Raw genomic sequence first — 288,358 nt, 5'->3', positions numbered from 1 at the left:
TTTAGGTTTATATCCCACATATAAGTGATATCATGTGATTTTCAACCTTTTCTGTCTGGCTTATTTCGCTTAGTATGATTATTTCAAGGTGCATCCGTGTTGTCGCAAATGGCAGTATTTCATCTCTTCTTATGGCTGAGTAATATTCCATTGTATATATGTATCATGGCTTCTTTAGCCAATCATCTATGGTAGGACACTTTGGTTACTTCCATGTCCTGGCCTCTGTGAATAATGCTGCTATGAACATCAGTGTGCAAATATCTTTTCGGATATGAGTTTTCAAGTCTTTGGGGATAAATACCCAGTAGAGGGATTGCTGGATCATGTGGTAGATCAATTCTTAGTTTTTTGAGGAACCTCCATACTGTTTTCCATAGCGGCTGTACTAATTTGCAGTCCCACCAGCAGTGTATGAGGGTTTCTATTTCTCCACATCCTCTCCAACATTTGTTATTACTTGTCCTGTTGATTATAGCTATTCTAACAGGTGTATCAATGAGATAGTATCTCATTGTGGTTTTGATTTGCATTTCCCTAATACCTAGCGATATTGAGCATCTTTTCGAAACACCTCATTTTAAGGACAGAGGCAAAGTCCACTCTAGAGCTTGGTTATAAAGGACACATCCCATACCATATCTTCCTTGCCTTCCAGACATGATCGGTACAAATGGAGCCCTTCCCAATGTGGTCACAGGTCATGGATGTGGTGAAAAAGTTCACTTTAGAACATGTTGAGCTTGGCGTGCATGAGAACATCCAGGTCAAGTTGACCAGGAGGGAGTTGGATGTATAGGTCTGAAGCTCTGGAGGAGTCTTGGCTGAAGATGGGTCCAGGAGACATTAGCGGGTAGATGGAAAGTGAACCCTGGGAATAGAATGAACAAAGTCATTGAGGGGAGTAGGCTGAATGAAAGGAGACCCAGGAATGAAACTGTATGTGTGGATATGGGCATGACCATTGTAACTAATCTTTCTTTCTTCTACTACATTTTGGTAAAAGCTCAACTCTGTTTCCATCCTAATTTACATACCCATTGCCTTTTTGCATGCCATTATACATTCCTCCCCTGTCTGCTCTTATCCAGGTTCTGAATGCCCAAGTCTCTCAACCATCCCTCACATCCTTTCCAGACCCTATGCTACCTGAGCTGATATTACCTGGAAGACTCTGGTTTGAAGGATCCTTCTCAAAACTTAGTATTCAGAATTAAGTATGACCCTCCAGAGGTTAGCCCACATAAGCAGGATACAGGTAGACTGCTCACTGCTGTTGTTTAGGCACCACTCAGCTCCCATCTGCAAGCCGAAGATCATGATTTTTCTCTATATCTATATATATAGGTAGATCTATAGAGATTCTCTCTCTCTCTCTCTCTCTCTCTCCTCTCTCTCTCTCTCTCTCTCTCTCTCTCCTCTCACACACACACACACACACACACACACACAGACACATACAGAAGATTGGCTTCTCATTAGGACTTACAAAAATGTTGGTCAAGCCTGCTAGAAACACCCTTGTGTTGTATTCGTTAGGTGGGGATAGTGAGAAACACTGGCCTTATTGTTAAAGTCCTGGTGGCAGAATCTTGTGAGGTCTAGTTCCTGGTCCATGGCTCAGCAAAGGCCAGTGATTTCCATCTCTGCTTCCTTCTGCCTCAGAGCAGCTCTGGAAAGTCAGTGGGAAAGACTATGTTCTCTGATTAATGACTTGCTTGATTGATCCTTGAAATATACTGAGTTCTTTCCATGATAGGATCCCAGAATCTTAAGCTAGAAATGAACTTAGAGATAATTTCTCCTTATTTAAGAATGAAGAAGCAGGACCAGAGCAGACAAGTGACTTGCTTACAGTCACACAGCCAGTGAGTGCAGAGCCCCAACTTTTGGACAGAGTTCTTCCCTTTGGTATTCTCTCTCCATATTTGTCTCCTGAGCTAATGGGCCTGTGTGGTTTGCCTAAGCCTCTCTATCACATCTCATCACCTGCTCAGTAGGCAGGGAGGGGGACTGAAAGGGAGATAAAATGAGACACCAAGGCAGAGGGTATATTGAAAGTGGGCAGGACACAGGAAAGCAATTGCTGAAATGAAGGTTTGGGATAAACGCTTGCTAGTTTCTCCTTATAGTTTTGTCAATTAATGCATTGTACAATTTGAAGCTATCTTATTAGGTGCATTCAGGCTTTTAATTTTTATATTTTTATTTAATTGAAACTTTATCCATGCAGGGACTTTGAAATGTTATGTAGCAAACACTCTAGAGTTCCCTCTTAAACATGAGCCTGTGTATATGACACCTTGGCGAGGTGAGCAGGAAGCCAGTGATACTTGTGTTTTAACAGGTGGCCTGAGCTCCAGAAAGCTGGGTTACACAGAGTGGGCTGGACCAGGTCTGGGAGTCTTGGATCTCACTTTGCTTGGCCTAGCCTGCAGGGAGGCCCCCAGAGTTCTTTAGGGGTACCCTTGGGGGATGGGCAGAGGGTTTTTTAGCTGTTGGCAGAGCCTTGGGAGTCCTGAGACATTCCCACAGTGAGCTCACCAAACCTGCATGACACCTGAGCTCCAGTCAGCTCCTTTTCAGGCCCAGCTCATGTTCCTTTCTGGGGGACATGCCCCAGCTTGGAGGTAACTGAAGACCCCCATCTCCTATTAGAGATGGAAACTGAAACATAGCTTTTGATGCGGCAACTGGATATTCATGACAAGGCCAACGCCTGGAAGCAAGCTTAGAGAATTTGGTATTATGGAGAACAAGGGATGCCAAATCTGGGATGCTCTTTGCAGTTCCCTGAAATCACTTGCTTTTGTGACCTTGGACCTGCTGCTTCTCCAGCCCTATCTCCTTTGTCTGAAAAACTGTGCTCATAAACTCATCTCAGCCTACATCTCTGGGAAATCTTCCCTGAACATTGAATCAAAGAGCCTCTGGCTCCCAAAACCTTCTGTTCCTACCCTGTCTTAGAATTAGCTACAGGGACTGAAATTGCTGGTTTCTATGGTGTGGGGTCAAGTTTTATAAATGTCTCATGTGTGTTTGAAAAGAACATGTCTTCTTCAGCTGTAGGTGCAGTGTACCATGCAGTGCCATTATATCCAGCTTCTATGGGATTTAAGCCTTTTTTTTTGTTGATTTTTTTTTTAATATCCTTGATCTATCAATGACTGAGAGAGGTGCATTAAAATCTCCTATTTTAATGTTGGACTTACAGTTTCTCCTTATAGTTTTGTCTGTTAATGCATTGTACAATTTGAAGTTGTCTTATTAGGTGCATGCAGGCTTTTAATTTTTATGTTTTTATTTAATTGAAACTTTAATCAATATGTTATGATGCTCTATTTTTAATTATACTCTGATTCTCACCACCCCCCAACTTACATATGAGCATTTTAAAATTATATGTAATGACAAACTGAAAAATTTTAAGGACTGCATGTGGACAGGTTGCACTTTAATTAACTTGTTCTCTATTATTAGACATTTACTGTTTCTAATTTTTCACTTTTATAAATTGCACTGTAATGAGCATCTTTGTATACAATTATTTCTGATTACTTCCTCTGGGTAGAGTCCTAGTGGAATTATGAGGTCAGGGTATTTGAACATTTTAACAGCTTGTAATATATGTTGCTCCTTCCTGGCTGTTGATCACGTGAGAATTTTCTGTGTATAGTCATCCAACTGGTTCATCTTGAGTTATCTGTTCCTAAAATCCCTCAGTGTTTTTGGCTTGGTCTCTTTTATCAACCAGACATCCTTATATTTGTGTACTTGGTGGATGATATATGTAATTTAGAACTTATGTTATCTCTGTTAAATTTCACCTGTTAGATTTGGCCCATCCCTCCCACCCTGCCAATATCTCTCAACCTCTGATTTCGCAGTGACAGCCACTGATGTGGGGGCCATATTTTCTGTAGCTTCACTTGAGTCAAGATGGAAATGATGAGAACAGAACCCTATGGGGATATCGAGTTCTTTTCCAATAAGATTCGTAGTTACAGTTTATTAAACATTTACTATGCACTAGACACTATACATATGTTAACTCATTGGATCATCACAACCCCCAAAAGTATGTATTATGGTCTCCATTTTAAGATGTGGAAATTAGAATTCTGAGAGAAGAACTCTGTTTAACTGTTCACCCTGCTCAGAGTGAGTGGAGCCAATATTCCAACACTGGACTTGGGTGTTGGCCTGCAACCCAAACGGCCAGCCCTGCTCTAGAGGAATGTACCGCCAGGTGGCAGTAGAGCCAACGGGCCTAGGGGGAACCTCTAGCTTGACATCTGAAATTAACGACAACTCTGCAATTTTTTTCCCCATAAAAGTAACACTGACACCTAGTGATATGCCTAAAACTAGATTTTTCAATAAAATAAACATTAACCCAACAGGCACATTGCTCGGGGTAAAAAGATAATAAAGTAAACAGACCTTTGAACTTGGACCTTTCTAGCCTAGATTTCATCAATATAATTCCTCAGGGGGAAATCTGTGTTCCTAACTCACCCGCACTTCACTGATTCTCCTTGATTTTCTGCCTGCTCTGCTGCCTCTGCCCCCTGAACAAGTACATCCCTAGTGGTGATCAAAGCTAAAGGTTGCTCTTCAACTGGGAGAGCCTCTCAGAATCTGAGGCAAGGGATTTAGAAGGGGTAACCTTGGTGATCTGTGAGAGCCCTCCGGCCACCCACCCTTCCATCTTTCCAGCTTGTGAGAAAGGACATGCCACAACCCCTTTCCTCTCTTCGATTTCCCAGTCACAGTTTGAGATTTTTCTGCTGCCTTAAAAAAAAAAAAAAAAGGTTTTATTCTTTCCCTTTTAGAGTTCCTGAACAAGCACAGGGCTTTGCTTGCTGATTTCTCATCTTGGTCAGCAGCATTTTTTTCAAATCATTTGAACAAAACTCATGTTCATATTGTCTAACTGTGTTATGTTTCAACAGAAATAAAACATAAAAAGAATTTTTTAAAACTTTCCGCCACACATTGATTCTGCCAAGATGGTGCAGTGTTGAACTCCAAGCCACTCCCAGGGGTGTCCCTGGCTTTGAGCTGACCTTTTACCCGTCCCCGGTCCTCACACTTGGGGAAGGGTCTCTCTGCTCCACAGGCACAGGTGAGTTCCTGACTATCACTGGAGTTGAGGTGCTCCAGTGGGGCTGAACCTGGAGAAACAGCCCGGAGTGGGGCTCTAGGCTGCAAATCTGGGGTTCTGAAGTCAAGTTTCAGGCCAGGTTTGACTCCTGGCTCTGCCTTTTACAAGTTCTGTAATTCTGTGTGAGCTACTTTAGTTTTCTGGGACTCAGGCTCCTCGGTGCAAAGTGGGGAGAAGTATAGCCCCTACTGTTCAGCAACGTTGTACAAGACACAATAATGCTTCGCACAATGCTCAGCGCACTATCTTAAGTGCTCAATAATGTTGGCTATTGTTCAGTTAAGGAAGGGATCAGGACAGCTCACAGAATCCTGGACCATTATTGCTGACAGGCCCGCAGAGATCATCACAGTCTATGTCATGGTCTGAATGTTTGTGACTCCAAAGCTCATATGTTGAAATCTTAATGCCCAACGAGATGATATTAGGAGGCTGGTCTTTGGTCCTGAGGGTGGAGCCCTCACAAGTGGAATTAGTGCTCTAATGAAAGAGACCCCACAGAGCTCCCCCGCCCCTTCCACCATGCACCACGTGAGGACACAAGGAGTTGGCGGTCTGCAACATAGAAGAGGACCTTCACCAGAACTCAACCACACTGGCACCCTGACCTTGGATTTTTCATCCTCCAGAACCGAGAAATGTATTTCTGTCGTTTATAAGCCCTAGTCAGTAGTATTTGGTTATAGCAGTTCAAAAGAAGTAAGACGGAGTCTAGTTTCTCTCAAATAACCAGACGTCTTGCTTTACCAGCTTAAATGAAAAGAAAGGACTATTTTTTTAAGGTCCAAATAAGTGATTCCAAGTTCCTAACATACTACTTATTAAGAATGTCCTCCTATGATTTGTCAATTATACCTCAATAAAGCTTATAAGTAGTTAGTTATGTTAGTTACTAACTTACTACTTATTAAGAGTGTCCTCCCATGATTTGTCAATTATACCTCAATAAAAATAATACATTTTTAAAATAAAAAATAAAAGACTGTCCTCCCAAGAGTGAACCTCGAGACCCCTGAGTGCTTCCGAGGGCTGTTCTTCATGTGGCTGCTCCTGAGAAAGCAGGCAGCCTAGCAGCGCAAGGCCTACCCACTCAGGAGGCTCCGAGGCCCCTGAAGCCTGCCTCTCAGGCGACAGGGATTTCTCAGGGCTCAGGAATGAAAGGAAGACTCCTTTCTCTGCAGGGTTATGATAAGCCTAGGGCCAGCCTGGGCTCCCATAATGCTGGTGTTTTAGAGACTGAGCTCCTTGAAGTTAACCACACACAGGTTCTGGTCAGCTTGTGCTAGTTCTCCCCACAGCTCTGGAGAAGAAGCTCTAAGGGGTCTTGGCATCACCTTGAATCTGGAAGCTGTTTCTCACTGCAGCTGCCAGCAAAAATAAAGTGGCAGTCTAGTTATGCTGTGACCCTCCCCTCCACCTGCCCAGGATTGACTCATCACCATCACAGTAGCTGTTCCCTGCCCTTTCCAAACCTCCAAGTCCAGTTCCCAAGACCCCAGAGGAAGTCCTCCCTCTCCTAGTCCCAAGGGCCATCATCATTCTCACCCTAGAGTCCTCTTTCCAACAGGGTCTCCACTTCCTTGGGGAGAAATCACCATCTTATTGCCCCAGTATTTAGGTGAGAAAACTAAAGTCTGTGAAAGATGACTCTGCCCAGTACACACAGCTGGTCAGTGGACTGAGCCAACATGTCCTGACACCCAACATAGAGCTTTTACCCCAAACGGAAAGGAGCTCAGGTTTGAATAGGTAAATTAGGAGGAAGAGATAGGGGTAGGGGTCAGAAACAGGTCAGGGGTCAGGGCTCAGGAACAAGTTAGTTAATCAAGAGAGTTTGCAAGGTGAGGTGGAAGTGAGGAGGGGGCGGAGGCCGATGGGATGCTGGTTTTCATTTTTAGTAGGAACTTCCCTCAAGAGCTGTGCAATTAGGCGCTTTATGAATCAAAAACACTTTTTTGAGGATTGAAGGAAATACCCAGTGCTGGTTTATGGGTCTGCAGGGCTGTTTCAAAACCAAAACCAAAACTATGAACTCTGGGGACTGTGAATTCCACTCATTTGCATGTGAGCTACCATTAATTTGTAGATTGAATTCGGGGTCCTAAGAAGGTACCTAAGTTAAATTAACCAGTTAGTGACAATGTCTGCAATTGCTCCTGGGACAATTACTCAATGAGGGAGCGGTGAAAACCTCGGGAACTTTAAAATCAGGTTTTTCTTTTTTCCCCAGTCAGCTGTGTAAATGCGCAGCTGCAAATAACACAGAAACCTGAGCGCAACAATGCCGTCCCAGAAGCCCGCAGGCAGGTGGATGCGGCCATACAGGGCGGTCAGAAACCGGAGGCCCCATCAGTCCTGACCAGGTAAGGCCTGACTTCTCCACCCCAGAAAACCATAGGTCCTTTCCCTGGGGTACTCCTCTTTATTGAGACCTGGAGCATCTTAGGACCTTGGGTATCAAGGTGTTTGCGGGGAGACGACTCCAGTTTGGAGTATCTTGGAGTGGAAGCATGCGGCATTGCTGCTGCTTTCAACACTTCATCACAGACCCTAGGAGAAGAAATCTAGAGAAGGACCCGTCGCTTTAGGCTTTGAATCTCAGTGTGGACTCCTGACATTCACCTTCCAGGGGATTCTGATGGTGATTCATTCTGATGTATGTTCAAGTTTGAGAAGCTCTGCCCTGAGGCATCCTGGGACTATAGTAGCTTTGCGCTAAGAGTGCGGGCTCTGCGCGCAGATCTATATCGGGATTCTGGCTTTGCAATGGATGGGACTAGAGTGAAGCTGGGGGCATCTTGGGCACAGAGTTTAAGAAGGTCCTGGCTCTTTGGGTCTCTACAGCAGAACACCTCAGAGTGAAGTGTGTCCTGGCTCTAGCCGCCTTGATCGCCACACTCTAGTCCCAGCTCTGTCTTCCCACTGAGTAGGTATGTGATTTTGGACCCTAAACAACTGATTTCTGGGTCTGTTGATCTGAGGCAGAGCCAGGAAATGAGCATTTTAAGAGCTCCCCAGTTATTCTGATAGCCAAACTTGGGAGTTACTGGCTTAACCTCTCTGAACTTCAGTTTTATAACCTATAAAACAGGCTAATAGTATCTCCTCCATGGGGTTTTTGTGGGGATTAAACAAGATAAAGCATGTAAAGCACCTGACATCCACCTAGCATATGGTAAACACCCAACAGTGGATGTGAGGGAGGAGTTCCCTGGGTTGCCATGTGGTGGTGCTGAAAAGGTCTGGAATCATCCTCCCAGATTTTGTGATCCACTTTTTATCCGATTGGCTTTCATTCTGTGGGGGAGGCGCACCTGTGTTAACCCCTCCCTTACCAGGAGTCTGGTTTCAGATTTGGCCAGAGAACTCGGTTGGTCTGGACACCCTCTAGAAGAGGAGCTTCATGTTGTCTCACACAGTGACATTCAGCAGAGGTCTGGGGGTGCAGCAGCAGATTGTCCATTGAGCCCAGGGAGGAAAGTCAGTGTTGCTGTTGACACAAAACATGAGTCAAAATGAAAGAAATGGAACAGACATTTGCGGAATACCAACTAAGTGCAGATGCTTACACGTTTTGTCTTATTGAATTCTCATAACAGCCTTGAGGTACGTATTATCATCCTCCACATCTTACGGGTGAAGAAACAGATGTAAACAAGTTCACCTGCCCCAAATCCCAAGCTTTTTGCCTTACTCAGTTGTCTTCACATTTTGCTTGGCAGAACCCAGGCCATTTATGTTACTTTAGGGGGCACTATAGGTATAAGGAAGGGTCTCCTGGCTCAACTTGAGCCCCTCTCTCTTCAACTACAGCATAGCCTTTAACTGGTTTGGGCCATCAAATAAGATTCTATCAGGAGTTTCTGGCTAAAAACAAATCTGAAAAGAATCACTGCTCTGTACCATCCATCTGCCTGAAGACTCCTAGGTGTCAGTGTATGCCCCAAACACTTCTGAACTCAGTGCCAAGGGATCTCAACATGAGGTTCTTGGGGCCTCAGTTTTAACTGAGGGATTCACATGAAAGATTAGACATCTAAGTGAGCATGAGACAGAATTCCCATGCATTTAAATTTACCAAGGAAAGTTTAAGAACTGGTTCCACACCTCTTGAACTCCTCAGGCAGATCAGGGATGTGTGAAAATGGGTTAGAGTGTGGGGAGAGATAATTTTCGAAGAGATTTCCTTAGAGAAATCTGTTGCCATGCTGAATCCCCCATCTTGCCCAAGTGGGAAGGAAAGGGGTGCCATCAACTTCACCTCACTCACTGGGGCTACTTGGAGAGGTTACTAAGTGTTTCGGTTAAAACTGTAACAGTTACAAAAATTAGTACCTTTGAACAACAACAATCATTGATTCGTTCACAGTTTTACAATTTGGGTCAGGCTCAGTGGGGACAATTTGTCTCTACTCCACATGGTATCAGTTCCAAAGTGACTCACTCACCTGGCTAGCAAGTTGATGCCAGCTGAAGGCTGGGAAGGCAGCTGGAATTGTTGGCTGAGGGACTTGGTTCTTCTCTATGTGACTATCTGGGCTTCCGCACAGCATGGAGGTTGGGTGCCAACAGGGAAGAAGGGGAAGCTGCCAGTCCTTTTAAAGGACAGGCCCAGGACCAACACACAGTCACTTCTACCACATGCTGTTGCTTAAGCAGTCACAGGCTAGCTCAGATTCAAGGGGGCGGAGTAGTAGATTCTACTTCCTGATAGGCAAGGGGGCATGCATGTAGAGGAAGGGAAGGACGATGGTGGCCATCTTTGGAGACAGCAGCCACATCACGAGACCTCTGGACTTGAGGGGGTACATGGAACCTGAGGTCTGATTCCCTTCTCTAGAGTATGACAGACAGATGTGCTGAGTCAGAGCTTGGGAAGCAGAGCCAGGGACTTGCTGGTGTCTGAGGATTACTCCAGACATCACTGGGACAAAGGGAAATGTGAGTGTTTCCCATGAACAGAAGTGGGCCAAGCAGAGGAATGAGCCAACGAGACCAAGCAAGAAGCTGGAAGTAAAGATGTCACAAGTGACCATCTAGAACAGCGGCCTCAGGGACCAGGGACTGGTGCTCCTATGAGAATCTAATGCCTGATGATCTGAGGTGGAGCTGAGGTGGTGATGCTAGTGCTGGGGAGCAGCTGCAAATATAGATGAAGCTTTGCTCACTCGCCCGCCGCTCACCTCCTGCTGTGTGGCCTGGTTCCTAACAGGCCACGGACTGGTATTGGTCTGCAGCCTGGGGGTTGGGGATCCCTGATCTAGAATACAGATGTATCGCATGGGTCCAGGGAACCATGGCTGAAAGGTCCTAGAGGTGAGAGTCTGTGAGCAATCCCTTAAAGCACCCACAATAGAAAGCTCTTATTCTCTGCCATCCCAGAGTACAAAGCTGTCCAGCCAAGTAGCATGTGACCAGTCAGTCCCCTCACCTGATCCTCTGCCCTTTCTATCACCTGGTGATGATGGAAATGGCCACTATGGAGTGGGAAAGGGAGGGGACTGGGTTGGAGGAAGAAGAAGAAGAAGCCTTCCCCAGAGATGGTAGCACCAATTGCAAGCCTTAGCTGTGAGAAAGGGAGAAGATTTTCCTTTAAATGAAAACTGAAGAGTGACTAATATATAACTACTGAATGAGATTGTCTTTCTTACCTAAAATGACTTCAAGGCTCTCTGTCACCCTAAACTGAGTACATAAAACTCATGAGGCTTCCTAAGTTTTCCTCCTGTAGCAGAAGAAAAGCTTTCCCCACTGAATAAAATTTAAAGGGTAGTGGGAGACCAAAAAAAAAAAAAATGTTTAGTCACAAATCACACTTTTTTTGTTGTACAGATACAGTCAATGAATGGTGCTACAGCAAATCCTAGACCAGGTCTGCATTGTCTCTCTACAGCTGGGACACTGCCGTGAGCCCACAGTCCATGGCCACAGTGTGGAGCAGGTACAGTACAGCATTAAGTGTTATGCGGCTTAATTTTCCCTATAACCTGCCTTTACTGGGGGAGAGTGGCTCACCAGAAAGTTTACCCAGACCCTGGGGAAAAGCTTCAAAGGTAAAAGCATATTTCACTGTCCTGCAGGGCATCAGATCCATCAGACGGAGACACTATCTCTAAACCTTTTGACCTCCTGCCCTGGCCTGGAAGTCTCTTCCATCTCTGTCTTAAGCCTGGAAATGACCGCACACCTCCCTCAAAGATACATCCTTGGGCATCTGCACCCAAGGCCAAGATCTTAAAATTGCCTGGATTCCTGGGCTGCTGTGTTGACAGCTGCAGTTGTCGGGTCAAACGGATTGGGGGGTGTTTGCTAGTAAGGAATGCTGGATACATTCATAAAATATAACACAGAATCTCTATGTCCGGTCATGAAAGCAGAACCTCTTGGTGAGGGGAGGGCAGCTGGACCATGTGGCTCCAACTTGGAGCTGGAGCCCAGCCTTTCCCCATGAGTCTCTCTTCAGCTATCCCTGCCTCCCACTCACTGCTTTCCCCTTGATGCCCTGTCCTAAGTGTGGACATATCACCTTTCTCATGATCTGGACTGCTGAGGTAAGACTAGCCCACTTAAACACTTAAACAGGTTTTATCAAAAGCTTAGGATATACAAATGAGCAATGAACACAGAGAGTAATATGGAAGTGGCGATCTGGCTCACAAGGCAAGGTTTACTTTGTGACTCTCTAGAGGTCCCTCTCTCTGACCCCAGACCTCTCAGCTCCACCAAGTGGATACTATCTTGGTCCCCTCTACCAGGGAAATCCAAGATCAGGACAATGAGTGGATTTTCCACTCCTGCCTGGCAAAGGCCTACTTAATTTTCTTAAAAAACCTCTTCTTCCCAGAGGGGATTAGCCCTGGGAATGACTTATCATTTCAAGGAAGTCGGATGTTGGGCTGTCCCTCTCCCCACTTGAGAGGATTTCTGGATCAGATTCAGATTATATTTCAACACCATAACCCCAAGAACCATATGCAAAGATTCATAAATCAAACATAACAGTTAAACTTGGATCTAGATTTTGTTTAATTTTTAAGTGACCAATAAAATCTCCTAGGATTCTTCCAGTCATTAGTACTATTCACTAAATGTTTGTGCTTCATCTCCCGGCCATACTGTACGCTTTGAATATAGATGTAGGCTTGTATGGTGGTTTTAAAATATCCTCATGTTCTTTGATATTCCTCCTTTCAGGAGGTGGAGCTTAGATTTGCTCATATGGTATGGGCTAGAGTTACGGACTCATTTAGAATAAATAGAATATTCTGGAAGTTATAGTGTCTGAGTTCTAAGACTAAGTCATAAAGGTTTTGTAGATTCTTTCTTGGGTTCTCTCTTGACTTGTTCATTCCAGAGGAAGCCAGCTGCCATGTCATGAGAACACTCACGCAGCATTTTAGAGAGGTCCATGTAGCAAAGAACCAAGGTGACTTGCCAACAAACCCATCCTAAATTGCCAGTTGTGTCTAGTGAGCTGCCTTGGAAGCAGATCCCCCAGCCTTCATGCTTGCAGCCCTGGCAACTTGACTGCAGCCTTGTGAAGGATCTGGACCACTTAGTTTAGTTGCTCCCAGATTTCTGCCCCTCAGAAACTATGTGAGATCATAAATGTTTATTCTTTTTGGCCACTAGTTTTGGGGTTATTTGTTATAAAGCAATAGATAACTAATATACTTCGTGACTTGCTTTGGCCTATGAAAAATGCACGGAGTGTCATGTGCCTTTTCCAGGAAGAAGTCTTAAGAACAAGGTACAATCCACTGCTCCCTTCTCCTAGTCAAGTTCCAGATGGTAGCTGCTTCATTGGCCTGGCCTTAAGTGAGAACTATGTCTGGGTCAGGGTCCCGGCAGAGGAAAGATGACATAGGCAAAAGGGGAGTTGAGGAGAGTTTAATGAAAAGACTATTCACAAATGTGTGGTCAGGCTTAGCAAAAACCGGGAAGGGATGGTGAAATCTCTCAGACCAGCATTACTAACTGCCACGCTTGAAGGGGCAGGAAAGGGAGTAGTTTCCAGAATCTGGTGAGAACCGAAGTGTAGAAGAGGGCGACTCAACAGGACCGTAGCCTTCTGTAGAGAAATGCAGCCTCTGCCAACCAACAGCCCCGCAAGGAGGGCTCTGGAGGAATGAAGACCTAGCTTTATCTCCTGTTGGTGCTTCCCTCTGGCCAACCCACGTAGTCCTAGGTATTGGTTTTGCCAGTATTTAAACGACTTTTAAAACAATACCAAATAGTTCAGTCTTTTAGCTCTTTCAGAGCATGATTTGTGGCTCACTCATTTTGATGGTTCATTGAGAGGAAAATTTTCTTAAAATAGCTGTACTGCTGAGGCCATTCTGAGGTTCTTCTATGGAAGAGGTGGTCAGCATCTGCTCTAGATACTTTTTCACAATGAACCATTTTCTTCCTTGTTAAGTGGAACTTGCCAGATGCCTATTGGCCTACCTGTGGCCTGCACTCTAAGGGTCTTGCTAATGGAGGTTGTGGCCTCCAATTTTGGGAGACTACATCTTTTTCCAAATGATCTTGGGCCTTCTACCCTTCTGTAAACACATAGGATGGCCCAGGCCAGCCCTAAATTCAGCCAGGAGATTTGTACACCACTGCCCCTCCCTCCAGAGCTGCTTTAGTTCACCTGAGGCTTTTAAGACCCAGAAGTCCCAGCCAGAGAAAGGGCCAACTGAATAGGACTGAGCTTACAGGATAAATGACTCAATGTGCAAAGTTCTTAAAAGTGTGCTTGCTCTCACCGAGAGCCTGTGCCAAGTTGGAGATTTCAAACCTCTCATTAGAGCTTTGTTATTCTAGTGAGGTCAGCCCTGCCAAGTATCTACCACCCAGGCATCCTTTCCCTGGCACCTCAGGTAGGACATGATCAATCATGAATGCTAGAGCTTAAAAGATCCTTCTTGAGAAATAAGTATTGGCTTTTGCCTAATGTAGTCACTTGTGATGTTTGTACCTGTGTAGAACAGTGGCTTTCTCTGCCGGCTGTACAAAAGTCCAACTCATAACTTTTCACAAGGTAATGCCAACTTTTTAAAGAACACCTGTCAACCAGAGCTTATGTAGACCTTCTTTGCTATATGGTGAGAGAGTATATGATATGAATATGTGAATATATGTTCTGCTCCAAGACATCTAATATTGGAAAGAAGCAGTTTACTAATATATACTCTGGAAGTATTGGTCCAACATCAAATTAAAACCATGGTGTGTCTGTGGAGGTGGGAGGTGCAAGGCAGAGGCCAAGGGATACTCAAATAGGATAAGTATGGCCCATCTTCTTGGAACACTAATTTTGTTAGACTTTTTAAGGGGGAAAACACAGTTTTATCTATAACACATTATGAAACAGACTGTAAAATTCACATGGCTTTTAAATATAAATTGCAAATCTTCAAAGAAATTTTAGCTTACAGCTGGCCTTTTTGGGCTACAACCTCTTCTCACCCACCCCCAGCTCGTATTCACATGAGGGTGTTTTCATGGCACAGCTGAAGTAGCACGGGAGCTGTAAGTGCCTTGGTGATAGAGCTCCACAGATGAGGGGAAGATGAAAATATGACCAGAAGACAAAATACCCAGACCCCACTGTTCAGCTGTCTGCATAAATACCTTCCCCAGGTTAGGAATGGATATCTCTGTCTGCTTTTGTGGCAAGTTGATAGAGAGACATCAAGGCAAATGGGTTTAACAGGATTTCTTTATAAATTGTTTAAAGACAGTAAAGGGTCTGAGCTCTCAATTCCAGTATGTGGAGGGTTTTTTTCCCCCATACACCAACGAGCAATTCTCCAACACAGGCTGGGCGTCCTATAATTCAACTTAATTCTGACTTCGTCTATCTAGACATAGTGTCAGATCTCGCAGGTTAAGGGCTCAGTCCTATAAGACTGTCCCCACCCCCTTTCAGATGCCAGTCTCAAGTCCAGTTTGTTACCTGTGCTTCTGACCAATTAGCTATAAATGGGAGGTTCCAACCATATTTTCTTTGGGGTCGATTAATTTGCCAGGTAGGCTCACAGAAGTCAGAGAAACATTTTAGTTAGCACTAGATCACTGGTTTATTATGAAAGGATATAACTCATGAACAGCCAGGTGGAAGAGATGCATAGGGCAAAATATGGGGACAGGGTGTGGAGTTTCCATAACCTCATCAGGCATATGACTCCCTCCCCCAATCTCCCAGTATTCACCAAACCAGAAGTTCTCTAAACACCCTCCTTTTGGGTTTTATGAAGGCTTCACTATGTAACCATGATTAAATCATCTGCCATTGGTGATTGATTTAACTTCTAGCCCTTCTCTCTCTGGAGCTCAAGGGTGGGACCGTTCCAATTCTCTAATCACATGGTTAGCTTTCTTGGTAACCAGCACCCTCCATCTTTAGGGGATTTCCAAAAGTCACCTCATTGACTTAAACTCAGTTGTGGTTGAAAGGAACTTATTATGTTATGAATAACAAGACATCTATTTCACCTTCATGGTTCTAAAGTGATTTCAGGAACTGAGGACAAGACACTAAACACTATAATGAAAGATGCTGCCATTGATCTTATATAGCTCAGTAAATTCCAAGGGTTTGGGGAGCTCTTGCCAAAAACAGATGAGGACCTAACATACACTTATTGTTATGAATCACGATATCACAGATAGTCTTCAGTGTCCCTCAATACCCTTTATATGAGGATTCACATAATAAATTCCTCCTTGATTTTAGATGCCAGAAAAAGCTGCCTCCACAGAAGAATGTTAGAATTCTTTCTTATTGGACAATGCAAATTATGTAACTTATTGTGTTTCTTTCTGCTTCCTTGCCAGACATCTTTGAACCAAATATCCTGGGTCTTATGTTCAGCTCTGATGCCAGAAAATGCCTGCCCCTTCTGCCTCTTTCAGATGGACTTTGAGGTGTTCCATCCTGAATGTCAAGTCTTTATAACACAGAATGTTATAAAGATTCAGCAAACTCAGGAAGCAAAGGGAGTATAAATTTTAATGTAAACTTTTTTTTTTCAATCAGTTTTTGAAAGATTGTGATCAATTTACAACCAAAATTCAGATACAAAACCAAAAAACTATCAACACAGACTAAAAGACAATTCAAGTACTAGAGTAGAATGGCTGATGAATATTGCTTTTTTAAATAGGAAAACCTATGCAAATTCACATTGTTTTGCTGTTATAAACAATGCAGTACATACCTATATGCATAATTCTCTGATTAGTTCTTTAAGGTATATTGCTAGAAGTGGAATTGTTTCCCATATGGTATAACTATTTTCAAGGGCGAATTAATTTGCTATGTCTATTAGGATGCTTTGGGTCACAAGAGAGGCAATATAGCACAATGGCTAAGAGTGTGAATTCTGAACTGTCTGGATTTGAATTCTGCTTTTACTATTGAGTAGAATTAAAAGCAGGCCATTCACTCTCAAGTTCACTTCAGGAGATAATTGTAAACACAATAGTCTACTCTGAAAAAAATAGAATAGAAAAAGAGCAAAGGAACATAAAAGCTAGAAAGCATAAAATGAAAGAAGCAAACCCAAATAAAAGCATTCTGAAAATAAATGTAGATGAATTAAACTTGCCTTGAGTTAAAGGCAATGATTCTCAAATTGAGTCAAAAGTCAAGTGAGAGATTGATTGATTCCTCACCTTCAGCTAATTGTTTACTGTGAAATCTGGTCACTACCGCCCAACTCACCACTGCCACTGCTCTTGTCAAGTCATGTAGGTGGTCACTAAATCTAGTCGTGTCTTTTCAGCCCTCATCTTTCTTAACCTCTTGGAAATATTGGTGCTGTTAGCCACATCTTTGCTCTTGACACAAGTTCTTTTCCCAGTTTCTATAAATCTGCATTTTTCTTATTTTTTTTCCCCCTAACCTCTCTGGCTATTTCTTCTAAGTATCTTTTATCCTTTGCTTGTCCCTTAAATGTTGGTGCTGTTCGTCAAGGATCTGCTGTAGGTGCTTTTTCTCTTCTTCCTTTACATATTCTTTCTGTAAGGGTCCGACTACTCCCAAAGCTTTGGTTACAACCCACACATATGCTGATGGGTCCCAAATCTAGAATTCCAGTCTAGATCTCACGAGAGATCTTGAGCTCCATATCTGTATATCCAACTGAATATTTCCATTTGGGAAATCAGTAGGAACCTCAAACTCAACATTACCCAACTGAACTTACCATTTTTTCCCATCTCTTTTTCTTGTTACTAGTAAATGGCACCACCTGGTTGCTAAAGTCAGAAATCTGGGATCCAGCTTTGAACCCCCTCTCTCTTACCACCCACGTGAAATGAATCAGCCTCTCCTAAATATTTTGCAACTCCATTTGCTTCTTTGCATTCTCTCTGCCAACTCCTTCTCTGGCCCACCACCCTTTCTTGCCTGGACTGTTGAACAACTTCCTAAATGGCCTCCCTCCCTTTAGTCATGCTAGGCTATAATCAGATGTCCGTTGTGTTCCAGAGTACTTCTATAGCAAAAAAAAATGGACCACAACACTCCACAAGGCCCTTCGTGACCTGCCACTTAATGTTTTCATCTCGATGTACCTTGCTCTTCTTACATTTAGACCTTTGCATGTGCTGTTCTCTCTCCCTAAAATATTATTTGCAATTCTTTTTTAGGTTACCTCCTCTCATTCTTTAGGTCTCAGATTAAATGGCACTTTCTCAGGAAAATCTAAAGTAGGTTAGGCTTTTTGCCACGTGCTTTGTTATCACCATACAATTTCTCTACCACTTATCACGAAAGTGTTGAAATTGTCCTGTTTCTCCATTGGACTTCAGGGCCCATGAAGATGGGAACTATGTTTATCTCTTTCACCACCATGCACCCCAGCCTCTGATACGATGCCCAGTAATCATTAATTGCTCAATAAATAGTTATTGAATACGTGGGCAGATATACAAGGATGTGTCCTTTTCACATTGTTCAGAGTGGCAGAAAAACCTGGAAAATATCTGATTTTCTAATGTGAGGGGATAAGTTCAATGAAGTGTGATCCTTTATATGTTTAATGCAATCTAGTCATTAGGAATAGCATGGTAAAGAAAAAATGTATTTAATGCCCTATGGAAAGATGTTTCTCATATATCGTTAGGTGAAAACAACAGTATTATATATGTACCCACAGTCTGATCTTAATTTTGCTCGTGTTTTTAATTTTCTTTAGGAATTCTTCATCTCACCCATCTATCTTTCTATTTATTTTGTTCTTCTTGGCTTGTTTTCTTCCCATGGCTGCCTGCTCATGTTTTATGAAAAACATCTCTTCTTCCATCCGCTTAAGGATACTGAACAATCTCCCAACATTTTCTTTCTGTATCCTGCAGTAGTCTGCATTTTCAGGGATTAGTCCCTTTTTCTTAATCCTTAGGGAGGATGGGATTTGTCCTTTCTTTTATTCAGTAGCATTTTTTCAAGGGCTCCATTTTTTTTCTCTTTTTACTTACTTGGATTGAATGAAACAAAGCCATCAGCTTGGCCCCACACTGTCTGCTTGGGAGATAATAGCATCCTTTTCTTAGATCAACAGCTTGAGAGGAGGTTGGTGTGAATGGTTCCCAGTCAAATTTTGAGTTCTAGAGGACTCTAATACAGCTTTGTTCACTGAGGTGACATCTTCTTCAACACCTACTGCCTGGCTCGTTGATTCTGTGACCTCATATGGTACATAACAACTTCAATTCCTTTTCCATTAAAAGAAACTGGGGCTTCTAGAGGAAATGGCTGATTCCAGGTCTAAGAAGAAAATAAATAAGGTAAACCTGAGCATCTCGTCATACTAGATAGTGAGAATTATGTATAAAAAGGATTCGGGGACCAACTTGAAGGGGCTTCCATTGGCCAGTGATGGATAAATTGGAGTATCAGTGAGGATAACTGCAATGGATTGAAACACATCAAATAATTAAATCCATGCATTCACAATACTCCTCTCAACCCAAGCCCTAATTAATTTCTGTGGGAGGATACTGGAGACCAACTCATTATTTTGAAAATTGATAAATAAAGGTAAGAAATCAAGCATTTATGTCACCTTTCCTATAGGAACTGTATCACTGAGAAACCAAATACAAATCGTGGGAAAGTTTGTCTTTATAGAAAGAAATATGACAGTTAATAAATGAAGAAGGAAGGGTAGAATCACTTTGCAAACCCTAATGTAATAATAGATCTAGGCTTTAATCACCAACAACTACCAACATCACAAAAAGGAGATGAGCTAGACATTAAGAAACTCCTGGTGGAAGAAAACAGCAACATCTATAAAGCGGTCTTGCAAAATAAAAGAAAAAAAAAATCTTAAAAAACCCGATCAAGCCTCTTGATTCAACTCCTTTCTTACAGGAAATTCAAAGGATAGAGGAACATGTTAAACATTCTCTACCACTAACATGAGGATGTCATCATCAAGATACAGATTGTGGGAAGCTCTACCTGCTCCCTTCAACAAATAATTTGCCAGGAAAATTATTTCATATATATGGAATGGTAAAGGAAGAATGTATAGAAACTTAAAAGATATATCCCCATTTTCAATGTATGAACCTTATTTGGATCCTGATTCAAACAAACAAACCATTAAAAAAAATCATGATACTTATCAAACGATTGAAAATTTGAGCACTGACCGTATTCCTTATAATATTAAGAAATTACGTTAACTTTTGGGGTGATAATGATATTGTGTTAGTATGGGAAAAAAAGTTTTTGTTTTAAAATGTACATGCTAAAATATTTACAGATGAAATGATTTGATGTTTGGACTCTGTTTCAAAATGAATGGAAGTTGTCAAGTGGAATATAAAAGAAACAAGATTGTCTGTGAGTTGATATTGTTGAACTGGATGATGGGAACACAGAGGCTATTATATCATTATACTATTCTGCTGATTTTGCCCATCCGATATTCTCTATAATAAAAAGTATTAAAAAATTAAATTATTAATAAAAATTGAATAAAGTAAACCCCTAACTCTTGACTCCCCAGTAAACACTGCCTCTGTCCTTACAGTGTGTTGGAGTCCTCCCGGCATACCGAGACCTGAAGTGGGTCCCAGTTCTTCGGTCAGCGCTTCTGGCTAAAATCAAGCCAAGTCAAAACTACCTTGAAAATCCTTTAAATTTCCCACAAAATAGGCAAATAAGGTATTCCGTATAAACCTTGTAGAGCAATTCGTAGGTATGTTAGCATTTGAGAAACACTGAGATAAACTAAAAGAAGCTCCAGTAACCTGGAGTCCTTTCTCCACTTGTTTTCCTGGACACTTCTTTTTCTTGATTCTCCTTCTAATGTATTAGCCACTCCTTTGCTGCTTTCCCAACACTCACCTCTTAATGTTGGAGTATCCTGCGATTCAGTCCTCAATCCTTTCCTATCTACCTTAACTTCCTAGTGACTTCATCAAGTACTATGGCTTTAAATCATGTCTGTCAACTGATGACTCCCAGATTTCCATCTCTAGCCCAGAGTCAATCTCCTGAACTCCAGATTTATTATCCGATTGCCTACTCGACATGTCCATCTGAGTGTCTAAGAGGCATCTCAAATTAACATATCTGAAACAGAATTCTTTTTTTTAAATTTAGTTTTATTTTTATTATTTTTTTAATTCTTTAATGTCACCACATATTTGGCCCCTTTTACTCCATCTCTCTCCCTCCTCCTCCTTCCCCCTACCCTCTGATAAGGATTTCTTGATTTCCAAACCTTCCCCATCGTGCTCCCCCTCCAGTGTTCCTCTTCCTTATAAATGGCACCAGTTGCTCAGGCCAAAAACTTTGGAGTTGTCACTAATGCCCCATTTTCTCTCACATCTCATACTTACTCTTTCATTAAATCCTATTTGTTTTTCTTTAAAGCAGATTCATAATCCCATCACTTCTCACCACTTTTGCCTGGATTATTTTCTTAGTTTTGCAACTGGTCTCCTGCCTTCCACCTTTGCCCCACTGACAGTCTCTTCTTGAACCTAGCGACCAAGTGGTCTTACATCAGATCATGTTACCCCTTTTCTCCAAATCTGCGCAGTTCTCACATTATAAACTCCCCCACTCCCATACACACAAACACTTCTTAGCCCCGCTTCTCCCATTATTCTGCCTTATTTTTTTCTATAACACTTATCTTCTGATACACTATCCACTTCTTATCTGCCTTCTCTACTGGATTGTAAACTCCCTAAGAATTGGAAATGTGTTTTGTTCGTTGCTGTGTTCTCACTATATAAGACAGTTCTTGGCCCATAAAGAATGCCCCAAAATGTTAAGTGAACAGATAAATCAGTGAAGGACGGAGCAAGAAGAAAGTCTAGGTGCAGATGGGTAGGCATGAAACAGTTAAGATGCCCCTCAAATCTCAGCAGTGAGTGGGAGATGGGTGGGGAATTTGGAAGTGTTTCTGCTTGTTTCCAGGTTTACGCCATTCTGTTTTATTATTAAAACTCCTCAAAAGCTGCCATGTTGTGATATGCTCTGTGGAGAAGCTCATATCTCAAGAGACCAAGGGATCCTCAGTCCCACAACCACTGAAGAGCTGAATTCCACCAATACTACATGAATGAAGAAGGAAGTAAGTCCTTTCTCATTAAGTCTTTGGATGACTATGGCTTTGTAAGAGACCAAGAACCAGGGGACCTAGCAAAGCTATGCCTGGACACTGACCTACAGGAATTGTGAAAAAATAAATATTGCTTTAAGCCCCTAAGTTTGGGGATAATTTGTTAAATAGCAATAGTTAACTATGACAGAGTTTGGTTTAGTGACTGGACCAGAAATTCCTTGAAAGTAGTGGCAGTTGACTCAGTGCTTATCAGATCAATATTTAAATGACTGGATGACCTTGAGTGTTTAATCTTGTATTGCGTCTGCACGTATTTGGGGTGAGGGAGATGAGGAAAGCAACATTAGGTGGATGCTGACCAGATGCTACTTTAAATGTAATATCTGCCTCTCAGCCTTGCCTCTCAGGCCCTAATCCCCACCATCCCATTTAAGTGAATCTCTCAGTGGTTGTGATAATGTGGACCGGATGAAGTTTTCTAAACAAGTGATCACTTTCCACTCTGTGTAGGATGCATATTTCAAAGCTAAGGATAAGCTGAGAAGGATAATTATTATCAGTAACAATGGCCCCTTGATTAGAAATTTGAATGCTGTTTTTTTCAGAACATAACCTGTAGTTAGCCATCACAGGTTATTGTTACAGATCAAGTTGCTTGAATATTTCCCTCTTCAATTAAGAGGCACACTCCTAGAGATGAGGTCCATAGCGAACAACCTTGCCATCACAGAGGGGACTTTTCTAGAGTCATTGATAATCTTAGTTCCTAGGTCACCGGGACTTAATCCTTCATTTTGACTCAGAGCCAGAGAATGTGATAAATATAAGAGCTTGAACACATTAACTGTTGGGTCTAAGCATTTGATTTTTCCACACGTACATTGGCATAGGCACTACCAACATTGAGACATAACAGTGAATTCCTTCCATCAGAAAGCTGACTGAGACTCAAAGTAAAAATTCCTTATTGGATCTGTCAGAGGCTCAGGGAGAACTGCTCAGCTCTGCCAAGTCAGCGGCTAGGCTGACGGGGAAACTAAAAAGCACTGGATGTGAACACTTCCCTTTACACCCAGGTCTCTTCTAGGCACATGATGTGAGAGCCCAGAAGAAAGATGGTCAGGTCAGAATCTTTTCATTGAATCCTACATTCTACATTCCAAGAAAGGGTTTCTACTCTCTATTGGGTGTGTTCCAGGGCCCTGGGGATTGGGAGAATGCAGCTGCTTTTTTTTTTTTTTTTTAACTCAAATTTATATGCTTTTCCAGCAGATGATTGCTAACACTGCCAGGGCTGGACAAGGCTATTTCTAACTTTTTCAGCTAAAAAAAAAAAAAAAATCCAAGCTGCTTTCTCTGAGGAGGGCGGGGTGTTTTATGATTGGTAAAACTAGAATTATACAAAGGTGTGGGGGCTTGACCTCAAGACCTGGGGCACAAGAAGTGGATTCGCGAGGGGCTCTCACTGGAGGAGAGTGGGTTAGTACAGTTAAGAGCAGGGAACCCCTGGGTGGGAGGTACGGGGAGGCAGTGCTGCAGAAAGTGACTTCCATGCTGCTCGGCCTGAAGGGCTCCGAGATTGGTCATTTAGAAGCTGATCCAGGGCTTCATGTAGATGGACTCGTCTTTGTCCTCACCACTCGGTTCCTCCTTAGGTTAATGTGTGAAGTTGTCCAGGTCTCTGCTGAATCTGAGCATTTCTGTGAAGCTCTGGGAAAACTGTACTCTGGAAATTAATATTTCATGTATTTATTTTTTAGTAATTTCGATAGCCTCTGGAGTTCTGTCTGGTCTCTGATTATGATTTGATTGATTCATTCATGTATTCATCCATTAAGTATATTTCTTGAACAACTCGCTTTGTGCCAGATGTTGTTCTGGGCTTTGAGGTTACAAGGGTGGAGAAGACCCATAAGGTCCGTGCCTTTGTGAAGTTTTCTTTTGTGTGGGGATGATATTGGTCTAGCTCCATCCAAAAAGATGTGTCTGCTGGCTCAGCAACTCCTGTGGACAGTTGTATTCCGATAGTCAGCACAGATGTGATTTTTCCCAGTGGAGAGCTATTCTTGAAGAAAAACAGCTGTGAATCAGCATGTCAAAAAGCCTCCTTAAGGGAGAGCTCTCTCTTGTCTGAGACTTTGGAAGCTTCAGAAAAAGATGTTTTCATCCAGGCGTAGGGTAACTGTGTATTGGCAAGAGGCACCTAAGAGAAACCCTCAAAACACCTGTGGGTGAGTTTAGCTTGACCATAACCCCACCAGTTTTATCATTAGAGATGTAAAAACATCCCTCAACCTCCACCCCACTCTCACTCCACCATCACAGTCGGGTCTAGTAGGCCTGAGACACAACGTCTGCTGAGACACAAGGTCCGCTGAGAAGGAAAACAACAGATATAAAGAATTCATCCATTTATTCCTGAATGATACTTTGGGAAATGATAGCACTGTTAAGCCTCTAGAACCCAGGTAAACTGGATTGATCTGAAATGACGTCTGAGAGGAACATGGATCAAATGGCCGCACTCAAAACTTCAAGAACAGCTTCTCAGCTCTGGCTGCACATTAGAGAATTTCAAAAGTTACCCATGCCTGAGCCTGATCCCAGCCCAACCAGTCGCTCTGATTGGGGGGCCTGGGTACTTACTTTTTTTTTTTTTAAAGCTCCTGATGATACTGATGTGCAACCAGAGTTGGGAATGACTGCTCTAGACTGCTAGACTAGAGGCAGGCCTAATCTGTCAGAGAGCAAAGGTAAGTCAAACAGGCTGCTTGCACATGCCAGAGGACTTTCAAGCTCACCAGTAAGTTGGTCAATAAGTCTAAATTTCAAAAACAAATTTTTAAAGTTCAAATCACTTTTCCTGTGGCTAGAAACCTTTAAAATTATAAAAGCAAACTTTTATTTCCAAAGCAGCTTTGAAGTTTGAAATTTAAAGCTGGCAAGCTGTGTCATCCTACAGAAGGGAATGTTTTAAATTCCTGGAGAGCATGTCAGTATTTCAAAGGATAATAATAATAGGTAAAAGATGACTGATGTCTAGAGCCAAGCAGGGAGCAAGGGTTCACGGGATCATAGTTACCAAAAACCTCCAGACCCTCTCTCCATCTTCTTCATAGAAATAGACGATTGTGGAGTTGGAAGGCCAGCTCTTATCCAACAAAAGAATCCTATCTGGAGCATCTCTGCTGGAAGGCCAGCTAACCTCTGTGAGAACAGTTTAGATAAAGAGACGCTTACCATTTTCTAGAACAGTCTGCACCACTTTAGCGGAGTTGGTGTAAAAAAGGGTTCTTTGTGATGAACTGAAAACAGTCTTGGTTCTGCCCTATTCACATGTTTGAGCATCTACAATGGCCGTATCCACTCCCCAAGTCCTCTCTTCTCTAGCCCGTGTCCTCAGTGTCTCTGACCCTTCTTGGTATAAGATAACCGGTTTCCAGATCCCTAACCACCTGGTTATTTTCTCAAACTTGTCAATGTGCTTCTCAAAATATGACACCCTGAACCAAATACTGGATATGAAATATCAGATGCATCAAGTACTGAAACAAGATTCAAAAACAAAACCACCACTGTCTGGTTTCACTGTAATTAGAAGGGGAGACCCAGCCTGGGCTGGGTCAGCATGGGGACGCTGGTATAGTCCGAGATAGATCTGGGAGAGGCACAAATCTCGGGTGACCATAACCGTGTGGTCAGAGAAGGACAGACAAGATTTAGCACTGATTTGTAACTAAGGATTAGACACCATACTACTTTGTAATTTTAGTACAATTACTTCTTTGTTAGTAAACATCTTGAAAATGTGTGGTCTGCTCTGTGGGTTATCTTTGGAGTATGGGAAAGAGGGAGGTCACAGAGAGAAAATGAAAAACAAGATAAACAGTGTTCCCTATGCACTGGGCAGGAAGAACCCCATTGGCCACTCTGGCATGCTCACTCAAGAAGTCAGGGGCTCTGATGTCAAATATAAGCAATATGGGAGGACTGGTGGGTCCCAGCCAAAAGCTACGAAGTAATCTGGAAGGCAGGAATGGATTGAGACCAATAGTGGGGTTGTGTCAATGCTCCAACGTTGGGAAGCTCAGTGTTCCAGAAGAGCATGGAGGAAGCAGAGGCAGTGCCCCAAATATATTCATCAAAAGCCACTCCTCTTGGAGAAGGAAGAGGACAGTTGTCTCAGCTCCCTTGCACACCTGTTTTTGTCTTGTGCCAGAGTCAGGGCTTTAGAGAATGCTTTAAAGAATGTTTTGTCTTCGAAAGAGACAAGTTCAGAGAGATTTCATAGGGTAGAAGACTGGAGACAGCTTTGCCCTTCAGAAGGTGAAGTCTATTTGGAGAGCTGGCAGTCTGGAGGTGAGGATACAAGCAAGCACGCTGTTTCCTCACGTTGGATCTAGAAAAAAGAATTGTAATTAGAAGTGATGTAATCATTCCGCTTGCTTATAATTTCTGCAGTTGTCATAGCTGAACCTGAAGTTTCTTTCTCTGTAATGAAGATGTTCTGTGTCTCACCAACAGAATTGGCTTGTTGTCCTACAGGAAGAGGACTCTGAGCCTGCGTTGACCCCAGCCCAGGCAGCAGCCATTAGCTCTTTGTTGTTTTGTTTGTTTAGTCCTCAACACAGCACTTCATTCAATAACTTCATAATAAAAGGCTTTCTGATGTTGTGGGTGGTTGATGGCTGATAAGGCAACATCTGATCTGATTCTCCCCCTTTAATTTCACCATCCTCCTGGATATAATTTCCTAAAATACAAAGTAGAAACGAGAAACAATTAACTATAAATTCATGGTGGGGAGTTAGAGGAGGTTATTTACTTTGTCTGAAATATCTGGATTCTTGAGTCATGTCATGGCTTGCCTGACATCTGAAATGATGTGACAAATGGCGATTGGAAACAAATACACACCAAGAACTTCCATGAATGGATATTTTTTTAAAGAAAAAAATATTATTGATGCTATTTCTTTAAACTGGAGGGAGTTAACATTTAGCCTGAGCGAATCCTTAAAAGCTCCTCTAATAACTCAAGTAAAAGACCTAGATACTGCCTAGCAAAATCCACAATGTCTCGGCAATTCCAGGGAACATGTTGTTCTCATGTTTTAGAGAAGAGGGAAGCAGGTTGAAACGAATGTCAGCCTGCAAAGAATTACACTACTTGGAGAGGAATTTAAATGTCCCCAACATGTGCAACTCTCCAAAGTCATGGAGTGTGAAATGTGTTTGTTCATTCACTCATTCATCTATTCATTTACTTAACAAATATTAGGGAGAGCCAACTCTGTGTCCATGGTGTCTGGCTTTCCAGGTGAGAAGCAGCTCTGCCCCAGGGCTCTAACTCTGTAGAAGGGAGGTAGTGCATATTCATTAATTTCCTCCTGAGAGGCAGGATGGCCCAGGATTGGATGTTAGTCAGGCACATGGAGCATCACCCTTACATTTTGTGGGCTCCTAGCAGCCGTCATATTTGGAAACATGGAGGCTAATCTCGTCTGCTTCGCTGGAGTTGGGGCCACCTGAACCCTGGTTTACTCAACTTCCCTTTTCTCTGCATTATAATGTCTCTATATCTTATCTCCTTCCCTCTTGCTTCAAAGAAATAAATCAAGGCTGACCTTTCCAGCTGACCTTACCCTCTCTAGCATCTGGTCTTTCTCTTCCCTCCAGTTTTTTTCTGCTCTCCACAAGCACACATAGTTCTCCCCTTCTTGTGCATCTTGTACCATCTCTCTATTCTGCTGCTCCTCAAACTACCCTCATCTTCTCTATTTTCAATGACCACCAACCTTCTTAGCTGGCACTTCTCTATTCACTCCATCTTTCCCCTGAAGACTCCCTATAGACCACTAGATGAAACAAACTGCAAAGATGATCAACAGCCTGTATGGTAGAGAGTTACCCAATATCTGTCATTTTTTCCTTTTTTTTAGAGATAGAACCCATCGGTTTTAGCTGAGTACCAGACTGCCCAGCTAAAGATGGTACCTTCTGGGTTCCCTTAGAGCTAGGTAAATTTTGAACCATCTTCTTAAAAGGAAGGAGCACGCTATCCACTTTTGTATTTTACCTTCAGGCTGGCTAGACTGCAGAGGAATCCCAGGAACAGTAATTGTAGACCTGAGATAGAAACGAGGTAGGAGGAGCATGGATCCCCAACAAGATGTCGTGGCTATATTAGCCCTAACTATTTATGCTGGACTGTTCTGAGAGGAAATGCACTTCACACTGTTATTTTGGCCTTTGTTATAGAATAACTCACATCTTCATCAGTGTGAGCTTCAAAGTGCCAATTCCAATGTTCGTTTCTCAGGCCCCACTCATCTGAATCTCTGCAGCTCTGGGCATTGTAGATAATCTTTCTTCGTGAAGCTTTCTCTTCCTTCAGTTCTCCTGCTATTGCGCTCCTGATTCCCTTCCCACCTCTCCGATTCTCTCTTCTTTGTCTGCCTCAGTGGCTTTTCCTTCTCTGTCCCTCCTTTAACTAACTATGGCTATTCTCTGCTGACTTTTCTACTCTAACATTTGGAGCTCTCCTTTGGTAAGCTGATCTCAATTCATAATTTCAGTCCTTTCTTCAGACTTTACTAGCACTGCCTCGGTCTGCCTTCTGGATGGGTGCAGATACTTACATAGCAGTACGGCATGATGGCTAAGAGCACAGAGGCTGGAGCCAGACAGTCCTTTCTGAATCCCAGCTCTGCCATTTACTCACTGTGGGATCTTGGGCAAGTGATTTAACCTCTCTCTCCCTCAGTTTCCTCACAGATGAAAGGAAGATAATATGAGTACTTATCTCAAAGGGTTGTTGTAAAGATTAAATGCATTAATAGATGTATAGCAGCTGGAGCAGAGCCTGGCACCTGGAAAGTGCTATGTAAGTATTGACTCTTGTTGTTGTTGGCATTCACACCTGAGGACACAGGTCTCAGTCCCTAACCAACTCATGGCCAGCCAGACATTACCTCAGAATCACAGTCACTTCATCGTGCTTCGGTGCCTAGAAACATCATCAGATTTCTCTGCCTGCCTGGATTCCTGATCTCCCCCTTTCTCTGCTCTCTGGCAATTACAAAATAGTTTTGTTTCCCCTTTGTGTCAATGACATTTGGATACCAGTCTCCACTCCTGACCTTTCACTGAAGCCTCAGTGCTGCCTCTTATTATACAACCCGTGGCTGTGGCACCTCAAAACCATGCTTCATGTCACTGTTGAAACGGCCTGATTGGGTCCTGCTCAGTTGGTGAACTCACGGGCTTTGTCCTATGGGACTGATCCATTGTGATAATTCCAACACACTACTGAACATTTTTACTGGGAGGTTTCTCTTTCCTTCTCCTGGACAATTATGGTGTCAGATTTGTGTGAATTAGTAGGGAGACCAAATTCCAGAATCAGACTGATCCTAATTCATATCCAAGCTCCTCCACTAGCATTGGGGAAATTATTAAACTGTTTGGAGTTTCATAACATATAACTTATAGGTATGTTAGGTAAAAATAGATATATTCGGATAATGTATATAGGGAACTCAGACATAAGAGGAAGTCAATACATATTTTTCCTCTTTAAAAGTAATGCTTATTCTATTTTATTTATGTGTTGCCTTTGTTTTTTCGTTAACCTTATAGGAGAAGCAGGAGTGTTTGGATTTATTTGTGCCCTTCTCTATAGGGCAAGTTCCCTACTAGTGGGTTTGCTAGCCGTGCAATGACTCAAAAAGTTTAAAATTAAATGAATGAATTTATATCAGGCTTTTTCCAGAAATTAGTTCAAGTGACCCTTTCATAAAGACTAGCTTGCTTCTTCTCTTAGCCATGCTGCATTGAACAGGCAGGATAGTCAGTTTTTCATCTGACTACATAAAGCAGGCCCAGAAGGAACATTTTTAAAATTTATTTTTTTTAAACAGGAATTGTTATTGAAAGGCAGGTCACTGTCATCTAGCTTTGGTCCTTTCTGTTTCTGAGAACTCATGACAAATGCAGTTTTGGGGAAAATAAGTAGTTGTCAATATAACCTGTCTCTGACAAAAACAAACCCAGCAACAAGCATAGAACTAAATGAAATGAAATAGGTTCTTGTCTCTCTCTCTCCTTAAGCAAGAGCTTGACTTCCTTAATAAAAATAAACTTGCTTCTCCAACATTGGCAATGGAGGAAGTTTCTAAATATTGCATGGGATATACTTAAACTAAAAATTTGTTTGTTTTTCTGAAATTCAGATTTAACTGGGGATCCTGAATTTTCTCTGGTAACCAGAATTAGGAGACTGAGGAAAAGTGGTGGGGGTGATGGCTTCTATATGAGAAGAAGGGGGAGGAGAACAGGGACATGTGGGTAGCCAGTGTCCGCTGGGTGAAACAAACAGAATTCTTGTGGACAGATGATTTTAGTGCGTGAAGCAGTATGCTCTTTGCTGGGTTTGAGTGTAAGACTGTGCCATTGAGGGCTGGTGGATTTTGTTTTTCCTTCCTTTCCTGCATCAGATAGGTTCCTGATGGACGTCCTTATCACCCCACTGTCCTCAGAGAGCAAAACTCTTCTTCACTCGATGCCAGATTTGTTTGTTCTTTTAAGAGCCTTCTGAGAAATGGAACATTGAGGGGAAAAAGAAGAGATATGCTGTGAAATGCCTAAAGTATAACCTAATCTGGGCCAAATGTAGCCCACAGCATCCTAAAAATGAGACACGTGGGCACCTCCAGCCGCTAATTACACAGTGAGGATGACGCAGATTGGCTGCAACTCTGGGTTGCTAGAGAGTGTATAAAACCAGACATTTCTTTTCTTATGGGAAATGGGGAAACAGTCACTTTGGAGTTGGCAGGGTGGAGAGAAGGCATGTATTTAATTCTTGTCAGTATGAACATGTTGCTTGTTTCTACCTACCTAATATATACATATTTTTATGAGATTTAAAGCATCCAAAGTAGCCTGTATGTTGTAAAACGAAATCAAAACAAAGGAGGAAAATGCAAATTAAAAACACAATAAGATATGACTACCTACCTTCTAGAATGACTAAAATTAAATTATAAAACAAAACAAAAACTGACAACACCACATGCCAGCTAGGTTGTAGATCAACAATGCAAAATGATACAGTCATTTTGGGTAACAGTTCAGCAGTTTCTTACAAAGTTAAACATACATTTACTATAATACTCAGAAATCTCACTCTTGCTGTTAAACTTGTTTATTCCAAGAGAAATAAAAACAAAGGTTCACACAAAGACCTGAATGTTAATGTTTATAACATCTATTTTCATAATAGCCAAAAAACTGGGAACAACCAATAGTCCTTCAACTGGTATATGGATAAAGAAACTGAGGTACAACCAAACGATGGGATACTACTCAGCAATTAAAAGGAACAAGGCAACCAATACGTATAAGAAACATAGATGGATCGCAAAAGCATTATGTAAGTGAAAGAAGCCAGGCTCTCTGAGGCTACATGCTCTATGATTCCATTTACATGATATTTTGAAAAAGACAAAGAAGTGATAGGGACAGAAAGTGGATCAGTGGAATGGGGATTTTCTATGAAGTGATATGAGGGCATTTGTGGGTGATGAAACTGTTCGATACGCTGACTACGGTGGTGATTACACAGTTGTGTACATTTGTCAAAACTTATTGAATTGTACACTTAAAAAGGATGATTTTACTCTATGTAAATTAACCTAATAAATCTGACTTTAACCCTAAGATATGATTTTTATTAGGATATCATTATCACCTATGTTAATGTGAGCTAATATTTGACTAATGTGTGCCAGTTACTATGCCACATGTTATATGTATATTAATTTTTAAAATATATATTAGATGATCATTATATATATTAAATGATTATATATGTGTATACAGTAGAGTGATTATTAGATGAAAAACTAAGGCTCAGAAAGTTTAAGGAACTTGGAAAAGGTCACAGAGGTGGTCAGTGGTAGACCTGAGGTTTGAACCCAGGTGTATTTGATTCCAGAGCCATCACATCTTGCTGCCCTAGGTCAAGGTGTAAGTATAGTCAATGCACATATACCTAGTCTGCACAGTTGACATTTGGGGCTGGATAAGTTTTAGTTTTGGTGGGTTGTCCTGTGCATTGTAGAATGTTTGGCAGTACCCCTGGTCTCTACTTCATGCCTCCTCAGTTGTGCCCCCTCAGTAGTGACAACCAAAAATATCTCCAGACATTGCCAAACGTACCCTAGGGGCAAAGTCTCTGCCCAAGTTCCCTATGAAAAACCCTGAGACTGTCCCAAAGAAAGACCCACGTGGAGCCACTGTAAATATTGAAGCTCCGGAGAGGATATTTGGCATATTTGGGTAGCTGGACCACTGACTTAATTAGAGCATTTGAGTAGTGGGTGAATCCTCAGAAGTTAATTAATTCTTCATAAAGCACATGTGAAGAACTGTAGATGCACATGCACATAAAAAACACAAGGATGAAACTATGAAGTTTCATGACAAATACTTATTCATAGAAATGCATCTTTTTCCTCCTGTGCAGTCACCCTGGGAAACTTTACACTTGTGCCAGAGGTGCCTCGTTGTCCAGGGTGGTGCTGGGGCTGCCCTTGGGAACTGCCTCTGCTTTGAAATCTCTACCTGTGGCAAGTCTTTATCTTTTGGGAACAACTAGCAGTTACCAAGGATGGTGAGCAAAGTAGGCAACCAAACAAGGTGATTATGTTATGTTTTTTTCCTCAAAAAGAAGAGGTGACCATGAAGTAATAAGATTAATCTTTCTATGTTTGTTCAATGACTGTTGTGTATTTGGTGGTTTATTTAAACAAGTCATACAATAATACTAGTTCTCAGTCGCTGAGAGCTTACTAACTTTTACCTTGTAGTATGCGATATTTATCTCGTTGAGTCATCATAAGAACTCTGAAACCTATCATCATATGTGAAAAATTAGCTCAAAATGAATCAACGACCTGGATGTAAGATCTAAAACTATTAGTTTTATAGCTAAAAATCTTAGAAAACCTAGGTTATAGATCCTTGTGACCTTGGATTAAGCAATGTTTCTTAAAATATGACAATGCAGGCAAGAGTAATAAAAAAAAAATAGACAAATTGGACTTCATGAAAATTAAAAGCTTTTGTGTTTCACAGGACACTATCAAGAAAGTGAAAAGACAGTCCATAGAATGGGAGGAGGTATTTGCAAATCACATACCTGATAAAGAATTAGTGTCCACAATATGTAAAGAACTCTCACCATGCAACAATGAAAAGACAATAACTCAATTTATTTTTTTATTTTTATTTTCTATTTTTTAAAATTAAGTTTAGTGGGGTAACATTGGTTAATACAATTATATAATTTTCAGGTGTACATTATAATTTGACATCTGTATATTTTATTGTGTGTTTACCACCCAAAGTCCAGTTTCTTTCAGCTACCATATATTTGATCCCCTTTACCCACTTCACTCTCCCTCTATCCCCCTACCTTTACCCCGTCTACCTCCCTGCTCCTCTCCTACCCCCTACCCTCTGGTAACCACTAGTCTATAGTCCATGTCCATGAATCTGTTTGTTTGTCCTGTTCATTTGTTGCTTTTAGGTTTATATCCCACATATAAGTGATATCATGTGATTTTCCACTTTTTCTGACTGGCTTATTTTGCTTAGTTGTTGCAAATGGAAGTATTTCATCTCTTCTTATGACTGAGTAATATTCCACTGTATATATGTACCACAGCTTCTTTAGCCAATCATCTATTGTAGGACACTTCACAAATAACTCTATTTTTAATTGGGCAAAAGAAATACACATTTCTCCAGAGAAGATGTAGAAATAGGCAATAAGCACATAAAAGGATCCTCAACATCATTAGCCATCAAGGACATGCAAATCAAAACCATAATGAGATACTACTTCACATCCACTAGGATGGCTGTGATAAAAAAGACAATATACCAAGTGTTGGCTAGGATGTGGAGAAATTGGAACCCTCACACATTGCTGATGGGAATGTAAAATGACGCAGCTGCTATAGTAATGAGCTTGGCTGCTCCTTAAAAAGTTAAACATAGAGTTACCATATGACTCAGCAATTCCGCTCCTAGATTTGTACCCAAGAGAAATAAAAACATATTCCTACAACAAGAATTTATACAGAAATGTTCACAGTAACAATATTCATAATAGCAAAAAATGAAAATGACCCAAATGTCTGTCAATTGATGAATGAATAAATCGTGATACATTTATTCGATGGATTATTATTCAGCCATAAGAAGGAATGTGGCTGAATAATATATGAAAATTCCCCTTTACCCCTTCATACTCTTAGCAGTTTGGTATATTTGCTCCCATCCTTTGTATATACAGTCACAATTTGAGTATATGTGTAATATACATGTAACACAAATCATGTTATGCCTATCGTGCTACATCTTGCTGGCTCTTTTTGTTTTACTCTAGATATCAGTGTATATACACATGCATATATACACATACATACATACATACATACATATGTATATATTTATGGAAAGAGAGACAGAGATAGAGATGGAATGAGAGAAAGGGGTTTCTTAATATTTCATAAAATGAATGCATCATAATTTATTTAATTATTTCCCCTATTGATGGGTAGTTCAGTCTATTCATTCTGTAAACAATGTGTTTATTCCCCAGAGTTGCATCCTCATTGGCCATTATTCTTCTCACCCCTCCCATTCTTCCTGGATTATCTCTCCTCTATGTTCATGTTGCACCCTATCCAGTGGTAGCTACCCAGTACCTTGGTTAGACTTAGACAAGAGGGTCCCACCCTAGACTGTGTACTTTGGAAGTCCCTACCTATGCAAACATATACAGTGTAAATTAATTGAGTACTACCTGGGCAGTTTTGTCACTCAGGATCCAGTACTTAGCACAGGTACAGTGTGACCCATATTTTTAAACATCCACTCAGGTCCCAGGGAAATACTTCTCCACATCTCTTACTCCATGTCACCAAAACAAAAGGTAACTGCTCCCCAATCTGTGCTGCTGGCACTGAAGATGGATGCTCCTTCTGAGTTTGGAGAGGATTTGAGCAGAATAAGTATTTAGGCAATTAACTTGTCAAATTCTTCCTCTCAGATTGCATGAGTATAGTAGATTATTACATAAGAGTGTTTCCCAGTAGTGCTGAACATCCATTTATTGCTTCTCTTCGTGTTCTAAATCGTGATTCTCCTGGTAGTCACGATAGTTGCATAGAATGGCAGAGAAACTTTTTACGATAGTAAACGATGTTGTTATTATTATATACTTTGTTATTTAATATGTCATTTAAAATTTTTATATATGCAAGTCTGGGCGTATGTGAAGCTATGTAAATAACCAATCCTTTACATTGGCAACCAGGTGGCCTGTGGTTTGCAAAGGTAGCTGCCAATAATTCTTCCCATTCTTGTCCACTCATGCCATTTCTCCCATCAAGAGATGGAGTCTGTTTCTCTCCACTTGAATCTGGGTTGACTTTGTGATTTGCTTTGAGTAATAGAATGTGGCAGAAAGGACTGCACATTCAGGGCCTAGTCCTTAGGCCTGGAAGCTTCAGTTTTCCTCTGGGGTCCAGCCATCATATAAAGAAGCCGCCCTTATTCAGCCTACTGAATGAAGAGAAGCCATGTGGAGAGAGAGGTCCTAGCCTCATAGCTCTCCCCTCAAAGGCCCTGAACGTGTGAATGAGTTCATCTTAGATATCCGCAGTTCAAGCTTGTGAGTGACCCCAGGAAAGACTAGTAGAAAAACCAGCCATTCAAGCCACAGAATGGTGAGAAATAAAACATTATTTTAAGCCACTACGTTTTGAGGTGATTTGTTATGTAGCAAAAGATAACTAAATGTTACTGGAATTACTAATAGTTCTATCTTTATAAAAATATTTAATAAGATTTAAATTTTCAAAAAAACTTTCAACTTTAATTTTGATCTAAATTGTTGATATTCATTAATTATAATCTGTATTTTGCTTTTTAAAATAATTTTAATAGTTTAGAAGAAAAAGAACTTTAAAAAACTTACATGAAAGATAATTTAAAAATTTTTACATTTCTTTGATTTACATTTTTAAATAAAAATTTATTAAAATTTTGTGTACTTTACTTACATTTATTTTTTAGTCCTTTGAATAATCACTGCTGTCAATTAAATATAAATTATGTGAAAATCTTCATCATAACAACATTATTGAAAATTTTGCTAAAATGAAGGCATGAAAAATAAATTTCATGGAGAAAAGAAATAACAATTCATAAATTATATGTATATTTTATCACCTATTTCAATCAACTCATCGATGGAAATCCTAAGTTGTCTTTGCCATTTTTCCAAGTTTCAGTCACGTAAGAAGCATTGACCAAAAAAAAAAAAATTTTTTTGTCATTATAAAGATATATTTGTCAAGGTAAAAGAAGATGGTGTATTTTATTTAACAATAAGTTAGTTCAAGTTATAACCTCTAAATAGGCCCACAGTAAGTGGGTATTCGTACTCTTGCTTCAGGCAGTACAGGCAGGCTTGTCTCTGTCATGATCTTTCCTTCGATCATCTGATACAAATATTTATTTGCCTACTGCAGAGCTCTACCTGTTTGCCTACAAGGACTTCAGAATCCATGTCCAAAACTAAATTTATCATCTTTCTTTTCCAAACCGCCTTCCTGTTCTGGTAATTTCTCTCTCAGCCACCCAGGCTAGAAACCTAGAAGTCATTCTCAGTTTCTTCACCCAGTTACTCTTCCTTAACTTTCTAAATAATTCTCCAACCTGTCCTTGTCTCTCATCTTTACCACGCCTGTCCAATTTTGGGCCTTGAGAGGCTGTATCACCTGGAGCAATGCTTCTCAAACTTCAATGTACTTCCAAGTTATCTGTTAAACCACAGATTACTGGGCTCTGCCCTCAGAGTTTCTGATTCAGTGGGTTGGGGGCTGGACCTTATCATCTGCATTTTTAAGAAGTTCCTAGGTAATGCTGATGCAGCAAGCAAGCTACTGGCGTAGAGGTTGAATTCAAATTTTACTCCTCTTATTTACTATGTGACCTTAGGCAAGTTATTTAGTTTCTCAGCCTGTTTCCTGATCTATATAATGGTGATAACAGTCTTACCTTTGAGAGTTGAATTAAATGAGATAGTTCAGGTAAAGCATTTAATGCAATAAGCCTGGACAAGGGCTTAATAAATGGTAGTTATTTTGTCCGTCATTTTTTTACTCTGGGACTTACAAAACCATGTGAGTGATTTGTCCATCTCTGACCTCAATCTCTTCCTTCGATTTATGACTACCCAATAACATTTAAACACATTCACATCTTTTCCAATCTTTTAAAAAAAACCCTACAGTCTGGCTTTGACTCCATTTCTTCCTCTAGCCACCCTATCTCAATCCTTTCCTTCACATCTAAATATTTTGAAAGAATTGTCTAGGATTGCTGTCTCTGCTTCTTTCATTATAACTCCTTCTTTAGTCCATCATAGTCTGGCCTTTGCTTCCTTAGTCTCCTAAGTCAGATCTCCTTAAAGTAACAAATGGTTTCCCCTCCTTGCCAAATCTCCTGGATACTTGCTCGCTCTACGACATTTACCACTGCTGACACATTTTCTGTAGGAGGTAATTTTGAAGAAAGATCCCAGTGATCTCCACCTCCTGGCATTCACTTCCTTTTGTAATCCCCTGCCCTTGTGTGTGGGCTGAGCCTCGTAACTTTTTTCCTAGTGAATAGAATAAGACAAAAGTGAGATGGGATCACATGTTACTTCCAAGATTAAGTTATAACAGATTCGTGTGCACTCTTTCTCTGAGTCTTCTTAAATGTTTGCTTTGTTGAAGCAAGCCCCCATGTTGTGAGGTGCCTTATGGAGAAACTCACGTGAGAAGGAGCTGAGGCCTTCATCCTAAGAGCCCTCTGAAAACTGAATCCTGCCAATAATTGGAACAGTTTGCCAACACTTTGGAAGAGGATCATTTCTCAGTCAACCCTTCAGATGAGACTGCAGCCTTGCCTAACACCTTGATTGCAGCCTTGTGAGATACACTAAAACAGAGGACCCAGCTGAGTGGTGCACCGACTCCTCCCCTGCAGAAATAGAGATAATAAATGTGCTTCATTTTAAGCACATTTTAAGATTTGAGGTAATTGTTACACAGCATAGATAATCAATATGTCTTCCTTCTTAAAACGACTTTCCCATGGACTTCTACAACTCCTTGTTTTCCCTAATTCCCTGTCTTATCCTTCTCTCTCTCTACTTCATGATCTCTTCTAATGTTTCTGCCTTTCACTTCCCACTATTTCTCAAGGTTCTTCTTTTCTTTCTACATATATTTTCTTGCCAGTGTCACCCATTAAAATGCTATCTGTAATCCAGCAACTTTCAAATTTTTATCTCCAGCTTATTTGAGTGCCAGGTCCCCCTGTGTTCAACTGCCTAACAGTCAATCCCACTTGGATGTTGGACTCACAGACACTTAGACACAGGATGTCCAAAACTGAATTGTTATTTCCTACCAAATCTCTTGTGGTTTCTGCCTCCGGGAGCCACCATACACCCAGTTGCTCAAACCAGAAACCTGAAAGTCATCTTTCATTTCTTCATTCAACAAATATTCATGGAGGACTTACAGTGTGCCAAGAGTACTCTAGGCTCAAGGAGAGTTTATATTCTTTTGAGGAGAGAGACAATGAAGATAATAGATAAATTATACGACATGAGATCTCTCTCTCTCTCTCTCTCTCTCTCTGGATATATATATATATATATATATATATATATATATATATATATATATATATATTGGGGAAAAATTGAGCAGGCAGAGCAATGAATGTCATGGGAAGTGAATTGTATCAGATGGTGTTGTCAAAATAGACTTCATGAAGAAAGAGACTTGAAGGAAGCAAGGACAATGCTATATGAATATTTGGGAGAAGAACTTTTCAGCTAGAGGAGGACAGCTAGTTTAAATACCTTCACCAGAAACTTAACTAGGGGTTTGAGAAACAGCAAGGTTGCCAGATTTTTAGAGATGAGGTCAGTGAGGTACTCAAGTCTGGATCATGGACAGCCTTATTGGCCATTGTAAGGATTTGGGTTTTACTCTGAGCATAACAGGGAACCATGGACAGATATGGAGTGGAGAAATCATATAATCCCCCAGTTACTATATTAAAAATATGCTGTAGATAAATCATTTATTTTTCTCTGTCAGTGTCCAATTTTTTTCTCATAAAGCCCTGTTTATCTCTTAAATATGTCTTGAACCCATCTACTTAATTTCTATTATCACTACTTAAGTGAAGCCAACAATATCCCTCATTTATTCAATTGTTGAGGGATATTCAACAATATCCCTCATTTATGCCTTATTGAGCAACTGCTATGTTCAAAGCACTACTCCTCTTCTCAGTGTTTGGGACATAGCAGTGAAAAATTAACTTGTGTGGAGCTTACATTTTTCCTTTGGACTTATTGCTTTTTAAAACTTGCCATCTCTTAAATTGTCTTATTATTTATTTGGTTATTTGCTCATTGTGTCTTCTTCTTGCCAATATGTAAACCTTGTGAGATCAGGAACTTTATCTATTTTGTTTACTAACTATATTCTCAGGGTCTAGAGCAACTACTTTCATATAATATGTGCTCAATAAATACTAGTCGAATGAATGAACAAAGTACTGCAATAGCCTCTTAACTGGCGTATTTCCAGCAGCTTTTAAACTTTCTTTGATCTTGACCTATAGGAAAAAACATTTTATATTGAGATCCAGTAAATACACATGAATATGTGAATATATATATATTTAGAAGTGTTATTATGTGTTGCGCTGTCTGATTATTTGTGAAGTTGCCTGATAATATTTATTTTATTATGTTTCATTGAAAAAACCCTTCCAGTTACAAGTTTAAATTCGATTTCAGAATTTACTAATGGTCCTTAACCAGAAGTTTGACAGACATTACCCTAATGCATCCTCCACAACTAGAGTGTTCTAACTCAGAAGGCTTGTCATTTTACTTCCCAGAATAAAATCCGTCAATGGCAATCTGTTGGTCTTAGGCAGTTTTTCCAAAACATCAGTCATTTATAGTTGTTTATGTACCAACTATAATATAATATATTCATTTTTTTGTCTAAATTGAATCACTTTTGTCACTCAGCCTCATCTTAAGCAATAATTTAGAGAAGTAATATGCTGGATGCATGAGTTATATATTTTTCTAATGCATATTAAATCCATTATGTACGAAAATAAAAAACTTTGGTCTGTATACCATTTAAAATCTTCTTGTTTACCAGCCAGCCACACTTTGGGGAAACCTGCTCTTGGAATAAAGGTCAGATGCGTCAGCTTAGCCGAGGAGGCACTCTGAAGCTTGCTGGTGGTTTCCGAGGCAGTCTCATTTTTATCTTTCACCACTTCCTGCTCTCATTCATTCAGAATGACTGGCAGGTCCTTGAACACACTAAGTTCTCTCTCGTCTCTAGGACGCTACTGCCAACTCCTTCCTCCGCCCAGAGCTCCACCGGACGCCCTCTCCGCCATACCCCCTTTCTGGTCACCTTAGGAAAGCTGTCCCAGCAATGGGGCTCGGCTAGGTGGCCCTAAGATCCCATGCTTAGCTTTGTCTTAGAATGTATCCCTCCAAAGTGGTGCAGCTTCTTCGCGATGTTTTACTCCAAATGAAAACAGCAAGCTCCTTTTGGGGAAGAAGAGCATTTTATTTGCCAATAGTATTTCTAGTATTTAGTATAGAATCAGAAATTCAATAATAATTTGGTTGAATAAAATTACAAATGTATGGATTTCTCAAGGAAATGAATATTGTTAACACTCAGCGCGTTGCCTGAAACATACTAGGCATTCAAAAAATATTGTTGAGTGATTGAAAGAAGAGGTTGATCTTCACCCTAGTGGCATTACCTTTTTTTAAAAAAATTGTTTGAGAGGTGGTCTCAAACTCTAAGGTCTTTGCTCTATATGACATTATTCTCTCCTCTTTGCCCAGGAAGAGGTCAGAAATGAGGTCAAAATGTCTACCTGTGGCCTAAGAGACTTTTGGTCCCGCGATAAACAAGCCTGCCAAGACAGAGGACAGGGTCCGTTGGGAAAGCCAATGAGGATATATATATAGGTGTGTATGCTTTTCTCTTACTCAATGTAAAGCAGCTATAAAGTAAATATTAAACATTTGAATTAATGTTAAAATCCATACTTCACGAATGTGTTGAGTACATTTAATGTTAATTCACTATATATTCAGATTTCAAAGTCATTATTCCCCTTTTCTGAGAGTCTAGAATACAATCTATGATTTTTAAGAGTAATAGTAACAATGTTCTTTGCAATGTGTGCCATAGGGATGTATCTGCCATGTTAAAGATTTTATAGTACTAAATTGTACTCAAAGACTTTTTCTTTTCTCAGCTTTACTATCTGGCATCTTGGGGAATGTGGTGTTGGGTATAAATGGAATCTCCAAACAACTGATGTTTAATCTTGTAAGCACCAAAACATTAAAAAACAAAAAATGACGAGAACTTTCCTAATATACCACACACTTCTCATACTTTTTAAATAAAATGCCCCAAATATTAACGGTTCCATGCTGACTTGGGGCTCTCTCTATGGACATCAGTAATTTGGATGTCATATTTGTCCATGCCAGAGAGCTAAGGAGCACACATGCAGTCTCAGACATTATGGGGCCTAAGGCTAAATGGGTGATGACTTTAGCTGTGACATTGAAACTTAATTTCTTGCAAACAAAAACGAGCCCCAAATCAGCTGAGGAGCACACATGCAGACTCAGACGTTATGGGGCCTAAGGCTAAATGGGTGATGACTTTAGCCGTGACATTGAAACTTAATTTGTTGCAAACAAAAACGAGCCCCAAATCAGCTGACTTCTGATCTATCTCCTTCCTTCTTTTTTCATAAGGGAAGAATGAAACTGGTGTAGCTGTATGATTTTCTTTGGGAAAGTATAAAATGATTTTCTGAAATATCAGCTCAAGAAAAGGTAAAGCAGCCTCTTCTCACCAATTAGCTACTATCACTATAGCATCTATCACTGATGTTCTCATTTCCTTTTGATACCACTGCTATAGATAGATCACTTTCACCCAATTTTCAGCATGCATTTGCGCTTCAGCCTTACTTGTTTATCTTTTGTTCAGGAGTATGGAAGATTATTCTGCAATCATTTCAAGATGTGTGTGTGTGTGTTGGAAAGGACTTGCTTCAAAGCTTACACATTTTTTAATTTTTAGGAGATAAGTGCTTCTCTAAATGTGAAAGTCCTGTATAATGTTTGATATTTGTAGAGAACTTCACGAGTTGTTTTTAGATGTATGAACAAGGTAGAAAGTATTGTTTTGGTATCAGAATCATATGTTAGTTTATAGGTTCCATTAATGAGGGAACCCAAAGCACTTTCTCTATACCTCTGTGTTATCACAGTGTATTATGCTAAAATTATTGCATTTTTAATCTATCTCTTCCACTAGTTTAAGAGCTTCTCATGAGCTTCTAGCTTTCTTTGAATCCAGCACTTGTGTTCTTATGTAGCTGCGTAATCTTCAGAAAAATGTAAAATAGTTATCTTTATGAAAAGTCAATTAGTGAATGAAAAGGTAACACAGCCTCAACCCCAGCACTTCATTCTTGTATTCTTGCATATCTTGACCTCTCACTCTTGTCTTCCTTTGAATCCCTCTAAACCATAGTTATGTTATAGCCAATGAACCTAGTACAACCTAGTACCTATTTTACCCCTTTCGTTGAGTCTTTCTGTGGGCTTTTAGTAAATGTTTACACTGAAAATTGGCAGGTAGGAAGATGGTCATTTTGGGGGAAACTAACTCCTTCTTTGTGTTGCTCTCCATAACTGTTTAGCAATGGGGTGGTTTTAATATGCCCTGATAAGTTCAGAATTCTAACATGCGTTTTTATTTAAATTATAAGACAGTAAAAACAAGAAAGAAAAAAAATTCATCACTGCATTATATCACACTATATGACAGTAAGCAAATGTATAGAAACTTTAAAAGCTCTAGAATGAAAAAAAATCCAGTTGATGTTCTATTTTATGGAAGCCTACAGCTTTAATATATATGAGCAGTTAACTTGTTTTCATTCTGCCTAAACTTTGAGAAAAAAGAGGTAGGAACTTGATTCACTGGTATTTGCTGAATAGAAAATAGCAAGCATCTTTACAATAGACCAATTTCATCAGCCTTATAAATAAAATCATTCAGGCAAAGATTATACTCAGAAATAAATTCTCTGATAATGGTACATATTTTTTTTCTATAGCTTAATTGCTTAGTTTTTCCTAGCTCCATCTACCTATCATATGCCCCTTTTATTCCCCATGCCAAACATTCTCTAAGATCCACTTAAATCATGTTTTTGTACTTGTATAGTTTTTGTCTTTTCCTTGCCTCAATCCATTTGCAGGAACTGTCTTTTTTTCCCTATCGAATTCTATTTTAGGGAATTTTGGTTCAGTACAATCTTTAAGTCCTTTTTAAGAGTAAGAATAAAAATAACTATGCTGCTGCTGCTACTGTTACTACTACTACTACTACTACTACTACTACTACTACTACTATCTACAACACATGGAACATTTAACTATATGCCAGATACTCTAAATATTTTACATGCATTAACATTTAATATTCTTAACAACCCTAAGAGGAAGTTACTATTATTACCCCATTTTCTAGGTGGGGCACTTGACAACACAGAGGAGTTAAGCTAGTAAGTGGTAAAGGCAGGATTTAAACCAATGAGGGGTTAGTTGCGGTATGTGGACTTAACCACCAAACTAACCTCTACAGTATACTCATAATTCTGCTTTATTTTATTTTATTTTTTCCCACTGATATCATTCTGGTCCAAGATCTTATTTTCATCATTCTTGTGTTCTTGTGCATCTTGACTTTTCACTCATGCCTTCCCTGTACCCAACCATACCATAGTTATCTCACAGCGGATGAACTTAAGTGTAACCCAGTACTTAGAATTGTCTTCATAAACTCAAGAATCTATTATCTAAATTATACATACTCAGTAGGACAGAGTAGGCCATTATTTTTTTCAAAAACAGTTTTATTGAAGTATAACTGATATACAAAGAACTGCATATATTTAATGTGTACAATTTGATGAGTTCAAAGAGCAGCAAACCCTGGCGATACTGTCACTACAATCAAGGCAAAAGACATATCCAACATCCTTCAAAGTGTCCTCCACTTCCCTTCTTCTCTCTCTCAACACTTGAGATTTGTTAAGAAAACATATTTTGTAGTACGCAATACCACACTGTTAACTATAGGTACATGTTTTACAGCAGATCTCTAGAATGCATTTATTTTGCATACTGAAACTTTATACCCATTGGATAACAACTCCTTACTTCCCCCGCCCCACAGCACCTGGCAATCATTATTGTAGTCTCTGCTTCTATGAGTTTGACTATTTTAGATACCTCCTATAAATGGAATCATGTAGTATTCATCTTGCTGTGACTGGCTTATTTTACTTAACACAATGTCTTCCAGGTTTATCCATGTTGTCAAAAATGGCAGGATTTCCTTCCTTTTAAAGGCAGAATAATATTCCATTGTATATCTACACCATATTTTCTTTATTTATCTGTTGATGGATGTGTAAGTTGTTTCCATAGTTTGGTCATTAATTTGAGAATCTATTGATGATCTGGAAGTGCCCTTCAGATCTAAAGGTGTCTCAGGGAAAGATGGCCCATTGGAACAAGAAAAGCAATTTTTTCCTTGGTCTGGTTAGAACGACATAATGTGGAGGCAGGCTCCTGTGGGCCAATCTCTGACAAGGCTATGAATTTAGAGCTTTGCAATATGAAGCCAAGTTTCTCATTAAGGTAAAATCAGCCTTGACAAATGGCTCATGCTGCAGGCAACCACGCGGATAGAGAAAATAGTACTTACACATACTCCTGAGCTTGAGAGTTCCAGGACACCTGAAAGAAGGTTATTACAGAAGGTTCTGAAGACCTGAAGTCTTTGGGGACAAGAGATGGAAGTACATTCCTATCCTTAAGAAGCCTGAGGACCAAGATTGGAAAGAACCCATGCCAGAGACAGAAGAGAGAAAAGAGGCTCTGGAAGGCCCTGACAATCCCACAAGTCAGAGCAGTGGTGCCAGCCTTCTACGGGTTAGGGCACAGCAGATAAGGTGGGGTGGCTGTAGGCTGAATCTGACCCACAGACAGGTTTTGTCTGACATGCTTTCCTGTTTTAAAGAAATGGAATTAGTTGCCAACATTAACATTGGGGATAGCTCGCCCAATAATTTGGATGTCTAATTTCTCTTTATTTCCTAATCTTCACATTCTCACTTGGAAATCATTGGCTGGCTCTGAGGAAAGGCCGTGCCCTTTAGGCTGGCTTGAATTCTCTGGCTCTTCACAGTCCCTTTCACTGACCATTGTCTTTACATCTGGCCTCCTTTACCTATTCATGTTACCTGCTTGGCTTATTGGGCACTTAAGTTTGCCACCTGTAGACTGTATCCTGAGCAGCTTAGTTTAATGTATATCAGCTCCCCTCCCCTGAAAAAAAAACTTCTAGGCCCACTTAACAAATGTTTCCTGGAGTGATCTCAAGAAGAGTGTCAAAAAAAGATGTAAGGTATATAAACTTACTATTTCAAGAAACTTTAAAACTTCTGTTTTATAACTTAACCAGGAGAACTGTGTTTCTCTATGGCGATACGTAATAAAATCTTTCAACAAGAGGGGCCTGTGAGCTTGTTTAAAAGCACACCAAGGAAAGTAGTAGAGACAGCATGCATTCTTTCCCCTCTTTTCAAAAAGAACCACAATGAGATATCACTACATACCTATTAAAATAGCTAAAATAAAAAATAAGTAAAAATACCAAGTGCTGGTGAGGATGGAGAGAAACTCTATCTCATATACATTGTTGGTGGGAATGTAAAATGATAGTCTGGAAAATAGTTTGGCAGTTTCTTAAATATGCATTTACCATACAACCCATCGATCATATTCTTAGCCATTTATCCCAGAGAAATGAAAACTTAAGTTGACACAAAATCCTGTACAGGCATACTTTGGTTTTTTTTTTTTGCACTTCACAGATGTTGTATTTTTCACAAATTGAAGGCAAGACCCTCTATTAGCAAAAAGATTACAACTTGCTTTATTGTGGTGGTCTGGAACCTAACTTGTGGGGAGTCACCGTCAGCTGGCTCCGACACTAACTCATACTATCTCTGAGGTATGCCTGTACAAAAATGCTCATAGCAGTTTTATTTGGAATAGCAAAAAAAATTGGAAACAACCTCAATGTACCTTGCCTGGGGAATGGATGAACAAACCCTGGTATATCCATCCAATGGCATACTGCTCAGTGATAAACAGAATGCTTGATACCTGCAACAACCTGGATGGTACTCGATAGCATTATGTTTAGGTAAAAATATCAATCTCAGAAGGTTATATGCTGTATGATTCCATTCATATAACATTCTTGAAATGACAAAACTATAGAGATAGAAAATAGATTAGTGGTTACTAGAAGACAGGATTGGAGTAGGGGGCATGGGATGGGAGGTGGTTTTGTGAATATAAAAGGGTAGCATGAAGAAGTTTTTTGCCGTGATGGACTAGTTCTGTGTCTTGGCTGTAGTGGTCACATGAATCTACACATGGAATAAAATTGCATACACACACGTGAATGCAGCTTTTTAAAAAATGGTAAATTAAAATTAAGTTTTGTAATCTATTTGATGGTAATATACCAATGTCAATTTTCTGGTTTTAATGTCTTAATAAAACTTTATGAGATGTCACCATTGGGGGAAGCCGGGTGAAGGGCGTATGGGACTTTGTACTATTTTTGCAACTTTTTGTGAGTCTAACATTATTTCAGGATAAAATTTAAAAAAAAAAAAAGGAAAATAGGCTGAATGCCTAAGGCTGATGTTTGAAGAGGAAAGCAATAGGAGCATGGAAAGGTGAACAAGGGCAGAGAAACATTTGTAGAGGTTTAAGCTACTGAAGGCTTAAACTTGCTCCCCATCACCACTTCTGCTGTCACTACCTCTATGGTGCTCTTTAGTCTGCTCATATTAAACAGTTGTTTCTCTTGTTTCTTAGTTACAGTACTGAGCAGAGAACTAGATCTATTCCTAATGGCAAACCAATCAATCTTAGCCCATTGAGTGTAACCTCTAGGACTTCAATCCTCTTCAGTTATTAGTTTTCCTATTACCTAATATTCAGAGTCTGCTTCTTTGCTGCCAGAGGTATTTTTTATTTTAACATCTGAATTTGATGCCATTGCAGATACTAGAAGTTGCCGGAAGACTGTCCTCCAGATAATGCTCTTGCTCTAGCTTGTAACTGTTTTGTTGCAATTAGCATTCGGAATATGCACTGTCATCTTATTAAAATTTATATTTTTTTAATGGAGAAAGCACATGGAGAGTTGATTGTGGAGCTGTGGCTTACCCTTGCAATTCTTAGCTACCTGTATCTAAATTAAGCTGAACCTCTGGTCCTCAGCTATTTCTAAACAGGCATCAGGGTTTACTAAGGTTAATGCCTGGGGAAACATTAACTTTGCAGACATTAATTCAGTGCCATCACAAGTGCATAATGCGAGTTTGGAATTTTGCCAAAAAGCACTATTCAGATGAGCATTTAGTTGGCAAGGGGTGTGAAGGTGGGTGTGGTGTGGACAAGGGAAGAAGTCGAGAAATGGTTAGAGGTATTTTAACGCCTGTTTCCTCTTCCCTAAGAGGTTATGTTTAAGTACTGCAGAGACACTCTAAATCTTCAGACTATCATGAAGAGATAGTAATGAAGGTGTTTCGTCTCATGGTTAAGCTTCTGATGCTCATAACCACTCAATATTCACTGAACATCTTTTCTGTCACATGGCTGACCTTGTGAGGGTGGGGACATAAAGATGAGTAACTGTCAACCATCCAGTATGCACAAGCACCTCAGGGTGCCTAATAAACGTTAGTTGAATAAAGGCACGAGTAAGGAGGTCACAATTTGGCTAAGGTCACTTAAAGGGCCTCCAAGGGATGGGACATAATTGTGCAATTCTAGCTTTACACAGATCATTACCAAGTCTTTGACATACAGACCGAGAAGGTTTGGGCCGCAGGTGAAGTAAGCGGAAAATGACAGGTAAGACCTTGCGCAACCGGGTCCAGTGCCGGATCTCTTGATCTTCCTCAGCGCTCACATTCTGCATCTCAGTTTGCAGACACTAACAGGGTTTGCTAGTTTCAAGGCCGCAGGGTTGCCGCTTCAGGAAAAGGTGGCATTTGGGGTGGTAGAGGCCGAACGACTTGAGGTAGCTGGGGAGAGGGTGAGGTAGGAGAGGACAAACGAAAAAGCCAAGAAATTCTAGCAGATAACCTTTCACCCAGGTCCCCGCCCCCTGCTTATCCCCGGGCCTGAAACACACACGACCCTCCAATCCTCCACTTCTCAGGCGCTAGGCACTAAAGAAGGCTGAAGGCGGACCCCGAATCCAAGAAAGTTCCGATCTTTTTCAAACTGCTATCCTCCCAGGCCCTCAGCTCGGGGCCAGCTTTCCCGGCCACGCTGTGCTGATGACACGCAGGCGCCGGAATCGAAGCCACGCTGGGTCTTGCCAGCTGCGTCCCGAGGCCGGGGAGGGCCAGCGCCGCGGAGCGCTTCCCGTGTGCGGGGCTTCCCACAATGCACCGCGCCGGCAGCGGCGGCGACCGCGGCGGCACTCTAGCCGCGGCATGTCTGCGTCTCTACTGCCCTGGGAGGAGGAAGAGAAGGAGGAAGAGGAGGAGGAGGAGGAGGAGGGGGAGGGCGCAGGGGTGGGAGCTGTTGCCGAAGCTGCCACAGCAAAAGTTCTTCCCCCTCCCCCCTTCCCCCCTCCTCAAGGCCCCCAGGAAGGTTGGGGCCGCCGCCGTCTGCTGTCGGTGACCGCGCGACTCGGCGCCCGCCCGCGGTAAAGAGCTCGGCCTGGCAGGCCTGGAGCAGGAGCCCGGGGAGGGCAGAAGGGGAGAGGGGGAGCACTTGCCTGAATGCAACTTGACCCAGGAGGTGCGCCGCAGGCTGCAGGTGTAAAGGGACCGAGGCCCGAGACCAATCCCAGCAGCTGCCAGAGCTGGGGGACGGGAGGAAGCGGGCGCGGATGGTGGGTTGGGGGGTTGAGAAAGGATAATGACGGGGGTGGCGGAGGTGAGCAGGCGGCCTCCGAGGCCCGAGAAGGGTGTCAGGGGTAGGGAAGGAGGTGGGATGTTTGCCTGGGGAGGTCAGAAGGTGCTCTGTGTAGGTGTGAAAAGGCTAGGGAGACACCAGGTCTCTGTCCACCTTGCCTGGTGCAGTGCTTTATGCACCGCAGGCCTCAGTCGCTGTTGCTGCCTGAGTGTGTTCTTTGGAAGCAGGGAAGGGCAGGGAAGGGCAGGGGTTGGAGAAAAGGGAATCCTTGCAGGAAACCTAGTGGGAGCGCGGACAAGGAGAGAGGCCGGGAAAGGGGGTGAGAGGGGAGAATGTCGGATGGAATTGGAGGAGGAATGCCGGGGAGTGGCTGCAGAGGAGTCTTGGATTCTAGAGGTGAGAGGGGTGTTCATTGTGTAGATAGATATTAGGTATTTCGTTGTGGAAGGAACTGAAGCGTTTCTTAAGAAAGGGAAGAATGGATATAAGGAGTTTCAGTGAATAGAAAGGATAGCGTTTGAAGCAAGAGGGAGTGTTAAATACTAGAGAATATGAAGAGAATGCATGATAGAATAGACAGATGTGGTAGAGTTAATAAATGTTGGCCCAAGGACTAAAGAGTTATTCTAGATGGGCCAGGATGGCCTAGTTCCGAAACTGTTCGGGCTCTTCTGTACATGACATCTGGTAAGTGTGGGTCCCGGTAGTGTTTGGGGTCGCTGAGAATTAGGCTTCACTGTGTAGTTTGGTCTGAGACTTTTTAGAACAGCACCAGTGAATGGGAGAATCTCTGAAACAGATTTTAACAAAACACCTGGCCCACAGCTATTCTCTAGGTCATGGAGTTTAGATTTTAGCAAATTTGATGTATTACCACTTACTAGGGGTTGGATGAACACTATTCTGCCAAATGCTGGAATGGAAATTACTTGACTTGGTTTTCTTTTTCACTGCCCAGCTTTAATGGTCCAGGAGAACTGGTGCCATGTTATTCAGCCTGGGGTACAGTACACAGGGTTATAGTTAATGGTAAGGGGCATTCCATGCATGGTGGTCCTTCTTTGGAGGTTCCATTTGTAGTTCAAATTAGTCTGATTGACTGGATTGGTTCCATAACTCTGGGGTTGGTGGGAGACCTTTTGCCGTTCACAGTTGCTGAATGTATACTCTCACTGAGGCATGGCAATATTGAAGAAAATGCATCAGCCTACAAAGTGTGGGTTAGCAGAATGAAGGATCTAGAATATCTGTTTTGGTCTTAGGTTGCAAGGTCGGTAATTGTCTAGGGGAATCTGAAGAGGCTGGATGATTCTAGATCCGGGTTGGAGAGAGTATTAGCATTTTTATATTGGGAAATGAACCAAGGCCTGTTGGATTTGCTGAGTTCACACCAGACCAGCTTTCCAAGAGGGAACTCTGGGCTAGGAACGTGCTCTTAATATTTTATTCCCCCTGCATACACATTACATTGTAATATTAATTCAGCTGAGGAGAGGGTAATATGAAAAATCTTTTTATGGAAGTAGAGAGTGGAGAGATTAATGGGAAAGATGGAAAGAAATTTGGGAAGGGGTGGAAAAATTCTGTCATTCATTTAGCAGATATCTAAAGGAGGATGATAATTTAGCATTGGAGCGAAGAGAGGCTTTTATTAAAATTTTTTTTTATAGAAATAATCCGGAATTATTTTTCAAAAGTTGGAAAACTTTCTATGTCAGTACATTATATATTACTGTAGGATGCTTCAGTACATCGCATAGTACGACGTGCCCACTTTTATTGTCATCACAGTTATGAGAGGGTCTGTTTTCCTTCTCCTCACAGGCACTGTTATTATCAGTTTTTTTAAATTTCTGTAAGTTTATGGACTTAAATATAGTATGTCATTATTGCTTTTCTTCCCTTTTAAATTATATGAAATAACACATGTACATAATTTAAAAACTAAAATTGTACTGAGAGAGCTAATAATGAAAAGCAGTAGCCCCGTCTCACCTGTTCAGTTGCAGTTCCACTTTCCAGAGTCTACTGCTTCTAAGCATTAATTTTTGTTGTTCTTATCATGCTCTTCTCCAGGTCCACAAATAATATGCATGTATTTACTATTTCTTGATTGATCAGAATGACATTATGAAGGAGTCGAGACTTAGTATGAATGAAAAGGACTCATGTCACTGACATTAATTATCTCCTTTCCGCTTCTCCTGTCCAACCTTTGATAGTTACAGTTTTCGCTTTTTGATTTGATGTCTTTATATCTTTAAATAATATACTTAAATAAAGAGCTTTTAAAATTAGAATGGAAATATTGGGTGAGATGATAAAGGAAAGTTTGATGGATGAACCTATGTAAGAAAGACTAGATTGTAGGAAACAACATCTTTGCAGCATAAGAGTTGCTAGGTAGAGATGAGGAGGAGTTGCTTGGCAGTGATAGTTGTTCATCTTGGAATTAGTTACCAGGTCAGTTGTTCAGTATTCTTGGACAGTGGTCTGGAGAGTTTTAGTGTGGGGAATCTGGGAATGGATTAAAATGACCCTTAATTCTTTCCAGGCTTCTATGGCAATTCTTATGTTTTTCAGGAAGGAATGGATTAGTGTGGATATATGTTTCAGGGAGGGATGGGGAAATGTGATAAGGGGAAGGAGGATGAAGGACAGGGTATGATGAAGGTGGTGATAATTTTGTGGGAGGCTGCAGAAAAGGTAAAGAATTCTGAGGACATTTGGATATAGTTGGTGCGAAAGAGATTTAAATTGCAGTGGTGAGACGGATTTGTTTCGGTTTTAAGGAAATTAGCATATTTAAGCCACAAATATGTTGGTAATATGGTGGAAAAAGGTATGAGGCTCACACCTTTTTAATTCATAAAATACTGGTTTTTGGAATTGTGTATGAGGTGCACCAAGTCAGTGTGACTGAGATTGAGAGAAAGATCTTGCTCTCGTTTTAGGAAATCTTGTTTAAGTAACCCCACCCTTTGACATCTTCCTTACTTTGAATAAAAACAGCATTCACATATAGATTATATATTGCTAAATGTTGTCTTCGGGAATTATTCTTGCTTCGCTTTGCAAATGGTGGCTAGATTGTAACCTGCTCTAGATCTGAGACTTTCTTTAATCTCACTCAAAAGTTTGATTCTTAAGTGCTTAATAAATACCTGTTGAATGACTGATAGAAAGCAGTGTTCACTGCTTTAGTGATAATAGTGGGAATGTGTGAAATTGCTGAGCACTGTATGGGTATTACAGACAAAATTGTGTGTGTGTGTGTGTGTGTGTGTGTTTGAGAATGTGAAGGACAAAAGGGATACTCAACTGGAGAAGGCCTTTAGATTTAAGGGAAAAAAACAGAATGGATTAGAATGGAACTAACAATCCTGAAAAACCATTAAAGGCCTGGGACCAAAGGTTCTCTTCTAAGCTGAGGCTAGTTTAATTTGAGTAAGTCTGGTCTGCAGCTGGGGAGCTGATATAATTTGAGTTTTCTTATTTTAGGCCTAAGTGACTGTTCAGAGATTTTAGTTGTTTTAAGAATCTGATTGGATTTAATATATTTTTAAGATAATGAAAAAGTGTTAGATGAAGTTTCTTCCCTCTGGGAATTTATAATATTTACATTCTTTTAGGGGGAGAAAGACAGTTTTGAATTAATTCAGTAACAGTGTAAGATTTCAGAAAATTGATTTTTAAAAAAACAAATATCAAGTATACCTTTGACGAGAATTTTTGTATATTGACAGTCATTTTTGGAGTAGTGATCAGAACTTTTTTTCGAACACCTTTTCTGAATTATCTTCTGAGCCTCTAGAACATTCTATGTAATTTACCTATTTACTGAGTACCTACTGTGTGCTGTTGGAGGAGGGAGCCTATAAAAGTGAGTAAAACATGGTCTCTATCTTCTAGGAGTTAATAATCCCTCCGGGTTGGCACAGTTACAAATAATACAGGGCATAATGTCATTCTGAATAGTCTCATCGGTGACAGATCTTTTTAATTTGAAAGATTTTATTTTTAAAAAAGGTTAAGAATCTGTTGATATCAAGTAGACTGGATAAAGAATAGTTTTGGTTTAAACTCACTTAGTCACAGAAATGGGAATGATTTTTTTGGTTGACTTATTAACTGACTTTGGAAAACATTCCCAAAGAGGAAGTTGGAACTATTTTGAATGTTGGTGACAGTTCACATGTAGATAGTGAGGCACTAGATGAATGTTGGTTAAGTGCATCAGATGTTTGGGTGAATGGAGTGAATAAATTAGTAAGTGGTAGCCTTCTAAGGCAGATATTTTAAAGAGGACCACATTGATTCTGACAATAAATAAATTCTGGGTATGTCAATAGTTTCATTACTGTGAACAAGATAGTTTATGATTAAGTTTCCAAATGAGTTTTACAGACAGTATGTGCTTTAGGAGTTCAGAAAACAGAGAAATGAATATTGGCTAAGGCTTGGCGAAAGGATTTCAGCATACCATACTTTAGATAGATATTTGCCATAGGGACCTCAGGAGAGGAACTAAATCGTTCCAAATTTCTCTTGCAGCCCTAGAATGAACCTAGAGTCCTGATCTATTTTTGTCTGAATGCTTTGTGCCTATTTCATTTTAGCTACTCCTACTGGTTTGTTCTTTTTCAAATTCATCTTTGCTGGGTAGATTTTGAGCCCTCTGAAACAAGTCGGGGGGAGTCTGTTTCCATCTATGTCTACTGTAACTTTTAGTTTTTCCTTTTTTTGAGCCTGTACTCCACAAATTACTTGATCTCTGTGAGTGAAGAGCATGAGTCAATTTGGCTCTGTTATTCTGGCATTTTCCTGCATGCTTTTTTCATAGCTGCTTTTTGAATTACAGAATAGAATAGAGAATTGAGGGCATATGTCTAGTAGACACATGCTTGTTCAGTAAATGAATGAATGAGAAAGTATCTGAGATAATTTAGTATGTGTCCTGTTCAAATTTATTTGTTCATAATCAGTCTTTTTCTACAAAGGATTTAATGGGGCTGCCAAATATATATGTACATGAATCGAAATAATTGAGGAAGTCTAGTTGAAGAGAAAATAAGAGAAAAATCTGTTTAAAGGATATAAGATCTAGCATTATGGATGTTAGAAGACTGGGAATAAAGTGGAAGATAAGCAGATGGTGAAGGAAAGGTGTTATTGGATAGAAAGTATGATTCTAAAAGAAGAAAAAGATTAATATATGACAGGTTATGTTTAGAGGAAAGTAAGAGAAGATTGAAGGTAAAGATTATTATTTTGGGGAGGAAGATGGTAAGACTACAAGGATAAGAGTTAACAGAAGTTGCAATGTAGTAGAAATTATCGTGTTGATTTATAACAAGTTTTGGAAAATGATTGGATGGGTTTCTTTAGTCCACAGATAATGCACATTTATTATATGCAAAACTATTGTTAGATGCAGTCAAGAATAAATCCTGTGAGATTTATATTCTAATAAGGGAGCTGGATTTGTGCACAAGTAACTACACTATGATCACAAATGTATCATAAGAAAAATACCAAATGTTACTGACGTTAAAAGGGAATAAAAAACATTCGACTAGGGAAAAACCTGAGACTGCATTTAGTGGCATGGAAGTGGCATTTTAGCTAGTCTTGGAAGGGCTGGATAGGATCCTGACTGGCAGAAATAACTGGAAAGAGCATTCCAACCTGAGAGATTAGCAAAAGCAAACGTTTGGAGGTGAGAAGCCAAGGCTATATGGAGAATAGTGAGTTTTAAATTTTACTATGACCCACAGTAAGAAATACATGTTACATCGTCGACTAATATATTCATGTATGGATATTTGTGTGTATGTATAAAACAAAAAGTTTCAATAACTGTAACAGTCCTTACCATGTTGGATGTGCTCTGATGTTTTCTAACCTGTTTGGCTGAAAAGAAAAAAAAGATGGCTGTCACTTAAACTGATTTCAGGACTAACTAAATAATTGATCACAACCTGTATTTTGGAATATAAGAAAGAGTTCATGAATATGGCATAATATGATACAAGGTAGGAAAAGATTAATTTGGGATTGGGTAGAAAAGATTAATTTGGGATTGAGTAGAAAATGGGAAAGCTAAGTAGTTTTTATTTGATAAGATGTACTGTTGTGCTTAGTAAGTAAACAGAAGCTGGGTTTTAGTATTGGCTTTTCTGTTTACCCATGCTATGATTATGGAGAGAATTGCTTCCTTTCTGAGACTCAGTTTTCTCATCAGGAAACTGATAATAATTATATTGTCTGGCAAGGCTTTTAAGATTAAAGTTGTTAACATGTACCATTAAAGTATAGCTATTGAGCTTTTTTGAGAATTGAATCAAGGACTGTATGTTAGATTACTTAATCTGACAATAGCTATACCATACAGCATAGATTGGAGGCAGTGTGATGGTAGAGTAAGATTGGAGGTGAGAAGCCCAGTTAGGAGGCTACTGGAGTAACTAAGAAGGACTTGAATTAGTTTGATAGTAGCAAGATTAGAAGTGAGGGGGTGGGATGTGATTGGATAGAGAGAGAAGGGGGAGATAACTGGAAATTTAGAGTGTGGAAAGATTCAAAGGCAGTAGCTAAAATTGGATTATACTTTTTGGGTAGTTTAGTGGGGTATATTAAAGTAGGTTGTTATAGTTTCTTACATATAGTAGGTCATATATTTGTTGAATGATTAAATATGTAAACTGAAAAAATGTGAGTGGAGAATGAGAAGGCGGGGTTAGATTGAAGATTGCTTTTGATGGGCTGAGGAATTTATTCATTCAGGGAATATTTTTGTATACTTACTGTGTGCAAAATTCCATGGTAGGCAGTGTTTAGGATACCTGTTTATATACGACACAATTCATGTTCTTTAGGAGTTTCTCCAGGAACAAAAATATGTACACATCTGTCTATGACAGAAGTACTATGGCAGGTTCAACTTTGTGGAGGAATTGGTGTGTAGCTTATACTTTGAAAGATAAATGAGATTATAGTAGGCAAGATGGTGAGAGTTGATATTCCCAGAATAGTGAGTGATATGAGTGACAGAAAAATTTTGGATATGTTTAGGCATTGTGGTCTAGATTAGCTAGAATTTAGGGTTCATGTTGATGAATGGAGGGAGATAAAACTATAAAGCAGTTGCAATGTCTAAAAATCCCGACTAAACTGGTTTTTAAAATTTTATTTATTAAAGTGCTCAAATCTTAAGGGTACAAGTTAATGAATGAAATTTTTTAGGTATACAGTTATGTAACCACTGTCAAGTTCAATATATAGACTATTTCCCACATCCCCACCTTCAAACTGATGTCTCCTCCAACCAAAGTAACTACTATTATGACCTCTATCACAGTGGAGTACTTTTGTATGTTTTTGTATTTCATATAAATGGAATCCTAATTCTGTGTCTGGTTTCTTATGCTCAATATATGTCTGTGAGATTCATCCATGATATGTATTGCAGTAGTTCATTCTTTTTCATTGCTCAGTGAGATTCCATTTATGAATATACCACAGTGTATTTATCCATTCCATGATTGTTGGACAATTGAGTAGTTTCTATTTATAACTTGAATCAGTATGCAGTGGGGAACTATTGATCATTTTTGAGTGGGGAAATAAAGTTGAGTTTAAGAATACTAATCTGGTGAGCTTTTTTTTGTTGTTTGTTTTGCAATGCAGAGAACCTAGTGACTAGGAGACAAAGTTAGAAGGCTGAAAAAAACAGTAGTTAAAAGTGTGAAGTATTGAGAGTCTAAGTTGGGATGGTAGTAGTGGGAATAAAAGGCAAAGGATAGATATAAGAAATATTTCAAAGAAAGAATTAAAGGATTTGATGGTACATGGGCTTTGGGAAACAGTGGAGAAAAAGTGAACAAGAAAGTTATGGGAAATTCTAGGGCTTTTAACATGGGTGACTGTGAGAATGGTGGTATCATTAACAGAAATTATAGGATCAGTTAGCAGAACTATTTTGGTGGGGAAGAATGGTTACTTTAGTTAAGAAACATTGGCTGGTGTTTGAGGCACCAATGGAAGTATCCAAGGGATATTTTCTAGCTAGAATTAAAAATATTGGATTCAGCTGAGGAAAGAGGTCCAAAGGAGATTTGGGAATATGTACATAGAGTTGATAATTGAAGCTACTAATTCTGGATTTGGTAGGGTGCTGATGGCTATGAAATTATTTGAACTGATAATTGAGGTGTTAATTGAAGCAATAATTGAAGAATCTAGTTAAAAAGATTATAATTCTTCAGGAATAAATTATATTGTAACAGAGGGTGATGGTTTAAAGATTATTTGGGGGAGCTGAGGGAAGATAAGTATGAGAAATGTAGAAGCAATGGGAAGAGATGAGACTGTGAGAGGGAAGGAATTAGAGAAAGCTCCAGGACAGAACCTGGAGAAATACCCACTATTTGGGGAAGAAGAGGACCAGTAGTCATTGGAGACAGAAGCAGCAACTAGAGAGACCAGAGTAGAGCCATGTGCTACAGTGACATAAACAAAAGGAAGTAGTTTAAGTGTCATTGCCAAAGAGAGGACAAGGACTTGGTAGTAGGTCATAAGATTTGGTACATGGGAATAGTTTTTTTTGGTCTTCAAGAGAACAGTTCAGAAACCAGAGTGCATGGAGGTAAAGAACTGGGTAGGTTGGGAGACTATGGAAGCACTGACTGTAGGAATTGTATTACATTTAAGAAACTTTTTCCAAAACTGGAGGTAAGAAGTAACAGATGAAGATACAGACTTTTAGAACTATGAAGACGTGGAGAAGGTGTGATTTGAGGGAATTTTGTGGAAAAGATTATTTGATGGAATTAAGGATTTCAATATAAATGATTTGGATTAGTCAATGCGATGAGAATTGTATTTAGAACAAATCTTTAGAAAAGTTGTAGAGAATTTCATAGCTTTCTGGTGGTGCTTAACATCTAGTATGTGGGTGGGTGTGGAGAAAACAGTTGGCGAAGATTGTCTTTTCATTGGGGAGATACATGGTGAATATAATGGAAGGTCATGCTATTCTGGAGAGGGCAGTATTAAAATGGCTGATAGACAAATTTAAATTGTGTAAGGAGACAAGTGAAGCTAAAAGGAGTTGAAGAGCAGGTGTAGAACTAGAAAATAAAGTAGTTGTGGTTAAAAAGGGTTTCTGAAGTTACAGTCATAGTGGTGCAACACTTCCAATTGATGACTTGTTTTCAGCATATATGCATGAGCGACTGATGTACAGATGAAGGTTTTAGGACTCAAAGAAGGTCTGTAGGGAGTTCTTCAGCCTCATTATTTGAAGTCATTGAGAGTAATGGCTGAATATGGGACAAAGTAGAATTGGAATTATTGAGGAAGGAAGGTGGGAGAGTATTCTGGAACTTGGTAGATGTTTCAGATGGAATGATTTGAGTAATGTGAACTGCAAAGAAATTTTTTTAGTGATAGAGAACAGTGGGAGTGTCCCTGAGGAGTATGAAGCAGGTGGTCCTTTTATCAAGCTGAAGGTATAGGGGAATGGATAGCTAAGTCATGAGAGAAGCAGGTTGTTCAGGAAAAGCCAAGCTTGAGATAAGATGAGGAAGTGGTCGCAACAATCTAGAGAAGAGATGATAGTGATCCAAATTGTTGTGGCACTGAAATGAAGATAGTTGGATTTGTTCACCAGTTCTTGACATTTTTTATAACTAGATTATACTTTCAGAATCATAACCATTCATGTAGTACACTGATATAAATTCAGCTGAGAGATTTGTATATTATAAATGAGACAACGAAAGAAAAAAGATGAGATGGTGGTGCACTAATATGAAAGGCAAAAGACATGGGGTAGTTTGTTGATAAAACATGGACAAGCTGATAGAAGCTAGTAAATGGATAATATGGAAATGAATGAGGAGGTTGGACTTGAACTGAATAGGAAAAAGAGTAAGATGAAGAAGAGAGTAGCTTTTAGCAGAGAAAATATGGAGAAAATATAATGTTACCTAGGAAATAATGCCAGAAGCTTGTTTCTTCTTCTCTGTGCATATAAGTACAGTCCTTGCCAACCATGATGCTATAAAGGCGATAGTACATCATGCATAACTAAAAAAAAAAACCCAGCATAAATGAAAGACATTAAGATCTTTGATCTCTACTTGACTGCCTCAAAACACATCGAACTTCTTTGCAAAAATTGTGTGGTAATTGTATATGTAAAGAGGTTCAGGTAAAAAGTAGAAAGAATGAGGTAGATGGTAGGAAGGAGGTGTCCTAAGGGATCTAAAATAGCTTCTGTAGTTTTTTTTTTAATCTAAATGACTTTTATCTCATATTTCTTAGTGTTCTTAAGAGGCTTGTCTGCTGTCTTCTCATTTCATTTATTACCTGTATATGAGTGACTTGTAGATACATAGTTCTGAAAATGCTTTCTTGTCCTATTTCTAGTTATTTATCATTTATCGAACATCTCTAAAGGAACTACCTTGACAATTTGAAAAACAAAATATAGCTAAAACTGAAACACTGCTACTTTTTTTGTTTTGTTTTGCTTTTAAATCTTGGACATTATAACCTCAGTGATTGAAACCTTCATCATCATCCATTGATATTTGAGACCTAGACCATTTTTTGGCTTGTGTCTCTGCTCTCAAACTTTTGCTAGTTCAGTTCTACAGTGGTATTCATTTATGTCAGACTTTTTGTCTTCTGTCAACTTCCCCTTTGTACTATCAAAGATTTGACTCTCAAGTGCTTACCTAACTGGTTTTTGAGATTCTCTATCAGTGCCTTGCTGTGGTCCTGGAAACTGACATTTTAAACCATAAAGGAACCAGTGCTGTATGCTGCAGACCCTTTGTATTTGCTTTATATTCCTCACATGATTAACTCCTTCAACCTCTGAGCAAAGACTACTTTTTGACCCTTCCTGTTCACATCAGGGTTTTTAATGTTATTCTATGTTTCAGAGAGAGCATATTTAGTGGCGGTGAGAAAAATATGACAAGGTACAAAATACATAGTATTGGTGTTCCATCCTGGAGCATCTTTGCTTCAGGATTAGTTCCAGAATCTAACCCTGGGTCATTTGTCACTTTTTCCCTCTCCTTTTGGCATTTAGTCACCAAATTTAATAATGAAGGGCCTATGGAGACCCAGAGCTTTGAAAACCTTAGTGGGCCCCGGAATGTTACTTTGCCCAACTCACATCTTTGTTGCCTGATTTGATTTAGAATTGTTTCCAACATCAGCCTCAGTCACAGCTGGGCCTTGGTGAGTAGGGGTATAATCTGAATATTTGAGTGGATTGTTTGCGTTGGACTAACTAATGATGGCTGTCTTAAGGAAAGAGTTGGGAATGATTATAGTAGAAGTGGAGAGAGTATGTTTTAAGTAATTATATTAATTGAACATAGATAAGTGACTTCACAGGATAGGGGTTGGATGTTTGAAAACCTTTGTTGGCATGGAGTTTTCCTTTTAAATTTGAGAAGAGCCAATATCCAAGGGATTAGAATGAAATACACATTTGATGTTTTGCAGGGTCCTGTGTATGTATGCTTGTCAACACATACACACCTGCATGTATAGATACATATAATGGTAGAGATAATGTGTTAATATGATTAGGTTCTACAATTAGTTTTCAGGGAAATGAGCATGGTAGTTTTGAGTTATGAGTGATGAAATAATTGGTAGAGAATATTTGGAAAGATCATTGTCATGTTATAAGAAATGGATTTTCGAGTGACTGAAATAGTTTCACAAAATTTGAGGGCACTTTGGGGCAAATTTGTTGTTAAGTTGGAGAGAGAGCTTTCAGGGAATGAGGGAGCAGACCAAAAAAATGCAGTGTTTGAGAAAGTTATAAATTATTTGGTAGGAGCTGATAAAAATTATAAAAATTGTGGAGATGTTTGAATAGGTAAGTGGGAGATAGAAGGGATTTATGAGGAAGCATGTTATTGTTAGAAAAGTAAGTTTAAAGAGTAAAATTGGAAAGATGGTTTAGGGAAGATTATTCTTTTGGGAAAATGCAGTTCTTCGGTTAAAAACAGGAAGGGAAAGGCAAATTAAAATGAGGAAATTAAGATGTGGAAAACTAAGAGGAAGGCTTAAGGAAGAGGTTACTGAAAGAGGTTTCTTATTGTAATGAGTATTGTGTTGGGTTCTACTTTTGATTAGCGGTTCAGTAAGGAAAGGGGCTTAAATATCCATAGTTTGTAGGGGTGGGGAATTTTACCGAAGATAATTAAGCATAATAGTTTTATTTCTTAGGGAAACTGGGAAGTAGGGAGCCCTCATGTTCCCTGGGCTTTTGGAGCCCAGGCCGGATCCTACAGCCGCACCGGTGCGATTTTGCCGGCGCTCTGCTGGGCGGCGGGCGGAGCAGTGGCGTGGAGGCGCCGCAAGTTGTGGGCCCAGGGCCGCCGTGCGGCCGCCGCGCAGCCGCCGGCTCCGCCCGCTCCGCCCGCAAGCGCGGCCGAGCAAATCCGGGCCGGTGGGCTGCTGGCCGCCGGGATCGGTGCACCTACCAGCAGCTCCCGGGGCGCTCCGGTAAGTGAGCAGGCTCTGGGACGCGCGGCGGGGTCGGGGGGAGGGGCTTCCTGAGCGCCCCGACTAAACCTCTGCACGCGGTTCGCACGGCTTCCTTTTGTTGTGTGTGTACGTGTGCGAATGTGCGCGCGCGTGCGTTAGTGCGCCCGTGTGCAGGGAGGCGGCGGAGGAGCGCGGAGAAGCCGGGGCTTTTCCTGCTTGGGTGGCTGGCGCGCCCGGGCCTCGGAGGGCGGTGGGGCCTCCCAGACACCGGTCTTCCGGGTCGCGGCCCGCGGCGCAGTCAGGCCCCTTCCTTCCCCAGCGATATGGCAAACTTTGTGAGTGGCTTCTGGGCGCCTAACGAGTGTCTGCCTGACAGCGGAGGCCGCCGAACGTTGACACCCCCTTTTCCCTCCTAACACTGTTTTGTCAAATCTTCTGTTGGACTGCATTGTGTTTGTGGTTTTCGAAAAGGTCAGATGGGTAACTTGGTCTGATAGACAGTAATTTTTACTTGGTATCAAGAGCAAAAAAATGTACGCTGGTATCCGCATATTGGTTGCGCTAGTAAAACCTTTATGTTTAGTGGTAAGAACAGTCCTAAGGCCTTTCCAGATTTAGGCTATGGGGCATACTTTTGCTTTCCAGACTTGGAGCACTTTTTAACAGTGCCAGGAAAGAACTGCTTGTGTAGTAGACTTAAAGCTAGATAGAGTCAGGAAATGCAAAATTAAAGCCCTTCCCAAGAGCTTGAATTAAAAAACAGGCTTTTTTGTTTGTTTGTTTTATGTAATAATTATGAATTGTGTATCTTACATATAGTTTTGTGAAATTGGACATGGTGATAAAAAAGCTTTTCTTATTTTATAGAGGGCAGTGATAAAGGCACCACACAGTTTTGAAATTTCAAGTATGTTAAATGTTGCTATAAATAAAATCCTATTCAGATTTTTAGATTTAATAAATCTAAAAATACGTTTGCAGTTGTCCTTTGGGTGCAGGAGGAAGTCCTGTGTTTCTCAGTGCTTGCTTCTGGGCAGATTTTCAGTATTGTCAGCATGATACGGGTATAGAACCTTAACCTGAGTGAATAATTTGCTTGAGATTACCAGTCTGTTTTGCAGCTGGGAATAGACTCTGGGTCTCTTATTCCCAGTCTGGTGATCTGTCCAAGAATAGACTAAGGAAACTGGGTATTTGTCTCTTTGGTGGAAAATATGGCTGAGTTGATTTTATAGTGAATATTAAAGATCCAAAAAGTGAACGTGTGAACGTTTAATTTTCTGTTGTAACATTTAAGTGTGGTTTTGCCACACTGAAAGCCTTTGGCCTTTCTTCAAATACATAAAGGACTTGAACATATTTCTCAATGTTACTTTTCATGACATGTGTAGCACATTTACACTTGATTAAAACAGATGTTTATTGTGTTTAACTGTGGGTGGATGTGTTTTTCATGTGGGTATTCTCAGTGGTTAGAGAATAGCAGGTAATTGAGAATGTTTAGTCTTACAAATGCTAGGGAGAATAGTTAACTTCATTAATCTCTGATTAAAAAACCTTTGGCTTTCTTTACTGAAGATGGAATACCTGTGGATTTTCCCCTCAGCTTTTTATACTGTTATTTTCATTATTATTACTTTATTAGCTCTGGACAAAAGTATTTGGTTAACATGTTTTTCAGTAGGCCTCAAAAGAATACCTTTTCTTTTTATAGTATGTGAGTTGCAGTTGAACCTTTTTGTTTTGTTCATTCATAGCCTTTCTTATGCCATTCCTTCTAAATCACAAAAAAATGATAATATTTTTCTTTCTCCTTCCTATTTCCAAAGAACCCTCAAAATTTTTAATCTAGTACCAGAGTTTCTCCACCATAAGTGATTTTGACAATGTTTGGAGACGTTTTTGGTTGTCACACTGGGGAGTCTCCTAGTATTTAGTGGATAGATGCTAGACATCCTACAATGCACACAATAGCTCCCACAACAAAGACTTATCCAGTGCACAATGTCAGTAGTGTTGATGTTGAGAAACCTAGATCTAATATATTGAGAATAATAATTTCCCAAATAACTTAAACCTATAAAAGTTATTTGTAATAACATAGTTCTAATTATGTAGTTATATATTATAACATTATGTAGTTATATTTATAATGGTATTTCTGTATCACATCTGTTATAAATGTTTTTCCAAAGGTGTCGTTGGCATGATTATAGGTCAAAGGTTATAAAGTATATTTTAGAGCATCATTACATAGAACTTTATAGTAGGAAGACTAACAGGTATTACCCTTTCAGTATGTAGATAAGGAAATGGAATTTCAGAGAGATTGAGACTTAACCCAAGGTACCACAGGTAATGCAGAGCTCAGGTCTCTTGTTATTTCTATTATAATTTAATTTTAACTAAATTAAAACTAATTTAAATTATTACTGAGGGAAACAGTATTGTATCATTTTTGCTTGATATACAAATAAAATAATCAAATAAATAAAAATATTATATCATGAGAACGTTAGTAGTCAGTGAATTGTTGCCTTTTCAGATTCACATGTGTTTGTTGAATTCTTCAGCATGGCTTTGTAACCATTGTAAACTTAAGCATCTGCTTTTTAAAAAAATCTTGAAAATTTAAAAAGAGCACATACAATTTAAAAACAAAATTCAGAGTTAATTATGATACCTTAGACAACATTGCGAATGCAAACCCAAACTGGGATTCTTAAAACGTCTGATGGTGTCTTGAATTTAGACATCTGATCTGTTGTGTGAGGATCGCTATAATAGTTATTGTGCTGATTGTTAATCTATTCTAGCAAGAGTGTTTTGGCTAATTTTAGAAAAAGATAATGGAACTTTTGGGTGAAATGTAATCGAGTGAAATATAAATTGGATATTTAGATGAAATATTTTCAAATTAAGCTGTATTTTGTCAGAGGAAGATGTATCTGTAGTGTTCTTTCTGTGTTTGAAATTTTCTGTAGTGCTACTTTTTAAAATATGAAAACAATGAGGACAAAAGACCATGAGAGCAAAGATTTCTTTAAAAATTATTTTAGATAAAAAATAAATTTAAAATGCATATTAGCAAAAAGAAAAATAAAATCAATTGGAAAAGCTGCTTTTAATATTTCGATATGTGGGTTTCTTATATTTTCATTAACCTTTTATAATAGAAAATCTTAAATAGCTGAAAAATATAGTATTATGAATGTCCATATTTCCTTGACCTAGCTTCAGCAGTTAGCAATTAATGGCCAGTCTTGTTTCATCTATACAGGCATACCTCATTTTGTTGTGCTCCACTTTATTGCACCTCACAGATGTTGCGTTTTTAACAAATTGAAGGCAGCAGCATCCTCCACCAGCAAAAAGATTACGAGTTGCTTTATTGCAATACTTACTTTATTGTGATGGTCTGGAACCAAACCTACAATATCTCTGAGGTATGCCTATACCTCTACCCACTTTCTCTCCTCATTATTTAAAACAAACAAAACAAATAAACAAACCTTTATTTTGAAATAATTGTAGACTCACAAGAAGTTGCAGAATTAGTACAGAGTCCTATATATACTTTACCCAGCTTTCCTCCAATGGTGACATCAAAACCAGGAAATTGACACCGGTACATCACTGTTAATTAAATCGTTAACTAAATTTACTCAGTTTTCAACAATTTTTTTAACCTGATTTTATTTTCATGTTCTATGTGGTTTTCTTCCATCTATAAATTCTTGTAACTACCACCACAGCGATAACAGAACTGTTCCATCACTGTAAAGAAAACTCCTCTTGTTACCCTTTATATTTGCACCTCAACCCAAAACTCTTACCTGTCCCCTGCCAACCTATTCTCTCTTCATAGTTCTGTCATTTCAAGAATGGTATATAATGGTATATTAATATATACTTTGTTTAACCATTCACCTGTTGAAGGACTTTCAGTTATTTTGCTATTAAGAATAAAGTGGTTATGAACATTCATGTATATTCAGTTATTTTGCTATTAAGAATAAAGTGGTTATGAACATTCATGTACCGGATTTTGTGTATAATTCTCTGAGATAAAGAGTGAGCTTCCTGGGTTGTGTGGCAAGGACATGCTTATTTTTATAAGAAACTTCCAAAATCTTTTCCATTTTGTACCATTTTACATTCCCATCAGCAATGTATGAGAGATCTGCTTTTTCTTCATCCTTGTCAGCATTTGTTATTACTGCTGTTTTTTTGTTTTAACTGTTCAAATAGATATATAGTGATATCTTATTGTAGTTTTAATTTGCATTTCCCTAATGGCTAATGATATTGAACATCTTTATATGTACTCATTTGCCGTCTGTTTATGTCTTTTGCTCATTTTCTAATCAATTTTTTTTTTTTACTTTTAAGTTAAGAGAGTTCTTTATATATTCTAGATAAAAGACCTTTGTCAGATACATGGTTTGCAAACATTTTTCTCTCAATCTACAGCTTGCTTATCTTTTCATCTTCTTAAACAAGGTCTTTCACAGGACAGTTTTTTTTTTTTTTTAATTTTGATAAGTCTGGTTAATTTTCTTTTATATAGAGCATGCTTCTGGTGCCAGGTCCAAGAACCCTTTTCTCTAGGTCCTGAAAGATCTTACCTGTGTTTTCTTCTAAAAGTTCTATAGTTTCATGTTTAAATTCATGATTTGTTTTGAATTAATTTTTGTACATGATTTAGGTCATTACTCTTGGGTCTTTTTGCCTATGGCTGTGCAACTGTTCCAACACTGTTTGTTGAAAGGACTATTCTTCCTACACTGAATTGTCTTTGCCCCATTGTCAAAAATCAGTTAGGCATATTTGTGTTGGTTTATTTTTGGGTTCTGTATTCTGTTCCATTGATCTATGTGTTTATCTCTCTGTCAGTACCACACTGTCTTATAACTATGTAGTAAGTCTTAACGTCAGGTAGAGTATTCCTCCCACTCTGTCAAGATTGCTCTAGCTATTGTAGTTCCTTGCTTTTTCATATGAATTTTAGAATAATCTTGTCTGTGTCTACAAAAAACTTGCTAGGATTTTGATTGGAATAGTAATAAACCTGTAATTCAGTTGGGGGAGAATTTATTACATATTTTCAATCCATGACTACAGGGTGTCTCTCCATTTAGATCTTCTGTATTATTTTAAAACAAATTCTAGGCATCATATAGTTTTTCTTAAACAGCTTTATTGAGATATAAACTCACATGCCATACAATTTACCCATTGAAAGTGTACATTTCAATTATTTTTAGTGTATTTACAGATTTGTGTAACCATCACCATAATCAATTTTAGAACATTTTCATCACTCTAAAAAGAAACTCTATCCATTAACGGTCACTCTTTATTCCCCCTTTGTCCTAGCCCCTTGCAACCACTAATTTGCTTTTCTCTATGAATTTGTCTATTCTGGACATGTCATATTAATGGAATCATACAATAGGTGGTCTTTTATGTCAGGCTTCTTTAACTTAGCATAATGTTATGTGATGTAGCATGTTTCAGGAGTTCATTCCTTTTTTATTGCTGAATAGTATTCTGTTATATGGATATGCCACATTTTGTCTATCCATTCATCAGTTGACTGACATGCGTTTTTTCCACTTTCAGCTATTATGAATAATGCTGCTGTGAACATTCATGATGTAAGTTTTAATGTGAACATTTATATTCGGTTCTCTTGGATGTGTACCTAGGGGTAAAATTGCTGAGTCATATTCCATAAATCATCACCAAGATAATGTCATGAATCTTTCCCCCTTATGTTTTCTTTTAGGGGTTTTAACCTTTTCAAATCTCATGTGCAAGTCTTTAATCTATTTTGAGTTCATTTTTGTGTATGATATAAGGTAAAGGTCCATTTTCATTCTTTTGAATGTGGATATCTAGTTTTCTCAGCACCATTTGTTGAAAAGCCTATCCTTTCCTCATTGTTTATTCTCGGTACCCTTGTTTAAGATCAGTTTTTTTGTCCATATATGTGTTGGTCTATCTCTAGGCTCTGTTCTCTTTCATTGGTCTGTATGTCTTTATGCTGGTACTATACTGTTTTAATTATTGTAGCTTTGTAATATGGTTTGAAATTAGGACATGTGAGACCTCTAACTTTGTTCTTCTTTAAAATTGTTTTGGCTTTCTTTGTGTTTCCATCTTTTTGAGTTTCTTTGTGGTTCCATTTGATTTTTAGGATTTTATTGTTATTTCAGTAAAAAGGCCATTGGAATTTTGATAGGGATTGCATTGAATCTAAATTGCTTGGAGTAGTATGGCCATTTTAACAGTCCATGAATGTGGGATGTCTTTCCATTTATTTGTATTTCCTTTCATCAGTGTTTTGTAGTTTTCAAAATACAAGTATTTTGCCACCTTGGTTAAGTTTATTCCTAAGTATCTATTCTTTTCTTGCTTCTACTTTTGGAGTCATATCTAAGAAGGCTTTGCCATCTCCAAGGTCACAAAGATTTCCTTCACATAATTTGGTGAAATGTGTTTTCTAAGTTTTATAGCTTTAGCTCTTACTTGTAGGTCTTAAATCCATTTAGATTTAATTTTGTATATGGTATGAGGAAAGCGTCCAACTTGATTCTTTTGCATGTGGTTATATGTTGGTCCCAGCACCATTTGGTGAAGTGATTTTTTTCTCCACTGAATTGTCTTGGCATCCTATTAGAAATTATTTGACTATAAATGTAGGTATTTATTTCTGGACTCTCAATTTTATTCCTTAATCAGTATGTCCATCTTTATGCCCGTACTACAGTGTCTTTGATTACTGAAGCTTTGTCATAAGTTCTGAAACCAGGAAATATGCATCCTCCAACTTTGTTCTCTTTCAAGATTATTTTGTGTATTCTGGGTCCCTTGCAATTTCATATGAATTTTAGGATCAATTTGTCAATTTTTGCAAAAACCACAGTTGAGATTTTGACATGGGTTGTTTTGAATCTGCAGATTAATTTGGTGAAATATTTATATCTTAACAATATTAAGTTTTCCAATCCACGAACACCAGATGTCTATTTCTTTAAGTCTTTGTTAATTTCTTTCAAGTGTTTTATAGTTTTAATACGTCTTGTGCCTCTTGTTAAATTTATTGCTAAGTACTTCCTCTTTTTTGATGCTTTATAAGTGACATTACTTTCTTAATTTTATTGATGCATTGTTCATTGCTAGTATATAGAAATACAGTTGATTTTTGTATAATGTTCTCATGCTCTGCAAACTTGCTTGTTTATTCTTATAGTTTTTTAGTGAATTCTCTAGGGTTTTCTGTATATAAGATCATGTCATCTGCAAATAGAGATAATTTCACCTCTTCCTTCCCAGCATGAATGCTTTTTATTTTATCTTCTTGCCTAATTCCTCTTGCTAGAAAAGTCTAGTACGGTGTTGAATAGAAACAGCAAAAGTAGACATCTTTGTCTTGTTTCTGGTCTTGGGGGAAAGTATTCATTACTTCACCATTAGGTATAATGTCAAGTCTGGGTATTTCATAGATAGTCTTTATCAGCTTGAGGAAAGTTGCTTTTATTTCTGATTTGTTGGGTATTTTTTAATGTGTAAGTTTGTTGGATTTCATCCCATGTTCTTCTGCATTTACTGCGATGATCTACAAAAAAAGAAAGGTTTATGTCCTTTATTCTGTTGACATGGTGTAATAATATACTAGTTGATTTTCAGATGTTTTTGCTTTCCCAAGATAAATCTCACTTGGTCTTGGTGCATAATTGTTGTTATGTGTTAGTGAATTCAGTTTCTAGTATTTTGTTGAGGATTTTTGTGTCCATATTCATAAGAGAGAATGCTTTGTCATTTTCTTGTGATATCTTTACCTTGTGTTGGTATCAGTAATATTGACCTCTTAAATGAATTGAGAGATAGTTATCCCTTGTATTATTTTTGAGAGGAGTTTTACTTCATTAAATTCTTGGTAGAACTCCCCACTGAAGCTTTGTGAGCCTGGAGGTTCTTTTCTTGAGGGAGCTTTTTAATTTAAGAATTTATTTTTTTTAATGGTTATAGAATTATTTAGGTAGATTATGAATTTCATTTTGGTTTAGTTTCGTTAGTGTGATTTTGAGAAATTGGTTAACTTTAAGAGTGTGAAGTTGTTTCGTAGTTTTACCTTATTGTCTTTTTGCTGCAAATCTGTAGTGATACTTCTATTTCAATCCTGATATTGATGATTGATGTTTTCTCTCTTTTTATTATTTATCTGTCTATCTATCTATCTATCCATTCATTCATTCATTCATTTATTTATTTATTGGTGCTTAAGTTTCTTTCTTTTTTACTTAATTTTTATTATGGTGACATTGGTTAGCGAAATCCAGTAAGTTTCAGGTGTACAATACAACAGTAAGGCATATGTATATTGCATTGTGTCTCTCTTTTTATGTTTGTTAGTCAGTGGCTTATAAAATTTTGGCTTCATCGATTTTATCTATTTTAATTTCATTGATTTCTGCTCTTATTTCCTTCCTACTGCTTGTTTTGGATTTATGTTTTGCCTTTTATTTTCTTATTTCTTTTTTAGTTTCTCGGGGCAGGTAATTAAGTTATTGATTTGGGATCTTTCGTCATTTCTAGTGTAAAATATTGTGCTGTAAATTTCCTTTATAATTACTGCTTTATCTGCATTCCACATATTTTCACTTGTGTTTCTCTTCATTTATTTTTATGAATATATTTTAAAATTTTCTTTGCAATTTCCTGTTCGGCTCATGGACTTTTTAGAAATGTGTTATTTTATTCTTGTATGTTTAGAAACTTTTCTGTTGTCTTTCTGTTACTGACTTCTGTTTTGAGTCCACTATATGCTCAGATAATGAACTCTATATTTAAGTTCCTTTAAATTTGTTGAGGTTTGTTTTATGGCCCAAGATATGGTCTGTCTTGGTGAACGTTCCATGGGTGCTTCAAAAGAAATGTGTATCCTACTGTTGATTGATTGTTATTAACATGGCCACTCTGCTTTTTTAAAAAAAATTGTTACAACTTTTTCATTCTTTTACTTTCAGCGTATGTTAGAATTTCTTGTTAGCAACATATAGTTGGATAATTACAAAAATCAACCTGCTAGTCTTTTGATTGGTTTATTTAGACCATCTTCACTTGAGGTAATTATTTATATTAGCACTTAAGTCTGCCATTTTATTATTTGTTTCTTTTCCGTTTTTGTTTGTTTCTCTTTTCTTGCCTTCCTGCAGATTACTAGAACATTTTTTTAAGATTTCATCTTTTATAACTTATAAAAGACCTATTTATAATGTTTTTGATCTGTCTTGGTATACTTTTTGTACTAGTGGTTGTAGTTATTACAATATACATATGTGAGTTTTAACAGTCTGCTGGTAGCCACATTTTATTTGGGTGAAGTGTCAGAACTTCTATTTTACCTTTCTCAACTTTGAAATATAGTTGTCTTGTGTATCAGGTGGTGGTATAATTTTCGTTTCAATTATCAAGTGTAATTTATAAGACTATTGATGGGGAAGATAATCTGTTATATATACCTATAATTTCTTTTTTTCCTTTTGTTTAGAACATTTTCTTAAGCCAGTTTTTATGGGTAGGTCTGCTAGTGACATTTTTTTTTTCAGTTTTTCTTTTGAGAATACTTAAAAAAATATATCCCCTTTGTTCCTTCCTGTTATCTGAGTGTATTCCTCTGAAATTCATATGCTCAGTATGATGGTATTAGGAGTTGGAGTCTTTGGTAGGTTATTAGGTCATGAATGGGGAGCCCTCATGAGTGAGATTAATGTGTCATCTGAGGAAGAGGGCCCTCACCTGACTATGTTGGGACGCTGATTTTGGACTTCCAGCTTCCAGAACTGTGAGAAGTAAATTTCTGTTGTTTATAAACCACCATTCTGTGTTATTTTGTTATAGCAGCCTAAATGGACTAAGACATTCTTGAAGAATAGTTTCATTGGGTATAGAATTCTTGGTTGGTTGGTCTTTTTCTCCCTAGTTTTCAAAAATACTGTACCACTTTTTGTGGCCTTTGAGGTCTCAGATGAGAAATCTGGTGTCATTTGAATCGTTCCATTATAGGTGATATGTCCTTTCTGTCTGGTTGCCTTTCAGGTTTTTTCTTTGTCTTTAGCTTTTGAACATTTAATTATTATGTGTCTTGGTGTAAATTTCTTTGGGTTTATTCTGTTTTGGCTTTGCTCAGTTTAATGCATCTGTAAGTTTGTATTTGCTACATTTGAGAAATTCTCAGCCATTATTTCTTCAAATACTGTTTCAGCCCCTCTCTCATTCTCCTTTCTGTCTGGGGCTCCTGTGATATGAATGTTGGGTCTTTTGTTAGTACTTCAAGACTCTGTGCAAGAACTTTCTCAGACAAGAGAAAGTTCTAAAAGGCATCCAGATAGGAAATGAAGAAGTCAAACCGTCACTATTTGCAGATGACATAATTCTCTATATAGGAAACCTTAAAGACTCCACAGGAACACTACTAGAAACAATAAGCAAATACAGTAAAGTCTCTAGATACAAATTCACTGTTCAAAAATCCATAGCTTTCCTATACTCTAATAATGAAGTATCAGAAAAAGAAGTGGAAAAAATAATTCCTTTTGCAATTGCAACAAAAAGAATAAAATACCTAGGAATAAATTTAATGAAACAAGTGTAGGATCTGTGTAATGAAAACCATAAGACCCTGTTAAAAGAAATCGAAAAAGATACAAAGAAATGGAAAGGTATTCCATTTTCTTGGATTGGAAGAATCAACATAGTTAAAATGACCATATTACCTAAAGCATTTTATGGATTTAATGCAGTCCCCATCAAAATCTCATCAGCATTTTTTAAAGAAATAGAACAAAAACTCATCAGATTTGTATGGAAGCACAAAAGACCCTGAATTGCCAAAGCCATCCTGAGAAAAAAGAATGAGGCTGGAGGCATCGCACTGCCCGATTTCAAATTATACTACAAAGCGACAGTAATGGTATTGGCAGGAAAACAGACACACGGGCCAGTGGAACAGAATCGAGAGTCTAGAAGTAAACCTATATTTATATGGGCAAATAATTTTTGACAAAAAAGCCAAAAACATACGGTGGAGAAAGGAAAGCCTCTTCAATAAATGCTGGGAAGTCTGGGAAGCCCTCTGCAAAAGAATGAAACTAGACTTGTGTTGTCTATCATCACACACCAAAATCAACTCAAAACGGATTAAGGACATGAATATAAGACCTGAAACAATCAAATGCATAGAAGAAAACATAGGAACTAAACTCAGGGACTTTGGACTTAAAGAGGAGTTTATGAATTTGATCTCAAAAGCAAGGGATGTTAAAGCTAAAATAAATGAATGAGACTGCATCAAACTAAAAAGCCTCTGCTCAGCAAAAGAAATTGTCAACAAAGTAAAGAGAGAACCATCCGAATGGGACAATATATTTGCAAGCAATACCTCTGATAAGGGCCTAATCTCCAAAATATACAAAGAACTCATACAACTCAATACCAACAACAAAAAAACGATCCAATCAAAAAATGGGCAGAGGATCTGAACAGACACTTCTCCCTAGAGGACATACAAATGGCCAACAACTTTATGAAAAGATGCTCAATATCGCTCATATCAGGGAAATGCAAATCAAAACCACAATGAGATGCTGTCTCACACCTGTTAGAATAGCTATCATCAACAGGACAAGTAATAACAAATGTTGGAGAGGATGTGGAAGAAGAGGAATCCTCATACACTGCTGGTGGGACTGCAAATTGGTACAGCCACTATGGAAAACAGTATGGCAGTTCCTCAAAAAACTAAGAATTGATCTACCATATGATCCAGCAATCCCTCTACTGGATATTTACCCTAAAGTCTTGAAAACCCATATCCGAAAAGATATTTGCACACCGACATTCATAGCAGCATTATTCACAGTGGCTAGGACGTGGAAGCAACCAAAGTGTCCTACAATAGATGATCAGCTAAAGAAGCTGTGGTACATATCACAATGGAGTATTACTCAGCCATAAGAAGAGATAAAATACTGCCATTTACGACAATATGGATGGACTTCGAGATAGTCATGCTTAGCGAAATAAGCCAGACAGAAAAAGTTGAAAATCACATGATATCACTTATATGTGGGATATAAACCTAAAAGCAACAAATGAGCAGGACAAACAAACAGGGACTCATGGACATGGACAATGGACTAGTGGTTACTACTGGGGTAGGAGAGGAGCGGGGAGATAGACTGGGTAAAGGGAGTCAACTATAGGGGGGTAGGGGAAGGGCGAAGTGGGTAAAGGGGATCAAATATATGGTAGCTGAAGGAAACTGGACTTTGGGTGGTAATTACACAATAGAATATATAGATGTCAAATTATAATGTATACTTGAAAATTATATAATTATATTAACCAGTGTTACCCCAATGAACTTAATAATTTAAAAAAAAAGGACAAAAAAAGACTTAATTTTTTTCGTTTATTTTCTCTCTCTTGTTAAGATTGGGTGAGTTTTATTTTTCTGTCTTCAAGTACAGTGATTTTCATCTCCATGTTTGTATGGAGCCATTACAGTGAGTTTTAAAATTTTCTGTTACAGTAGTTTTCCCTCATCCGTGGTTTTGCTTTTCATGGTTTCAGTTATTCATAGTAAACTGCAGTCCGAAAATATTAAAATTTCCCAAACATCAATATTATCTGCTGCTGACATTCAACCATTGACATCATCATGGCTTTTGATGATCCAGGATCACCTGAAGCAGATGATCCTCCATCTGACTATTGTAGTAGTAGCCTGATGCTACGTCAGAATGCCTGTCATTTACCTCACTTCACCCCATCACGTAGGCATTTTATCATCTCACATCACAAGGAGGAAGGTGATTATAGTACAAGATGTTTTGAGAAAACCACATTCACATAACTTTTATTGTAGTATATTGTTATAATTATTGTATTTTATTATTGTTAATTTCTGACTGTGGTTAGCTTATAAATTAAACTTTATCAGAGGTATGTACGTATAGGAAAAAACAATACATGTAGGGTTCGTTACTATCTGTGGTTTCAGGCATCCATTTGGGGTCTTGAAACATATTCTTCACAAATTAGGGGGACTGCTGTATTCTTCAGTTCTAGAATTTCCTTTTGCTTCTTTTTTATAGCTTCTCTTGCTGAGATTTTCCTTTTTTTCACTTGTTTCAGGAAAATTTATAATTAATTGCTAAAACATTTTTATTATGATTTAAAATTTTTGTTAGATAATTCTAACATTTGATTGATCTTATTGGCCTTAGTTGATTATCTTTTCTCATGTTGTGATTTTCTTGGGTCATTTCTATTTTATTTATTAGGAGATCCTGGGCCCTATTAACATTTTTTATTTTAGCAGGTAGTTACCCTATTTAGATTTAGCATATAGGTCTTGGCCCACTTTTGTGGGCTCTGGTTCTAGTGGCAATTTAATTTTCAGACTCTTTGGTCAGCTTGATTGATCATGATGCTACTGGGCTCCCACTGGTCTTTGCTGGTGCTTCTGAGGGAGCAAAAGGGATTTCCCCATGTCAGGCTTCTAACTGTCTCAGGAGATAATTATGATGGGATCCTCTTACTGGTTCCCCTGATCCCAACATTCGTTCCTGTCTCTGTATCTCTGGGCGAGGGAGGAGAGTTTTGGCCCAAACTAAGCTGCTTGCTCTGGCTGGGTCCCTTAGTTTTGCCTACTTGACTTTGTATCTCAGGGCAGAAAATGGGAGTCTCAGGCCAGGTGGAAAAGGAAGAATTGCTTCTCCTAGTCTTTGCTCTTGGCTGGGCTTCCAGTTTATCTCCCCCTGATATTGTAGAGAGACTCCCGTTTAATTTGGGGGAGGAATGTGACTATCTGGTCTGTCTTCAGTTGCTAAATTTTGGTAGTCAGAAGTGCCAGTATGGATTGCCTTCTTCTGTTGGGTGTAGGGACAGAAAACACTCTGCTCTTCTTCTGTTTGTCCAGTCTCGGGGCCCCAAACTGGTTTGCTGCCTTCTTACCACTTCTCAGAGTTTTCCTTTTGTTGTCTCTTATGTAATTTTCATGGTTTATAGCTGTGTTTAGTGAGGAGGGGCAGGAAAAAACAGATCTCTGCTATTTGTATCCAGACAGAAAGTTCAAATCCCTTAATTTTTGTGAACCTGCATGATCTCCATCTGGTGGGTTATTTCAGCTTTGAAAATAATGGTGTATGGATATATGCTTTGTGAAGTTTTAATTAAGCACTATATAAATGTTTGTTTCAGTTATAAATCACAATATTGGATACCTAAAAAGTTTTTGGGAGGTCAGTTACAACCAGTTCAAGAGGATGAGAGGGAATAGATGCATGCCGTTTTACTAGGGTGCTATCACATAAACAGAATTTTGCTATATAGTTAATTAAAATGAGATTATAAAGTCTGGGTATTTTCTTCAAAGATGTGTTTGTTTAATAGATTATTTGTCTATAAGGTGTTTAATAATTCCAGTAATACATGATAGTGTTTTAATATTAAAACATTTTTCAAAACAGCACTGAAAATCTTGTATTATGCATCCAGTTTAATTTCTTTCTAATTCATAGACTGAAATGGAAAGATAAAAAATTCTGCTTTTATATTTCCCACTTTTGTAATTGAGAATAAATTGACCCAAATAAGAAAATGTCCATTCTAAATTAGTGGAAGGTAGTGTTTCTAAACAATGAGTTAACTTGCTAAATCGACTTCTAATAAAAAAAAAAAATCACTAACATATTTCATGAATTTTCAAACTTAAGACAGTTACTGCAGTTATAGAGAAATCACTGGTCTCCATTGCAGCTACTTCTTGAGATATTCTCTGACTCTGATTGTGAATCTCAGTTTCCTAATCAGATTAAAAACCATTTCCTTTATGTATGGGCACACCTCTACATTGTGTCTAGTGCCTAGTATAATTGTGGGCATGTGTTCTAGAAAGAGGAGATAAGAATGATTGACTTTGGTATTGGATAAGGTGAAAATTGTCAAAAGATGAGCTGGTCTTTTATGAACTATATGCAGGTTTTTACATGAGAGTAATTGTATTTCATATTAGAAGTAATAATTTAAGTTTCCTCTTACCTTTGACTTTTAATAATATGTTGACATGCACTTGAAAATAGTTATTCCTATAATCTTTTGTAGGATTCCCTTACTACAGTGGAATAATTTTTGTGTCATAAAAATTAGATGAATTAAATTTTCTCTGATCACATGGTAACTATTATTATAGGTAGCATTTTAATTTCAAATTTTGTGTTCATTGATGTTAGACTTCAAAGGTGTTTATTATATTATTTGACTCCCAGACCATATCTAAGAGTAACATTAAATATATTTTAACTTGGGAATGACTTTTCCTGTGGTGCTGTGTCAGAAGAGACATTTGTTAGGAGGCACAGGATCTGGTTGAAGTCTTTGACTTGACACTTAGGTGTTGTGACCCTTGTGTACTTAACCCATTGAACCCCAGTTTCAACATCTATGGAACAGAGACAAATAATAATGCCTATCCACGTAGTTGTAAGGGTCAAATGAAATGTTATGTGTGTTTACTGGTTAGGTGATTTGAAAAGGTCAAGGGCAGATGAAAATTTCCAGTTGGTGGCTGTAGGAGTTTCTTTTTCAACTAAGTAGATTAATTGCATTAATTGAAAAGTTTTATGAGATTTTGGCTTGATTTTTGGTGAGAGTAGAAATGGAAAATGGTTCTAGAAAGACCGGGGTAGAGTAATCTCTAAGGTGGTTGGTTTGAATTTGTTGGACTGTTATTCCTCCTTGGGATGGATAGATCTAGATCTGGGTCATAAAAAATATACCGTTAGACCATCATTCATATAGAGTTCTTAAAAGAACACTTATATCCGTGCTTTGTTGCTATTTAGAAATTCTAACCATATTCATAGAATACACTCTTTTCTTTATTAAAAAAAAAACTTCATTCAGAAAGCATCATTAAATCGCAAAAGAACTAATATAAAAGTAGAACTCTACTAATTATGTTAAAATCATTTTCTAGTTAAAGGATGCTAGAGGACTTTTAAAAGATGCTAAAGCATATTTTGTTTCAGATTCTTATGCCACGTGTGCCATTATCTATTCTTTCATTACTTTGGGTTTTTTCTTGATTACAGAGTAGAAGTAGCCTTTTTATTTGGCAGTGCTTGTGAGAGCATAAAAGGTTAAAAATTTGTAAGCATACCCATTTCAATAAAACTTTAAAAATGAGGTTTTAAAAAAGACAATCTTAACCAAAGAACTGTTGCTTATCAGTGAATGGCTTTTCTAGAATGGTCATTTGTAAGTGATGTTGAGGTTTGTAGTATAATGAAGTGATTATAAAACGTTTAAGTTTTGATTAGATTCTTTTTTTTACATTAAATTTTATTTATTGCCTTAGAAATTCATATTCTTGACAGTTTTTGTGGGGGTTTCTTTTACTAACACATTTTTTATCTGAATTTTGATACATTAATTCATAAAACCTCATCTTTTGCAGTCTTACTTTTCTAGGCAAAGATGACAGTCGAAACATAATTTGGTAGACTGAAAATAACACCCTGCAAACAATACAAAGGTATACTTTAAAAATATTCTATGAGGTAGAAGTTGTCCTAGAACTAAAACATGAAGCATGTGAGATATTTGAAAAGCTAAAGAAACTCTTTCTACTTATTGTAAAATATATGCAATTTTTGTAGCTTTCTACCAGTACTTCTGAAAATCATGCTTTACGTTGCTAAGAATTACTGTTTCTGTTTGATAACTGTTTCATAAAGTTTACAGTAGACTCCTTAGTAGGTTCAATCTCTTTATCGTTAAGACCTTCTGGCGTTTTAGGGAAGTTTCCCAGCTGGAGGATAATATTGCCAGAACCTTACCAGGCTGGTTTTGAGAACCAGGTTCTGCTGTTTCATTAGTTTAATGTGGCTTCTCTTGATGCCTTACTGTCATTATCTGCGATTCCATAATTGAGAGATAGTGTTGTGAGGCACTGTTTTAGTTACTTGAAATATATCAGTGAATAAAACAAAAATTCCTGCCCTCGTGGAGCTTATATTATAGTTGGGGGCAGTAAAACTGTAAATATCATAAATAAGTAGGTTATATAATATGTTAAAAGGTGGTAAATACGATGCAGCGTGTATAATGGATACAAGGGGATTTGGGCAAGTGTATGTGGGGGCAGGTTACAATTTTAAATGTTATGGCAGGAAAAAGCCTCATTAACATGATGATTGAGCAAAGGCTTGAAGTAGGTAGGGGACTTTTAGTTCGGAGTACCTCTGGGGAAGATTGTTCCAGGCCTGGGAACTGCCAGTGCTGTAGGCCCTATTGTGGCAGCATACTGGAAGATCTAGAAAGATAAAAAGGTCAGTTCAGTGAGGCATGAGTGGAGTGAGCAAGGGGAAGAGTATAGAAGATGAGATCTGAAAGATGACATGGGAGTGGTGGGAGTAGTGGGGAGGAGCAGATAGCACAGTGGATTGTGAAGGGCCTTGTAGACCATCATAAGGGATAGAAACTTGAAAGGAGAAATGAAATTGATAGATAATGCTAAATGAATTAGGGTTCCAGAGACAGAGACCTTGTGGCAGGTGAGTTAGGGAAAATTATGTGTTTCCATGGTGGAGGAAAGGTGGTGATGGGAAAAATATTCCAAAATTTGTTTATAGATTTAGACTTCGGGGTTGTATTATTTTGTGTGTGGGAGAGTGTATGTATGTTTGAGAGAATCACGTTTATTTTTCTTGTTTCACTATTTTACTTTTTGTTTCTTTCTCTTTTAAATCTCTAGTTATGTTTTTTAAATATATAATAGCCTTAATTTAGGCCTTTCAATAAAAAGCGACGCAAGGTGGGTAGGCTTTTTGTGAAAATGTTTTAAATAGAGCGTTAACATTTCAAAAACATTTGTCCAGTATGTAGATGCTACAGTATTATGTGACGGCATATGTAATGTCTTCATTGTGGACTAGATACATCCAGTCAATTTTTTAAAAGGCTCATAATGTAAAATAATAAAATGTATAATTTCAGATGTTTTTATTTCCTGCATGTAGACTTTGTCATCCTTTTTCTGTTCAACTTTATTTCTGTAGCTATGTTAGAAATTCTAAAAGTTGATTACACTAAAGAACACGGAATACTGAATAGCAGTGTAGGGCAGATAATTTTGCTTTACTTTACCTGTTTTTAATAATGTCTACCACAACATAGTCATGTGTTGCATGAGGACATATCCTGCAGTGATGGGGACTGCATTTACAACCTTAGTCCTCCGTGAGATTACGATGGAGCTGAAAAATTCCTATGGCCTAGTGATGGCCTAGCCCTCCAAACTATGTCTGTTTGGCGTAAGTATTATTTTAGGCTGGTTAATTTTAAGAAATTGCAGACTTGGGAGAAACTCTGAAAACCAAGTAGAAGGTACAATTTGTAAAATACATTTGTAAGGGAAATCTCCATTAGTAAGGGTGTCTCTCTTGTTGGGGGTGGTGATCTTATCTCTAGAAACTCTCATCAGTTCTGAAGACTTACATCTGCTTAACCACCTTACCCTGTTTACTGTGCTTTTACTGGTAACCTCCCATAACTGACTCCCCCCAGCCATATTTTTTTTTGTCTTTAGTGAAATGATCTTTAAGGTGGTGGCTTCAGCCATTTTTGGTGAGTTACCCAGTTTTCCTGGGTCTCTCCCATGTATACATGTTATTAAACTTTTATTTTTTCCTGTTTATCTGTCTCTTATTACAGGATGTCTCAGCCAAGAACCCAGAAAGGTAGAGGGGAAATTATTTTTCTTTTCCTACAGAGTAATAGGTGTGTAGTGGGTCATACCGTCTAGGTTTGTATAAGTGCTCTCTGTGATGTTTGCACAGTGATGAAATCACCTAATGACCCATTGCTCAGAACATATCCCTGTTGTTAAGTGGCATATGACTTTAGTGTGTTTTGTGGCTTTTATTATCTTTTTGATAATAACTATAGAAATAACATTTAAAAATAGTTATACATAATTGAGAAGAATGGCATATATACTCTTGAATGTCTGGGAGCAAAACTTTGAGGCAGCCAATTAGAACTTAATAGAAATACATTTTTTTAAGATAGATTTATTTTGTTTGTAACAAAGCTGACTGGCTTAGGACTAGAAAATGCTGAATTGTCCGAAGGCTGTAGTAGTGTTTGTAATCCCTTGATAAAATTATAGAAACACAACTTCGAATTAATAAACTTGGTTATTTTCTACAGATTTAAAAGTTTTCTTAATTTTTTCTGCTTTTCTGTAGCTTTTATTGATTTGCAAGGTATTTATTGAGCCCTAAGATGTGTTAGGACTGTTATATAAAATACTTCATTATTTTCAAGTAAACAATTATATTTGCCCTGTTGTTTCTAATAAAATTTCAGCTTTTAATCTTCATTATCTCCTTTTCAAATGCCAGGAAAAAATAGTTACACAAAGAAAATTATGTGTCCGATATCAATGCAATATTAACATAAGGTGTTAATTTTCTGCATTAGCCTTGGCTAAAAGATCAGTTATAGCATAATTAAATACCTTTGCCTTGAAAATGTTAAATACTTAATTTTGTATTTTCAGAAACTATATTTTTATGTTTAGACTCTTGAGCTGAGGGGAATGTTACTGTGGGATTTCATCAAGAAATAATACTATTTAAGTAATGGAGGATATCACATAAAATTTTAATGAAACATATTTTGTGCTGTTTCCTATTTTAAGTTGTTTAAGATAATTCTAGGTTATTGCCCTGATTTTAAAGAAATCTTTATCCTCAACTAGAAGTTAAATTTGAAAAAGTCCAGTTAGTGCCTGGGTCATTTTTTATATTTATGATATCATTTAGCACTGATAGGTCATTAAGTGTTAGTTGCTACTAATTTGATTTAATCCAAAAGTATTTACCATGGAAAGAATTTTGTTAGACATAACACATTTAGATACAACTATTTTACCTGACTTTAAGACTGTCTAATCCTGATTCTTTTGTAGGATAACCTGTATTTTCGTACTTTTATAGGATAGAGGGAGGAAACAACAGCTTGGAAATTCAGCCAAGTGATCTGGCAGGATGGGCATTTGCCTGACATGTTTTATAGAGGTAATCCAACACTGTTTTCTTCAGTCTTTATTTTTTTACCTGTGTTAGATGCCCATATGCTTGTACGTGAACACACCTTTAACAACTGCATTTACTAGACAATCTCTTTTCTTTTTTTATTCTTTATATGTAGCATGAATATTATTTATACATAGCATGATACCACTATATATAAATGTAAACATCTGTATATTGAAGTGAATTAACATTATTAGTTTTATAGGATGAAGACCATTATCTTCTCTCACTTAACTAGATTACTTTCATGTCTCTTTTTTAGGCCCCAGTTCCCTTATTTTAGAAAAAAGGAGACGATCCTCTCCTTTCTTGTTGGCCTATGTTGGTGCATACATTGGACCTGTGCTTTTATCTTTCAGAGTGAAAGAAAATTAAATATTTAACAATTTTCACGGTATTTACATATTGCTTAGTGGCACACATTTTCATGTCAATTATTAATGGTCATAAAAATTCTAAAGTTTCTCATAAATTTTATTTGAGAATTCTTTTAAAACAAGTATTTGAAAATATTAGCAGTTTTAGTGGCCATGTTTTCAGATTTTCTCCTTTTTTGCATTTTCTGGTAATTGTCACGTTCAACATTTCACTCCTTACCGACGCTTGTTATAAGAAGAGTACACATATAAGCAGAAGAGAATGTTCTAAGGTTAAAAAAAAAGTGGCTTTCCCCAATCCCATTCACTATTAACGTGTGCGTTTGTGTGTGTGTGTATCCTTCCAGACATTTTCTACATATGCAAGCATTTACATCTATACTTGTATTTACATATTCATCATACAAATGAGATCATACCATACATGTTGTTTAGTAACATATCTTTTTTGTTGTTGTTAACTAATATATCTTTGCATAGCATTCCTTCTTATTCTGTATTCTGTAGTATTCCAATATTTAGATGTACCATAATTATTTTAACTAGTTACCCTTTTACGGCTATTTAGCTTTTTAATTTTTTTGCTGTAACAAATGGTAATATGGTGAATATTCTTGGGTGTGTCTTTGTACATATTTTTAAATATATTTACAGTAGAAATTCCTAACAGAAAAATTATTGGGTGAAAGAGTGTGTGTGTTTAATAATAATTTGGCAGATGAATTGCCTAACTAAAAAGATTCCCCCACTATGGCCATGCCACCCTGAACAAGCCCAATCTCGTCTGATCTCAGAAGCTAAGCAGAGTCGGGCCTGGTTAGTACTTGGATAGGAGACCACCTAGAAATACCAGGTGCTATAGGCTTTAAAAAATAAAAAATAAAAACCAAAAAAACCCAAAAAGATTGCCCCAATATCAGTAGTCTAGGAACATGGGAATCTCTTCATTCCTAGCTAGTGTCAAACTTTTTAGTATTTGTCAGTTTTTTGTTGCCTAGTAGTTTCAAAATTTCATTATGAGTGAGTTTGAGCATTTTTTCCATTATTATTGGGTATATGTATCTTTAGTGATCCATTTAGTCATATGTTGAGCCCCTTGTCATTTGTTAGGTGGATTATTTTCAGTGAATTTTTGCTTACCTTTTGATTGTTTTTGCCTTATAGAATTTTTAATTTTTTATGCTTGAATTTAGTGATCTTTTACTTCATGGCTGGGACTTGGAAGGTTTCTGTGTAAGGTTTAGAAAGTCCTCACCTTTGATTGTAGGACTCACAGTTCACTCCATATTTTAACATCTTTGGATGACATGAATCACTGATTCCTGATGCTTTGACATTGTTATTTTCTTTCTAAGTGACACATAAAATAGTTACGTGTTTTAAGGTTGGTAGTTTTCAATTCAGTGAACTATGGTACCTGAATAAAAGTTATACAGGCTTTTTAAATTACTTTTTATGGTTTAAATTGTTTAAAATCTTGATTAATGTAGAATATATTTGCTATAAGCAATGGATATACAGATTCAGTTTTACTTTTTTCCAGATGGCTAACCAGTTGTCCCCATTTCAGTTATTGAATGATGTATATTTTTTACATAATTGAAATGCCACATTTATCATATACTAAATTTTCATGTTGTCAGTGGGGGCAGGGGTAGCCGTTTCTGAAATCAGTTTCATTCAATTCACTTGCCTGCCTGTTTTTGTGCTGATAGCATTAAGAGAATTCAGTAAAAGGACTGCTTATAAAATTAATATACCTAATTAATTTTTATACAGTAGACATCAAGACTAATAGTAGAAGAAAAGGTATACATTTACAAAAAGAACTAAAAGGATAAAATGCTTGGGCTCAATTTCCTTGAAGAAAATTTTGAAGCTCTACTGAAGGATAAAGAAAATTTGAATTACTTCAAATTTTTGATAGGAAGATACGATATAAAGCTGTCATATCACTATGGAAATATAATAGATTTCCATTTATTGATCTAATATCTTGTGACCTTGCTGAACTTGTTTTTTAAGACCACACTGAACTCATTAGTTTTTGTAGTTCATTTGTACTTTCATTGGAAAATTTCTACATACAGAATCACTAGACAATAAAGACGGTTTCATTTCTTCCATTCTAATCTGGATCCCTTTAGTTGCTTTTATTTATTTTTGCCTGCTTCATTTTACTAGCTGGAACCTTCAGTGTTGAATAGACATCCTGACTTTTAGGAGAAAAACATTTAGCGTTTAACCGTTAAGTATGATGTTGTGGGTATTTTGTAGATGCTTTTTATTAAGTTGAAGTTATCTTCTAGCCTTAGTTTAGTAAGTTTTTGTCATGAATGGGTAATGAGTTTTGTCAAATCTTTTTTTCTGTGTGTATTGAGAGAGTCATGTAGTTTTTGTCCTTTATTCTCTTAATATGGTACATTACATTAAATTGATTTTCAGTTGTTAAACCAACTTTGTATTCATGCGATAAATCCTACTTGGTCATCATGTGTAGGCCTTCTTATATGTTGCTGGATTTAGTTTGCTGATATTTGGTAATCATTTTTGTGTTTTTGTTTGAGACATTGGTGTGTAGTTTTCATGTAATGGTTTTGCCTGACTTTGGTATCAGAGTAGCTCTGTTTTCATAGATCAAGTTGCAGAATGTACCCTCTTCCTCTGTTTTGTGAGGGAGTCTATAAAGGTTTGGTATTTCTTCCTTAAATGTTTGCTGGAATTTATCAGTGAATCCATTGGGCTTGGTCTTTGTTTTTTGTGGGAATATTTTTAAATACTAATTCAGTTAGTTTATTTGTCATATTCAGATTTTTCTATTTCCTCTTTATGACTTTTTAGGAATTTGTCTTTCGTAAAAGTTGTTTAATTTGTTGGCATAAATTTGTTTATAATATTCCTTCCCTTATAAATCTCGAAAATAATTTTTTGAGGTATAATTGACATATAAATTACATTAGTTTCAGGTTCTTAGAATACTTTAATTTGGGGAGCTAAATAGTAATGTCTTATCTTTCATTCCTAACAAATTTTGGTGTTTGTTTTGTTTTCATTCAGTTAAAAATATTCTCTGATTTCTTTCTTAATTTTTGACTCCTATATTATTTAGAAGTTTGTGAAGTTTAATTTCCAGATACTTGAGGATTTTTCAGTTCCTAATTTAATTTATATCTAATTTAATTCTTTCATAGTTAGAGAACATACTTTGTATGACTTCATTTCTTTTAAATTTATGAGACTTGTTTTATGGCCTAGCATTTGGTGTGTCTTGTAGAATGTTCCATGTGTGCCTGAAAATAATATATATTCTGTTTGCTGGAGTTTTCTATATATGCCAGTTAAGTCTAGGTGGTTGATAGTATGGTTCAACTTTTCTGTATCTTTGCTGATTTTTTGTCTAATTACTCTATCAGTTATTTAGAGTGGAATATTGAAGTCTTCCACTATAATTGTTTAATTTTCATTTTACTTTTTAATAATCTTAGTTATTGCTTCATTATTTTGGGACACTGTTTTTAGCTACATATACATTTATAATCGTTATAATGTCTTTCTGATTTATTGACTCTTTACCATTATGAAATATCATTCTTTGTCTTTAGTAGGATTTGTCTTAAAGTCTATTTTGTCTAATTAATATAAGTATTCCAGCTCTCTTAAGGTTACTATTTTCATGGTATATCCTTTTTTCCCCATCATTTTACTTTAATTCTTGGATGTAAAGTTGTGTCTCTTGTCAACAGCATATAGTCGAATCTTGTTTTATTGTACAGTCTGACAGACTCTGCCTTTCCATTGGGCTGTTTAGACCATTCACATTTAATTACAAACATGTTGGATTTACATTTGCCATTTTGCCATTTGTTTATATATCTTTTATGGATTTTATTCCTCTGTGTCTTCTTTACTGCTTCCTTTTGTGTTAAATATTTATTAGTGTTCTGTATTAATTACTCCATTGATTTTTTTTCTTTTTACTAAATGTAATTGAAGATTTTTTTTGTGGTTGCTGTAGGATTTATAATATGTATTTTGTCAGTTTGCTTAATGTTAATACTAATTCATTATCAGTAAAATATTTTCTCCTCCTTGTATTTTATATATATTTACATATGTTGCATTTATATATACTATAAACCCAAGAATAAAATGTTAAAATTGTTGCTTTATACATTCTTATGTCTTTTAAAGGTGTTAAGAAAAATATAGTCACATGTCACTTAATGATGGGGATCCATTCACAGAAATGTGCCATTACATGATTTCGTCGTCGTGCTAACATCAAAGAGTGTACTTACACAAACCTAGATGGTATAGCCTACTGCACACGTAAGCTGTATGGTACAGCCTATCGCTCCTAGGCTACAGACCTGTACAGCATGCTACTGTACTACTGAGTATAGGAGGCAGTTGTAATGCATTGTTACATTTTGACGGCTATGACCTCACTATGTAATTTTTCAGCTTGATGATAACCTTATGGGACCACTGTCATATATGTGGTTCATCATTGAACAAAATGTTGTATGTGGTGCATGACTGTATAGCCTTTTAATCTACATTTTTACCATTTATGTTTTTGTTTTCTTCTTATGTATTTGAGACTGGTGTCTTTTCCTTTCAGCTTATGGACTTCCTTATTTCTTGTTAGTCTGGTTGGCTACCAAAATATTCTCTCAGCTTTAATTTATCTGAGACCTTATAATGCCTTCATTTTGAATAATTAGAATAATTATTCTAAATGAGACCTTATAAAGACTTCATTTAGAATAATTTTGCTGCCTTCTTGGTTCACAGCTTTTTTCCTCCAGCTGTCTTCTGTGATTCCACTGTCTTCTGGCCTCTGTTACTTCTGATTGAAAGTCATCTCTTAATCTTGTTGATGGTCCCTGAACATGCTAAGTCATTTTTCTCCTTATGCTTACAAGATTTTTCTCTGAGTTTGCTTTCAACAGTTTGACTATGATATGTCTATGTATGGGTCTTTTTGTATTTATCCTACTTTAAATTCATTGAACTTCTAAGACCTGTAATTTATTTCTTAAAAAAAAAAAAAATTGGGGTGTTTTTGCTAGTAGTTTATTTTAAAAACATTTTTTTCTCCTGTCCTTTCTCTTCTGTCCTTCTGGGACTCCAGAAATTTTGGTAAGTTGGTCTCTGAGGCTCAGTTCAATTTTCTTCAACCTTTTTCTCTCTGGATAATTTCTACTGATGTGTCTTCAAGGTTATTGATTTTCTTCTGCCATCTTGAATCGGCTTCTGACCTCTTCTAGTAAATTTTTTGTTTTTGTTACAGTACTCTTTAACTTCAGAATTTCCATGGTGTTATTTTACATAATTCCGTTACTTTTATTGAAAATGTATTTATTTGTTGATTTATTGTTTTCATAATTTAAAAAATTTAAAACGTGGGTTCTTGTACTTTTAACATACCTATAATAGATGTTTTGAAGTCTGTTTGCTTAAACCAACATCTGGGGATACTCAGAAACAGTTTGTAGTAACTGCTATTTTATTAATATGGGTCACATTTTTCCTTTTTTAAGAAATAAACATACTGTTGAAAACTGGGTATTTTAGAGGATATATTGAAGCAGTTCTGTATTATGACTTCCCCCCTTCCTCTGCCCAGGTTATCTTTATTGTTGTCATTTTACTATCCTTTATATATGATACGATACTATTGAAAGAAAAGAAATTTTATTTTGGACCAAAGTTGATCTGGAAAAATAGACATGCATGAATAGCTAGTGAAATTCTGAAATGGAAGTATACTGAGGGGTGAATAACACCATCACAATTTAAAGTTTTAAAATAAGATACAATGTTGAAATGTTTTTAAACAATGAATTAGTATTCTACGTTCTGAAGTTCAAAGATGGAATTATTACTGGTTTGTTTTAGGTAAGAAAGACTTTGCACCATTGAAAAATTGATATAAAATCATAGGATGTTGCATATATTATCTGGTCTCCAAGCTTCCTGTGAAGGAATGCGTATAAACTATACTTGATAGATAGGAATCTAATATTTTTAAAGACCTCTATGGTAGGAAATTCCATAAACTCTTTAGTCTGTTTCTGTGCTCCAATATACTCACTGTCAAAGTTTTCTTCTTGTGTATATAGCTGATGTTCTTCCTTTGTATTTCTTTTGGATATGGTACATAGTCTTCCTGTGATTAGTTCCATCTTTCTGTCAGCTTTTCCTTTCAAAGATTACCTTGCTGATTATGTTTCTGTAACTAGGTATTTAATATGATTTTACCGTAATCCTTTTCTATTTTGGTTACACGTACATTCTATATATGACTAGTTCTGTGTTATTTGTAAGGTCTGGTATTGTTTGCTTCTTTCTTCATAAACTTTATAGTATAGATATGAATAGTGTTATTAAGTGATTTCTTAATCTTTGCTTTCTCTTTTCTAACCTTTTAGGTCTGTCATCCTCTGAATTTCCTTCACCATCCCATATCTCTGAAACTGTAGATTCCAGATTTAGGCGAATTAGTCTTTATCGGGCCGGGGTTATATCACAGTTACTACTTACCTATTATGTTTTTCCAATTTCATACTTAAAAGCAAGTCATTGCAGTGGTCATTCAGGAATAGTTTACTGTTCACAAAGGGTGATCACTTTATTATTTATACCGGTTTCTCCATATTATATTTGAACAGTATTTTTTTCCTCCATAAGTAATGTCTTTTGTTGTGTGTTTTTTTGTTTTTGTTTCTTTTTGTAGGTATTGGATGGCATAAGTGATTAAGGTGGTATTGAGGGTCACTGAAGCCTGTGAAAGATAGAGATTCAACCATGATTTCTTTTTCAACTCTACAGCATTTCCTTCCTTGAAGTCTTCATTTTTACCTTAGTCTCAGGTAACTTCAGTACTTGTTTTTCATAATCATGAATAAGTAAAAATTTCATAATCATGAATAAGTAAAAATGTGAAACCATTTTTTGTATGATAGAATTACATGTTAATTTCTTTATGTTTAGGTATTTTTATCTGATAGAAACTTGAGATTAAATCTTTTTCCTGAGAAAGCAGTCTTAAGAGAAAATCAATGAATAATGATATTCTTTTAGATTTTAAGTTTAGTTCAGCACAGAAAAATATGTATAACTTACTATGTAATTTTAAGTGAAATTTAAGTGGAAAGGTGTTTTCTTCTTTAACCATTTTGTTCTGTAGGTTATTATATTTTTCACCTGCCTGTCATGAACACATATATATACTTACATTAAATTCTCCAGGATTTCCAGGAAAACTATATTTTCATACATGGGAAAATTAGACTTAGAAATAAAATGTGATGGCGTTTGGCATGTAATTTTTAAAATATGAAAAAACATACTAGTAACTGTACATTTATTCATTGTTATGTTTGCCTATACTAATACAAAAAGCAGTTACGTAGATAATTCAGTAATCATTTATATTAGATATATTAGTTAAAATATAGACTCGGCTATTGTGACAGACTTAGAAAGGTAGGAACATATTTATTTGAAAAGTCTATGTAAGCAGTCTTGAGATTGTATGGAGGCTCTAGGCTTCTTTGTCTTGCTTTGCTCTTCTCACTATGTGGCTTCTGTCTTGTGGTTGAAGATGGTTACTGTCGTGTCTGCCAGTAGGAAGAAGGAAAAGGGAAGAATATTTTCTTTTCCTCTAAGGGAACTTGCATACATAATTTCCACTAATATTCCAAGGGAGGCTGGGAAATGAGTCCTACCTAGGTAGCCATGTATCTTGCTTAATATTTTATTATTGGGCAAGGAGGAGATTCGGGGAAATGGGGAACTTGCTGTCTGTCACATTAGGGTTTGTGTCAGATTTCTATTTGTCTAGTTTGGACTAATGTTAAAATGTAATTTTTATTGTCCAAGATATATTAACTCTTGGCTTGGAATAATACTTTGAAAATTGTGGTTATTCAAGTTCTGAGACAATTCTAGTTTCGTGACTAGTCATCATGCCTCTACTAAACATTGCTAGTCTTGATATCATAAGATGGAGTAAGATTTTAAAAGTTAAAATTGTTTTCAGAATTCCTCATTTTGTTTTACTGCCATTAGGTTGAAGTGATTTGTCTAACATTTTAGACTCCAAGGCAGGAGTGGAGCCTTGGGTGGGAGGATTTTTTTTAGCTACACATATATCTAAATGATCAGTAACTGGTTCCTTCTAATTCTAAAAATTCTAAATATTTAGATATGATCAGAACAACTTATTCCCAAAGACATCGTATAGTTTAAATAGTTCTTTTTAGACAAAAAAAAAAAAAAATTATTGCACATTACATCTTATGGTTCTTGTCCTGTTCTAATCAAATATTATATATTTCTATTACAGAATTTATTAAATGGTTGGTAACTAGTCAGTTTTCTACCATATATTGTCAACATATATTAACTTTGGTACTTTTTAAGAGAGACTTGAGATAATTAGTTTTGATAAATTTGTATACTTGTATACACTATTGTATATAGTATTTATATTAGGACTATTGATTTAAGTTTGTTACTAAATGGTTATAAGACATAGCTGTTTTCTGATGTTTAAAAAATAAAAGGTGTTGATTAAGTAGTTAACGCTTTTCTGTTCTGGAGTGAGTCTTGGTTACTATAATAGTACATATTAAAAATAATTTAGGTGTTTAATGTTTGTTCATAATATACAGGGAAGTTTAAGAAATATTTTTAATATTCCTTTTATTATATAAGACTGTAGAAAATTTGTCGTTTCCTAATAGAATAAGTATTTTTAATATTAGTGTTTGAATCGTTGACATATGATGGACGAAACAACTAGATCCAGCAGAATGTAGGCTTCTGTTTCGCTTGGATCTTTTTTATCCACCCCACCTCCCACTCCTTTTTAAGATAAATTATAGCTGTTTCTTGAACAGTTTGAGTTGCCATAAATTTGATATTTTACTATTTCTAAATACCACTGTTTTCTTATTATTAACATTGTTTTAGAAGACTTTGGTGATGAATATTTGAAATGCAGAATATGCTTAGATTTTGCTTTTTTTGAGAGGAAGCTTCAGGCATATTGAAATGTCTGTTAACTTTGGCTTAAATACATATAAATTATTTTTCTATGGTTAAAAAATGACCACAGGTTTTTCTTTAGTTGTCATATTGTATAAATGATTGCTCTTAGTCTGTAAATTCTCTTATTAAACATCTTTTATTATTGCTAGCACTAACCAGAAGGACCTTTTTTGTCCAGTTGTTATTATTATAAGTGATGCTCCTATTAATTACAATGTTTTAAAATATTAGCAATTTAGAAATCATCAAAGGGCATAGTTATTAGATATGCTTTATAGGTCCAAAATGGTAGTTATACAGAAGTATATCTTAACAAAGAATGTTCCTAAACAAGAAGTAGATTTTATTTTTAGAGATGAAATGGTTTTTCCTTAGATCGAACTGCTTTTGAAGGATGAGAATAGAAAGCTTATGAATTACAAATTGCAAATTGTTAAATCGGTATTAATCATGTGTTTCTTTGTCTCTTGCTTTGTCTAACCAGTTGATCTTAAGGTTGATTGATATTTGCATTTCTAATGCTGATAGAATGTTAAAGTTGTAATTTTTCACTGACTCGTACATAGGTTAGAAATGTTAATATCCAATTTAATGTAACTGGCATCCTTCAGACAGCAAAGAGTTAGCTGAAAATGCTTTGGGTCAGAAGTAATTTGTGAAATCTAGCCTTATCTGTTTCAGAATAGGTTCTTTTGAGTGCTTTTCATTTAGACAAAGTGAAATTTCTACAAGTGAAATTTCCTAATAGGTTGAATGGGTCCTGGTATAGGTGGGGTATTATTGATTAGGAGAATCTTTTGAATTGAAAATTACTCTTTATAGAAAAGAGTGATGTTTAGATTCCTAAGCTTGCCCACTATAATTTGTTTTGACTTAAAATGTATAGTTGAAATTCTACATTGTTCATTATAAGTTGATGGAAGATGATACTCAGCCAAACTCAATACATAAAACAGAAAAGCAGTATCTTTAAGTGAGAAATATTTCTTTCATGCTAGAATACAGATTTAATTAAAAGTGATAAATTGGCAGATCAGTATTCATGTATATTCTGAAGGGGAGAACTAGGTGCTTTCAAGAATTTTAGAGAGTTGTGGCACAAGTCTTCAAATCTGCTTTCACCTCGAAACTTATAGCCCTCTTTTCTTTGGTACAGGTGTATCTTCAGCACTGCTCCTACATTGGTCAGCCAGATTTAGGATTTTTTAAAAATTTTCAAGTGACAATGGCAAAATAAAGGAAAGAGAGAAAGAGAAATTATTCTGAAGTAACTTGGTAAAGATCTGAAGAAAGAATGGAAAGATTAAGAGGGTGTAGGTAAACTCATGAAAAAAATGAGAAATTCACTGAGGTATAATAGATGGAAGTGGGGAAATAGGCAATGGAGAGAGTGTCCATTCCTTCTGAAGGAGAAAAGGGGATTTTGTGTCACAAAGTTGTCTCATGTTAACCGTAAGATGGGAGTAGCTAGTTAAGGAGAGTTGGATTGCTTTACCAAGCCAAGCAGTGGTTACAGGGTGGCCTCAGAGTAGGTGGAGTTCTCTCTCAGAAGAGAATGAGTTCAATGAGTTCTCAATGTGTCCAGGGCATTTTCAAGTCAGGAGGTATTATGGTATGGTGAAAAGTACATTAAACCAAGTAAGTATACCTATTTTGAAATTCCAGGTTACCTCCTAGCTATGTGACTTTGGGTAAACCCCAGTTTCTTCATCTGTTAAATGGGGACAAATTGTTACTATCTTGAGTGTTATTGTAAATATTAAGTGAAGTAACATAGAAATGTGCCTAGCACAGTATCTTACATCTAGAAATCTTCAACACACATTGGTTATCCTTCTCCAGGTTATGATAATCTCTGGACTTTATAATACAGATCGAAACCTATTAATAAATAATGGAAAGATATTTTTTCTCATTAATCACATAGAACTCCCATAAGGAAAGATGTCAGTAAGCATTTTAAGTGTCTCATGTAGTTGATTAAAAATGAGTAGTAATGTACAGCTTGTCCGTATGTTATATTTCTGTTAACTTTGTCCTCTGAAAACGAGTCTAACAGACCCATCAGCTTAGACGATAATTGTCACAAATGCTTGCTTTAAAAGCCTTTATGTTTATTAATTCCTTATTAAAGTCCTGACCCAAAGCTTTACTCTCTTTCAACTTACAATCTATAAAGCTTAGTTTCTAATTGCTTGCACCCAGATGATTTGAAGCATTAAATTAGAAGGTGACAACAAAGAAGAGTAAGCTGTCTCTTCTGGAAGGCAGGAGAAAGTGATGGCTGGTAATTCATGTTTCCTTTAAGTACAGTATTGCCATTAGGCCTAAATGACTAGGGGTTACCAAATCAACTACAATTCAGATTACTTTTACACAGCTGAACCAAATATTTGTCTCTGGAAAAGGATGGTAGGGCGTGTGTGTGGGAGAAGGGGAGTCGGATGGAACAGGAAGCTGTATTGTGGCCTTCTAAATATTCCCTATTGCTCCACCTCCCAGCTTCTCTGGCAGAAGGTTGAAGATGAGAAAGAATAACATATGAAAGAGGGAAAAGAATGCAGAGTTTGAAGTAACTTGCTAAAGGGAGATTTAGCAGAAATTGTTCCAAGGTGGTTGGGCCCCATCCTTTCCTCCTCTCTCCTGCTCTGTTCTAGTTTTTAGCAATTTCTGTTCTGGGTAACTTGAAACTACAGAGGAAGGTATGCCATCCCACTTTTGGCCGAATTAGCCTTAAGACATCATTGTGCATCCTGTCTTGGCTCTTAACAGTTCTGCCATTTTATACCCTTTGTCAGCTGCCCAAGGTCCTTTTACTTATAAAATAATGGGTCATCACAGGGTGCTCAGGTTGGCTTATTGTTTATTACTCCACCTAGTCCTTCTTTGTCCCAACTTAGCCAGCTGCTTCTGGGAATGCAAATTAATTGTTTATTTCTGTTTTTCTTCCAGAGCAGTCTTTCAAGTAAATGGCATGATTTAAAGGAAACATTATTTCTTTCTTCCTCACTCCTGTGTAGTTATCTCTAACTCCTGAATTTCTGTTAATTGTATAGACATTTGGGTCAAAAAGCACTAGGCTTTTTGAAGGTTTATCAGGAAGAGACACAACTATTCACATTTAACTGGATTCATTGCATCATTTTCCCCCTTTACACTTGTCTGATCCTCCCTGAAAATATTGAATTTAGAGAAAGTAGTATCCTGTGTTAACTTTTGAGCACAGGACCTTTTGTTGTATTCATATTTTTGAATGTTCATTGAAGAACATGAGAGCTTTGAGACCGTGTATGAGTTAGAGGGGGAAAGTTAAAGACAGTAAGTGCATGTAAGAAAGCTTCAGGGACAATAAAAAATGTACTTTCCTTACTTGAGCATTTCTCTTAGCGTAGCTTTGTATTTTCCCTTTTACCATAGAATTGGCAAAATTAACATTTTTGTTTTTGAAAGCCTTGTTTCATTTCCTGACATGCTTACTCTGCCCAGGCACCAGGTGAGATGTGTGATACAAATATGGCTCATTTTATTTGTCTGTATATCTTCTCTTGGATTTTTTTCACTTAATGTATCTTGTGGAACTTTTCACCAGCACATATAGCTAGCTACCTCATTCCTTTAATGGCTGGGTATATGGTTGAATCATAATTAATAAGTCTTCTGTCAGTGGATGCTTAGATTGTTTCCAATCTTTTCTCATTAGAAGGCACCAAATTTCCTTGTACATGTATCTTTGGTTAATTTTTATGACTAAGCCCATGAATTGTATATATCCCTAGCAGTAAAGTTGCTGGGTCAAGGGTACATGTAATTTTCATTTTGATATATATTTCCAACTCTCACTTTAAAACTTTGGTAGAGCAGTGTTCATTGATATAGTAGTTTCTGGTATTTCAGAGAAATCGTCTCAAAAACAGTTTTTAGGCTAAGCCAGTAACTCAAAATGTATGGCTTAATTTGGGGTCCTGGGAATAAGAAATCATATATTAAAAAGGAAGAGAAATTCCTTTTTTCTCTGTATATGGCCTGTTGTCAAGAAAATTTTCGAAATTGTCACATTTGTCTTCCATTTATGCTATTTTCTCTTCTTTTTTCATTTACTACCTCTGTATCGAGGTGTGCTTGTTCCAAGTCCCTCATTTTGGCACTTCATGCAGAGTTGTCTTTTTTCCCCGAATAGTCTCTAACCCCAAAGTACTTTGACTCCCTCATACTAATTGTTTCAGCCTTATGTTAGGGATAAGGTTGGTGAAAATTTGTACATATTTTTGTTTGTTAATTATGTATATTCTATATTAACACAATATTATAAAAGTATAGTTTTAAATAGTATGTATATATAGATAGTTGACCCTTGAACAACATGGTTTGAAATGCATGGGTCCACTTATATATGGACTTTTGCAGTAACTATACAGTTGACCCTTCTTATTTCTGTGTTTCACATGAATGGATTTAGCCACAGATTGAAAACAGTAGTTTTGGTCCTTGGTTAGGAATCTGCAGATGCAGAGGGCTGACTGTACGCATTGTTCTACACCATTTTATATAAGGACTTGAGCATCCTTGGATTTGGGGATGCAAAGTGCGGGGGAGTCCTGGAACCAATCTCTCGGTGATGCCAGGGGACTGTAATTAAGTTTTGGGAGAGTCAAAGACTGCATGGGGTCAGTGCCCTTAACTCTTGGGTAGTACAAAGGTCAACTGTAATAAGATGCATTAAATTTTTAAAAATTGGAATGGTACATGATCAGAAATATTGAAGTTGGGCACTACTGCTCTAGGGAAGTGTGGACCTTATGTTAGTTTAATAAGTCAGCTTCAACTTTTGCTACTTTATTTTTTTTTAACTAAATTCTATCCTAGGTCAGTTTCTCTAAATTAATCTTTTAATAACCTCTTCTGCAGTCTTCTGTGTTCTTCAAAAGACTCCCCTTTAAAAAAATAATAATAATGTCGTGTATGGCAATAGCAACTGTAGCAGCAACAAAGAATTGCTATGAAGGATGGCTTCATGTGTATGTAAATCTCTTTTAGGGTGTTTACAAATTCTTTAAGAAAACAGTAAATAGAAGAATATAATTTGGTAAGGATTTCCAAAGAAATGGCCAGAATGAGCAAATTTTAGCTCTAATAGACTTAAGTTTCAGTTAGTTGTAGAATAGGATAGTTTATCCTCTAAGAAATGCAATAGATTTGATGATACATTTAAAACCTCTTTTCTTTAGATTTTAAGTTTGCTGCTTTAAGATTTTCAAAAGTAAAATCAGATTCTTTGTCCTTTGTCCTATATGTATTCTAGACTGATAATACCTAGTACCAGGGAAGACAAGATTAACGAGCATGAATTACATATTTTTATTGTATTTTGCTGTTTATATGGTTTTTTGATCTGTTTAAAGTTTTATCTCTAGATAATAACCTTAGAAAATGAGATGATATTTAAATTTCAGTAGCGGGGGCATGGCTCCATAGTGTAGTGTTTAGCACGTCTGCTTTACACGCAGAAGGTCCTGTGTTTGCGCCCCAGGTGGAGCCACGGACCATACCCCAGGTGCGCCAGGCCCCCCAAGTGCATGCTGCAAGCATGTGGAAGGAGATGCCCCGCCTTCAGAGATCCAGTTCGTAAGGGGAAAACGGCAACATCCATAGGTCAAGGGTGGAAGTGGGGCGGAGGTGCATTAAAGAGGGGAAAAATAAATAAATAAATAAATTTCAGTAGTGTATGTGACTTTAACTGATTATTTATTTACCTCTGAAAGCTATGATGAAGGCAGTAACCATTACCTAACTGGTTGACTTTGGAAAGAGATGACTAAACTAAAACACAGTTAATACATTTACTAATTGTGGGCCTTTCTTGTTGGGTAGAGTATGCATATTTATTTCACACAGTCTGATAATGGAAGTTGGTTTTAAAAAATAAGCTTTGTACCAATGCTTTGACCCTCATTGAGATGTAGTTTCTTTGAATTTCATGATTATTGTTAATATTAGATTATAGAGTAACACAGTAGAATATGAATTTACAGCAACCAAAGTTGGATTTAATATTATCTGACTTTTCTGTAATAATAGAGAAAGTAAGGTAATGTGATAGTGTCTAGATCTTATCATGACCTATTGAATTATTTAATTATGTACAGCTATTTAAGAATGTATTTGTAATGAAAATACTGCTTTTATTTTAAATTTAAAAACATTTGTAAAGTAAAATTTTATTATGGAAAGTTTTCAAATTAGAGATAAATAGAAATCTGGAAAAAACTTTTTATTGAAGTATTATAACAACTCACAGAAATGGGCATTTATCACAGATACACAGTTTGAAATTTTATAAAGTGAGCACACCTGTGCAGCCATCATTCAACTCAAGAAAAGAACACCTCTTTTCCTGTCTCCTGTCTGCAGCCCCTCCCAGGGGTAGCCATTATTCTTTTATTTTTAAGAAAAACTTTATTGAGTTGTAATTTACATGCAATACAGTTCACCCACTTTAGGTGTACAGTTCAGTGATTTTTGGTAAATTTAGAGTTGTGCAGCTACCACTGTAGTCATGTCAAAACATGTATATTTTAATCAGTTTCTTTTTGTTGAATACATATTGCCTTTCCAGATTTTCACTATTGTAAACACTACAGTGATTTTTTATGTATATCTTTGTATGTATTTCCGATTTCATCAGGATAGGTTCCTAAAAGTATAATCATTGGTTCAAAGAATATACATTTTATGGCAATTGGTACATAGTATCAAATTGCCTTTGAAAATAGTTGAACTAATTTATATTCTCACTGTCAGTAGATGAGTGTCTTCTTTTTTTTTTATTTTTGGAACCACCTCAACATTGGATGTGTTTTTCAGAAGTCATTACTAGTTTCGTGGATGAAATATGGTAACTCTGTTTTAATGTCATTTCTTTGATTACAACTGTAATTGAGTTATATATTTAGTGACTTTCTAAGTTTTCTTTATGATTTGTCTGATAGTGTTCTGTCAGTTTATTTCTTAATGAATGCATTTAAAAAAGTTTTTGTGAGACATTTAAAAATATTAAAGGATATGATCCTTTGTTGTAGATACTTTTACCCAATTTGCTTTATATCAGGCTTATTTTTCATAAAAATAGATTAGGATTTTCTGCTTTAATGACAAAAATGAAAATTTGTGTTTTACTCTTCCAGCCGTTTGGAAACTTATCTAGGTAATACTGAATTATATGAGTGACATTTTCTATTAAAGTGTGTACCTTTCATAATTTAAATTAAAAAATTACCAAGTAGACATATAAAACTAATTTATTATGCTTTGTTGCCAAACTTGGTCTTTCTAGGCAGTTATACATAAGCATGAACATTGACGACAAACTGGAAGGATTATTTCTTAAATGTGGCGGCATAGACGAAATGCAGTCTTCCAGGGCAATGGTTGTAATGGGTGGAGTGTCTGGCCAGTCCACCGTGTCTGGGGAACTGCAGGAGTCGGTACTTCAAGATCGGAGTATGCCTCACCAGGAGATCCTTGCTGCAGATGAAGTTTTACAAGAAAGTGAAATGAGGCAACAGGATATGATATCACATGATGAACTCATGGTCCATGAGGAGACAGTGAAAAATGATGAAGAGCAGATGGAAGCACATGAAAGACTTCCTCAAGGACTACAGTATGCACTTAATGTCCCTGTAAGTAATTCCTTTATAAGATATTAAACATATAATTAGAAACAGTTTTGTATTAAGTAATACTACAAGTCACTGAAGAAATTTCAGAAAATATTTAATAGCGAAATAGTTCAAATGGATGTTTTTAAATAGATGCACTAAATAGTGACAAGTCATATTTGACAAATCAAATCAAAAGGCAAAATTAAGTTCTTATATTACATACCTTCTAGAAACTTACCTTTTTCCAGGGTGACATTTATTTCTTCATCAAGATTACTGTGTATTAAATTTTAAGTGCTTAATTTTTAAAGATGTTTTAACTTCTGGGTTTCTCCTTAAAGGGTAGAAAGATGGAATCTTGAGCATAGCTAGAAAAAGATTATAAACTCGGGGTGAGGGGGTTTCCTTCAAATTCTGAACTCTCAGCAATTCTTGCCCTTTATTTTTTTAAATTTTCTTTTTAATGTATATCAGACCTTTAGTCTTTTCTGTTTACTGTAGACATTATGAGTCATCACCTGAGGTATTCTTTTGTAGGCACCCATAACTTTTTGCCTTTTAGTATTGTTATTTTTACTTGAGAACCAGCAAAACCGCAACCATAGTGTAATCCTCTTTTTTTTGTGATATTAAACCTGGATTCCTTTCAGTACCTCTAACATACTGTACTTTTTCTGTTGCAGGACCTTCATGTATCCTGCCCGTAATATTCCTCTCAGACATATCCCCTCTTTGTTTTTTAACCTAGTTAATGCTTCATTACCATCAGCCTGCCACTTCCGTCTAGTCTAGGTTGAGTCAGTGTAATAGGGACTTGTGATTACTTGTTCATTGTCTCTCTGATAGATTGTAAGCTCTACAAGAGCATGAAATTTGTATTGCTTTCCCAGTTGTTGGCACATGATATGAATAAATGGATAACTACTTTTAGTTGTGTTCTAATACATGTGCTTTCCAACTTTTACCTGCCTCATTGCAGTGGCCTTTTTTAAGCCTGTTGATGTGCTGGAAAATTTAATTGATTTTTGAATGTTGAACCAGGCTTACATACCTAGAATAAATCCCACTTAGTTATGGTGTATGATTCTTTTTTATACATTGTTGGATTAAATTTATTAATATTTTGTTGAGGATTTGTGCATCTACATTTATGAGGTAGATCGGTCTAGTTTTATTTTCTTGTAATATTTTTGTCTAATTTTGATGTTAGAGTAATCCTGGACTCATTATAGAATGAGTTAGGAATATTTCTTCTTCTTCTGTCTCCTGGAAAAGATTGTAGAGAATTGGTATAACATCTTCCTTTAAATGTTTGGTAGACTTTTAGCAGTGAATTCACATGGTTTGGTACTCTCTTTTTCGAAGGTTATTAATTACTGATTCAATTTCTTTAACAGATACAGACCTATTCAGATTGTTTCTTCTTCTGTGAGTTTTGGCAGATGTGTCTTCCAAAGTATTGATCTCCTTCATCTAGATGATCAAATTTGTGGGCATAGAGTTGTTCATAGTATTCTCTTATTATCCTTTCATTCACCATAAAGTCTGTAGTGATGTTCTCACTTTCATTTTTTGATATGAATTACTTATGTGTTCTCTCCTTTTTTCTTATCCTGGCTAGAGGTTTGCTGCTTTTTTTTAAATACAATTTTTAAGTGGAAAGTAGGGTTAACTATATTTACATTGTTGTAAAACAGATCTCTAGTACCATTTCATCTTGCAAACCTGAATCTTTATACCCACTGAACAACAATTTCCCATTTTCCCTCCCCCCAGTAAAGGCTTACTGATTTTATTGATATTTAGAAAGAACCGGCTTTCAATTTTCATTATTGATTTACAGTTTTCATTTTCATTGATTTCTGTTCTAGCTTTTTAATGATTTGTTTTTTTATTTTGGATTTGATTTGCTTTTTCTCTAGTTTTCTAAGACGGAAAGTTAAATGATTGATTTTAGATCTTCTTTTCTGATGTGTGCATTCATTGCTATAAATTTCCCTCTAAGCATTGTTTTTGCTACATCCTACAAATTTTGATAAAGTCGTATTTTTATTTTCATTTTGTTCAGTATACCTTTTAATTTCTCCTGAGATTTCTTATTTAATCCATGTGTTATTTAGAAGTGGGTTGATTAATCTCTAAGTATTTTGGGATTTTCCAGCTATTTTTCTGTTACTGATTTCTTTAGTTTAGTTCAATTGTGGTTTGTGAGCTTATATGTTTTCTATTCTTTTAAATTTGCTAAAGTGTATTATATGGCCCTGAATGTGGTCTGTCTTGGAGAACGCTCCATGTAAGCTTACGAAAAATGTGTTCTGCTATTGTGTGATGAAGTAGTCTGTAAATTACAGTAGCCTTTTTATTGGACTGACTGTAGCCTACCTTGTCCAGTCTGTATTTTAGGTAGTTTCTGTAGTGAACTTTCCAAAAGGAGATTTATTCTTCTCATTCCCCTATTAAAACTTCTTCAGAGGTTCCATGTTGCCAAACAGCTCAAATACATCCTTTTACGTGGGCTGGAAGAGTCTTCATAATCAAGTCTGTTATCTTATCCAGCTCCTTACACAGAAATTTAAGCCCCTCTCTTTACTTCATTCTTTAAGCATATCAAGTTACTTTAGTTGTCTAGGTCCACTATTATTTTTTTCTATTACTTCTGTACATGTTGTATGTACTTATAGTATTCTTTGTGTGGCATTCTACCATTTTTCACTTTTCAGTTTAAAAGCTTTCTCTTGTGCGATTTTCATTATGGTGACTAACTTATTTTGCTTTTCTTTGATGGCAAGACTATAAAATCTCTTTTCTGGAGCCTGTCTTTTAACTTTGTGTTGTTAATATGTGGACTATAGTAGGCAATTAAATATGTTTTGAGTGAAAATACATATATATATGTTTAATTGAGCAAGGTTTAAAGTGGAATGCTCTCAGAGTTTTGACAACTGCATAAACTTACAGAACTCACAGCCCATTAAGATACAGAATATTTCCGTTGTCCTAGAAGGTTCCTTTGTGTTTTTTCCTGGTCAGTCCCCTCTCCAACAATTGTTCTGATTTATTTTATCCTATTGTAGATTAGTTTTGTCCTTAAGAACGTTTTGTAAATGGAATCATATGTAACTTTTGTGTCTGGCTTCTTTTACTCAACATAATGTTTTTGTAGTTTATCCATGTTGATCGAGTATATCAGTAAGTACTCCATTCTTTCTCATTGTTGATTAATATTATATTGTGTATTATCCTAAATTTTATTCATTTCCCCTTTTATGGTTATTTCTGTTATCTCTGATTTTCAAACTTTATGAATAAAGCTGCTATGTACATTCTCGTAGAAGTCTTTTAAAAATTTCTTTTGAGTACATTTGTATAGACATTAACCATTTCTCTTGTGTTTTTATTTTGTTTGATCTGGTGTCTATCTTTGCCTCAGTATTACACTATCTTGATTGCTGTATCTTTTATAGTAAATGTTGAAATCAGGTAGTGAAGGTCCTCCAATTTTGTTATTCTTTGGCAAGACTGTTGTGACTGTTCTAGGTTGTCTGCATTTTCATATGAAATATAGAATCAGCCTTTCAGTTTCTAGAAAAAGAACCAGCTGGGTTTTGATTAGGATTGCATTAATTCTGTACATTGACTTGGATGAAAATCAAAATTTAACAGTAGTGTTTCCAATCCATGAACATGGCATATAGCTACATTTATTTAGGGTTTCTTAAATTTATCTAAGTATTGTTCTGTAGTTTTTGGAGAGTCGTTGGACATATTTCATTAAATTTACCTCTAAGTATTTCATTTTTCAGATACAATTGTAAGTGGTATTTAAAAAATTTTGATGTCTCATTGTTCATGACTAGCATATAGATGAATTTCATTCTTTTTATTTTGACTATGTATCCTGTGACCTTGTTATATGTACTTATTAATTCTAGTAGTTATTTAGGTTTATTCATGGTTATATTGTCTGATCATATTCTTCATACATTTTATTTTTTTTTCCCCAATCTGTGTGTTCTTTTTTTCTTATTGCATTGACTGGCACCCGCAGTACAATGCTGAATGGAAGTGGTAAGAGTAGACATCTTTGCCTTGTTCCTGATCTTTAGGGGACTGCATTCAGTTTTTCACTATTAAGAATTATTTCAGCTGTAGGTTTCAAACTATAGATAATATTTATTAGGTCAAAAAAGTTTTCTTTCTAATTTGCTGAGCCTTTTTTTAGACTATGAATGGATATATAACTTCATCAAATGTTTTTTCTCTGCCTACTAGATGATCATATGATTTTTTTTCTCCTTATTAATATAATGAATTACATTGCTCTTCAAATGTTAGATCAACCTTGCGTTCCTAAGATAAACCACTCTTGAGCATGATGTGTCATCTTTTTTATATGTTGTTGGATTCAGTTTACTAATTTTTTAGAATAATTTTTTCTGTGTTTATGAGGGATATTAGTTTTCTAATACTGTCTTTGCATGAGTTAGGAAGTAGCTCCTCCTCTGTGTTCTGAAAGTGTTTGTGTTAAGATTGGTATTATTTCTGCCTTACGTATTTGACAGGCTTCACCAGTAAAGCTAGTCTGGGGGTGGGTTTTCTTTGTGAGAAAGTTTTTGACACCAGATTCAATTTTGAAAACATATATAAGGCTGCTCAGATTTAAAATTGTTCTCTTGAATCAATTTTGATAAGTTGTAGTTTTCAAAGAGTTTGCGCATTTTGTCTTATTTAGTTGAACAGAATTTTTCATAATATTTTCTTATTTTTTTATTGTCTAAAGCATCTATAATGATTTCTTTTTTCTCATTCTTGATAGTGGTAATTTTTTTTTTCCTTAATATTTGGGGAAGAGATTTATCAATTTTACCAGTCTCTCAAAGAATCGTTTTGGTTTTATTGATTTTTTTTTTCATTGTCATTTATTTTAACTTTCATTTTTAATCTGTTATTTCCTTCTACTTACTTGCTTTTTTTTTTAGCTTTTTAAAGTAGAAGGTTAGATGACTATTTTAGACCTTTTCTTTGTTTTTGATGTAAGCATTTGAAGTTCTAAACTTCTTGTTTATTATTTCTTTTTGACCCATGAATTAATTAGAATTCTCATTCCTCATCCCACTTTTAAATTTCTAAATATTTTGAAATTTTCCAGATACCTTTTTTCACTAATGTTTAATGATTGTGTTCAAAGAATGTACATTCTATGATCTCATTCCTTTTCAGTTTATTAACAGAGACTTGTTTTGGGGTTCAAAATATGATTAGTTGGTGAATGTTTTTTATTCACTTGAAAAGAATGGTATTATGGCTGTCCTTAGGTGGGTTATTGTAAATGTCAGTTAGGTCAAGTTGGCTAGTTGTGTTCACTTCCTTTTTTTTTTTTTTCCATTTTTTAAAATTAAATTTACTGGACTAACATTGGTTAATATTTACATGTTTCAGGTGTACAGTTTTGTAATACAGCATTTGTGTATTGCTGTGTGCTCACCGCCCATATTCTAGTTTCCCTCTGTCACCATTTATTCAACTCTTCTTCAACTATTTTATATCCTTACTAATCTACTGGTTCTCTAACAGTTAAAGTTTGTTTGCAAAAGATCCAGTTCAAAATTATGTGTTGCATTAATTGTCATGCCTTTTTAGTTTTCTTTACTCTGCATTAGTTCTTCACTTAAAAAATTTTATGATTATAATACTTGAAAATTACCATTTATTTTGTAGAATATCTCTCTATTTGGTTTTATCTGATTTTTCCTTTTAATGAGCTTTAAGTTACTGTCTTTGATAGGGGTGTTGCAAAAAGTGATGCTGTATTCTCTCCTCTTTGCATTCTAACATGTGGCACATGGATTTTATTTGCCCTGTTCTGATAATGGTTTGCTTTGATCAGTTGATTTAGGTGATATCTGCCAGTTTTTTTTCACGGTAAAGTTAATCTCATTCCTCATCCCACTTTTAAATTAATTAATTAATTTGTGTCAGTAGGGATTTAGGAGTTATATTGTATATTCATTGGGTTAAAATCTATTATATAATTATTCTATGTTTGGTTTAAGATTTGGCCAGTTGAAGCTCTTCATGCTGGCTTCTATGTTCTTTTGATATGTCTCATCAATCTTTCAGTACTTCCTATCTTTCTGTCATAAAATGTTCTAGGTTTATCTTGCATTTTTCTTGCCTCAACCCTGGAATCAGCTGTTTCTTTGAGGAGCTCTAGTTCATTTTAGTGGAAAATGGTATTTAGAAACCAAGGTCTGGGCGCTCAGTGTGCTGCTTATTGCTATTGGGATATAGCTCCTCCCAGGCCTGTCAGTGGACAAATCCAGAGAATATACTTATGTATGTAATTATATACATTTATTTACATGTATATATGTACCTCCATTTACATCTGTAATCACCTCCATATCTATTAGTATTGAAAACATGAGTTCACACTGATACCTCTAGTTAGAGTTCATTAGAATAGATTTTAGTTTTCTCGCTTCCATATTTTATAACTCCCTTCTTGGACAATGAGAGAAATCTGGCTTTCGTTATACTTAATGGATTTTACTTCCTTGATCAGACCCCACTAACCCCACGTGTAATCATTTTCCTTGAGCGCTGCTTCCCTTCCCACTCAGATGCCTTCTGCACTCTACCCAAGCTCCTATACTCCATGGCAGTGCATGCCACCCCCTGTCCTCTGCATGAATTCCTTTTCCCTCTCCATGTGCTTTGACAACTTGAACTGGGCCTCATTACTATACGGAGCTTTCTTTATACACTGTGCTGATCCATGCCCACTCTTTTGATACCTTCATCATCCTCTGTAGCTTCTGACACCTTGCTCCAGACTGTCTTTTTCTCATAGCATCAACTCTTCCTTATGCTGCTTGGGTTCTGACACCTCATGCTGAGTTGCCTTTCTATGTAGAGAACCTCCTCACTCTGCTTACACTCTTGATGTCTTGCGTTGGGCAGCCCTCCCATGCAGATGCCCTCTTCATCTTGTCTGGGACCTGATACCTTGTTCTCTTCTAGCTTTTGGCTTTAGGAGTTAGTGTTTTATAAAGAATAAATGGATAGAGAATGGGGGCAGGAAGTGGAAGGGACAAGATTTATCCTTTTACTTTTTCTGAGCTTAATTGCGAAATTACATAGATTCATAGGAAGTTATAAAAATAGTATAGAGAGAACCCATGTACTCTTTACCCAGTTTCGGCCAGTGGTTAAATTTTATATAACTATAATACAATCTCAGAATTAGGATATTGACATTGCTACAATATGTTTGATGTTATATACTTTATCACACATGTGGATATGTGTAACCACCACCACAATCAGATACAGAACTAATCCATCATTAACAAATGCCTTGCTATGCTATCCCTTTGCATTCATACCTCTTTTCCTTTCCACTGTTTCTTACCCCTGGCTATCCTATCCCTAGTCTGTTGTCCATCTCCATAATTTAGTCATTTTGAGAATGTTATTTTAATGGAATTATACAGTATGTGACCTTTGAGGTTGAGTTTTTTCACTTAGCATAATGCCCATCTAAGTTGTTGTGTGTACCAGTAATTCATTCCTTCTTATTTCAGAGTGCTATTCCATGGTACTGTTCAATGGGTAAACAGTGCTATTCATTGGGTAAACAGTTTACCCATTCACTTATTGAGGGACATTTTAGTTGTTTCTGCATTTTGGCTATCACAGATAAAGCTGCTATGAACATTCATGGGTAGATGCTCAGAAGAATATAGGTGTGCTTACCTTCAGGATAAATACCCCACTATACACTTACAACCAGATATAATCACTCCTAACATTTTGGTATATGTAATTCTGTGCTTTTTTGATATATATGAAACACATATCATGCATAGGATCATGTTACTTTTTATCTACTCTTTTCATTTAACCACCATATTTTGAACTTTTCTCAGCTCCTTATTCTTCTAATACATAATTCTTAAATGTATGCTTGATATTCCATATTTATGGATAATACTTATTTGAGTCTTGTTAGTCCTAACAGGCAATGGTAAATTTGAGTTGGTTCTGAGAATGAATCTGTGAAAAGTTGATATACACCAAATAAGCAGAATTTAGCATTTATGTTACATTGCTTTATACTAGAACACAACAGGCATGAGAAATTATATTCCTTCTTAATGTATTCCTACTGATAGGGCAGAGTGGTGAAGAGCAGGTCTTAGGATCATGCATATATATTTTTGAATTAAAGAGCAGATTTCGATCTAGAATATGATCCAAGTCTCCAGAAGTATGAAAACTTAAGCCAGCAGGCCTTTCATCATTTCTAGATTGTTTATGAGAGCCTTTTAAAAATAAAAATAATGTTGAACATATTAATGGTTTTCTTTTATTTGCTTATTCACTTGAAAATCACAACAAACTTTTTCCATATTAACTTTTTTGTTAATCCAAAATAAAAAATTGAGTTTTCTTAAATTGTTAGTAACAGTTTAGGTTCTGTAGCCTACGTAAACTCCCTATTTCTTTGTGACAGTTGAAGTAAAAGTTTTTTCATTTGTAGCTGTTGCTAGTTTTCAGGATTTCTCTTGACCTTCCTGCTCTAAATCAGTCACCCAAATTCAGTGGCCCTCCATTTCGAACAGCAGTCTACAGGCGAACTTTTGAATGTCTATAGTTTACTCATTAGAATATTGTTTTCTAATATGTTAGAAATTTGAAATAAAATTTAATAAAAATAATTTTTTCAGATCCTTAGCCTTATTAGCCACAAATCAAGTGCTCAATAACCCGATGTAGTTAGTGACTTCTTTGTTGGATAGTATCAGATAAAAAACATTTCCATTATTGCTGAAAGTTTTATTGGATAGCACTGTTAAAAAGCTTCTCAACTCAGAAATTAATTTCAGAAATTTGAAAAAAAAATTCGATTTATCCTTTTTCTTATATTCATTCAAGAGAAATTGAGAAATCGTAACTCTTTATGGTCTTTATTTTTCTAATTTGATGCAAGCATGTTGAAGAGTAAAGACATGTCTGTATTGATAAAATGAAACAAATTGCAATTTATGATAAATGCCACATTTGTTTTCTAGAAAATCGTTGGATTATATTGCTTTAGCTAAAGGATTTTATAAATTAGGAGCTATAAAAAATGTTCTAGTTATATTGATTTAATAAAATATAAAATATAAAATATTATTTCAAGTATTTATAAATCCCACTTCAGGGTTCATGTAGCATTTTATTTTAGTCATGAATTTCTGTGCTGTAAAACAGCAAGAATATAATTGTAGGCATACTTTTATGTATTTTATATTTGTGATTATTTTGTTTAATACCTGGGAAATTCAAAATGTATTTGGCCATTGATATAAGACCTCTCTTTTGTTTTTAGTTTTTAAATTTCCTTAAATCCTGTCATTAGTTTTAGGAGGGTTGTGTGGATATATTCTGACATACCTCTTGCTCCAGTTAATTAATATGCCCATGCTAGGAATTTGTGTATATATTTATAATGGGTGACTTTTTCTCTACTATTTAAGAAAAAAAGACTCATTTTACTCATTTCAGTGATTTTAAGATACTTATTATTTTTGCCACATATTTTTACTCTGTTGCAGAGTTCGATTGGGTTTATTGGTAACAAGTGATCTTCCATAATCCTTGAAGGTGACAAATCTGCCTTTGTATTTATCTGCTTAAGTAGTCGTTGGTAGGCTATGTTTCTTCCTCTCTTTTTGGCTAACTCCCAACTTATCTCCATTACATAGTTTGCTTTTTCAACAAAGTCTTACTAGTTGTAGCAAGTTCTTATTATTGCGTTTCTGTTAAAGTTCATTTGAGGGATTCAGAAGTGATTTTATTACGTTCATATCTGTTGAGTTCTTTATCTTTTGAAGTGATGGCATTGGCTTTTATTAGGGCTGTATGTTAAAGAAGTACTTTTTCCTTGATTCAAATACTTTTTATTTCAGCATATCCTTTGGATATCATTTTCAGGAATAGATTTATCAAGTGAGCTTATTTTAAGGTGAATAGATGGTAGTTTATATCAATTCTTTAGTTTTTTTTTTTAAACAAGATTTTACTCATATGCTATATAGCTTTTAGAAAATGACCCTAATTGATAAGAATCAGTATTTAAGCAGAAAAACATGGAGTAATTTTGCTTCACAGTTTTTCTGGTGAGAGTCATGTTATTACTTATTATTGATTTCAGCTCACCTGGTAAATAAATGAATTGAGGTATTTCTCCTAGTGGATTGTTTTAGGGAGCTAACCTGGAATGGTCTATTTTTCAGTATGCTCTCATGCTGTTTGCATAGTTTGACTCATTATTATCATTTTTTTTACCCCTTAGGTGGACATAAATTGTTATTGGAAGGTTTCTTTCAAGATGACTTTAATAATGTAACCGGTCTCCTGACACTTTTCATATAATTCTGTCTGATCTTTGGTGTCTAATTAATTGATCTTGAGTTGTGAGACAGTGGTACTGAATGAGAGTTATACTCTTTTACTTAGGTCAGTAGTGCACAAATGGAAATCATTATGGACAAGGCTATTTAAGGGTTAGCCTAGCTAGATCCAGTCTCAGAGGTATGTACTTTGGGTTTTTCATAATTGTACGATATAGTGTATTATGAAATGTAATAATAGTGTATTATTTTTTTTACATAGTCGTAAAAAAAAATATAGAAGAGAACAAAGTAAAAAGTAAAAGTGCCTTATTTCTAACAGTTGCCTACTCTAATTCCAAAGTAGTAACTACTAATGATATTCTTCTGGAAAATTTTAATTTATAAACAAAAATATAGTGTATTTCTATAAAGTACGTTTTGTAATTATAATGTATATTTTATGAAAATAAATTTTGTTTTACATAAGTTAGGTAATGCTATTTGGATGCTTTTAAAATTTGCATTATTCAATAACATTTCCATGTTATTGCATATAAACTAGCTCATTTATTTTACTGATTAAATGATATTCCTTATTTTATTTACTCTATTGATGGATATCTACATTATTACTAGATTTGTTTGAATGTAATAATGGTGAAAGAATCATGCTTGTATATATAGATATAGACATAGATCTCTATATACAAGCATCTTTGTATCTATATATATCTGCACATTTGTAACACTTTCTCTAGGTGTATGTCTTTTAATTGAAATCTAAGGTTCATACAGAAAAGTGCACAAATTGTAAGTGATGAATTTTCTCAAAAATGAACATACTTGTGTAACCACTACCCAGATCAATACATAGAACATTATCAGCATCCTTGAGGCCTTCTCTCTCTTCTATCTCTTAGTCACAACTCTCTTTTAATTCCTAAAGATTGCGACTATGATCTACCACACACTGCTATCATGGTCTGTTAGTTTTACCTGATTTTGAATTGAATATAAATAGAATCATGCACTTTCTACTCTAGTGTCTGATTTCTGTGTTTTACATTGTTTATGAGTTATGTCCATGTTATTGCATGTAGCAGTAGTTTATTATTTCTATATAACCATCAGTTGTGTAAATATATCAAAATTTATTCTAGTGTAGGCATTTAGATTGTTTCAAGATGTTGGCTGTTATGAAAAGTGCTGCTGTGAATATTCTTGGATGTGTCTTGCTGCATGTACATACTCATTTCTGTTGGTTATATACTTAGAATTGAATTTGTTGGGTATACATATGTTCAGCTGTAGTGGATACTGTCCAAAGTTTCTCTAAGTGGTTTTGCCAATTTATACTTATCACTCCATATTCTTGTATTTGGTATTGTCAGGTTTTTTTGAATTTTAGCCGTTGTGTAGTTCAAATAGTATTGCTATGAGATTTTAGGTTGCATTTCACTGATAACTAATGAAATTGAATGCCTTTTCATGTTTACTGGTAATTTGGATATTGTTTTTTTGTAAGGTGCGTGTTTACCTTTTGCTCATTTTCCTATTAGGTTGTTTCTTTCTCTTACAGATTTATAATAGTTCTTTATTTGTTGGTGATATATATGTATTGCAGTTATCTTTTCCACTATGATTTGCCTTTTTACGCTATTGATATCTTAATGTTAATAAAATTCAATTTAAAAGTCTTTTACTTTTGGTGTTGTTTGTATCCTGTTTAAGAATTCTCTGTCTCCTCCAAGATCATAAAAATATTTTCCTTTGTTAATTAGAAGCTTTTATGTTGTTTTTCTCCCATTTAGATTAACAGCCCATTTGGAATAGATTTTTGCTGATGTGAAATAGGGATCAAGACTTATTTAATGTTTTTTTCCCCCCTACTCACCCATAGAAATTTTTTCAGTTTTACTTTGCTGGCTTAATGTTTCAGTTCTTAAAACAACTTAGCTAGTAGGATAATGATAAGTAGATTTTTTTGATTAATGATAGGGATTTATATTAAGACGACTTAATATCATTTTAAGATTATAAAGTAACATACTTGTTGAGAAAATGTAAAAATTGAAAACTAAAGATAATAAAAATTGCTGTAATTTTACTACTCTAGCATAATAGCTACTAACATTTTGTTAGCAGTTTACTGTTTTCTTTTTCTGTTTGTTTTTCTGTGTGTGTATTTGTATAAAATTTACTGCATATGTATTTGTGTGTTTGTATAAAAATGTAAAAGTATATTTATCTACATATTTTTATGTTTATCACTTAACCTTAAATCATGAGCATTTCACTGTCATTAATATTCAAAAGTAAGATTTCTAACTGTATAATGTCATAGCCGTATTGTAATTTATCTCACTATTTCTTTATTATTGGCTATTAGACTGTACTTTTTTACTATCATATAAATAATATTGTGATGTTATATGTAGACACTGTTATCGTGCTGACATTAATTTTTCATTATAGAGTTTTTAAGGATCTCGGTATATACTGGCCAATTTGTAGTTCACAGAAGTTGAGAAATTCTCCTTTTGGTGTAGTGTATGAGATTCCCAACTTAATATCTTTATAAATGATCTAGAGTAGGAAATGTGAAATATAATTTCTAGATTTGCATATGATGTTGGGAAAAACAACTGGATTTGGTATTGGCTTGGGAATGGAGAAGAAAATGAAAATATGTCTTTATAGACAGACGTCTGGGATAATAAAGCATATTGAAAGATGAGGAAATTGGTTGGAGGTTCTGATGTGAAAGGAAAGATTATTTCATTTTTAGCAATACTGAGTTTTAGATAATAGAATAAATGATATTTTGTAGAAATTGGTAACCCTCTATGTACCTAGGCAATTACACATCTATAGTTGCATAATAATAACCATAAATATTTGCATAGAACTTGAAGGTTTCCAAAGTGCTCTTTATATATCATTTGGTATTTTGATATATATAAGTTGGATGTTATTATTACCACTAATTAACAGATGAGGAAACAATTATGATAAGTGGCATCAATAATCTACTATATACTCTATGTACTGTAGTTGATGCTTTATGTACATAATCTCTTTTAACTCTATAGAAATTCCATGAAGATTATTGCTTCCATTTTATAGATGAAGAAAGTTCCAAATGATTAAATTTTAGTTGTTCAGCCTCACATTGCTAATATTACTATTTGGGATTAGATTGTGTTTCTTTTAACTCTCAACCTATGCTTTTCTTGTTTTGCCATACTATTTCTGGAAGCAGAGTTCACCTAGATAATAACTGGAAGGTGGGATTGAGATTTAAGTCTTAAGGTTCACATAAATAGTGTTGGCGTTTTGTCTATTTTGTTATTTTTAAAATTCTTTTCTTTTAGTAGTAGATATTATAGAACCACTGGAAAGTCATTCCACATTCTGGCAGTAACTAAACTGTAGTTCATATATGGAAAAGTAAAATATGTTCATGCAAAAATAATTTTTAAATACATTTGAAAATTTTAGATTTATTAAGCAGTTATAATGGAAATTGGATTAAACTGGATTAAAAGATAAAAGATCTTGGTTTAAGTCTTAGTGTTAAAACTTAATAGCTTGGGTAAGACACCTCCCTGAAGTTTTAAGTTTCTTATTGGTAACATAAGGATAAAAAGTAATTCATGGATCACAGTAGTTAGGATCTCAGTTGCTGGATTTAGAAAACTTGTTTAAATTTTGGTTTTCCCTCTTTATGGGATTTTAGAAAAATAACCTTTGTGGGCCTTAATTTTCTTTTTTATTATTATTTTTTCTTTTTTTTTTAATCCTTTTAGTTTTTATTTTTATTATGGTGACATTGGTTAACGAAATCCAGTCTGAAGTTTCAGGTGTGCTGTTCAACAGTAAGGCATATGTATTGCATTGTGCGTTCAACACCCATAGTTAGATTTCTTTCTGTCACCACATATTTGACTTTTCCCCATCTACCTTCCATCTCCTCCCCCATTTTCTTATTTTTAGAATGTGATGAAAATACTAACCTCATAGTGTTGTCATAGGATTAAGTGCAATAGAGTACAGACTAGAGACTGTGTGCCTCACCCCGCCAACCCCAACCCCACCCTCACCTGTTGCCTCCTAGCACCTAGGACAGTACCTGGCATATAGTAAATGTTAGGTCTTTATTATGCTGATAAAGAGGAATCACAAATTTGTAGAACACTATCTGAATGCTAAATATTTTTTAAAATAGCCTTATTGATGTATAATTGATACACAGAAAATCTGCATGTATTTAACATACAATTTGATAAGTTTAGGATGCTAAATATTATTATATTTAGAAAAATCAAAGTTTAGAATAGTTTTTTAACTTTATATTTTGAAATATTTAAGATTTATAAAAAAGTTGTAGAAATAGTACAGAGTTCACATAAACCCATCACCCAGCCTTCTGTCATATCAAAACCTATTCAACTATTGTACAGCTATCAAAACCAGGAACTTAATATTGGTAAAATGCTATTAACTAATAGTTTTACAGACCTTATTTTAATTTGTTTTTCCCCTAATGTCCTTTTTTTTCCTCACAGGATTCAATTCAGAATCCCACAATGTATTTAATTGTATCTTCTTAAGTCTCCTCTATTCTGTGGCAATTGCTCAGTCTTTCCTTATCTTTTATGACATAGACACTTGATGAGTATTAGTTATTTTGCAGAATTTCTCTGTTTGAGTTTTTCTGATGTTTTCTCATGGTTAGATTGAAATTGCATTTTTTGACGATCTCAGAAGTGATGTTGTGTTCTCGATGCATCATATCAAGGAATACAAAATGTGGATATGTCTTCTTACTGGTGATATTAACCTTGATCCTTTGTTAAGGTAATATCTACCAGTTTTCTCCATTGTAAAGTCAGTATTTTTCCCTTTGTAATTGGCAAATATCTTGGAGGAGATATTTGAGTTTTTTTAAATATCCTGTTTCTTTTTTTTACCTACTAATTTTAGCATCATTGGTGGGCCCTGTTGGCTCTCATTATTAATGTGTTCACCTAATTGTAATTTTGTATTTTCCTCATTCCTTCTATATTTTGTTAATTGTAGCTGTTCCTCTCTCCCATTTATTTTTTTCCAGTTTATATCAGTATGGATATTGATTTTATTCTGTGACTTATAATCCAATACTATCATTATTTTGTTGCTTAAATCATTTCAGTGTTGCAATTAGGAGCTCTTTGAGACTGGCTTTTGTATCCTTTGGCATATCCTGATCTTTTTTCAGGCATGGGTCATCTTATATTTTCCCCTCCGCCAGTCTGGAATCAGCCACTTCAAGGAGCCCCAGTTCCTTTTATTTGAATAATGATGTTTAGAAACCAAAGTCTGTGTTTTAAGCGTGTTGCATGATGTTGCTTCTCAGTGATCTCAGCAGACAGAGCTAAGAAGTGCATGTATGTCTACAAACCTGCAGATGTGCTCACATCTATAGTAATTCATGTTGGTGGGGCCCAGCAGTCTGAATTAAAAGAGATAAATGGAGAAAAGGAAGAGAATGCAGGATATAGTTAAAATGTGTCTAGATCAGCAGTTCTTAAAATTTCTGGTCTCTCTTTACTCTTAAAAAATACTGAGGATTCCTAATAACTCTTGCTTATTATGTTGGCTATATATATCAGTATTTACCATTTTAAAAATTGAAACAGAAATTTGAAGTTTTCTTTATTAATTTATAAATAACCAGAAATTCCCTTATATGTTAATGTATAACATTTTAATGACATGTAACCCTGTTTTTTAAAATAAAAAATTTAGTGAGAATTTGTTTCACAATTTTACAGATCTGTTTATTATCTGGCTTATTAAAGGATAACTGGATTCTCATATTTGCTAATCCATTCAGTCTCTGGTGATATCACATGTTAGTTAGCTTCTGGAAAATGCCACTATGTGCTTGGAGAAGAGAGAGGAAAAAACAGGTAGTCTTAACAAAAGTATTTTTGATCTCATGGACCACCTGAAAGTGTGTCATGGACTTTTAGTAGTCCCTGGACCAAACTTTGAGAACCACTGGTATAGATTTACTGAAACTCTTACAAAATAAAAGTACCTATATAATAGAAAGACGAATCCAAAAGAACTGCCATGAAGAACAGGAGAGAACTTAATCATGAAGTTACGAAGTTGAAAGAATAGAATTTCCAGGTAGGATGGGTGTTGGCAGCACTATTTCAGGTAGGATTATGTGATCACTTTGTCTAGTTCATCTTTTAGTTATCTAAATTATAAGATGTTGATACAGTAACCCAAATGCAAATTATAGTGAGAAATACAGGAAAGTAGACTAGAATGTTGTGAACTGTGGATCCCTGAACCTTTTCAAAATCAAAGGGTAGCTAGAGACTTTCTCAAACCCTGACAAATGTAGCTTCTTTCAAAATTTTGTATGCAAACATGGATCAGGCAGAAGGGAGGATTATGGTTTATGATTCACACAAAGTCTTTTCCATCAGTGTGCTGCTTCTGTGGCTTGGTGAGCTTTGAATTAGAAGTCTTACTGTTGACTGGTTATATCCAACTTTTCTTGCCAGAACCATTGTGGAAGTTCATATATATACATACATACATACATATATGCACTTGGTCTTAAATTTCTCTTTTTTTCTGGACTCTATGAATACTCCAAAATATTACTAATATTCTTTCTTCAGGCAGTATGTTTTCAGTACAGTTAATTGTATTATAGCTTTCTTTTCACACTTAAACATTTGTTATACTTCTGGTCACCTTGATTCAACTTGTTTCCTAGGCAATATTTTGGAAACAATTCCTTCTGTTGATAGTTAAACACATCCTTTTTGTTTGGCTATGTACTAGTTATACTCTGAGAATAATCATTTCTCTAACTTTCGGGGCAGTTGTTTTGTCTATATGCTTGCTATAGATTATTCTTTCAGAAAGTTTGGCCATATAAGAAGGAAGTTGTTGGAGAATTTTGGTCCATGAGAATTTATTTTATAGGGGAAATTTAAGTGTGCTTTTAGCCAGAGAAGTAGCTGGTGGAGTAAGGTAGATTATTTTAGAGAGACAGGGTAGCAGCTGAGCTTGGAGATGGGTAGGAATGGAATCCGTACAGAGTGAAGAGGAAAGCACAAAAAATACCTTCTTTTTGCTCAAACAGGGATGGGAAGAGGAATGAGAATACCAAAAATTAAAATCGAAAATTAAAAAGAACATGCGGCTCCAGAAATGGAGAGGAGAGTAGGTAAGGACAGATGTTTCTGCTAAGTGACCTAGGTCTTTTCTATAAAGTAGATCATAGAGAATCTTGAAAACTGAGCTGGAGATAATAGAAATGACACCATGGATAACAAGGAGTTATTGTAGATTCTTCACTAGAGAAATGAGACGAAAACAGTTTTATATTAATTTATCATAAATTAATACATTTATGATAAAGAATACATTGGAGAGATGATAAAGCCCTAAAGCAGCACGGTTTATAAGGTTAATTGGAGTGAATTGGATGCTGCTAGGTATGAATGTAGGATATGAGAATGAAAAGAAGGAAGAGTTTAAAATATTCATTCTGAGGATTCATTTTCTTATATGGGAGTTAGAGGTAGAAGGGAAACCAAAATTTGTATAAACCAAATCAAATATTCATTGCACACGGTGTCTGAGAACATTATTTTAGGTACATTTATATTTATTATATCACTTATTAACATTGAGTCTGGAAGAAAGTTGAGAAGAGTAGCAGATTTGGAAGAAAAAAATAAAAGGGGGTTATATATGATAAACTTGCAGTTCTGCTTGAGTCTCCTATTTTATCCATGAAGCCTTTTGCAGTTAATGGCAAATCTCATAAATTTCTCACTTTGATTCCTGCTCTTATTCCCTGTGCCATTCATTTAGGTTGAGCCCAATATGTGCTGTCTTGAATTATTTATTTCTTTAATATAATGCATCAAAATTTCCCATCTACATTTTAAGACCTTCGAAAAGGAGACCTTATATTTAAAATGTGTTCTCAGTATCTGGAATTATGTTTGGCACATATTAGAATCTTAGTAAATTTAAAGCTTTCGTATTATTTTATACTGACTGAGTTTAGCACATAGTGGGCGCTTAATAGCTCTTGAAAAGAATCAGTGAGTGAAAGCTATTATGAGAAGTACCAAAGAATATCTTATTTTCAGATATCAGGATAATATATAAGTACATGAGATAGTTAAATATAAAAGTAGGATAGTTTGTTAATTTTGGGGCCAGCAAGAGTGAAATAAATCTTGAAAAAGAAAGAACCATTCTAGGTTCTGGGCTTGAGCTATTAGTGATTAGAATCAAAGGAAGGATTTTTTTTTTTTTTTAAATATAGAGAGGCCTCTTTATATTTAAAGTTGGGAAAATAAAGGGAGAGAAGATCAAAAAAAAGAAAAACATCAGAATAAGAGTTATGTTTTAGAACTAGCAAGAAAGAATCAGCTTGGTGGTGGTGAGGGGTAAGGAAGTATGACACTATAAGGATGCTGGGGAAGAAGTTAGATGATTAAAGAAGGTAGATATGACATGGGAATCATGCCTGACAGCTTCCATAGTCTCAAAGTAGGAGGCCCAGAGGGAGCTTCAGTTGGTGGATGAGCATGGGTGTTAGAGTTTTAGGTGCAGAAATGTGCGGGTTTAGTCAAAGCTTAAAGAAAGATGGGTAGGGCGATTGACAGTGTTAATGGTATTTCTGGTTTGGTAGTTTGAGAGCAGCATTGCAATTCGTTTCTCAAACATAGGCTTGAGTTTGCACCATGGGACTTGGTGAAATGGTAAAGCTTAAGTGATGGGGAAAAAAGAAGTTTTTTGTTTGTTTGTTTATTTTTTAAGAATTTGCCATACTTCCTAGTCTCTTGGTTTTTTTGAAGCTCTAATATGTTGTAAAAATCCCAGACCATTCTTTTCAAAAATCATACATCTGTAGATGCTTGTTTTAATTATATTTCAGTTTATTTAGGTGAAAAAGTAACACTGAGAACTTGATTTTCCTTTAAAGACAGCTGTCAGGGAAAGAGTAGATAACTGATAGATGATTCTTGTCTCTCTTGTTATGCTTAAGAATTTTTCATGTTTTTATAGATTATTGTAGTCTTCCTTGGGCCACAGAAGATTTAAATTTTTCCCAGACTTTCTGTAACTCATTCTTTCTAGCTGTCTTATTGTTACCATACCCATCACTTTATGTTTTGGGATTTACTAACGTTTTTTCTAAGCACCTTAGGCTGGATCATATTTTTGGTGTGTGGTTATGTTATATATAGAGGAGATTACTTTTTTTCATTTATGAGTGATAAGCCTATTGTAAAAATGTAACTTGCTGTATGCCTATTGACATTCATAATGCTTTGATCCATTGATACTTCTAGGTTTGGGTCTGTTCTTTCACAATGGTAAAAGTGTGCCCCATATTTGAAAATACAGGACCAATATGAACATTTTCCAAATATATATGGAAAATATATATTTCTACATAATTCTATATATGTAGAAATAACGGAAAGATACATGTATTAATTTTTTTTACTGTTTTGCATATAAAGGCTTTTCCTTGGTTTGTGAATAGCTGCGAATTGCAGAACTTATTTGTCTTACTCCACTTGACACTTTTGGTAAAAAGAGTTCCTCTGTTTCATATTGCTGCATGCTACATTTTCATGATTCTTTGTAATTTATAAGCTGACAGATGTTAGCACTACCTTTTGATGTCCCCGTGAAATTGGACAGAGCAGTTCAACAGCTACTTAGTCTGTTATCATTTCTCCTTGTCTCATACCCAGCCCAAGTAGTCGTATTTTAGTAAACATCATTTCAGAGATGATAACATACGTGTCTGAATTCCAGGGCCTTGGTGGTGATAATTTTACCATTCTCTTCCATGTTCCAAATAATAATACCAAAAGAAGCCATAAAGAATGGTCACTAGTACTGTTCTATAACCTAATAGAATTATTACCTGAATAATCATTTATGTCATGTTTTTGTGCCGATGTTCTCCTTGATCGGCAATTCCCATACTGCCTGCATTTAAGGAATTTATGAAAGCTTCCAGCTCCTTATTTTGTCAGTCTGAAATCCCTGGCTTATGTTGCATTTTCCTTATGAACCTCTTCTACATAGCTGTATCTTCCAGCTTTACACTGTGAATCTGTAAGATGTTTATAATCTTTTGCACCTTTTTTTAGTATATTTTTTAAAAATGTAGCCATTAGCTCATTGTACTTCCTGGATTATTATCAAGGATTTTTTTAAGCTTATAAACAATTTATTTCATACCATTCTGGAGATCGGAAGTCCATGATCAGGGCGTGAGCATCGTAGGGTGAGGGCCCTCTTTTAGGCTGCAGACTTCTCCCTGGGTCCTCACATGGCAGGGATATTTATTGTATTTCGTAACCTGTTCAAAGTTTCTTAGCTTTAAGATTCTTGTGTTTTCATTTCAAGCGTAGATTGAAAATGTAGCAATGAGGATCTCTTGAGCATCTCTTGAGAATTGATATTACCATTAGTGATTATAGAACTTTGATGGTTTTTTTTAGAACAAGCATCTCTTTATATCTGTGAGAACCGAGATCTAAATATGGGTCACATTGTTGACTTCTCAATGCTTCTTAATATATTTCTATATTTATTGTGTAGTTAGCATCATATCTTGTACATAGCAGCAGCCTAATTGCTTTCAATTTTTCCATTTCTCTTTCACCATGTCTTTTTTCTAAAAACAAACTTACTTTCTCTGTCTCTCTTTTCTTTAAAAACTGGCAGATAGTATGCAGTGCCCTGCTTCTCATTCACATTAGTTTTACTTATTTTAATATTATGATTTTAGGAAAATTCAGTACTAATTATATGCAATTCTATAAACACATATTTGGCGATGGTCAGGAAAAAAGTGTTGAGTTTAAAGATAATTAAATTTTCATTGTTTGTCTTTTTACGTGAAATTACCTTTTAGAATTTTGTGTTATTTTCCTGACATTTTGTAAATTGAGAGAAAACCCATTGTGAAGTCTAATTACCCTTTTTATCCCTCAATATTTTATTTATTTTTGTTGTTTAACCTTTTTTTGTGTGCGTGTATGCCTTTAACTTCAGTGTATTTCCTTAAATGTAGGAATGAAATTGATGTTATTGTCTTGACTTCTGCTTTATTATGGTAGGTCTTATAATCATCTTTTCCCAGGATTTATTTAACCCTTTTTATCCAGATAGATGTTTATAAAATTGTAGTTTATCCTTTAGTTTATGTACTCTTGATTCTTGTTTTTTAATTGCCTGTTAATGAATTCTTCTATGCACTATTGCACACAGACACACACACATAATCTTGGGAGCACTTATATGTAGATTTAGCAAAGGATTAAACATGCGATGGCTTTTTGTCACAGTGGACTTATTATTTACTTCTAAAATTGGCTTTTTTTTTTTAACAGATAAGTGTAAAGCAGGAAATTACTTTTACTGATGTATCTGAGCAGCTGATGAGAGACAAAAAACAAATCAGAGAGCCAGTCGATTTACAGAAAAAGAAGAAACGGAAACAACGTTCTCCTGCAAAAGTAAGAAATATGTTAAGGTGGTGGTCTCTAACCTATTAATCCCAAACTTTTGGTTAATCTTATGGGCAGGAACCTGGCTGGATTATAAGGCAGATGTAACAGTGTCATGTGGCTTAGCGAAGTTGAAAGGATGCATCAGCTTCACCAGGAGGACGAGATACATGCCTGCATAGAGGTGGTGGGCCATTGCTTTCAATTTTTCCACTTCTCTTTCACCCTATCTTTTTTCTAAAAACAAACTTTCTTTCTCTGTGTCTCTCTTTAAAAACTGACAGATGGTATGCAGTACCTTGCTTCTTATTCACATTAATTTTACTTATTTTAATATGGTTTTAGGAAAATTCAGTACCACTTATTCATTAGGAAAAAAGTTGTGGGACACCTGTACTAAAAAAGAATGTAAGCTCCATGAGGGCAGGGACTTTATTTTATTCACAGCTATATTCCAAGAACCTGGAACAGTAGGCCTAATAAACCTTCAATAAATAATTTTTATGTGAATGAATGGATTAGTAAACAAGTGACCCAGTAAACACAATTAAGAATTGCTTGCCTTTTCCTCCCTCTTTACTGTATATATTAATAGCTGATTATATGTAACATTTTGGTATTCCTAGGACCTCTGTGCAGGGTGTTTACATCTTTATAGTTACTTTTTATCTTTTGTTTTCTTGCCTTGCATATAATGAAGAAGACTTTTTTAAAAAGATCATATTATAACATGACCTTTTTATTTTGATGGCTGATTGTTTTTGCATTTTTTATTTGAATCATAATTATCATTATTATTTATATATTTTATATACTTTTGGTCTCATTGGTGGTGTCCTGGAGCCAGTTTGTACTGGCTTACCAGAGCTGATTGCTGAGTTTCAGGAATTTTGCAAGCTAGTGCTAAAACCATTGCTATCTTAAAATTAGCCATGTTGAGAATATTTACACCATGGAAATGAGCAAACAGTTCCCAAACCTTTGATCCCTAAATGTTTTGTTAAATATTTGCCAACATACCACTGATTTCAGGATATATAAGTATGACTATTATAGAAGAGTTTGAAAAACATAGAGACTAAAATAACCCATTGTTATATTTCCTAGAGATAACTGTCTTAATTTCCTGCCATATTCTTTTTCCTTTCTTCATATTTGTGTAGGTAGAATTTCCAGATTTCTAACACTTAAAATATATATAATCTATTTTTACGTTTAGTCATTAATGGTTTTTATAAGGATTTTCTTAGCTGCGTGTTATTTTTGATATAGTCAGTGATTGCTTTGTTGTAGGAAAATTGTATTGTTTCTCTTTATTTTAAATCATCCTGCACTTAAAATATTTGTGTATAGATATTCATGCACTACTGAATCCAAAGGCATGAACTTTAAAAAAGGTTTCTTGATAATGTTAGTCTTTCCAGAGATGTTGTACCAGTTACATTGCTACCTGCAGTGGACTTAAGTTGTGTCTCTCCACTCTCTAGCCTTGAGTATGAGACTTTGGCTTTTTTTGTAGCTTAAGATGGACATTTCAATATCGTTTAAATTTTAATTTCTGTAGTTATTGGTCACATTAAACTTATTTTTTACCCCTGTAAGTATTGGCATTTTATATTTTGTGAAATCCCTCCCTCCCTTCTTCTTTCTTGGGGTTAATATTTTTTTGAGCAATTTATATGATACTTTCCATTAATTTTTTACATTAACAAATAAATGACGTTCTTCATTATAGAACAATGCCAGGTTTTGAGGAAAATTAATTTCTAAAATTGGGATAGTGATTATGTTACCTTTAGGTTCACTGCTGATCTATGAGGAATCTATTTCAAGTCTAAAAACAACATAATGTATGTAAATTCTACATTTTCCTTAATATTATATTGCCATGTTTTTCTGGTACTGTTCTTGAGTGTAATGTATTCTGAAATTCTGACTAAAATTCAGATTATTATCTCTTAGTAGGGTATTATTTGGTGGTATGTTCTAGGTGTTTGTAAATACAGATCATATTTTTACAGGGTTTAAGCTTTTTTGCTTTTCTCTTTGAGATAGTTAAATTCATTTATAATGTATTATCTTATAATACTTCTAAGAGTATTATTTAAGTATTTTTATATCTACATATTTGTCAGATGAAAGATTTGGCCTATTCTAAGCATATTATTTATAAGAAAATACTCTAGAGCAGTCTTTTTAGGGAATTCTTAAAGTGAAATGACCAGAAATAATATATGGCCAACAGGGTATGAGAATAACAAAAACTATTATTTTTAAATTTTTCTAGCACGTTACGTGTAACAGAGTGGTTGTGGATTGTTTTTAACACAGGTCTGCAGTCTCTAGGTGAATGATTTTTGTGTATAGAGTCTTAGAATTTTGAAGCATAACCAATGAGTTACTTTACATTTTCTTAGGCATGTGTTTAAGAGTTTACACTTCTGAATTTTCAGTAAAATAACTCAATAAAGTAACTCTTTCTGCCCTTTTGAGGAGCAGAGAAAAGCTTGAGTTTATAAATCAATATGTTGCTTGTTTTAAATTTCCTAAAAACAACCTGAACTTACTCAAAGAGTTGTAATTTATAATTGCATAGAGTAGCGGTCCTCAACCTTTTTGGCACCATGGACCTGTGCTCCTATGAGAATCTAATGCCTGATGATCTGAGATGGAGCCGAGGAGGTGATACTAGCACTGGGGAGCGGCTGCAAATACAGATGAAGCTTTGCTTGCTCACCTGCAGCTCACCTCCTGCTGTGCAGCCCGGTTCCTAATAGGCCCGGGGTTTGGGGACCCTGGCTTAGAGGACTCCACTCTCCCCCAACACCTTTCCCAAATCTTGTATTTTGCCATCATGAATATTTTGAGTATGTGTCACTATTCTGTCATATTAGATTGGGGATCTGTACAGGAAGTATAACTAAAGTAATGTGACTTTAGACTTTTAGTAAAATAATCAGAGCTCATTTCCCATATATGTGGCTCCTTCATGATAAGATTTGTGATAAGAAGTGCTATATTATTAGGTCATTTTTAGCTGCCCATGAATTTTAAGCAGTAAATGCTTTCTGAGCCTTTGTCATATGGCAAAGCCTAGTCATTTTAAGGTAGATTGATACTTGAATATTGCCAAAATACATTTGGCATCATGTTTGTAGAAAAAGAGAATAATCAAGCTAGGGAATATTATCTAGGTCAAGTTATTTGGTACTATTATGGAATAAGCTGTTTTATGCAAGTAAATATTTTGTATAATAAAAACTTGTCCCTTTTAAATGTCAAATTTAATTTTATTTTAACCACTTGTTGGAAATCTTTAATGTGTTTACTTTTTAAATATAGTGCATTTGAACATGATTCAGCTTTTAATGTCTTAGGGTATGTTGTAAACATTTTTTAAAAATCATATGCATTGTAACAATGCCCCCTGGGAGGACTGAGGTAGTAGGGCTTTTTTTCTCCCCTTACCCTGAAAATTCCTGACTGCTAGATTTTGTTTTTTGACTGCTTATAATAGCTTAGCTGTCTCATTCCTTAATGACATGCTGTTCATTTTTACATTGCTATACCTATATGACCACTTAACATCACATTCCATTGCCCTTTCGAATCTATTTTTGGTTTGTTGTGGTTAGGACTATAGAGAACTAAAGTTATTAGAAATATATGAAAAGTCTCAGTAGACTTAATTTTGTCTCAGTGCATTCATGTCAGTGGTTCTCCCTCCTGGCACTGCATTAGAATCACCAATAGAGCTTTTCCAGTTACAAATAGCCAGGCCCCATCTCTGGAGATTCTTATTCAAGTAATTTCTGTATATTCTTTAAAGAGTCCAAGGTGATAGTGATTTAATTCTAAGCTTGAAAGTCTCAAGTCTTGATACTAGAAGTTTCTGGAGAAATGAAGTATTGTCACCTGACTTTGCTGCTGACTTTTTAGGTGATTAGGAGATAACATTTTCTACCACAGAGAGTTTTATGAGGATTGTTGAGTTAACACTGCTGAACTCTAGATCTTTTTCAGTAAAATACAACAATGTTATATACATTTTTTAGATCTTTCAAACTCTTTAGTAATTGAATGAAATAAAGCAGGATACTTTTAAATTACTTATTTCTCCTTATTTTGAAAGGTATCTCCTTTTTCATTCTCTCAGCAAATAATTTGGATATCTGTTATGTGCCAGGATCTCTTATCAGGTACTGAGAAAGGATCTGTGTTTGTTATAACACTTTAGGTGATCTGAATAGAAATTGATTATTCAAAGTTATGCTGAATTCAGGAAGGAAGAGTATAATCTACAAATCAAATTGATTATAAATTATATAGAGAATTTTTTCCTTGTAACTTATTATACACCATTGGTTCCCAGAAAAGATTTTTAATTGTGATATCAAAAAGATTTAAAATTAAATGATAAAAATGAGGAAAATTTAATTAAAAGCAGCAGAGAAATAGATGTACTAGGAATTTGTCATACTTTGTCCTATATGCTAACCTAATTATGGAAGAAGTGGCTTTGAAGATGAAGTACCGATTATAAGACTGGAGATAAAAATATGTTTTTCTCTTAAGAGAAAAACAAGAAAAATTAGTAAAAGAATTATTAATATTTTATTTATCTGATTTTCCCAGAAATTACATGTTCTACGTAAATAATTTTTCCACAGAATGGAATCCTAACTTAAAAATATTTTGATGTAAATTTTTCTTTAAAAATATTGCATATTTCTTTACCTAATATTTAAGAAACCATGAGAGAAACAACCTTTTCTGAAACTCAGAGTCCTTATTCTGAGCACTATTTATCATACCATATCATGCTTATGATACAGTGAGTTTCATGTTCTAGCACTGTCAAAATCTCACCATTTAAAAATCAAATTTGGTAGTATGTAAAATCTAATATTGAGAGACAAAATCCTGAAGAATGAAAAAAAGTGACAGTATGAGGGTGGGATCTTAGAGATAACTGTGATGGTCAAAATGTGGTAGTAGTTATCGCTCCAGATGACTTTGTTATTTTGTTGTATGTCTTTGGGGTTGCACTCTTCTTCCATTTCTAGTTGGATTTGAAAAGGAGAGAGAATTTTAGACCTCACTGTCCGCCCCCACTTTCAGTAAAATAACTCATAATGGTGAGAAATTTAAATGCTCTCCTCTAAGTTGTCTTTTGAGTTTCAGTGGTTTAGAAGTTGATTCAGATTGATTTAAGAATGTAATTTATAATCATTAGGTTAAAATATGCTTTAATAATTTTATGTAGTAGACGTAATATACATAGTATAAAATGGGAAAAATCTTGTCTGTCATTTAAAAGAGCAAAATGTTCTCACTGAGGGGTGTCGTTTCAGTTATTCAGTGTCAGTGACCCTTGAGGACTGAAAAATCTCTGAATTGAATAGGTAGCTCTTAGTGCTTTGCCTGACAAAAACTGGTATATTATCTAAGGTAACCATCATTCTATATATAGGTAGTTAGCTAGGGAACAGATTTGGCTCAGAATGAAAAAATGTATCTACTAATGGACCATGAGATAAAGAGAGTAGATTAGTAAAGATTCCATTTGGTATTGAAAAGTTTTACTGAAAAATTGTTTTAAATTTATTAAATAAATTATGGAAAAAATCAAGTATGTTGAGTATTATTTAGACTGTTATAAATTTTAAAAAGAATACAGTGGTAAGCTGTGAGGATGTGTGGTATGGATAGCAGGTAGCTACATCAATAGACATTTATAGAGTCTCACTATGTTCCAGATACTGAGTTTATAGTGGTGAATAAAACAGACAAAATCAGGTGGTTATATTTAAAACAGATTACAAATTGGAAGTACCATTGAGACAAGATGAATTTTGCTTTGTACAGATGTTTGTTACCCTGGCCTAAAAAGAAAAGAAAAAAATGAAAATAAAATATAAAATGCCCAATTATTTGATTTTTCTGTCTTTGAACTTTATAAATATGCTCGATTTTTCAGTCTGCTATTCACAATCCAATGTTAGCTGTTTCATCTATAAAATCCACCTTGAATTAAGGCTTGAATCCACAATGAAAGGCAACATTACCTCCAGTGCCAGAAAACAATGACCTAGAACTCCTTAATTCTTCATAAAAGGGCTTTGTACAGTTAAGGATTACATCCGTTTCACATTAAGTAACTTGGACCAGATTTGTTCCTTATAAAGCCTTTCCTTGGAGTTGCTATGCCACAGAAAGCTATTGAACTGCCATGTTTTTTGGCACATGGATCTTATTTATCAACATGTGAAAAAATATCTGGTACTGTCTTATTTTAGTTCTATTTTATATGAAATGTTTAGTATCTTTTTGTTATTTTTTTATGTTAGAAATACTTGGAATCGTATTTTAAAGATTTTGTGGGTTTTTTTGTTTGTTTGTTTTATACAGTATTAACTTGCATATTATTTTGTGACTACGAGGGGTTGAAAAAAATTCTCAACTGACTGGCCAGAGGTGAAACTGCACTCTCACTGACTCTCTTCCATTCTACTGCCAAATGTTTCTCTCTTTGACTTTGGTGCATAGACTTTGAAGCATTGTTGACCACATTGGCTGTTTGCCCAGAACCCAAGTGCCCTGTATAATTTGCATAATAATTACCATTGATTTACAAATATACAGTATAGGCAGAATTGTCTTCCTAAATTTAAAGTAAAAAATTATTTTACAAAATTAAAGCCTTTTTTTCTTACCTACTTCTCTTTTCTAGGTTTGAGATGGGGTCGTAGCTGTGTATTTACAGGCCCTAATCAGTTTCCACAGGCTTTTGTATTTCTTAAGAGGTTTCCTAGATTTCTCTATCCTCTTAACTCCCACTCTTTATGCCCCCACCTCCAGTATTTGCCTCATACTTGCCATGTGCCTCCTGAATTTATGTCCTAGTTTTGCTTGCTGCTTATCTTCACATCATATTCTGCCATCTTTCTTCTCAATAATGAAAAAAGGGGTCATTTATTATTATCACTCTGCCATGTGTCTGATGAGAGAGGCAGTTTATTGTTGCACATAGAACAAACGGTTGATAAATTGGAATTTGAAGCCCAAATGTGGCTTCTCTCTGGCACTGTTCAGACTGGGTCCACAGTATTCTTAACCTCAAGCCCAGGAAGAAAAGGTTGATTCCTTTGTTACCTATTTTCCTTCCCCATACCTGCTCTAATTTATCTGACAAATATCTTTAGGAATATGCTTAATAATGGTTTAGTAGTCCTAGAATAACCTTAGAGATCCTGGACTGAACCCGATTCCAAATTTTATCCTAGGATGACTTGAAAACTTAGTTTTCTCATCCTTAAAAAAGAAAATGAAAATGTAATGCCATTTATGTGGCTTAGAAAAGCGTTTTAAGTATGTACATAGTCTCTCTCACATATCGCCTCCAAGTTCCCCAGCCATTGCAACTGAGGTTATACCCGTTTTATGTACATCCTTCTCAAATAGTTATTATGTATATACAAACAAATACATGTACATCTTTTGTATACAAGAAAGTATATATATGTAGTCTCTCATATATAAAAATTAGAAGAATTACATACTGGATTCTAAACTTTGTTTTGTTTTTTTGTTTGTCTTTTTACTTAATAAATCCTGGAGCTCTTTCCATATAAGTATATAGAGAGCTTTCTCATTTTACTTTACAACCACATGATATTAAATTGTATTCATTTTCCATGATTTATTCAACCAGTCCTATACTGATTAATACTTACTTCATGTCTAAAACATAAGACTTTTGTCCTGTGTATGTGAGAATTTGAAATAGAAAATAAAGCTATGCTCACACTAACAGAAATCACTTAGGGACTCTATTAGACATCAGCTTTGGAGAGGGGTGGGGCTGAGAGCTGAGATCTTACTTAACCAGTTTCCAAAGTTTTATCTGATCTTTACCCATTCTGAGTCACACTGTACTTTTTGACAATATATATTAATATTTTCTAACAGCCTTTTGAAAATTACTTAGGAAAAAATATTTTATAATCTTTGGTGACCATTGTTTGCATTAAAGGCATTATCTTTTTTATATAAATTAGTACTACGTTTTTAAAACTTCTTCCTTTTGTTTTTGCCTTTTTTTTTTTTTTTAAACTAGATCCTTACAATAAATGAGGATGGATCACTTGGTTTGAAAACCCCTAAATCTCACGTTTGTGAGCACTGCAATGCTGCCTTTAGAACGAACTATCACTTACAGAGACATGTCTTCATTCATACAGGTATTTCTTGAGTTAAATGGGCTTATGGCCATTAAAATTATTTTTACTATTTTATCTTCGTGTAAATGTCGTTCATTCTTAAGACCATAGCTAACCTGGCATTTCAAATCAGAGATTTTTATAGGCCAGAATGTCAGAAGGAAACTAAGAAAATTTTTAAACGAGAAAATAATTAGCATGGATGTGCAAAATTAATTAGTCTTAATTGGACACTTATTTGGCTTAATGTGTTCTAGCAGTAAAAGAATGTACTACTAAAAGCCTGTCAACATTTACTTTTCTATGCAAGATGTCCAGATGGAGTTTGAAATAAGAATTTGGGAATCAAATATAAAAAATGATAATTAAAAACATGAAGTTGTAGAGAGCAGAACTAAAGACTGATCACAGATCTTTGAGGAATCAGACTAGTCATATAGGTTGAATTCAAGGAATAGGGAGAGGGGCAGAGCAATAAGGTAGATTTGATAAACTGGGAAAATACAGTTGTCCCAGAAGCCAAAAGAAGAGAAAACTGCCAAGAAGAGTATCATTAACAGAGGTATAACCTTCAGAGAGGATAGACAACTGAGAAAAACAACCAATAAAATAAATAGCAAGAAGATTACGAGTAGCTTTTAAAAAAGTAGAGTATAAGAGTTAAAGCACAAGTGGGCAGTGAAGGGTTTGAGACAGGATAGACTCTTTCAAGGTGTGGTAAAAGAAAGGCAAGAAAGTAATAAGGTAGGAGTGTTTCAGGATTTCTAGAATGTTTCTTTGCATAGAGCAGACCAAAGAATACTTTCCTTGAAAGGAAAGGCTACAGCAGAGAGAGACTGAAAATACAGGATTTTTTTTAAAAAAGGATATTTATAAAATTCTGAAGGTTCTGGAGAAAATAAGTGCAAGAATATAACCTGATGGTTGGGAGAACAAAGTGGGTGGATCCCTCCAGATAAAAAGGAAGAAAAGATGTTTAAGACACACTAGGTAACCTATAGAGTCCTTTCTAGCCTTGTGATTTTTAAATTCTATTTTAAATTGATTTTTCTTTTTCTTTTTTCTTTTTTTTACCTTGAAGGCTAGAGATCAGGTTTAATTTCCTTTTTATATGATTGTGAGAATGTGAATTTTAAAATCTTGGGGAAAAATTAAGAGGAAGTAAAACAAGTGAATGAGCAGTTTAAAAAATTGTATGAATAATTTGGAATTTTCCAGAATTTGGGTTTCTAAGATTTATCTTTCCTCAGAAATAGTAACTATAAACTGTGTTTTATTCAGTAACTAATTTGTGGATGTGAAATTATTTTAAGGCGAAAAACCATTTCAGTGTAGTCAATGTGACATGCGTTTCATACAGAAGTACCTGCTACAGAGACATGAGAAGATTCATACTGGTGAGTGTTGCCACCCTTACTAGGGTCATTAAAACTACCCTTTCAGATACAGGAGAGAATTTGTAATGAGTAGCAACAATTTATTGCCACTTTCATTAGTTTGTTTGTTAAGAGTATACATCACAGCTCATCTTTTTTCCTTCCTTCAATAAATCAATGTTAACTGTCATGACTTGGCTTTAACGTCCAAGCCCAATAAATTACTTTGAAATCGAATTTTATAATAATGTAGAATATATTTAAAGTGACAAAAGGAAGTTTTTGTGAAATAGCTGTTTCCTTAGTTGTTTTAACAAGTTTAGAGTAGGTGAAATTAATCATTTACATTAATTAGCCTGGGGGAGGGGAGCAATACCACTTCTTTTTTCTTACTATTTCTTGTATATAGCTCACTCTATCAAGAAAGTTGTAATCCTAATAAGTTGGAAACTTCCAGTTTTTCAGTTAAGTTATTAATGATTTAGAAACATATTTCAGAAGATTACTATGAAGGAACCAATACCTTAAAAAGTTAAGTCTCATTTTGGAGCAAACATTTATTTTGTTTTTTGTTTTTTTTGACTAATGTAAAACCAAGTCTTATATGTAACCTTGATTTAGTAGACTGTCAACTTTTGATGTCTCTAAGCGTGGTGAAGTGTTTCTTTAGAATTTATTTTTAGTGTTTTGCCTTTTTGTGACATTATATAAGCAGAGTTGGTAGATTTGTACAATTCGATTCTTACATTTAAATAGAGTTGAGAATGATGGTGGTAATATATGAATATTAAAAATATTAAAGTTCTTCATATTTCTCTATATTAATTAATTACTCAAGCAAGTACCTGCAGTACCCAGGAAAGGAGATCCATGGACAATTGTAGTTTAGAAGAAGCAACCATTTCTTCCTAATAACTTTCCTTAACTTCCTTTGCCTCTAACAAGGAAGCGTGAATGTTACTGGTCTCCTTAAATAAAACTTCAACTATGCAGTGTATCTGTATGCTTTGATGTTCTACTTTTCAAATGCACATCACCCATTTCAGTTTAAGTAAACATTTATTCAGATGAAAAGGAGTATACTAGGCACTTTGGGAAAAAGAACAACTTTTTTGATTTTAATGTGACTTATAGCTAAATTTAAATTTCTATACAGTAATAAAAAACCTGATCAGATAATGATAAATGAAAGTGGTTAATTATTTTTGTATGCTTTTAATACCTATTAGATTTTGTTGGTTTATTAATTCATTCAACAAAAAATTGCTGAGCCTTAAGTATTTTTTAGGTACCAGAAATATAGAGCTAATATAAGACAGTTTCCTTGGAGTTTATAGTCTAATAGTATAGACACACATGTAAACAAGCACAGTGTAATAAGTGTTGCAGAGTTTTATACAAAATGATGTTGTGTCCTGAGGAAGAGGCAGATGTGCTGTCTGTTGAAAGCTACACAGGGAAGGCAACACAAGAAAACTGTAGGAGGCTCATTTCAAGGCGGGGAGGGGAGAAGGAGGAGGGGGAGAGAAGGGGAGGGAGGGATGAGGAGGGAGGAAGGGAGAGAGAATGAGAATCCGATAAAAAGATTTTTGAAACAATACTTAACCTTTACTGCATGCTCTGCTGTTTTCTGTTCTAGTAAATTCTGGTCACAATCCTCTAATCTCACTGTTTGGGAAAACAACTTGTGCTAGGCCATTGGGTATCTTGAAGAGCAGATATTGTGCTAAATATTTTGTTAAATATCTTATTTACTCACATTCATCTTGAAAGAGAGGAATGATTACTATTCCCATTCTTTTAGATGAGGAAATAGTATAAAGCACACAGAAATTAAGAAACTTTTCTAAATTTATATGATCTAGTATATATATGATAGATCCAAGATTCCAGCTCAAGTCTCTGTGACTCCAGAGTACACATGCAAAATCACTAACAATGCAGAATGGGATTAGAAGCAGAACAGTATCTTTTGGCATTTTTAAGATTTTCTTGCTTTGCCACCAATCCTCCTTTGGGTTTGGTTACATTTAAATGCGACTGAAGCAAATGCTGGAGTGTTCTCATAGAGAATATATTTAGAAGAATGTAAGGAATTGAAAGGAACCAGGACAAACCAGTCACTATCATTTTTTAACAGAGAAAAGTTTCTTTTGAAAAGAGACTCAGTTTTACCCCATTGATCGTGTCCTCCCCGCATCAGCTCCCAGGAACTTAAATGTAAGGAGACTAGATTTTCTTTCTTTATTCATTTTCTTGATTCTTTTTAATGGACTCTTTCTGAAGACAGATATTTTTGTCTTAGAATCAGCATACCTATAAGCTATACTTATCTGGGAATATATATTTAGAACCACAGATATGTTCTTCATTATTTATTATTTTGTCCTTACTGTTCTTTCATGTTTTAAATGACTTATTTTTGGAGAGGGGTAGTTCACTAAAGTTTACCCGTGTCAGGGCTTTCTCTCTCTTTATACTCTTAGTTTAGAAGAATACATTGAAATAGTTATGTCAGTAAAAAAGAGTTTGCTTATGTTTATCCACGTTTAAATTGTTAAGAAGGTAATGTAGTCACCTATGAACTAATTCTCAAAGATTGTGTTGTGAAAAGAATTACCAGTTCTTACAGGCTTTTTCCTTATAGCCTCCCTCATCCTTTTAGGCCTCATTATACTGTCTTCTCCAGTCTTTCAGCCCCCAAGCCCATTCTCCCCTCCATTTGCAACATGATTAAAAATCATTTCCTACTTTGCTGCTCTTGCCACCAATAAAGAAATCTTCTGTGGCTTTTAAAAAAATCCAAGACCTAGCTTGGTTTGGTTTTCAAATAGAAAATTTTAAAACTCAGCCTGGATAGACTCTCACTTAATTCTATTTCCTAAATTTGTCCTAGCCTATGAAATACCATTTTAGGGGAGACTACTTTTTCATCCTGAGGCTGATCCTTGACTGCCAAAATTCAAATATACTTGGGACTGCTATTTTTAGCAGTTATGGAAGATTCATATCTTTTCTGTGAATGTAATATATTTGGGGATATGGGAGAGAAGGTGAATTCTTGGAGCAAAGGTTGAAGATAATCCTAATTGATCATTTTGTTTAGGGTCAGAATTACTGCTCAGGTACATACATACCAAAGTTAAACATTCATTTTATCTGAGTTAAACATGTTTAACTCAGATAAAAGCATCTGATCACATGGTAAATCACTGGTAGATTTACTATGTGATCAGATGCTTTTATCTGAGGTACCTTTTCCTTTGCATTTCCAAATGCGTATATAGAATGACATATATCCAGTTGTGTTCTTTTCTAGTCACCTTGTTATTTTACTCTGAGGAAATGATGGTCTTATTGACGTTGGGAGAGAGTGTGAAATTGAGGAGTGAAGAACTTAAGTACAATATTCAGTATTTTATTTTAATTTTCTAAATTACTCTCAATAGTAAGTCAAGAATATCTATCTTGATATTCTTACTATTATAGCAAATTATGGTTGTTTTATATAGTTGTGCCACTTTTCATAATTTTTTATTTTGTTAGTAAAAATGTTATGAAACCATTTCTGTATATGGGGTAGTTTTTATAAAATGATTTTCCTCCCCAAAATAAAAGAGATTTTGAAAATAAGCCAAGTCATTCTGAAGTATGCACATATATTAGGTTTCTTTCCCAATAAAGGTTTTTTTTTAAGCTTTAGTTCTTGAATGTGTACAGTTTTATGGATATAAATGTAATAAGAAACACTGGAAAACTTGTCTTCTGTGTAAGCATTCTTCATGCCTGAAAACTTATGTTGATATTCTTCTCCTCTTGTCTATGGCTTTAACTCACAACCATGTTTAATAGCTGAATAATAGCATTATTATTTTTTAAACCAGTTGAGCTAGTGGGGTGGAGTTAGAGAAAGTCGATACACCCTTGACTAAGCTCAGCACTTAGTATTTCCTTCAGTACAGTTCAGTTATTAATAAAAATTATAGTTTTCCTCTGATTATTTTAAAGCCCTAATTTATAGTTTATTAACTATAATGGAGAACTCTTATTAAAAGAAAGTGTAAAAGACCTAGATGAGGTTTAACTCTTCTTTGGAAGATGAAGGAAATAAATTTTGTTTGTGTTACTGAGAATGTTGTCTGCACTATCAGCTCTTGGCATTGTGATTGCTGAAGCCAGACGGCACTGGCATGGGCAGAGCTTGCCAAGAAAGATTAAGCAGGGAAGTACAGATTGCTGTGGCTGACATTCTCTGCTTTAACAAAGCTTTCAGAAACCAGATTTTTTTGCTCTGCAAAATTTTCAATAAGTCGCACTAAAATTTGGTTTTATGTAAAGCACATGTAAAAGTTTCACATTGTATAACTTCTCAGTAAAGATAGTAAAGAAACCATACACATATATACATATGTATGTATGTATAAAACACCATATAGTACTTTAAAGGTGTTTTACGGAGGGATAGGAAAAGTCGTCCAGAAAATTAACTCCATTTTAACATGCATTTGAACCGAAATATGGAGAATGAGTTTTCAATTAAGTGTATATATTTTGTGTATGAGTGTAATTACCCCTCCCCCTCAAATACATGTGAAGTGTTCTTTGTTGTAGTGTCTATAGTTTAAAAACAAATTGTTTGTTGTTCGTTATTTGTTTTGACAAGTCTGTAGCTTAACATATCTCTTGTAGTGGTCTCATTATTATTTATGTATCATCATTGAATGAATGAATGCATGAATTGTGTGACTCACAATTTGACAAATCCTATATAGTAGTATAGACAACCTGTGCTTTAGTTTACATGAAATAGACCAGTGAAGGCTCACATAGGTGGCTCCATGGAAGGAATAGAACTTAATTGGCCCTGTGAGGTAGATGTAGATTTTGTAAGTCCATGGGTTACATGGGAGTCAAGTGTCACCACAGGAACAGTAGTAAAACAGAAGCACATGGAAGCTAGGACCAAGAGGAAAATCTGGGGTGTACTGAAGTTGGGAATCTTTGGTAAAGCTTAGATAAACAGATAGCAGATAATCAATTCAGAAACACATAGTAGCAAATTAAAAATCAGGCAGGCAAGCAGACATCAGAACAATTGTAGATGCTGGATAATAGGACAAGCGATGTGTCAGACATGCTAGTTTAAAAGAACCAGAAGGAGACAGGTACTTTAGGATAGTTAAAAGGCTAGAAATTCCTAAGAATTTATCTCTATCAGAAAGCTAATAATGCTATCTAAATTTATTGAGTACCTATTCTCTTCTAAGCACTGTATTAAACAATGCTTAAGTTATCTTACTTTGTCCTCACAGGACTCCTGTGAGGAGGGTATTGTTGTTGTTATTAATTGTTATTTTATAGATAAAGAAACTAAGGGGGCAACATGATTAAATAATATGCTTCAGTGAGCACAACTCGGTAATGGCACAATCTAGGTCTTCAAAGTTCACGTCTTAACGAGTATGCTATTGAAAGGGGTAGATCAAGCACCAAGAAAATTTTGAGTTCACAAAAACTTTTGGAGCTTTTTATTTCATCCAACTAAAAGCAGAGGCACTCCTGGACCTGGCCTTATGACTTGTGGGTATTTGGGTATGCTTACTAGAAATGAAGTCTGTGGATGTAGGAGTAAGAGCATATTCCTGCTGGTATGGAGTGAGCAAAGGCAAGGTGGACAACATGTAAATGACTATTCTGAGTAGAGCAGAAAGGAGTGGGTAGAATAGGGATACGGAATTAAAACTAGAATGCTTGATTTTACATCGTCAAGCCTTGATGCCAAACTAAAGAGTGTCAAATTTATCCTGTAAGCACCATATAGTATCATAGGATTTAACTTGTATGATGGAAGAATATTACTGTTTTTTAAAGAAATCTGAAAATTGGGCAGATGTGCTACTTTTTCGTTAACTGTAACTAATATTTAAAATTATAATGTATTTATATAATTGCGGATTTATTAATCGCATTTACTTATAGATATTAAAAATTTTTTTAAACAAATGAAAACAGTAGTGTTATACTTCAAGGACTGTAGTATCGCTTCAGTTTTGACCAGTTTATGAGAAGTACACAAAACTTGGAAACCACTGAATAGTACAGTGGACTTTAAATCCTCTTCATTTTTTAACATTGCAGGATACACTGAATTTCAGAAAAAGAACTGTAAAAAGACTCCCCAAATTTAACTTAGCACATAGAACTTCCTAATTTCTTTTTTAAGTTACTCTGACAACAATTTATTTTTGATGTTTTGGTTTTATTGTGTTTTTAAAAATTGTTTTCATACTTTAGAAAACACGATTAGTCTAGAACATGTTAGTTTCTCTTCTTTCGTTAGTTTGCCTTCCTTTAATATGGGTTCTTAACCTGCTCCCCATCCCCAAATTATTTTACATTCTACAAAAGATGAAGCATTAAGACAGTCGAGTCTAGATCTAATGCTTTGTTTTACAAATCCTTTGACACTGTATTCTTTTGGAAAAATACTCAGTTACTTGAACTCAAATACCTGAAGACCTTCAGGAATCTGCCATTTTGACAACTACTACTACTTATTATTCCAGAATTTAGTTAAATGGATGACCAACATTCATGCCTTTCAGATCTTGAATTCATTAAGTTTTCAGATGTCTGGATGGGCTGACAACAAAATTTTTTATTTGTTGATAATGTTTTTTTATTTGACTGACTTTTAATGATACTAAAACTCAGAATTCATATATTCTGTTTGGGCCTTTGATGGAAGAGTGGCTGACAAAATGTACTTTCTGATTTGGACACAGTCATGATGAAGAAATAGGATTTAGAATACTTAGGGTAATCTAAATTTACTTATGGGTCATTCATTCTTATTTTTCTGGATACTTTTTTAAGATGTTTAGTTGTTATCTCTGAAGAGTTTCTATTTTACAAAAATGCTTAAATGTTATTTTCAACGCCCATTTGAATTTTATCAAAGTGTCTTGATATTCTTTGAAAGCAGCCACAGTAGGAAAAACAGCTTCTACCTATTTTGTATCTTGTTTTGATCTTCTGTAGATCTTTTGGGGAGAATCTAACTTCATGATACTGTTAAGAAACAAATGTAGGTTTTAGGATTGACATCTTAATGTAGTACTAGGTAGTTACTTCTCTATCCAGCTTCATCTCCCATGCTGCTTTTCCGCTGTTTGCATTATTGGTCATTGATGCAAGTACTTCTCTATTTCCAATAGAACTCTCTTCACAGCTGTGTGAAAAAGCTGATTACACAAAATAACTAAAAATTTATATTTCTCCCCCATTTAATTGTACCCCTCTGTGAATTCTTTAAAGGGCTTAATTGATTCTTTACCTACATTTTATTATCTATTTTGATTTTGCCTTTCTGATGGCACTTAAAGGATGACTGTTGAGTAAGAACTTTCAGTGCGCTTTTAAAATTATTCCAGAAAATACATTCAGTCAACCCTTAATTACTTGGTGGAATTGGCCAGATTGTAGATTACTTATTTAAAACTGGGGGAGTGGGGGTAGGGCGGGGGGGCAATTGTGAAAAATTAAAATGAATACCAGCACAAAGAAAGCAGCATACTTATTGCTGTTGTTTGAAACCACATAGTGTTCTACATAAGCCTTTTGTACTTATGTAATAGAGGAATTCTCTTTATCCTTAAAATCAGTCAGGTATGTTCTTGCCTACTTCATCTACCTTTTAGTTCTTTATCATAGGATAGAGGAGAAGGCCATTGAGTCTGATCACCTGTTAATTCTGGAGTCTTAAGAAAGTCTAATTTTATCCTTAGGAAAAATTTGTTCTTAAGACTTTTTTTTTATATATGACAATTGGGAGAAATGGATGACGGAACCTGAAACTGAAAGGTATTTTTTTTTTAAATATTAGAATTCCATGACAAACGCAGGGTTTTCCCTTATGTAGAAGCCATGGACATAAATATTAGGGACCATGCAAGAGACATTAAAGAGCTTAAGTGCTAAGCAGGAGTGGAGAAGAGAATTTTTACAGGGATAGGTAGAGGCTACCTACCAAAAGCATTCCTTGATGCTCTGCTTAGTCACTGAAACATCTTCATTATTATTTAGTAGGGAAATTTGCTCAGTGGCTAGCCATTGTTACTTAGCTTTTTATAATATTGAAAAGAAATTACAACTAAGAAATACACCGTGGTAACAGACTATTAGCAGAATAATAGCATTTTTAGTCATTTCACCCCTTGTATTTCATGTAATATTTTATATTTCCCAGCTGTTAAATTTATTGTTTTTACATTTTGGATGACAGTTCTTGAGTAGTAAATATATTTCTGAATAATGTAAACTTAAAGTTTATATTAAATCATTACTGTCCTGAATTGAGAATTGAAGCTACTACTTCTGTGACAGTCTGGATTTATTTGCTGAGCAGTGTTTGGGTTTTAGATTAATTTATTAGCTATTAATATTTTTTTCCCACTGCAGGAAAGTAACTTCTGAAACTAATCCCACTCTTTTTTTTCCTCCCTCAGTGAGACAGTTGCTTTTATAATGAGATTTCTTAGGAATGCCACTATGATACTCTGATGAGGGCCTGAACTTACAAACAAGATACTAAGACTAGGAATTGAATGAAATGGTTAGAAAGATATTTCAAAGGAAGAATAAATGTTGAAATTTAATAACAATTTAATCAGAAGGCACTAAGGAGTAAAATTAGTATAGAGTAATGGTTTTTAAGCTTTTATTGTGGAGCCCTGGTTTTTAAATGAAATCCTACATGGAGTAACATCAATAGTCAATTAAAACAACAAGGCAAATGATTCCAAGTGGTGTCCTTGGCTCTTGATGAGTTGACAGATGTTATCAGTACTACTCAGTCATTAACTTATTCAAGGAGACAGTGCCAAGTTTGAAGTGACTGAAGAATTAGCCTCTATGGAACAACTATAGGCAAGAATATTAACAAAATGGAATTATACACTTTAAATGGGTGAATTGCATGGAATATGAATTAAATCTCAAGCTTTTTTCTTAAAAGAATACATGATAAAACATTTCAATATAATCTGACGTGGATTCTGCTAAAATGTGTTACAACTGATGGTAGGAGTAGTATATGTGGAGCAGAAAAAGTTTAGTTGTACTAATATACAAAGCTTGAGAAAATGTAAAGTATTTAAAGCATATGGCTATTTATTATATTACATGAGCAGTACTTTGTGGAAACATTTGAACATATTACATGTCATTGAACCAGTAGTGTTATCAGTAAACTACATTCACTCTGGTGAATTTAACCATCATTGGTTCCATGAATTTTTGTCTGATACGAAAGCCGGATATCTTCACTTAATCCTACTGTACAGCAGTTTAATATCTTAGAATTGGTAAAGTTTTTTTATTGGGAGTTTTTGAATGTAGAGCTAAGGTTAAATTTTTTCTGAATAAAATGAACCATTCTCAGCCACTATTATTAAATGCTCAAGAATGGCTTTGGAAATTAGCTTTCGCTGAAGACTTGACTGTGCTTCTTAATAAAGTCAGTTTACTATTACAAGGGGAAAATAATGTTCATAGTGAAACTTGTACTCTGGTAAAGTCATTTTGACAGCTGCTAACATCGAATCACAGAGTGATGCTTTATACACTTTTCATATTTTTACAAGTTAAAACAAGAAGCAAAATCACCATTCCCACACAAATATGAGGTAGATATTTTCTAAGCTCAAACTACACTTTGATCAGTTTTTGGATGTTAATGCAAGTTCCTATTTCAAAATCCATTAAACTATAACCCTACCTAATCTTCATTTGGAAGTAATCTGCAACATAATGACACGCTAAAAGGCAGATATCAAAGAGAAGAATCTAGTAGAATTCTGTAAATGCCTTCCAAGTGGTGAATAATTCTTAATTAAAATTTTGTTTTTATGGATTGATATCAGGACCTCTCTTTGTGACGACAGTTTCGAAGATGGAATATATAAAATCTCATGCAGATGAGTATTAGTAGGTAAACATTTACAGTGGACTGATGGTAGAGAACATTAATTTTAAACTCCAGTTTGGTGAAATGCTGCCTCCTCCCATAAGAATAATTCCAGTCGTCTCATTAATATATTTGTATGGTAAAAAATTATATTCTGTCATCATCATCATTATATTTGAATTTCATCAATAAAAATTTGTGAAAGTTTTTTTCACTTGTTATATGAGTATATATACAATATCCTTGGTTTGTAGCTCTTTGCCACAAAGCTTAGTATATTTACTATCTGGCCCTTTATAGAAAAAGCTTGCCAACACCTGTTAAAGTTTTTTTTGAATGTCCTCCTCAGTTCTTAGACCTCTGTTTTGTTGGTGATCTTGCTATTTATTCTACCTCACTCTTGGTCATACCTTAGACTAGTGGTTGGTTACCAAACTACAACCTCTTCATGATTTAAATTTCTCATTTTCCACTCATTTGTTCATGCCTTCTAGTAGTACTTAGGTTTCAACAATCGTTTGTCTCCACGAAAACCTACATCCAGTGATTTTACCTCCTTTTCACTATCCCTTGTTTTCGTCATAGTTTCATCACTTTCCTTACCCAGGTTAAACTCACTCATCATTTATCATAATCACTCTCTTGCTTACTTACATACCCCTTGCTCCTTCTCATCCCTAGTACTCACTTGGCTGAATTACATACAACTTTGAGAACTTTGACTCTTTCCATACAAGGAATAAAACAAAGCTATGTTGAATTGGGGGGTCACTTTAAACTTCAAGTGGCCCCTTAATGACTACTAGACATCATTTACTTTTAGTCCATTAAGTCTAACACTCATCTAGATGCAGTCCATATTTCAGCCCAGGGGCCAGTTCCACCTGCTGCCTGTTACCGTAAGTAAAATTTTATTGGAACATAGCCATTACCCATTCCTTTATGTAATGTCTACTGCTGTTTTCTCTCTGCAGTAGCAGATTTGAGTAATTGTAACAGAGATTGTATGCCCTTCAAAGTCTAAAATATTTACTGTCTGATCTTTTATAGAAAAAGCTTGCCAGCCTTTCTCCTAAATATTGTATACTTTCTCCTTTCCATAAACCTCCATCATTTCCTCTTAACTCTCTCACTTTCAGCTGATTGCCTGCTTCCTATTTCACTGAGAAAATTGAAATAATCAAAAGAAAACTTCAACAAGTTCCTAGTACCTTATCTATTCATCCATGTGAAGTTTTGGTTTTTTGAAGGAGTGGTAGTGATTTGTTTTATTTTGCAAAATAGCCGAAGATTTTTCCTCAGGATGCTTTGTGGAGATACGCATATAAATTGTTTAAATTTTCGCTTTCTTTTTTTATCTTAAAGAAAATACATTTTGTTGACTCCAGACTTCATTATTTTAAATTAAGATATAATTTACATACAGTAAGCTTTACCATTTTTAGTGTATATTCTATGTATTTATATACACTGTATACAAATATAAAGTCTTAATAACTAAAACATTTTGGTTCTGGCTTTGAATAGCCTACCCGTGGAACAGAATAGAAGGTCTAGAAAGAAACCCATGGAACTTATTAGTATATGATTATAATAAAATTATTTTTTTAAATGTAAATAAAATAAAAATAAAAAAGCTGAACTTCTCATAAATGGTGTTAAGAAAACTGGATAGCCATCTGGAAAAACAAAGTTTTTTCTGTACCTCACATTCTACCCTATGATAAAATCCAGATGTATCAGATTTAATGTAAAAGATGAAACTACAAATGTGTCATTGAAAATATGGGCAGATTGGAAGAGGAAACTCCTTTCTAAATAACACTTAAAATCTAATATCCATTCAAAGGAAAGGTTGATAAATTCAGCTTTTAAAAATTAAAATTTCTAGTAGCCTGTCAACTTCACCCCCACTGTAAAAAAGGCCAGGAAAAAATTCTGGGACTCATACTGGCAAATGACCGGTCTCCTTACAAATCTCTTTTTTTTTTAAATAATTTTTATTTTCCAATTATAGTTGACATACAGTATTAGTTTCAGATGTACAACATAGTGATTAGAGATTTATATAATTTAGGAAATGATCACCTTGATAAGTCTAGTATCCATTTGAAACGGAACATGTTTATTACAGTATTATTGACTATATTCCCTATGCTGTACTTTACATCCCCATGGCTTATTTCATGACTGGCAATTTGTACATTTTAATCCCTTCCCTCTTTTCAGCTATCCCTGCAACCCCCTTCCCAGCTGGCCATCAGTTTCTTCTCTTTGTTTCTGTTTTGTTTGTTCATTTATTTTGTTTTTTAAATTCTACATTTGAGTGAAATCATACAGTATTTGTCTTTGACTTATTTCACTTAGCATGATACAAAGTGATCCACAGCTTGATTGCTGCTTGTACTGGGCTTACGGCTGCTTAGCAAGAGGGATGTGGTACACCAAGGCCAGATGCTGCTTGTTTGGGGTTTATGGGTCTTTGAGAGATTTTAGGAAAGTCTGTAGCCTGAGCTGAGACAGGCTGTTTGGATGGAAAAGCTGCTGGAAGAGGCTTGGGCAGGTCTACAAATTGGGTGGGGCGAGGTCTCAGAGGATCACCAGGATTGGATGAAAGATGTTAGCCAAGTTGTTGGATACTCAGACTTAGTGCCCATCTGTACCAGTGCTTACGTGCAGGGTTGGGGGAGGGCTCAGCAGTGGAACAAATGCCTCCTGCCAGGCCACCCCTCCAGCCCTGAAGCCAGACAATTCAGTTGTATGTCCCAGTCGTTTTTTGAGCTCCTGCCCCAGCAATGAACCTCAGAGCTAGTGAGCCCGTCAGTAAGTCTGTGCGCGGGCTCTTCAAGAGGAACAAGTTGGGCTCTAGCAGCCCTCCATCTCACTCAGCCTTAATCTCTGCAGGTTTTCACAGCCAGAATTTATTGTCCGTGTCTTCCTAGTAATGGAATCCCGGGCTAGGGATCTTGATGTGGGCCTGGGATCCCTCGCTCCTCAGGGGGATCCTTTACAAGGAGATGTCCCTATTGATTCTCAAATGCTACACGAGTGTGGGACCAGCCCATTTTGCATCTCCGCTGCTCCTACCAGTCTTGTTATGGTTGCTTCCGTATATTCTCAGTTGGAGGACTGTTATTCAGCTAGATTTCAGCTGTTTCTGGATGGTTGTTCTGTAATTTAGTTGTAATTTTGATGTCATGGGAGCAGGTGAGCACAGTGTGTACCTACTCCATCATCTTGACTGGAAATCTAGTCTTTATAAAGTTTTTATAAACCATCAAGGAAAAGATGAACAGCCTAATAAAAATAATAGGTGAAAGATATGCCTAGACAGTTCACAGAAAAGAATGTATAAAATGACTCAACCTCATACCGAGATATCGTTTTTTCACCTATTAGATTTGCAGTCATCAGGAAGTTTAAAAACATAGTAGTGTATGGCAGGGTTTTAGGGAAAGAGTCACATGGCTGATAGGGATACACATTTACAACTGTGGAGACCAATTTGATAATGTATTTCAAAATCACAGGTTTATTCTTTGACCGGAAATTGTTTTTGATAAGTTATCCTACAAATGTGTGAATTAATATATTTACAACATATTTATTAACAACATTTATAATAAGATATGTTCAGAAATAATAGGGAACTGGTTAAATAAATTGTAGTATGTTTATCAGTGAAAGATATCAGCTGTCAGAGATAGCTCTTTTTCCTCTGTTAAGATCTCCAAGCTATTGAAGAAAAAAAAATGATGCAGAACTCTGAATAAAATATGGTATTTTTGTATAAAAAAGAGGGAAAAATTAAAATCTGTATTTTTGCTTATGATTGTGTCAAGAAGTTCTGGAAAAAAAAAACCACAAGTAAATAAATGTAGTAACTTATGGAGGGGCAAAGATAGGAGGAAGACTTTTTCCATTTATGTTGTTTTGATTTTTTTGTTTGTTTGAACCATGTAAGTTACATTACCTAAACCAGAGATTCTTAAAGGACAAAACTTAAGTTTTAAAAAGTCTTATTTCTGAAATGGCTAGTTAGAAGAAGAGAAAAATAAATGAGAGAAAGATATGAAGAAAGATGGTAGCTTAAAAAGGGGGTGGAGAATACATACTAAAGGAGAACAAAAGACAAGATTAGATATATGGATAACAGGAGTGGGTAATTTAAAAAGATGACTGGAAGGTGAGTTTGCATTTATTTCATCTTTGGCTTACTTAGCTATCATAATTCTGTTTAGTTTGGGGGAACTGTAGGGACTCGTTATTAATAACAAACATTTATACAAATCACTTTTAAGACATTGATATTTTGCGTACATTTTTGCTAAAGGAAATTTCTTAATGTTGCTTCTAGTTAAGTAAGCTGTTAATTCTCAATCATCTATTAGAATGTGATAGATAATAAATATGAATTTTCCCCAGTTAATTTATTTTGAGTTTAATTGCTAGCTCCTTCAGGAGAGAAATAACTTCTGGTTACTTTGCATGGAATTGTGTTATCATGCAATATTTTTTTAATCGTAACTTTATTGAGATATAATTTATAATATCAAACAATCCTACCCCTGTAAGGTGTGCAGTTCAGTAGTTTATTCACAGAGTTGTACAACTGTCACCACAATCTAATTTTTAGAACATTTTCATCACACTGAAATACTGTGCCTGATCTTCACAATGCTTGTCAGTCTTTAAGTTACTGATTGTCTCAGTGGGTTTGCTTATTCTGGATATTTCATATATATGGAATCATACAGTAGGTAGTCTTTGTGTCTAGCTCCTTTTACTTAGCATGTTTTACAGGTTCATTATTGTTATAGTGTGTACTTTGTTACTTTTTATAGCTGAGTAATATTCTTTGTATGGATATACCACATTTTGTTTATTTGTTCATCAGTTGATAGACTTTTGGATTGTTTTTACTTTTTAGCTATTATGAATAATGATGCTATGAATATTCATGTATAAGTTTTGTGTGGATATATGTTTTCGGTTCTCTTGGGTTTATGCTTTGGAGTAGAATTGCTGAGTCATATGGTAACTCTATGTTTAACATTTTAAGGATCTGTAAACTTGTTTTCCAAACCAGTTCTACCATTTTATAATCTTAACAGCTATATATGAGGGTTCCAGCTTTTTCACATCCGTGCCAGCACTTGTTATTGTCCTTTTTTAAAAAAAATTTTAACTATCCTATTGAGTGTTGAGTGGTGTTTCATTGTTCTTTTTTAAAAGATATTTTTATTACTAATTTATTTTTTTTAATTCCCCCGCTCCACTTCCACCCCTGACCTACGGATGTTGCCGTCTCCCCTTAAGAGCTGGATCTCTGAAAGCAGGGCATCTCCTTCCACGTGCTCATGGTGCACACCTGGGGCCTGGTGCACCTGGGATATGGTCTGTGGCTCTACCTGGGACGCGAACCCAGGACCTTCTGCGCGCAAAGCAGACATGCTAACCACTACTCTGTGGAACCCTCCTGTTTCATTGTGTTCTTGATTTGTACTTCCCTAATGAGTAATGGTGTTGAACATCTTTTCATGTACTTCTTGGCTGTTCGTATATCTTCTTTGGTGAAATATCCATTCAGATCCATCACCTATTTTTAAATTAGATTATTTGTCTTTTCACTGTTTAATTGTAAGAGTTCTTTTTGTATACCAAATGCATATCCCTTATCGGATATATGACTTCTGAGTGTTTTACCCCATTCCATGGGTTGTCTTTTACTTTTTTAAAAAACATAACATGAAGTTTATTATTTTAATTATATTTAAGTGTACATTTTGTGGCATGATATACATTTACAACATTGCGTAACCAAACAAAAACCTTGTAACTATTAAGCAATAACTCAACTCCCCTTTCCTCCTTTCCCTAATTCCCAGTAACCTCTGTTCTACTTTCTGTCCCTATGAATTTGCCTACTCTAGGTAACTCATGTAAGTAGAATCTTCAGTATTTGTCCTTTTTGTATCTGGCTTCTTTCACTTAGCATATTTTCTTCAAGGTTCATCCATGTGGTAGCATGTTTCAGAATTTTATTCCTTTTTATGGCTTAATATTTTTTATATGTGCATACCACATTTTGTTTTCCTATTCATCTGTTTATGGACATTTGGATTGCCTTCATCTTTTGGTTATTATAAATAATGCTGCTATGAGCATTAGTATACGAATGTGTGACTCAGTCCCTGTATTCAGTTCTTTTGGGCATGTACCTAGGAGAATTGCTGGGTCATACGGTAATTCTGTTTTGCATTTTAGGGAACCTCCAAACTATTTCCCACAGCAGCAATATCATTTTGTCTTCCTTTTCTTGATAATACCCTTTGGAGCATAAAAGTTTTTAATTTTGATGAAATACATTCTGTTTATTTTTTGTTAGGTTGCTTGTGCTTTTGCTGTATCTAAGAAATCATTGCCTAATCACAAGTCAAGATTTCTTCCTATGTTTTCTTCTAATGGTTTCAGTTCTCACATTTAGGCCTGTGATCCATTTTGATTTAATTTTTGTTTTATTTTTGTATATTTTTGATGTGAGTTAGGAGTCCAACTCCATTCTTTTGTGTGTGGGTATCAGATTGTTCCAGCATCATTGTCAAAAAGACATTCTTTCCCCATTGAAGTGTCTTGGCACCTTTGTTGAAAATCAGTTGACCATAAATGCAGGGTTTATTTCTGGACTCTCAATTCTTTTCCTTAATATATATGTCTATCCTTGTGCCATTATCACACTATCTTCCTTATTACTGTAGTTTTATAGTAAGTGTTGAAATTGGGAGGTGTGAGTCTTCCTACTTAGTTTTTCTGTTTCAGGGATTGTTTTGCCAATTCTGGATCTCTTGCATTTCCATATGAATTTTAGGATCAGGTTGTCAGTTTCTGCTTTGACTCTGTAGATCAGCTTTGGGAATATTACCATCTTAATAGTATTAAGTCTTCTAATCCATGAATTTCGTGCAGAATTAATTGAATTCTAAGCAATTTACTAATATTCCTTTTTATCCTTTCTCGCTTTTGAGAAATTACTTTCTGACCTTAATGAGCTTTATCATCTACATTCTTTATTTAAAAATATATACCTATTCTGTTAAAATTATTATCTGTACTCATCTTCCCTTTTCATCCTAGTCTCTCTGGGATCTTGTTCGTTTGATTATTCACCAAAATATTTCATTTCAACTTTAATTCAGTATTCATAGTCAATTTTTTACTTTAATGGCTCCTTCCTCTCTGCCTTCAAATAAATGTCTCTCCGTCTTCAACAATACTTACTCTTGAATGGATGCCTTATTTTTCTTTTCATCTCCTTTTTCTCATTTCTTCACTTCTAGACTTCTTTAATAGGTGGTCTCTTCCAGCTTCCATTGCTTCATTAGTTATTCACGCATTATCCCCTTTGCCAAGTGCCTTAATGCCTTAACTTTTCTGGACTTCAGTGTTTCTTTTTTTGTAAAATAAGTGAATTGATCTGTATTAGTTGTGTTAAGCTCTCATTCTAGCCTCTGAGTCCTCGCAGTCATTACTCAGAGCTCTAAGTATACAAAAGTGGAACTGTTCTGTTCTGAATTTTGGGTGACGTGCATAGAGCTATTTGCCACACCAGCATTAGCCTTTGGGGCCTTTATGAAACCCCCAAGAGTACAGTTTGAAAGTTATTGCAAAGTCACTGCAGCCTTAAAACTTGGTAGCTCTATAGCAATTACTGAAGTTACATTTTTGAAAGTTTAAAATAATTTACTTGTTGCACAATTAAATTCTCTTCATCAGGCACCATTTCTTCTGGATATTTTACAATATCTAAACCCTTAGTTGCTCGGTTATTCCCCACTAACTTTCTTTTTCTTGGCTTTAATCCCATACACACAATCTCTTCAGGTGCTACTTAGCTTAGATTCTAACACTGCCAAGAAGCTTTTCCAGTTTATATCAGCTCCCCGTAACATTTTTTTCCATTAATAATCCATTAATAATCCCTTATGCTATCAATTTGGCACTTAAAAATTGCACAAAGTATTTTGAGCTATATAAAGATAACTTAGGCCCAGATTCAAACCTAAAGAAATGTAATCTACTAGAAGAATAGAGATGTACAATAAAATTATTGAGATGAAAGCAATGAGTGCCAAAGGAGAAGTACAAATGAAGTTCTGTGGAAGTTTAAAGAAGATAAAGATAATTTTCCCCTTGGAGAATAGGGCAAAGTATCTCAGAGGAGATGGGTTGGGTCTTGAAGGGAATGTAGTACTTTAACACGGTTGGGCATTCCTAACTGAAGGTGTGGCTTGGGCATTCCTAACTGAAGGAGCAGCGTGAGTTAAGGCAGAGGTAGAAAAGTGTGAGATCGTAGGTATTTTGATTTGGTTGGAGGACAAAGTTAAGAAGAGAAATAGTGGGAAATAAACTTGTAAAGGCAAACCAGAGCTGGACATAGTTTTGTTATGTCTTTATGATATGTGTATCTTGTTTTCCCAGTTATGTTATTGAACTCTTTGAAGGCAAGTAGTATGTCTTTAACCTCCTACGGAAGAGTTATGGGTAGTGGAGAAGTATTTAGTAAAATTTTGTTGAGTGTATGAAAGGTAGAAACAGTAGTTTCCCAAACAAGCGTTTTTCAGGGTAACTTCTTTCATACCCTTCTGTTTATTTAGATTGTGGTTTCATCAGTAAAAACTATTTTATATCCCCACAGTAATAGTTCCTTATCTCTAAGAAGTCTTTAAGAGATTTTTAAAATATGAGGGGGGCAGGGGAGCGGGGATGTTGTGTGTCCAGTTAACAGTGCTCAGTTTTACTCGTTTCCAGAAGGACATGAGAAATGCTGGTCTGAGTTGAGAAAAATGGAATATAAACAAACTACTTTTGAAACTTAGTCACGAAGCTCTTTTTATGTTTTAATAAATTAGATTTTTAAGACTATTTTTCTAGGATTCAGATTTCATTTAACCAGAAATATTTTTTAAAGAAATTAAGAATTAAAAAATTGTACCCAAGAATTGTGTTGAACCGTATATGGGTAACATTTCTCTCTTCAAAAATCTTTTTAAAATATTATTTTGCATGATTAAAAAAGATTAGAAACATCAGCTACTCTACTGAAACAGTGTTCATGTTGCTATAAATTCCTGGCACTATTGGTCTCTATGGAAAGAATATGTTACATATACACATAATTGAAAGTTTCAGCAGGGAAATCGAGTATGCCTGCTTTCAGCTACTTGTTTTCAATGGCATATGCCAATCTCTTTTATTTTTATAAAGCAAAATATTCTTGAAAAATTAAATCGGAAGAAATCTTTAGGGGAAACTCATTTAAAAAGCAAATAATGACAACTCAAAACCTATTTATTTAGAGATTCTTTTAATTTATTATTTTACAATATTTTTGTTTAAACTTTCTATATCATGTACTAGGTGAAAAACCATTTCGCTGTGATGAATGTGGTATGAGATTCATACAAAAATATCATATGGAAAGGCATAAGAGAACTCACAGTGGAGAAAAACCTTACCAGTGTGAATACTGTTTACAGGTAAGAGGTGGTTTGAAATTCTTTTTTTTTTTTTTTTAATCCACGTCATTGAGGTTTGAACATTTGAAAATTCTTCTATCCTAAATTAAATTATAAAATAATTCTGATAAATTAAATTAGAAACTGTTATTACTAGAACTATTTGAAGAACTTCCCAACTGCTAGTTGGTTAGATTTATAATAGATAATTGGCTTGGCAAATTAATTTGGAACTGTCTACATTATTATACTTCTATCTGTCTTTATATTAATTGCTTTTTTCTTTTCCTTTTCTTGGTTGACCAAAAACACGAACTGAAACAAAAAACTCACTCTGAATTCAACAGTATTTTTCCAGAACAGATCGTGTATTGAAACATAAACGTATGTGCCATGAAAATCATGACAAAAAACTGAACAGATGTGCCATCAAAGGTGGCCTTCTGACATCCGAGGAGGATTCTGGCTTTTCTACATCACCAAAAGATAACTCACTGCCAAAAAAGAAAAGGCAGAAAACCGAGAAAAAATCATCTGGGATGGACAAAGAGAGTGCTTTGGACAAATCTGACCTGAAGAAAGACAAAAATGATTACTTGCCTCTTTATTCTTCAAGTACTAAAGTAAAAGATGAGTATATGGTAGCTGAGTATGCTGTTGAAATGCCACATTCTTCGGTTGGGGGATCGCATTTAGAAGATGCATCAGGAGAAATACATCCACCTAAGTTGGTTCTCAAAAAAATTAACAGTAAAAGAAGTCTGAAACAGCCACTGGAGCAAAATCAAACAATTTCACCTTTATCCACATATGAAGAGAGCAAAGTTTCAAAGTATGCTTTTGAGCTTGTGGATAAACAAGCTTTACTGGACTCAGAAGGCAGTGCTGACATTGATCAGGTTGATAACTTGCAAGAGGGGCCCAGTAAACCTGTGCATAGCAGTACCAATTATGATGATGCCATGCAGTTTTTGAAGAAGAAGCGATACCTTCAGGCAGCAAGTAACACCAATAGAGAGTATGCACTGAATGTGGGTACCATAGCCTCTCAGCCTTCTGTAACACAAGCAGCGGTGGCAAGTGTCATCGATGAAAGTACCACAGCATCCATACTAGATTCACAGGCACTGAATGTGGAGATTAAGAGTAATCATGACAAAAATGTTATTCCAGATGAGGTACTGCAGACTCTGTTGGATCATTATTCCCATAAAGCTAATGGACAGCATGAGATATCATTCAGTGTTGCGGACACAGAGGTGACTTCTAGCATATCAATAAATTCTTCAGAAGTACCTGAGGTCACCCAGTCAGAGAATGTTGGATCAAGCTCCCAAGCATCCTCATCAGATAAAGCCAACATGTTGCAGGAATATTCGAAGTTTCTGCAGCAGGCTTTGGACAGAACTAGCCAAAATGATGCCTATTTGAATAGCCCGAGCCTTAACTTTGTGACTGATAACCAGACCCTTCCAAATCAGCCAGCATTCTCTTCCATAGACAAGCAAGTCTATGCAGCCATGCCCATCAATAGCTTTCGATCAGGAATGAATTCTCCACTAAGAACAACTCCGGATAAGTCCCACTTTGGACTAATAGTTGGTGATTCACAGCACTCATTTCCCTTTTCAGGTGATGAGACAAACCATGCTTCTGCCACATCAACACAGGACTTTCTGGATCAAGTGACTTCTCAGAAGAAAGCTGAGGCTCAGCCTGTCCACCAAGCTTACCAAATGAGCTCCTTTGAACAGCCCTTCCGTGCTCCATATCATGGATCAAGAGCTGGAATAGCTACTCAATTTAGCACTGCCAATGGACAGGTGAACCTTCGGGGACCAGGGACAAGTGCTGAATTTCCAGAATTTCCCTTGGTGAATGTAAATGATAATAGAGCTGGGATGACATCCTCACCTGATGCCACAACTGGCCAGACTTTTGGCTAAAAAAATATGTAAATAATACTGGCACTTTAGAACAGATTAATCAAGAGTGGGGTTACTCTGTGTAAATGGAGTGCTGTACAGATTTAAAAGCAATGCGATATAACAAGTTAAGCTGATATGAATAGCAAGATAATCCAATAACTGCATTTTGTTTGGTTAGTCAGCATTCTTTGAACTGCCTTACATGTTGTCACCTTTATAGAAGCAATGCATTACTTGTTTTAGATCAGAAACTTGCTATTCCACCTACACCACATTTAAAAGGAAAAAAAAAAAAAAGACTTTCGCACAATTGTTTCCTAACTGATAACATTGTACATTCTTAGGAGGTTAGTAATTGTGTGAAATTTACTCATACTGTTTCTTAAGTTTTTCAGCATAGTCATTGCACTTCAGCAGGGAATCTGAGTATACTTTACAGAGTGAACTTAAAAGTTTAAATATCAAGAGATTATGGCTTAAATAAATTAGTGTGTCCTATGGGGGAAAAGAAACCAAGAAACCACCTTTTAAAAAGAATGATATGCCATATACCCTTGATTTTCATTTTGCGTTATATTGACATGTTTTTTTTTTTTTGAGAAAAAAAAATAATAAAAATCTGATAGTCTAAGACTCCACTATTTAAAAGCCTAATTACTTTTAAAATATGCATACTTTCAAAACTTTTACCAAAATACGTAACTGTTGAAGCATTCACTTCTCTATGGAAGTATGCATATTGGTGTCAGTTTCTTTGTACAGTTGTACCTAGATATTTTTTATGATTTTTCATGTGCAGGTATCAAGATTTTGAAGTTTTAGTAAGAAGATATTCTGTAGATTACATTCCCAAGAACATAATGCTTACACAAAATGTATATTCCATGTTTTAAAGCTTAATTGTATTTTACTTTACATATACATTTCAGTTAACATAGAGCACTTAGAATCTATTTGGTATTTTTGATTTCTCAAAGTAAAAAGATTAGATTTTTAGGTTGATATGGTTGTGTCATAATCATCTCATAATTGACAATTTTAATTTTGGGCAATAAAAGGAAATTGGGTATCTTTGGAACTGTAAGACCTGGTTTAATCCTTTTCTTTCTTGAATCTTGATAGATTGGATAATTAAACAATATCCAGAGAAACTAAAGAAATGGGCATTTTAATTGCTTATTTTATCTTGAGTTACTTTTTAACGAACACTGCTCATTACAGTTTTACAAACCAAAAGTGTTTACTAACTCCAGTAACTACAGTTTCTTTTCCAGCTAGACGAGTGATCAGAAACTTTTTGTTGCATTTCAAAATCTAAATAAACTACAGACTTTATCCTTATACCACGAATGTTTTTTTTTTTTTGATACTTTGTCTTAAAATAATACAGCATGGTACAATAAATAGTGCTTATATATACATATATATACTTTTCTGAAGAATGATGGTTTGAGTTACACATTGGACAGTTTAAATTTTTGGAAAATAACAAATTTTATTGATTTTATCTTATTTAATGTTTCAACTTTTTTTTTTAAGTTTCTGTCATCTTTGTCACAGTGAACATACTAATATAGCACCAGTGATAATCTAAAATTAATACCCTTGGAAAATGAAACTTTATCGTTAATTTCCATTTTAACTTTTATATTAGCCCTATAGATCTGTAATCTTTGCTTTAGTATAGAACATTATACATTTAAATTATTTTTTTCTTTTATTTAATGTTATCCCAAGATCGTTCTCTCGTTAAGAAGGGAACAAAGATGTATTCATCCTTAACATCTTTTACATTTATTTTGAACATATTGGTGTTTTTATTATAAGGAATATAAATTATCTTTAATATGGTTTCCTCTACACTTTGGTTATTAAGCTTTGCTTGAAATGTTCATTTTTCCATTTGACAGCTTTCTCTGCTGCCATATTTTTCAAGAATTTTAGACTTCTTTGAAGTAGATATTTAAGTTCTGCCATTATCGACTCTTAAAAATGGTGTGTGTTATGTTGCACATCACTTTTGCAAGAAGGCTTCATTCAGGTGAGATGTTAAAAATGAAACTGTGCACTCCCTAGGTAGACATTTGTATTTTTCTCATACTGCTATTTGATGATAGTAGGCCTTTATTTCCTGAGTTGATTTTTTTTTTTTTTTTGAGCCTGATCAAAAATTTCTATTTAGAACTTGGTGTAGTTCTTGGTACATTATAGTTTTTGTTTGTTTTAACATCACCTGCACAGTTTTTAGAATGTGACTCTACTGCTGAGCAGTTAGGGTAAACTAAAGAAGGAAGGCCTTTGAAAATGGTAGTTATGCAAACAGAATTTCAGGTGTTGCATTCCTGTCTTCAGTACATTTATTTAAATCTGTATAATGGCAGACATTTCTACCACATTATAAGCATTTTTTAGATAAGCGATATTTTGGCATAACTTATTGACTTACCATTTAAGTATAGTTATTATTCTCTTACTGTGAAATTCTAAATGCCTACCAGAGCTACCTTGTATAAACATCTCAACATTTTGGGTTTCCCAGTTTGGTTTAGAAAGTTATTTAATTTCTCTTTGGGCATTAATAGAGAAAGCAAGTAGCCTTTTGTGCTGCTTTAGATCAGAATATTGAGGATATGAGATATCCTTCTGCAATTTGTGTTTCTCATTACTTTCAGTGAGCAAATTGTTCTATTAAAACATGCTCTTACCCCCTTCTACTTTTGGTCAATATGAATGAGGTATGCTTTTTCACTTAGGACCTACTCCCGTTTGAAGATTGGAAACATCACATTAGATGAGGTAATATCTCTTGATCAGCTTCTAAAAGCTTTTTTTTTTTTTTTTTGACATTGCACACATTTTGTTTGGTTCAGAATATCTTGAGTGGGTTTTAAATTCTGGCGGTCTACTTGCAAATTTTCTACTTGATGCCATAAAAATCCATCCTTTTAGCTCTGGCTGAGGACTGTCAGTGGTTGGGTAATTTTCTCTTTGAGAGGCAAAAGAGGCCTTGTGCTCAGGGTGGGCTTTCATTTCCACAGGTGAGAGAAACTTGCAAAGTGCCAGCTAGGTTAGATCTTTTGCCACTTCTTTCATTTTATGAATTTGGGTTTTTAAAGGGCTGTTAAAAAAAAAAAAAAAGCCGGGAAACTTTAAAAGTAGGCATTACTCTAACTACATTTCCTAGACTTAGACCATGTTAAATTAGAACTCGTTTTTTTCACAGTATATTTACTTGAAGAAGCACTATTATAATCAGTGAGACCTTTTTTGATTCTGCAATTTAATTTAAACTTTTTCTGTTTCAAATTACCTTTATTTCAGGGAAATAATTTTCCAATTGTTTTTGCTATATTCTGCAAATAAAAACCGTATGTTTCCTTTATTCACTTAAACTTTGGTAGGAAACAAACTAGAGCAGACAAACATTTCTTGTGTTTGTTGCTTTCTTTAATCCAATGGATAAAAAAGTAAAACCCTGTAAACATTATTTTATTTTTTTATGCAATACCATGCTGTAAATATGGTTCATCAAATAAGGATGTACCTATGATTAAATCTTTAATTCTGCACAGTTAGAGTTTATATATAAACGTGTCTTGACAATCAAGGACTTTTATGTGAGTCTTCCTTTATGATGTTTATTAATGTTATGCATTCCATTTGTTTTGAAGTGAGTACCAATGTGCTAATTTGTATTGTCTGAAAGTATGTAATGTTTTTACAGCTTGTTTTTAAGAATCTGTAAATATGTACAAACAAATCACAGTACTGCTTTATGTTAGAAGGCATATGATGTTGTACTGTATGTAAGCAATAATACATAGCAGTGCTAACTTTACAAGTAGCATCAGGAAAGTTCTAAAAACATTTCAAGAGTTATTATCCTTATTTCATTTAATAATGATTATCTTTAATCAGTTTTTATAAGCAAATTCCATTGTTCCTCCTATTGGAACGTAACACTGTTTACACAGCATAACTGAAGTTGCAGGGGAGACAGGCTAAATCTGACTTCATCTGTATTCACTTTCACTAAGCATTGAATGGCCTTACCACTCTTCTGCAAGATGGAGGAAGACCGCAAAACTTAGTGCCCATCACACTGAAGGAAGGGGGTGTTTTTTTTTCTGTTTCTGTACTGCTACCTAACTTTGTAGTTTGCTTTGAATTTTAATATTTGTTTCTGTTTTAGATTCAAGCCCATAAGTTTTGAGGTGACTTCAGCTCCATTGTGAAATAGTTCTCTTCATATTTCATAACTACATTTCAATCATTAACTTTCTACTTTGATTTTTAGATTCTTATTTTTCAAGCTTGATTTCTCAGCTGATGAGATGAATTAATTCAACTTCAATACAAAGAAAGACAAACCTACTGTAGTTTGAATTGAATAGATATTATACTGTACAGAACAGCTAAATATTTGAACACACATCACTGCTTTAGAAATAAAACCGCCAATTTTTAAATGTATATGACCTACATTTTATAGGAGAAATGTTTTTAAATGCTAGTCATTTATATACATGTGCTTTGAAGGATTTGCTAGTTCACTTCTGTCACTTTTTAGTACACTGGTATCTTTTATATGTAATGTATGCTTTTTATTGTAGCAAAGCATTTCAGTAGAAAGAATTTTGCAACAATATGGGGGAAATTTTTCATTGTTGGATTTGAATTATACTGGATTTTATCTGTGTAGTCTTACTTGTCTTTATTTTAATGCTGTCTGGAAGGGAACTTGGTATCCAAATAAAGCAGGTAACCTCATTTTACTTCAAGGGCATACTGTGTAGTGCTGAATTTAATCTGGAAATCTAATGACTTTGAAGAGAAACAACTTTATAAAAATTGTACAGAGGAAATTAAATGTGTGATGGAAATCCTGATGGTGGAACACGTTGAATTTTCTGATATATAGTGTTATTTTCCTGGGATCCCCTATGCCTTCTTTGTATTTCAACTAATAAAGGAAAAACCTTGTCACTGAAACTGGTAGGATGATAGGATATTCTGATTACACAGTATTACTTTTCCTATCCCATTTTCTGACCCTTTCTCAATCACTGTAAATTTTTATTTTCTATTTCCTATTGGTAATTAAACATGTACATAATGTAGACACTGTTGTATAGAACTGAATGAATTGAGTTGCTATGCTTGAACGGATAGCTAAGCGGAAATATTACAGATACTGAGAATTCATTAAATGCCAGAGCAAATTTACAGGAAAAAGGGAGGTATCATGTGTCCTGGGAAGGTCACAGCAAATGTTTCTTTAATCCTCTGTGAAATAAATGTGAAAGAATCAACTACAAACTTAGTATCTGATACAAGTGGGTCTTTCCTTCCCCACCTCCCCCCAAATATATGAGCACTAAATTTCAAAATCTCAGGTGAAAATTGCTTTGCAATGAAACTTACCACATTGAAATTTTCACTGTTAAAAGATATTTGTGATATTTTTAAATACAGACTTTCATATCAGTAGTCAGCAGCCTGACAATTGAAATTCGATAAGTCAGTATATTTTAAAATATATTTTACCCTCCAAATAGAATTGTTTTTAAACAATTGGGAGGATTTTTTCTGTTTGTTTAAATACGTTTTTTATTGTCATTGTAAAAATAAAATCTTGCTTGACCCATATTATGCCATGAACGAATTGCTGAGCCTTTATAATACATTGAAAGCTTTTTTTCATGCATAATCATGGAACATAGAAATGTTCTTTAAACTGACCTATTCATTAAGAGGTTTAATGAGTTTCACAGCTTCTGGCATTAATGTCATGTAATTAATCTTGCCATTTGGAGTTTATACCATTTTATGTATTGTGATGCTAAAGAAAATTGTTTTATTTTTAATCGAGTTATTAGACTAATTTATATTTGCAAATTCTGCATTTTAAATGTGGACACTGGCTGTTTGAAAAATAAAAAAAAATACAGAATACAGTTTTATGAATAATTTCCTAGCTGAATTTTTCACAATATTCTGAACCAAATAACTATTGGTAAATATTTTAAAATGGTGGTACATAGATTAATACTATAAAGAAAGAGATGTTTATGGAATTAGCTGTTACACAAATTGGGTAAAAGTTAGGGTCTTTAGCTTCGTATAGAGCGTTATTAGGCAGTTCTGAAGTGCAGGAGTCAAATGTTACTGTCCAATATTTTAGAGTTGAAATATGTTTAACAGCTAAGAATTTATGCGATTTCTTTTTTCTTTACAGATAAATTTTATTAACCTATCATATGGGATTTTTTTTCCATTAGTGAAGGTAGTTTTGTTTTCATCCGTTTACCACCTTGCTAGTCCCCTGTCTTGTGACCAGTGGGACACTTTGTAAGAAAGCTGTCTGCAGTTAGTGCAGTCTGGGTTCTTGAGACAAATATAGACTGGCCTTTCCAGAGATTAATCCTAGGACCTTGGCTTTATTGACATGGTGCTTTAGCCAGTTACACAAAGTAATATGGCTGATACTCTGCTGATCCATTTCCTAAGTCCCAATTTTTCTTGAATACTTAGAAATAGTAAGGAGTGGGGTCAGAAGATATTCTACATGTTACTCCTCCCACCTGAAGATTGCAAGAAAATGAAATTGAAGTCGCTAGAATTAATGTGTAATTGAGTCTTACATGACAACTTATGCACAAAAGTATGAAAATATTTATGGTTATATGTTTGGATAGAATTTAAAAATTTTCTTCAGGGTGCTGGCTGTTCTTTCCCTCTTTGATGAACTTGATAAAGTGTTAGAATAAATTATATCCACTTGATGGATAAACAATGGAGTGGAAAATTTTTAGTGAACTAAAGATAAAATTTGGGTCTCGTAATTTTAGTTCGTCATTTTGAAATGTCCTTAAAAGGACATTTATAGTAAAACATTTTATGCACACGCTCATGCAGATGTATATACATATGTGTAAGAGCTGGGATGTAGAATGTGATACGGTAAAGAGAGAATGACATTTTCAAAGTGATTTTCAAACTCGGAAAACTCAAGTTTAGAAATGGACTTGAATTGTAAAATAGAGAACATTTGAGCTTTTGCATGTTTACCCATTTATACAGATGAACCTTTAAAGTTGTAACTTGCTTAATTTTCCTTAGCTTCTCCCATCCTGAGTAAGATTCTGAAACTATGATGCCTGTGTTAAAGTGGTGAAAGAGGCCAAAGAAGTGGATTACCTGTGATAGGAATTGTGTTTTCTATTGATTTGAATCCTTACTTGCTGGGACATAGTATTTATTCAGCATTGGTCACCTATTTAGTAACAGGTATTGTGCTAGGTGCAAATAATAGATGGTCAAAACTACAAGCATCTTTATGTGAACATCTGAAAAATGTCTATGGTGTCGATTGCAAGATGCAGGATTGTACTTTAGATTACTAAAGCAAATATTGAGTGTTAAGATGTATTGGGTGCTGTGCTGAGTAATTTATATCTCATTCTTTCAGCAAATAGGTAAGTAGTAGTAATCCTTATTTTAGGATAGTTTTCTAGAAAATTTAAAAAATTCGTTCCCGAACATACAAAATACATACAGACCAATACAGTAGATATAGAGGACTTTATTAAAAACTCTCCCCTAATTAAAATCCCAAACTTATGAATAAGATTCAGACCTGGACTGTGGAACGTGGAAACAGGCTTCATTCAGAGGAACTGACCTATTTTCAGGAGTGGGAGATTAATGTTCTTACAGGGATTCACAAAAAATGCAGTAGCGGATCACCTATACCTCATTGGTGGTTGGAAATGGATACTGGGGAATGCTTTTCTGGAAGTAGAACTAACTGAACCAATGCTAATTAGTCATTCTAGCAGTCTTCACAGTGTTAATGTAATTTTGAATCTGTTGAAGTCACTCCTAGTCAGTATTCCCAGTCTGTGGTTATGTTCATGATACTCTTCACGTCAACTTCCACTAGTCCCTTATTTGAATATTCTCTTTTCCTTGACCATTGCTCTCAAAGTGTTTGGGTCACTGTAAAACTTACCTTTAAACCTCCAGTGTGATAGCTTTCCTTTGTTTTTTAATGGGAACTCCAGCAGTATTATATAACTTTTGTCAATGATAATATGTGGGTTAAGACTCACTAGAGCACAAAATTAAATGGCAGAAAGAGGACACAACTGACTAAAAGGCATTCAGAACAACTCGGGACTTCACAGGAGACATTGGGCCGAGTGCAGTTGTCCCATGTGTTTTACCGAGTTGGCGCTCATGATTTGAGTGTAGATGATGGCACTCAAGGCATAACCAATGCTGCTGGGGACAGCTCTAAATGAGCTGTGTGTGGTCTTGTTGAAGATAATGAGACAGCAGGAGTGTAGTTTGGTGATATTGAACAGGCCACATAGCTGGATATGGAGCAGTGAAATGAGCAGGGGACTTAGAACCCAGAGATTTTAAAGTTGTGGCTCTACCTTGATCTGTGTAGCATTGTTCAAGTAACACCCTTCCTGAGCCTCAGTTGTTCCATCTATAAGATGGGGATAATAAAAAATACCTGTCAGTTGCTATGGATATCAAATCATTTGAAATGATTTGTCAACTATAAATCAAACATTTCCTAGTTCAGAGTTTAAAAGCGGCCCAAAGGCAAGATAAAGCAGAGTTGGACAAGTGTTGGAAGCCTCACTTTAAGCAGAACATGCAATTAATTTCTGACTTACCGACAATATTTTTTAAAAGATTGAAGAAGGTGTGAGAGGGTTGGTCCTGTGCCTTAGTAGGTAGACTCTAATAGAAATAGCTAACTGATGGTAGGTGATGCCCATTCTCTCATGCATGTTGGCTTTGTTTATCTTAAATGTTTTTTAGTATTAGTAGTTGAGGGAAATTCAAAACTGATAGTTCATCGGGAGGTTGGGAGACTCCTGGATTACTCTGTAAACTTCTTGAGGACATTTTGTTCGCAATGTAGAACAGTGCCTCACACATAAGCAGGTGTAAATGAATGAGTGAGCAATTAATAGGGTAACAGGCCTTAACAGTGAAAGTATTAGAAATGGGACTGGAGATTTGTTGGCATTAAAATGATGCTATGACTGGGGAGCTGGAAAGTACTAGCTTTCTGCTCTCTAGCACAGACTTATAAACAAAATTCCGAAAGGAGACATAAGGGTCAATGGCTGGTGGGAAAGAAAGTATCTTATGTGTTGGACCTGTTTCCCATACCTTAGCATGGAAATGGGCCAGAGGATGTGACAGGGCTATAGGCCCCCAGAGCTATGTTCTCCCCATTGGCACCTTACTACCCTCTGGCTGCAGAGAAATGAGAACTCCCAGTGTGTGGAGAAGAGTGAGAAAAGAGCAAGACAGCCAAAACTATCAATGAGCAAGTGGGCCCCAGCCCTTTCCTACTCCAGTTGTATTAGAACAACAACAAAAAAAGAACCATGTCTACATGTGTGTGACCTATTAATGGAAAATGACCTTGCTTACTGCTGGATGTGGCTTAGTAAACATTCTATGCCCCAATCAATCAGATTGGCAACACGAAGGTCAGGGCTTGTGAATATTTCTCAAATTCTTTTGGACCCTTCTTCCCATTACAACTACCACAGACCAAGCCCCGCTCAAGTCTTGCCTGGGCTGCCACAAGTTTCTGCACATCAACTTTGATGGCCAGCAGTCCTTTCTCCAAATAACAACCATGCAAAAATCCTTCAGAAGCTTCTCCGTTGCTATTTAGATAAAAACTAAGCTCCTTACCTTGACCCTGTGTGGTCGTCAGCTGCTCATAGCCCCAGTCTCTCCCACATCGAGCCTCATCCTCAGCCCTTTGGTTAGTGAACTGCTTTCAGTCTCATGCATGGTCATGCCCCCTTCTGCCACAAAGACAAAATTTTCTCTCCACTCCTAACCTGTTAATCCTCCCACCCAAATTTCAGCCCCCGAATTACTTCCTCAGAAAAGATATTCTGATCTCCCTGATGTGGTCATAACCGCCCTCCCCCTCTCCTCCCAACTATTTCAGAGTCTTGGACCACCCTGGATAGTTCCTTCCTAGCATAGATAGATGTCTGTCTATAATGATCTGATTATTAGTGCGAGAATTCGATATGAATTCTCGCCCGTCCAGGGCTGTCTTGCTCCCCATTGTGTGTCAGTGCTGGGCGCAGTGCTTGGTGATCAACAGAAAACTAGTGAATATGGTTGAAAAAGAACATCCAGGCTCTACGAGTTACACCCAAGAGTACAAAGAGAGCTTGCAAGTGCTGTAGAAGAAGCACTGCCAGGGAGTTTGAGGCTCTGTGGATAGCAGCAGTAGGACATAACGTACATTTCAAAATAGGAGGAAAGATGGCGGATTTTGAAAATAACAGCTGAGCTGGATTTCGATCCAGCAAAATTTTAGAATGTTCATAACAACTCTGCCAGGTAGGCTTAGCAGGTATTGTCATTAAGCTCCACGTTACAAATGAGAAAACAGGCTCAGATACTTTTAAAGACCCTGGACAAGGTCACATAGTAGAAAGAACTGGGACTCAAATTCAAACCTAACTTCTTTCATCTGTCACTGGGTCTTCCTTATATGATATTTAAGCAAATGCTGAATGCTAATCGCACTGTTGTCACAGTCCAGTAAAACTGCCACTGTCATCCCTAAAATAAACTGGACCCTATTCATTAGGCTTGTCTCTGCATCACATGTTTTCTGACAGGCCCACTAGGTCCTGGCTCATGCCAGATGCCAGGTGGCTGATAGGGGGAGAATGCCTTCCTCTTTCCAGAGGGCAAACCCCTAGAGTCAACAAATAGCTTAGATCCTGGAGGAGAAACCTGCTTAACAGGAGCTAGGGACACCTGACAGCAGGACAGTGGCAGCCCCTCCCTCTCTACTCAGCTCTACCCCAGAAGCCAGAGCAAGACTAGTCTTTCTGGGGCCCTGCCTCCAGCCCTCTGGGAACTGAGCTTTCAGGCTTGTACCTTGGTCGGATTTGCATCTCCTGAATCACCACCTTCCAACTCCCAGTAATGCCTGACAGCCCTTCTGACAGACTTCCTTCTTCCACCTGGGGCTCTTGGAAATGCGTTTCGAAGTCCAGGAAGAAGAAACTTCATTCTGTTTTATTTCCTCATTGGATTAGAGAGGCTGCTTTGTGTAGAGGAAACAGCCTGGTATTGAAACCAGACCTAGGTTCAAGTCCTGACTCCATCCTCAGAGCCAGCAAACTTTTCTGAATGTGTGCAGAATTCTTGTGATCTTTAAAATAGGCAAACATGCCCTAAGGAGGTACATCACAATGATCAAAAAAGAAAAATGAAATATATATATATATATATATATATATATATATATATATATATATATATGAATATATATGTATAACCTGTGCTATCTGAGCAATATATTTCACTTCCTTGTCATAGAAATTGTAACTGGAATAAGGCCCCACTGTGGACAGGATGTATTCTATCTCTTGGGTATTTTAGAGAAGGGCAAAAAAAAAAAAGAAAAAAAAACACCCCAAAACTGTTGTGCTGGAAATTCCATGCTTTTCGACCTTGGTCGTATCTTAGAATCACTTGAAGAGTTTGAAGAAAATACTGATGCCTGTCTCCCCACCCCCCAAGACCTGGGTATTGAAGTTTCTTGAAGCTCCCCCAGGTGACTGTAAAGTACAGCCTGGGGGTAGGATCACCAGACTCACTGACCCACCTCTTGCAGCCCTTCTGAGTCTGATTTGAGTGCAAAAAATATATTGAGATACATTTTTGTATAAATACATGTTTACATCATGAATTAATGTTTTCAGCCTGTTTTCACATTTCTATTTTGGTTAACTTTGTCCAAGCTCTGATCCCTTCCTGGGGTTCGGACTTTCTGACAAATGAGGCCATTTTTCAAGACATGGTTTCTTCCTCAGCTTTCACACGGAATGCAGTTTTTAGTCCCAACCGCCGAAGGGAAAGTGATGACTACAGATCCTCTGCTGCTGAGCAACAACCTCACTATTGTGACCTTTGACTTGAGCCAGAGTTGTTCCTGAATGGAAAAAAGGTGAGTTTAAGAACCATATTTTGATTTTTTCATATAATGGGGCTGCAATAACAGTGAATTCAAACAATAAAATAAAAATACTGTTAAAGGAAACAAAATATTTTTACCTTGGTTGGATGCACTATATATTCGCTATCTATTGCTGAATAACAGATTATTCCCCAAACTTAGTGCCTTGAAACAACAACAATTTATTATCTCTCATGGTTTCTGTGGTCAGGAATTCAGACAGAGCCCAGCAAGGACAGTTTGTCTTTGCTCCTCAATGTCTGGGACCTCAGCTGGAGGAATCTAAGGCTGAGGACAGGAATCGTCTGAAGGCTTGTTCACTCACATCAGGCAGTTGGTTGATGCTGGCTATCGGTGGGACGACCCATATGTGACCTGCCCTCATGGTCTGGGCGTCCTCATAACATGGTGGCTGAATTCAAAGGGTAAGTGCTCTGAGAGTAAGGAAACCAGATGGTTGCCCGCCTGTATGCTGACCTAACCTAGGAAGTCAAGAAGTGTCATCTCTTCTGTTTCTACTCTTGGTGAAGGTCTGTTCAGGCTCAAAGAGAGGGAACATAGACCCCATCTCCTTTTGGAGAAATGTCGATGTAATAACGCAAGAAGAGCGTGTAGGGCGGGACATGTCAGTGCAGCCATCTTTGGAAAGTGCAATCTGCCCCACATTGTTTGTCTTTTCATTTTATTACTCACTTCTTCACCCCTGGATTCCAAAAGTAACATGTGCTGATTGTAAGAAAAAGGTAACTTCAAAAAGTCAGAATTTGTACACCAAAGTAGATTTCCTCTCCTACTTTGCTCACTATATCAATCCCATTCCCTAGAGATAACCATTATTAACAGATTTATGTGCATTTTTCCATATAAACTCTACACTGCTTTTAAAAAAATAAACTTCACACATTATTCTACGACTTGCTGTTTTTACTCACTATTATGTGATGAACAGAGTTCCGTGTTAATATGTATAAAAACACCTAATTCTTTCTAATTCTGGCTGTCATAATATGGCTATACCATAACTTATTTAATCAGCCTTTTATTAATGGACCTTTAGATTGTTCTAATTTTTAAAAACTGCTACAAATTAATGGTACAATGAACATCCTTATACTAGGTCATGTAGGGTAGTATCTCAAATATAGAATTTTTCTATTCATTGGAAATACAGGATACTATTTTTCAATACAAGAGGTTTTTTTTTTTAAGGTTAGTATCATTGTTATAAGATAAATCTACATTAAGCAAGATATACTTTTTTTCTTTGCAGATGGACAGGTTTCTCTAGCCTCAACACGAAGAGCAGAAACAAACTGTTCTGTGGTTTAGAAGATGCTTATAAGCTTTGAAAGGAACTTCTCATCTATTTAGAGAATGATAAATAATGAATGACAGGAAGTAGGTGGTTATGAAAAGAGGGATGAATTTCCTTTTCTAATGTTTTTAGCTCAGGCCGATATGGAATTGAATGTGAATTCTTCAGAGTTCACACTGACACTTGGAGGAAGGCTCATCAGAAGGTGATAGCAAAGATGAAGCCAACTTGAGGCAAAAAAGCAAAGTGTCATATGTGACCTCAAAGTGAATAATAAAGATGACTTTATATAACATAGATATAAAATACCAACATGTAGTGGATTCCAAAATTATGATCGTGTCACTCTGTCCACCGAGCCATCCTTTGTTCGCAGATGGCTAATCTGTAATTTATCCTAGTGTTCTTTTCTTTTGAGGAGATGGATTATTGAAAACGTCTTTGCTGGAAATGAAGTTCTGAAACATGCTACAACACGGGTGATCCTTGAGGAGGCTGTGCTAAGTGAATAAGCCAGACACAAAAGAACAAATATTGTTTGATTCCACTATTTGAAGTATCTTTAAGAAGCAAATTCATAGAGACAATGTAGATAAGAAGCTACCATGGGCTGGGGGTAGGGGAGAATGCAGAGTTATTGCTTAACAGGTACAGTTTCTGTTTGGGGTGATAAAGGTGTTTTGGAAATAGCAGTGATGCTTGTACAACAAGGTGTATATAATTAATGCCATTGAATTGTACATTTAAAATGGTTAAAAATGGCACATTTTATGTTATATATCTTTACACACACACACACACCACACAAAACCTTTTTTATCAGAGCAGGAGAGGTTGGGGCTCTGTCAAGTGTTCCCATGGCTTTGCCTTCCCTTTTGTTTTTAAAAGAACAACCTCTATTTTTAGTGATTTTCACACAAAGGCTCATGTGGGTGTGGGAAGTACTCCCAGCTGCCCTCCTATTTCTCAGAAGCCCACATGGAAGCTTAGCAAGTTATTTAAGGTTTAGGAAATATGCCAGATTGAAAATGGAGATAATTTAATCTCTCTGTATGTAAATCTAGTTGTTGTTTTTTTTTTTCCTGCCAACCGAGGCCCTAGAAACTTTACTTCCCCCCCAGCCTCCAAAGGTGGTTCTGGGTCTTGCTGAAGGTGGTGAGGGTAATTTCTCCCCACAGCTCAGCATGCCTGAGGGCACTTTGTTGGCAAAAGATTCCATTTCCTGCAAGTCTGAGGGTCTCTTTGTCCAGTAGCTAGCAGCACTGTGGGATCCCTGGAGCTCAGAGTCTCCGCCTCCTGATACCTCTGCACCTGCTGAGGAGGCTGCCTGACCAGCGTGGGAGCCTCTGGCTTCTCCGCTCCCAGCCTTTCTCACTTCAGTGTGCAGGGTTAGACTGCGATTCCTTAGATGGGGCTGCAATGAGTAGGATCACATCCTGTTCCCTAAATCCTATGCTGGGCACCTGGGATAGTTGCATTGAGCTAGTTGTCTAGGGCGGCAGCGGTTGTGGTCAAGTCTGAGAGCTGGCAGACCCACACCCCCCTTACCACTGCCCCTCAGGTCTCTTCTCACCGGTCCCGATTCTGGTCCCTATTCTGGTCCCCTTCTGGGCCTGGGAGAGCTTCCTGGGAGCACAGAGCCCTCCCAGTGGTGGTGGCTATGTGGCCAGATCCTTGAAGAGGGGAAGGCTCTGCAGCCCCCTCCCTCTCCACCTGAACCCAGACAAGCCAGACAGGATCCGCCTTGCCAGCGAGACAACTGGGACCTGCGCAGGGACACCTGGTCAGCCACGTGGCGGTGGGGCGGGGACAGGGCGGGCGCAGCTCTAGGAGCCTGCAGTCTGAGAGCAGGTGAGAGCAGACCAGGCTGGTGGTGGGGAGTGCACAGGGTGGTCTCGGGTGGCTCCTCTCTGCAGAGGAGCTCTGTTCTGTAGAACAGGGCCAGGCTTGGGCCACCTTTGCCCCCTGCTCAGGTAGAGCCCCCACCCCCTTCTCCCCAGTCACTTGGGGCGCAGGCACGGGCACTCGGAGTAAACGCGCCTCCCGCCTGGCCCAGAGTTCTCAGAGAGCTTGGTACCTGGGCAGCGGCTGGACGGAGAGTGGGCTGCACTGTACCGGGTTTGCGTAAGTGGGGGTGTGCTGACCTAGATGAGAGGGAGTCGGCTCTGGCTCCCTAAACCTCGGGATCTTTTCCTGTGGGCCGAGGGTCCGAGGGGTGAAGGATGAGCGAGGATGAGCGCTCCATCTGCACGTGGGCATGCGAGTCGAGAGTGTGGGGATCTTTCTGGGGACCCTCTCATGCTCTACTGTCTCCGCAGCCCACCAAACCCCTGCAACTCCCCAGCTTCTCCCTGAGCAAACACTGTCCCCCTCAAGCCCCGAACTCTTTTGCTTTGAATACTCAGCGAGCTTTCCCTTCCCAGCCTTTGCTGGCAACTATCATGGGTCATGCTCTTCTCACATGACCACAAGCTCTACCCTACCCCTTTCTCATGCTCTTTTCCGCCTCCTTTCAAAGTGTCACAGCCCTGTCTACCGTCCAGTCCTCTCTTGGGGAGAGGGGCACACAGAGCCCGGCACAAGGTCCTTGGCCCAAGGAAAGCTGGACCCAGTGCCAAGGGAGGCCTGATCCTCTGATGAGAACCGAGCCCCGATCATGATGCTCAGACATCCTTTTCTCACCTATCCTCTACTCACCTATCCATTTCTGGCCCTGCTCCACAAGGACCCCCAAGACAACCTCCTAACCTTTCTTCTACTCAGCTCATGATCTGGTCTCCATTCTCTCACTATCTGCAACCAGTTCGAGTGAACAGTGGTGCCCTCCCCCTGGACAAAGGGGTTCACAGGATGAGAGAGGAGTGTAAAACTGTGTCCTCAAAGGCTGGGCAGCTGGGCAGTCCGCTCTGACACCTTTCCCCTGCCACTGAAGGAGCTCAGGGAAGAAAGAGCTGTGGGGAGCTGTGGCTTTCGGGCAGCACGATTTGAGCACAGGGAGCCTCTAAGGGATGAATGGGATCTATTTGGGTACCAAAGAGGGAGGGGAATGAGTTTCCAGATGAAGTAGAACAAGGTTGCTTCCTCAGCCAGGGCCACGTCTGACACAGAGGAAAGATGGGTGATCAGGAGAGAGGAAAGGAGGAGCCAGCCTGACCAAGGTTGGTGTTTATTTTCCAGATCACCAGGACCCCCACTTCCATGAGAGCGGCCCAGATGTCGCAGGTACAGGAACTCTTCCACGAGGCAGCCCAGCAGGTAGGCCTGGATGGTGTGGGGGGTCTGTGAGGGAACTGCCGAAGCCTGTGAGCAAAGGGTCACCAGACAAGAAGCTGAATGGAAACATTACGCTGTACTGTTTTAGAAGTAATTATTTCAGAAGTTTACTTTGGTATTACAGCTTAACCAAGAAAATGTTATAGCCAACTCTTAACCATCTGCGTGCAGAAAAATTTCTTTGCTATTACTTATAGATTTTGAATCCTGGACAAGCCTCCTTCTGCCCCGCCCCCTGCATTGAGATTTTTTCCGTGAACAGTCAGAGTGAGGCCTCAGATAATACTAACTCCTTTTAATATTGAATCAAACCAATGTAAGAAGAAAAATTTGTTTCTGAAAAACTCATGTATGCTGAAGCCAAATGAATTTCTGGATTCCCTAATGTCTGCGGGGTTTTTTTCTTTATCTTCTTCCTGTTGATCACTAGTTATAGTAAACATTCAATGTAGCTATGGAATTGTAGTGGCTCTCCCCAGAAGTAGTTAATCCCTTAAAAAAGAAAAAGACTGTACTTAGGTGTTTATCAGGAAACTACTTGCTCCCAGTGTCTTTGTCAGTTAATGATCACTCAGCCTTGGCGTTTTCACTGTCCCTTGGATTTCTCTCATGCTTCGTAGAGAGCGGCAGGAGGGTTTCCAGGCATTGTAACAGGGCACATGAGCCCCCCAGGATGGGAGAGAATCAACTCAAGGCCTCACCCAATAGCAAGAGCAGGGTCCAGAACCCAGGAGTCCTGAGCCAAGGAGGAGAGGCCAGTGAGGCAAATGGGGTTCAGGGTGGTGGGGGAATCCAAACTGGCTAGTTACCCGCTCTTCATGTACATGGGTACATGTGAAAGCTGCAGCATGGTGGCAGGCAGGTAGTGAGTGCTCAGCAAAAGGTACTGCTCCCCTCCCCACCAGCAGGCCAGGCTGTATTCCTGTTCCTCACACCTAGCCCTGGAAGTATGCAAGCCGCTTAGAAATGAGTGACTGGAGACTCAGAGTAGCTCCTCAAGGATGTTTCAGAATTCACGAGTGAAAAGGCCTGTGGCCTCGTTCTTAGGGGGGTCCAGGACCCTTAGAGAGACCTTGATTTGATAGGAGTCTTATATTTTATTTAGCCTGCCCAGTCTCTCATCATACATCCTATGTGTTTTCTTTGGGTGCGTAAGACTGTACATGTGTGTTTATGCACTTAGCATATATTTGTGTACTACTCCTTTAAAAATGGGTGCTGCGTTAAACATGAAAAAAATAATACCCAGATGGGAAAATTGAGGCCCTCGTCCCCAGGGATCCCAAAAAGGGAGACAAATAAGACATTCTTGCTTCATCTCTGTGAGAGAAATCTATTAAGGCTCAGCTGTGATACTCTCTCCCCCTTTTAAAATCTTCAGCGGCTCTCTGTGTCTACCACCCAGTGTTCAAACTCCTTCTCCTAGGTGCTACGCAGCCTGACCCGAAATGAGTCTCCTCATCTTCCTTATTGAGCCCCACCTCCAGCCAAAGCTCACTATTCCTCGGGCTCTGAGCTTGTATCTTTCCCCTAGGTTGGTCTTTGCTGTTACTTCTCATTAAACTGATTGGTCACCGGAACCCTCCAAGTACCTAAGGCAGTGCCTGGGATCTAAGTGGACAACAAATGTTGCTCTAAGTGCCCTAAGAGAGTTGGTTTTTAAAATGTGGTGGATGCCAAGGCCCCTCTGTCACCTTCCTCTCCATATCCCTCTCTTTCAATCTCCAAACATTGAGAGATTCGACAATGTTCAATATCAAGACCTCTGTTTACTATCTAGACGTGTTTGAAATCCATCCTTTTTTCTCCATCTCCTTTGCATTGTCTTGTCCAAGTTACCATTTCTTGATTAGAGTATCCATACCCTCCAAACTTCTTTCTCTACACTGCTACTAAAGCGATCCTTCACTAAAGCATGAATCTGTACATTTGACTCTTTAGCCTGGAGCCTTTCGATGGCTCCTTACCATCTTCACAATTCAGTTCCAACTCCTAATCTTGGCCCCCAAGGCCCTCAGATCTGACTGACCTCCTCTGCTCCCAGGGCACACGTTATCACTGCACTTACCCTGTGACATTGAAACAAGCCGTTTCTTTCCCACCTCCTTAAAGGCTGTGAACTCCTTAAGTTTAGGGACATGCCTTATTCATTTTCGTGTCCTCAATACCTGCCGTGAGCGCTTAGCATAGTTATGGCTCAGTCAATGCTGGTTTTACATAACTGAACTCACCCGGCTAGGGATTGTGGCAGCTGCCATTTGCAGTAGATCTCGAAGTATTAGTGAAGTAGAACAAAAGGCGAAGTTGGGAAACACATCTCAGGCTGAGAAGGTCAAAAAATCGGAAAATGATAGTAACTACCAACTGGTGGAACTTATTTATGTGCTGAACATTTAATATGCATTCCCTCATTTGATCTTCATGATAACGTTCTGAAGTAGATGTGACTATTTTAGTTTCACAGATGAAAAAACGAGGCACTTGGAACCCCGGCATGTTTGTTGCCCAGGTCCAAGCTTTAATTCTTTCTGCTATATGCCTCCTGCCCCGAAGGTATGAGCAAAACCACCCAGATGGTGACTCCAAGGCCTGTGTGGGAACAGATACAGGTTGGGTGGCTAACATATTTGTAACTGAACTCTGGGAGTGACTGGCCCTCTGGACGTTTCCCATGAAACTTCTTCTGCCTTTACTCAGTCTTCGGAGTCAGGAATTCTGCTAAGAGCTTTGGGGCCTGGAGAACATGGGATTAAGAGGGCAGTGCCCAGTGGTGTTATGCCATACCTGTCAGTTCAGATCTGCTCTTCTCTTGGTCACTGTGATGGGAAAATAGTTCTCAGGAAATTTGGCCATAGGGGCTATGCTTGTGAGTTAGGTGGAGAGGTGGATGAATAGATTCTTGGTTTGGCTTTACTAGTCTCAGGATCAGATGGGGTAGCGCTCTCTCTCTCTCTCTCTCTCTCTCTCTCTCTCTCTCTCTCTCTCTCTCCTCTCTCTCTCTCTGTGTGTGTGTGTGTGTGTGTGTTGGTCAGTAATAAGTGGACCAGCTGACAAGAGACTGTAGATCTGAAGGTTAATAGTGTTCTGGTCAAGGGTACATGTGCTGCCTGTACTTTGTGACCTTAGGCAAGTTACTCACTAAGCCTCCTTCTCCTCACCTATAAAATGGCTACAGAAATAGAACCTACCCTAGAGAATTATAAAAATTAAAAGAGGTAATTCATGTAAATATTTAGTATAGTGCTTGGCCCACAGTAAGCATTCAGTAAATGTTGGCTAATAAAACTAAGGTAGGGAGTATGCATCGGGTATGAGGTAGTGATATAAATGATCAGAAGTCTCAGTTGGCAAATAAATGCATGACTCAGGACAGCAAAGTCAGATAGAAGACCTGTGGCAGGAGCCCCAAATCCAGAACGATTCCAGTGGCCAAAACCAGAATGTAGGACATTGTTCAGGACAACCTGCCAGATGGGCAGTCCAGCGAAGAAGATGGGATACTATCTAGGCCTAGATGGGTCTGGAGTGGGTTGGGAGTGTGTGTGTGTGTGTGTGTGTCTTGTATTGTAGCCTTGTGATGTGTGTGTAATGTGTGTGTGTGTGTGTGTGTGTGTATTTGTGTTTGTGCATCTGTTTGAAGACGAACTGAACTTGTAGCAGGTACAAATCTTGCTCCAGGTGCCTCTGTCCTCAGGTACTTCACTGATGCGTGGTGTGGTTTGGTAGTGGACTTGAACCTGGGTAGTGGACTTGAACCAAATTCTGACTGTGCTACTAGATGGGCTGGGCCCTTGGGCAAGTTACTCCAGGGCTGCCAAGCTATTTCCACAACTGTGAGATGGGGCGAATGTACCTGATTTTCAGGGTTTTTATGCCATATGTGGAAGGATCTGGCCCAGTGTCTGTCACACAGTGAGCACTAAATGCAATGCATGTTCATTGATTGGATAAAGCAGATTTTATACTGAAACTCAGCAGAGTAGGCCGTTTATGAACATGGGGCTGGAAAGCTAAGGAGCAGCTTATACCAGAGGGAGGTGAATAGAAAGCTAACAACCTTAGATTCCATGCTTGTCTCTGCCAGTCACTAGACAGAGAGTACTGTGATGGACATGGCGCATCAGGAAGATTAAGCTAGCAGGAGAAAGCAGGTAGCCCAAGACAGGGAGAGATTATAAGTATACACACTGTGTGAGATCTGAAGTCCGGTAGGATCAAATACGTTGAACATTGGGAATAGTAAGAGAATTCAGCTCCATTTACCAGATATTTATTGAGTGCCTATACTTGCCAGGCTCTCCAGCTTCTGTTGGAGATATTAAACCTGAAATCTCTTAATTACTATGAAATAAGGAGTGCCTCCAACTAATCTGAGGCTTTTGTCTTCCTTCTCTCAGAGTTGGATGGTCTTCAGAGAAATTTAAAGAGAAGCTGTGTCATGTTATGACAGAACGAGTCACCAAAGGCTACAGATTAGCTAGTATGAATGACTAGTATTCTTTCTTCTTCATCCAGCTTTCCTCCAGAGACCTGAGTTCCAACAGAAGTAGGTCCATGAGGAACCTTTTCTAGGGAATCCGTGGGCTAACATTTGGCTGGGCTGAGCATATCACCCTAAAAAAAAAGCCTGATTCAGACCCAAGGAGTGGGTGCCCCATCAGAGCCATGGCACTTGGCCCAGCTATGGGAGGAGGCGTGTCCAGACCGGCTTCCAGGATGTGGCCCACCTCGGACACTGGACCATGCTCTAGCATTGCCTGATTTCCTGCCTTCCCTTTCTCTTCTCTGTGCTCTCCTCCTTTGCTCTCTCCCTGTCTTCTCCTCCCCAATCCAGTGGCTTACCTGGGTTAGCTTGGCATGGCGAGAGTTAGAAAGAGAGTATGGTCAAGTTATGGGGCACTGGTGAACAGGAATGCAGCACTGGCAAGAGAAGCAGGTAGAAGTGAACATGTTTAGAGACAGAGGGGTCCCTAGAGTTCCTCTGGCCCAGTCCCCTTGCTCAGAGTATCAAGAAACAAGCCCAGAGATGTTGGACGAGTTGCTCAAAGATGCATGCAAAGAGTGGCGGAGCCAGGCTGGAACCAAGCCCATGACCCATGACCCATGACCCTATCATACAGCTCTAGGTTGATTTTAATACATTCAGTCTTTAGGTTATAATATAATTTTGAGCATTGGTGTCAGGCTTCATTGCAAAAGCTTTGCTCTTGTTTTCTGTATCCTCATTAGCCAGTGCACAGTTAAAAACCGACTTATATTTTTGCCATGCGTTTTTCAGACCTGTTTTTATATCTTTAAAAAGCCAATATGCAAAGTGAGCCTTAGCAGCCGCATGTGAGCTAATAGCATACTGCTTTATTAGTATATAGAGAAGTGAATACAACCGAGGAGAAAAGAAAAGGGAACTTAAAACAGAACGGTCTTGTTAGCCTCTCCTTTTACGGGTAAGGAAACTGGGGCCCAGAATGGTCGAGTGGAAGAGGAGGGCTCGCATCTGTGCCTTGGCCCCTCTCGCCCTTCCAGTTTTTGTAGTACATGTAGCTTATACGATTTTTAGGGATCGTCTGCAGTTAAAAGGATACAAATTACAAACACGGAGTGAGGTGTAATTTTTGGGAGGAACGCGATTGAAGTGAAAGGTCTTGAAGCTTAAGCTATTAGCTTCACTGTGAAAACCACCAATGATAACTTTTGGAGGTGACGCAAGATGCTTATCGTCCTGCAATCTAGGAGAGAAGAGAGGACAGAAATTGTTTTCAGGATTCAGTTGAGTCTGAGGCTTTCATGTGGACACTGTCATCCTTCCCCTTTCTTTCTTCTTTGCCTTTCTCTCTTTCCATTTTGTAGCCCTGTTTATTATTTAGCCTAAGAGGTCAACCCCTCAAATGACAACTGGGATGAAAATGCTGCATATTTGTAAAAGGTGGGATAGAGGCATCTTCTGGATGAAGGTGTCTTAGAACGTGGAATGAAAGAGATTTTTCACTGAAATGAATTAGGTGGGATTCAGCTACATTTGTACTCACTGGATCTTCATTTATAGAGGTGACTGAGTGATGACATGGAGAGGTCAGTGACATTGAAAGCAGAATTTACTCCTTATATTTCCCAAGACGAGGGGGAATGCCATGCCACACAGGGCTACAGGAGAAGTGTCAGGCTCTGTAATACAGAAGCAAGAGCGAGGAGAAGGCCTGGGCCAGAAGAGCCTTTATTGGGCTATAGGGGTTGTTTTTAACTGCCTAATACCTGGCTCTAAAATGATTTCCGGCAGAGGAAATATTGGCTCGGTGTGTGGGAGTTACGGAAAGGGCGTTGCTTGGGGTATAAATTTGAAATTGATTGATTCGCATATGAAAGGTAGGCTCCTTGTCAGCCCTTTGCTAGCTCTAAGAATTGGTTAATCCTGGGAGGGTCAATCTCTCCTTGGCCAGCAAGATTTTAAAGATCTTATAACATAATATGTAAAAAGAAAAAAACATGATCAATACAGTCTGCCTAGCTGTGAATGAATGGACTAGGTGACTTTAAAACTTCTTACTGCCTTGGGGTACATTTCATCCATGGCCCGATACAGAAAAAATGCAGTCCGTGCCATCATTTAATAGTTGGTGTTTGAAAGGAGAATCTTATTGACTCTCAAGTACTAATCTCGTAATTTGAGTAAGGTGCCACTAGGTGGTGCTTAGACTCTGGTCTGGTTGAACACCCTGGCTCCCTACAGGGGTGGATAACTGAGTTTTAGCTTGCTTATCTATCTATCTATCTATCTATCTATCTATCTATCTATCTATCTATCTATCTGTCTGTCTGTCTGTCTGTGTATCAGGTAGGTAGATAGACAGATATACAGACAGACAGACAGACAGACAGACAGAGCACCTGGTCTTCCTAGGTGGTCTCCCATCCAAGTACTAACCAGGCCCAATCCTGCTTAGCTTCCGAGATCAGATGAGATCATGCTCATTCAGGGTGGTATGGCCGTAGATGAGTTTTAGCTTATTTTTTCATCCATTTTATATTTTCTCTGACCATAATACATCCCTTCAGGATAACAGTTTAAATGCTAGATAGTTCTATATTAATAGAACAAATAACAAATAATTTTAGTAAGTTTTAAAGAAATAAACATTTCTGAATATAACTCAATCCACTCTTTGTTCTTAAATCATTATCAAGTATAATGTAATTCGATTCTTAAAATTGTTTTCTTTTTTTCCTTCTCAGTTTTAATACCCAAATCAAAAGACTGGGGTAGTGTGCTTTAGAATAACTCTGCATGGAAAATCATTAGAGGTAGCACCTATTCAGGCTTTGATGTGTTTTTAATAGGATAACACTTGGCAGTGTCACATCTCAGGAGAAAGGGCCTATTCACATTTCTTTTGTTTGTTTTTTGTTTTGGTGTGTGAATGTTTTCTTAACACGAACAGGCACAAAGAAGAGAAAAAGGTAGTGGATTAAAAACCACTGGTCTGTGTAAAAAATTCTACAGTGTTCTTTTCCTAATCTACTGATAGCTGGAAAGTCACATCCATAGTCCCTGACAGCTGTTTCAGTATTTAGGTGCTTTCTGATGAACTTGAGGTGGTGGTGGCCTAACAACCCTCTCTATGCCAAAAATAGTTATATCTGATCCAAACGATAAATTTGCTCTAAGGTGAATCCTAGTGTTCATAGAATTTAACTTAAAACAGAAAGCCATGACTCATTTTGAATAACTTTCCCTTTTTATTTTAGCCAATTATCAGTAAAGAACAACACAAAGCAAAGACACATTCTAACGTTTTTAAAAAATGTACATAAAGTTTAAGGAAAGCCATTAATTTTGCAGAAGACTTCATCTTTAATTATCTTTTATATCCAGTACATTTAAAATGTGACTCAAATCACAGGCATCTTTTGGTGAATCCATCCACTGCTAAAATGAAGTTGAGTTATAAACAGTTATAAACAGTTATAAATACTAACTCTAGGTCAGCATTCTATTTTTAAAATGTTCCTAATAATGTGATAATTTAAATGTTTTCTTTAAATGAAAAGTATTTTTATCATAAAAGTACTATCTGCATATAATAATTTTTTCAAACAATAGAGAATAATATAAAACAAAAAGCCTTCTTCCTCCTTCTCGTCACCTCCATGCCCCAGAGATAATCACTGCTAATGGTTTCCGGTTTTTGTTTTCCCTTGTGGTTATCATTATAACTTTAAATAATATATTTATACCTCAATTTCTTGACCAAGTTATTAATTTATTATCAGTTTACTTATTGCTTCCTGATATCAAAAAAAGACAACATTGGCACATGAACTCTTTCTTCCAATTCTCTCGCTTCATTTCCAATTTTTCGTTAGTTGGATTATTATTGTTACATTGTCAAGGTTTATAAGATTTATATTTTTTTCTGTAATTGTAATGAACATTTTCATGTTGGTTGTAGTTATAAAAATTTAAAATCTGTAAATAGCACTTACAGTAGTAAGGGATGTGTGCGTGCGTGTGTGTGTGTGTGTAACCAAGTGACATTGGACTCGTGGAGAAAAAAGTACAATCTATGTCATTAAAGCTTTGCTGCTTCCGAGCCACAGAGTCTTAATGTCTTTCAAGTTTCTTTTAAGTCTCCTAGTTTTTAAACAGCTACTTCTGTTTCTTATATCCTGTATCATCTTTTTTGTTTTTGGTGATTGTGTTATTTTTTGGGTGATGATAATTTTTTTCATAAATGGATCAGTGGTAGTAAATTATTCTTTCCTTTTCTAACTATAGCAGTGTAGGCGGCCAATTTTTTTCTTGTACTTCAAAAACAATATTTTGCAACAGATTAAATGCAGAAGTAGATATGAGAATCCAGCTGTCTTCTGTCAGGCCAGACATTAAAAAGATTTGCAAAGCGTATAATAAGGCCTCTTTTCACTAAATGTTTTTGTCTTGGAAAGTTGTTATTTTTCATGAAAATATGTCATTTATTTTAACAGATAATGGGCTTATTATTGTTATGTTTACATGATTAATAAATATTTTAAAATATCTTCCCTTAAATTTCTAAAATGATAAATATTCATAGGTTTAACATACATAAACAAAAACTCTTTGGGGTACTTAATAATTTTTAAGAATGTAAAGGGGTCTTGAGACCAAAAAGTTTGAGAATGGCTGTTCTAGGGATTAAATATACATTTTAAACTTTTCACAGTTTATTTTGAGTTAATATCTTATTGCTTTATTGTAAAACGTAGGAACTTGGCAATCACATAGGCCCTTTGTCAACCCCTTCTCACCATCTTTTATGCTAGGTGCCATATACGTTATTTCCATATACTTGATAAAGCCTTGAAGATAACGTCATGCCTGGTGATTGCCCTTGGCCCGTGTCCATTTGTAGGCTTCGCTGGGTCTGAACATGGAGCTTCTCAGGTGCTTTGAAGACAGATCTCGCAGCTGCCCTGGGTTGCTCTCTCCTTTGCTTTTTTTTTTTCCCCCTCTAAGTTCATCTGCAGGAATTTCTCTAAATATCTGATCTGCTGGTAGCACTTGTTTTTTCCCCTTTCTAATTATAATCACAGTTTCATACTTCTTAAAAAATCCTGTCTTTTCTATCATTTTCTAAACACATTTCATTCATTCATTCATTCATTCACTCAACTTACATTAAGTAGATTCCATGGTGAGCACTAGAAGTACAGGAGGAAAAAAGCTATTTAAAAAAAAATATGTCTGGACTCTGTTTATAAAAAATAGCTTTCATTGAAGTTATTATTTATGTTTAAACTTTTAAAATTTTGATAAAATTTTATACTCATAGAAAGTTGCGGCAGTACAAAGAACCCCCATATACTCTTGGCTCAGATTTACCAGTTGTCAACATTTTGCCTTTTTCGTTTTAATATTTGTGTGTGCATGTTCTCTTTATATATATGTATATATATATTTCTAGTCCATATATATAGTGTATTTAAATATATATTCTATAGCATATATATATTTCCTAACCATTTCAAAGTAATTCGTAGACATCACATCCCCTTATTCATAAATACTTCCGTATATATTTCCTAAGAACAAGAATTTTCTTTTACCTAACCACAATATATTTATCGAGATCAAGAGATTTAACAATACATCCTATGATATCTAATCCACAGTTCCACATTCCAATTTTGCCAATGATTCCACTAATATCCTATAGCTTTTCCCCCCAGCCCAAGATCCAATTCAGGATCACATATTGCATTTAGTTGTCATGCCTCTTTAGTCTCCTTTAATTTGGAACAGTTCCTTAGCCTTTCTTTGTTTTTCATAACCTTGACATTTTTTGAAGAAGCCAGGCCAGTTATTTTGTAGAATGTCCCTCAATCTGGGACATGAGCTCTCATGATTAGATTTAGGTTTTCTATTTTTGGCAGGAACCCATAGAGTGATACTGTATTATTTTTTAGGCATCAGATCAGAAGGTTCGGGATTTCTGTTTGTCCCATTATTGGTGATGTTAACTTTGGTTACTTATTTAAGGTGGTGTCCACTAAGTTAATCCACTCTAAAGTTACTAATTTTCCCTTTGCAATTAATAAATAATTCGTTGGGGATATTTCGAGACTATGGCAATATCCTGTTCTTCAGCAATCTTTCACCTACTAGCTTTAGCATCCATTGATGATTCTTGGCAAAATCAGTTATTACTGTGATGGTTGCAAAATGTGGATTCTCTAACACCATCATTCCTTCTACATATATTTGTTGGTCTACTGTAAAAGACTTTCCCTCTTTCCTCACATTTTAATTTATGCCTTTATTTATATCAGTATGGACTCAGATTCTTATTTTTCCGAGTATTCTATTGCTATTATTATTTATTTCAATGCTCAAATTGTTTTAGGTTTGGCCAGTGGGAGACCTTCAAGCTGGCTCCTATGTCTTTATGATACATCCTAATTATTTTCTTTAGAACTTCTTTACTTTCTGGCATAAAATAGTCCAGGTTCATTTTGTACTTTCCCTGCCCCAGCCTTGATTCATCCATTTTCTTCAAAAAGCCCTGGCTCCTTAAAGTGAGGAAAGATATTTAGAGACCAAAATCTGAGTGCAAGGTATGTTTATTGCTACTGGGGTATCTTGATTTAAAGAATCTTTAAGTAGACAGAGAGAAGGAATATAAATATATGCACACATATTTATCTAGCTCTATATCTTTCTATATTAAAAACCATAAATTCAAATTGATATCTCTAATTTCAATCCATCACCCCAGGATTCATTCTTTTCTCTTTCCTTAGTTGTTACTCCCTTCCCCAGATGAGAAACTTGACTACCATTCAATATAGTTCCTTATTTGCTCATTCCTACAATTCACAGAATGTAGATTCTGAATTAGTAACTCCTATTCCTGCAAAACAAAATTTCTATCTAGAATTTATATTAGTTTGTAGTTATTTTTGTCTTTAGACTAAGAGAACGTATTCATAGTACTATGTGCAAAAGTTACTCTGGTCACTTCTTTTTCCACCTTCAGTGTGTTATGTTATCCAAACTAGTTAGGTTAACTTGTTTCTCTTCGCATTCTATTTTAATTTTTCTCTCTCATCCTGTTGATTTGATTTTGTTTTATTTTGAGTATGTAATCACATTAATGTGATTCTAAAGGTAAAAACTACTCTGTACATAAGACTTTTTAAACGGTTATAATATTGGCTGAACCACTGAAGCGCCTAGAATAATAAACCTTTTGCAGTTGATTTTTAGCTGGATTGGGCATTGAGGTCCACGTTTCTCCTCCTGGTGTTAAACTCAGGTAGACTTTGTAGTGCAGCCTGTGTCCTATAGGAACAACTCTGCTCTTTTACCAAGGAGGCTGGGAAGGGAAGGGGAAGCTCTTATTTAGGTGGCCATGGCATTGCTGCTGTGAGATTTTGTCTTTTGTGGGATGGTATCAGATGCTCAGAGCACTGTGTCTTTGGGCTCTGAGTTCTGAGGAATATAGAAAGATATAGAGCTAGATAAATATATTTATCTAGATTAATATAGAAAGATATAGAGCTAGATAAATATATTTATATTCCTCTGTGAGGAAGGATGTGGTGTGCAGTCCTGGGAGGCAGAGCTCAGGAAGGGATTTCCCACCAGCATCAATGTTTTCATGGCATCTGAGGATCTTGCCATTCCAGAGGCAGTGTGGTTGTGTGACCAGGTTGTGCCTTGCGAGGTTCCTAGCCTTGGACAAGGATTAAGGTGCATAGGCATGGAAAAACCAACCACAGATCAGGCATGCAGGAACTACTGTATGTAGACACTGGCTTTCAAATTTGTTCTGTGGCAGAAGAAACCCACACTGCCACGAAGCTCTCCCTTTTCTAGGAATGACTAAAACAATATTGACCAAGGGTGCTGCTCAGATCGGAATCCAGGGAAATCAGACTTTGACCACTCCATGTGGATCCTTGCCTCCTTTGTTACAGAGCTGTTTCTATTTCCAGCACCAGCTGGGTACAGAACGCTCACTGGGTGTCTGTTCTAGAACTTCGGGCACAATACAGAAGGGCTGGGACCGGACAGGGCTTGGAGAGGCAGCTTTCAGAGCTGCGCTGTAGAGCAAGGATTCACCTCAAACATGAGGACAAGGTAGCCAGGAAAATAGAAAATGCATCCTCAATCAAATCTCTTTTCTTTCTCTTCCTCCCAATTTCCATGAACACAGTCTCTTGCTCACATTTAAAATTGTCTGTTGTACTTCATGCTTACAAAAAGCTTTCACAATTATCATTTCATCTAAACTGTACACAAACCCACCTTTTGGCCAGAACTGTCATCTTCCAGTAATTCACCAAAATGACCTACATGAAGGGAAAGAGGAGAGGCAACTGTGTATTCTCTAGGCCTTTTAGAAAAACACAAAGTTCTTCCTTTGGACACTTACACACAAATCTACAAGAAAGGTCATATTGTAGACATCGAGGGAATGGGCACTGTTCAAAAAGGAATACCCCACAGATGTCACCATGGCAGAACTGGAAGAGTCTACAGTGTTCCCCAGCATGCAGTTGGCAGTGTTGTAAACACACAAGTTAAGGGCAAGATTTTTGCCAAGAGAATTAATGTACATATTGAGCATATTAAGCACTCAGAGCCGAGACAGCTTCTTGAAACATGTGAAGAAAAATGATCAAAAAAAGAAGGAAGCCAAAGAGAAAGGTACCTGAGTTCAACTGAAGCACCAGCCCGCTCCACCTGGAGAAGCACACTTTGTGAGAACCAATGGGAAGAAGCCTGAGCTGCTGGAACCCATTCCCTAGGAATTCAGGGCATGATAGGTGTTAAAAAAAAGACCTCCAATTGAAAACAAACAAACAAACAAACTGTACACAACCCCGCCCTCCATGCAGGTATGTACCTATCTGCATCTCATTAGGTGAGCACAAATGGGCTCTAGCCTATGGAGCCTGGGGCCGTGCTGGCCCCCTGCCCAGCTCCAGCACATGGTACCTGTTCAGAGCCAGAGGAAAGGAATGCTGTTCCCATTTTGCCCACTGGATCCCAGTTCAACAGCAGCTTGGGATATTCTCTGATGTGTAATTAATGTGTAATTAAGAATTAAATAATTAGCTTTCAGTAAACAAACTGCTGGCTCACGGTGTGTATGCTCCAGGCAGCATCAGTCTCCGCAGGTGTATTGTCTGGGAGGGAGAGGCAGGCTGGTCTTTGACCCATCCCTGACCCGAGTGGGCAGAAGCAAGATTTCTCACCTGGTCTCTTTTCCTCCAGCTGCCAGAAGAGAGCAAAGGTGTCATCTCGCATTTTTGATGTGTTTATTAAGGCCTGGCAGGTGGCCTGCGGGAGGAGGCTGTTGGACACAAAAGGCTCCTGGGCGTGTGAGCTCACATCTTTGTCTGTGGTAGAACTTTTCTCTTTCTCAGCTCAGCTTGCTGGTTGCAGGAAGCAGAGTGTTTCCTCCTCTGAGTACACTTCAGGTGCAATTTCCCTGCCTTTTTAGATGCTCTGTGCACGAGTAGAGGTTCTCTATTCACAGGAAAGAGACTTCTACCTCTGAATAAGACATCCACCAGGCAGCTGCGGTGTTTCCAGTGTGGGGTGCAGGCCCTGCTCTCAGGGGGACAAGGGCCTGGCTTCTTGTCCTGGGAGCTCAGGAAGGAAAGCCCAGCAGCGAGCAGCATGGAGGAGGGATCACCTGGGCCCAGGCTCCGGTTCACTGTGAACCTAGAACCTGCCAAGCTTGCCCCTACCTCACTGAGGGGCTTCAGGAAAGACAGGAACCTGACCCTTGAACCTGTTTATGGTGCCCACTTGGAGGGACTGCTTTGCTTCTCTCTCTCCTTTATCTTAGTCTCCACCTCTGTCTTTTCTTATTCCCCTCCTCTGCATCCTATCCATAGCAGCACAGCACACATCCTGTTTCCACCTTCCTTTTCCCACAACCTGTTACATTATGTCATAGAATGTTGACTAGGGCTCTTGTTGTCTTGAAAGTGATGACTAGGCCCCACATCTGAGGATGATGAGGATGAGAGAATTATCAATAGTTGGGACCAGACCTCTCCCCTGGGGCTAATCAAGACAGCCCAGAACCAGCCCAACAGCTGTCTCCCCACCCCTGGGTGATGGAAATGACCGAGTAGAAGTTCAAAGGGAGAGTCTGAACCATGGCCTTTGGGAGGAGGCATATTCCACCTGGGATGGGTTTCTTACCCTCCTATAGAGGAGGGAGTTGGAGATGAGGCCCCCGTGTCGGGGAGAAGTTGATATTCTGTCCTCCTGTTGGATATCTGCTTATGCTGCAGACCCCATAACTGCCCTCAGCCTAGCTGAGCAAGAGCTGGAGGGAATTGGAGAGAGCGGGCAGGGCAGAGCGCGGCTGTGGAGTAGCCAGCTGTGATACTGTGATTTATAATAGGAGATATATTTTGGTTTTCACCCTCATTCCTGGCACAGAGCTCCTAAAACCCTTGGAATTTTCTAAGTGATAAGAGTGATAAAGGTATCTTGATATTCATAACAAACACTTTTCAGCCACAACTGGGTTTATGTTAATGAGGCGACTTGGAAAGCACCTAAGGATGGAGGCACCTTTCAGACTGATTTAGTCCAGTGAAATCCAGGGAGTGAAATGCCTTTCATATGTCATTAGGTGAACAAACACGTAGGCAAAACAGCCTTCAGAGTGGAAATATGAAGGCTGATGGGAATAAAGTTTCTAAAATCACAATGGGAGTTTTACAGGTAAGACAGATGTAGTCACAGTTAAGTCAAGTCCAGGATGTTAGAAACTGCAACCTGAAAGATTGAAATTCAGGAGAGAAGATGGCAAGCAACGTGCGGTGCAGGGCAAAGTCCAGATTTTACAGTCGGAAGCAGGGGGTTCGAACCCCAGCCGTGGGTGTGGGCAAGTGGCATCTCCTCCCAGGCTCTCTTTCCTCAGCTATAAACTGGGCCCCCCTCCCCGCCTGCTTCCCAGGGGTGTCGTGAGGATCAGAGGGAATTGATGTGGAAGCCAAAAGCACTCTAAATTATTACTATTGTGGCTGATAGTTGCTGTGGTTATTACTGTTTCCAGTGAATAATATAGGTCTGTAACAAGCCATAGTAGGAAGCTGGACACAAGCAGAGATCGGAAGTTGGGTCATGTCCTGAATTTTGAGATTAGGGTCCTAGAAAACAATCCTACATTCTGCAAATAGCTCTTATGGTACCATTTGTTCAAGGACAAGCATAAGTCGGCTGGGTCTGAGCCACTGAGGACTCGCTCTGAGCCACGATCACTGTTCTCACACTTATCAGGAGATTCTTCATTCGTGAAAGACAGGTGAACAGAAATATACACAGATGAAAAGAGTTCCAGCTAGAGTCAGGGACTGACGGGGCACACCAAGGAGTCCTCCAGCCCATCTGTCTCTTATGGCTTCCGTGACGTCCTCGATGATTTCTTGATCTGCGAGTGTATGCTACAGAGGGAAAGAGGAACTGGGACCCTCTCCTTTTGTTCCGAACAAGTGTAGTTGGCCTCAGCCTTTGGTCCTGCATCGTTGGCGTGTCCATTTTTCTCAGTCACTCAGAACCCATGACTCTGTGGCTCTGACCTTAGATTCCCGCCCTCTGCCCCCTCCCGTACTCTTGTTTTTTCTGCCCTTTCCTTATGTTTATAGATTGCATACACACACCAGTTAGACATATTGCACACAGTGGTTCATAGTGGCTCTTGGTGGTTACCCAGGTGAGAATCATTGATCGCTGCTGTGATCGCGTGACAGTATTGGAAGACACTACAGATTTAGATTAGTTACTAAACCTATACGAGAGCAGTTCGCGGTATGAGTTGCTCCTGGTTTTGTTTAAGATCATTTTAGTATTTCCACAAGGTTTAGTCTTTTTAGTAGAGTTTCCATTTGAGTATTCTGTTTCTGTTATTTTTAAATCGGAAAAATGAGAAAGGTATCTGTTTAATTGCTTATTAGCCTCCGATTCTAGACAACTGCTGAATAATGCCTTAAGATCTTAGAAGAGAGCTTAGAGATCACTGTGTCAGCTGGAGTTCAGTCAGGAAAACAGACACCACTCCAGGTATTTTAAACAGAGAATTTACTACGCAGAATTCATTACAGAAGCGTTAGAAGGGCTGGAGGAGCAAAAAATGTAAAGTAAGTTTACCCAAAGATTAGAAACTGCTGGAAGCTCCTGTCCCCTCTAGGGCCGGAAGGCTGAAAGGCACAAGGGCATTACCCACCGCTCATGACCACGGCCTTAGCTGCAACCCAGAAGTGGCAATAGCAGTTCCATCTACAGGGGCCAGAACTCAGTCACCAGCAAATACCTACCTGCAAAGAGACTGCATTTTGCAGTCTACCAAGTGGCCAGAAGGAAAAGGAACGTGTTTGCTGAACAACTAGTCTCTGATACATACAGGCATAGGAATCACTGCTGTTAGGAGAGAAGAACAACCCTTTTGCACACTCAGTCTTCAAGACTCTGTGTGTATACACGAGGCTGCCTTGTGGGCATAAGATGGGAGTATTTTAAAGCTGAGTTCTCCTACCTCCTCCTGCTCTACTTCCTCTCCCTTCCCCTTGCTGGCCCTCCAAGTGCTGTTGAGCTGACTTCTATGTGCTCTGTTTTCAGGAGGCCTTAGCCCAGCCCCAGCCATGGTGGAAGATGCAGCTGTTTGTATGGGAGCCAGTGCTCTTTGGGACCTGGGATGGTGTGTTCACATCCTGCATGATCAACATTTTTGGGGTTGTCCTCTTCTTGAGAACTGGCTGGCTGGTGGTAAGTGATGAGTTGGTAGCCCTGGAGTCTCTTGTGGGCTTGTGACTTAGGGAGCTCTGTTACTCTTGGGCATTTCACAGTACAGATGAGAGATACTCTGGAACAAGAAGCAAGTATATTGACTTTTAAAATGAGAATCCTGAGAAGCTGGGCCTCAGACAGAGGTTCTAATGAAAGCCTCACCATGGATCTAATTACAGAAACACAAGCACAGAAGTCAGGGCACACTGTGGATAGAACTAGAGGCAGGTCAGAGAGAGGCAAGTTTGCCTCTACTTTGTGACTCTTTCCTGCTTTCTTGGTACTCTTCCACTCTTCTGGTGCCCTTCAGGTGGCACCAGCTCCTCGCCCATTGGGTTGCCTCTCCCACTACACCCTGACCCCGTGTGTAAGGCCGTGCACAGGGAAGTTTGGTCAGAGGTGGACGCTGCCTACACTCAGGGCCAGATTATCTGGGGCAGACCTTCTCCCATGAAATCGTGGGGGCCAGTTTGTCTTCCTCTGTAGAGGCCTCTTCTTTATGTCTTATATGAAAGCCTCCTGGGATCTCCCGGGCAGATGTGTGTCCTGAGCAGGGTCCTCAGCCCTTGATACAGTGCCTTCTCCCTGGGACTTCAGTAAACTTAACAGGCCGATCATAACAAATGGCCAGCCAGTCAAGAATCAAACATTAATGCACACCTAGTGTGTGCCAGGCATTACTGTGTGCCAGTGGGATTACAAAATACAAGACTCTGTCTGTCTCCCTAGTGAGTTAACAGCTACGGTGGTTAGATTTCACATCAGGAATCCAAAAGATGTCCCAAAACAGCATTAAATTCCTCAGGAGTGGAATAGGATGCGAATATATGGTTATTGAAGTATACAGGAAAGCTTCCTGGAGCAGACATGAACCAGATCTTGAAAGGTGAGCTGGACTGGACAGGTAGAAGAGATAGGGGACCATTCAAGGTAAAGAATGTATTAGTCAGGGTTCTCCAGAGAAACTATATGTATGTATGTGTGTGTGCGTGTGTGTATGTATAGAAAGAGAGAGAGAGAGAGAAGGATTAAGATTGATTGATTTTAAAGAATTGGCTCAGGTGATTATGGGGGCTGCCAAGTCCAAAAAGGAAAATTCAGGTAAGAATTGATGCTGCAGGCTTGAGTGTGAAGGCTGGAAACTCAGGCAGAATTTCTGTGTTATCATCTGGAGACAGAATTCCTTCTTTAGTAAACCTCAGTCTTTGCTCTTAAGGCCTTCAACTGAGTGGATGAGGCCCACCCACCTCATGGAGGAAAATCTCCTTAAAGTCCACTGATTGCAAATGTTAATCACATCTACAAAATACATTTATGACAACATCTAGACTAGCATTTGACTAAACGACTGGTCACCATAATTTAGTCAAGTTGATATGTATAATTAGGCAACTTTTAGGAGATTAAAGCTTCACTGTGGTGGAGCTTAGCCCCCTCAGGAGGTTTGCATGAGGCCAGACCTTCCTAAGCTCTTGTTTTGCTCCCTGAGCTAAGAATCCATAAAAGATCATAAAGTCTTTCATTGCTACCTCACAACACACACAGATAGTTTGTTTGGGGTAAATGGATTATCCAACTGTGTTTTATAACTGGATGATGTTTCCGATAATTCCTTTTGAGAACATCTGGAAAATTAAAATTTACTGGAGCTTCCTATTTGTCTTTGAGTTAAAAATTTTAAAGGATTATGGATCATACATCGCAGTTTGCTTGATAGCATCTGACTTACAGACTCAAAAATAGTTGACTTCTTAATTGTATATTGTTTATAATAAAGGCAATAGATATACTTAATAAGTACTTAACTATCTTAACTTTTTATCATTTAGTTTTTTTAAGTTTTATACTTCATACGTTCTTATAAATTTTAATTTAATAACAGAGGGCCCCAAATGGGAGTTTTTGATATAGCCCTTATGTGTATATAAGTTGATATCCCACAACAAAGTGTTTTAACTAAGACCTTGCAGAATCCAATACTTGTAATGGTAAGATCTGAAAATAAAGTAGAAACATCCTTAAAAAAAAATGTCCTTGGCTCAGGGTTCAGTCTTAACCATGTCCAGTGTGGGTCTAATTTTCTTCTTTATTAATGTGTAGAAAACTTGAGACAGGCTCAACAACCTCTCTGATGTGGATGCTAAGAATTCATGTCCCCCACACTCCTCCAAAACTTATAGGGGCTCCCACTTACAGAAACACAAGGTCTCAAGCTCAGACCCCTAGTCCTGGCAGGTGGTCTCAGGCTTCTGAGATCAACCTCTGTTTTTGCCCCTTCCTGGGGGCCCAGCCCTTCTCCAGCCCATGTCCATGGGAGGCCCATCAGCTGACCGCCGTGGCAGAGGAAAGCCTGGCCAGTGACCACCTGGGCCCTCGGGCTCTGCTTCCTGCAGGAGATGGTTTTGGAGTGGTGGAAAGAAAGAAGGGTAACCTGTCTCTATTCTGATTTTTTTAAGGGCCTCCTCTTAACCCTCCCACTAGGTTATTTATTTATTTTTCTAAGGAACAAAAAGAAGAAACTAATCAAAAACAGACTCACAAATATAGAAGACAATCTGGTGATGGTCAGAGGGGAGGCTGTGAGAAAATGGTGAAGGGTTAAAGGAGTACAAATTAGTAGTTGGTAGATGGTCACAGGGATAGGGAGCACAGCGTAGGGAATGCAGTCAGCAGTAATGTAATGGCTGGGTGTAGAGCCAGAGGGGTGATAGAGTCATCAGGGGGATCTGATGACTCTATATAAATGTCTAACCAATGTACTGTATACTTGAAACTAATAATAAAATAATATTTAAAAAAAAAATGTCCATCTGGAAGTGTCAGTTCCATCCCCAAAGTGAAGGTATAAGTCGTATTAGTTATATTTTGCTGCATAACAAATTACCTCAATGTGTAGCAGCTTAAAGCAATGAATATGTCATCTTATATTTTATATTATCTTATAGTTTCTGTGGTTCGGGGATCCAGATGCAACTTAGCTGGATGCCTCTGGCTCAGGTCTCTCTTGGGGTTGTAGCTGAGTTGTCAGTTGGGGCTGCTCTCTCCTCTGAAGACTTTACTGGGGCAGGATCATTTCCAAGATCACGCGTGTAGTTGTTGACAAGCCTTGTCATGTGGGCCCCTTCACAGGGTTGCCTCAGTATGTGCAGCTGGCTTCCCCCAGAGCCAGCAATCTGAGAGAGAGTGAAAAAAAGCAAGTGCCCAAGAGGAAACCTACAGTCTTTTTATATCCTCATCTCAGAAGTGACATCCCATCACTTCCACAGTACTGTGTTCATTAGAAGTGAGTCACTAGGTCCAGCTCCCACTCAAGGGGAGATTACACAGAGGCACGAGTGCCAGTAGGTGGGGATCACTAGGGCCATCTTTGAGGCTGCCTACCATATAAATACATCCTTTTGCTCTAAAGTGATCTCTGTTTTCAGTTCTGATAGTTTTACCTGAAAAATCATATGTGATCATGGGAAAAAAGGCAAATGTGAAATGCCAAAAAGAAGAAGGAACTTCTAGGAGATGGCATAAAATTAAAATAAGTAGAAGTTACTGTAAAATGCTTTTTAAATAACTAATAACTCTAAAGAATAATTTGTCAGCATACTTATAATTTGAAAAATACAAAGTGATAGTTTTGGTATGAAAATTTAAAGATTGGTACAGGATATTTTATTATCACATGCAGAGAATTTAAAACCATGAACAATGGGGAAAATATTATTAAAAATATAGAATCAGCAAAATAAGAAATTGCCTGAATAAAACATAACTGAGTAAAACATAATCCTGCTCTCTTGATGCTCAGAGCCCAGAAGTAAAGACCGACTGGGAAACAGATTCAGAATGATAAGCACTATGATAGGTACTATGATAAGTACTATTATAAGTACTATGATAAGCACTATGATAAGCACTATGATGGGTACTATGATAAGTACTATGATAAGCACTATGACGGTACTACAGGAGCCCGGAGGAAGGGTCCCAGGGACAGTTTCATGGAGGAGGAAACTCCTAAACACTGAGTCTTAAAGGACACTTTGGCGTGAACCTGGCAAGGAAGCGGAATGAGCAGGAAAGGCATTCCACGCAGGGGATCAGCACGGTGAGAGGGCAGTAGGCGAAGGACATGTGACTTCAGGCTGGGGCACAGAGTGAATTGGAAGGGATCGTCGGCAAAGGGATGAGAGAGCCTGAGGAGGTAGAGAGGGGACAGAGTCAGAGGGGCCTCATCAATGTATTACATAACTTTGACTTTTCCCTATGGGTGATGGGAAGTCCATGAAGAATTTGAAGCAAGGACATTTCCCTTCACCTGGAATTCCAAGCCTTCCTCTGGTGGTGCTGCCTTTGTCCTCTTCCAGGTGCCCCACCCCTCGGGGTGGGGGAAGGCGAAGGATGTGGTCAATGTCCCCGGGGAGGGGCCGAGTCTGGTGGGGCCTCCTTATCCTAATGCTGACCTTGCTCCTTGCTGTTCCACTGCAGGGGAACACAGGAGTGCTCGTGGGCACGGTTCTGGTGTCCTTCGTCATCCTGGTGGCCCTCATCACCGTGCTATCTGGCATTGGTGTCGGGGAGCACTGTGGTGTTGGCAGTGGTGGCGTCTACTCCATGATCTCCTCGGTCCTGGGTGGGCAGACCGGAGGCACAATTGGGCTGCTGTACGTGTTTGGACAGGTGAGCCCGGGCTGCTGGGGCAGGGGAACTGTGTCCTGAGGCCACTGGTGTGTGAGGCATCTCCCTTTGCCTACCGTTTGCCACTGTCTTCTTATCCACATCCTCAGGGGACCTGGGGAGAGGCAAGGGTGGAGCAGTCTGCCCATTTTATAGATGGGCAGCCTGAGGTTTTGAGAGGGAGCTCAGAGGCACAGCCAAGCCTACTGTCCAGGCCCTGACTTAGACCAGTGCTCCTTCCTCTCCACCACTCAAGCTTCATGGAGTCCCGATTTGATCAGCGAGTCAGGGCCTGGCCTGGAACTTTTCTTGCTGCCGTTCTAGGGAGGTGAGTGCTGGACAGTGGCCAGAGCTGACCTGGCAGCCAGGTTACCTGGTCCCTGGGCACTTTTATGCTGAAGAAGGGACATTATGCCTGTGCTAAAGCACTTTCCTAGAGGCAGGCATTTCTCAAATGAGCTGGAGCTCTAGGTGCATCAATAGCCTGATGGCCGTCACAGGGAGGCTGGAAGCCCCTGCGTGAACGTCTGTCTGAGAAGGAGAATACTAATGAGGAGACTGTGTCACCAGGGTGGCTGAAGGCTTTCAGAAAACCAGTGAGTAGGGAGAAATACTGATGCTTATTTAGCTGAAACATAGGAATGGTGACCTAATATGGAGGTAATAAGTGCAGACATTAAGAAACAGCTCTTTGTAAGGCACTTTTCTTGGCTTGAAAAAGGCTTTTATGATTGTGCAAAGGGTAGTGGGTGGTTGAAAAACAGCTTAAAGAAAAGAATTTGTCTAAGTAAGACTACAAGAGTGGCCTCAAAGAAAGCATCAATTTTGTTTCTTTTATTTTTTCAGCAGCAGGGGCAGGGTATTTTAGTATAAATACATTTGATTCTCCAACGGCACAAAGCTGTGTGTGTGTGTGTGTGTGTGTGTGTGTGTGTGTGTGTGTGTGTGTGTGTGTGTGTGAGAGATGCATGGAAGGCAGACATTTGTCACTGCATTGTTAAAAACCACTTGCCTTTACTGAAGAAAGATCTTTAAGCATAGGAAGGTGAGTAATAAACAGTATATTTTATTACCTTGGGGATTTGTATGTTGAGCTTTTACTTTTCTGCTATTCTATAGTCAAACAGGCTGCAAGATGGACAAACAGCAATCCTCACATTTCTCACTCCCTGAATAGACAACAAGCTTGCCTCTTGAAGCAGACACCACAGACAGGGGAACAGAGATGAACGAGTGGGAAGGACCTGCCACAGAGAGAGGGAGCTGAGATGTTGAGTCTCTTGTATGTGGGCTAACTTGGAAGAAAAGCTGTTGACAAAGATGTTTTCTGAGCCCTGGCAGCTACTGTCAGAGCAGCCATTGCATCCACTTCCTTGTTTGCTTTGCTTTCTATTTGGGCCTCAGTCAGAAGCATGGGCGGGCACCCTTCTGGTGGGTGTCTTCTTATGTCCATGCTTCATCTGCGGCTGACCTGGGGGCTTTCTGATCAAGATGTGGTTGCTGCATAGTTCTTTTTATATGCTGTTGGATTCAGTTTGGTCGTATTTTGTTGAGGATTATTGTATATATATTCATGAAGGAAATTGGTCTGTAGTTTTCTTGTGATATTTTGGTCTAATTTTGGTATAGGGTAATGCTGGTCTCATGGAATGAGCTGGGAGGTGTTCCCCTTCTATTTTTTGGATGTTTGTGAAGGATTGGTGTTAATTCTCTTTTTTTTACGCCTACAGCACCCGGCCTTCCTAGGTGGTCTCCCATCCAAGTACTAACCAGGCCTGACCCTGCTTAGCTTCCGAGATCAGACAGGATTGGGTGTGTTCAGGGTGGCATGGCCGTAGACTGGTGTCAATTCTTATTTAAACATTTGGTAGAATTTGTTCTTTGTTTAGTTCTTGAATAACTCAGACATAGAAGTCCAAAGGTCTCTTTGGCTCAGAGTCCCACCTTCTTTTTCCCATAATCTTTCCATTTTAGTTACCACTGACAATTGGCTGGCTCTAGGCTTGGGTGAGCATTTGTTCCCCTCTCTGGATGACAATTGAGAGTCGAAAGAGAAGAAATGGGGCACGAGGCAAGGTTCCTAGGCAGAAAGGGCTCATTTAATCCCATCCTGGTTCCCATCCTAGGGTGACCTGGATCCTCAGTGCCATGCAGCTTGGGCCCATGGGCTCCTGATACTTTTCTCTCTGGCTGACTCTTCCCACTTAGAATTTCCTTTCAGTGTGTTGCAGGTGCCATGTACATCACCGGCTTCGCTGAATCCATCTCAGATTTGCTAAGCCTCAGGAACATCTGGGCCGTGCGAGGAATTTCAGTTGTGGTGCTTCTGGCCTTGCTGGGGATTAACCTAGCAGGTGTCAAATGGATCATCCGCCTCCAGCTGCTGCTGCTGCTCCTGCTGGCCGTGTCCACACTGGACTTTGTGGTGGGCTCTTTCACACACCTGGACCCAGGTGAGCCTTTGGAGTTCAGTACATGGGCTTTCACGGTCTGCCTTGCTTTCCAGATAGATGTGAATTTGCAAGCCTACCCCCCAACAGGCTTTACCTGTAATGAGTGTGTGCTGTTCCTGGAGCAGGCGAGTGGGTGTGTCTTGGCACAGGTTCAGTGACTCCAAAGCCTCTTTTCCCATAGACATTTTCACTTATCACATTTTCCGTGTTTCTTTTTATTTTCTTTCTATTAAAAACCCCAGAAAATTTAGGTAAAACAAAGAATAAAGTAGACCTAGGTAAACATTAAATTCATAACAATGATTAGGGGAGTGGGCAAGAAATAGATCTGGGAATAGGGAAGAAAATAGGCTTTAATTTTATCTGCCATACTTTATTTTTTAAAAGGGCTTGATGCAAATATAACAAATGTTAATGGTGGTCATTTTGGGGGAAATGGAGGCAGATATAGCTTTGATTATTTATCTCTTTCTATATTAAAATGTTTTCAAAGTGAAAATGTGAATTCTTTAACTAAGCTTAAAGAAAGAAAATAAACAGCCAGGTATACCTGGGGACCATTGGGAAATGGTGTCGTATACTGATAATCAATCGATCACTGTTTCCTCTAACCCTAGATTTCCTCTAACCCTAGATTTCCTCTGCCGTGGGGTGCCTGGCAACTCTAACCATAAATCCTCATGCTTTGACTGAGAAGCTCTTATCTGGACTGTCTATCACTTTGTAGCTTTGTGATTTGAGTTGGTTTGGCATCAAGTCATTCTCTCCAGAGTTCAGAGCCATTCCTAGGATGCTGTAGAAAAAAGGTTAACTGCCTGATATTTCACACTTTGGCAACTCTGTCCTTATATGGCAATAGTGACCAGCCATCTACATTGGAATATGGACAAGGAACGACAGATGGGGCCACCAGCTGTGTTAAAAAAAAAAGAAAGAAAGAAAGAAAAAATAAAGAAGATAGATCTGTAGCACAGACAATCACGTCCGACGGTAGTGGTAGTGATAGCCACTGCATGTGACTGAGCACGGGCTATGTGCTGGGCATTGTGCTCAGCATCTCACATGGCTTATGCCATGTAATCTTTATTATAACCTCATGAGGGAAGAATATTTATACCCACTTTAAGATAAGCTAACAGGCATTCTGAGATTATATAATTCATGGTAATGCATGGCAGAGCTGGGAATGAAACTGGATCTATGACTCTAAAGCAGAGCCGTTCCCTGAAGTGGGAAGCTGCGCCTGTCTTCACATGACTGGCTGTCTTTTTGTGATAGCACCTCTGCTTTTCCCCTCCAAGGCTGCCCTGATGTGTGTTCTATACATGCTTGTCTTTCATAAAACTATTTGTTGAAGGAAGGTCAGAATCAGTTGGTACTACACACCAATCTGGCTTTCTCACTTCTTCGTGTATTAAAATTCTTCGATTGGAAAATAGTCACTCCCCTGAGCTCCCTGAATGCCCCCTACTCTCTGGCCTCCTGATCCCTACCCCAGAACCTTCAGACTGCCCCAAGACCCAGCATGCACAGAAGGGGCCCCAGGATCCACTCCAATGCTGGGGGTCAGTGCAGTGTCCAAACAGATGACTTGAAGCTGAGGCTTTGCAGCTTGCTAAATCCATGGGATGGAAGGGGGTTTATTTGTTTTTGGCCTTACACCACCCTGTAGAGACAAGTCATATCCTGATGGGGGCCTGCTGCCTGTTTGGTCATCAAACTGTCAGTGAAGGATAGAGAGAGTCTACTCCACTCCCCATTTCCTGGGTGCTTTCTTCCTCTATCTATATGGTTGCTGAAAGGACATAATTAGTTAAATTGCAGGGCAACGCTACTGGCCTCTTTGAAACCTCACTAGGCTGATGTATTTTCCTTCTTCTTGATTAGAGCTTTTCTTGGCTGCTCGTCTAAGTTACTCCAAATATTTCTTCTTCCTTCTGGTCAGTACATTAGCAGGGTGTAGTTGTGAAATAAAATTTATTTTCAATCATTCCCATAGCAACTGGCCCCTCTATAATCTGTTTTTGGTATCACTGATATTTTTTATGGGGTTACTTTCTTTGCGGTTAAAAATCCAAACTAAAACTAGATCATAATCTTTCAGAATGGATTTAGCAGAACGGCTTCAACTCTTTAAAAAATTACATATATATAGACATTTGAAAAAAGATTGGAAGAAAGACTGGAAGGAACTGTCCCTAAGTACTAACAGTGACAGTCTTTCTGCTGAGATTAGGGTGGCTATATTGTTTTATTTCTACTTTTCTTTCAATTGACTAGTTTTACTTTTTTAAAAAAGTTAATAGACTTTAGTTTTTAAGAGCAGTTTTATGTTTACAGAAAATTGGACAGACTTTCCATACTTTCCCTGTTAACATCTTGCATTACTGTGGTACATTTGTTATAACTGATAAGCCAATACATATTATTATTAACTAAAATCCATAATTTAGGTTAGAGTCACCCTCTGTGTTTTACAATTCTATGAGTTTTGACAAGTAATGATATGTATCCAGCATTATACTATCATACAGAATAGATTTTTCTTTTTAATTTTTTTCTTGCTTTATCGAAATATAATAGACAACTAGTTGCTCATATTTACATTGCACAATTCAGTGAATTTTTTTCAATTATAGTTGTCATACAATAATAGTTTCAGTTGTACAGCTTAGTGATTAGAGATCTATATAACTCATAAAGTGATCACCCCACTAAATCTAGTACCCTTCTTCCCCTTACATGTTTATTACAACATTGTTAACTATTTTCCCCATGCTACACTTTATATCTCCATGTCTATTTTGTAACTATTTGTACTTCTTAATCCCTTTGCCCCTTTTTGCCGTCCCCCCTAATTCCCTTCCCATCTAGTAGCCCTCAAAATATTCTCTGTATCTATGAGTTTATTTCCATTTTTGTTGTTGTCGTTTATTTTGTTCTTTATATTCCACATGTACATAAAATTATGTGATATTTGTCTTTCTCTATCTGACTTATTTCATTCGGTGTAATACTCTCTAGGTCCATCAAGGCAATAACTTTTCCCTCCCCTTTTAGTCTATGTGTGTCTTTTAATCTGAAGTGACTCTCGTAGGCAGCATATATGGAGGTTTTATCTTCTTATCCATTCAGCCACTCTATCTTTTGGTTGGAGCACTTAATTCTTTTCCATTTGAGGTACTTGTTGATAGGAATGTAGTTATTACCATTTTTTATTCATGTTTCTGATACATGTTTTTTAATCCTAAAGAAGTCCTTCCAACATTTCCTGTAAAACTAGCTTGGTGGCGATAAATTTCTTTAGCTTATTTTTGTCTGGGAAGCTTTTTGTCTGTCCTTCGACTCTAAATGATAGCTTTGCTGGATAAAGTATTCTTGGTTGTAGATCCTGGGGTTTAATCCTGTTGAATATTTTGTGCCAAGCACTTCTGTCCCACATAATTTCTTTTGAAAAATCAGCTGCCAGTCTTATGAGCGTGCCCTTGTAGGTAACTAACTGCTTTTCTCTTGCTGCTTTTTAAGATTCTCTCTTTGTATTTAACCTTTGGCATTTTAATTATAATGTGTCTTGGTGTGGGCCTCTTTGGATTCATCTTTTTTGGGGACTCTCTGAGCTTCCTGGGGTTGTATGTCTATTTCCTTCACCAGGTTAGGGAAGTTTTCTATCATCAGTTCTTCAAACAGCTCTTCGACTTCTTGTTTTCTTTCAGATACCCTTATGACATGGACTTTTTACATTTAATTGTGTTCCATAGCCTTATTTAATTATTATGTTCTTGGCTTCTCTTTTCTTGCCGTTCTGATTGAGTGTACTTGGTTTCCCCATCCTCTGTATTTGTGGTTCAATCCTCTTCTTATCCACTCTGTTGATTCTCTCTAATATCCTCTTCATCTCAGATAACGTGTTCATTTCTGACTGGCTCCCTTTTATAATTTCCATTTCCGTTTTTATTTTTTATCTTTTTGTTAAGGTTCTCACTGAGTTCATCTACACTTCCCCTAAATTCATTGAGCATCTTTATAACTCATGTTTTGAACTCTGCATCTGTTAGATTGCTTGACTCCATTATTCTTGGATTTCTGTTCTGTTCTCTCATATGGTTTATGCTTCTTTGTCTTCCCATTTTGGCTGCCTTTCTGTGTCTGTTTAGATGTACTAAGCAAAGCTCCTAAGTCTCCTGGTCTTATTAGCATGGCTTTGTGTGGTAGGTGTCCAGTGGCACCGTCCTGAGAGAGGTTCAGCAGCAGGCCAAATTTAGCCCCAGCCTGTGCCTCTCCGGGGCCACCCGTTAAGATTAAGCAAGCAATCCACAGATGTTGTGCTTATAGTTGCCTCAAGAGGCCACTCCAGAAACTGAGGTCAGCTGCTACCAGTGTGAGTGTTGGAGTTGGCTCAGTAAGGAGCACCAAACTTGCTGAGGACACAACTGGATGTGGCTTGGGTGGGACCACAAGTTGGGGGAAGCAGAGTTTCGGGGAATCCTCTGGGTGGAGCGACCTCTGTTATCCAGTTTGATGACGTCGCAGCTGTGGTGGCACTGAGTCTGCACCGGGTGGGGAGGGCTCAACTGAGGAACAATGGATACCGCAGGCACTTCTGCCTGGGAGAACGCCTTGCCTCCAGTCTTCGCTCTGATGATTCAGTGTCCCCCCGTAAGCCTCTGGTGCCCCCTGAGCAGCCGACCCGGTGCTGGTGCTCAGAGAGAGCAGGTCTGTTAGTGTGAAAGTCTGTTTGTGGACACGGCTGCTTTAAGAGGCATCCACAGCTGCCGGCTGCAGCTGCCACAGCCTCTGTCCCACTCAGCCACTGAGGACCAGGCAGCCTCCCGTCTTCACCCCCTCCTACCTTCTACCGTTGCAGGGTGAGCTCTTATTTCTCTCCCTAGTTGTAGTGCTTCTGTTCATCTAGATCCCAGGTAACTTTGCTTGCTGTTTACGCTGCATTTCTGTCACAACTTTGATTTGGTTGCAAGAGAGATGATCAAAGCCTCTATCATCTATGCCATTTTTTCCCCATAGGTCTTTTCATACAGAACAGTTTTAATGCCTTAAATATCCCTGTGCTCCAACAGTTCATCCCTTGCCCCCCCAAACTCCTGCCCTAACCTTGAACTCCTGACAACCACTCATGTTTTTACTGTCTCTACAGTTTCGCCTTTTCTAGAATGTCATAGAGTTGGACTCATACCATGTTCAGCCTCTTTAGGCTGGCTTCGTTCACTAAGCAATACGCATTCAGAGTTTCTCTATGTCTTTTCATGGTTTGGTAGTTCATTTCTTTTTTTATCACTGAATAATATTCCCTTGTATAGCGGTACCATGGTTTTGTTTTGTTTTTTTTTTTTAATCCATTCACCTGTTGAAGGACTTTTCGGTTGCTTCAGCATTTGGTGATTATGAATAAAGTTTCTATAAAGATTCATGTGTGGGTTTTTGTGAGAATATAACTTTTTAACCCATTTGAATAAATACCTAGCAGTGTGATTGCTGAATTGTATGATAAGGCTATGTTTATCTTTGTGAGAAACTTCCATATTGTTCTTCCAAAGTGCTTTTGTACCATTTTACATTCCCATCAGCAGCAAATGAGAGTTCCTACTGCTCCACATCCTTGTCAACATTTGCTATTGTCAGCGTTTTGGATTTTAGCCATTCTAATAGGTACATAATGATGTCTCATTGTTATTTTAATTTGCAATTCCCTAATGAGTATCTTTTCATATGCATATTTGACTTATGTATATCATCTTTGTTAAGGTGTCTGTTGAGATATTTTGCCCATTTTTAAAAATTGGGCTTTCTTTCTGTTGAGTTTTAAGAATTCTTTATATATTTTAGGTACAAACCCTTTATCAGATATGTGTTTTGCAAATATCTTCTTCCTGTCTGTGGTTTGTTTTTTCATTCTCTTAACAGAGTCTTTTGAAGAGCAAAAAAAACCCAATTATAGTGAAGTCTAACTTATCAATTGTTTTCTTTTATGGATTATACTTTTGATGTTATACCTAAAAACTCATTACTAAACCCTGGGTCACCTAGATTTTTCTCCTATGTTATCTTCTAGAAGTTTTATAGTTTTGGTTTTACATTTAGGTCTATGATCCATTTTGAGTTAATTTTGTTAAAAATGTGAATGGATGTCTAGTCTTTTTTTTTTTTTTTGCACATACTTTTCAGCACCATTTGTTGAAATGACTGTCCTGCCTCCATTGAATTGTCTTTGCTCCATTGTCAAAAATTAGTTGACTATATTTGTGTGAGTCTATTTCTGGACTCTTTATTCTATTCTCACTTTTAATCTCCAGAGGGAGATTAGTGCAGGTATCAGTTATCTATTGCTTTTGAACAAATTACATAATCATTTTGTGGCACAAAACAATAATAAAATTTTATTATTTCTTGCCTTTCCTGTGGGCCAGGAATTTGAGTTTGGCTTGGCTGGTGGTTCTGGCTCAGAGTTTCTTGTGAAGTTCAGTCAGATATTAGTCGGGGCTGCAGTCATCTGAAGTCTTGACTGGGGCTGGAGGATCTGGCTGGCAAGATGGTACTGGTTGTTGGCAGGAGACCTCAGTTCCTCTCCATGTGGTCCTTTCCTGAGAGCTACTTAAGTGTCCTAAGTCATGGGCTGACTGGCTTACCCCAAGAGTAAACAATCGGTGGGAAAGAGAGAAAGAGAGAGAAGGGAATGTGTGAGAGAGAGCAAGCTATTCTTTTAAGGATCTAGCTTCAGAAATCACAAAGCAGCACTTTTACCACAATGTTTGTTAGAAGTGAGTCACTTAGTCTGGCCTTCATTCAAAGGGAGGGGAATTGGTTGCCACCTTTTGAATGGGGACGTGTCAAAGAATGTGCAGGCATATTTTAAAACCACACAGTTAATTTTAAAATCAGGAAAAAAAAATGAATACACGTAAGTCAAATTATACCCTTTATTTCAAAGACAAAATAAATATTTTTTTGTATTGTAAAATAATCCTGAAATATAAAGAAAAAGTGAAAGTTCCCTCCCCTTACTCCATTCTTCCACTCCTGCTCCCCAAGAGAGATTGGTAAATAGCTTTCCAGTCTATTTTCCATCCATGTACAAGCACACATGAACACAAACACATACATAATCACACACAACAGAGTTCTTTGTACAAATGTAATTAAATTCTACATTGTTTTGCTGCTTTTCCTCTCCCACTCGGTATAACATATTATGGACATTCTGTAACGTCAGTAGATTTAGGATTCCCTCATTCTTTTTCAACATCTGCATAGTATTCCATATTATAGATCTAAAATACTTTATATTTAAACATTAATTTGATGGACATTTAGTTTATTCCAGTTTGTTGCTATTATAAATATTGCTAACATAAATATCCTTATTTGAAATTTGAAGCTTATTTCTGTAGAATCAAGGCTTATCAGAAGAATTCATAGGACAAAGGTCAAGCACATTTTAAATTTTGTTAGATTTTACTAAATTGCCTTTCAATAAGATTGTTCTACGTTAAACTCCTGCTGACACTACATAAGAGTTATTGATTTCCCATACCCTGGACAATATTGGATATGTTCAGGCTTTTAAATTTCTTCCATAAGATGGGCAAAAATTGTGATCTTTTTCTTTTAATTTGCTCTTCTTAAATCACTAATGAGGATAATTTTATTTGTATTTTTATTGGCACTTGTCTATAATCTTTCCCTATTTATCTTTTAGGTTATCTTACTTTTTAATGAATTAATTCAACATAAAAAAAACCATTGGTTTAGCTTTTATTAGTGCTAGATAGTTTGTTATATATGTTGAAAATTTTTTTCCTATGTCATTTGTTCTTTTAAAATTAATTTTTATATATAATTAAAGTAATACATAGACATAAAAATATTCATTTTTCAGCTAACTTGTGTTCTCTGATTACTTCCTTTTTGTATATCACTTAGCTTTTCCTGAAATTAAGCTTGCTCCTTGTATTAGTTTCCTAGGGTTGTCTTAACAAATAACCACAAACTTCGTGGTTTAAAACAACAGAATTTATTCCCTCATAGTTCTGGAGGCTGGAAGCCTGCAAGCAGGTGTCAGCCGGGCCGTACTCCCTCCAAACGCTCCAGGGAAGAACCCTTCTTTGCCCCTTCCAGCTTTTGATGGCTCCAGGCCTTCTTTGGCTTATGGCCGCATCACTCCAGTCTCTGTCTCTGTCTTCAAATGACCTCCTCCCCCTCTTGTCCCTCCTCTTGTGTACCTTATAAGGACAACTTATCATTGGAGATAGGTCCAACTTGGGTAATCCAGGATGATCTCATCTTGAGATCCTTAACTTAATTACATCTGCAAAGACCTTTTTTACAAATAAAGTCACATTCACAGGTTCTCACCATTAGGATGTGGACATATCTTTTTGGGGCCATCATTCAACCCACTACACTCTTTTTTTTCTGTTTGCTTTATTTTTCCGGGTTTTTGCCACTATTAAAAAAAAATCTTCACAGAGCTTTCAAATACTTACAGGCATTTCCCACAGTGATCTTTATGTTACATCTTCTCTCAGAGACCCCCCTTCTCACCATCTTTCTACTGGATAGATCATCTTGGCCTGGGTCACAGCTGTAGTGCTGGTCCAGGTATTGGTCCCTGTTGTCTGGGTGCCAAATCATCCTCTTCTGTCTGCGATGGAAAATGTCACTTTTCCACTTTCACATGTGATTGGTAGGACATATAAAAGTCTAGGATGAAAATCATTTTCCCTTAGAAGTTTGATGTCATTGTTCTACTTTCTAGCATTCAGTGGCATCCAGGAACTTGGCCCTATTCTGATTTCTGCTCTTGATAGGTAATCTCTTTCTTCTTCTCAAAGTGCTTAGGATCTCTCCTTTACTCTCGAAGTTCTAAAACTTTAAAATGAAAATTTTCATTCATTAGCCTGGTACTTTTAATCTGGAATTTTCAATTATTCTTTCGACAATTTCTTTTTGTTTTCTCTGGTTTTTAATTTTTTATTCTTTCTTGAATCTGACTAGTTGGATGTTGAAACTTCTGTTATTATTTTTCTAATCTTCTCTCTTCTGTAGTTTATTTTTTCTTTCCCTCCTTACTTTATAGGAGAGTTCCACAACTTTATTTCTAAACTTTTTACTGAAATTTTTGTTTTGGCCATCCTTAATTTCTAAGAGCTCTTTGTTGTTCTCTGATAATTCATTTTAAAATCACATCCTATTTTTGTTTCATAGATATAATATCTCCTTTTGGTTCTTTCAGGCTATAAATTATAGGAGCTTTATTTTTGTTTTTGAAATTTTCTTCTGCTATTTACATTGTCGATTTCCCCCTCCTTAGGTTTCTTTGTTTCTGTTGTCTTGTTTTGTTCTTTGTGTTAATTCTTGCAAACTTTCTTCAAATGTCTGGTAGTCCTTGGTTTTCATTCATCTTTAATAACAAGGCACTGAAAGGCTGATTGGAAGTTCTAGGCACAAGCAGAGTAGATGGCAGTTATAGCAGAAAGGCATCACTGTGGGGTGATCCTGTGACAAACTGGGCTGTTTCATTGGAAGTTTCTCAAATGTCAGTGTCTGTAGGTCTTTACTCTGGGACAATTCATGTTCTCCAGAGAATTCTCCAGTCTCCTGCCAAGGGCGTGCCTGGCTGCCACAGATCTGGGAGCAGGATAGAGGTGGAGAAAAGGGGCTGGGGATCTCACAGACAGGGTGCAGATTTTTGTTTAGTCTGATGTTTTCCACCTGACACATCCTTCCCTCCTCTAAAACCAATATGTCATATCTCTCATTTTATCTCCAAGCTTCCCATAACAATGGATCTTACTCATCGCCTCCATTTCCTCGCCTCCTGACTCCTTAGCCTACAAGCAGGCAACATGGGTCACTCTTCCTTTCCCAATGTCCTGTCCTGTCTCTTTGAAAATAAGCATCATTGTCCAAGGCTCTGTAGAGACATGATACTCCGTTATTGTAAAAAACTAAATAGCATGACAACTTAATATAAACAAGACATTCTAAAGCATTTATTTGGCTCCTAAAATGCCATTTTGTTGGATTATATTTTTTATTTATGTAAGATGAGTGTCATGCCAAAATGATTTTATTGACCATAGAAATCAGACAAATACATATAGAGAAAATATATTTTAGAAAAGAAGGTGACATGTGGCACATTTTAATTCTATGTACTGCATTTAAAAATGAAATTATACATCTTCAAGCTTAACCTTTTGGTTATCTAGGAAGACCGTTGCCCAGCATGGATCATCTCCAGAGCCCATGTTGCACACACTTCTCTGCCTTGGCACTCCACCCCTGCTGGGGTGGCTCATTGGACAGTGCCTACCAGGGGCAGGCACAGGTTCACCTCTGCCTGAATCCAGTAGGTGAGAGCTGGTTCTGCTTGGCAAGGTGGGGGCTCTTGATTGGCTGTAATGCTGCTTAGAAGCTTTAATGGAGTGGATCAAGCATGCCTGCCTCTGCTGTCTGCTGAAATTGCTCTACCTGAGGTCCCATTAACCTCTTGATCTCTAAATCCAGAACCTTTCTCATTTCTTATTCTTGACCCCTTTTGCACTGTTGACAGCTATTGCAGTCCATTCAGGCTGCTATAACAAAATATCACAGACTGGGTGGCTTATGAACAACAGAAATTTATTTCTTATTTATTTTGGGAGACTGGGAAGACACTGGCAGATTTGGTGTGTGGTGATGGCCCCCTTCCTGGCTCATAGACAGCTGTCTTCTCTGTTGTCACATGGTGGAAGGGCAAAGCAGCTCTCTGGGGTCTGTTTTATAAGGGCACTAATCCCATTTATGAGGGCTCCGCCTTCATGACCTACTCACCTTCCAGAGGCCCCACCTCCTAGTACCATCACATTGGGAGTTAGGTTTCAATATATGAATTTTGAGGGTACACAAGCATTTACTCTATAGCAACCACCTATACTGATTTGAAACAGTTTCTTCTTATTTCTTCTAGGATACAACACTATCTTGGCTTTCTTCTTAGTCTTCTTGTTCCCTTATGTGGGCAGGGAGGGCTCAGTCCTCTGCTGTCAATGCTTTTTTATGTGCTCCCTTTCTCAGAGACAGCCTTCTACCATCACTGCTGCTCAGGTGGTTCTCACTTGTTCTCTAGCTTTCTTGAATTGAGCTCCCATGTCAACAACTCCGGTTGGATCTCTGCTTGGATGTCTGAGCATCAACTCGAATTAAAGATGAGCAAAGCCAAAGTTCCCAATTTCTTATTCCTCCCTTAATTTACCTTCTCCTCCTCCTTGTCCCCCCAAAAGACAAAGGAAATGATTGACTTATCTTCCAAATGTGTATACCATTTCACCAAGCCTGGAAAGCTTGGAGTTAATTTTTATTTCTCTGTCTAGGTTAAACCCTCCTATTCTTTTCAATCTTGCAGCTCTCATGTTAGATCAGCAGATGTCATTTCTTATGTGGGCCACTTAGATGGTTTCCAAATCTAAATTTATCCTTCTAGGATCCTCTCTTTGGTTGACCCCACCCACCTCCTATGGGCAGCCAACCCCTCACATAAACTGAAGCCAGATTACTTTTCCTAAAACAAGTGCTTGGCTTTTGTCACTCTCCATCTTAAAAATCTCCAGTAGCTTCTACTGCCCATAGGACAAAACCCAAACCCAGCAGGTGTTCATTCAATAAGCTTTGTGGTCTATACTTCAATTACTCATTTGGTTATATCTCCAGCTTTTCACCCTTCTGAACTCTCTTATTCTCCAAAATATATCTACTCACTGGTTTATAAATACGTATGAATACAACTCATCTTCTATTTCTGGAATTTTGTTCACCCATGCCCTGTTTTACCTGTTTTCACTCTTGGATAAAACAGTGAAAATTCTACATGAAAATGTGGCCTGAAATCCAGGATCCTCTGGGTGGTCTTGAGCAAGGTTAGATGTTCTGAGCCTTGGTTTCTCATCGTTAGAAATGAGGATAAAAACATTTACATCTACGGTTGTGTTCCTGTATGTTTCAGTGTGGCAGCCAGGCCCATGCAAATCAGTTGAGATAAGCAGCCACAGCAGCCTGCACAGGCCCCCAGGGACATTAGTGAGGCCATTGGAGACTCTGGTTCCCCATTAAAAGTTTAAAAAATATACCGATGAAATATTTCAAGTATACAGGAAATAATATAACAGATACACATCTATCTTCTCCTCAAATTTAATAGATAATATTTTGCCAGTTTTGCTTCATATCTCTTTTAAAACTAAAAATAAATAAAACATTACAGATACAATATAAGCTGCAATTTCATCCACCTTTTCCCTCAAGCAATCTCTATCCTGAGGCTGATGTATATCCTTCCTGTATGTTCTTATTTTTCTAACATGCGTAGATAGTCACAATTGATCTCTACTATTGTTTAGTGTTTGAAAATTTTATATACATTTTATGATACTGCATGGACCCTTTCATTTGATAAATATTTGAATGATGGATGAATGAATTATTTTGCAATTTTCTTTTCTTATCCAACATGTTTTTGAGATTTGTACTTTTCATTCATTCTAACTGCTTACAGTGTCACAGGAGACCTAAGCAAGTAAACAGAGAATTACAAAGTAGTGTGAAGTGCTGTGACAGGTGTTTACATAGGGCACCTAGGGACTTCCAGCGGGGCTCTTATCCCAGCCCGAGAATCAGGAAAGTTCTTCCAGAGAGATTCCCTCTGAGGTGAGTGTTTGGGTCTTGTACAAAGACCCAAGAGCCTACTGTACTTGGGAAAATGAGAGAGCTCTGGATGTGAGGAGCAGGAAGAGTCAGCTCACGGAAGGCCTGCCACATTTAGGTGCCTGGGCTTTATCTTTGGGGCAGTGGAAAGTGTGGCATCAGTTTTATATTTTAAAAAAATTGCTCTGCCCACAGTATTGAAAATCAAGGCTTGAGAGGGATGAATAATAGAGGCAGGAAGCTTATTTGAGAGCCTGTTGTGGTAATTCAGGAAAGTAATGATGATATAATGCCTCTGGGGATGGGCAAGAAGGGGCAGATTAAAGAGAGGTGAAGATGGCACGATGGGATACAGGGATGAGGCAGAGAGAAGGGACATGGCTGACATGAGGCTGGCTGGCAGGTGGCATCAGGCACTGGGATTGCAAGGAATCTGACAGCAGGAATAGATGTGGGGAGAGGATAAGGTTAACATACGAGTTCAAGCAAGGCCCAAGTGGAGATGGCTGGTAGACAGCTAAATATGATGGCCCAGAGCTCTGAGGTGCAGTCAGGTCTGGAGACAAAGTCATAAGCAGTGTGGCAATAGGTGAAGAAGTAGGACGGTCTGAAGTGGTTTGGGGAGAGTGTACTAATTTTATAGCCAACAGAGCCATATTTATTGAGATGAAATTTGGTTCATCAGAAGAGGCATTTTTCATTGTTCTGTGTTTAAAAAAACAAACAAATAAACCCCAAACAACCTTCTCTCTGATAAAATTCCAAATATACAAAGTGAATAAGCTAAAGATTAATATTCTTAACCCAGTAATATACCTCAAAACCTCTTCAGGTGACCGTTCACTGTTCCATCCAGGATGTAATGAAAACATAAATGTTTTGGCTGCTCTTCTGGAACACGCAGTCAGCTTGCACTTGTGGATACTGAGGACAAGTCTTGGGGTCTTCCTGGGATGCATGATGTCTGTCATATAATAGGCATTCAGTAAATACTTGTGCAGGAATGAACACACTAAGTGAAAGATGGCGATGCCAGACTGCAGCCCCTTCTGACCCAGCCGGTAACGATAGCTCATCTACAGACACCCCCACTCTGTAACAGCTGCCTGGGTCCTTCTTTCCCTGGGGTCCCATTCTCTTTCTGAGGTGAAGACAGTGGCCCAGCTACCACTGTGACTCTGTAGAATCACCTCCCCAGCCAGGTGTCTTCCTGAGCCTTCCCGGTGGGCTCCTTTCCCCTGCGGTGGGAGGGCATTGCAGCGTGGCTTTGCTGGGAAAAATTTTCTGGGCAGGGTGGGCAAGGCCTGCCTGGAAGACCTTGCAGTGCCCAGGATGGCCTCTGTGTGGAGTTGTGATTCTGGCTCTTTGTTTTCTGGCCTCTCAGGCCTGGGGAGCCTTGTCCCTTTCCTCTCGGCCCAAGGAGATACTAGGAGGAAACACAGACTCCTTTGTGTGGAATGGTTCATGAAGTCCTTGCATTTGCACTCTAATCATGGGGTGGTCCAGTGGGTGGTACTGGACAGCAGAGCTTCCACACACGCCATCTCAAGCGACCCTCACAAATGACCCTGTAAAAGAGGCCGGGCAGGGCTAGTTTCTTCATCTCACAGATGCAGGAATGGTGACCATGAGAGGTGAAGTAATTTCCAAGAACCCAGGTATTCATACCCAGCCCCTTTCCTGGTTCAGTCTTCTGGGAACAGCTGATGAGCACTGTAAATGAAAGCCTCAGCTTCTCATCCCAGCCACTGTCCCTGGGGCTCTCAATGCTGCCTACACCTTAGAGGCACCCAGGGGAGCCTCAGGGGAAGAAAGAACCCCAGGCCCCAGACCAAGTCAGTCAGTACCTGAGGGCAAGGCCGACTGGTCTGTATTTTAAGGCGCTCTGTTATGCAGCCTAGGTTGAGATCCCTTGCTTGGTCCCCTGCTCAGGTAGGCCTCTGCTCCACTCTGACTCAGGCTCAGATGAGTAAGAATCAAATGTGGCAACACCAAGTGCCTCACTGCTCAGCCTGGCAGAATCCTGAAGACAAGACCCAAGAGTTCACTGCGCTGGGAGCAAGCTCAGGGCAGAGTCTGGAGCTCCTCTGTGAGGCCCTAAATGTGAGAACTGGCTTCTCCTCCTCTGCATTTCTCACTGCAAAACCTGCTTATTATGTGTATGGATGTACGTGGAGAAATAGTAACGAGTCTGAACTCCATGTTAGGCACTTTACATATATTATTCTATCTTATTTTTGAGACAACCTGGGGATATTGATTAGATGATGATTCCCATTTTACAGACAAGGAAATTGAAGCCCCAAGAGCTTATGCAACTTTCCCGAGATTGCAAATGGCTCAGGCAAAATGTTCACCTATTGCCACACATCTTGACTCCAAAGCACTGTCCTGTGGTGCCTCCCAGCACATCCTGGCTCAGGCATACCCTTAGAGGAAGGTGATGGGGCCATCCATCATTAACGAGAATCCTATACTGCTCCCCATTCTCCTTCAGATCAAGAGGGTCTAAGGACCTGCCAGTCTCTGCTGGTCCCTCTCATGCATGCCTGGTTAAAACTGTTAGGGGTCAGAGCTTGAAGGGGAAGCAGGAGACGAGATGGAAGGCTGTGAGGCAAGGTCGAGAGTCAGAACCAGGTACTGACGTAGCTAAAACATGGCTCCCAAATGTTACTAAGAATAGTGGCAGAAGATAAGCTCAGCTAACTAGGACCACATTCAAGTCCCAAGTCAGGTAGGGCAGGGTGTCGGTCGGGACAAGGTTGCTCCCTGTGCAGTCTCATGCTCACCTTTGGGTCCTCAGGTGCCACCCCTCTTCCAGGAGAGTAGAGGGGTGTCTCGTGCATAAGGGGCCCCCTTTAGGAGCCCTGCCGATGGAAGCCAGGCTACTTAGCCCTCAGCCCTACACGTTGTTGGCCTCAGGCAGCCTGACTCTAGCGTGTGTGAAAATTTCTGCCAATTTCGTAGGTGATTGCTTGGAAAGTTGTGTTAATTCAGAAATGAACAAGGACCACAGGACTCCTGGTGGGGACAGCAGACCGTCTGCTTGAATTCGTGGTCACGGTAAAGGGAAGGGAAGCAGAGAGTAGCATTTCCAGCCTCCTTTAGACTTCTATCTTCTTTTCCTTTCGCTCCATCCCTTTCTGTCTCCTTTTTTCCTCCTTCCTATTTTCTGGTTTCCTTCTCTTATCACCTTCCCTTTTTTTCTCTCTCTATCCATGGCTGAATCCTGAAGTGAGCTATCGTTTGGGGGTTTCTGGCCCAGTCTAGGGTCTTTATTACTGCCATGACCCTTCTTTGTGAAACAGATTTTACCTGTTTAGTTCAAGACTTGTTGCATTGTAGGCTGTTAATGAACAAACTTTTGGAGGTTGAAGAGGTGGGAGGCTTTCATAATTAATTAACATTTGAAAAATTTATTCATTTACTAGATCAGAGTTTAACATATGCCACCACGGCCAGCCTACCAGTTGGCTGCGGCAAGACATGTTCTTGGTACCAGAAAGTGGACCTGAGTCTGGAAGCCATTGCTTGTCCTGAGAGAGAGATGGAACTCAGGAGCTGGGCCTGGGGCTGGATGATCTGCCTCCTGCCCCCTTACTCAGACCCTCCGCTGGCTTCGTTTGTCATGATATTTTCTAAGGGACCCTGGTGTGATCACTGCTGGCATTACAGAGAAGTGGTTTCACTGGGGGCTCCAGGGGAGTCCAAAGTGCCAGGGTTGCCCTCCAAGTGGTCTGTCAGGACAACATACGTGCCACTGGAGACAGAGATACATCTCAGTTACCTTTGTGTTGCTATCTCCAGCACAGGGTTTTATGTCTGCAGGTGTTCAATGTGTTTGTTGAGTGAATGAGTGAAGAATGAATCAAATAGATTGAAGAAAGTACAAGGGAAAGGCTCTGGAATGTAACCGGAAGGGTGGAAAGCCCTAGCCCCTTCATCCCTTATCTCAGTCGCCTGGGAGATGGATACTCCCCAGGCCTCCCTTCAGAGAGGCGCCAACCTTCCTGTTTTGGCATCAGTGCTCAGGTATTCTGTCTGTGCAACCAGCAGCTGGCAGGAGAAACCACAGTGCTGGCGTGGGAGCCCAGCCCGGGGCGGGGTCAGGTTGCAAGTTCAGTCAGACTATCTTGGGACGAAGAAGGAAGGAAGGGTTGCAGCCGAGAAGAAACTGTGGCTTTGAAAGTTTTCCTCCTGGATTTTTTGTTTGCAAGGAGTGGAGATGCCTAGGGAGGCATTAAATACTGGACAAAAGCATATGGACGAATTATTGACAAGATCAGAGGGCAGGTCTTACCTGCAATGGATCAGCAAGGATTGTTTTGTCTGGGAATGCCTGCATGCTGGGACGACGCCACTGCCTCTGGTAATAACAGCTCTGTATACCTTAGAACCGTTTTTTGTTTTATTGAGAAAAACACATGTGCTTCTTATTACGCATATCCACTGAGCATGTGTGTCCAGATGGCTGGGATGGGAGTCTCCTGATCCCTTCTTTCTGACTGTGCAGGTTTGCGAGAAAGCCCAGAGATCTGGTGATGTTGGCCAGAAATTCCTGCAGATCAGCTGGAATCTGGTCGGGGATTTGCTGATGTGAAACACCCGCATGCGCGCATGCGCGCACACACACACACACACACGCACACACACAATAGATGAATCAAAGAGCAAAAGCAACTTGACCTTGAACAAAATCTTCCTTTGTTCCTGAACCACACACCAATCAATACAAATTTAGGGGTATGGGAATATGGATTTCTATTTGTTAAAAAAGACAATTGTTTCTCATCAGGCTTTTCCAGTTATAGCACATAGGATTGTGGTGACCTCATTTTTGACCAATGGCCAATGCATTCAACGGTCTGGTAAAATAATCTATTGATTGGGCATCTGCCAATTGTCTGCAGTAGGAACTAGTTTAGGCATATGTTTTAAAAAGTGATAACATTGTTATAGACCCTGCGTAGACATGGGATGGAAGCCCAAGCAGGTCAGTGCTAGCACTGAAGTCAGTTTGGGATGATTGGTTGTATTTTCAGAAGACTCTCTGCCCTATGAATGACCTCCCTTCTCCTCTGCACTAATTATATGGTATTTAAGGGCAAACCAACATGCACTTAGAATCCAAGAACTTAGGAATGTTGAATCTGGGTGGGTAAGGAAACTCAGGCAAAGAGAGGTTGAGTGACATTTGCTGCATCACACAGAGCCACAGTTACAACCTAGTCCTCCCAACTCCCAATCCAGTGTTGTTTGCCCTGTACCCCAATGCAGCCCTGAGTCCCGTGTGACTACCTGTGCTTACGGTGCATCATTACTCACACCAGTGTGTTGACTCTACTTCAGTGAAGCCCCTTATGAAATTGATTGGTGAAGGAGACAACTATTTTAGCTTGCAGATGTTTGACAGCCTACCTGCAAGCTAAATTAGCCACATTTAGGGAACTATGTCTCCCTAAATAATCCTGAGTGTAAAAAGCCTTAGACAAACACTGTCTGCTTCATCTAAACTTGCGTCGCAAGTAGTGGCTGATTGAAAGATGATGATAGTTGTGGAACACCAGGAGGCCATGAGCAGAGGACTGACCACAGCAAGGCCTGGCATTCATCAACTTTTTGATGGAAATACTTCTTTTATAGAAAGATAGTTGTCACGCATGGTAAGATAGCTGCTTATTTATAATAGTAATAATAAATAACCTTTTTAAGCACTTAGTATATGTTAAGCATTGTTTTATGTGCTTTACATGTATTAACTCATTTACTCTTCATGATAATACGTAGGTACTATGATTATTACCATTTTACAAATGGGCAAACTGAGGCTGTGAGAGTGAAGTACCATGCCTGAGGTTGCATCATTGGTAGAGTTGAGAATCAAAATCAGATAGTCTAGCTCCAGAGCCCAGTCTTTTAACCACTACATGCCTCTTGAGACTCTAATGACCTTAGACTTAGACCTTAAGCCTGCGATGGGGAACTTCTGGTCTTTGACTTAATTTAATCTAGTCTCCATATTAGTTTTTTAAGACATTATATAATTGATCCCTGAAATTATGAAAATACAAAGGAGATTCTCAAAGTCTTTGGAGAGAATATACCCAAATCTCACAAAAATGGAGATATTACTTCATAAAGATAAACAATTAGCTTTTCTCTATGAAATGAAGTGCAACGCTTTGCAGAGAAAGAACACATTAGCAGGGTGGGGTGGCGGGGAGGGGAACATTCACCCCTAAACAGGAAAGAAAACAATAGTGTTTCCAACATTTACATTAGAATTAATTTCTTAAATTATTTTATTGTAAAGCCTATCTTATAGAAGAGTGTATAAAACATACGTACTGGTTAAAGAATAGAAAAATGTCATCTAGGTACCCAGGTTGAGAAATAGAAGATTGCTAGTCCCTGTAGGTGCTCCCTGTTACTCCTCCCCAAGTGTATCTCTCTCCTTCCCCATCAGAAGTAATTATAATCTGACTTTTGGTTATTCAGGTCTCTGCCTTTCTCTGAGTTGCAATGTACATCAGGTACTAGATGTCTGGAGGAATGCGTTGGAGTAGTCAGCTGCTCTGTATTTCTATGCCCAAGCTCAGAATTGCCTACCTCTGGCCCTCAGGAATAGGTCAAAACAGAACACTTCTTGGGACGAAGTTCAAGGAGGAAGAGCAGCAACTTTGAATTCAAGTTCATGGTCAAGGTGAGCCACATACAGATGAAACTCTGAGACAGGCTCGCTGCAGTGTTCTGACCTCAGCTTAAAAACTAGGTGTGGCGGCTACAGGGATCTTGGTGGTGACGGCCTTCACATGTCCTTAGTCACATTGCTCCAATCTAGTTGATCTCTCTTCTCTGTTGGATCTCCTGTTTCTGAATCTCATGTCATCCTGATTGGCTCTCTTTTTTAGATGGAGGTCATCCTCTAGTAACTCCTTGATAAAGAGCACATGGGAGATAAATTGCTTGAGACTTTCTATGTTTGAAAATTCTTTTTTTTAATGCTCATACTTGGTTGATAGTTTGGCTGGGTATCAAATTCTAGGTTGGGAACTATTTTCTCTTAGACCTCTGATTATTTGTCTTCTTACTTCTCGAATTGCTATTGAGTAGTTAAAGCCATTTTGAGTCATAATCTTTATATGTAACTGTAAACTAGTAGGAAGTTATTTTTGTCCCCAGTTTTCTAAAATTTTAAAATGATATGCTATCATGAAGGTCTGTTTAAATTTTGCCAGATACTCGATGGGCACTTTCTGGTCTGGTAATATATCTTTCAGTTCTAGGAAATCTTAAATTATTTTTTCTCCTCCACTTTTTGTTCTCTCATTCTGGCACTTCTATTATTTAAATATTGGATTTTCTAATTATTTCTTACCTATCTTTATCTTCACTTTTTGAGAGATTCCCTCAGCTCGATCTACCATTTCTTCTATCAACTTCCTCATTTTGCTATTGTGTTTTTAATAATTAATCCTTTTTTTTAGTTTTCTAATATTACATGTTATTGTTTTAATAACATTCTCTTTTTTACTTCATGGATGCAATAGTTTCTCTTAGCTCTCAGAAGATTTATTGATATATGTTTTTTAAAGTTTTCTTATCTCTGTATAGTTTCTACTTACCCTAAACTGTTTTCTCCTCTTTGTTTGAGTCTTTATCTTCTATGTTAGAGGAACTTACCAGCTATCTGGTAGTTCTTGGGTTTCTGCTCATTCTTAAGAGTAGGAGATAAAAAGATGATTGCAAGTACTAAGGAGACCTTTGGGTCTTGCCAGTTTTGAGGTGGGTTATATAATTGGGGTGGACTTGTTCTTAGAGACCCTCTCCTAGGTTCATACCTTTATGTGCTTCTTGAATTGTTTCACTTTCTCCAAAGAAAGTCTTCCCATCTGCCTGAAGGATGAGTCTGGCCACCCTCGTTGTGGGAACTGAGTTGGAGAAAAGGATGAAGAAGTGTCTCTGCTTTCAGTATTCAGGAAACATTGACTGATTTCTGTCAGCTGGGCCTGGCATCCCCAAAGTCCTTGGCTTACCCTCCCCAGAGAATAGCCTTCCAGACTTCTGCTGGTTGGGAGTACCAGGTGCCTGGTAGCATGAGTTACTTATCAGAGTTTTCTTCTTGGTCTTCCTGTTTTAACCCACCACCCCTCACTCTCACTTCTAGACACCTGGTGCTGCCCATCCTGAGACAGAAAATTTTGTGGGGTAATTCAGGTTGGTTCTCAGCTTTCCCCTCTGTTGACTTGAGATTCCATTTTCTCAGGTTTGATCTCAGTACCAATGGACCATTTACTTTTTAGCTTCTAAAATTTTGTTGCTGTTTTCTTTATTCCTATGGATTTATATCCTTTTAAATACCTCTTTGTTGTATATTAGTGGGATTTGGGGAGGGAACAAAATTAGGTACATGTATTCAATCTGCCATCTTACCCCAGAGGTCTGGTGTTAATATTTTTGAATGACAAACTGACTATGTTTAGTTGTTTCTGATTAGAGAATTTTATTTACTTCCTCTCCCTCCTCACCAAATTAATATTTTTCATCTATAATGGAATATTAGAATAACTTTTGTGAGAGGTCATTGTCTCCCTTGCTCTGGCAACCTCTGATTCATATATTAAGGACTGTAATCACTGTGTGGATTATACCTCTGATTTGGGGGACCATTTGTGAAAACCTAAATGATGTTATTTTAAACAGAAGTTTTTTTGAAAATTTTTGAAGTTGTTTGGATGATATTGTAGACGAGATATGAAGAAGGTATTTTCTCTTGGTAGATTGCTACAATATGATTTGTGACCCAATGTCACAATGAATATTAGAGAATACTTGTTATCTCCAGTAGGTGTGGCCTTATGGGTTGATACTTCATCATAGCAGTCAGAAACTGTGAACTAGCATTGTGAAAGCCCTCTCAAGTGACTGTAAAAGCTTTCCTTCTCCTCTTTTCAGAGTTTGCAGACTATAGAAAAACAAGTTTCAGGTAATGCTCTGGGGAAAACAGTGATTCCATGCTTGAAATATGTAGGAATAGTACCAAGGAAAAGGCTTAAGTTGTCTAAAGAGGGCTCTATAATGGGCATCAGGGCAGATAAGACTAAAAATAGGCAGATAAACAGTCTATGTTGAAATAAAACCTTAGGTTGAAATGGGAAAATGCATTTATTCCTGAAATGATTTTTCACTGTGTATTTTAAAATTTTGTCTTTTGTTCTTTCCCCGATTCCTTCATTTCTACCTTGTCCTTCCTTCACCCCTTTGTCCCTTTATCTCTCTCTTATTGTCCCCACTCCACCTTTATTTCCTCTCTCCCACTCTAATCAACTGATGAAAAAACTTTTCCTGAGTGCTGTTATGTACATACCCAATGCTAGGAGTTTAAGATGCACACAAGAATAAGGCACAGTCTCTCCTCTAACCAAATAATCACCATATGTTTGTTAAATGTTATAAAGGAAAACACATAAATCACTGGTGGAAGGTAGTGAAGGATCTTGGAGTGTCAGAGAGGTCTTCAAGGAGAAGGTGATATGTGAATGGATCTTGGAGTTTGCACATGATTTCACCTGGTGCTAACTGGGAAGTATGATCCCAAGGAAAGGGAAGAGTATATGTGAAAATGTAGAGATGAGAAAGTGCATGGAAAACGAGAAAGTGCAGGAAGATAGGTATGCTGGAGCTTAGAGTGATGGGTCAGGATCAGGGAAAGAGAGCTAGAAAGTAATAAGGTTCTTTCAGGTTCAAAAAAGAGTCCTGTCCTGTGGAGATCATGGTTTCATGTGAGAGACAGAAAGAAACTCAGGAGACTCTTAGAAGCTGTGTAGGAATCTGGTGCTTCTCAAATCAGCGTATACCATAGGCCTTGGTAAGAAATGGATCATTAGCTTGTCTCTTGAGATTGTAGCCATAGCTGACATCTGCTGTACCTACTTCCTTCTCTAAGGATCTTCTCTTTCATTCTCTCCAAGAAAGAGACCTGATTGGTCAAAGTCTCATGAGTGATCTCTTGAATAGTAGACGAGCCTCTGTGTAGTCACCTTTGGCTCAGGCTCCCATCTCTGATCTAGAGATTGTGTCCAGGAAATCAGAGTCATAGAGTACAAGGAAATCTTGGAGCAAAAATAAATCTTATGGTTCATATTTTCAAAAGACGTAAGCATGGCAGACATCAAAGTTTTCCTGGGTTGTCCAGAATCCTGCTCAGAGGCCAGGTTTTACCCTGTCCAGTACAGGCCACGCCAGGAGAAGCTAGCCAATTACTGTTGCTTAAATGACAGTAATGAATTTTCTCAGTTCTAGAGAAGTCAAATATCAAGGTTCTGGCTGATTCGGGTTCTAGTGAGGGATATTTTCCTGGCTTGCAAATGGTCACTTTCTCACTATGTCCCTACATGGCCTTTCCTCTATGTGTGTGCAGTTTGGGAAGGGAGAAGGGAATGAGACAGACTGACAGACAGACAGTGTGAGAGTGAGAGCACTTGCCAGTGTGTACTAGCTCTCTGGTACCTCTTCTTATATTGGATCAGGGCCCCACCCTTATGACCTCACTTTACCTAATTACTTCCTTAGAGGCCCCATCTCCAAATATAGCCACACTAGGGGTTAGGGTTTCAACATATGAATTTAAGGGGTGGAGTGGGGATACAAACATTTAGTCTATAATAGGTAGTGTGTACTAAATTATAATTCTAATTTTTTATTAAGAACAACATGTTTAATTTTAAATTATGAAGTATTAAAGGCTATTTCCTTATAGTTTTTTTGCTATCTTTTTTTTTTTACAGACTTGACTCACACAGTATTTTTAAAGTTAAGATTAATGTAGCAACATTGAGAAATCCCAGATGAGATGTAATATAAACATAGGCTTGATGAAATGTCTTACCTTGAAGATTTTCTTGGTCTTAGTCTTTCTAGTTACAAAAACAAACAGATAAACAAAACAACTAGGAATAACTTTAAAACTCAACATGAGTTTTAAAGTTGCAGAAGTCATAAAAGCTGAGCAAGATTTTTCTTTTAAGTAGAGAAGTGGCAGACTCAGATTTTCTCTTTGGAGAGCCTGCTGGGGTTAGCGTTGGTGCAGACGCAGAGAGACTAAGGCAGGGGGAGCCATTCAGTGGTGGCTGCAATTGTCCAGGCAAGACAAAACACAGCCTGGACTGACGCAGGAGCGGTGGGGTAGAGATGAAGACCAGATGCAGTTTGGGAAACAATTTTGTGATCTCATTCTCTTAACTTGTTTCTAAATACCTCTTTATTTTTTCCATCCCTTCCCTTTCCACCTCACCTCTCACCCCATCTGCACTCCACCACTATCACACTCCTTAAACGTAAGCAAACAAGATTTATTTTAACCAATTAGACCCTTGAATGATTTTTCCCTTGTGAGTTTATGATCCAAAATAACAAAGATCCTGTCATAAATATGTGTCTTATTCCACACCGCTGGCTGTGCGAGTGGATACACACATAAAGCCACACAGGGTCACATGCACTGCTGACCTGGGCACCTGAGGTACCCAAAAGAAAGTGCTCAACACAGTGCCTGGCATATGAACTCAAACACTTCTTCACATAAATCTTGGCCAGCCCCAGACAAGATTCAGTGACTAAAGCCTGCTCACAGCTGAACTAAACTCATTTGCATGGCTTCTAGCATGCTCTGTATTTTTAGCCTTTTTCACACATACCCACTCCCACGGGATGGCAGGCTCCCTAATCATAGGACTGCAGCTCACCCCCAGGCACTGAGAGAGCTGTCTACTGGGGTCTGTATCTGCCCCCCAGCCAGGATTGGCTCTCCATGGCCATCATTTGCATGTGAAAATAATGTCTGCCTCTCAAGTCTGTGGCCCAAACAACAGTCTCTTTCGCTCTGAACATGGGGTCTAGAGATGTGAAGGGAAAAATTTCCCTGGCTTCTCTAAGAATTCATGTCACTTTTGTGAAGAATTGAAAATAATGAGTTGAGAAGAATTGAAAATATTGAGTTATGAAGTGTTTTTTTTTTCAATAGTAAGCATAATGATTAAGAAAAGTGGTTCATAAGCTGTTATCCAGCTCTTAATACTTGCAAACATATTTCTAGCTAGTAGGCCATCAGATTTTTATGTCAGATGTATACGTGAGCTGGTGCATTAGAAATCTCACAGTTAGGCATTCTTTATCAGATGGCCCAGATACACTTTTTGAAACACTAAATATATTTATGCTAGTAAGTAAAGAAGAAAATAAAGTGAAATAATTTATTAAGAGAAGAAAAAAGTTATGGGTCAATTCATATTGCTACAGATTTCTTGTGTTTAAGATGTGAAAGGGGCATAGTGACCAAGGAAAGTAAAAATAGCTATGGTTATTGAGTGCTTTCTATGTGCCAGGCATTGGGCTAAGCATTTTATATCTCACTGTATCCTTACAATACCTTTGGGATACATATGGGTTATTGTCCTTACCATAAAGATGAAAAAACTGAGGTTCAAAGGGATTACCTTGGCCCAAGGCCACACAGCTAGTAAGCAATGGATCCAGAATTTGAACCCTGGCCTCCTAGGGCCCATGTCCTTCTTAACCATCAAGCTCCCACTGCTGCTAGCCATTGGGGCCACTGTGCTATTGACTGAGTTATGAAACAAGCAGTACACGTAGGGCTTGGTACCTAAAATGCATTTTTGAGAAGTTGCTAAATAGTAAAGTGAAAGGAAACTGAATTCGGTGTTTTGTGTTGGGAGGCCTGAATCCAGGGTCCTCTCAACCACTTCCTGTGGGACTCTGGGCCAGGACCCCAACATCTATGGGTCTTTGTAGCCTCATAATAAAACTTGAGTTTAGATTTATTATCTAATAGAAGTCGGTGGGCCGTGGTACCTTCTCTACCTCACCCCTTGTCCATTGGTGTGCAGAGTAGGTGTCGCAGAAGAACACTGGCCAAGAGCAGCTGACTCGGTGATTGGGGAGGGGCCACTTTACCTTCCGTTTCCTCACCTATGAGACAAACAGGATTCTTCTAGCTCCAAGGCTGGTTCTTCCAGCCATAGCCATCTGACAACTCAGGGCAGAACTTTGTGTGATACCACTTGCCTGACTCTGAGGCTGCCAGCATGTGAAACATGCCCTAAGTGAAAAAGTATGAGAATGTGCTAACAGGTACAGAGGAGAATCTCAGTTTGGGTCTTCCTTTGATGTCTTTGAAAATAACAAAACAGAGTATCAGAAATAGCAGAAGTGCTGGTGGGAGCTAAGAGAGTTCAGTAGGCAGCTTCAGAAAATCCTTTCTATGTTGAATTCTGAGGGCATGTAGAGCTGAATATGAAATAAAGAGGTCATTGTTTTAAGCTATAAGCACCTCAAGGACAGAAATCGCACTTTACCGCCTTTTTATCCTGCATCTTAGTACCTGGGCGCATGGCTGGCACACAGTTGCACTTTGCTGAGTGACTGACTGGGAAAGGAATCAGAGTAGATTGGGCTCCAGTAGGGCAGATGGACACAGCCCTAGAAAACACAAATCAGAGCAGCTGCGGGAATATGATCCGACTTGTAGGACAATGAAGCCGATGAAACAGATTGTTGGAGCACAATCTCCAAAAAAGCGGACTGGCTGGAGGGGTGGAACGAGCACCTGCTGCGCAGGCCTCCTCCTGCCTCCCCTGCCCTCTTCCAGCCACCCACCCATCAGTAGTTATGGAAGCCTACCAGGTGGGTGGACCTGGGCTCCAGGACACAGAACAGAGTAAAAGACACTGTCCCCGTCCTCGTGAAACATGGAAGGACTAGTGCAGATCATTGCGAATGACAATAATAATGTGATTTTTCCATTAGCACTATCGGATGGGCAGGTTCCTCACTAGCTGTGCCACTGTAGGCCAGTCACTGAAACCCTTTGAGTTCACTCATCTTTAAATTGGAAATAAGTACCTCCCTCAAAGGGCATTTTTAAGGATTAGAAATAATATATGTCAACAGTGGCTATTTTTTCTTTGAGTTTGTGTGTATGTCAGGGGCGGGGGGAGGGAAGGGGGGGTTCTCTTCCTCCCACCCCAATCTAGTTGCTTTCCAGAAAATGAACACTTTCTGAATCTTGTAGAGAATAACTTTTCGGTTTTGTTATTTTGATAAAGATTTCTTCTGTTAAACTTCTTCCTGTGCCTCTTAAGCTGGCAGAAACCAAACTGCTAGATTTCTTAAGGTATAACACTTTATAATCCCAATTGCAAGAAATTAGTAAAAACCTTCAAAAGTATAAAAAATGATAAATTCTAACAGTAACTCTGTAATTACTGTTCCAATGAACACTATTTTAAACTTAAACGTGCCAAACGTGAGCATTGTTTGAATAGTTATGCACGGCACATTCTTAAATTCCTAAAGTTGTAAAGAAACTTCAGTTATAGCCTAAAACATCCTAACAATAGTAGCCAAACAAACCCTATATAAGTTTCTACTTTTTCTCAAATTTCTATTTGAAGTAAGAGGACAATTACTTTTTGCTTTCTTGCGATGCAGTGACTCGGGTGGAAGCCACTTTCCCCTATCGATTACTCCAGTCCCCGGTTCCTGCCGTGTGAACAAATGTGCTCACCTAGAATTAGGGAGAAGGCACTAGAAGACTGGATTCCAGTCTTGGCCCTGTCCCTTCCTCGCTCTGTGACCTTGGGCAAATCACCTGTCTGTGCTTCAATTTCCTCATCTGGAAACTAGAGAATGCTGATGCCTGCCTCGCAGGTGGTTTCAAGATTATGCAAGGTGATAAGCCTTATTTCCTCAATTCTAAGATGTTATCAATTTTAAGACACACCAAATTTTCAGGTGGAAAAAAAAAAACGATTATGTTGATTGTAAGACAACCAAGTTTCAGGAAATCAAAATGTAAAAAAAAAAAAAATCATACTCAAATTGAGGAAATCAATAGGAGTGCTTTGCCTTTAGGGTATTCTAGGCAAACGGTGGGCAGTCTTAAGTGTGTGGGGGTTCTCTCTGTGGTGGAAGAGCTGCCCGGATTTCCCTGTTCATTTACTCCCCTCTGCTGAGCAGCTGGAAATGGGGCTGCCTTTTCAGCTTTTCCCCTGATGCTCCCCGCCATCCCAGTCAGATGCCAAACCCAGTGGAGATCAGTTTGGGCACATCGTGGTTTTCCTTTTGCGTGTGAAAATTCTACCTTGCAGATAATCCGGAAATACTTCTACAACCTCTTCTGAATTAAGCTGTCACTCCCATGGGGGTGTTTCTTTTACACCTGACCTAGTGCCTTTCAACCTTTTTCATGTCATTGCAAAGCCAGCAAATGATCATGTTTGTATTGTACTTTGGGGTAAAAGGAAGAGCAGTCGGACCAAGAGGCCAAAATCTTGACCATCAGGAACCCACTCAGGGCACTCCAGTGCGGCCCACCTTCTCCAGTTAGTTTCCACGAAAAAGAAAACAGGAGGAGGAGAAGGAAGAGAAAAGAAGAAAACCCTGGTAATGTTCACTGATTTCTGCTGGAGAATTTTGGGAGCATTTTAGTTTTTCAGAGCATTTTTACAGCAATGGTTTGGTATCTTGATCAAAATACTCTTGGGCCTGTGGGTACCATAAACAAACAGGTTCTGATACCTGTTCTATGTGTCAAAACCACTGAGAAAACTTGTTACATATCTATATATTTTCCCTAATAGCCCGAAGTTTTCCGGGTGGTTCTGTATGTGTCACTAGATCTAAAAGGCCCCACTATACCTTGTATGTCCTACGTTGTTCATTTACCATTTTCACCCTGTAAAGGTAGCCTTCCTGATGCAGTTGTCCAAACCTAGTCACATAGTATCAGTGCATCTACGTCTAGTCTCGTCCCTGGTGTATGAGACGGACACTGCTGTGAGGAGGGAATCCACTGATCTCCTGGACCAGAAGCTTAGCCTCCCAGGCTTGCAGTTTTCTATGAGCACAGTGTATCTCAGAGTTTGGTCCAGGGACTGATTGCCTTCATCAGAATCACGGGGAAGCCCCTTAGAAAAACAATCAGAATAGGATTCTCAATTTTTGCATTTTAAACCAGCATACTGTTAATTCTTATGCACATTCAGATTTAGGTACTGCTGCATATGTGCGACTTAATAATCCCACTGATCTGTGAAGGATTAATTTCAAGGGAAGCACAGATGTTATTTCCTGGGTCAAGGCAGACCTTTTACTGTATAATAACCATCCAGACACATAGCTGGCCCCTTCAAGTAACCAATTTTTTTTTCCAGTACCATTATTAGGGTAGGAACTAGGGTGTTTAGGCCCAAAAGTTCTATCAATGAAGCCAATAGTATAATTAAAAGCTTGATATGATGGTTTGAATACACATAAGATTCAACACATTCCACCCTTGTCTAGTTTAATCTGGAAGTTGGAGTGTTTTTACTTTGGCCATTATGGGTCTCCCAATAACAGTGAGGCTTCCTTCTAGAATAAGTAGTTTTTAATTTAGGATTCATGAGCCCTTGAAATTGCATGAAAATATTTTTGTGATTAAGTATATTTTGCTAGGAGAGGGTCCAGAACTACTGCCAGATTCTCAAAGGCATATTTGACCCCAAAGGGGAAAAGATTAAGAATTCCAACCGAGGAATGTTTAAAGATTAGAATGGTGAAGAATTGTAAGCAAAGGCTCATGTCCTGGTAAGGATTTCTGAACTTTTGCGAACCAAGCCAGGAGCGAATTGTGATCTCCAACACTCCTCAGAACTTACCTGGTTTCTCTCCTCTTTTCTTCCTGCCTCATCCTTTCTTCCTTTAGGTTGGCCTCTCCTCCTCTGTTTTTCATCTCCAATCTTTTTCTCTCTTTTTGAACTCTCTGCTCCCATCTCACTGTTTTGGCATCTCTCCTTGCCATCCACCCCTCTTTCGTCCTCTCCCTTACTGACCTGAATAGGAAGCAAAGCCTGTTCTTTCATTTGTTCTAACTATGGGGTAACATTTTATGGTGGTGGTTCTTGTTTTTAAAATTAGATGAGTTGAATGTTTACTATTTTGGGGGGAGAGGGAGAAAAGAATACTTTGGGCACTCTGAATTCCTGGCTTTTGGGATTCAGCCCTTGATAGGAGGTTTTCTGTGAACAGTGGTCCTCACTCCTGCCTACCTAGAGAAGGGGCAGGAGCGGGCAGCCTCAGGCCTCCCACTTGATCCTGAGTTTGACTCTGATGAAGGAAAGAGTAATAGCAAAATCCTCAGCCCCCATTGAATTATTTTCATTTGCTGACTTTGGCTGCGGAAAACAGAGAAAGGAACCATTAGGCTGAGGAGGCTATGTGGACCTGCTCAAGGCTGCAGAAGGAAACCAGAGCTAACCCTGCCCAGCTCTACCCCTGTGTCCGCTCTAGCTCTGTGAGTAGGAGGGGGCTTGGCTCCGGGGCTCCCCGGCCAGTGTCTGGGGATGGATGCCTGAAGCATGAAATCACCAACTTGGGAGCGCCCTTTCACACTGCTCGGCCTTGCCTGCCTCAGCCCTGAGCAGCAGGGAATTCTAAAGAAGTGAAGGGTGACACCCTGAGGGATGGACTAACGTATCTCGCTTGTACCTCCAGCTCTTGGCCCTGCCAGTGGGCCTTGTGCTTCTCTCACTACACATGGAATGTGTCATCTGGCTGTGAGGAGTGAGCAGAATGCTTTCCATGTGGCTGTGGAAGTGCAAGTGATGGCACTTTCTGGCTCAAACATTTTGGGGATTGAGAGGGCACGATGGTGGGTCTGTGAGGGACACAGAGTCAGGGAGATGTGCCCTCAAGTCACTCACATATGGGTAAGGAATGAGGCAGCTATCTACATGCACGGAGAACCAGAGAGACAATCCCAGGCCAGCCGTAGGTGGTGCAGAGAGGAAACCCTACAGGCCAGGCTCTGTGAACCTGGGCCGGGCTATATGACCTGAGGAGCCTGTGGAAGCTGGTTGAAGGAAAATGTAGACTTTGCCAAATGTACAGTTGGCAGATGAGTGCTGCTTACTGGGGGCTGGCAGTGGATAAAGCCCCAAGTCATACATCTGGAAATCATATAGTGAGGACCGGTGTGGGCCTCCTCTTTACCCTCCCTCCAGGGCCCAGACAAGGTCAGTTCTAGGGGTTCCTGAGCCTGTGGTAGGGGGCCTGTTCACCATCCAACTTCTCTGTCACTCTGGTCCCAGACCTTAATTCTCACTGAAGGTTGGGTCATGAAAGGTCATCTTCAGGGACGTGTTCTGAAGAAATAGTGAGTCCTTTTGTCACAGGCTTGGCCCAACCCCAGCACACAGGCACCCACAGCCCAAGCCAGCATGGGGCAATGGGGCAACCCCTAGCATATCTCCCTTGGGACTGCATTTGCCAACGTAATTCTGGGCTCTGCAGAGAGTGAACGAGTGGCTGTCAGCTCTGGCCTGATTTGAAAGATTGCATCATAGTTACTGCAGTTGTTAGTGTCATGGCTTTGGAGTCAGACCCCTGTGTTAAAATTCCAGCTGAGCTATAACTTTTCACATGGTCTTGGTCAAGTTAATTAGCCTTTTTCAGTGCTGTTATTATTTCTGCAAAGCAGGTAAAAATATTTACCTTACTGGGTCATCAAAGCATACGATAAGATAATATATGTAAGGGGCCTAGTGTCACAGCTGGCACAGTGTGGGTGCTCAATAAATTATTATTATCGTTGTTTATCCTGAAGAATAGGTCCCTGGCGGCCCCTGGGTTATACTCCAAGACAATGGTTATCAAGCTTCAAGATCTGGGGATCTTGTTAAAATAAAGATTCCGATTCTTCAGGTTGGGGGAATAAGGAGGGAGAGGAGATTGCTGAGATTCTCATTGTGACAATCTCTGGGGTGATGCTGAGACTTCAGGTCCAAGATGATACTGTGCATAACAAGGTTGGTCCCTGGGGCACATTAGCCAAGTCCAGCCTGGAGGAGTGTCATCCTTCCTTTCTTCTCTTTGCTTCTCTCTGTACTCCTGGATCAATCGGTCATCAGAACACTTCCCTGGCTCTACTGACAAATACTTCAGACAACAGGTGTAAGCTGGGACCATCCCAGGCAGGGCGTATGGTTCCGCCTACCCACTGGGCACCTCTAGTGATCGCATCCACATGGAGATGAGGAAGGGATCCTAAGGGAGGAGGGAACTTGTCCCTGACCTCGAGGAGCTCCTAATCTGATGGGAAGTTGATACAAACACACCTCACTCTCCATGAACACTCCGCAGAAAGGCTTACAAAGGACCACGAAGGCTGAGGAGCCCACTGTAAAGGAGAACACTGGAACAAACCATGTTCCCTCTGGGGCTCCAGAAACCTGGGAAGATATCAGATGCTGCACGTGGCTTCCCCCTCTCAGAGCCAGAGGCTGTGGGTGCTGAGAGCAACGTTCCCCTGCCAGGTGCCCCCTGAAGCAATGTGGGGCACAGCCAGAAGCTGTAAGGTCAGTGTGATGGTACACTAACCCAGGGAAGCCCAGGTTAAAAGTCTATTCATTCAAGGCCAGCTCTCATTCGGTGGGACCCACGTTCAACATCGCTCCCAGGCCTGAGGTCCCAGTGACCATGAGAGTTTTGAAAGTGGGAACTGTGCCAAAAGCAAGATGGGGCTTGACTTTGCTGAAGTTTTCATTGGCAGCTGGGCATGGTTAATACTGAGAAACTATAGTCTGTGCTTCTTCATAGCTCTGCCTCAAATCCCCACACTTCACCCCTGAATAAAACCCCATAGGTTCTAGATGTCAGGAAAGGAAACCATGGTTTTAGCCTAACCTGAGAACATAGTGTCTGCCCAAATCTGCCTTGGAGGAATCATGGTCAGATGGTCATGGTTGGCCCCACTAGCCATGCAGCAGCCGAGAGCTGGAGCTTCCCTGCTTCTACTTCCGCCTGAGGAGGCAGCGCGCTTTGGCCAGAAAGTTAGAGTCCACGTCTAGGAGTAGCCAGTACCTGTGGCTTTGACTCCTCAATTTTTGATCGTCGTTGGCCAGAAAGCTCCCTTTATTCTCTATTTCCACATCTGCAAAGCAGAGAGGAGCCCAGGCTGGAAAGCAGGGGGTGGCCTCTGCAGGGGGCACTGTAGAAAGAGATGGCTTGCTAATTTTTTTTTAATCGTGGTAAAATACATATAAAAACATAAAATTGCCATTTTAGTCATTTTTAAGTTTACAATTAAATGGCATTAATTATATCTACCATGTTGTGCAACCATGATGATTCTGTCTCTAAAACATTTTCATTGCCCCCAACAGAAACTGTATCTATTAAGCAATAACACCCAATCCCTACCCCTTGGCCCCGATATCTCTATTCTTTCTTCTGTATCTATGAATTTGCCTATGCTAGATATTTTATATAAGTGAAATCATACAATATTTGTCCGTTTGTTTTTTTCTCTTAATAATGTTTCAAGATTCATTCATGTCGTAGCATGTATAAATACCTTATTCCTTTTTATGGCTGAATAGTATTCCACTGTATGGATAGACCACATTTTCATCCATTCATCTGTTGATGGATATTTGTTTCCATGGTTTCTTATTAAGAATGTTTTATATTTTTTGCTTGCACCCCTGGGCCCAGGCAATGGAGGCACACCAGGAAATAAGAAAGCACAGTTCCTGCCCCGGAGTGCCATCATAGGGCCTGTGGGGACCCAGAGGACACATTGGATGAGGTCTTGGCCACACTGAGTTCTGGTCTTGCCTGACTAGCTGCTAACTATGTGGTGCGAGCTTCCCCTTTTTTGGGCTTCAGCTTTCTCATATGTAAGATGGATTGGTCCTATGATACCAAACCTTTTCTTGCAGGATTCTAAGAGAACATCTGTTCCATTTCTTTCTTGGGTAGGACTTGGAGTGGGAAGAGCTGCAAAACGGGGGGGGTCTGGGAGTTTGAGTGTTTTCAGCATGGTGCTTGGTAGTAGGGCGGCTCTGCTTGCATAACCATGAGTGTAAATGCTGACTGCTACCTGCAGGGGGCCCCTTGGTCACCCAACCCCTTCCCAGCTGCCTGGAGTGGGTGTCCAGGCAAGAGGTGGGACAGAAGAGTGACTCACAGGTCAGAACTCTTGACCACTACTGGAAGCCAGAGCTGTACGGGGGCAGCTGATTTGGGGGACCACCAGTTGGGTTAGGATTATTTTGGGTCTTGGGGTTCTGGAGTTTAAGCAGGATGGGAGTTAGGAAGCAGAGGCAGAGACAGCCAGAAGGAATAAATGGTGGCTGGGAGGAACCCACAGCCAGGGTGGAGACTTCCTGTCAAAACAGCCACTTATCCTGGCAGGAGAGTGCATTCCTTTCCCCCAGGAGATAAGAAGGCCAGATTTTCCTTTCTCAGGGCTCCTATGAGCTGAGAGCTGAATTGGGCAGGCCCGTGGGGGCTCTGCAGGCTGGGGCGGGGTGGGGCCTCTGCAATCCCTTCAGCAGGGCCCAGCCTGACCAGCTCAGCTCCTGGCTTCCCTCCCACACTCCCTGCATCCTTGGGCGAGTACTGACCGCAGCAGTGGCAGCCAAGGGTTGCTTCTTGTCTCTTGTCTGTGCTTCAGTTTTCTTACCTGAAACATGTACCCACCTCAAGGGTTGTTGCAACGGTGCCTGGCACAAATCCTTGCTCAGCATATGTGACAATCATTATTATTATTCCAAAATACTTGTTTCCTGGGCCCAGGAGAGCCCCAGGTTCTTTAACGTTCTGGAGCCCTTGACAGTTCTTTCCTCTTCAGGCCTCTGCAGGCAAAAATCTCTTCTCATCTCAACTCACTGTTCCCAAGGCTATTGTAGGAAAAGGTTCATTAAGCATTTAAAATTGAGCCCATGTCAGCAGATGGAACCATTTCTTGGATATTAGAAATCATGGTTTGTCAGGAAAAGGTTCATCCTCTCTTTTACAAGTGAGGCATCCTCGGCTCAGAAGGAACCTCAGGACTGCCTGTCCTCGCTTGTAGGGGTTGGCAGGAGCCTTTCTTGTTCCTGGAAGCTTTCAGCCACCCCCTCCCTAGGGGGTTGCCCTGACATCACCCCAGCTGGGGCCCTTCAGCCCTTGAGTTGCCCAGCTCTGGGGGCTTTTCCGGCTGTTCCCGCCAGCCAGTTGTCCCGCAGGGTGGAGGCCTTCCCCAGGGGCCTGGAGGCTCCAGGCTGCTCCTCCCTGCGCCCTCTGGGCAGGCGCAACCCCATTTCTGACTTCCCTTCTGGCCACTGCTGGAATGCCCTTCCCTCCCTCTGTGTATTTTCTCTCTGGGTGGGGGCCTGGGAGCTGGAAACCCTGCTCACATCCTCTCCCACCCTCCCTTTGGAGGACCAAACTCACTAGGCTGAAGCCAGAGAGAAGACTGTGGTCTGGGGAAGGCTCCCAGCTCTCTGACCAGAGCTCTTGTGGGGAAGGAAAGCTGTGTCGTGGGCGGGGACCTTGGGGGCCTCTTTCAAGCCCATCATATTTCCCCTTCTGTCTTTCCCAATCCATGATCAATACAGTCCAAAGCAATACAGCCCAGTTCGGTTCAGTTTTAAAATATTTTTATGTAGCATCTATAGTGGACCAGGATTGTTATGACCCAGTTCAATGGGAAAGGCCTGCAAATTGGGACTTTGTTCTATGTGGACTCCACCTGGACTCTAAGCTAGGGTTCCATTTCCAGTTCTCCGTGCCTTTCGAGCAGCTGGCTTCCATTTCTGAACTATAGTTTTCTCAGTTGTTAAAATGGGCCAGTGAATTAGACATGAAGTTTTCATTATCTGCCCTAATGGAAGGCGCACTCATGACACTGAAATAACAGAAGACATTATGCCGGTACTCGTACTTAATAATTGCTTTGGCTCATTAACATATTAAACTGTGGTAGTGAACTTCTCTCACGGTTTTAGAGCACACGTTATATCAATAGCCACAGAGAAAGAGAAGGGGTGTTAGGGAGGTAGGGGCGGTGCTGACACGTTCTGGAGGCTAGTTTGGAATTTGATATCTGCCATTGCAAATCAATGGTGTATTTGGACAGTATGTCTTGAATCTTCAGAATGAGCTTCCGGATGGGCAGTTTTCAGAAGAAGGACTCTAAAAAACTGTCTAGTACCCTGCTACTGGGAGTGTGATCTACATCACTTGGATGTTCATTAGGAATGCAGAATCTCGGGCCCATCCCAGAGTGAGTCATAATTTACATTTCAGAAGGGGAAAGGGCTCACCTACAGTCCCTCTGAGGGCAAGTCTGTGGCAGAACTAGGTTATGAACCCAGGTATCCTGACTCTTGGTCGTGTCACAGTTCTTCCCTGAGATTTTCAGGGCCGTTGTTCTCCACCCCAGGGAGGAAGAGAATAGCCTGGACTTCTCCAAAATCCGTGCTCCTTGGGCTCAGTTTGATTGATCGTGCGCATCCTTCCTTCCTGTGACCAGTGGCTTCTTCACTCATTGCACATCCCAGGAGCTAACACCAAAGCCCAGAGGAAGAAAAAGTTCACTGACCAGCCCCGGCGGCCAGAGACAAGTCCGTCTTTGTCTCCTAGACTATCTGGGGTTGGGTGGTATCTGAATAAATGAGTGTGGGTGCTTGGGTGGAAACTCTGTGGGGGACTTAGTGACAGGATGGGGATCCTGGACATTCTCTTTCTTTCCTTTTCACTGACCTCTCTTTGTCAAGCCGTTATTTCAGACTCCTTGCCCCTTCCCCACAGCTGCACATCTCTGTCCCCACGAGGCGATGTCTTAAGAGTGGTCAAGGTAGTAGGGATGCCGGGCAGGCCATCCTGAGTTCCAGTCCAGCTCCACCATGGAGGAGGACCTTAGGAGGGGCCCTGTCTACAGTGTAATGTTTAAAGGCACCCAATTTGTGTTTCCCTTAAGGGCGCACTCTACTGTACTTCCCTCTCCTTCAGGAATCCTGGCTCACTCTCGTGGCCTCCTCATGCCCCGCCAGTGCCCCTGCCCCCACCCCAGGCGTTGTTTGGGGGCTGTGTGTCCCTTCCCAGAACCTTGGCCTCTCCTTTCCTTTTCCTTGCGAGTTGCTCTTCCTGTGATCTCCCAGGCCTAGCCTGACCTTTGGGTCTGGGCGGCGGGCCCCTCCCTGCCTTCCTCTCTCCTGGGCCCTTCCTCCACTCTTTCTATTCCTGGTTGGACCAGCCTCTCCCATTGTCCATTCCCAGGAAAGGGCTGTCTTGCTGGTTGAGGGGTTGGGGACCGGAGCCAAGAAGAAAGCCAGTGCCGGAAGCCTGTGGCTCACCACAGGGTGGTGGGGCCCCAGTGCCAGGGTAATTTTTAGAAAACTCACTTTCTAAGTTAGTCAGTGGTTGCAATCTGACATCCATATGTGGGGGCTGATGACTTCCCGCCTGCCTCTTCTAATTTTGGCAGACCCCAGAATGGGGGTAGCAGGAGTAGGGGATCTACAGGTTCCACAAAGAGCTTCCTAGCAGTGACCTTACCACAGGGTTTGGGGCCCAGCCTAGCTCTGAGAAAGCTGCACTTTGTCACAACTTGTGACTTTGGCTGAGGCAAAGTGGTGGGGTTCCATGAGCTCCCCTTGGGAACAGGCAGTGGACCTGCAGAACCACAACACATTGGTGCATCCCAAGAAGATGTGTCACCTGAATTCCGGGGAGAAAGGCCAAGCCTTTCTGCAAGTGTCTTCCCTCTGCCTATTCTTGCCAGGGTTTTGTTGTGATTTGTTTTCTTGGTTCTTTCAAAAGCACATAATTCAAATGGGACCAAAGCACTTTTTCTGTGGACCTAGAAAGAGATATTTAGGTCAAACACAGGTCAGACACACTCACCTGCAGTAGCTACAGGTGTCATGCACCTCAGGCCTTTTAGATTTGAAAGATGTCGAAAGGGACCCAGCCTGGCTGTCCCATTTTACCAGCAAAGGAGCCGAAAAGCTTATAGAAGCAAAGAAACCATTTTTAGAAGCCTCTGGGGAAACAACTCCAGGATGAGTTCCAGAGACACAATATGGTTGATGGGAAGCATTCATTTCAGACAGACATGGGGTTCAGGCTGGGCTCTGCCTCCTCCCAGCTGTACAAGCCCCAGCCACTCGCATACCCCTCTGCCAATGGCATTTCACGGGGTGGACCCCCCTGCCTGCCCCTGACAGACATAGAGAGGGGGATGCTGTGATCTCTGGGGGATGTTTCATAAGGTTGAAGGGAACCCAGGCTGCATGCATATCTCTGTGAGAGAGGGCAGCGCCAGGGCCCAGGGACCAGCCTTTTGGAGGAGAGGCAATGGCTGTAATATAGGCAGGTATGGCTGTGTGATCTTGGACAGGAATCTGTACCTTCCTGAGCCTGGTTTCCTCACCTCTGAGCTCACAGGGTAGTGATGAGGATCAAGGATGGCATTGTAAAGGACTTAGTGCCCAGTGACTGGCATGTTGGAGGTGCTCAGTAAATGGCCATTCATTATCCTCAGAGGACAAGTTGCCCTGTGATGTCCTTGGGGGACCTGCACTATCCCCGCGTACAGAGACTCGGCATTGCCTGGCAGGGACTGCAGTATGGAACATTGTTGGCTGTGTCACTTAGGGCCACCATCCACCCTTAGGGTACGGTGGCAGTCAGGACTTGGGATGCAATACGTGCATTGCCGTAGGTGCATGCAGGGCCTGGCTAAACGATCTCACGTGCTGAGACAGCCCCTAAAGTAGAGGTCCTGAACCTTGGAGTCCATTCCTTCCGGAAAGGATTTGGAGGCCTTGGAAGCCCCAGGTGTTATGCAAAATGTGCTGTCTATGGGGAGAGGGGCCACAGCTTTCATCAGAGTCTCAGACAGGGCCATGACTAGAAGACCTTTGATTTGATCGGGCATTAAGACCCACTTTAAGAGGTCAGCCCAGCTAACCTCACCCCAGGCTTCAGCTAGCAAGTACAAACCAATCAGAGACATCGATGCCTGACCTGGGTATCCGCTCTGCATAAGCTCAAGGTCCAGCCACACCATGAGGTTCAGGGCACGGGAGAGAGACCAGGGCCCCAGGAGCTGGGTGAGGGTCAGTGGGGCCACTCTTCTTTGGGTGCCGGCTCAGGTCTAGGACCTGAGGTGGCAATAGCGGGGAGGGTTATGAGGGTGGAAGTCACAGGGCCTAGGAAGGTGGAGACAGAGGAAATGAGGCAGGCCCACCATGTAAGCCTCGGAGGATCCTTTTCATCCATTGGAAAGTGGCACATGTGAGGAGTAGGCCCTGGGGTCTGTCCCTGCCTGAGTGGGCTTGGTCAAAAAAAGTTATAAAATGATTTCTCTGGTCCTTTAATTCTAGTGTGAGGGAGAGCACTGCAGGATCTTACCTCAGAGCCTCATTCAGAGACCTCAGGCTAAGTTCTACTGAGGGCTAGGGGCTGCGGGCATTCCAGCTCTCTCTCTTGCTCATTTTTCATTTTTCGATCCTTATTTTATTTTCCCTATCTTACTTATGTTTTTCTCATAAACCACTGAAATCTTTTTGAGAAGTAGAGAGACTATAGATGGAAAGAAAAAAAAGATATTTGTTTATAGGAAATCCATCTGGAAAAAGTAGGCTTTCGGTTGTGGGATGTTTTGTTTGTTTTTTTTAGAAGATATTATATTTTGATGATAAGTCGATTATGCTCATTAAAGACAATGTGGAAAATCTGTAAACATACAAAAAAGAAGGAAAAGGAAATTTCCCGTAATCGCATTATACAGACAAACACAGTATTTTGGTATGTTTCTTTCTAGTCTTTTCTTGCATGTATAAATTAAAACCTTTTTTTTTTTTGTATTTATACTATAAATGGTATCCAGTTTTCTAACTTAACATATATCATATATAACGAGGACAGTTTTTTATGGTACTAAAATCCCTTTATAAGCATTTAAAATACTTTCGCCCCCACAGTTAGACTGTTAGACCCCCCCATTTTACATTATTACAAATAAAGCATTGCCAAACATCTTTGTCCATAAAGTTCTTTTCAAAGTTAAGATTATTTCCTTGAGGAAGATTCAGAACTGGACCTGAGAGGAGAGGGCCGGGTCAGTGGTGGTGCTGGTGTGAGTGTGTGCTTGTGAATGTGTGAGGGCTGCGTTTTTCGCTGGCCCTGCACAGAAGGGAGGAGACTGAGGCAAGCCTCCTGCCCAGTGCTGTGTGAGCCAAGTGACTCATTCTTTCATCTTTGGGTCTCGTAGATGGGATGGAGGGAGAGAAAAGGTTCCCAGTGACTCATCTATGGGGCCTTATATCCCTATGAAGCTTCAGGCTGACCAGGGCAAAGCCCTTGAGACTGGGTGACCAAATGCCTGCCTAGGTCAGGGCCACCTTAGGGGAGGCGGAGGTGAACGGAGCCTGACGGAGGGTTAATGTCCTGCCTGGCCGGCCTGCTCGGCATGCATAGCCCTGCGCCTAGATGCGCTTTCAGACCTATGCAGCGTTCCAGCTTGGCTGAGCTCCATTCCAAGACAGGTTGGGATGGTTTTCTCCTCAGAATGGCTAGTCATGGGGTCAGCCAGCGGATAAACTAAAGTCGACTTAGCTAGTATACCTTTTCTGTTAACGAAGGGAGGACCGGCTGTGAAGATGCCGAACCATTCAGAAATGTGGCCCATTTTTTGAGATTTAACATCCCAGGACAAATTCTGTGTTCAGAAAAAAGAGCAGTCGACAATGATTTTAAGTCCCGACTGGACTCCCAAGGGTCCCTTGTGCTTCACTGAGCTTTCATTTTATTATTTTTTTGGAAAATATTTTTCCTATGAAGTTATGAATCTTGGAAGCGATGCGAAGCGCTGGTGATCTCATTGGACTCATCAGTGAGCAGAAGCTCTTTTGTGGATGGAAGCTCAGGGGGAAGTTAAGCCCTGAGGTAGGTGGAAGACAGGCAAGAGATTTGGTCACCACAGCCCTAGATGTTGGCTATGGACTGATGCTGATGGCTGAGTGCTCATCCTCCATGATTGCAGGGGTTAAGGGAAAAGGGGCAGGATTGGCTTCTCTTAGACTATAGTTAATAGAAACAAACCAATTCATTCTCAGAGAGGAGATTTAAAAGCAGAGGCTTTACATCCTGGGTATTCCTGAGCCCAAGAACACTTGTCTCTTAAAATTCCATAGCCCCCTGACATGGCCCTCAATGCTGTTCAAAGTGACCTCCTTTGACAGAGAAGCAAAGTGTCTGCCGGATTAAACCCACTTGAAAAATTTCATTAAAGTTAATGTACAAAATGTTTAAAATGCTTTGAAGAAATCGGATCTGAGATGTTCCTTCTATAAAGTAGTCTGTGAACAAGTCAGACTGAATCACATGGAAGCGAGATATGCCCATAGCCAAGAAAGATTCTTTTCAGTGTGATCCATGTTTGTGACCTACATGCCGTGTACCAGGCACAGTGCTTGACTCTGGGGAACAGACAGGTGTTAAGACTGAATTTATTGCCCCAAGGAGTCTAGTTGGGGAAAGACAATATGGCTAGTTATAGTGCCAATGGCACTTAGGAGGAAGAATTGATTCTGATTAGGGAGTTCATATAAAGCCCCTTCAAATGCAGCATTTGAGACAGGCTTGCCGAGTGAACACTGTATTGGTGCTTAGAGATGTGGGAGAAGGGAGATTGGTATTGCTTTGGGAAGAGTCATCTCTGTGACTGTTGGGGAGAGGAAAAGGCACAGGATGAATAGGAAGTGGCAGGGTATTGCCTAGCTGTAAAGGACTTTGACATTCATCTTAAAGAGTTTGGACTTTATTCTGTAGCTAACAGAGACCCATGGAAAAGTTTCTGAGCCAAGGAGGTAACTTAATTTTTTAAATTAAAAGCCAACATGTAAATATATGCTCATCGAAAGATTCCAGTTATACTGAAGTCTATAAATGGAAAAATAAAAATGCCCCCTTTCCCAGAGGTTACTGCTGTTAACTATTTTGTTACTTCACTTACCTATATCTGTAGATGTAGATGCATCCAAGTCAGGCCTAGAAGCGGAAAGGAAAACGTTGTGCCAGATCGCACGCGTGCGCGCTCGCTCGCGCTCTCTCTCTCTCTCTCTCTCTCTCTCTCTCTCTCTCTCTCTCTCTGCCACACGCACATACACACCCCTACACTTTAACATTTAAAGTTACATAAAATAGAACTGTAATCTAGGGTAGCCTGTGCTATATCTTATTACTTGGCTCATTTTGTTCTCCTTTGTATATTTCAGACCATGGTTTTATTGGATATTCACCAGAACTGCTACAGAACAATACTCTGCCAGATTACAGCCCTGGGGAGTCTTTCTTCACTGTCTTTGGGGTGTTCTTCCCAGCAGCTACAGGTATTGCAATTTGAATTCTTTTTCAGGCTCACATTAGGGATATGAATGCTTGGTTCCCCAAACTCAGAATCATAATTGACCTTCACATGCTCTTAGAATGAATATCTGACTTTAAAGATGGCCTTAGCTTTGACTAAAACTCTTATTGTAATAGTGAGTTGTTCATAATTCTTGAAGGCCTCCAACATGGTTTAATCCCCTTATACTTATGTATTGACACCTCTTGGCCAAATTAACGGAGGGGGCATATTTCTCTTAGGCTGAGCAGGATGGACTCCTCTGCAGGACAAGCTGCCCTTTACACCCTGGGATGAGTGCAGACTCGGTCTAGAAACTCCCTTTCTCTGACCCCTGCATCCTCTCCCAGGGGACAGAGAAAAGCTGCTGTGTTTTCTTACCGTGCTGGGTGTGCCCGAAACCAGGATCCCATGGGCAGTGAGGGACTCTCCTCACCCTACCTTCCCACGTTCCTGTTCTGCAGAGGCCTAGAAGGAGCCTTGCACAGCTGAGGTGCCTATGGAACTCTTGTTTCATGCTGAGGGCTTGGCCTGGAAGGCAGTAAGCTAACATGCTGATTAAATGATCCATAGGAAATAGCAGTTTGCTAAAGACTGGGCTTGTCCCCAGGGCACAATCTCAGGGAAACATTTCTTTCTTGATCAGGCCGTGTTAATGCCCTGGGGGTGGCTGATTTTGTCTCTTTATGCTCCTCTTCTCTCCCTCTGCCTTCCCATGTGTAGCCAGTCCCTTGCTCATTATTGCTCTCCAAATAGAACAGGGGGAGAAACTACTAGAATGTCAAAAATTTAAAAGGCTATCCATACCAAATGTTAGCAAGGATCTGGAGAAACTGGAACTCTCATATATTGCTGATAGGAATATAAAACGGTACTATCATTTTGGAAAACAGTTTCTTAAAAATTAAACATACACCAGCCATTCCACTCCTAGTGATCTACTGCAGAGCAATGAAAACATGTGTCCATATAAAGACATACATGAAAGTTCAAAGCAGATTAATTTGTAAGAGTCCAAATCCGGACACAACACAAATATTCATCAACAGGTGAATGAATAAATAAGTTATGGTGATGGGTTTGTAGGTGTATTCATATATCAAAACTTTGCAGGCTTTTACCCTTGAACATGTGCAGCTCATTGTATATTAGTTATGCCTCAGTAAAGCTGTTAAAATGAAAAAAAAATTAGCAATTTTAATCACCCTTCCTTTATCCCTCAGTTTTTTTCCCCTAGCAATGGCTCCATCTTTCCTCCTCACAGCCAAACACCCATCTCCATGTTCCTGCCTCCTGTTCCACTCCTTTACTCGCTCCTTTTGGAATTCCGAGCCAGTCTCCCCAGTGGTATGAGTCCTTCCAAAGTCATCAGTGAGAGAGGAGATGCCTGGTCTGAGAGGGGACGTGGGGTGACAAGCCTTCCCTCTATTACTCTCCTTTCAGTGGGGAATTAGCTATTTGTTTTTGATAACATACTAAAAACCTCACATATACTGGAAATTCTGAGATGCCTCCCTGGACCAAAGAGGGGTATCTTTGTCCTTCCTTTGAAGACATAGTAAATATCCAAACCTGTGGAGAATTTTAATTAGTTTATTTGAGCCAAAATGACAACAATTGCTGGGAGCAAAATCTCAACGGATTAAGAAAATGTTCCAGAGAGTGGCAGTTTTGCAGCTTATTTTATACGTTAGAATCAAAGGAGAAGACATAAGGCGGTTTACGTGAAATCTATTCGTGATAGATGAAGGGGGCAGGTGAAAGCAAAGCCGGAAATCTCTGGGACTGAATAACAAGTAAAATAGAGAGACACATGCTTCTTTTAAATTGGTGTGTACAGGTGAGTTAATGATGAACATTTATAGCACATAGAGATGGCATGGGGGGTGAGACAAGATAACCAGGAGGGGTTTTGTGATCTCCTGCTCTGGTGCAGGGGGTTGTGCCCTGAGGGTTCTGGAAAAAAAGGGATTACTCTGACATTCCAAGGGAACATTATTTTAGGTGCAAAAAGACAATAGACCTGCTTACTTAAGGTAAAGATTGACCTTTGTCAGGAAAGCTACAGGCCCAGGGTGTGACTACCTGCCATGACCTGCTTTAGTTAGGAATTTTCATGGTCAGACCATCCTATATGGTTAATTTTGGTTTCTGAGTTTGTAGGGCCTTCCATGCTGCCCTTCCTTGAGCTTCTCAGGTTCAATATGTGGCCCCTTTTTCATCCACAATTGTTACCCAAGAATATTAGTCAAGCTTTATTTTCTGTGGTTTAAATTGTGAAAATATTATTTTGTAATATGCCAAATATAAAGTTATAATATTGAACAAATGTCTACACAAACTTCTTTTACTCCACTCCTCTTAGGGAATGTGCTTCCCTGTCCCTCCCACGCCCCTCAGCCCAATCAGTGAGAATCACTGATCTGATCCTTTTATTTGACCAGCTGGGAAAGGAGGAGCTTATGAAGGATCGGTAAAGGTCACCCAGCTAATTAGTGACCGGAGTTGGGCCACCATCCTGCTGTGGAGGTTTGCCTCTCCTAGCCCTCTCTCTGTTTTCAAGGGGCCCCAATGCAAATACGGTAGGCAGGCGAGCAATTTGTATCACTTGGCTTTCCCCTGACAGATGTTCTGTTAAGCAATGAATGATTGGCAGTTTCCATGGTGATGGATTTGCTAAGGATTAGCTCTGAGTGAGTCATGGTTGGGGCTCTCTCCAACACCATCCTCTTCTGGAACGGGAACCTGCAGGCCGTGGAGAGGGGAGAGGAGTTTGGAAGAATAAACACTTTAGTCCCCCCGCCCTGCATCCCGTCTCTGGCCAGAGATATGTTCTGTGGATTATTTCAGAGATTTTATCCCAAGGGCAGGAGACTTCCTGAGAAGAGCAGCTGAAGACTAGGGTTTGGTGGCTCCTCTGGATTTATGAAGCAAGTCCTTCTGTCCTTCTGTCCTTCTCACTGCACTCCACCACACCCCACGGGAGTGGCTACAGGGTGGGGCCCCAGCCTTGGAATAGACTCCGCATTTGCTTTGTTTTTAAAAGTGCTTTCCTTCTCCAAGCTACACCACTGAACTTTCCCTGAAAAACAAACATCTCTCCCTATAGGGTTCTGGTCTCTCTCTTCTCTCTACACACACACACACAATACACACACACACACACACACACACAAATGCAGCCACTCCAGAGATCTGAGACCACAATGCATGGAGGAACTAGGAAATGGAAATTTACTGGGATTAATACCAGTGTGTGAAGTCATGTAACCCCTGTCCCCAAATCTCAAACTCTTACTGGAAAGGATAAGGGCCTCTTGTGGTTGACCACACCCAGCATAAAAATGTAGCAGGGTAAACCAACAGCCTTTACCACAATGTCCATAGTCACCTTCGTGGTCGAGAGCCCTGCTATTTCTGTGATATTCTTTGACCTCCCTGGGCCTGATTCCATCTCCCTGCGGACCCACACATGTCCCGAGAAGCTCTGGGACTCTGCTGAGGCCATCTGGATTGGAGGCTGTCTCCAGGACCCACAGCCCTGGCCCCTCCTTTGGCCTGCATTCCCCTCCAGGACACCTCCTAGGTTTCCTTCGAAGTTATGTGTCTTGTAAGTGAGAGACCAATGACTTGCTGAGCCAGATTAGGGTCCTGGAATTAAGGAACAGAGAGACCCAGTAAGGACAACCTGAAGATGGGGCTCACCTCACCACATTCTGATAGCCTTATAAGCAGGAACAGGAGAAAAGAAGGAAGCTTTATAATTATTATACATGTTTATTTTTGTAATTGTATATGTAGAATTAATTTATAATTTTATCAGAATTATTATAAATATCTATAATAATCACTATCATTGCAATAGCCTTCTGTGCCAGGCACTGTGCTGAGCACTTTACATACAGTCTTTCATCTAAACCTCACTGCAGCCCCACTGGTTCCGGCAGATACAGATTTACCATGAAGCTAATGAAACCTAGGCTTCAGCTTTTTAAGTCCTGTTCCTAATTTCATATTTATTGTTAAATATGTACTCTTTAGAAAGCACCAGGCCCCAAAGAACCTGGATCCTTCCATGCGTTCTATTGCTAATCCATTTGCAGATGAAGCAACAAAGGCACAGAGAGGTTATTTCACCAAGGTCGCCTAGACAGTAAGTGGTGAACTCCATTGCTATCTACATACTTTGGAAAGGATGTTGGAAAAGAGGACACACTTGTTTGAAGCTGCTCCCGACCCAAAAGCCAACAAATCTCGTTTGGGTCCTGGCATTTGAATGTCCCATTATTAGACACTGTCTGTCGCAGCAGAATCTCTAAGGCATTAGAGGGTTGGGGACTGACAAATTCTGCCTCCAAAAATAGAGTGAAGAGAGGATGAAAGATTCTTACAGGAAGAGCTACACAAACAAACCAATAAGCCAGGTTTGGAAATCAGATGGAAGGTCAGGAGAGGCTGCCAGAGTCTTTCGGAACACAAGAGATTTCTGAGTATGAATGGAGCCCACCCTTCCTGAGTGGACATTTATTTAGCACCTACTCGGTGCTAAGCTAGTTCATTCTAACTTTACAGCAGTCCTGCAAGGTAAATAATTTTATTCCTATTTGCAGATGAAGCTCAGAGGCATGCCACTTCCAAATGGTAATAGACCCGTTTCTTCAACAACAACAAAAAAGGCAACAGATAAAATTTGGGCACTTCAGTGCATGGATATTCTACCTTAATTAAAAATAAAAATAATAAAATAAGCAACAGAGAAACAACTAAGCTATAACTGGAAAGAGAAAACTAAGGGTTTCTCAGGACACATTTTGAACTGAAAAGCTCCCAGGAGGAAGCTTGGAAGTTTCTTGAGAAAGAACAACTAGTCCTTTAATGAACAACTAACAGAAACCAGAAAAGCCTAGACAAACTATTAGGCTCCCCCCACCCCGCTTACTAATTCTCATTTTCAGGAACAAAACGGAAAATAATGTGAGAAATAAGATAGTGGTAGCAAGCAACAAGAGAAAACTTTGATTTTTGTGTGCCATTATTGCTTAGGGATCAGGGAGAAAAAGAAGATGACCATCATCTGGCAAATGTTGGTAAGAAAGTAGTTACCTGACATTTAGACTGGTCATTTTAACCAAGAGCTTATTTTGGGAGATGTATGAGAGATCTATTTTCTTCCTGGCCATCCATGTCTGTCGTCAGGCAGGATATTACAGCCAGGGCACCAAGCCCAAGCCCCCCATTACCTGGTGGCACCCACCCAAACTGTAGGCATAATGTGCCAAGGAGGCTATGGATGGTTCTGGAGGTTTAGCCTCATAAACCTAACTGGTAAAGTGATGGCCAACATCATCTTATATATTTAAACCTAAATAAAGGTTTGCTAAAAGGCCATCGGACTAGGGTGGAAGACAAGTCAGAAGGCTTAAACCATATTAAGGAAGCTGTGTACTTAGGTCATTTGGTAACAATGTGCAGACCATATCATCATCCTGATACAGGGAAAAATGTGATTTAGTGTGAAGTATTAACTGCTTCCTGGAACTGACAGTATAAGACCTGCGAGGAAGGGGATTGCCCTCTACCAGGCACAGACTAGAACTGGCGACGGAAGTACCTGTGGGTAAACCAGTGCTGATTATAACTGATAAGTTCAGCCTTCTTTGTGTGGGGTAACCCCAAATTAATCATGTGGTTACTCTGTTTTAAAAAGTGAAATCCAAGAAAAGCATGGGTGTTAGAGAGAAATGGAGAGACTATGTGATGTAGTGGAAAGAACTCTGACTTAAGATAAGGAAACTTGCAGGTTAGTGCTGGTTCTGCTAACAGTTAGCTCAAAAACTTGAGCAAAATCGCTTCTCCTCTTTGGGCCTCAGTTTGTTCACCTGAGAAAAAAAAGGTTGGAGAAAATGATCTTTACAACGCCTTTCAACTTTAAGAATCATTGATTCCAAAGACCCATTTTAAACAATTTTAGAAACCCTGCCAAAAAGAGAGTAAAGATGGTAATTACAAAATGGACACTTAGTGTTTCCCAAACTGTGTTCCATGGAACACTAATAATGAATAAAGTGTTTTATTTGGGGGAAAAAAAGTGTTCAACTGTTGAAATAAGTTTTGAGAAACACTGTGTGCTATGTTTCTCTTCTTAGAGGTGGACACTGTAAAATAACATATTACTAGTAAGTCCAATAGTAAAAGCATCTCTTTTTTTTTTTAATAAAATATTTGTAAAACATCTAGACACCAATGTTCTGGGAAATAGTCTCTGTTCCATGACACCTACTTTAAATAGCTCTAACATTAACAATAATATTTTAAAATTGTACCAGAAGCAGAAAGAAAGCAAACTAGAGAAACTTTATATTTGACAAGCATGGGCAGAAAATACTAAATCAAAAGAAGTTTTATAGATCTAACTGGCAAGCAGGACATTTATAATTCACCAGAGCTAGAGATTATCTGCTCAAGAATTGTGCAGTCATACAAGGGCAAAATTCTGGAAGCAGCAGCCACAACGTGCAAGCAATCTAATGTGTCACGGATCACTCACATCGCCCTAGCAGGAGTCACCCACAAGGCTTCCTGTCTGGAGTATGAGTTGCTGCTATTTTCTTGTCTCTGGCGCTTCGAGTCTGTGGTACTGACTACCTCCTTTCGGGCTTCTCTGTTTTGTCTCAAAAGCCAACTTGCGTCAATGTTGGTCTCTTATCCTCTCACTGACCAAAATCCCAGCATATTCACACCAGACCAGCTAGCAGGACCTCTAATCAAAGGTCGGGTCATTGACTGTGTAAGGGATGGTGGGGAAGAAGAAAAGGGCGTTTGTATAAATACAGAACCTGTTTAGAAGGAGGAAGCAATTAGGATTAAGCGATCATTTTCCTCGACAGAAACATATATTAGAGCAGTAAAGTTCTCATAGATCTCCTTTTATTAACTCTTGTGAATGATCTAAAGGAAGGTGTACAAAATGACATGGTAAACTATAGGAGGTACTAAAACGGCAAAGAATAAATAGCAGTAGGTAATCTCACAAAGCTGAAGGAATGGGCATAAAACTGCAAAGGCTTGAGGTGAGGCCGTTGCAGTGGGAGGCAGTGTGAGCAGGCATGTGAGGCACCAGTAAACCCTGTGATGGGAGGGAACCTTGTGATGGGAGGGAACCTTGGCAGAGGGTCAGAACTGGGGAGGTCTAGGAAGGGGTAGATGAAATTCGTGAGATCTGGGAGTCGGGTAAACATAGAGATCTGGCCAGGCATACCTTGGCACCAGATTGTTCTGGCAGCAAGCAGTGGGCCCATGATCAGAGCCTCAGCGACAGGAACTACTCCCAGGAGCACTGGTCAGACAGAATAAAGCAGGTCCTGGGCATTCCTTTTTTGATCCAAATAAGACCTGCACATGATAAAAAATGAAATAGTACAGAGATGCTTGTGATATAAAGCAATAGTCTCCCACCTCACCTGTTACCACTCCAAATACCACTCCATAGGAACAACCACTTTTGATTAGTACTTTGGGAGCTAACTGTATATTATGAAGTTGTATGCCTACGCCTATAACTTGATTAACCAAAATCAGACATAATCTATTGACTCCATGCTAGGAAATAGGATGTTGCATGGATGTTACTTGCATGTTCCTCCACCCGCTTCCCAATATTGATAGGTAAGTTTTAATTTTTAGTTCTTTTTTGAGTTATCTTTGTAACTTGAAATAATATACTTAAATCTCTGTTATTTTATCAACTCTACATCTAGGCTACATCTGTTTGCTCATTGTTGGTGTAGGAAATTGAGATTCTGTGTTTTTTTTTAAGATTAACATATTAGAGTCATATTTATTTTATGTGTAAAATATTTTTACAAGAAATGCTTTCATTATCTCAAGGGAATCCCTAATTTTAAGGAAATCTGTATAATCCTTTTATTTTTATTTTAGAGCAATATTAGGAAAGCCATAACAAGTTGATTATTAGCAGGTGAGCGGACAAAATCCCATGAAAACTGTAGTTTACAACTTTAAGTGAACAAACACAGTTTCTCACACACACACACACACACACACACACAAAGCTATTAAAAATTATTTTTTGTCTTAAGGTTACAAGTCAACAGTCTTTTAACTTCAAAGACAAATTGCCCAATATTCTTGGAAGTCTCTTAGCAAACACTTAGGAATTCCCCTTTGTGTTGACAAAATATAGAATAAGTATAGAGTTAACTTGAAATGTATTTCAACTGTATATAAATATTTTCTAGTTCTTTTCTTTTTTACCTAATAAATCTAATGGTTAGCTCTCCTTTCAAGTTTTCTTATTAAACTAATTCAAGTTTGTAACCTACAAGCCAGTTCTGAGTCAAGATCTTGGGACTTATATTTTGTTTTCCACACTATTATGACAAAAATATTAGTGTATTTCCTCTTCCCTCTACTTCTCCTCCCTCTTTTCATTTCCTAATATCAGTTAGCTATAACTTTACTTTTACTTCTTCTTTCTTGTCGTCAAAGTATGCAGTCAACATATCCTTAAAAATCATTCAGTTTGTTAATCGTCGTGTTGATCCCAGTTCCTATCCAGAAGCATCCATCTTGGGGCCTCTAACCTTCAGCTTCAATCTCCTCTGGCTTCTCTGCTGTACAACTGTTATTATGGGACTTTATTCCATTCCTGAGTTATTACCACTATTTTCTGAATCTCATGTTTTCCTCCTTTATGGTTTACATCCTCATTTTGCTGGCGTATATGCTTTAGTATCTTCCTCAGAACTGGTATGTGGGAGGTAAATTTTCTGAGCTCTTGTTTGCTTAACTTTAGTTTCACTTAATTGATAATCTGGCTAAAATTCTAGTTTTAAAATAACCTTTCTTCAGAATTTTAAAATCAGTGCTCCATTGTCTTCTAGCATTCGGTCTTGCTGATGAGAAGTCTGATGCCGGTGTAATATTTGTTCCTTTATTAAGTGTTCAGTTTTTTACCTTGGGAAATATTTAGGATTTCTCCTGAAATTACACAATGATGCTTTTACGTATAGAGAGTTTTTTGTCGTGTTGTTCTTTGTGCTATTTTATGTGATATTTCAACCTGAAGACTTGTGTCTTCTTCGGTTTGGAAACATTTATTTCTATTATGTACTAGTTATTTTCTCTTATTTTCTTTATTCTCTCTTTCTGGATTTCCTACTATTGGATGTCGTAACTCCCAGATTCTTCCTCCATTCTATTCTTTGCTCAAATTTTCTAGCCCTTTATCTTTCTGTTCTAAATTCTTGGATATTTATTTAAAGTACTTTATCTTTTAGATCTTTACTGAATTTTTAATTTTAATGATTATGTTTTTAATTTCCAAAAGTTCTTTCTTGTTCTTGGATTGTTTTTTGTTTTTCATGGCATCTTTCTTTATAGATAAAATATTCTTCTTGGATGTATCTGGAACTACTAATTAGTGTTTCCTTCAAAATTCTCTTCTGTGTCCTGATTTATATGTTTCTTTCAGCCTAGGTTGTTCTACTTTTATCATGCATGTATTTGTGTGTTTGTCACTGGTTTTCATCATACACCTGGCAATCTTTGGTTGCTGACGTGGATTCCCTGTATGTGTGTCTATTTTCCTGATGAGGCTCTCCCTTTGTGAGAATGGCTGGTTTTGAGGAGGACTTCATTTGGAGTGCAAGCATCCATGCTAGCAGCCTGGTTTTCCTCAGTCAGTTTATTCAGATCCTTTAGAAAAACATTCCGAGGCGTTCTTTTCCCTCCCTTTCGTTCTGGATCATTGTCTGCATTTTCTGCGTTCTGGACATTTGTGGAAATCTTTCATCTACCAAAGCCTCCCTCCCCTCAATCCTCTTTGCTTATAGGCATGCGTCCATTTTCCCTTTTACTACTCTTTTAATAGGATCTTGGGAAGGCGGGAAACAAGAAGAAAATGTGCCTGACATGCCATTTTAGACAAAAAGCCCTTTAAAAATAAAAATTATTTTTCACCCATTTCAAAATGATTGCTAAAGAAAATTGAGAAATTATAGATAAGTAGTAAAATGAAAAAAGATATTTTTTCATCACCCAGAAATAACATCGTCAACATCTTAAAATACGTTCTAGTTCCTTTTTCCTTTTCTTATGCATCTATTTTTTTTTTTAACAACAATGGGATCGTACTGTATATTCTGTTTTCTAATATGCCTCTGAAAATGAAACAATAGCTTTTAAATATCTTTCTATGTCACAACAGATCCTTGACAATTTTGGAGATCTGGTATTTATTGAAAACTATATCACTACTTATTTAGCCAGTCTGCTATTTTTAGGCATTAGGTTGTTTCTAATTTTCACTATTATAAACAAACATTTATAAACATTTTTGGCTAAATCTTTACTCATATCTTCGACTATTTACTTAGAATAAAATCCTGATAATGTAATTGCTGGATCAAAGTGTATGCAGGTCCCAGTCTTGGTCCACCATTCAGGATACTCTTTGAAACAGCCCCACTTTGACTTTCTGGCTCCAAACTTTCATTTCTCTCCACTTCCTTAAGCATTATAGCAGAGGCATTAAGAGCATACTTTTCAGAGTCAGACAGACCAGGGTCGAATTATAGCTTTTGCCACTTACTAAATGCGTGACCTTAGGCTATGTCAATTAACCTCTTTGAGTACTAGTTTCCTTTTCTATAAAAAGGGGGAAGTAATTTTATTTTTCTGATGTGGTGGTTATGAGAATTAAACAAGATTAAAACACACACACACACACACACACACATATAAAGCCCTTGGCACAGGCCCTGTCAGGTTGAAAGTGTTTGTAAATCCATAATGATGGGGTCAGACCCATTCCTTCCCTAAGCCTAAACAAGTCTTCTTTCAAGGCCATGTTTGAGAGATGTACCCACCCTCTGTGAGCTTCCTTGACCAGGGCTGGTAGAGCTCTTGTGGGCTGGACCCGCATTTGATGTGCAGAACACATCGCTTATCACTTTCCTCTGTGGGTGAATGGAGAGAAGTGACATCCCCTCCGCACCGTCCTGCACCATGCTGTCTCTCCACATCATCACTAGTTACTTTTCATGAGTGTTCTTGGGGAATAGCAATAATGACACGATTCAGTGCTGGTAGCATCAGGATTATTCTTTGGAATTTGTTCGGGGCCCTTTGGTAGCACAGTAGCTTTGAGTGTGGTCTCTGGCTCTGACTATTGGGTGGGACCTGACCCAGGATCCCTGAACCCCAGTGTAGTCAGTGGGCAGCAGAGGCAATGAACTCTGTCTGCAGAGCAGATGGCAGCAGGTGGGTTGCTGAGGCTGAGGCTCTCAAGGGTGTTGACCGGTAGAAGGCAGAGTTCAGTATGCAGCCTCGGGACCTTTGTGCAGCCTGCCAGATGCCTCCGCCGCCCTCATTACTTTGCACTGGGCCATAAGATGCTTTTGTAGCCAGTAGGGCTTTCTTCCAGAGCATCACCCAACCCACAAAGGCCCCTTTCACACCCACAGATGCCTCCCCAGTTGTCAGGGGAGATTGAGAAGGCTTGTTTGCAGAGCTGCAGATGGGAGGGCTTGCTCTGGGATAGCTTCCAGGAGGGGACCCCGCGGAGGGGAAGGTAATTTGTGGAATACCCTTCTCACCTCTCTCCCGTCTGGATGTCTTTCAGGAGTCATGGCCGGCTTCAACATGGGGAGTGACCTCAGGGAGCCCGCTGCCAGCATCCCCCTGGGCTCCCTAGCAGCTGTTGGCATCTCGTAAGTTGCCCTTAGTGGCAATCAGCTGGAGAGAAGGAGAGAAAACTCCAGGCAAAAGAGGGGATTGCCCCCTTTGTTCTGAGAGTGCCCAGACTGTGACCAATCTATTTTATATTCCAATCCTCCTTTTAACACTCAGCGGGCTGGAAAATTCAAGTCTGGTGGGTTCAGACGATTGCCCTTTCATACCCCTTGCCTGGGGATGCTGGGAGAGGTGTTACTAACACAGATCGAATCCTTTCTTTCCAGTCTTCTCAGCCTCCTGCCCCTCCCTCTCCTCATCCCCATTTTGAACTTGGGAATTTTTTAACCATTGTGTTTCTAGGATCTTTGGAGAGGGCATAAAGATGAAGGGCTTTGCAATCAGACAGATTAGAATTTTTATTTCAGCTCTGCCACTAATTGGCTGCATGACTTTGGGCCATTAACTTAGCTCCCTGAGCCTCCTTTCTCTTTTCTGTAAAATGGGACAATGAGAATATGTGGGCCCTGCAGATTGTGGAATAGATACTGTGTGTAAAGGCACACAATAGGAACTCAGAGACTGGTCCTTTTCCCATAGCTAGCTTCTCTGCACCACCCGAAGGCTGTAGGGCTTCCTGGGTTTTAGGTCACACTGTGCCACTCACACGAGCAGTCTGGGTGGCCTTAGATTTGTTTCTGACTTTCTAGAATCTTCTGTTTTTCTTTCTGTACCAAGAGAAAAAGTTTCTCTGCCTTCTTTGGGTGGGCGTGAAAGGCAATGAAATTGCCAACATGACAATGACTTGAGAAGTTAAAAATGCCTGCATATTTTAACCGTGATGCTTAAAATATATTAATATATGTATTTCACAAATGCTTACTGTCATGGCACTGTTGCTTCTAGCCAGGCACCTAGCGCCAGTCTGTTTTGTGCTAAATAAGGACTTGAGAACAAAATGAAGGGAGAGTTGGGAAGGAAAGAAAAGAAAGAACACTGTTTTGTTTTTGGTCATAGCTAGGAGGTCCCTTTGGCCCATCCTCTCACTGCCCATATGGGAGTGAGGCCACAGGGATCCCAGGACTTGTTCAAGGTCACAGGGCATCTGGGGGTAGAGCCAGGTCACTGTGGGCCTTTACACACTTGGCTTGACTCTCTATCATCTGGGAGCCAAGGAACAGCAGGACTTAGAGGCCTAAACGATCATCCACTTGTTCTTCCTGCGGAATAAAGGGGCGGGGGCTGCTGGTCAGCCTTGGCCTGAATTCTGGCAACCTAGAGGCCAACTGATCCTTCCCCTCCCCTACCTCCACGAGCCCTGTGTGTGTGTGTGTGTGTGTGTGTGTGTGTGTGTGTGTGTGTTTACTCTATAAAAGAGACAAAATAATGAAACTTTCTTTTTAATAAAATATATGCTAAGGAGAAATAGTACCAAAAGTACGCTCCCAGATGAACTGAAAGCCTTCATAACCCATCTTTCTCTTTCCTTTGAGACAGGTCCCCATGGGAACCAGAAGGAGGAGGGGAGGAGGGTTGGGATGGAGTTGGCTGAGGTGTGGGACCAGCTCTGCTCTGTTCTTGGGTATTTCATAGGTGGTTTCTGTACATCGTCTTTGTCTTCCTGCTTGGTACCATCTGCACCCGTGAGGCCCTTCGCTATGACTTCCTGATAGCTGAAAAGGTGGGTGACCAAAGGAATTCATGTGCTGAATCATTTATTTGTTCCCATAAACAAATGGCTGCCTGTCCCTGGCAGTCCTGCCTGGGAATCCATTTAGTCTTAGGCCCAGGATGGAAGGATGGGGGTAAAAACACAGAAGTACAGATTCTTCCTATAAATCCCTAGAAAAAGGTAATAATACATGCAAGCTCGTGCACTAGGTGACTAAATAGTGGACAAAAAAATATCAGGACAAAAACAGAATCTGTTCACCTAAAATCCCCAGCTCAACCAGCCCCTTATTTTTGCCAATAGTTTCAGCTTCCACGATGAGCAGAATGTGCTGCTCACAGAAACGGGTAAGAAGGAAGAGACTGATGGGTGGCAAGTGGAGGGAGACGGAGGAAGCCCATGCCAGGCTGAGAGCCTGGACGAGGCCGGATAGGAGGCTCTCTTGCACTCTGAGAACCCAGACCCCTCGGGCTCTCCACATGGGGTGGGCCTCATGGATTTGGCTGTGATATCGTTGTTTCTAGAGCTGTAGAAACCTGCCCTGACAGGATGAGCAAATTCCTCATACTCCATAACCACCCCTTAGCAGGCAAGAGGTCATGTGATGGTCAAGGACACTTCGTTTTGTATCTTTGGAACCCGGGAGAATAAGATTTCCAGTCTGGAAATCCCCCCAAACTTCTACCTTCCCTTACGTTCCTGGAGGAAAAGTGGACACTGAAATTCCGTCATTTATAAGAGCAATGTAGTAGACTAGGGAGGCTTTCTGACTCAGTTAACTCCTAAGTATCACTGCTCATATTTGGGGAGGAAGTACCCTTTTCTTTTGATGTGAGGCTTTGCAAAGCAGCCTTGCCTATCTTTGTGGTTGGGGCAGGCACTGCTTGGGGCAGCCTGGGGCGGGAAACTCTTGCTTTTTAGAGCTACATTTGGGCTTGGTTTGTATATTAGCACAGGTTTCTTTTTAAGGCATGTGGACGCTGATGTAAAGGTGATATTTGCTTTCAGGGGTCTTGACCTCACTATGAAGGCAGGTTTTGAAAAGGGTAGGAGTTCAGGTATTAACACCTACCTTCCAGGGCCCAAGGTCTTAGACCCTAGCGAGCAAGATTTGCTGTTAGGGAAGGAATGTATGGCCCTCATTTATGCTTAAGTACAGGCTTTCATCTTGATTCATCTCCCAGGGGCCTTTTCTCTAATTGTGGAATGAAAAGCTTGACTGCATTAGAAGAATTAAAGGCCTCACGGAGCAGCAGACTCTTTGCTGCTGCTGCTGCCTGACGCTGCCTGCCGCTTGCCAGTGGCTAGCTAGCTGCCTCCTTCTAAGGCTGGTTCCTTTCTAGTGGATTCTCACACAGAGGTCTTTCAACTGTCAAAGACTCTGATCTGGATGGAACGAGAGGCACATTATCCTCTGGGCTGGGGCTCCTCCCTCCCCTCCTTCCTTTGCTTTGCAGGGAAGCTAAGAATGGGTATGCGGGAGGGCAGGCAGCCTATAGCCAAGGGAAGCCAGGACAGCAAGAGAATAAAAACATCTTTATGGACAGCATGGGAGAGCCTTTGCGGGTGGAAATTCCACCACTAATAGTAGATACAGCCACGGGGGAAGCTTATTGGGAATGCTACCTGTCCCAGACAGTGAAACAGGTAGGCAAGTACTTAGCTGGTTGGGGGTATGTGATAAACGATGCCTGGCAATAGTATGTGGGCGTGTCATTATGCACATACCAGGATGAGAGATAAAGAGTTTGTTTTTGGAAAAGATGAGAGACTGTTTTCTTGACTGGGAGTTGTAAAGCCTATAAAGAAAGAAAAGATATTGTTCTTGGTTCTCAGTAGCAAATAGGGCTGGCTCAGCAAGTGATCAACCAGGGCAATGCACTAGGGTGCTGCCCCCCATAATCCCTTCAAAAATGGAGACCATGAAGATTTCCCGTTTCTAATGCCTTTAACCTTGGCTTTTCTCTTTTCTTGCTCTCTGGTGTCCTTCCTTGGGATTGACTTGGCTGCACTAGCAGGTCCTCTAAGTTGGGCCAAACAGTTTTACTAACAGTACCCGGAGAATGGAAGGGAGCAATGGATAGAGGTTGGAAGGTATAAATGCACAGTCTTATGTGCTCACTTGACACAACCTACCACCCTGAGGTGGTTTTAACAAACTGTTCATCTTGGCTTCACGTCTTAGCTATTGCCTCAGTTCTGAGCCCGCCCATCTCTGAACTTTCCTGAGCTCTGAGGAAGCAAGTCCTCTTCAGTCTGGTCTGTGTGCCCAGAGGGTCTCACTTTTGGGCACAGACCAGGCCCAGCCTCCAGCATACTCCCCTTGGCGCTGGTTCTCACGAAGCTCCTCCTCGCATTTCTCTCTCTCTCTCTCTCTCTCTCTCTCTCTCTCTCTCTCTCTCTCTCTCTCATGATCCTGCCAGAATGATTACCTTCAGTGACTGCAGGCTGCACTGGGTTCCTTTCCATTGACCTCCAGCTGGTCAGTTCACCTGTTTCTTTCTGGGTTTTCTGCAGCTTCTCTGATGTATTTCTAATTATTTGGCTTCCCAGCCCACAGTTTCTCTAAGGATTTTCTCTTTCGCTTTATGTCCTTACCTCACAGGAACTTTTTCCTGGCTGTCAGGTGTCAGTCTCAGTAATGCTACATTTTCTAAAAAATCTTGAGTAAGTTGTGGTGGCTCTAAGGTAATCTATATAAAGCACAATACTTAATACATAGTAGATGCTTATTAAATTTTGACTCTCTGCACATTCTTTATGAGAATACCCTTATAGGTAGGACACATTTTAGGGAAGGCACTTTTTCCCCCCTCTACACGTGCACCATATTTAACTAAATAGGAAAAGCTAAAAAGTCAATCCCAATATTATTCAGTTATACAAAAAGGAGTTATATACAGAGCAGGTATGAGTAGGGGTAAAATTAAGTAGATTAAATGATTGTTTCGGAATAAGCTTGTATACAGTCCATGAAAAAACATTTTTTTACACATTTAGGAGTCTGAGGTTTGCTAACCAGCAATGTAAGAATAGACTAAGTAGGAAAAGTACCCCCAAACATCTTTGTTAAAAATAGGGTGTCCCACAGAGAAACTCTTAACCATTTTTGGCTGTGACAGTCATGGTTTCACATGTTCACAAACTACATGAGAAGGTGGGGTGGGGCACAGCTTGTGGTTGGTGAGTGAGCCTGGTCCACTGCTCAGCATCCCCAACCCAGCCTAGCCTGGCCGTCCTCTGCCCTTCGTCAGGAGCACAGTGCTGCCTCTCAGGAAGGAAGCCGACTTTATCTCCTTTTGGAAAGCGGCTCTTAAGTGAGAGAGAAAACGTGACTGAAAGTTGAGATGTTGGTCAGTTTATGCAGCGAGGATAGTGCTAGAAAAACTCAGGTCTGTGGAAATATGATGTGAGAGACAACTAGGACTATTGATACATTATGATATTAATAAATTTAAGGTTGTCAGGGCTTCAGGATGGACTCCTCAATAATGTAAAGGGGCCGCAAGAATTAGATGGGGGCAGAATGAGCTCTTTACAGATGACTTTAAATTTAATCCCTCAAGAGAAGGGGGGCAGTCAGTGGATTGGTAGGATCTCTTAATGAGTGAAGCTCAGATGGGAGCTCGGACAAAATACCAAGAGTAGAGAGATGTAATTAATGATTTTCTTCAGTAGTTCCTATAAAAAGAAATTAGGGTAGCTCACACCCCAGATAATATTTTGAAAAGATAGAGAGAGAGCTTTTTGTGATGGCTTGAACAAGAGTATGACAGAAGGGCTTTTTTTTTTTTCTTTTGAAAGAACATCTGCTCAAATAAAGTCTCACTTCCACCTCCGCTGGCACAGTTTGCAAGTTTATAGTCCCATTTGAATAGAGAAAATGATTAAATTCTGCTGGAAGCAAGGCTGTGTAGTCTACAATTGTGCTTATAGTCTTGCCCTGTGCCTAGCACTGTGCCGGGTATATAACCTGTCCTCAGTAAATGCTCTCTACATGGATGGATGGATGACAGATAGGAACAGGCAGGATTCAGGTGGGAAAGATATAGAATGGAATTTTTATAATTTATTCAGACATGAAGGCCAACATTCCATTTATTTTTCAGAAAATTGACTGAATAGTAGTTTTATACAAAAGATTGGCATATGAATACAATTGTAAACTCAATTGACAAACTGGACATAAACCAGTCACTATACCTGGGCAATCCCCTTTCTGACCTCAACCCAAGAATTCTTCAGGACTCCCAGGGAGTGTTTGTGGGAAGTCTGGCCACAGCTGGACATCATCATATCTTGGCCTCTTGGTGCCAGAGATACATTGAGTTCCTGAGGTCAGTCCCAATACCAGAAGGGCATCGGACTAGAAGATCGGTCTCATTCCCATTCTGAGTAAATGGACATGCTTTAAATGAAAAAAAAACAAAATTAAACACACACACACACACACACACACACACACACACACACACACACACACATATAACCTTTGGGGTAAGAAGCAGTGAAATTTCTGCAAGGAGATACCATGCCTGACCAATGTGGAGAATTCTCTGAGGGGAGAATGCAGTACATACAATTTACTATGGCCAATGGTTCTCCTGGCTGTACATTAGAAGCACCTGGAGTGCTTTTGAAAGCCGATGATATCTGTACCCTACTCCATGCTAATTAAAGCAGAATCTCTGGGGTGATTCTTAAGTATAGTCAGAGTGGAAAACTACTGAATTTGATTTGCAAAAAGCTTTTGATAAAATTTCATCGCACAGTCTATGTATTTTTAAAACCAGTCAACATAAGATATGTTTAAAAGCAAGGGCAGAAACAAAGATAGATGATAATTGTATCTCAGAATGGATTGAGGATTAATAATAGGACCAGTTTGTCTGGCAATTTCACAAGACATCCAGGGAATGAACCACAGTGAAGTCATGAAGCTTTATGAGTCCAGCTGGCACTTGCTGGGCCCTGTTTACCAGACTCTGTTAGGTGCAGTAGGGAGGGGGCAAGGTGCATGAGACACAGATCTGTTCCTAAGGAGCTTATGGTGCCCTGGCAAGATAAGCCATGAGCATAACTGACTATACCACAGGGTTATAATTATCTATATCAGGGTAGAAAATAACAAAATGCCATCAGAGCATACAAAGTGATGGGACACATAGGTGACATTAATCTCTTCTAGTAATAAAGTGGTAAGTAAAGTGTGAGGGAAAGGACAAACACAAGAAACCTGTGACATTGAGGAAACAAGAGGATTGACTGGGCATAAGACAAGGTAATGCATTTAGCGAAAGGTAGTTCATCCACACTGAATTAAGGACAAGGTAGGCTCTGTAGTGGATCTTGGTCAAGTCCATCAAACCTCTGGCCTCCCTGACTCTTAGGGAGTTATTCTACCTATGTGTGGTCTTGAAAGGAGTGAGCCCCATTTAATATTACTGAAGCCCAAAATGACCAGACTCTCTGCCTATCCCTTGTGGCCCTGGCAGGTCGTGCGACCTAGGTTAAGCCCATTGGATGCTCCAAATGTAATGAATGAGACAAATGTAAATGGATGGTGAGAATTCTTCCACAGGACAGCAAGGTGCTGGTAGCATCCTGGTCAAACTATTCCCATTCAAGAGTATGGTGTGACTCTAGGCTTGGTCTTGTCCTTTCCTGATCTTTCAACCTTCTGATGATTCTGTGAACCTCCAGTGTCCTACAAATATATTCTTAAAATGAATATTTCTAATCAAGAATCCTGGCTGATGCTAGTTTCTGGTGATAATTTATTAACCAGAAAAGGGGTCTATTCCAGGGGCTGGTGTTCTGTGTAGCTTGATCCCACTGACATGATGCATCATAGGCAAGAAAGTAAAAAAAAAGAAAAGGGTTAAGAGACTCTTCATGGAGAAGGGGTAGATCACAAAACTGAAAATTAAATCTAACCCATTTTAATAATTGGACAAATGAGCACTCGGAATACACAGTTCTGGCAACTGTAACTAAAGTAAAGTAGAATCGAGAAAGGCACCTCAAATAATCAAGATAGTAGAGAGACTTCCCGGTAAGTACAGATGAGGTCCAGCTCAGGCATGGGGTGGATTCACAATGGACAGCCCGTGACACAGCTGCATGGCCAGCAGCACTCATCTTTTGCAAGTTGACACCAAGCAGAACAACTATGCCCTCTCTTATTCTACTTGTTGGTGCCTTGTGGGCCATATAAGTCATGGATCTCATTCATTCATGCATTCATTCATTCATTCAGCATTATATTTCTTTTTTGGCACCAAGTATCCTAGGATAAACAAGACAGGAGCCCTGTGGAAATGAAGCCAATAGAAGAGACAGTTCTGTAGGTGCCCCCAACCCCACACTGAGGTGCTGCAGGACCCAATGAGCAACCACTGATGTGGGAGGTTGGGGATGACCTTATGGAGGAGGGGAGGTTTGTGCTGAGTCTTGAAGCACAATTGCGAGTTTAACAGACAGACAATGATAGAGGGTTCCAGCAGGCAGAAAAATGAGGCTGACAGAAACTCTGTGTGTGCAAGATATAGGGTTAGGAAGGGCCTCATACGTCAGGGCAGTGGGGAGCCGTTGATATTTTTGCATTAGGGACATTATGATCAGAGTTGATTTGAGAGCAGTCACTCTGGCAGAAGCTTGGAAGATGATTCACTGTGGGCAGAGCTTAGAGGCAGGAGGTCAATAAACACTGTTCTCGTAGTCCCCAGACCATCAGCATCAGCATTACCTGAGAACTTGTCGGAAATCCAAATTCTTGGGCCCTACCCTAGACTTCTGAATCAGAAACTCTGAGGTGGGACCCAGAAATCTGTGTTTTAACAAGCCCTCTAGATGAGTCTGATGCTCACTCAATTTGAGAACCTCTGTGTAGTCCATATAAGATGTGATGGTGGCCACACTGAAATGGTAGACGTGCAAATGAAGTGGGATGGGGCTGATATTGGAAATATGTCCAAGAAGTCGAATGTAAAGGGCTTACGATTAGATGGGGTTTGGTGGGTGGGTACTAGGGGAGCGGAAAGGGTCAGAAGCAGGTTCTGGCATTTGAGTAATGAAACTGCTTCCTCATACAGGTGTCCCTGGTGGGCTTCCTGTTCCTTTTGGGCTTATACATCTCCTCCCTGGCATCCTGTATGGGAGGCCTCTACGCAGCCCCCCGGATTTTGCAGTGCATTGCCCAGGAGAAAGTGATACCCGCACTGGCCTGTCTGGGACAAGGGGTGAGTAACCTCCTCCTTTATTTTTTTTTTTTTGAGAAATGTACATTTTGTTGTGAACCCAATTGTTAGCCAATAAATGGCTTAAGTCTTTCTGATTAGAACCACTGGTCAAGTTCTCCAGAGCAGGGGCAAACAAGAATGCAGAGGTCATTTTTCTCACTCCTGTCCTCTGGCTGCCTTAAGCGGAGGACAGTTGGACAAAGCATCTGTCAATTTCACAGCCACTCAGGACCCAAAGCACTGGTTTAGCTAACTGTCACAACATCTTGGATCCATGGAGCAGGGAAAGGGAGTGCCGCCTCCTTTAATAACAATAAATTCAGAGTACTCCAAGTTTAGTATCTCTTGGTGAGGAGAGATACTGGTCCTTGTGGCTCTAACTCAAGTTTACCTTTCTTTTGGGGTTGCTTTATAATGAATTCCCACACCTCTTGCCTCTGGGCTCCCTGTTAATCATGGCCCAAACCCTAATCGATATAGTATAGCTTAGTCGATCCATAGAACAGTCAAATGAGACATTCTTAAAACTGAAGGGATGATGAGAGATAAAAAAAAAAAAAACAGAGAGAACTCCACTTCCCAGTAATGTAGTTTGCAAGCTATAGTTCTTTTCTATCTTGTTGTAACACCACAGAGTCCCTCCCTAACCCCCTTCCCATCTCCAGCTTCCCTCTTGGTTAGGGCCATATAGTTGCCCTAACCAAGTCATCCTCCATTCCTCCCTTTATCCTCCTCCACTTCTTATCCATCAGTCAACGTAGGCTGGGTAGGAGCAATGATTACCATCTCTGTATCTTCCATGTGGTATATGTCTTTATTTTATTTTAATTGCAATTATTTTAATTAGGTAATATATGCACAGGGTTCAAAACTAAAAGTGATATAAAGGTATTACACTGAGAAGTTATGATCCTATCATGAGTCTTTATCTTTTCCCGCCAATACCTATGCCCCATTCGTAGCTGTTTGTATTAGTTTTTATGAATCTTTCTCTCCTCTATTTTTATTCAAAGATGGTATTCTATGTACATTATTCTATACCTTGCTTTTCTTCACTTAGTATAGCTTGGAAATCTATCTTTTCATATGGATATAGAGAAAGCTTTCTCATTCTCTTTTCATCACGTGGATATGCATAATTTAACCAGTTCCTTATGGACTGATACTTACGTTGCTTCTAATAAACAGAGCTTCAAAGACTAATTCTCTCTCTCTCTCTCTCTCTCTCTCTCTCTCTCCTCTCTCTCTCTCTCTCTCTCTCTCTCTCTCTCTCTGTATGATTTTGTATATATGCAGATATATCTGTAGGGTACATTTTCATGAGTGGGTTTGCTGAGTCAAACGGTAAATGCATTTTTACTTTTAATAGATGTTGCCAAAACACCTTCCATGGGATTTGTATCATTTTATACTTCTACCAGCAATGTGAGAGTTCTTGTTATTCCACAGCTAGCACTGCTCTTAGACTCAAGGCAGAAGACCCTGCTTTATTAGACTCTACTCTGGTCCTTGGGGTAAGAAGTCCATGAGGCCAAGGGAACATGCCCACTGGGATCCTGTGCTCGTCTTCTAGACCGTGGTCTAGGGATGCTGCACCTTGGAATTCCCTGCCCAGATATCCCCCAGCCCACACCCAGGTCTCTACCCTGGGCCTATCTTCTCTAGGGCCAGGAGTCCACACGTGGGTGTGAGGTCCCTCACTGTATGGTCTGGGAAAGGAAAGGGGGTGGGCTGTGGGCTGGAGGCTGTGCCTGGCCATACTTCAGTAAGGAACCCTGCAGAGTGTGAGAATTCAAAACCAACTTTCCCCATTGTCCTGAAGATGCGTTTGCCCAGGAAGGAGTATAGACGCATTTAACAGTTTGTTAGTTTGGTTTATAATTGTAAATATTTAGACATAGGGTGTGTGGACTGTCATTTGCACACTTTTGCCCCAGGCACCACAGCGGCAACTGTGAGCCTGTCAAATGTGAATTTTTGCCCATTGTGTTGGGAGAAATGGCATCTTAGGATACTTGTGATTCATATTACTTCATTATGAATAAAGTTGAACGTCTTTTCCTCTGAGTCATTTGTATATTTTTCTGTGATTACTGGTTTTCTTCTCAATTGCTAGCAGCTCCTTCTTTGTTAGAGTGATTAAAAATTTGTGATATGTATTACAGATATTTTCTCTAGTTTGTCACTTGCTTTTTAACTTTGAAAACTTTTCAAAGCGTCTTTACATATGATTAAATTTTATTTGCACTTTTTTAATGGTGAAGAGAAGAAGCTTAAAAAAATTTGTATGTGTATTCGACATACAGAAAAGAGCATAAACCAATATGAACAGTTTAAAAAATGACTATGAAGTGAACATCCTTGTAACTTCCATCCAAGAACACTGCCAGTCCCTAGATGCTGCCCTCCATATGCTCTCTCTGGTCAGAGTCCTGTCTCTCTCACTGTGGAAGCTACTGTCCTTACTTCTGTGATAATATTCCTTACTTTCTTTGTGATTTTACTCAGGAGTTAGCAAACTTTTTCTGAAAAGGGCCAAATAGTAAATACGCAGGCTCTATTTTGTCTGTCACAATGACTCAACTCTGTCACTGTAACTCAAAATTAGCCGTAGGCGATACCTAATGGGATAAGTGTGGCTGTGTTCCAATAAAACTTTATTTATGGACACTGAAATTTGAATTTCATGTAGTTTTCCTGTGTCACAAAATATTACTCTTCTTTTGATTTTTTCCCCCTGCTGTTTAAAAATGTAAAACCATTTCTGCTCTTGGGCATACATAAACAGATGGTGGCCAGATCTGGCCCACAGTTCATAGTTTGCCAGCTCCTGGTTTACTCCCTATGCATTTCTAAACAAAATAGTTTAACTTTGACTGTTTTGTAACTTGATATAAATGTGGCATGCTTCTTTCATTTAACATTATGTTTATGAAATACATTCACCTTTTTGCTCATAGCAGCAGTTTATTATCATCCATATATATCATGTCCTTATTTGCTACAGTTTATCCATTTTGTTTTTGATAAACACTGGGACCTTTCCAATTTGGGACTATTATAGCCAGTGCAATGAACATTTTTGTACTAGTAGACTGGTGCACATATAGAATTCTTCCAGACTACATGCTCATTAATGCAATTGCTAAATTGTAAGGTATGTGTATCTTCACTTACTATATAACACCAAAATCTTTTCCCAAAGTGTTTGTACTAATTTACACTCCTATTAGCAGTGGACAAATGTTCCCGTTTCTGTATTTTCTTGCTAATACTTAATATTATCAGACTTTTTTTTTTGCCAATACAGTGCGTGTTTAATGGTATCTCACGATGGGTTTAATTTGCATTTCTCTGATTACTTAATGAGGGTGGACATCTTTAATATGTTTAATGCAAATTATTTTGCTCATTTTTTTTTTTAGTGAGTTTTCTTCTAATTATTTTGTAGAGACTTTTTGAATATTTTGATTACCTTTTGTCAAGTATATGTTTTGCAAATATCTTTTCCCATTCTGTGACTTGCGTTTTCATTCCTTTATGATATCTTAGAGTGAACAGAAGTTCATGTTTGACTGTTTTGTCTCTTTACAACCCACCCTTATCAAAGTCCTGGTCTGGATCACTAGTCTTTCCTTCAGCATACCTAAGATCTTCCTTAAGTTCTTGTTAGTTTCTGATGATTTACTTTATTCTTAATAGTTTTATTGTTAGAGTATGCTAAACAGAGTAGCTGTGCCAAAATGGTAATTCTAAAAAACAATAAAATGTATTTTTACTCCTTTATTTTACTTTAGTTAGAATTTTTAAGTTCTAGGGAAGGTATTTCAGGTCAATAGTGGCTCTGATCCTCGGGGACTCAGGCTGATGATGATTTTGCCATTTTCATCCTGTGACTTCTAAGGTTGCTCTCTATTCTAAGGTTGCTCTCTAAGGTAGCCCTCAGTAGGGGGAACGCACCGGGAGGAGGAGCACATGTGGGAGGTTTACAGGTCAGATCTTGTAATGGCTTATGTGCCCGCCCCTCACATTCCAGAGTGGGTAGTAAAGGAGATGGGAGTAGTAGTTAGATCCTGTGTATATCCTGAGGGTAAATTCTTACAATATTTGCTGATAGAGAATGAGAAAATGAGAAAAAGCATCCAGAATTTTGCTTGACTGAGCAAGTGGAAGGATGGAATTGCCATTTTCCAAGATGAAGAAGACTGCTGAAGGGGTAAATTTGAGGGGTAGGAGATTGTGAGATCAGCAATTTGATTTTGGACGTATCAGTTTTGAGAACCTATTAGATATCAACAAGAAATGTTGAGTAGACATTTGAATATTTAAGTCTGCATTTCGGGGGAATCTTTCAGGCTGGAGATTCAAATTTGGGAGTTGAGAGCATAAAGCTGTTTTTTTAAAGCCATAGGTGAGCCTAGATGAGGTCACCTAGGAATAAAGTATAGATAGAGAAGAGAAGGGGTCTGAGGATGCCGGGACTGCTTTAAATGTAGATTTCAGAGACAAGAGGAGCAGTCAGCGAGGAGGGAGGTGAATCAAGAGAAGATAGATGAAGAAAGTCTTTCAAAGACCAGGGAGTGATTAGATGGGTCAAATATAGTTCTTAGGTTAAGGAGGGTAAGAACTGAAAAGTGACCATTGACTTTGGCCCAAGGGCTCTGTCAGTGACTGTGATGAGTAGCTTCCGTGCAGTAACAGATTCTATGGGATTAGCACATATTTTCCACTTCTGTCTTCCTGAAGGTCACCATACCCACCCCTATTAATAACAGATGTGTGTAAGTGTGTGTGTGTGAGGACATGCATGTGTGTGTATCTAGTATCAGAATTCCCCCACCTCAGCCACTAATGATTCTACTGTCTTTCAGGGTCTGCCACTCCCCTTAAGTTCATTTTCACCACTATAGCCTGGGAGGAACCAACTTTGCACCTTTTTGGTTAAAATCCAATGAAAGACAAAAGGAGAAACACTTGGGAAGTCAAAGTTCTAGTGTAATGCCTGTATTAATAGTTACTAATACAACTAATACCCATGGTGTGTTAGGAACCTATCGCGTGTCAGTGCCCTGTCAAGCATTTTATATGCATTAGCTCTAATCCCACAATAATTCCATGAATTGGATATTATTACCCCAAGTGTGTAGACGAACAGTTACTAACACTCAAAGAGACATGGCAGAAGGGGCTGAGCCATTATGAGCTGACATTTCATAGTCCTGCATGTTATTTTTGTTTCTGCAGAAAGGGCCAAATAAAACACCTGTAGCTGCCATCTGCCTGACCAGCTTGGTGACCATGGCCTTTGTCCTTGTGGGTCAGGTGAACATTCTGGCCCCCATCGTCACCATCAACTTCATGCTGACATACATCACGGTGGATTACTCTTACTTCTCCCTGACCATGGGTCCCTGCAGCCACCCCCGGGTGTCTGAATCAGTGCACAGAGAGGGCAGGGGAGCTCTCCACTGCTCTGAGCACCTGCTCTTGGAGAAGGCTCCCAGCTATGGTTCTGAGGGCACTGCCCGAAGCCCCTCCGAGGGCACTCTGCTAGAATTCACCAAAGACATGGATCAGCTCCTCCAGCTAACCAGGAAGCTTGAGAGTAGCCAGCCCAGGCAAAGGGAGAGTGACGGGATCCCAGAGAGTCAGGAGAAATTCAAGAAGGCCACCAAGCAAACCCTACAAGATAGCTTCCTCTTGGACGTCAAGTCCCCTGCTCCCTTCCCTACTGAAGGGCCTGACAGATTGCAGGAGTCCTCCTGGAACAAACAGTGTATCAGGAGTGAAGGGGCCTGGCCTGGGGGAGCATGTGGAGAACAACCTATCCCTGAACTAAGTAACCAGTCCAGGTCAAGTAAAGAAGGTGAGTACTTTGAAATCATACTGGGGCCTCCTAATTGGGGTGAATACTAGTTTCCTCACCTACCCAGTTATCAAAACCCTCTTTCAAGTCCTTAGCCAGTTGACTTTATAGCTGGTTTTAAAATTCTCATTAATTTTTTGTTTGACATTTATTTTAAAATTTATATCCAGATATCAGTTGAATTTGTAATTCTACACTGTTATAGATAGTTGATTTTAAACAGAAATTTCTGTCTACTCCTGTATGTGGGAGCCATGGCTAATAATTGATTATTAATTTCATTTTACTTAAAAATCAGCAGAAGTATAATGCCAAAAGAATGAAAACAATTTCTATTTTTAAGAGAAGTGGAAATGTGTTGTGACAAACTGCCTGACAAGAAATCACTATGTTTTGTTTGTGGAAGATGAATCTTTAAAACTAGGAAAGAGTGGATGGAGAGAAGGTAGCTAAAAGAACACAGTTTTTCTTTGCTTTCTCAGATCTATAAACACAGAGATAGAGAGAGAGACTCTCAATAAGAGTCTTACAGGGGCTAAGAAATTCTGAGAGAGAACCCATAATTTTTGAGAGTCTTCTATATTTTAAGTACTTTACATATGTTATATCATGTAATATAATAGATATTAGAATTTTCCTTTTTCCAATGAAGACCCTGAGGCCCAATGAAATTACAGAGAAATTTCAGAGCTGGTACTTTGCACAGCTGCCAGGTCTGCCTGTATATGAAGCCCAGTACTTACTTCTACATTATCCTGCCCTTTGAATTCTATACAGACAAGAGGGAAAAGAGGGGAAAACAGAGGAACATGGAAGATGTCAAAATAAATGCTTTACATTCTCCCACATACCTGCTCTTCCTTCTTTACCTCCAAATTGGTGGGAAGTTTTTAATGATAGGAACATTTAAAATTTTTAAAAATTATTTTTATCAAAACAATAAGTGTACAGTTTAATAAGCCAAGTAGAATTAAAAGTCACATAATCAAAAATAGTAGTTCCTACTCTTCTATACTGTCCTTTTTATCCTCCTCCACCCTCCACCCCTAGAAAACCCTACTTTCAACCAAAATGTTGCTTCTTCTCTTAACCTTACTGTTACTAAATAATATAGTTGTATTACTACTTCTTGATATATCAGTCAGATATCTCTTCACTTCCTATTATGTATGGTAAGTGAAGATTGAATTCATTTATGCCACTTTGACTTCTCATTCAGTGTCCCCAGTATAATTATATCACGGTTATTGATTAACTTAATAGCTGATATTCTTATTATCATGATTAAGTGAACATTGCTTAACTCTGAGCCCTCTATTATACTATGATTACTTTTTCTTTTTTTTGTCCAGCTTTTTCTATTTCCTGGAGTTAATAATTGCCTTGGTTTTTTATTTGCTTGGTTTTTGTCATTTTTTTCCCTCTAAATTTTCCAGCAGATATGTCAAACACCTCTCAACTTTACTTTCCAAATGCTCAAGATCTTCAGAAATCTATTATATCTGTGGTTCTCATCCTGTTCCACTTTAGACTGTTGTTCAGGCCCGCTACAAGGCTGTTGTCCTGGAATTCCTCTCTTTATTATACTTTTGTGTTGGATCTAGAGAAAAGATTTCTTGGATACAATATTATAGTAGACTTTTGCCTGTTTTTCTTTTTTTGCCTACCCAGCATTGAGTGACCTCCCTATGTTTGAAGAATTTCCAATGTTATGAGTCCTGGTGGGAGGCAAAGCAAGCCTTTCACACTCGAAACAAAAATTTCTAGCCTCTACTGCAGCCAGAGTTCAGGCACAAGACCAAGGCTCTGTTAATCAGATAAGCCCTCCTTATACTTGGAAGTGGGAACTGGAAATCCAAAGAAATGGGGACATTGAAGAACTCTCTAGAAGCATGATGGTAGTCGCAAGATGACTAAATTCCTGGTTCCAATGTCCGGGCTTTCAGGCTCAATAGGCAGGCTGCAGTGTGTAGACTTTGGTGCCTGCAGCAGTGGTGTCCACACTAAACTGCTTTGACATCTAATTTTGGCTACATAGCCCTGAACTTGATTCTCTAACCTTTCCAGCTATTCTCACAGGTGGATATCTTTTTAGCTGGCCATATTGCTGCTTCACATAAAATCGTGTAGTTTTTTTTTCCCCCTAAGGAGATTGGATAGCAACAATCACTCTATGCCATAATTACTCTGTTTTTAATTTCCAAGAGCTGTTGATTATAACCTAATTTGTCCTTGTCCTTTTTTTTTTTTTTAATTTTAACATCATCTCATTCTTGTTTTATGGGAACAATGGCTTATCTTATCTTTCTGGTAATATTACTTGTTCTCCTTTTGAAGTTTTCTGCTCCTTTTACTGTCCTGTGTTCTCTAGATTCTCTTCTCTCTGGCTTAGTCCCTCTCTCCCTCTTTCGATTTCTTTTCGCACTTAGAAGTGAAGTTCTAAAACCCTGTTTAGAAGACCTACAAACTGGGCAGAGCTTGTTCATCGGGGTACCTTACTGCAGGATTATTAGAGTGTAAGCTAGCTTCTTCACAGAGGCCCCCCCAAAGTGACTACCTCGAGGTTTTCCTCTGGGGCTCTTCAGTTTGTCCACAGAAGAGTCTTTTAATCTCTAGCATGGGGGTCACCCAGATGGCTCTTGCATTGAAGGAGCAGGGTAAGATAATGGAGGCATCCCAGCATTTAGGATATAGACTTTCATTCAATTCCCCAGTTTCTAGCTCTATTCCCCCACTCTTTGCTGTCCCTGGTGTCCCAAGCCTGGGCACTCTCTGGTTTGACTTCTTTAGAGAAAGGCGCCCCGCCCCCTTGGGGAGGGGCTCGGGCAGAGAATGAATTGTTACCTAGCTGCATGGGCAGAAGAAAGCATCTTGGTGTCCAACTGTTTCATAGACAGTTTTGCAACCAACTCCCTGTACTTTGGCACTTCCTAGGGACATGGTACTTCCTGGTCTTGAACTTTGCTGGAGTGTACGGGTACACTGGGCTGCTGCTTGCCAGCACCCTTTCTGTAGGCCCTAGAGTTCATCCTCCTCTACTCTGCTCAGTCTGTTACTACTACTCTGTCACCTTTCCATCTTCCAAGACTTATTTTTATCTTTCCTCTTTCATTCTCCTGGCGTTTGTGGGTTTATACCTATTTAATTCCTTTTATGTCTTCTCAGTGTCTTTTCAGGAGAGACATCTGGTCAGTTTGTCATATTTAATCAATGAAGTTGTCACCACCCACCCACTTGCCTAATCTTAGAAATGTCATAGCTATTGACCACTCCCTTGCTGCCTTCATCTTGGTGTAGACCCTCATCATCTAGCAACTAGACTTGTTAAATCTCCAGACTAGTCTCCTGCCTCCAGATTTTCCCACATCCTTTTTCTCCTTCTTATTATCTACTGAATGATCTTTCTAAAATAAAATTCTTATCATGTCTCTCTTCCTTGGAAATCTTCACTGAAATCTAATGCCGTCTCTCTAAAGTTCAAGATCCTTGGTGTGATCTGCAAGGTTCTTTACAATCCTGTTCTGACCTACCTTCAAGCCTCTTTTCTCATGACAACCCATACACTGTATGTTCCAGCTACACCCAGACGAAACACACCATCTTTTTTATTCCTTCCTGTATTTGCATATGCTCTTCTGCCTTCTCTAATTGCTTCATCTCCCCACTTTTCCATCTGGAAAACTCTGACTTTTGAGTTAAACTCTGTCTGACTATTCAGACCCATTTTCGCCCCCTCTGAGAAGAATTCCAATTTCCTTGCTGTGCAAGCACAACATTTGATTCATATAAGTAGTATAGATAAATATCACATTGTTTTATACATTTGGATTACATATGTTTATGCATTTGTCTTCAGGCCTATTCATCTGTCTTAAGGAAAAGAAATATTAGTTTTATTCCTTTCCTCCAGACTGTGAGCTTCCTTTAATCACAAATTCTGTCTTTCCACCTTGAATCCATCACAGTATTATTCTCACACAGCACATGGCACAAAACAAACATTCAATAAAGGCTAGTTAAAATGATGACTATTTAAACAACTATCGGCTAAAATTATTGAAACATTGATCAGTAAAGTAGAATAGAGAGTGTTAAACTATTATAAGAACCTAACGTGTGACACACCATATGCCATAAAAAAATAAGAATCAAATCACCATTGAATAAATATTGTTGAGAGCAAATGGATCCAAAAAATTAACTTGGGACTATATTTTATGCCTTATATAGCCATGAATTCCTTATTTATAACAGCTGTGCAAGAGAGATATTTCCGACTATTGAAGGCATCATGAGAGATAAAAAGGATCTGATTAAATAGGAATAAAACCATTTACACAACACAGTGTCACAGAAGGAAACAATTATTCTGACAAACACAACTGATAAAAGCATACCTTCCAAAGCATATTATTTTTAAAAACATGAAGGTCGAAATCCTGATTCTATTAAAGAGAGGTCAGAAGAGATGAATATGCAGTTTTCATTTCAAAAAATCAATGCTCAGACTCATTCACTGTCCACTCAATAAACTAACTTTTATTGTTAAATGTTAAATATTGTTAGTAGCTAGAAATATCCTGCATTTATTGTGCATGTTCCTTAACACAGATTATGTCCCTTGACAATGAGAGGACTTACACAGATTAGCTCATCTAAGCTCAGCATTACACATCTTTTTACAGAGGCTTAGAGAAGTTCAACACTTGCTCAAGATATGAACCAACTAAAATTTAAACTCAAGTCTGTCTCACTTTAGAACCAGTGTTCTTAACCACTACACAAAGTGTATACTGCTTGCCGTCGGTATGTTTTATGAACTAGGTCATGGTATTAATTAAATGAACACAAATTAAACCACCTTTAAGATATCATTGTGTATCTATTAAGCTGTCAAAAATTTAAATAAAGAGTAGTATGTCTTTGGTAATCAGGTATATGTACATATTGCTGGAAGCAATGTCAATGAATTCATTCCTTCTGGATCTGTTGATAAAAGATTTTCATCAAATTTACAAGGTTTTGGCCATTATTTTTTCAAATATTTTTTTCTGCTCTTTCCTGTCCTTATGGGACTCATATTACATACTAATTGGTACACTTGACATTGTTTCCAGGTCTCTGAGGCTCAGTTTCTTTTTCTTCCACCTATTCCTCTCTGTTCTTCAGTCTGGATAATTTCTATTGATCTATCCTTAGGTTCTTTGATTCTTTCTTCTGCCATCTCAACTCTAGAATTTTCATCTGGTTCTTTTTTATAGTTTGTCTCTATTGATATTCCCTATTTTGAAAGTCATTGTCATATTTTGCTTAAGTCACTCACATTGTGTTTTTATTTAATTCTTTGAACATATTTATTATACTAGCTGCTTTGAGTCTTTGTCTGCTAAACTCAACACGTTGGCCCATTCTGAGTCAGTTTCTTTTGATTGCCTTTTTCCCCAAGCATAGGTCACGATTTCCTATTTCTTTGCATGTCTTGTAATTTTTGGTTGAAAACTGGACAATTTAGATAACATATTGTGGCAACTCCTAATTCTGATGTATGTTTATGAGTTTTTATTAGTTTGTTTTAGTAAATTGCTGTATTCGAACTGTGGAATCAGTTTCCCCTGTGGTTTGTAGCTCCTGATGTCTTTACTCAGTTTTTATTCTTATTTTTAATTTTTAGTCTGGCTTCATAGCCCATAAGGCTTCCATCCCCTTCCAGTGGATCTGTGTGTGGGTTGAGAAAAACAGTCAAAGTTGCAGCTAGTTCTCCAGTCTCCCCAGTCTCTCTTGGGTCTCCCCAGGCATGGGCATAGTTTTCCAGTCAGCCAGGGAAATTCGAGAAGCTATAGTTCTTCTATGCCTCTCTCATTTCAAGGATCTTCCGATTAAATTTCTGGCTGATCCGCTGCTCCCCCTAGGTGGGTCCACAACCTTAGGCTAGCAAAACTGAGGATTGTCCCCATTCAATTTTCTACTGTGCACATCACATTTAGCTTATAAAGGCATAACCAACAAATTTGCCCCCTCCGACAGCAAGACTTCTGGTGTGTGACCAGCTCTATGCTGGTAAGAACTAGGGTGGGGATGGGAGCAGCCCAGGCAAAAAGGCCATAGACTCTTACTGTTCTTACCCTCAGCTTCAACAGTTTTTGAAAAGAAACACTTCTTAATTTGTTGTTCCCATTTGGTAAATTTCTGGAGCCCTGAGTGATTGGTTTTGATTATTTTGTCTAGCCGTACACTTATTTCTTGCGGAAAGGATTCACTGACCTTTTCACATGCCATAGCTAAAAGTCCCTCTGGCTCATTCTTTCTGGATAATGATCTTTCAAGATGTAACAAGAAATATAAAAGTGCCTTGACTTAGTAAATCTTTTTGGGGGAACTGTATAATCAAGTTAGAAATAAATGTACAGCATTTGGAAAGCAGTTAAAAGAATTGCATTATCAGCATAATAAAAGACCACATAAACTTGAAACGTGATCCTTTGTGGACTATCGATGCACATTCTCAGTATGTACGTCACAACTAAAACTGTGTGTTTATGTATTTTGATAAAGATGGAATGCATTTGCAGATGGTTTAATATTTATTTTAAGTAATTTCTATAAAATTTGTTAAGTTTATGATTTTTAAAATTGACACAATTGTTTTCATCCTTCATGTTTAAAATGATTATATCTACATGGGCTTTGTGAATATAGAATTTGTTAGACATACCATTATATTTCAAAGAACAATTTAATATTATGCATTATGTTTATTATAGTTGATATTTTTACATGCCTGATATGTGGTTTTGTTTCCTCATTTGTTCGTTTTGCAACTAAGACTTGGAAAATAAAGTTGCTTCTTGGTCATTACTTTAGAATTTCTAATGTGAGAAACTGTCCTCTTTCACCAGTAATCTATAAAACATTTTTCTTCCAGTAAAATCCTTGACAAGAGAAAAAAATTCCGTTAGTCATTTGGAAAGGTTTTGAAACCATATTGTCTGCCTATATTGTCATACTTATTCAAAGTCATTGAGCATCCATCATGAATTCTCCCTCACATTGCTGACATATAAAACTGCATTGTGTTTGCTTGAAGGACACATCTCTTCCTAACGACTTTATCCCAAGTTCCTCAGAAAATACACACACTCACTACACAGTTCCCTTGAAGTGTAATTGAAGTTGAGCAAGATCAAGATCAAGTGTGAAAGGATGAGCTTAACATTTGACAAATCTCAGAGAGGCAAAAAATCTAAATCTTTAACCAACAGTATTCCTTCTTAATAGTTAAGGGTGCAACTATATTTGATCGAAAAGATGAATCATGCATTGAGCATATAAAAATTAAACAATTTAATTAATGGAATCATAACAGTATTCCTTCTTTAAAAAAAAAAAGTAATAGAGCCTTCAATTCAAATCAATCATAAACCTTGACAGAGTTTATTTTAATCCACAGTAATAAGGAGACATTTATTGAATACTTCCCATACACAAACTTCTAAATGTTTAGATTTGATATTTAGAGATATAAAAGACAGTCTTTGCCTTCAAGGTATGGAAATATAAAAGATAAGTATAATAGTTGGCAGCACTTGATGAAAGAAGACAGATGTTGAGAGGGTGAAGACTTTTCTGAGGGCTAGAATGGTTTGTCTATTCATTTAACCACATGTATAGAACATTTACTACATTCTAAGCACTGTTCTAGGTGCTGGGGGAACATGCTGAATAGGTATAAAAGATCTCTGCTGTCATTGAGCTTGCATTCTAGCAGGGGAAATTATAACAAACAAGCTAACAAGTATACACTATAATGTCAGTAAGAGATAAGTACTATGATGAATAACAAAGTAGGGTGACAGGATAGAGAGAGACTAGGGTATGGAGAGAGTACTGTTTCATATAGATTTGTCAGAAAAGATCTCTCTGAGAAGAGGATATTTTAATGAAGAACTGAATTATATAGTGAGCCATGCAGAGATGTGAGAAAAGAGTTCCAGGCAGAGGAAATGGCATATATACAGGTGTAAGTGGGACTTGAATTTGCAGATTCCAAGAAGAGCAGAAGTCCAGCAGTGACTGTAGAGGAGTGAGCCAGGGAGAGAGAGGTAGGAGGTGAACAGTGAAGAAAGCAGAGGCCAGTGCCATGTAGGGCCTTGCAGGCTATGGTGACTATGATAGAAGGCCACTGAAGGTTCTAGCTAGGGCTGGGACATGATCAGATTTAGGCTTTAAGAAGATTACTGGCTTTGTGAGGAATGTATTATGTAGAGGTAAGAGAAGGAGCCAAAGCCCTTTTGGAGGTATATTAATTAAGGTAGGGTAAACTGCTATAAGAAATAACCAAATACGTAGTGGCTCAAACACAATGGAACTTTATTTCTTACATGCACTAGCAGTCAAGGAAGGATGTTCCAGATCAATGGGAACTTCTTCTCCATGCATTGATTCGGGGGCTCGGGCTCCCTCCATTCTTATGACTTTAGTATCCCCTGAGAACTTGTCATTCGCAAAGTCAAGATAAACTTACAACGTTCAAAATTCAGGCATGGAGAAGAGACACACCTACTCTCTCAAAGACTTTGGTACAGAAGTGGCACTCACCATTTCTGTTCACATTCTATTGGTGAGAACTTAGTCACATGGCCACGCTTAACTGCAAGAGAGCCTCTAGCCGTGGCTCTACTATAGGAGCGCTGCGGTAAATCAGTGGCTTGGACTAGGATGGGAGCAATGAGGCTGGTAAGGAGTGGTCATATTCTGAATATATTTTGATGGTAGAATCAACAGGATTTAGTGATGGAATAGATAGATATAGGTGTGAGGAAAAGAGAGGAGTCAAGGATGAATCTTAGATATTTGAGTGAACAGTGGTGTCATTTATTCAGGTAGAGAAAGCTGGGAGGGACTAGATTTCTGCTTTAGCTATGTTAAGTTTTGAGGTGCTTATTAGTCATGTAAAGAGATATTGAGATGACAACTAGATAGTCAAAACCTCAGTTTAAGGGAGAGGTCAAGAATGGTGTAAACTTGAGATCCTCAGTACAAGGATAATATTTAAAGCCATGGGACTGGATGAGATCTCCTAGGAATGAGTATTCATGGGGGAATAAAAAAGAGTGCTGAGGAATGAATGAATGTGGGGATACTCCCATATTTTGGGGTTGGAAGGTGGAGGTAAGCCAGCAAAAGAGACTGAGAAAAACTGGGTGGTGAGATAGGAAGAAAACTAGGAGAGTGAGGCATCCTAGAAACCACGAGAAAAAAGTGTTTCTGTAAGCTGGAAGTGATCACGTGTGTCAGATGCTATCTGAAAGGCCAAATGGGATGAGGACTGGTAGTTTATCATCGAATTTGAAGAGATCCAATTATTGGCAACTTTGGGAAGAGTAGTTCAGATGCAAGTGGGTTGGTAAATTTGGTAATGAGAGGATATGAAAGCTCTCCTTTGAGAGGAGAGGTTGTAAACTTGTTACATCAGAGAGTAAGAGAATGAGTAGACTGAAACCACAAGGGAGTTGATGGTTGACGTAAGCGGAATTGTCTCTTAGGCTGGGTCACAAAATTGGAGAAGAGGAGTTCATAGGTATTTGCTCATAAAAACAGAAGAGGAGTTGGTTACAAATTGGTAACCAAGGATTTGGCTTATTTATTTTTTAGATTTCTTCCTAAAGTCTAGGCTCCATGAACAAGATATCCAGAGGAGACCTGCTTCTTTCTATGCCCGCATGTGCAACCCCTGGGTCTCCCTGTTGGGGGTGAGTAATTTCATTTTGATCTCAATTATCCTTGAGACATAATTCAGGTGGAGACATATGTGGTCTCAGAGTTGGGGTGGAGGGGAGGCAAGAGGAAAGTCTCAACCAGGAGCAATGAGATTTAATTACTTGTTCTATTAGAATTCAGATGAGCCTACATATGGAAACATTACATTAAATGCAGCACTTATTTTGATCGGTGGTTTACTGTAAAATAAATAAACATCTCTGATAATCTCTGGGTCATTAAATTCGTAGGTATACCAAATTACCTAATTTCACTCTAATTGTTTCTTTCAGGGAGGAGTAGAACAAGGAGGTAAGATAGAATATCTATTTATTGATAGTTTTGATTAGAGGGTATTTTCAGGAGGGTGTCTTCTCAAATATCTGTTTAAGTGAGGTTTTTTGAAATGAGTAAATTTCAATTTTTCAGACTTTTATGGTGATCAGAGGTTAATGAGAAGGACTATTGTTTCTTAAGGTCTTAGCCCTGTGGCTTACTTACCACATGATAAATGATTAGGCGACTTACTCTTCCTACTCTGTTTCCACAGGCTATTGGGTCCCTTCTCATCATGTTTGTGATCCAGTGGGTCTATACCCTGGTTAACCTAGGTATTGCTGCCCTCGTGTATTTTTACATCGGTCGGACTAGTCCAGGGCTTCATCTTGGTAAGCCGCAGAGCCGTTTTGCCACCACCTCCCTTCTTTTTTAGCATTCCTTGAAGAAACATGTTTCGAGAACCTAGTAAATGCCAACAGTGACTCAGATATGAATCCCATTTTCAAATAGCTTACAGTCTAGGAGGAAAAATATGATATACACATAAATTATAACAAATAAAGAAATAACAACTTGTGAGATTTATAAGACATATAGAAGTAAAATTAACTACAATGCTAGCACAAGGGCCAGGAGGGAAGAAATGGAAATATACTATTATATATGCAAAATAATATCACTTAAAGGTAAACTGTAATAAGTTTAAAATGTGTACTACAAACCCTAGAGCAACCACTAAAATAATACCACAAAGATTTATAGCTAATAAGACAATAAAGGAGATTTGAATTTAAAAATGTTCAAATCAAAATAAAGCAGGAAAAGAGGAAACAATAATAAAGGACATATGGGGCAAACAAAAAAATAAATATAGTAAGGTGGTTTATATAAACCCAGCCATATCAGTAGTCACACTAAATATAAATGGTCTAAATATTTCCAATTAAGTGACAGTGTCAGATTGAATTAAAAAATGATGCTACTGTATGCCGCCTACAAGTAACCTACTTTAAATATAAAGACATAGTGAGTTAAAGGTAAAAGGGTGGAAAAATATATATCATAATAACATGATATAACATGATAACATCGGATAAAGTGGATTTCAGAGAAAATAATATCACCAGGGATAAAGAGGGCCATTTTATATAGTTAAAGAGAAAAAAATCATCAAGAAGACATAATAAACCTTGAAATTTATGCTTTTAAAAATGGAGATTTGAAATACATAAAGAAAAACCTGATTGAGCTGCAACAAGAAATAGAAACATTCATAATTATAGCCAGAGATTTCAACACCTCTCTCAATAATTGATAAAACAAGTAGACAAAATTAGGCTTTAGAGACTTAATATTAAATAATATTAACAAATTTGGTGAAGTTGATGTTTATAGAACATTCTACTAATAGCAGCAGAATATACATTCTTTTCAAGTATACATGAAACAACAGATAGACCATTTTCAAGGACATAAAAAAGTCTCAATAAATTTAACGTATTTAAATCCATTCAAAAACAAAATATGTTCTCTGACCAAAAAGGAAGTAAATTAGAAATGAATTAGAAAGATATGTGGAAAATCACCAGATTTAGTTTAGAAACTAAAGAACACTAAATAATCTAAATGACTAAGAACACTGAAGAATGCTAAATCAACTAAATAAACTAAATAATTCATGGTTCAGAGAATAAATAAAAAGTGAAATTCAAAATATTTTGAACTGAATGAAAATAAAAATATAACATCAAAATTGTGGGATGCAACTAATTGAGTATTTAGAACTTTATAACATCAACTGCTTATATTAGAAAAGAAAAGAGGTTGCAAACCAGTGACCCCAGCTTCCAACTTAAGAATTTATGGAAAGAAGAGCAAATTAAACTAAAAAAGCCCAAAAAAACAAAAACCCAAACAAGGAAGCAATAAAGGTCAAAGTAGATATCAATAAAGTATTAAATAGAAAAAATAGAGAATGTCAATGAAATAAAAAGGTGGTTGTGTGATATCAATAAAATTGACTAACATCTAGGCAGACTGATCAGAATAAAAGGAGAGAAGACAAAAATGATGAATACCAAGAGTAAGAGAGATGACATTACTAGGGAGTCTATAGATTCTGAAAAGAAAATAAACGACTATTTTAAAAAGCTTTATGCCAATAAATATGACAACTTAGATAAATTGGACAAATTCCTTGAATGATACAATCTATGAAAAATCATCCAGAAGAAATATAAAGTATTAGTTCATCTATTAAAGAAATTAAACTTGTTATTAAAAACCTCACAAAGAAAACTAGGTCCAGATGGCTTCATTAATGAAACCTATCGAACATTTAAGAAATGAAGAATATTAAGAAATGAAGAATATTAATTCTATACAAACTCTTCAGAAAACAACACACCAATACCTCTCAAGAGCATAGGTGCAAAAATCTGTAACAAAATTTTAACAAATTGAACTAAAAATTACAAAAATATAAAAAGGACAATATATCATAACCAAGTGGTTTATCTCAGGAATTCAGGGTTGGTTTAACATTTTAAAACATTCAATGTAACATATCATATTTACAGACTAGAAGAGGAAAACTATAAAACATTTCTTAGAAAAAATTAAAAAGGAAATTAAAGAAATAAATGAAGAGATACACTGTTTTCACGAACTAGAAGATCAGTAATCTTATGATGTCAATTATCCACAAAAATTCAATATAATCCTCATCAAAATCTCAGCTGCATTTTTATGGAAATTAGCAAGCAGATTCTAAAACATTTATGTGAAAATGCTAAGGACCTAGAATAGCCCAACTAACTTTGTTAAAGAAGAACAAAGTTGAAGTACTTACACAAGGCTGATTATAAAGCTAAAATAATCAAGACAGTGTGGTATTGGAATCAAGATAGACAAATACATCGACAGACAGAGTAGAGAGTCCAGAAATCGGCCTACACATTTATGGTCAGTTGATTTTCAAACAAGATGCAAAGGCCGTTCAGTGGAAGAAAAAAGTCTTTTCAACAAATGGTGCTGGAACAACTGGAAATCCATGTGCAAAAAATAAACTTCCACATATCATACAATGTCAAAATAACTCAAAACGGATCCTAGAACTAAATGTAAAATCTAAAACTATAAATTTCTAAAAGGAAATATAGGAATAAAAACCTTTGTGACTGAATGGAGCAAAGATTTTTTTTAGATGCACCACCAAAGGAAGGAAAACAGTTGATAAATTGGGTTTCATCAAAATGAAGGACTCTGATCTTCCAAACACACAGGTAAAGGAATGCAAAGGCAAGCCATAGACTGTGAGATAATATTTGCAAATCACTTATCTGATAAAGGACTTGTATCTAGAATATGTAGAAACTCTCAAAACTCAAGAAAACAAACAAAAAGATTTAAAAAATGGGGCAATGTTTTACATAGATTTCACCAAAGAACATATATGGATGGCACATAAGTACATGAAAAGATGCTCAACATGATTAGTCATTAGGAAATACAAATTAAAATCACAATATAAGATTACTGCATACCTATTCGAGGGATTCAAATTAAAAATACTGATCATGCTAAGTGTTGGCAAGGATGTAGAGCAACTACAACTATCATATACTGCTGGTGGGAATATAAAATAATACAATCACTTTGTAAAACAGTTTGGCAGTTAATAAAAAGTTAAACACATACCAGCTATATAAACTAGTCACTGAAAATACTCCCAGATATTTACCTGGGTGGATTGAAAACATATAGTCATACAAAGACACGTACATGAATATTCACAATAGCTTAATTCGCAGTGGCCCAAAACTGGAAACAATACAAATATCCAACAACATGTGATTCTATAAATAAACTGTAGTATAGCCATGCAATAGAATACTACTTGTCAAAAAAATGAGCTATTGATACATGCACTAACATGCATAAATCTCAAGTAATGATGCTGAGTGAAAATAACTAGACAAAGAGTATATAGTGTTATACATGTGTGTGTTTATGTGTGTGAGTATCATTATTGAAAATGCAAACTAATCTAACCTGGAGTGTTGTACTGTGAGTGTTATAAGGTGAAAAAACATACTTCCTATCTTCAAAGAGTGTATGGTCTAGGAGGGGATTTTTATAGCATGTATTTAACACATGAGTTTGAATCTCGGAAAAAAATATTATCAAAAAATTTTAAATTTCTAGGACTGAAGTTAGCAAATCTTCTGCTTTTTTCTCTGTAGCACTGTATTCAGTTTCTTTCTTGGGATTCTGGAGTTCAGAAATACATTTTTGGAAACTGCATATGGGTACAAAGTCCTTAGCAGGCTGCTGTCGGGGGATATATATTCTATTAAAACTAGGATTCTATATGTATATGTAGAGCCTTCATCCATATTTATATATACGTATTCCCTGCAGGATCAGCCTCCAACTTCAGCTTTTTCAGATGGATGAGATCTCTTCTGATCCCCTCCTACAGGTTTGTGCTAATTTGGGCCCAGGACCAGGGCGATGAGTGTCCAGGGCCCTGGGAGGTGCTAAGTGCATCCCCTTCCTAGCTTGGCTTGGGTGAATTGTGGTGTGGGCACCTGACAATTGGGAACCTCAGGGAAACTCAAACTCTGCTCCTCATTGCCACCCCCGCCCCCACCATCCAGCTCTCTACTTCAGCTCATCAGAAGCTTCCTCTGGCTCTTCTCCTCTCCCCTTCTTAGCTTCAGAAATCATGAACAGAGTCTTTATTTGGAATCTGATTGCTGGGTGATGAGTCAAGGGAGCTATTCTCAGTGAATTCACAGTCTAAGATATAGTAGCATTAATGCATCATCGTACACAACATTAATGCCCAAAAGATTCCCATTCTTCCATCTCAAGTCAGAGATAGTTGATGTGACTGTGTTGGTGAAAGTACAGAGGATTTCTATGGAACTTCCATGTTCAAATACACAGGGAAAGGAAAGAACAAACTTTCCTAGAAACAGGAGAAATCCTCCTAGAGAAGGCAGGATTTCACCAGTGCCCTAATCTCTTTCTTCCTTCCTCCTCCCTTCTGGTACCACCCACTTTGTCCTCAGGCCAACTTCAGGTGTCAAAGCCTTTGTAGTTTACCTCTAGCTTCTTCACTTTTGAAGGCCTCAGGACTCTGGGAAATTAAGTCCCCCTCTTTCAATATCAGTGAGGAGCCAAAGGTGAAGGCTAGGAAAATCCAGACAGAACCCAACCAAATGTTTATTTGGTTTCATTTCGTTGGTTTGTTTTTGAAATTCTAAACGTCTGGGTTGCACTTGCTAATATTTGCACCTTCCATGTGCCAACATTGCTAATGGATTACGGGACCCTTTCCCTTTGATCCCAGACATAAGTTCAGAATGCTCTTTTCATCATTTTTTTTATTGTGATAGAATACACATAACATAAAATTTATCATCTTAACCATTTTTAAGTACATTCATATTGTGCAAATCATCTCCACCATGCATCTCCAGAACTCTTCATTTTGCAAAAACACCATATCCATGAAACAATAACTCCTCATTGCTTCCTCTCAAGAATCCTTTTTAAGACAGTTCTTTATAAGCACTACTAATTTGCTGAGATTGCACAAGAAATGAAACCTTGGTGCTAGCACTTGGGATGATGAATAAAAGGGAGCTGGGGCTATGGAAACCAACTGGGAAAGGGCTGGGAAGAAGGGTGGTATGTAGGGGGGAGAAGCCCTGTCATCTGCTTGGAAGCTGTGCTAAATGTTTTGTGTGGAGCTATAGGAGGAATGGGGTCACCACTCTGTCTCTCTTCCAGTCTGAGGCATCAGCTTAGGTGACAGGTCATAACACTCGTGTTGATCTGTTTTCCCCTACCAACCACCGAGTCCTGAGGAAAAGCAGAGGTTAAGTGGAAATAGCTTCTGTGTGGAGCTACCTACAGATTCTGGAGCTGGAAACGGTGTATGGTTGAAAGTATTTGGCCCTATTTGATTTATAGGAATATTTTTTAGGCATTTCCAGTTTTAAAGCCTACACATGGCCATGGGAGGTCACTGTTCCTTATGTTGCACTCTGAATTCTTAGAACTTCACCTCCGAGATCACTGTAGCACTATGTAGAAAGACGAATGAATTAGGAAGAGATTATTATTAGTAAAGGACAATACTTTGGTTGGAATAGAACCCATTCCACAATATTTATAGCTCTGTGGGCTTGTGAAGTGGGTGGTGGAGGCCTCGGCTAAGTCTTAACATCAAACTTGCTGGCCTCGCCGTGGCTACTGAGTGATATTTTGTGATGGTTATTTAGGAGGGTGAAAGGACCAAGAAATGGTAAGTTAATTAAAAGTAGAAATTTGTAGGTATTTTTTCTATTTTGTAGTTTTGAGGTTTTTTCACAACTATAGCCCCAGATGCTCTTAAAAACCAAAGAATAATAATACAGTTGAGTATGTTTGGGCAAAGGAATTTGGCTAGGTTACTTCCTTTGTTACACCTACCATCCCCAGAATCATATAAAATTTAGTCTGATCTTCAAAAGACTTTCTTTCCTGAAGTCCTAGCAACTGCCCAAGTGAGAATTCTTAGGCCACTCTAGACTAGAAAGTAAAGCATATTATTTCCCTGAACTAAGAAGAATGCAATGGTTTTCTCTTAAAAAAAAAAAAAAGCATTAATGAAAAAAATGTATTGCCAGCAATACTTGTGTGTTGACTGGTATGGCATTTTTTCACTTCCTAATCTCCTTGAAGATTCAGTCTTTATAGAAGTTAATTCATTTCTCAGAAAACCATGACCTAATTCAGTTATGTTCTCATCAGTGGTTACAAGGCCTTGGTCATGTGATCTGAATTTCTGTAACAGCACATTTTGCCAGAGTCAGTTGAAGCTTTCTGCTCAAGTACCACAGATTTAAACATTATATTTCTACTTGTTAAATTTTTTTTACAACTATCAAATATATTCCTTATTTAAACAATTGAACATTGCTACTCTGCAAAGTAGATGATTCTTTTCAAGTAAAATTCCTTAGAGGCAATCCATATCTAAGGTATGACGTAAGGACCTACCATAGGCTGTAGGAACTGACAGGGACTAGGAAAGATGAGAAAACAGAGGCACAAGGTGGTGGAGAGTTTTGCCTGAGGCCCCTACGTTGGTTACTAGCAGAGCTGTGACTACATCCATCTTCTGTGAATATCTGTCTGCCAGTCTGATCTTTCTTTCTTTTTTTCTCTCTCTAGCACTTTCCTCATGTATCCCTAATATTATCTTTGCCAATTTATTCCAAGTCCAACTGTATATAGACACTTTAGTGACAATGAAACCCATCCTGGGACTTGTGCTTTGTCTGCAGGCCTACTTGGTGTCAAAAGCTTTTGCAGTTTGCCTCGCAGCTGCTGATTGTGTCAACCTTAGCTCTGGAAATCATTCCTCATTCAACTTTCTTTCCAATGAACCAAAGAGAAGATTTCTCTTTCTACTCTTCTCAATTTCCCAGTCTCTCTATTTCATTATTTATTTGACAAGAAAGCAAAGAAAAGCTATAGAGCCCCAATATTATACCATTTGAGAGGTTATCTTTATACAATTTTGTAACTTTCTACTAAAAAAAAGGTAAATATCACTCTCTTTCCTTATTTTTTCGATACTTATTTCCCATAAATATTTACAAACTTTAGTTCATTAACTGTTGTACATATATCTTTCAACAGTTATGTTTTTAAAATACATTTTCAATAACAAGCATACAGTAATAAGCACAATGACGTTTTCGCAAATAATTTCTCTACCCAGAGAAGACACATCTTCATTGTTTAGCACTTGGTCTTTCCTTCTGATTGCCCTCTGTGTTCTCTCACCAAAGGAGCTTGAGATCCCCCCAAGAGCAGATAATTTTGGCACCATCCCTGGCCAGGGTTGACATGGAGATGACTCAGCTCACCCAGGAGAACGCGGACTTTGCCACTCGGGATCGCTACCACCACTCCTCCCTTGTGAGTCGAGAGCAGTTGATGCCTCACTACTAGAGTACTGAGCATTCGGTACTAGGCAACCCCGGGACCGTCCTCTCTTGGAGCTGTCCAGTGCACAGTGGACCCAAATCCCAGAACCTTCATGGAGCTGGTTCTCCTCAGTAAGAAACTCAAGTCCTGTCTTCCTACTGCTGTTTTGGACAATGGAAATCTGCATCCTGGTCTGGAGGGTAAACACTGGAATGGCTGTGGCTCTGACACACACACCCAATCTGAAGAGCTCCATATGGACACCAAGACTTGCAGATATGGAGAACCAGACCAGATTACTTGTTCTGAGGGCCACAATAAATGGTCATTTACATTTTTATTTTATTTATTTTTGAATAAATAATACACTCATATGGTTCTAAACCCTAAAATATAATCATAGTATAGTGAAAAGCCTCCCTCCCATCCTTGTTCCCCATCTGTTCAGTTCCCATTCCTGCCCCATAGGTAACAGCATTTCTTTATGAACATACCAGCAAATAGAAATGTGGATTCTTATTAGTTCCTTTTATACACAGAAGGTAGCATATTATACATGTGTTCCACACCCTGTTTATCCCTTAAAAGTCTGTCTTGGAGACACTTCCATATCAATACACATACAGCTTCCTCATTATTTTTCATTGTATAAATATGCTATAATTTATTTCATCGGTTCCACAACGATGGCATTTGGATGGTTTCCAATCTTGTGCTGCTATTACAATCAGTTCTGCAGTAAATAATCTTGTGCATATGTACAAGCGTAAAGAATTTCCGTAGAATAAATTCCCAAAAATGGAATTGCAAGATCAAAAGGCACATGCATTTGTGAGCTATTATTGTTAGTGAAGTTCTTTTTAATTAAAAAGTTAAATGACCATGAATCACCTAGTGGTGATTCGTGTTCTCAAAAGCATTTGTAGTCCCGGCTCTCCAAACACTGTTGCAGCTGTTTTGGGTATAAATGCATGAGGCAATGGGACTATTTTGGCTCCTCTGTGATCTTAGTGTAGCATTCATCACAGGCATCCGGTCCTGGGGGCCATAGCATGGCTTCTCCAGATAAGTTGAGGCCTAGAGTCAGTGGCTTCACTGCTGCCAGGGAGGGAAGTACTATTGGGGCAGTTCTGACCTCTTTCTTCTGTAGTAGAGCTTCTCAAAAGTCAGTGTGCTCAGAACCACCTGGGAGGCTCGTTAAAAGTGCAGATTTCTTCACCTCACCCATAAGATTTTTTTATTTAGTAAGTTTGGGGGAAAGTCCTTGACTTTACATTTTTAACGAGTGTCTCAGGTGATTCAACACAATCCTTGGATCTTATTTTGAGAGACATTGACCTGTTGAATGGGCTGTGCTTAAAGTGAGTTGAGGGGGTGGGAAAGTTGTAATAAAGGAATATTAGATCTTAATATTCTCTATCAAAAAATGAGATCTTGTTTATGATTACTGTTTATGCACTGTTTTGGTTAAATACCAAACTTAAGAAAATTGTTAGAAACAACTTAAAGAAAGCAAACCATGAGTTAACAACAGGCATCGGGGAAATAGAAACATCATAAAAAGACAGACTGTATTCATGAAGGGCTCATCTCTGAGGTGATCTCTAAGGGCCCCTTTTTAAGAAGAAGCTATACTAGTTCCTTGTAGCTGTTGTAACAAATTACAGCAAACTATGTAGCTTAAAAACAGTAGAAACTTATTCTCCCACAATCTGGAGGCCAGACATCTGAAATCAGTATCACTGAGCTGAAATCAAGGTGTTAGGAGGGCCGTGATCCCTCTAGAGCAGTGGTCTCCAACCTTTTTGGCACCAGAGACTGGTGCCCCTATGAGAATCTAATGCCTGATGATCTGAGGTGGAGCTAAGGTGGTGATGCTAGCACTGAGGAGCGGCTGCAAATACAGATGAAGCTTTGCTTGCCTGCCTCTCACCTCCTGCTTTGCGGCCCAGTTCCTAAGAGGCCACAGACTGGTACTGGTCCACAGCCTGGGGATTGAAGACTCCTGCTCTAGAGGCTCTGGGGAAGAAGTCGAGCTTTGCCTGTTCCAGCTTCTGGTGGCTACTGGCATTCTTTGACTTGTGGCTGCATCACTCCAATCTTCAAGGCCAACATCTTCAAACTCTCTGCTCTGTGGTCGTCACATTGCCTTCTTAGTGTATCGAGAAGTCAGCCTCTTCCTCAGTCTTATAAAGATGCATATGATTACATTTAGGGTGCACCCAGATAATCTAGGTTAATCTCATCTCAGAAGCCCTGACTTAATCATACCTGCAAATGCTTTGCCAAATGTACTATTCATAGGTTCTAAGAATTAAGATATGGATATATTTGGGGGCACCATTTTTCAACCTACCACAGAGGCCTTTATGAATCTGCTTTTCGTTTTTTTTGAATTCGGAAACAAGCTTAAAAAGTAACCCCTCTGAAAAAGATGGTACTGAGTTTGAAAACCACACACAGCAGAAGACTCAAGTATCTAAGATGAAAACTGTCCAATCATGATTAACTTTATGAAAAAGAGTAAGAGAGGAATGAGGTAAATAATCCCAACCTTCTACTAAATGAATACCTTAGAGTCTAGTTTCGGAGGCAGGTGTGAAATACGCTGGACCTCTAATTAGTTTCAAAAAACCTTATATTTAATCAAAACAATATTGTATAATTAGTAATAGTAAACAATATTGTATAATTAGTAATTAGTAATAGGTGTTAGCCTGGGTTCCCCAGGAAGCGGAAGTTCATGGGCTACTGCTTCACTGGGTTCGAGGGAGGTGCATCAAGGAAGAGGGGTAAAGGGAAGGGGGCATATCACTGAGTTAGTGACCACTCAGTATCACGTGCAACTGAATATTTAATCTTGAAGGGCGCTTCTGAAAGACTGTAGGAACACCTGTGTCTTGAGACTCCCCCTTGCAGAGGGAAGAAGGGATGAGAATTCGTCTACTGGTTCTTGTTTCCCAGAGTCCAATGTTAGCCACGAGGGCTGTTAACCTGCTCTGCATTTGTGATTTGCACTTGTGTAAGTACCCAGTGAGTTCAGCAACAAGCAGCTACCCTGAGGACATGAGGTGCTGTTGGGTTTGTGTGCATGAAATTGGCTGGAGTCCAGCAGCATTCGTTGCTGCAGTAGTGGCTGAGACTAGACAAATGGCCTCAGCCCCAGAGACATGGGGCAGAGAGGATCTTTAGGTCAGTAGTAAGTACAAGTTGTCAGAAAGATGAGATGCATGTGTTACCGAATCAATCAGACAGAGTTTATTTTTCTAAAGGATGTTGAAAACGTCAGCACGGTCAGGATATATGGCAGTGAGACTAGCAACATTTTCTAAGACAGAGGCGCAGATTTCTGGCCTAAAGTTTTACCAAGGGGTGCACAGTTGTAGGTGAGAATGCCTGAATGAGTGAGGGTCCCATCAGACCTTCTGGGACCATAAATGTCACATTTCAGGCCACACTGTCTATTGATTTATCCATCCGATTATCCATCTACCCATCCATCTACCCACTTACACACTCACCCATTGATCCACCCATTTACCCATTGATCTACCCATCTATCTATCCATTCACCCATCCATGACTGGAGCAACTGTACACAGGCCTAAGATCACCTCAGCTGAGCCAGGTACACCTCACCAATCTCAGATGAGGTTGAACTCCTCATTCGTCATCTTCAAACTTTAAGTGTGAGTACAGCCCAGTTCTAAAGCATTCTTGGATTCAAGGCTGGGATCCAGAAGAGGGGTCATTTTTTCAGATGTCTCTGGGAGTCATGCTAACAAGTCCTCTGTCCTACACAATAGGGTGTATCATTTGCAAACATTTATGAATCAGTGTGGAAGTTTGAGGTTCAGGATTCCTCCAGGTTTCTGAATAAAGGAGTATATTAAGGATGGAAAACAGTGTCCAGTTTATGTATTACTACCTGGATAAAAGCTATAGTGGAGAATGCAGTTGAGAAGAATACCCTTCTCCCAAAGACGTTTGGATGAAGATCTAGAATCAAGAGAGAGAATAACCAGCTGGCCTCATCACCCAGTAATAGATGGGCAGAGATGATAAGGTGACCACACGTTGCCTTTCAACTCCAGGTCCAAGCTCTGACTAATCAGATCAGCTTCTCCCCTCTCATGTGGGGAGCAAATACATGATGACATGGATGGGGTGGGGTGAGAATTGTTCCCTCTGCCTCTGCCATGGTGGGAGAGAGTTTGAGTGGTAATTCCATCCTCTCTGTGGGCAGAGGAGGAAAGTGAGGAGAGCTGAAGGGAATCCAGGAGCAATGAGAACAGTGATAGAGGCAGACACAAGGTCTGTGGATGGGCAGAGGAGTCCTAGGCCACTCTGACAACAGCCAGGGAGGGCTCCCTGGAGGAGATGACATCTGAGCACTTAGCCAGGAGAGGCAGCAGAGAGGAGGGCCAGGGTATTCTCACGGGAGGGGACAGTGTGATCAAAGGTGTGTGGGGGGTGATGGGTAATTCAAGGTTCCAGGGGCATAAGAGTGAGGCAGCGCGATGCAAGAGAAGTACTATAAAGGCAGGCAAGGACGGGGCTCTGAGGGGGCTTGGACCCGAGTCTGTGCCACGAGACTGAGGAGGGAAGGCTGAAACATGATAATAAAAATCCATCCTCAACATTTTACAGGGCCTTTTCAGAAGACCCTTATAAGAATTAAGTGAGCATGATCTAGGCTCAGGAACAATACAGCTTTCGATCCACCCTTTCCCTGACGCACACATTGCTGTTTCTGCTCTCGTACACTGGAAATGGGCCAGTGGGGCAGGGGAATCCCACTCCTGAGGTCAGTGAGGGAGCTGACGAGCCAGCCCAGAGCTCTGCAGGGGCAGGGACCAGTCACTTGAGGTTCACAGAGCCCCCATGTATGCTGAGTATCAACTGTATCAGTATCTTGTGGGTGTGGGTTGTTGGGGTGGTGGGGCGGTGTGGAGATAAGATAAATAGAACACACAGTCCTGATATATTACTTTCCTATTGCTGCTGGAACAAGTTACCATGCATTTAGCAGCTTAAAACAACACAAGTGTGTTCACTTACAGTTCTAGAGGTCAGAAGTCTGACATGGGTCTCACCAGGCTAAAATCAAGGCTGGATTGCTTCTGGGGGGACATCAGGGAGAGTCTGTTTTCTTGCTTTTTCCAGTTTCTGGAGGATGCCTGCGTTCCTTGGTGGTGGCCCATTCTATCTTTAAAGCCAACAATCAGTGATGGTATTTACTCTGACTTCTGCTTCTGTCATCACATCTCTAACTCTCCTGCCTCTCTCATCTGCTCTTAAGGACCCATGTGATTAGATTGGGCCTGCCCCAGTAATTCAGCATAATCTCTGCCTTTCAAGACCTTAATTTAATCACATCTGCGAAGTTCCTTAAACTATATAGGTATCTTTCACGGGTTCTGGGGAGTAGGACCTGGGGGCTGGGTTGCTGGGGGAGACATGGAGGTGCACAGGGAAATGGCTGGAGCATACCTACAAAACATACAGCCAAACCACGTGCTGCAAATTGAATTCACAAGTGCTAAGGAAACCCAGAGTGAGGAAGAAATCGAAGCAACTTCCTGGAAGAAGTGGGTTTTGAACCGGGTTGGGCAGAGTATATGGAAAGGCTTGTGAACCAAGGGAACGAGTTAAACAAAGACAAATGAGACAGAAGGACCAAAGCAAGAAAATGTAAGGCTTACCTTCCGCCTCATAACTATTCTTTCTACTTTGACTTTTAAATGGGCTCACTTGAGAGGAAGTTCGGTGCAGTCGCCAACTTGTGGGATTTGGGGAAGAAAAGCTCTGAATCCTGGCTCTACCACTTATTAGCTCTGTGATCTTGGGCAGGCTTCTTAACCTCTCTAAGCCTTGATTTCCACCTCTGTCAAATGAGAATTATAATTCCTGCCTGCCTTTAAGTGGACTTGTAAGTACTAAATAAAATGAGACACATTTTTTTGGAGGAAATAAAGGTGGAGGAGGTGTCATAAAAGTGTTCTCCTAACACCCCTGCTGATCTGTATCGGTTACTGTAGGCAACAGAGAAAGAAAGGAAAAAACCGCCATGAAAACTGCAGTGAGTCTTGGCATCTGCTAGCCTGAAATTTCAGAGCAGAACGGAGTCCTAATGCTTCAGCATGTCATGCCGTCTCTTGTCAACCACAGACTTAGTGGGACACCTTCACTAGCCAACAGCAGGAAATCTGCACATGCCCAATCAGAGGCAGGAGAACTGATAGAATTGCCACTTGGTCACCATTTCAGCTTTGCCTCCTCCTCCCACTCAGCTTATCACATTCGTTCGGCCACTTCCCTATACCACTCTCTCAGGCTTCTCCCTTCCCTTCCCAGAACCTTGGAAATTTTTCAGAAAACCTATCCCACTTACCCATTCTTTTGAACCAAAGCTTACTCCAGAGCAAATAACCCACTTCTTGCCATGTCTCATCCCCTTGATTTCCACATAGATGCCCAAGAGGAGAGGATCCGATATGGTGCTTGCATAGGCTGGGAGTTCTTCCATACCATTTGCATTTCTCCACAGACAGAAGAATACAGAGATCTGTGCCCACCACTCACTACTCAGCACCCCAGCATCTGGGTGCACAAGCAGAAATAGGTGCCAGTTTCTATTTGAGGACAGCAAGTAGAGGGGTGAGCCCCTGACTCTTGACAAGGTACTCTTCTTGGGAAGAAGGTCACATTCAAGGAAAAGTCAAAGCAGATGGCAAGAAAGACCCACCGGCATCAAGGGGTCCCCCAACTGGCTGTGCTCCTGGGCATGCAGCCCACCTCGCAGCATCAAAGCTGGTAAACTGTTCCTGTTCCCTAGTCTGATGGGCTGGGAGTGAGTGGAAGATGGATAGCGGTTGACTACTCACCATCATTCATTGAGGTGGGGTGGTCACAACCTCCTTCTAAACAAGGCAGAAAGCAGTTCTCTAAATGAGAGTCTCTAAAATAATGGAGAGCCTGGGTTTTTAACCTATTTTGTTGTGTTTCTTAAAAAGCATGTCTGTAAGTATGTGTGTGCGTGTACGTGCACTTTCCTGACTGTCTGTTAGAGAAGGAACTCTATATAAAAAATCTAGACCCACCAAATGTGAGGCCTGGCTTAAAATATGGGCCATGTGGTCTTTGTCAGATTCACTTTGGGGAGCCCTGAGGGTAAGTGGCATTTCAAAGGCTTATCATCCCCCAGCAGCCAGCAACAGAGCTCGGAGTGCTGATCTGTGCCATGTGAAATATACCATATGTGGTAAGAGGCTGAAGGTGGAGAAAACAATGCCTCTTTCAAATATGGACCCCAAACATAGTCACAAGGGCAGATGCTCCAAATGACAGTATCGATTTTCAATTGAGTTGCTTGTCAGATGGGTACTTTTGTGTAACTCTGTGTGTCTGGATCAGTCAGGGTAGACTTGCTCCTGCAACAAACAGCCCCTAAATCTCAGTGACTTGACCCTTTATAAATTTATTTTTGGCTCATGTTCCAGTCTGATACAAGTCAGAGGGGGTGGGAACTCTGCCCTATACTGTCATTTAGGGATCTAGGCTCCTTCTGTTTAGTAGCCGAACATTGTATAGGCCCTCAGAATCTTCCCCCGAATTCTCAACATCCAGCTGAAGGGGATATGTGGAGGATGCCATAGAGGTTTTAGGGGCCAGGGCTAAAAGGGCTCAAATCACTTCCTCCTGTATTCCATTGGCCAGGACTGGACACATAATCTGTCTAACCGGAAGACTGGCTGGGAAATGCAGGCCAGCTGTGAGCTCAGGAAGAAGAGGGCCCAGGTTTGGTGGGCCTCTGGCCAGTCTCTGCCTATCTCTGCCACTGTGCTCAGGATGAGAAGAGTGGGAATGAGTTCTTGACTGATGGCAACTAAGTGAGTCTTCTGATCTGTTCAGAATAGGTCCACCACTTCAGAGCTTTGTCTTCTGTGGGAATTTACATACTCAATTCAATGATTCTGATATTCCTTAAATCGTGCTTGGAATTCCATTTTCAATATTCTTTTCAGAGCCTTTATGTATTCTAAGGAATGGCAAGTTTTTGTCCTTTCAGGGTTCATTTGATTTCTAGAAGCACCAGAAATCATTTGGAACCAAGTCTGGGAATAAAGGGACTGATTAAGCTAAATCATCTTTTTTTTGGTCAAAAATGAGGTGTGACCATAAAGTAAAGTGACTCCTGAGGCAGTTTCCAAAGATGAGATTCCAACACAGCACATTTTGAAGACTGACATTGTCATTGGAATAATTATGTAAGGCCACTCAAAGTGCTGATTTGAAGGAACAGCATTTATTTCGATGAAGTGTGTGTGTGTGTGTGTGTGTGTGTGTGTGCGCACGCGCGCGCGTGTGCATGTGTGCGTGCGGTGAGTGACTCTGTAGTTTTAGTTCATATGCTGTCTTTTATCATGATCTGTGTTGGTCTTTTTAGCCCAACTGGATTCAAAGACCTCATCAGCAGAGATGTATCTTTAGTTATAGATCATCCATATAGTTTGGAGTCTTTTTTTACGTGACCCGTAAACCTAACCAAACCATCATGGATTAATTCGGTCACTTACTTAGTATTTATTAAATGTCTATGTATGCAAAGACTTTTTTTTTTCATTCGAAGCTGTGAAACCAGATGACAGCCATTGCTTATCTAGATGCCTGAAACTCAGTTTGTAGGTGCTGGAAGCAGAGCGTTCTCAGATGAAGAAGCAGGAATTGAGCATAAACGTCTCAAAAGGTCAGGCAGAGAGGAAACTGGGCTTGGAATAGGCTGCACTTGGATGGTTCAACCAAAGTTTTGTGAGAAGATTAATTCTCCATAAAATTTTCTCATAGACTGAAGCCACTGGGTCAGCTCTGAAGTGAGGTTTTACCTTCCTGGATAAACCCAGTGCCCTAGAAAATCTTCGCATCTGTTTTAGAATTACTCATGTGATGCCAGGACACCTAGCCTGAGCTTGTCTTTCTTTACGAGCAGTAGGAAGAAGCATGAAAGATAGTGGTGGACCCCGCTCTATGGCTGCTATTCCAGGAAAGAATTTGGGAATCTCACTACTCTACCACACAGCTGCATTCGGAGGCAGGGGGAGGGG

At 38.7% G+C, this 288,358-nt stretch overlaps 2 protein-coding genes and 3 pseudogenes across 9 annotated transcripts; 3 read left to right on the top strand and 2 right to left on the bottom strand.

Moving 5' to 3' along the window:
• The first annotated feature begins 48,563 nt into the window (after positions 1 to 48,563).
• ZNF148 (zinc finger protein 148) lies at positions 48,564 to 156,555 on the top strand. 8 transcript variants are annotated; one of them, XM_039843245.1, is made up of 10 exons: positions 48,636 to 48,802; positions 81,618 to 81,698; positions 88,836 to 88,971; positions 98,021 to 98,048; positions 98,487 to 98,835; positions 120,656 to 120,781; positions 128,892 to 129,015; positions 130,308 to 130,391; positions 149,755 to 149,873; positions 150,200 to 156,555. In XM_039843245.1, exons 5-10 carry the CDS (start codon positions 98,503 to 98,505, stop codon positions 151,796 to 151,798), a joined length of 2,385 nt encoding a protein of 794 aa, XP_039699179.1. In that variant the 5' UTR covers positions 48,636 to 48,802; positions 81,618 to 81,698; positions 88,836 to 88,971; positions 98,021 to 98,048; positions 98,487 to 98,502; the 3' UTR covers positions 151,799 to 156,555. The 8 variants fall into 8 exon arrangements, with proteins under 8 accessions (XP_039699178.1, XP_039699175.1, XP_039699180.1 ...); XM_039843243.1 differs by having other exon boundaries at positions 98,018 to 98,048; XM_039843241.1 differs by lacking the exon at positions 98,021 to 98,048 and having other exon boundaries at positions 48,593 to 48,802.
• On the top strand, positions 82,840 to 82,958 carry LOC120586868 (uncharacterized; annotated as a pseudogene).
• A 7,079-nt stretch (positions 156,556 to 163,634) lies between the features above and the next one.
• Positions 163,635 to 279,487, top strand: SLC12A8 (solute carrier family 12 member 8). Its single transcript, XM_039843249.1, has 14 exons — positions 163,635 to 164,242; positions 168,310 to 168,387; positions 185,528 to 185,674; positions 190,175 to 190,366; positions 192,585 to 192,816; positions 234,624 to 234,737; positions 246,399 to 246,486; positions 248,042 to 248,129; positions 255,215 to 255,361; positions 260,606 to 261,227; positions 270,879 to 270,976; positions 271,534 to 271,651; positions 275,685 to 275,745; positions 279,116 to 279,487. The coding sequence occupies exons 2-14, from the start codon at positions 168,331 to 168,333 to the stop codon at positions 279,276 to 279,278; spliced, it is 2,127 nt and encodes a 708-aa protein (XP_039699183.1). The 5' UTR covers positions 163,635 to 164,242; positions 168,310 to 168,330; the 3' UTR covers positions 279,279 to 279,487.
• On the bottom strand, positions 175,274 to 175,394 carry LOC120586814 (uncharacterized; annotated as a pseudogene).
• LOC120586889 (uncharacterized) lies at positions 192,085 to 192,203 on the bottom strand (annotated as a pseudogene).
• Positions 279,488 to 288,358: the final 8,871 nt, after the last annotated feature.

This window comes from Pteropus medius, unplaced genomic scaffold (genome assembly GCF_902729225.1).
Source record: "Pteropus medius unplaced genomic scaffold, Ma_sr-lr_union100, whole genome shotgun sequence".
NCBI lineage: Eukaryota > Metazoa > Chordata > Mammalia > Chiroptera > Pteropodidae > Pteropus > Pteropus medius.
This window is presented reverse-complemented; position numbering and strand designations above follow the sequence as displayed.

Bases quoted from the DNA above. Each gene is read 5' to 3' on its own strand.
- ZNF148 (XM_039843244.1), top strand. From the start codon at position 98,503: ATGAACATTGACGACAAACTGGAAGGATTATTTCTTAAATGTGGCGGC. The intron at 129,016-130,307 runs GTATTTCTTGAG...AATTATTTTAAG, and splicing joins ACATGTCTTCATTCATACAG to GCGAAAAACCATTTCAGTGT. The intron at 130,392-149,754 runs GTGAGTGTTGCC...ATCATGTACTAG, and splicing joins ACATGAGAAGATTCATACTG to GTGAAAAACCATTTCGCTGT.
- SLC12A8 (XM_039843249.1), top strand. From the start codon at position 168,331: ATGAGAGCGGCCCAGATGTCGCAGGTACAGGAACTCTTCCACGAGGCA. The intron at 255,362-260,605 runs GTGAGTAACCTC...TTGTTTCTGCAG, and splicing joins TGGCCTGTCTGGGACAAGGG to AAAGGGCCAAATAAAACACC. The intron at 271,652-275,684 runs GTAAGCCGCAGA...TATTCCCTGCAG, and splicing joins TAGTCCAGGGCTTCATCTTG to GATCAGCCTCCAACTTCAGC.